This window comes from Culicoides brevitarsis, chromosome 1 (assembly GCF_036172545.1).
Source record: "Culicoides brevitarsis isolate CSIRO-B50_1 chromosome 1, AGI_CSIRO_Cbre_v1, whole genome shotgun sequence".
Taxonomy (NCBI): Eukaryota; Metazoa; Arthropoda; class Insecta; order Diptera; family Ceratopogonidae; genus Culicoides; species Culicoides brevitarsis.
The window spans coordinates 37,015,759-37,304,116 of NC_087085.1; the positions used below are offsets into that span (position 1 = coordinate 37,015,759).

Below are 288,358 nucleotides of genomic sequence, written 5' to 3' on the forward strand. Positions count from 1 at the left end.
TTTGTTGCTACTGCGCATTTAATGTTTTATTTTAATTCTATTTTTTTATAAAATCTTTAAATATTTTTTTTTTAATTTTTGAATTTTTTTTTTTCAAATAAAAATTTTTTTTTGAACCTATCTAACATGACATTAACAAAAATCACAGACAATTCTGACACACGCTTACCCAGAATTCTACAAAAAAAAGGAATAAAAAAAGAACAAGACAATGACTTGGTCTTAATCCTATTTTACTGCTATTGTTAGTTACGGTTTAAAAGTTCTCGTTTTTTTTCTCTTTTAAATTATTAATACCTTTTCTATGTCTTACACAACAGCACGGCACAGAAAAAAATATAATAATCATAATAATAAAATAAAATAAAAAACTCATAAAACAATAAACGACTCCTCCTCTTCATGTTGCATTTAAAACATTTTAAGCCGACCAAAATGCTCTTAAATATGCGGCTAGAGTAAAGATTAAAATCCGAGACATTTTCACAGAAATTTCAATTCAAGTTCAAGGTCCTAATTATGTTTTCGGAAACGGAAAAAACTCTTCCTTTCAGTTTCTTTAGCTTTAGTTTCGACAGCAAAAAAAAATGTACGAAAAAAAATTGAACAAACAATTTTTTTCTTGCACGCGATCTTCAATTAAAATAATAATTAATTTACTTGATGAACCGTTTGTTTGAAGCGAGCGCTTGTTAATAATAATAATGTAATCGCTGGCAAAAATGCATATTTCCTAAATAAACAATTCTCCGTAAGCCGCGTTTTGCATGAAAATGCATGTTTGTGTAATTAAAAACGTTTTCGTGTTGTGGCTGTCGGAAAATTTTGTTGTTTGTTTGTTCACACAGAGAAGAAATTTTGCTCTAAATTAACTAAAAGTAACTCTTTGAGTTGAAATTTTCGATTTTTCTATACTTTGTGAGCTACTTGCACATTTATAGACCGGCAAATGTGTGAAAAAAACGAACACTTATATAATTTTACAACGTGTTTACGATGCACTTTAAAATTTTTGATTAAATTTCGTGCATTAATGTTCGTTTTTGGAGCATTTTTCGTGTATAGCAGCTGTAGACTGATAAAAAACGAGGATTTTTCCACAAAACATGGAAATTGTATAAAAGCGAGTACGGAACAAATAGAAAATGTTAGTTTATGTTTGATTTTTATCAGTAAAAGTAGTTAAAAAATAAAAAGAAATTTATGAAAAAAATAATTTTTCGATAAAAATTCAAAATGAAATGGATTGTGGTTGAAGTGAGTCCAAAAAAATTTTAAAGTTAAAAAAATTATTAAAAACTTACCAATTTCCAGCCTTGTATCATCCTAATTTTACTACTAGAGATATTAAGTGTCACAAATGCCGCCAAAAAGATCCGTCAAGTACATTTAGTGAAATCTGGAAAGTCAAGCAATGCCAATCAAAACAAAAAACCACGTGCCGAAGCTCAAACTCAGTTCTTGGGAGATCATTCATCAGCTGGAATTGACAGCAAAGGTGACTTTAGTGACATTCAACAATATTTTGGCAACGAGAAATTCCCGCCAAAAGTGATTCAAGTAACAAAAACAGTAGCAGTTCACATCCCTATTGCTGTACCTGTTGAACGTCGGCCAAATGAAGCTCAAATCAATCCTTTCACAACTGCTCAACCTCAAACTCGTAAAAGTACGACACCAAAGCCTGTTCAACCCGCTCAACCTGCCAAGATCAACAGTCTTGAAGCTTTAAACATGCAAAACAGCATTTGGCAACAAAATTTCCCGCCATTTGCACAATCTGAGCTCAAATCTGACAGAACTGAACGAATGAATCGTCCTCGCCCGAAGAAAATGAAGAAAGCTTCTCCAACACTTCCGTCAAAACCAACAGCTTTGGGAGAGTTTCCTCGAGTTGCTTCAATTCTGATATCACAAGACCCGAATACGAAAGCGATCAATATACAAATTCCCGGAAACGCGGGAATGTCAGAAAACTTCCTCGATGATGTTCAAAAGAATCCAATGACATTGCTGAAGTCGTTGAATCTCTCGCCTGTTCCAAGTTTTGGTCCGAGTTCTCCTTCGAGCTTTGATCCTCCTGCTGCGGGAAATGTCTTGCCAAGTGCATTTGCCAGTAGTACATCATCTTACGGAAGGAATCCTTTAACCGCAGAAACGACAGATATCTCACCCTTCTTCACAGACAATGGTTATTCGGAATCAGATCTTTCAGCTTTTGCTGAATTTTCGAACAAACCAAGTTTCGCAGATTATCTTGCAGCTCGTCAAAAGTACGAAGACGCAATTTCAAGTAGTTCGAATTCAACGAAATATGTCACTGTCAAAGAGCGTCCTCGATATCATCATCAAGTTCAGCATCACTCGAATTTGGTAACTCCTGAAGTTCAATACAAAACTCATTATCGCTACAAAAATCAACCTATCGATCCGAGTCACTTCCGTGACTTAACTCCCGTGGAAAATATTCGTGATCATGGCACGAGTCTCTTTGTTGGAACATTCCCGAAGGAAGATTCGCGCTTTGCTAGTTCAGATGTCCGTGCAACGTTACGCGAATACGAAAAACGCGTCGAAAAAGAAATTTACGACTCGACCGGAATGCATTCAATGCCAGCTGCTGTTTCAGTAGATGCTCCATCAGAATTTGAACCGACAATAACTCCTTTGGTACCATTACCACTCGTTTCTGAAAAACCACGAAGATTGCGAACATTACCTACGCTTGCGACACCCGCCAAGCAAAAACCACGCGAACAGGCACAATACAAAATTAAGATCAAGAAAGCAACCTAGATAGAAAAAGTATTTCGTAGTTTTTAGATTTATTCGTTGTTAAGTTGTGATATACGATATTTTATTAAACAAAATGCAAGAATAATAAATAATAATGAAAAATTTTAGAAATTTATGCATTTCGCTTTCAAGAGTGCTGCATTTCAAAAGAGTTGAAAGAGTGAGCGAAAGAGAAAGAAAGATGAAAATTAAACAAACGTGCGCAACTCAAATATTGATTCTATTCTAAAATAGAATAAATTTTCCACATTTGTTCGTCTTTTATGCATAAATATTTTACTATGCGGGTCTTTATTATTATTTTTTTTCCAACACCACACACCAAACAATTGTATTAATAATAAATAATAAAAGTAGGCAGGAACGGTTTTCTCTCAAAACAAATTTTTGGAAACTGACATGGCCAATTTTTTAGACGAGATTATTACTGAAGAACTAAATAAATAAAATTAAAAGGTATGTAAATAATTTTTTTACTTTTTTTAAATTCTCTATTTTTTTTCTACAATTTTCTCTATTTTTTACTTTAATTTTTTACTTATACTTTTTACAAAAAAAAAAAAAAACTTACTCATTATTATAACTTATTTACTTCTTATAATTTTCAGTATATTTTATGTCATAAGTAAAAGGATTTCTAACCAATATGGTAAAATAATATGCGTTGTGATTAATTGAAATTGTATGTTTGGTTTTCTAAAAGACCTGAAATATCATACATTACACTGTACATCCAAGACTATGTCATCCGTAAGGCGAGAGAAAACTAATATCCAACTATTGACAATATTGTTAAAGAAATTCAAATAGACAGCATCGGATCATTAACTTCAATAAATTTCCAAAAGTTTTTAAAAGTGCTCTAAAACTGCAGTACGATGTGCTAAAACTAATATCTAAATACTTACCAAATAGCAGAAGAATTGTTTAGACATATATGGTAAAGAAATGCAAGTGGAAGACAGTTCATCCTGGATCATTAACATCGAATAATTTAAGGGGAATAAGTAAATTTCACATTTTTCGTGATGTTCTAAAACAGTTTTTTGCTGAAATAAAAGGCTATCAAGAAATTATCAAAATACAAAAAGGTTTAGAACAGGAAACCTAATACAAAGGTTTTATTTCAATATTGGTCACTGTTATTCGAAAGCCCTCAAAAAAATTATCGGAAGTAAAAAGTTGATATAATTGGGAAAGATCGAACTTTAAAAGCCTCAACCTATAAAAATGTTGCTTACTCATCGATTTTCAAAAATCTTCGAGATACAAAATTTATCGAAAGACTTTAAGACAAGAAGACTTATTGAAAGAAAAAAACTTATTAAATATTAGAAAAGGTAAATTTGAAGGTACTGAAAAAAATTGAACGTCTTTGAATCTTGTGGCCCTATCTAACAACAAAAACTTACATTCTACTGCATCGAAACCAACAACAACGAAAAAAAAATCAACAAATGAGCCAAACGAGACATCGTTTACATTAACACAACAATCATAATGAATGCATACGCATCGTCGTGCGTCGTACTGCCGCACACAAATAATTCACAAGAACTTTAAAAGGCCATATCCTGCTAAGAATAAATGAGAAGAATACAACAACGGAGTAAAAAAAATGTTAAATAAACATCATCAGTCGTCGTCGTCGACGTCGCATCATAATGAAAACGAGCATCGTGTGTGCTGCTGCTGCCGTTGCTGCTATAATAAAAATAATAATGAAAGAGTTTGTAAAGAAATGAAAAGCGAGAAAGAGTCTTTAATAATATAATAATAATAATAAAAAGAAGAAGACGAAGCGAAGCAGAAGAAGAGTAAAAAACACATGTAATTTTTTCACGATCGACCACATTTGCCATTGAATTTATGTGTAACTCATCATAAATATGAACTTGGTGTCGTTTTGCTCGATTCTTGCGTTTCACGAGCGGGCGAGCGAGCGAGAGAGAGAGAGAGAAGAAAATTAAAAGAACATTAAAGATTTTTATGCACATTCATCATCACTAACATACACTTTTACATGGCACATAAGCATTTGAGACTAAAGGCAGGCTGTCTGGTCTCGTTGTTACTCTTCATTATTATTTGCGATTTTTATCATATTCACTTCTTCGCTCACGTTGCACATATATGACAGCAACACGTATGATAATGTTAATCGATACATGACGAAGAATGTAAGATGAGATAATAGAAGTTAAAAGGAATCAATTGCATTTTTATTGCGTGACATGATTGTTTCATTTATTATGAAGTGTCTTGCTTCAAAGGCAAAGAGAGACGATTCAGACAACGCTGGAGAGATTCCGCTCACATTAAACCATGAAATTATTGCAAAGTGATTGTTATTTAGCAGGATGCAAAGTACTTACAGAAATAAAGTTACAATGTTGCAATTTTTTCGTAGAGCAAAAGAAATGTTCAAGAGATGCAAAAAGGCTCGTGTTACAGTGAAACAGTTGCAGAGGAGAGTGTGAACGAGAGAGATCCGGGTGCTTGAATTATCGACACATGAATTGTTTTTGAAGCAAATGACATTGGTTTTGGTTGATGACTGGACAAGGGGAAGGTTGTTGGTTGGCCTTCAGTGTGATGCAAACTCTGAAAGGAAATGCGGGTTTGACATCATCGTTAACGAAAATTTGGTTGAAAAGTGCAAAAGTTTTAACTTACCTAAATTAATGATAAAATTTTGAACGAAAAGGGTTAGGTACATAAAAAAAATTATAGCTTTTATTTTTTTTTTCAATTTTAACTTCATACATTTTTCAAAATTTTAATTTTTTCAATATATACGTAATTTTTTGTATTAATATTTTTTTATTTTAAATTCTCCCATAAAATAATTATTTTAAAATTAAATAAAATTCGAGAAAATACTTTCAGCATTTAAAAAAAAAAATTTTTTGATGGTTTTAAAAAAATTATTAAAAGTAAAAAAACCTAAATTTAAATTCTACAAATAAAATAATTTTAAAGGCATTTTTAAATTTGGGTACATTCAAGTAAGATCTTATTAAAAATGCATAGAAATACTTTGGCTCGTTGTAGAATTTTAAATTTAGGTTTTTTGGAATACTTAAAGCCTAACTAATCCAAAACTATCAAAAAATCTCATGCCACTTTTTTTTCGATGAAATGCTGATATGAATTACTTTAAATTTAATAAAAATAATAAAAAAATAAATTAATGAAATAAAAAAAAATCATTAAAAATTTAATTTTTTTTAAATAATTTAAAAACTTTAATTATTTTTTTATAAATTATTTTAATTATAAAAATTTAATTGAAAAAAAAATAAAATAATATTTTTTTTTAAAATTCGATATAAATTTTTATATTTTAATATCTTGAATGAATTTTTTTTTTATTATTTTATTTTAATTTGCAAAAATTAAATTAATTAATTAATTTTTGATTAAAACTTTAATTTTTGTTATTTTTGATTAAAAATTTTTTCATAATTTAATTTAATTTTTTACAAAGATTTCTTTCTAAATTTATTTTTTTATTCATTTATTTATTTTTATTAAAATAAAAAAATATTAAAAATACTCAGAGACTTGCATCGTTTATTTATGCGTTTTATTAGACTCTGCACAAGACATTACAATTACAATATTTAGGCACAAATAAATTCAACATACATACTTAGTTAGTTAAAGTTAAGTAGTTGCACACAATCACAAACAATCCCGCTAACTAATATATTTAAATGAATTTTCTTGACAAACAACCTTCAAACGCAACGAATTCTCTCTCGCTCGTCTCGTTGTCGCATTATTTTATTGTTAGTTGCCTCGATGGAGCACCCGACAACTCCAAACAGAAAAATCTTGAATCTCGCATTTATTGTTGCGTTTTTATTAGCATTATTATTATTTTAATGTCATGTTGTTGTTGTTGCTGTTGATGCAAATAAATAGGTGTGGGAAATGCGGCAAACGTACTTTTTTTGTTTTTTTTTTTGCAAATTGACTTTGAATTGTCGACGACGACAACGACGTTCTTGATTGTGTGTTTTATTGTTTCGAGCGCATTAAAATGCAGAAAATGGCAGAAAACAACACGTCTCAAGTGTCAACCATGAAATTTTTTGTAGGTGTTCGAATTAGTTGCAAATGTTATTGTCTCTCATTCACTCGTTCGCATCATCAACAAAATATGTTTAAATATTGAATTATTTTTTTGGGTTAATAATCTGTTCAAATATTTAATTTTTTTTTTGTTTTTATTCAAATAAACATGAATTTATGGAAAAATTAGTTTCTAACTAGATTTTGACGATTTTTTTTTATTTTTTCGTACAAATTCATGAAGAGACGTCTTAACATCGTGATCAATTAATCTAAAGAAAAAAATTCAAACACAAGCATCACGATTGACTGACTGACATTGTGTTCGTAAATTATTACAAAATTTCATGTCCAAACAAAAAATTTATGCCCGGCATATTACCTCACTTGACACCTAAATAAATAAAATAAAAAATTTCTTTCTTACCTCATCGACGTCGACGCTGCGCCCCACACACACGGAATTAAGTTGAGCCCATTTCTAACAAACACGTGACAAAAGTGAGTTTTTTTTTGGCACAAAACACGTAACATACTTTCTCACTTTCATGGCTATAAATATATCGAACTTTTTTTCTGTATGTGTGTCTCTTTCTTCGTGGCTGATTGCATAAAATTGATGTCATATGTTTGGTTTGCTACCAGATATTACGTGAAAATGTAAATATATGTCTACTCTATGGACAATAGTTATGTCTCGAGTTGCTGTGTGGAGAAAAATTTGTAAGTGATAAAAAGAAAAGTGATTATTTTAAGGTTTTGAAGTGTTAAATTAACATCTTGAAGAATTAAAATAAAACCCCTAAAAATTTTTTTTTATTAATTTTTATTTAAAAATTTAAAATATTTTTTTTTTAATTAAAATTAAATAAAATTAAAAAATTAAATTTAAAAAAATTATTTTTATTATTTAATATTTAATTAATTAAATTAGTTTAAATTTAATCTTAAATTTTTAAAATATTTTTTTTTTTTTAAATAAAATTTTTTGAATGAATGATGAATATAAATTAATTAAAAATTGAAAAAATTTTTAGTTTATTTAATTTAAATCTGAAATTTAAATATTTAATTTTTGAAAAATTTAATGTAAAAAAATAATCTAAAATCATTTAAAAAAAAATTTAATTAAAAAAAAAATTATTAGTTCGAAAAAAACGAAAACTATACCACATTTTTTTACCTAAATGATGGTTGTAAACCTAGAAAATCCTAAAAATATGAAATAAAAAAAAAATAATTAAAAAAAAAAATAAATGAATTTTTAAATAATTTTTAAAAAAATCATAAAATAAATTTAAAAATATTAATTTAAAAAAAATAAATTAAAATAATTTTTTAAAAAAATAAAATAAAAAAAAATTATAAATATAAAATATAAATAAATAAAATACAGAAAATTAAAAATAATAAAAAATAAATTTTGAATCATTATTTATGAAAAAAAATTTAAATTAATAAATATTAAAAAAAATTTAAATTAAAAAATAATTTTTAAAAAATTTAATTCTTTAAAAAAATATACCAAAATAATTTTTAAACTGAATAATTATTTTTAAATAATTAAATATTTTTTTTACATTTTTTTATAATTATTTTTTTTTTTTTATTTTTTTGAAATTTGAAAGTTTAAAATTGAAAAATATTTAAAAAAAAAAAAACTAATCTTAAAACTACCAATTTTTTAACTCATCGTGCATTAATATCGCAAAAAAATGAAATAATAGACAACAACTTTGTACTGAAAGTGTGCGATGTCGATGATTATTGTTTACACTGATATTGCTTCGCTGGCTAACTTAACGTTGGGTTTTTTTTCGTTCCGTTCGTGAAATCGAAAGTTTGTTTGCTTTTGTTCCGAAATCGTTGTCATTTAAAGCATGAAGTATTTCTTTTATTTTTTTAACTTCAAACATTTAACTATGAAGCGCAAAATCAACGACTTGCGAAAAATTTGCACGGCGTAACAAACTAATGAAATCGCTGCTTACCGGAAGGAAAAAAAAGTTTCTTTGGGGAAATTACTTCGTTACGTCTCTAAACAGTAGTTAAATGGGCGTAATCGACGTTACTTAATGCGAAATGAATGTACTTGCTAATAATAGGTTAAAAATGGATTCCTTGGTTAAATGGAATCTTCTTAATTTGTTTTGACTAGAAAATTACAAAAACCCAAAAAAAAATCGAAACCACAGAAAACGAACCTCCATCAACTTTAATGATGGACGTTTTAAACACTTGTTCGTCCTTTTTTTATTTTTTTTTTTTCGGTTTTGAATCAACGCGTTGGCCTTCCACAACAAACTTTAAATTAACGTCAAATCATTAAAAAAAGGCAAAAAGATTTAAGAGTTAAAAATTATTAAGCGCAGTTATTAACGAGATTTAATTTCATTTCATCCCAACGATGTTTCCCACGATTTTTGTGTCTAATTTTAATTTAACATTTGTGACAAACTGACAACACCTACCCCATGCCAAGTGTTAATGACTTTGTTTAACACACAGACAAAAATTATTATGAGACGGGGTATGATGTGAGAGAGTCGAGTGAGAAACGTGAAAAACGATCTTTTAATATTGTGATTTTATGTAAATTTAATGAGTTTTAACCCAATTTTACGTTTCTGAAGTTTTTTTCTCACCTAATTGGTCCCCTGAAGTCGTTAAGCGATTAGAAAGGATCGAGAACGGTTGATTGGGAATTCGGAATTTATGATGCGATAAAAGTAAGAAGTTATGTTAAGTTTAAGTGAAGGGTTTTAAGTTTTTTTTTAATAAATTTATATGAAAAAAATAATTTTTTAAATTTTAATTAAAGCTACTGAATTGATTTTTTAAATAAAATTTCCAAAAGAATTTTCTTTAAATTTTTTTTTTAAATTAAAATAATTTTTAAAATTTGTTGAAAAAAAATAATTTAAAATAATCTTTACAATTTAAAACATTAAATTAAACAAAAAATTTAATTAAATAGAAAATTAAACTAAATAGAAAATTAAATTAAATAAAAAATTAAATTGAATAAAAAATTGAATTTAAAAAATTAAATTTAAATTAAATAAAAAATTAAATTAAATAAAAAAAAATTAAATTAAATAAAAGGAAAATTAAATTAAATGAAAAAAAATTAAATTAAATTAAATTAAATAAAAAAATAAATTAAATAAAAAATTAAATTAAATAGAAAATTAAATTAAATCAATATATTTTTAATTTTTTTTTTCTATTTTTTCAATTATTTTATAAATAATTTAAAAATTTTAAATAAAATTTAATTTTTTTTTATTTTTTAAATGAATTTGTGTTTCCTTTCAAATATTCTTAACCACAACATAAATTTTCAACCATTTTTCTCCATATTTGGCCACGAAAAAACCTTTTCTGTCAAAGATTTCATCTAACAGCTTCATGCAAAAAAAAATGACCAAATATAAATATTATTCTTTCTTTCGAGAAACATAAAAAAATACGACGCACAAAAAAAGGAATACAAAATTCGAGACCTATTCTTAAATTTCTTACGTCTCTACTCTAAAAACATCCACAAACAGATATTATGATCTGTAAACACAGCAATCGAGCGAGAAAAAGAGCAAAGCAAAGAAGAACAGCCAAATTTGTTTAACTCTTGGCATGTCGACGAAGACGACGACGAAAACGCAAAAGATACGAAGCAGCAGCAGCATCATCATCTTCATCCGCATACAATGTAGTAAAGAAGTCGAAAAACAACAACACAAAATGCGTCTATAATGTTTATTTTATGCAGCCTATCTTTCGTAAGGTCGTTCTAAGGGTACAACTCGAACCAAAAAAAAATTTCGTGTGTTTCAGATAAATTTAAAGAGCCGCGTCGTTTCTTGTTTCTTCTTCGTCTCATCGTCGTTTGCAGCCAAAAAATGCATTATACATACGAAAAAAGACGTCGACGAGAGATTATGTAAGAAAAAAAAAAGAAAAACAATGCATGCCTTTAAATTTATAATGAAAATATATGTTTGTCTGGAAGGCATGTCGAGATAATTTTTTTTTCTTTTCGTTCGACGTTCTTCTGTACGACGAAAACAGAAAAAAATGCTCTACAAAAGTCAGTTCAACTGTTTGGATGCAACTAACATTTTTCTGACAACAACAAGCATTATAATATTTATTATTAATTGAAAGTGTCTGAGCCCAGAAGACGAAGAATTCTGCATGAATGGTCAATAATGATATTAATAATAAAAATCTCTCTCTTTCCCTCTTCTCTTGCTGTTAAGTAGGTGGGGTGTAACTAATGGACTTATGCATTGATATTGGTTCTTATGCTCCTCTGAAGATTGGATTTTACACGGAGAACAAACGAAAAAAAAGAAGAAGGATTTAATCTCTGACGAATAATCGAAGGAAGTCGAGACATCAAAATAAATTTAAATTATGCCAATCCATTGTTTGTGATGTTTCCTCAAAAGTCTTAATGAGTCTTATCAATATTTTTTTTTGTGTAATAAAATTAATAACCATTCACTTGTGTTATTATTTATTATCATCACGCATGGAAGCACGTACTTCTTATGTTTATCAGTAAATTCATTGAACTTTTTTTTGTTGTCGATGATGATTATTGTCTATCAAAAGTGCTCTTCTACTCAAGTTGCTTCATTAGTCTGTCAATCTTCTGTTATACTAACTGTGGAAAATTTGTGTCTCGCAACAGAAAATATTTACAGATCCATCGATTTAAGAGCATTGAGGTTTAAGTTTAACGAGAAGTTGGCTTGAAAGATTAATTTTGCTTAATTTTCTCGCTAAAAATGTATAGAAATCTCCTGAGGTAATTTAAAAATCAATTCAGAACTCATCTTTATGAATTGGAAAAAATGCATTTTAGTTTCTTAAAGCATCCGTAAGTCTTGCATAAAGTATGTACTTGATATAAACTTAAACATCATAAAATAATTTTCTTGGAAAAATTTTAAGGCGATTCTAATATTTTTCTCTCATCAAAAGAGATGATAAAAAAGGCAATGTCGATGTTCGCCAATAAAACCAAAAGTTTGTACAAAAAACAGATTTTATTCAAACCTAGGAGAGGAAGACAACTTAATTTTACATTCACACGAATTTTTCTATCAACTTACTTCTGTCGACTTAAATAGAATTTTTCCTTCTTCCCTCCTCTGTCGTTCCTATCCTTTATCTTCCTATAATTTTTACATAATTTAGCTTTTTCTTTCTTCTTAAATATTAAATTCTTACTTTTCTTTGTCTTATTCTTAACACGTGCTCTTTTCTCCCTTTTCCTTGTTTTTTCCGTTTTTCTATTTACCATTTTTTTTATTCATTAATAACAAATTTTCAATCTTCAATCTATTTTCTTCTCACCTCTTTTAATTTTCTTAATTATTTATTTATTATTTTATTTTTTAATTTAAACTAAATTTTCACATGAATTAAAAGATCCTGGTTCAGAGGAGTTCTTAATACTTTTCCAAACTGCGACGATCTTAGCAAACCATGGCTATTGATGGAAAAAATCCTATCTGGGAGTCTTATAGTTTTCAGCTAAAGTCATTTTATAGTATTTATGTCGATTTTTGTAAATTCAAATGAAGCAAACATCGTTTTCATCATTATCAGTTTTAGTAAACAGCTTTACAATTCTTTAACCGCCGAAGTCTCCGAGTTCGATAAGAAAATTTCCTGCATATTGCAGAGAAGTACCTTTACCTTATCTTGGTCTCCAGTTTACAATTAATCCAATACTTCAATAGTAAAAATTTTTGATTTGAAACTGAAATGTCATCATAAATCGTGTTGAGTTTCGAAATGTACTTTGACATCTCGCTCAATGTCTCATAAATTTTTTCTTCACTGCGAAACATAAAATACTTACAATTCGCCTCTTGTTCATCGCCATCTTCAGAATTATCACACTTTTATTGGGACATTGTACTCGCCGCAGATTAAGTCCGGGATTGAAGTTACGCTGAAAAAAAAAGAAAAAGAGGAAAGGTCACAAAAGATCAGAAATATGAGTAAGCTCTGACGATTTTAATAACTTTAATCACCTTGCTTCTAATCTCACTTAACGTTCTATATTTATGATTTTTGTCGTTCGCCTTTTCTGTGTTTTATCAGCACTTTATTTATATTTATTTAGAAACTAAAAACAACAAGTGTTTCGTACTCTTACAATGTAGTACAATAAATAATCATCACACTCAGTGTTTATTTTGCTGTTTGGAATGTAGAACAGCAGAAATTTGTTTTTAGCATTTTTTTTAAATGTCTCCAAAACTGGTCTTTGGGGAGAAACAAAATCTTGTATAAAAAACCAGATGACTGCGAAAAAGCATCTCAATGACACTTGGAAATGGCAAACAAGTCATAAAAAGTAGGCGTCCAAAAGCGATTCTCTCTGGGGAATTTTGTTTTGTTTTTTTCAATGGAAACACGCTTCATCCATCATTCAAAAAACAAAAAGCCATCAGGAAATTGTCTCGTAGTGTGACGCCTTTCTATAGAAACCCATTGACACTCAATCACAAAAACCAACCAGGATGTAAGATTGTCCAACAGAGAAAATCTTGGCAGGAGACGATTCTCAAGCAGATAGGACAAAAAACCAGCATGAAGTGTCATTCTGTATGGCCAATACAATACTTGATTGTTTTTTAGAAGAGATTATCATTATTAAACGTATTTATCATATAATTGAAGACAAATAAGGCAAACACATGTGGCAAGAAGTTTTACGATACAAAAAAAAACTTTTGACTTAACTAGAAAGTTTTTTTTGTTAATTTTTTTTTTCGTTTTATGACTGAGTCATAAAATTATTTTTTGTCCAAAATAATTTTTTTCAAGAACAACAACAAAAAAAAAATGAGACATTTGTAAGTCATATTTTTGCATAAATTTAATCGCTTTTAACAACACCATGTGTGTGCCTCATGGTTGTTGGTCTTTGATATGTGATACGCATTTCCTAACATCCATGAGAATTTCTTTCATAAATCTCGCAGACTTTGACCCATAACGCTAAAAAAAAGGCAATTATCGGAGAACCAACTCCGCCTCCAACGTTGCAATTATGACGCACAACGAAGTCGTATTATTTAATATCCTCATAACTTTTGTTATCATCATCATTAATGTTACATTAACATTACCATAACACACCAGTTTATTTTCAATTATTATTATCAATCGATTACAGGCCATGCACATTAAAATGTGTGGCAATCAACTCATAACGTCGAGTAGTAAAACTAAAAATGAAAAAAAAAATGTGTGTTGAGACTATGAGGTAATCGACAAAAAGCACCATTCGCATAATTCCATAATGCAATTCCTGAAATACCGCTTCTTCAACATTTAGTTTTATTTTTATTTTATTTCTTTCATGACATAGGTACTACAGATACCTAAATATTTATACAAAGTAATAAAATTACGAAGCGTATAGAAGGTACGTCTATTTGCATTCATATGTGTCGAAGCATAATCATTTCTATATCGAAGTTGGGCTCACGTAATATATCACTTTCGCTTTCTATCACATGGTTAATGAAATGATAGTTTTTGTACATGCACTTTTATTGCTATGGATAAATAAAAATAATTCGCATGCGGGGTGTTTCATATTGAAAGGTACTGGTTTTTGAACTTCTAATAGAAGGTAAGTATCATTATTATTGATAATAACATTTCAGAAATACATTTTAAAAAGGTTATGAGAAAAAATTCTTTTAAAAGACAAACGTTTAAAATTTAGTTAATTTTTTTTAAATTCTGGTGAAATTTTAAACTGAATAAGAAAAAAATTTTCAATTTCTCCTCATATTATAGTTCTAATTTGAAATTAAAGATTTTTTATTTTAATTTTTAACTTCAGTACCCATTAAAACTAACTTCAAACAAATATTTCAGCTCTCGGACTAAACGGCGGTTCAGGTATAGCATAACAGGCAGTTTTTCTTTTACTTTAGTTGTTAGAAGACTCAAAGATATGAAACGAGACGTAATATTACGATAAACAGCCAAAGCGGGTGCCAGATTGTCAAACAGTTTGTTTCAGCCGTTTCCCTTATTTGACCGAGCTAAGTTTTGATGGTTCATCTAATCTATTTTTGTCATTGGTAGGCTTGTTTTCATCAATTTTTGTAGAGAATAGGTGTACTGTATCTAAAATTGGTCTAACTCTAACAGCTTTAAAATTTGCTCTTGGTTTGTACTTAGCTTTTAAATTTCTTGTATCAAAACACTGAACAACCAACTTTCTTTAAATATTTTTTGTTTCTTTTAAATATTTTAGGATTTCTAAGAAAATTTAGTAAAACATGATTTGTGATACCTCAGATGATCTGAGTCAGATCTTTGTCCTTATGATTTGCATCCATTTCCAGATTTTGATTCTTCCAATCAATTCTTCCATTTAAAATTTCTTGTAACTCAGGATAGTCTGACGATCAGACTAAAAATTTTAATGAACTAAACTTCTTGAGCATTAAATTGAATTTTTTGAAAACTTTGTTCGAAAATTACATTTCATTTTCCGATTCTGTCTCTTTGTTTCTCCTGATCCTCCTAAAAAAGAAAAAAAAATATTAAAATTGTGTCACTTTGGGCTGAAACATCCCCCTTACCTTACCATTGCACCCACAACTCTACGATAATTTGTTTCATTTTAGATTGAGTTGTGTGTGCTTCGTTTGTGTCATGGCACATAAGTTGAAATAAGCAAAAAAAAAAAAGAGTTAAATATATTAGACATGCAACTGAAACACAAACTTTCAAATCCCCAGCAAGCAGCTAACAACATGACCTATTGCTTACTTTGCTCGTATTTGCTTTGCCAATGCACCTCATTCACTTCATTCATACAAAAAAAAAGCAAAAAAAACACACAATTTTAAATAATAATGCAAAAAATAATAAATGTAATGGCAACGATAATGATGACGATGATTATAACATTATTTATAATTGATATGCGTATGCATGCAAGAATATCGGAGTTTGTTAACATTTATACTCGATTTTTATTTTTTTTTTGTAACAAACAACTCGCAATTGGCATCATTCGAATTGAATTTCAACATTTAATATTTTTGTCCATGTTACAACTTCATCTGCTGATGAAATTTTGTCCATTTTTTCTTTGTCCATCCGAAAATAATAAACTTTTGCTAAGACAACATATATTTTCGACTTATTTTAAAAATTTTTATCAATGGTTCAAAATTTTTTAAAAACGCAAAAATATCACATTTTTGGCTTTTCTGACCAAACAGTTCGTTTTCAACCATATGTTCCATGTCAAAAATTTATGTACTCGAGATGACAAACAATCCTGGTGAACAAAAATTTTATAATAATAAAGTTGAAATTTTGACCTTTTTTTCGCTACATGGATTTTGCGATAAAAATTTTTTAAAAGTATCATAAAATTTTTAAAAATAAGGGTAAAAAAATTTCGCCAAAGCAAAAATTTCTTCTTTTTTGATGGACATCACGATAAATTATTCAGTTTTTCATTTCTATTACTGTTTTATTGAAAAATCGGTAAATTTAAAATCCGGGATTTCAGTATTTTTTAGAATGGAATGCACCCCATGTTACAACTTCATCTGCTGATGAAATTTTGTCCATTTTTGCGTCGAATCAACATGAAATCCGAGCTAAATTGACTAAATTTAGAAAATTAAAATCTCAGTTGAAATAGTCGCCCAATAAAGATTCGAGATGGCGATAAAATGCGTCGCTACTGCTGTTTATTTGTTGCTTCAATAGCAACCATGCTGGTTTTATTTTTATTGTTAGTAAGTATTATCATTAGTTTATTACAAATAAACATTAATTGAAAGTGAAAAGTAAGTAGATTTGTATCTTTCGATGTGAGAGCGCGACGGATTTCATCAGGGATGGATCGAAGTTTCTGCGAAAAAAAAATCTTAATTCGCAATTCTCGGGAGAGTCATAAAAATAAATAAAGATTTATAGATGAATTTGCATCGAAATCGCTTAATTAAAGAAGTTGTTGCAAAATGTATTGCCTCATCTATTGGAGACGGCCCTGATCGCGGTGCACTTAGAAACGCATTATTTACTTGATTTGAATCGTATAAATGGATTATGCTGGTGCAAGCAGTAGAAATGATGAGGCTGGACTAATGCGTTTAGTCCCAATTGCTACCTAACAATTACTGTTACACTTTGTGTTTTTATGTGTATGGTCATTTATTCATGTGTTTCTTTCTTTCTTTTTTTTCGATCTTTTTGTGTTTTTGGATAATTTTATGTTTTGAATTACATTTGTTAACACAAAAATGATTTTTGGGATTGAAAATTTTTCTAAAAAAAAACTGAAATTAATTCCTTTATTTGAATTATTTAAAAAAAAATTATTGAAGTTTCAGCAAACTTAATTTCAAAAATTAAATTTTTAAAATTAAAAAAATTTTTTTTTGTAAATTTTGAATTTTGCACATTTTCATTTAAAAAAAATCTAATAAAAAATAAATTTTTAAATATAACAAAATTAATTAAAATGTAATAAATAATTATATTTATTATTTTTTTTAAATAATATTATTTTCAGAAAAAACAAAAATTTTTCGAGCATTTTTTTTAATAATTTTTTTTTTTTATTTTTAAGAAATTTTTATCATTAATAAATTTATTAAATTAAGTTAAATTTTTATGAATGAAAAATTTAATTCAGAAGTTAAAATTATTTTTAAAAAATCAAAAATTTATTTAAAAAAATTTAATATTGTTTTTTGAAGTCTTGTAAAAAATGTAAAAAAAATTTCTAAAAAAATTTTCATAAAAATTTAATTTTATTTTTTTTTTAAGTTTAGAAATTTCATAATTTATTACTAAAAATGATCAAAAATTCAAATTTTACATAAACTGAATTAAACTTGAAATTTAAAAAAATTTTTAAACTTCAAAATTTCAATTTTTCTCTTAAAAACTCAATTCAATCAAGTATTTTTACCTATAACTTTGTGTCAAGAAGTCATCGAAAAACTCAATTTAGCGATAAGCTTTTCTTCGAATGCAATTTAAAAAATTTTTGAAGTACCTCGAGAGTTAAAGTTCTGAGGATATGCGCTAAGCATATAATAATGTGTGATGCTCATCATCTATTATGTGTTTTTTTTTGTATTTTTCGGAGTGTGTTGTGTTATTATCATAAAAAAGCAACAAATAAGAGGAGAAGAAGAAGCACGAAACTGACTGACTGGATAAACTGGTTCCTTTTTTTTTGTTTAAATCCCCCGAAAAAAAAAGTTGTAACGCATCCAAAACAGAGAAGAGCAAAGAAGAAAGATGCACATAAAATGGTTCTCGTTTTTTTTTTTTTTTTTTTTTTTGGTTTATTTGAAATACATTATTATTATTATGTGTGTTTGGCATGTTATATTTAATGCGGTTTGAAGTGAAGAGAAGATGCCGGAGAAGAATAGCAGGTAGATTTTTGTACGATGGTGCGAAATTTTAGAGTTGCCCGATGAAAAATTGAGTTTTTCAAGGAAATTTCTTCGAAAAAGGCATCGAGTAACCATCGTGGCATGTCCACTTGAACACATCTACCTACGAAAGGCTAATGTGTATTTTTATTTTTCAAACATTGAAAACGTTGGAAAATAAATAAAAAATATATATTCAGATACTTATCTCTTGTGTTCCTTTTTTTTCGTGTATTTTTCTATCGACACACGGAATATTTATCTTCAGCGACGACGTACATTCAAGTCGGTCCCAAAAAAAAAACTTAAAAAAAGCAGGCAAATGGCAAAGTGTAGGCATTAAAAAAATAAATATTCGAAAAAAAGTTGTGCCTTTGCTTCATATTACCAAACAAAAATATCCTTCGCCCAAGTTTGAAGTCTTTATTGGACAAAAAATAAATCTCGCCCTTGAAAAATTAATAAATCAACCCGAAATTCGATGCTTGTCGATTTTTATGATTATTTAATTACATCACAGGTTTGTTTGTAACAAAAAATGAGAAGAAGAAAAATGAGATTTAATTTCCTCTTGTTTCGTTATGGTTTGAAAAAAGGTGATTTCAGCCTCTAAAAAAATTAATTTAGTTCCTAAAAGTTTAAGTTATTGCTTTCGAAAGTTATTTTAAAGTTAAAAATATACAAAAATATTTTTTTTTAATATTTTGAGAGTTATTTTTTAATGTTTGGGTGTTAAAATAACCTCTTAGAGAGTAAAATAATGCCATTGGAAAGAAAAAAATAAATCTTAAAATCTAAATGAAAATCTATCAAAAACTAATTTAATAAGTTCTGAACTAAATTTGATTTTTTTTTTAGAAAATATAAATTTAACTTAAAAGGTGTTAAATTAGTCTCTAAGAGGGAGTAAAATTAATTCTGAAGGACTTGAACTAATCCGTCAAATTTTAGGTCATTAATTTATTTCATTTTTTACTCTGAAAATTTTTTAATAAGGACTTCAAAAAGTTAAAAATTAATTTGAATTTTAGGATTATTTTTAACTCCTATGGAACTAAATTAACTCCTCAAGATCTTATTTTAAACCTTTTGGAGTTATAATTTTATACCCAAGAGGTTAACTTAACATTTCAAAAAATAAAAATAAATTTCATTTTTATTTTGAGATTTATTTTTACTTTAAAAAATCTAAAATTAACTCTATTGGGTGTAAAATTAATCCAAAAGGTAGTAAAATAACATCTTTGGACTTTAATTTAACACCTTTTAAATTTTTTTTGATAAACCTGAGAGACTAATTTAATACCTTGTGAAGTAAAAATCGTTCTAATCCTCATATAAGAATTATTTTTACTTCTCAAGGTATTAAATTAACCTCTCCAAGGTGTTAATTTAACCACTTTTCCTTTCATAGGTACAATTCTTGTTGTAATTCCTGCACCAAACAACAAAAAAAAAACTTCAAAAGGCATTAAATCAAATTCTCATATACTTGTACATTTTTATTATTACAATCCAACTCCAAGTTTCATTCTTATATTTTTTTTTTGCCGTCTCACAGTTAACCAGAAATATTGTTATAAATTATGTTTCTGCGATTATTATTATATTGCATGATGATGATGCAAGATCCGGTTATTTTCATTCTTATTATGTTATCGTATATAGTCTTAAAATTCGTTCTAACCAAACATTCGCAACAACAAAAAACAACGAGCAGAAGCTTAAATGTTAACATTCGCAACAACGAATGGCACATAAAAAAAACTTATTGGCGATTTCTTGGAAATTGGGTTTGTTTAGATTTTGTATTCGAGGGCAAACAAGGGACCCGATTATTATGTAAACATCACTCTAACATCGTTTCGGTAACCTTGAGATACATAATATGCTTTAGAATTTTTTTTTAATATTTTTTTTTAATAACAAAAATTCAATATTTATTTATTTATTCATAGACGAAGTTTTTCTTGACGACGACAAGTCGACATAAAATTTTTTTGGGACTGCGATAAAAACAAATTTTGTTGAAAAACATATTTTTGCACACGCATGTGTTGATTCGTCTTCTTTCAAGTCATCAAGCGAGCCGGCAACTCGATGCGGAAAGCAACTTCATAAAATTTTATGATGACCAATGTTGTTGTCGTTGTCTCGTTCGTTATTTGTCTTATCTCGCATTTTACTGCGAAAAATTAAACAATTTAATAATAATCATCATCATTTCATTAAAAAATATAGTTTTTTGTGTGTGAGAAAGGAAAATAACCAACTTCATTTCGTTTCAAAAATGAAGACGAGCAGAAAAGTTGTTCAGACACAAAAAAAAAGTTATATTTAATAATAACATAAATTTAACAATTTTTTTGTTGTTTTGGATTCATCTCTTGACAGAAATTTTTGAGTTGAGTTGTCTTCAGTTGAAATGATGATATTTGAGATGTTTTGATTGCTGGAAATAAATTTGCGAGAACAAAAAAGTTTTTTGATACGAATGAATAAAATTTGCATTGTTTAAAGGTGCAATCACTTTTTCGTTGTTTGAGATGACGATTTTTTTTTCATAATTCCGGTCGAGACATTCCTGAGTGGATATCGAATGAGAGGCGCGTGGATTCTTAAGTATTTAATTAAAGTGAAGTAATTTGTTTCGTCAATAGTTTAAATTTTCAGAATTTGATGTTAAGTTTTCGTAAATTCTTAAAAGATCTAAGAATTTTAGATCAACTGATCGCTTTGATCTACTTTGAGGTTAGTTTTGATTAGATCTTTAAGCATTCTAGATCTGATTAGAAACTATTGAAAAGCATATTTTAAATGATCTGAAGATCTAAGTTGAAAAACTGTCAAGATCAGCTGATCTGATCTTTTATAAAAGATCCTTTTAGATCAGATCAGTTAAGATCTTGACAGTTTTTCAAAAAATAATCTGATCTAACTTGATATGCTCCTTGGATCTTCAGAAGATTCAGATGATCTGAAGAAATTTCCATCCAAAAGATCAGATCTAACCTAATTTTAATATTTGAGGTTAGATCTGATCTTTTGATCTTCAGATCATGTAAGATCAAGTGATCTTTAACAGATCTGATCTAATTTTTATCATATTTGAACATTAAGTCAGTTTTAATCTTTTTTGATCTTTTGCTTTGATCTTAAGATCGCGATACTACTTGACATATCTTCAGATCGTGCCAATAGATATGTCAAGTAGTATCGCGATCTTAAGATCAAAGCAAATGATCGAAACTGACTCGATGTTCAAATATGCAAAAAATTGTTGAAAATAAACGAAAGCAACATTCCAAAAAGATCTTCAAACATAATATTCGAAAAAAAAATCGTCGCGTCAATTCAAGATCAATAGTTTGACCATGAATATTCAAGAAGATAATGACGTTAGAGAGATGGATAAAATATGAATAAAAAAGCGAAGTAAAAAGCAAATTTAATACTCATCGTCGTTTACTTTTTTTTATTACATTATTATCTCTTCGCTTTAGAAGAAACGTAGACGCTACAAAAGCACGAAGAAAATCAAAAGTGTTTTCTTGCGTTGCGTTTTGTTTATTTTGTAACATCATATCATCAATCGCTTCTTTATTGCTTCTTAAAAAAAAATAAAAATCGATACTCATTATATTATTATTACATTTAACATGCGTACCGAACAAGAAAAGGGCTCTTGTTAAAACATTTCATGTACCAAAGTTAATGATATTTTGTATTTCATTGTATTTTATTCCAATTTCCAGTTCAATTCTTCATCTCCTTCGCGCAAAGTACTGTAACGATTCAATCAAACGTGATGTGATGTATGTTCGCCAGCTCGTTACTCAATATAATTTAATAATAATAATATGATACAAGCCAAACAATACACGTTAATAAAGAATTATTCTACACTACGCCACCACCCGTTAAGTGATGTTTTATTTTTCTGCTGTACTTCTAGTTGAACAAGAATAAGAAAAAGAATTGAAGAAAAAAAAATGAATTTGAAATATATGGCCATAAAATGGAGCTTACTTACACATCACATTCATACAAGTTAATTTTTTATTCATCATCATCATCGTCAACAACAAACAAACAAGATACACATTAAGCATGCATTGAACACATCAAGCAATATTTTTCATCAAAGTATATCACAAGGCACATGTACGACAATTTGTGTAGCGAACAAGCAACAAGCTGGTAGTTGAGGTTGTCGCAACATTTTGTAGAATCGAATTGAATAACAATTTTTTTTTGTTTGTTTGGATATTTTTACGTTACTTTTTCGCATTCATGTGTGATTTTTTTGTCTGTCTGAGCATTTTTTTAACAAAAAATAAAAAAATTATTTTTACAAAAAAAAAAAAAAAATAATAAACATATTTTTTTCTATTTTTCAATCAAAATAAAGAAAATCTTACAATTAATAAAAAAAATATTTTTTTAAAATTTTACTTCAATTTAAATTAGATAAAAAATAAAAAAAATATCCAGAATTTTTTTATACTTAATATCATTTTATTTTTTCTTTAATTTATTTATTTAATTAAATTCTATTTTAAAAATATTTACTTTATTTATTTATTTTTAATTTTTTTTTAAATTAATTTAAATAAATTTCAATTAAATTAGTTTTATCGAATTTATTTTTTAATTTTTTTTTAAAAAAATTTTTAACAAAATTTTTTAAATTTATTTTTTATTAATTTTAAAATTTATTTTTAGTTTATTTTAATTTTTTTTATTTAATTTCAAAAAATAAAAAAAGCTTTTAAAAGTTTTTATAAATTTATTTTTAGCGAATTTAATTTTTTTCTGAGAAAAATTTTCTGATTTTAAAAATATATGTTTATGAAAAAATTAATTAATTAATTATTTTTTTTACAATTTATTAAAAAAATTTAACTTTAACAATTTATTAAAATTTTAAAATAAAGTTTTTATTTTATTTATTTATTTTTATTTTCTTTGTCTAATTTTAATTTTAAAAAATAAAAAAGTTAGCAAAAGCCTTTAAAAATATTTTGATTTAATAACATTTTTTAACTTAATAACATTTAAATAAAAAAAATTAATTTATTATTATTTTTTTTTAATTTATCAATTTTTTTTTAATTTAAATTTATTCAATAAAAAAATAACATTATATCATGTAAGAAATGCGCTCAAAACAAAAAAAAATCAATCAATAACAATAAAAAAAATCCATCTAAGCGCAGCAGCCAGTAAGTAACTCAACCAATCCAGCCAATTGTAAACGATTTGTTGTTGTTGTGCCTTCTGTATTTATTTATTTATTTTTGTTTCAAATTAATTGGACATTTTCACGACAACGACTACCAACTTGATTCGATCCAACTTTAAACCGAAAATAAATTTAAAAAAAAACTTGATTGCCTCATAATCGCTCAACTTTTTGATTTATTTCAAAAATAAAATAAAAAAAAATAAAAAGTAACTTTTTTTAATGATTAATATTTTTTATTACTATTTTTTTATTATTTTATATTTTTCTTCGAAAAAGGGTAAAACTAATGATGAATACTGAACAAAAAATATTATTAGTGGCACGTTATAAGCACATGGTTTTGTAGAAGCAGAAAAAAAATATGAATAAGTGAATGAATGAATCAAAAAAAATAATAATAAATATTGTCGTCGCTTGCTGGAAGAAAACATCACGTACCCCAATCACTTTGAAATTTAAATGCGACGATATCACTTATTGCCTCATTTGTATTAATGACAAACAATTCGAATATGTCTCAATATCCTCAATATTTTATTCATTCAATTTTTTTCTTCAATTCTTTTTTTTATCTTTTTTTTCATATTTTAATAAAACATTGAGATTTAAAAGTAAAATTTAAAAAAAACTGTTTCAACGGTACTTTTTCTTGTTTTTTTTTTAATAAAGACATCAAATCTTTCGTATCCTTTTCCTCCATTTTGTACGAAAAAAAAATTGCTTCTGCGCACCCCTCGAATATTTTGCCGTCACCTGATTCGTGAAACAAGCTTTTTTATTTCATGACTATTACAAAACATTAACACCATTGCACATGAATGAAAATGAAAGTAAGTTACATACAACAATTTTTTTAAAACATTTTAAACAAAACAATTACATTATTTTTTACATAGAAAATATTATTATTATAAAAAACGAACAAAAAAAATACAACAAAGTTGAATGAATGAACAAATTGTTGTAGAAAAAAATTGTAACTTTTTTGTTTCATTTGTAACGCGATTATTATTAACATTTAACACTCTCTTTCATTTTTTTTACATTATTATTATTTTTATTATTAATCATATGTTAGTTAACGCAGGAAAAATACCAAAACACAAGTTACAGTAAATTTAATAAAATTTCGTTTTATTGTTATTTGTTGATGTGTATGATGATATATGTTGTTATTATTTTTTTTTTAATGTAAACACGCGTTTAAACGACGCACGATAATTTTATACTAAGTAATTATATTATTATTATCATTGTTGTTTTTTTTTATTTTTATTATCGTACCATCATTTTTTTCGTTTATTTCGTGAACTTTTAATAAAAAGTCAATTTATTAATCAAAAATTATTATAAAATATTATTTATTTATGTTTTAGTTAAAGATTATTTTAAATTAATTTTTATATTATTTTTTTTATATATATTTATTTTTTTTTTAATATTTTATAATATTTATTTATTATTTATTTTATAATAATAATTAATAAAAAAAATTTAATATTTTTAATTTTTTTTTTGTTATCATAAAATTTTTAATATTTTTTAATAATTTTATACTAATTTAAAATAATCATATTTATTTTATTTTTATTTATTAATAGTTATATTTTATTTTTTATATTAATTATTTTAATTATATTAATTTTTTTTTTTAATTTAATTTATTTTTTTTATTTTTTACTTTTTTTAATGAATATAATATTTATTTACATTTTTTTAATTTTTTTTAGTTACTAAAATTTTTATATATATACTTATTACACAATAATTTATTTACAATTTTTAAACCAAATAAAATAAACATTTTATTATTCTAAAATTTTTACTTAATAACAATAATAAAAACTTTGTTAGATTTAATGTTAATAATGATGATGATTGCATAAGAAAAAATATATTGTTTAATTAAAATCATGAAAAAATACATGTTTTGTTTGCATTTATATTGATTTATCATGACTCATGATGATGAGATGATGATGGATTATGTTACATTACAACATTATAAATGTATACAATTGTATACAAAATGCACGAAAGACCTGTAATTATAAAAAAAAAATATATAAATGTTAATTAATGTTTACGAGGTTTGGAGAGGAAGACTCATCAAAAAGTTGCTTGACCTGAAATGTTATTGATCAATGAAGATATTAATGAAAAATTATTATTATTTATGCAAGACATTGAAAAAACTATTTTGTTTTATAATTAATGTAAATTTTTTTATATTAATTTGTAATAAATCTCAAAGTTAGACAGAAATTTGCTCTAATTATAATAAATGAATAAACAACATTTTAATAAATTTATTCTCGATACGTTTCCGATTTCCAGTTCATGTATGAAAATTGCAACAAAGTATTACATTTATCTGTCTCAGGCTCTGTACATGTGAAAAAACAAAGACTTTTGTTATAATAAATCATGGTATTGATTAACATATATGTTGTTCTCGTATATATAATGTTTAAATAATATAATATATATTTTAATGCAAAAACAGTTAGAACACGACAAACGACTTTTCGGCCCATAAATGTTCTTGATGAAAAAATTTTACAAAAAAAAAAAAATACAGAGCACATCATTGATTATTTATATTTATAAATAAATATACTCATTTCATTATCACATTAAAGTGTACTCAGAACCTTGTACCCATTTTTATTAAAATTTATTTTTTTTATTATTTATTACAATAAAAATGATTATAAAAGTACCGCAAAAAGGCTCTTTACTTGTCAAAACATGAACGGAACATCAATTAACTATAAATATTAAAATATATATTTTTGCTTTTTGTTATCTACAATTATCGCTAAATCAAGAAAAGGGCCCTTTAAATGGATTTTATTATTAATTTATTTTTTTTTTCGTTATAAGGATGTGAGTTGAATATAAATTTATATATCATAAAAAATAAACAAAAAAAGTCTCGAGTTAAGGGAGAAGAATATATGTTCTTCGTATATGTACAAAAAAAAATATATAACATATATGTTATGTATAAACTTGTGTGTATATACAATTTATACTTTATTACTATAGAAGTTGTAAATGAAGAATAACCGGTTTTTCTGTACATATATATTTTTTTCGTATTTATTTTAAGTTTTTTTTATTTTTAAAATATATAAAAATTTATTTTTTTTTTTAATAAAATAATATTTTTTATATATTTTTATTTAAAAATAATTTTGAAAAAAATAATCACACGCTAATTAGCTTAAAATTCATTAATTCATCAAAATATATATCAATAAATTTTTTAAAATAATTAAAATTATTTTAAATTAATTAAATATTTAATTAATAATTATTTAATTTAATCTCTCATTCACTCATGAGTTGACAACCCAGCATGCAAAAAATAATTTTAGCCGATCCCAGCATGTGAATGAGAAATAAATAACATTATTTATCTCTTTCTCCCATCATTTTCCGTCTCTTTTATTTTTCATGACGTCACAAATATATACCCGTACCTGCATGCGGCTATATGTATATTGTCGGTAAATCGGATATTTTGTCGGTAAATCGGTTCAGTTTCACATCAGACATCAAATAGTACGGTTGTGCTTTGGATAATTATTTTTATTATATTTATATATATTTGAAGGAAAAAAATAAATCTTTAAAAATTTCATTAAAATAATAATTGGAAGAAAAATATCGTCGAATTTTTATTTATTAGCCGAAAAAAGTACCAACTACCAAACAGATAACAGTCGACGACGCAAATAATTCCTCGTACAGCACAAAAAAAAATATCAAATATCAACAAATAGCAAAAACGCGTTTGATTGTGAATCACAAGTGAATATTTTATACAGTTTCTATAAAAAAAACAACGACAAAAAAAACAATTTTATAGAATTTTATAAAATACGAAAAATTTACAAAAATAATAATTAAAAAAGGCAAAAAGTGAAAATTTATTTTTTTCACTACACGATCGATACGAATAAAAAATAAAATAATAATTGTGCATTGTGTAAAAAATTGCAACAAATTATTAAATAAAAAAATTAATACAAAAAAATAACAACAAAATATTGAAAAATGTCGACCGCAATCATGCATTCTGGACCATTTTACGATTTTGGTGATTTGATTTTGAAGGTAAGTTTGAAAAAAAAATTAAAATTTATTTAGTACAAAAATATATGATAAGCTTGTCCTTGAATGTAAGAAGAGTACAAAAAAAAGAGTTTAACTGTAAATTATTATCAATTTTTTCTAACGTACATTTTTTTACTAATTTAAAAAAAATTGAAGGTTTTTGTGATAATTATTATTATTTTTGTTTAAAAAAAAAATTTTTTCAAATAATCATTATTTTTTTTTAATAAAAGTAAATACATATATATATTTTTTTTAATATTCTTATTTTTAATATTTTATAAATTTAATATTTTATTAAATAAATTAAATTTTAACATTTTTTGATTTTTAATATTTTTTTAATAACTAAATAAAATAATTTTTTTATCTAAATTAAATTTAAAAAAATATTTTTAATATTATTTTAAATGGGTTTTGAAAGAAAAAAAATTAGTATTAAATTTTATTTAAATGATTAAATTTTTTAATTAAAAAATAAATAAAAAAAATATTTTTTTTACAAATAAAAATTAAATTGAAATAAATAAATATTTAAAAAAATACATTTCGCAAGATTGTCACATAACAACACTTAATTTTCTTTTTTGCAACCGAAATTGGTTTCTCAGCTGTTAAGTACTTGCCTTTTTTTCGTGTATTATTATTTTCGAGTGAGTGTGTAATACATACCCCGTTTTCGTTTTCATAACAATAAATATAATATAATTATGATTACGAAACCAAAAAAAGAAAAAAAACCACTGAAAAAAAAACTTTCACTGTCTCTTTTATTTTATTTTTTTTTGTGTTGTTCGTTCATCGAAATGTTTCTTTGCTTCGGTGACTGCACGCCTTTTGTTGAGTTGTCTTATGCAAATCGTTACAGTTTGTAACTAGCAGAAAAATATATATATAAAAAAATAAAATTAATGTTTATTATAATAATATATTTATAAGAAAATAAAAGAATCGTCATCAACGAAGAAGAAGAGAAACTTTATTGTTATAATTTAATGTTTTTTTTATTTTAAATAAAAAAAATTTTTGCAAAAAAAAAAAGGTTAAAATAAATCCTTTTGCAGCCAAAAAGTAGGTCCCTCAAATAAAATTTAACACAAAAGCACGTCTCCTACACACCATCACTCCATCCGTCACCTCGTTACGTGGTGCGGTGCCTGGGCAACAGGTTTATTATTTATTTATATATATTTTTTTTCGTCTGTCAAATGTTTGTTACGCACAACACAAACAAAACAGCAACCAACTTGAAACAAAAAAACGTGCATTAATAATATGTAGGTAATTAATTTATGGGCATGTCTGGACGACAGTCGCGATATTTTGAAACTTTTTTTGAAGGTATTTTGTTTCTTTGCCCGTATAAAAAACGAAAGATGGGCTGCTTTAAAAAAATAAAATACTTGTTGCGTGCCACAATTAATATAATTTTTTTTTTCAAGGGGTTTCTCTCCCTTTTTTCTTTTTTTTATTGTTCGTCTTCTTTGCGCATGTCGTGCAAGGGAATTTTTCAGCCAATAAAATTTTATTAATTTTTTTTTTGTTTAATAAAAATAATTTGCTTGGAGAAGAGACTTCAATGATGAGTGTAAAAAGAGACCTTGACGCTATCTGACAAAAAAAAATTTAAGAATTTTTTTTTAAAAATTATTTTAAAATAAATTAATTTAATTTTTTAATTAAAAAATATTAATTTAAAATAAATTTTTAATTATTTATTTTAATTATTTAATTAAAATTTACTTAATTAAAAGTTCATTTTAAATTTGATTATTTATTTAAAAAAAATTTTTGAATTAAAATAAATTTCTAAATAAACAAAAAATAAGTTAATTCAATTAAAAATATTTTTTAAAATTAAATTAATTTAAATTTAAATTTAATTTTTAATTTTTTTTTCAAAATTTTTTAATAAAAAATTAATTTTTTTAAAAAAAAAAAAAAATAAATTAAATTAAATTTTTATTAAAAATAATTAAATTTTTCATTTGAAATTATATTAAAAAAATAATATTATTTAATTAAATATTTTTTAAAAAATTATTAATTTATTTAATTTAATTTTAATTTTTTTTTTAAAAAAAAAATTAAATAAATAAAATAAAAAAAATGTAAAGAGCGCAAAAACCTTCTCTTATCTAATCTCGTTCGTGCCAATATACATTCAAGTACATCTTGCATGAAGAGATATAAAATGATTGAAATCTCAACAAAGTATGAATTTTATCAAACAAACAAGGTTTACGTCATGTACATTTATTTTCACTTCTCCTTTTCTTTCTTTGCGACGACAACGACGATTCCATTACTCAATTTACGTTGATTAAATAAATCAATTTAAAGAGCCACATGATCAAAGTCCATAAATAAAAGACTTTTGTCGATTTTGAGAAGTTGTTCTTGAAAAATTTCTCAAATTTCACGTTTTTTAGTCCTTTTAAAAAAATTGGTTTGAATTAATTCTGATCGATTTGATGAACAAGACCTCGAAACCTGAAAAAAAAATAAATTAAATTAAAGAAAGAAGTTTTTACCGGACGACAAAAAAGTAGACAATTTATTATATAATAAACCTGTCAGAGAGCAAGGTTATTATTCAATCGATTATTTATCATCATCCGCCACAGTATTGTGTGTAAATGTGAGTGTGTGCTACCTTTCCCTTTCTTTTATTTTATTTTTATAACTTTTTAACATTTTTCTTCATTAAAACTTTGTATGTACGCGAGAGGAAAAAAATGAATTTATGTATGAAAAAAATGTATAAATATGAACAAAATCATCATTTATTATCTTTCATCTTTCTTTTACTCAACTATTTATTTACCACGAATAAAAAACGGAAATTTTGCGATTTTTTGTATTTTATATATTTTGTATATATAATGATATATATTAATATAATAAACAGTATTACGTGAATTTTTTGGCTAAAAATACGAAAACATGCCTAATAACAAAAATCAATAATAAAATAAAAACGATATCGTCACATATTTGAATAATAAATGAATGAGAATATGTAAATTAAGCCGCGTTTGTATTATTAAATAATATATTTTTTTATTAAATTTATTTTTTTTATTTAACATGTGATCTTGATGATCGTCCATCGTCGCGTTACCAAGTCTGTTTGCAAAAATTAAAAAAAAAATAAAAAAAATTAATTATCATATATTTTGGAACCCATCGAAGCTCGTTTGGCAATTAAAAGTACCTGAAGCAAACACGCACGTTTTTTGATTTTTTTTTATTTTTCAATATTTTTTAAAAAATAAAGCTGACGAAGTGAGAAATCGAAGGAGATACAAAAAAAACGAGAAATTTAATACGATTCAGTGCCAAAAGAAAATAAAAGCAAAGTTATCACGACAAACTGGCGCCTGGCTGGTATCAATTATAATTAATAATAAACGTTTTTTTTTTATTTTTTTCTATATATTGATGTAAGTTGTATGTAACAATATTAATAAAGTAGTAATAAATTATTTAATTAATATAAATAATAAACAAACTCACACTATTCGAAAAAATAAAAGTGACTAAAAATTATGTTTAACATGACACCCCCAATTTAGTGCGAAAAATTTTTAAAGTAAAAATTTAATGATTTTTTAAAAAGATTGGCAATTACTGGCGATATCTTTCACTATCATTTGTGTAGCTTTGTGCAGAACGAATTTGCATGCCTCTGGACATAAACTTGTCTGCGTTATAAATATAGTAAGATAATGTTAAAGTTGTTTTTATATGTTGTGTATATAATGTACATAAATAATTGGTTGCATAAAGACATAAAATCTTAAACTTGTTTTTTTTTATTATTTACCTGTTTTCAGTAAGTTAATACGCATTCAAATAAAATTGAGAGTTTAAATTGTAGTTTTAACATATTTTTGAGGAATTTGTAAAATTTTTTGATAGTTTTTTTAAAATATTTTTTGCATAATTTTTTTTTAATTAAAATTTTAATTAATAATTTTTAGAAAATTATTTTAATAAATATTTAAAAAAAAAATTGACAGTAAATATATATTTTTAAAATAATTTTTACAAAAAAAAAATAAAAAATAAAAAATAAATAAAATTTATTTAAAAAAAAATTTATTTTTTTTAAAAAATTTTTAAAAATTAAAATTTATTTTTTTTATTAATAATTTTTTTTAAATTATTTAATTTTTTTTTTAATTTTTTTTAATTTAAAAATATTTTTAATAATTTTTTTAATTCTAATATTAAAAATAAATATTAATAATATTAAAAATTTTAATAAAAATATAAAAAATATTAATTTTCAGTTAAAAAATAATTTCAAACCGTCATAAAAATTTTTACTTTCAATTTAATGCCCTTCGTTAATTAAACTTTAGGTGATAATTCCATCAAACTTCAAAAAACATAAAATTTGAGTGAAGGACAATCTCTCTACACTTGAATGCGATTCACACGTCCATGAAACATTTTTTTGTGGGACGCGTCGCAAGCCAAGGGGAAATCCCGCATGTAAAAAAAATGTCAATTGCCAAAAATAATAATAATAATCAGGGGTCTTCCCAATTTACAAAAATAAATAATTATATATTCAATAAAATTATGCTGGTATTTATTTCCGTTTATTTTTTTCAACATGATAATATTTTTTTTTTCATAAATTACTTCAATTTTAGTTAAAGTATTAGAACAAATTAAGTTTAAACAGAAGCTTGTCATGCACAAATTACTAAATGACAAACAAAGCGTGCACGAGTTACAAAACAATAATTTAAATAAACTTTCTTCTTTTTCTGGCTTGATGCGATGAATGAAGGGCCCACTCATGAACACATGACAAAAATGGTCAAATTATTTTTTTTTATTATTCCAAGAAGAAAAAAATTAAAAGAGAAGAAGAAGAAGGGATTTCAAAAAAAAAATTTTTTTGCATGGCATGAGGTTTGAGTTTTATTGTTCTATTCTCCTCATGTGTGATGTGATGTGCCGTGCTGGTACAAAAATAAGAGAGAGAAAGATAATCGATAGCATGTGTTGCACGTTTTTGTGCTAAATTTTATTGTTTTGTTCTTATTTTATTTTTTTTTTATTATTTTTTGGTATTTTCTTTTTGTTTAAAAATATATTTTGTTTAAAAAAATAAAAAAGTATCCGTTACATCCATCTTTCATCAATAAAGAAATTTCACTTCTTTGTTCGTCTCTGTCAGTTTTCGAGAGGAGATGTAATAAAAATAAGAAAAGGAAAGCAAGGGATAAAAATTAACCAAGACAATGGGACACAGGAGACAACTGTGAGGAAGTCTCTTTATCTGTAAAAAATTATTTTTACAAAAAAAAAAAACTTGAGAGAAATTTGCATCCTGTTGTTTTATTATTTTATTTTAATTTAAAAAAAAAATAAAATTAATAAAATAATTTATTTTTTTTATTTTTTATTAAAAATTTTAATAAATTAATTTAAAATAAATTATTTTTAAAAGTATTTTTTTATTTTGATATTTTTTTATAATTTTATTTATTATTAAAATTTAAAAAATAATTATAAAATAATTTTAATGAAAAAAATAAATTTATTTTTATTTTTCTATAAAATAATTATTTTTATAATTTTATTTATTTAATTTTTTTTTTATTTAATTAAAAATTTTAAATTATAATTAAAATAAATTATTATTAATTTTATTTTTTATTAATTTATTAAATAAATAAAAAATAATCAAAAATTTGTAAAAAAAAAAATCAATTAATTATAAGAATAAAAAAAAATTAAAAATCAATTTAAAAAAAATATAATTTATTATTTTTAATGAATTTTTAATAATTTTTTTAAATAATAAATTGATTAAATTTTTATATTGAAAAAAAATTAAATAAATTTTTAAAAACATAATTTTATTTTTATTTTAATATTTTTTTTATTTAATAATTTATTTTTAAATTTAATTGAATTTTTTAAAATATTTTTATTAATTTTTTTTTATTAAAATCAATTTATTAATAAATTGATAATAAAAATTCCTTAGAAAAATGTCTGCCCTTCATATTTCTCAAAAAATTCACACAAAATTGTCTATAACAAAAATCAATATGAACCATTATCAATCATAGGTCATAAAATAACGTACTTAAGCTGATGATAAGATAAGGCCCGAAACACCGTGAAAAGTTCCGTGTTTGTCTCTGTCTCATCAAAAAAAAAAAAAATGTTCAATATGTAGGAGGTCAAAACGTGTCTGTCTGTTAAAGCTATAAAATAAATTTCGAAGAATTCGCCGCCGCAGACATTTCGTTGCCACACGGAAATCACACAATTTCAATTGTTTTATCATTAACTTTTTTTTTTATTATTTTTCGCATTGACGCTCGACACTTTCACGAGTGTTCTATCAATTGTATCAATATATATATAAATTTTTTATTGTAAAATAGATATTTACTTTCCAATTGTGTGTCATTCATTTTATGCCATTGTGTATAAAAGTATTATTATTATCATCGTGACGACGATGAAATTGATGATGATGATGATAATTGTAATTACAGATGACACACACATGTTTCCATAACATATATGAATGTACGAAACATTATTTATATGTACTTAATGACCATAATGAACAATAAAAGTGTTCTAGTTTTACATTTTTTGTTGTTTTTTGCTCATTATTTGTATATATTTTGTATTATATGACATATAAAAATCGTTATACAATGATTTTGTGACAAGCAATGAACGTCAATCAATTTATTTTAAATTTAAAAATTAAGTTAAGTGGGTTTTTTGATATAAAAATATATATTATGTATGTTAATATTAATAATAACAATAAATAATAATTAAAAAATTAAAATAAATCAATTTTCTTTATTAATATTGTATTTTTTTTAACAAAAATAAATTAATATTTATTATTTAACATTAAATATGTTTATTATAACTGCACAACATACATTTTAATCATTATCCAGTATATGTTGCGACTAAAAAAAATAACATTAACTACAAAATTTTATTATTTCCTGCCTTTGTGTCAGAGAGCAATATGCCATTTTTCAGCAAACTCTATAATAAACATACATGTTGTACAAACAAGATTGTATTTCAATTGTTTTTGTATTTTTTTTAAATAATAAAAAATAAAAATATATATTAACAATGAAAAATAACACTATTTTCCGTATTGTATACAACATATATATACCAAATAATGTAACATAACAACAACAATAAAAATAATGGAACAGTTAAATGTGCTTTGCACCGCTGCTGCTGTTGCTGCTGATAACTAAATAACAATGAAAAGCTCTAACATTACCGGATTAAGGTTGGAAACTGATAAAGAATTCCGTGTATATAACAATAGAAAATATTATTATGGTATTATTTTGTTCAAAAGACACTGCATTGCTGCTGAGAGAAGTTCAGGCAAGAAAAATGCATGAAATTAAAAATATTTTATTATTATTTATTTTTAAAACAAACATTATGTGAATGATATAATTGTTTATTTCTGCCATTATATATAGAGAAAGATGGATTATAATTTTTTTAAACTAAAGAACAAAAGAGGTAATTGTACATTTTACAGAAAAATATATTTTTTTACGAATTATGATAAAAAATGCCAATGTTATCTCAAAACTTACGAAATTTTTATATATTTTATTTTTTAAAAAAATAACTTATCAATTGTGCAACGACATTTTTTATCGCTCTTCGTTGCATTGACGCAAAATAAAAAAAAATATATATATCGCATACAGTTATTTAAAGTATTTTTATTCAATTTGTTGCTATTTTTATCTGTATCTCCGCGATATATTGTACAATTTTAATTACTTATGACTTTTATCGGTGCGTCGACGCGTCGCGCATGTTCAATTATGGGAAAAAATACACATGAGACGGTATGAGTTCTCAAAAAGTGACTAAGAAGCCAGTTCAGGGTCGACTTGTCCTCTCATGCGAATTGTAGAAACGCAACAAAAAAAAAATGTATGTATGTTGCATTGCAATAAATTATGTATCATGTACATTTATATCTAGCTGATATATCTTTGCAAAGTTGTAGTTTTGTGAATTATGGCAGTGACGAGTTTTTATTTATCGCGCACTGCTTTAATTATATTGATGATGCCTCGATAATACCTGTTGCCACCCGTTGCTTGTTTTGATGGAAAAAAATTTTTTTTCATTATTTTTTTATTTATTTATTTTAAATTAAATTATTTATTTTAATTAAAAAATTTAATAAAATAAATTTAAAAAAAAAAAAATAAAATAATAAATAAATAAAAATTAATAAAAAAATAAAAATTAATTTAAAATAAAATTTAATAAATTTTAAAAAAAAATTAATTTTTTTTTTATTAATTTTTTTTATTAAATTAATTTTTATTTAATTTGAAATAAATTTATTTATTTTAAAATATATTTTTTTTTAATTAAAAAAAAATTTAAAAATTGACAAAAAAAATTAAAAAAATATACTTTAGGAAATAAATAAATGTTGTATGAGCGATTAATTGATAAGATTAAAGGCTTTTTCTGTATAAAATATTATTTTAAAGAAACAAACAACATATAATAATATAATAATGTTGATTAAATTTTATCAGTTAACTTACAAAAGTCTCTAACCTTATTTTACAAACAACTTCTTCACATCATATATAAAAATTCATATATATGATGTGTATTTAATCATTATGAATGATAAGTTCGTCAAACAACTGTAATATCATGATAACAATGATAAGAAAATTTTAAGCAAATATGAGGACGCTGAACTAAATTTTATTAAAATTATATTTTTTATTATATATAACATGTATAATTTAATAAAAAACATATAAAAATTATAATTTTATATAAAAACGCAACAAATATTCACAATAATAAAAAATAATAATAAAAATAATGAAAACGATAGACATAAAACTTTCAATTGCGGTCATTCAGGCAATAAAAATGAATTATAATTTGTAAAATTGTATACATAATGTCTGTGCCGTATGTGAATAATATTAAAATAAAAAAAAGATCTTGTAATCAAATCTCGTGTCATATGAGTATATATTGTATATTTTATTGTACATTATGTATATTGTGACATCAATTCGTAACATACATGTATAAAAAATAAAAATAATTACATCTATATATTATTATTATATTATGTGTCTATCCGCATGTACAAAATATACATAAATCGAAGACGGAAAAAAAATTGAAGAGATTATAATCATCATTTTATTTTATTTTATTTCATTTTTTTTAGTCATGTAAAAAATTACTTACGCCTAAAATGAAACAAGTAACGTATATTATATAACTTGACATACTTGAAAGACGCGCACTGCTCATGAATGAAAGAAAGAAGCGAAAGATGATGATGATGTCGATTATTTTTTGTACATAAAATATATGTATGTAATGAGTAACGACGAGGCTAACCGTGACGTATGTACGATATATAAAGAAGACAACGAATAAAAAAAATTATCATGTAATATTTCGTACCCGCTAAAAAAAACGAGAAAAAATTACTTCATAGTTTTTACTTTTTTTTGTGTCGTATATAATATATATGTTGTTATGTTATATGTATATAATACAAAAAAACAACTTGTTTTCACTTTCGATATAAAATTTATGTTTGTTGTATAATATATAGCTAATAAAATTATTAAAAGGTACAAAACATGGTCTAATTTTTTTTTTGTATGAAAAATATTATTTATTAATGTTATGATTTAAAAGTTAAGCAAATTTATTAATATTATTGACATTTTTTTATGTAATGTTTATTTTTAGATAGACAGTTAATAATAAAATAATACGCCCCTTTTTACATGTAAATATTTTCATATACAAAGCTGTCACAAACATGATAAGATTAAAAATCTATAACTAGCAAATGTTTTGTTCAATTGATTTATTTATTATTATAAAAAAAATCACTTGTGCCATATTTTCAAAAATATTTGTAATATTTGCAAGTTAATTATTAATTTTATTTATAAATAAACTATATGATATATGATAAATATTTTTTTTATAATTAAATGGAATTTTTTTCACTTTTATTTTCTACGAGCAAAATTAATAAATATATAAATAAATTAAAATGAATGGCTCTATTATTACGATTAATATTAAAAAAAAATTCATTGCCTGCAAAAATTTATTACGAATATAAATAATAATTATTAATTTGTTCCTTATTCGGAATAAACATCCATAACAAAAAATATTGTTTAAAACGATATTTTTTAATAAATAAATAAAAGTTTCTTCAAACGAAAAATAAAGAAAGAGAAAAAAATATGCGTAGCTTTATTTGCATGCAACATTTAAAAGGCAATCAGCCAACTGAAGTGAACTGTATACATTTTGCGCATGGTACGGAATTTTAAGTTTTATTACCTCATTGTTTCTTTTTTTTATTTTTTAAACAATATTAGATTACAACTAATCACTTAAATTTAAAATATATATGTTTAATGTTTATTATATATATATGTTATATATATAAAGCTTATTACATTACTCCATAACATAATAAAATTTAAAAAATATATATTTAAAAAAAAATTCCTGAAATTTAACACGCACTATGGATTATGACTTGCCCCAAGCTAAAAATTAAACAATTTTAAGAGCTTTTGTGTTTCTTTGCTACTGTTAATAATATATTTTACGTAGGATTTATTTTTTTATGACGAAATAAACTTTTCTATATAATTTTTTTGTACTTTAGAAAACTGACCTAGCACATGATTTTTTTTAAATTTTTTTTTGGGATGGGCTTTGACGGCGCATGGCTACCAAATACGTTCAGTTGTCATAAATTCTCTTTTTTATTTTTCTTTATTTATTATAAATTGGTAGAATTAAAAGCAGTCGAGCAACTTGTCGTCGTCGTCGTCGTACAGCAGCTTCAATTAACATAATTTAAACATTTAAATTCTTAACTAGTGTTTGATTGTTCGTACTGTTTACTTACTTACATTTATTTACAACGTTGTTCGTTAAGTTTATTTTTTTTTTAATATTAAATTCGAGTCTCGCTTTTTTTATGACGGTTTTTTGTATTTTTGTTATTATTGTCATCTTTTATATATGTATAATATATAGACAACATTTCAAAACGAGACACTAGATATTTTTTTCTATAATAATTTATTCATTGTTTAATATTATGTAAAAAAAAATACTCTGGACCGATACCGACAACAACTAATAAACTACCTGTATGCCTATTATTATTGTCGTCGGTCCGGGTGCCATGCCAGGTATAATATATACCTTTTGTAATCAACAAATAGATAGATTTCTGTCACCTGAGGGTCTTTTCTTAATGGTCCGTCCTTATTTTTAAAGTGTTTTATGGATTTTATTTTTTTTTTCTTTTTTTCTTTGAACACGAAACGAATTGAGAGTAATGTTCTATTATATATATATTTTTTTTTGAAGATAACAAATTTTGACATGAAACAGAAAATTTAATATTAATTTACATCTAAAAATAAATGGCGCTCATTCATTTAAAGATATGATACTTACTTACTGTTTTTTTTTTATAAAAAAAAATAAAAAAAAAATATTTTCTGTAATGAGAATTAATTTAATAAGAAAATTCAAGGGCACCATTTTTGACACATGTTTTTAAAATTTAAAAAATAAAATTAATACAAAAAAAAAAACAGATCAAAAGTTAACATTTACTCATGGATCATGAATCATGACAGCTACTCGTGATATTTTCCATTAAAATAAAATTAAATAAAAAAAAACTTGTAATTTTCTAATGTTAAAGAAATCGAAAGTGTTTCGTGGTAAAACACCCCTAAAGCTTATAATTTTCAATTGCATTTAAATAAAAAAAAAATATTTTTTTTTATAAAAAAAAAAATCTCACTTGGATGTTAATTTAGTTCAGTTTTTTTTTTGCCCGCCTGCCTCTTTCTTACAACACCAATTTAATCAAGCAAGCTGCAAATTATTTACTTATTACTTAATGACGCGGTATGGCAACATAATGGCTAGTTTTCTCTCTTATACCCTCACCACAACTTGTGTATTACTTCATCGCTTCAAGTGCAAAAAGAAAACAAAAAAAAATTGTACGAGTTTCTCTTTCAGTATTTTTTTGTAATTTTTTTTTTTTATTAAAAAAAAATTTTTTTTACTGAAATTTACTAAATTACGTAATTCATTCATCATTCAAGCGTTTAAAAAAAAAGTTATTTTTTTTTCATGTGAATCACGAAAAGGAAATGCTGAAACGAAAAAAATTTACAAAGCGTGAAAAATTTTCTTATCTGTAAATTCATTCGACCTTCCAGTGTGTCCTCAAAAAAAAAAAAAGTACAAAGACTTTGCACTGCTCGTCCCATTAATTTTTATTTATTACAATTTTTGGTTGTTTTTTTTTCGACCATCATTCATATTCATTACATTTGACCAACCATCCAATTAAATAAATAACACAAAAAAAAACAAAATAAAATTTTTTAAACAGCTGACTCATGTATGTACGTTCATTCACTCGTACACAGGGGTCACCACTGTGATCGACTTTTTTTTGCTCTTCAATTATTATAATTTTCCACGGTAAACGGATGGATAAAGTAATGCCGGAGTACCGTTCGTTCGCTATTATGGAACAAGGTGAAAGAGGCCAACATTCAAGTGTAATGAGTCACTTTTTTTTTTACTTTTTTTTATGTAACAGCGACCTCTAGCGGGATCTTTGACTCTACCACGGTAGATGTGTGAACTACTGAATTATTTATTTTTTTTCTATTCATTGAATTAGTTTAAATTTACGAGGACAATTGTTTTTTTTGTCAATTAAATTTTATTTTAAAATTCTTTGTTTGGTAGGATAAAATATTTATAATAAAAAAAAATCAAGTTCAAAACCGTGCTTTGATAAAAAAAAATAGAAATAAAAAATAAATTAAAATTCAAGGTCACGCATGATAATTTTGTGTAAAAATATGACAAAAAAAAAAACAAAACAACAACACGAAAGTTTATACTTTGTACTTTGCTTTTCGCAAAAGTAATAATGCAGCGAGTGTTATATGTGCATTCTTAATTAATTTACATTATATTGATATATATATTTAAAAATAAATCAATTGAATTCCGATCGTGTACTAACCTATTTATTTGTTGTTGTAATTTTTATTTGGTGACTGATTGACTAGCAAGTTCGTTTTATTTTTAAAAAGGGGCACGACTCGTGTTTTTTTTTCTTTATTGTTATTTATTATTATTATTATAATTATTTTATTTATATTGTAACAAACAATAGCTTAAATATATATATGAACACCTATTTGTATAACTTGGTCTGTCTCTAGTTATAGATTTTTATGCAAATAAATTACTTTAAAAATCTTCAAATCAGGTCAAGTACTGTTTTGACGTAAAATATATATATTTTTAAAAATATTATATATTTAATAAATTTAAAAATAAAATAATTAATTAATAAATTTAAAAAAAATATGATAAATAAATTAAAATAATAAAATTTTAATCGATTTTAATTCAAAAATTTAAATTATTATTTTTAATAATTATTTTAATTATTAATTTTATAATTATTTATCAAAATATATTTTTTTGAGTATTAAAAATATTTTAAATTATATTTTTACGTCAAAATTATTAAAAATAATAATATTTTTATTTAAAAAAATAATTTTTAATTAAAGTAAAATAATATTTAATTTAAAAATTATTTACAATTTTTGGCTAAAAAATAATAATAATTTATTAATTAATTTTTATTATTATTTTTTTTTTTATAAATTTTTAATTATTTTATTTTTTATATAAAAAATTATAAAATAATTAATAATAATTTATTCATAAAAAAAAATAATTATTTATTTATTTTATTTTAAATAGATAATAAATATATATTTTATATTTTTTTAATGAAAATTTATTAAAATTAATTTTTTAATATTTTAAAACATCCGGAATAAATTTTATAGTATACAAAGTATCTAAAAAATTACTTTCGATTAAAATATATAAAATGTTTCCTAGACTCGCCTTTAAGATTAATTTATAGCAACATTTCCATACTTGTTTAAAATATATATATTTTTTTATCTACTACGTTCGATATGACGTTTTTTCTTTTATTTTTTACTTTAACTCGTCTCACACTCCTCATTAGAACCTGTTCTTGCCTTGCCAGCCACCACTTGATGCCTATAAAATACAAAATATATATCATTAGTATTCTCGACCGTAATCTCAATTTATATATTTTTCATATACCCTTTTCGCATATTCTTCGTAGTTTTGCCATTTTTGTACAATTTTTATTTATAAATGCTGCCAAGAACTTGTTGTTGTAATGTAATTAAGGTACCAATAAATTATTTGTTTTGTAATTTTACTCAGGAAACAAAGATGGCTATCAATGTGAAATGTTTCAATATTATTTTTAAAGCAAAAAAAAAGTAAAAAACTTAAAAATCGAGTTTAAACATCAAAGACGCGATGAATAAATTAAAATCGTTATTTTCATTTAGTTACAGCAATTTATATAACTTCATACGGAATATTCATGCAACTTGATGACGATTTGACTGGAGAGAAAAAATACTCTTTAAATTAAATTGAATAGGCGTCTTTGTAGTAAAAATTATTAATAATACTACTCATGTGTAGCTATATATGTTTAATAAATAATAATAAGAGATTCTAACTTTTTATTGATGGCTGTGGGTTGGTTGTATAATAAATATATATAATATATGCACATCAACGTCATCATCGCACGGCGGCGGCAGCGGCACGAATGTCTGGCTCTCGTCAACTTGCTCTCTGATAACAGCGCGTTTTTTGTTTATCTTTTTTTCCTTACTTTTAATTGGCTTTAATAAAATTGTTTTTTCGGTCAAAATAATTTTTTTTACAAAAAAATTCTATTTTTAAATTTATTTAAGTACAAAAAACATCAAAAGTCATTCAAATATGAACTTTTTGTGATTGTGCAATAATTTTCGGTAATTGATTTAATTTAATAGATTCATTTGGGTAAATTGTTGTCGACGCGCAGAAAATAACTTTTAAACGAGATTATTATTTAAAATAATATTTATTTATTATATATTTTAATAAAAACATTAATTGAGTGATTTTAAATGCAAATTAATCTGTGTGTTTTTCCGTGTTTTGCAAAGCAAATAATGTAAAGTGATGGAGCTTGAAATGATGGAATGAGACAGGTTCACGAAGTTTTTTGTTGTATTAATAATTTTTAGCACAAGTATTATAATTTTAGATGTGTTGTTTTTGTTGTTTTGAAGTTGTGGTTTTATTGGATTGTGAGTTCTTGAGAAGAAACTTGTTTTTTTACTTTATTTTAATGATAATTTAACATTTAAATTATATTTTTTATTCAAAACAAAAAATACTAAATTGAAAATAATAATAAGTTAAAAAATAAATTAAAATTAAATTTTTGAAAAAAAAATTATTTTATTATTTTTTGAAATAGTAGATATTAAAAAAAAAATTTATAAAAAACTAATTTTTAATTTTAAATTATTTTAAATAATTTTTTTATAAAAAAATATTAATAAATTAAATTTTTAAAAAAGTTTTTTGCTTTAAATTATAAAAAAAAAAAAAAATAATTTTATATTAAAAAATAATGAATATTTAAAATATTTAATTAAATTTTAAAGAAATTTTAAATAAATCTTAAATAAATTTTAAAATAATTTATAAATTAATTTAATTATATTTTTTTATGAAATTAAATTAAATTTATTTTTAAAATAATAATTATTGTTTTTTGTTTAATTAATTATTATTTAATTTTAATTATAAAAATAATTTAAAATTTCTACAATAACTTACATATTTAGCCAAACTTAGTTTAAAATAAAAATATTTTAAGTAAATATTTTTTAAAAATTAATTTTGGCACATAAATAATTATTTTGCTGAAAATTATTAAACATTTAAATTAAATTAATTTAAAAAAATTATTTAAAATATTATTTTTTATTGAAATTAAATTATTAATAATTTTTAAAATTCATATAAAAACAAATTCTAATAAATTATTTTTTTTTATTTTTCTTTCTAGGTGAGTAACGATCCCCAAAAAACATGTTCATTCAAAAATTCATCCGATTCGGTAAGAAACATCGTAGAAAAAACTCAATTACGTCTCAAATTAAGCGTTCAACATATAAAAATATACCACACGCAATCATTATCGGTCAACTAAATGTCACCTCTTTCGACTCGATCTCTGCACACACAACAGAAAAAAAACTGACGCATGTGTCGTTCCATAAATAATAACACGTACCAACTTCCACTTCTCTGTAACAAAAATTCTGTCAACAAAAAAAAAAATGAGGCGATAAAAAGTATTATTTTTTTCGTTACTTCGTGGAATTATCGCCTGACTATGCTGAAAACTGATAAGTTAGTCAGTCATTTATTTTTTTTTGTGCTTAAATCAACAAACAAAAGGATTACGAAAGCAGTTTCGATGATAAAATGTGTTGTGACTGCGATAAATTTTAATTTTTTATTTAAAAAAAAATTGTTTATTATTATTTTTTTAATTTTAAAGACTTCACAGCGTCAAGTAATCGCAAAAAAAAATAATAATATCGAGTTACATGAATGAAATTTCGCGAGGAATGCTTTCAGAAGAAAGAAACTGACCTATCATGAAGATTTTTTTTAAAAATAATTTTTTTTATTTAATTTTTGAGACAACCAGCATCGATAATGATAAATTGGTGCGATATCAATCGAAGGTTGGGTCAGTCAATGCACGATAAATAATCGTGTAGTACATTTTTTTTGTCGAGATATCATTTGGTGCTAATAATTACTTTTGTCATGTTGTCTTGCTTTGACGATTCGTTACAAGGAAATATATAAATATCAATAATAATTATAAATAATAAAAACGAGACAATGTTCTAATAATGATTTCCTGAACGTTGTCGTCGTCAAGATTTTGCATTTTTTACAATTTTTTATTTATTTTTGCATTTGTTTGCAAATGTATATGAATATAACCAATAAACAAGATAATAATACGATGAACCTTATACCTGTCATTACAATAATACTTAATACTTATAGAACTTGTACTTATTTATTATTATTAAAAGTATAAATTTTACAATGTAAAACGAGCGGAAGTACGAGTATTTAACTTTTTTTTTCCGAGAATGAGGTTTTTCATCTTTTTTTGTGCGTAAATGATGACTTTGAAGAAAAAAAATATTAACAATGTATTATTTTTTTTTAATTTTTCAATACATTGCACTCGATAATGATATGTGTGTGACGCACATTCATTACGCATTTTTTATTATTTTTTTTTACAATAATGATTTTTTATTATTATTTTTTTAATAAAAAGTAAATTGTTTAATTTTTTAAATAATAAATTATTTTGGAAAGTTATTATTATTATCAATATAAAAATTAATAAATACATATTTTTTATTTATTTTTTTCACAATTCAGTTATTCAATTTGAATTATTTTTTTTATTTCATAAAAATTATAATTTTTACAAATTTAAAGTAAAAAAATATTTAATAATTTTTTTAATTAAATTAAAATTAATTAATTTTTAAAAATAATTAATTAAAATAATTTTATTTAAATATAATTTTAAAAAAAATATTTTCAATTTTACTTTTCTAATATAATTTAATTTAATTAATTTTTTTTATTTATTTTGTTAATAATTAATTTTTAAAAAAAATTGTTAAAAAAATAAAATAAAAATTATTTTAATATAAAATTTTATTTTCTATGTTTATTATAATTAAAAAAAATAATAAAACAAAAAAATAATTTAATATGATAAATAATGATAAAACAAAAATGATAATAATAATAAAAATAAAAAAGTAAATAATTTTAAAATAATTTTTAGATCAAAAAATTTCCAATACTTAAATCAATTTAATTTAAAAAAATAATTAATTACTTTAATTTAATAAAAATATTTTTTTTTTTTGTTGAAATAATAAAATTTTTATTGTTTACAAAATAATTTTTAATTTTTTTTTTTCCAATTCCGGTCCAAATAATATTTTTTAAAAATGCAATTAATTGCATTTTACACAAATTCATTTAAATATAAATAAAAAAAAAATAAACCCTTGACTTGCGTGCCACATCAAAAATAAAATATAAATAAAGAGAGTCATTACCACGGTCATGTTTGTTTGTGTACATTTACGCATTTATTTATATAAATTTTACAAAATAAAAAAAAACTCTGGCTTCATGCCAAATGTCCCGGTGAATGAAAATTGTGCGCGAAAGTGCAGCAACATCTGGGACACATTTTGTTTAAAATTTAAATGTCCGGCGCGTTAATGGCTTTTGGCGAGGAGATGATGATTATTTATTATTAATGCTCATCCGCAAGTCAAGTCGCGTGATGTTGATCTGGCGTACTTGTCACTCTGCTCGAGCGAGGATTTCTTTGTTTTCCGTAAATTAGGTGCATTTTTGCGGCAATCTCGTGTGCATGTGTGAGAGATAAATGAATTTAAATTTAAACACAATCCAAAATAGATTTGCAGCTCGTTGCATTGTCACGTTTTGACGATCGACGCACGTTTCTTTCTTTTGCCTTCGCTCTGCGTCTCTCGATTTAGAACAGAATTTTATTATTTTTCATTATTTTTATGAATAGCATGATGCACGATGATCATTAACATTAATTTTAACGTGAAAAGGAAATTTCTCGCTCGAACATTCACTTGTCTTCCTTTGTCAAAATCTGTCGTTTTTCCGAGACTTTTATTATGTTTTATGTTTAAAGTTTCGTTTTTTCTCGCGACAAAGATAAATTTCGGTGCAAGATATATTTTTAGTAGAATGTTTATTAATATATATGTTGTTCAAAGTAAATTAACTCGAAATTTATTTGAATTGTCAAATGTAACAGAAGACGACGACGCATCATGTAGAAAAAAAAAACAGAAGATATTTTCAAGGTTTTTATTATTTTTGTTCTATTTTAAATATAATAGAAATGGAAAAGATAACTTTTTATGTTGTTTGTACAATTAATTTTATTTTTCCTGTATGTCAATGTCACTGCTGTTTTTGTGATAAAAAATAAACTAAAGTTACCGAACAAAAATTTTATTGTCTGTTTTTCTATGGTTACGACTAAAAATAGAAAAAATATTTTTTCTTTGAATTTTTTGTTTAAAATACATTTTTTAAGATATTCAATAATATTTTTTTTTTATTTTTTTAAATAATAATAAAACAAAAATTTAAAAATAAATAAAAAAAGTAATAATTAATATTTAACATAAATGAAATAAAATAAGAAAATATATTAAAATATATAATAAAATAAAAATATATAAAAAAAATATATAAAAAAAAATATAAAAAAAAAAAAAAATAAAATAAAAAAATAAAAAAATTTTATTTTATTTTAATTAAATATTAAAATTTTTTAAATTTATTTATTAAATAATTATTTAAAAAATATTTAATAATAAAATATATATTTTTTAAAAATAAAAATACTTTAAAAAAATTATTATTTATTAATAAAATATTTAAATAAATTCATACTTTTCTAGAATAAAATTTACGTAAAAGGAGATGAAATTCATTCATGACTAGTTATCAATTTCCATCAATAATAATATTATTTATTAATAAATATGTGTTAAATATGCACATATTCTAATAAATTATTAAAATATTATATATGATATACAAACTATATAAAATAATTAATGCATATTTCAAAAATGCAATTTTATCACTCAACAACATTTATTGACGTAAATTCTTGATATATTTATAATAGTTTATTATTATTTTTTTTAATGATATTAACATACATTCTGAATCACATCAATTATATTTTTTTTTGTAATTTGTTCTAAATGTTACTCTTCCATTATTATTTATTTTTAAATTGTGTTTATATACAAAAGAAGAATAAATCATTCAATCACACGTTTTTCTATATGTTATATTGTAAAATTGTGTTTATAGTAATAATAATGTTATTTTATACAAAAAAAAAACACATGAGTTCGTGTACTTTTTTAATTAGTTTATCACTATATTGACATCATTCGATTTTTCTATATGTTATATTATTATATATATTAACATTTGTTTTATATATGATCATGTATTCAAGATTAATTCATTTTATTCGATAATCATCTCGACCTTTTTAACTGTATTTTTATTATTTTTGTTGCACCTTCTTTCAATTTTTTTTTTTTTTTTTTGTAAATAAATTGATGAAAGACTTCGTAAGATATCCTGTACTTCTTTTTATTGTGTCGTCGTATCTTTTATTTTATTTTTAAAATTATATCCTTTTGTTACCTTGGCAAAAATCTTGAACAATAATAATGCATTTTTTTTCAACATAACGTAACAACATATATACAAAAAAAAAGTTCAACAACAAAAAAGGAACCTTTTTTTGTATATATTTTTTTTGTAAATGCACCAGATTATATTTAATTTATTATTATCCAACACAAAAACCGATTTTTCGATGCACACATGTCGTTTTTGATGCTCGTTATTGGTTGTGGGATCGTGAGAAAATGACGCCTACTTTCTCGCAAGAACATTTTTATCAGCTGAACATCACCTGAGTCCTGATCCTTTCACAAAAAACAACAAAAAAAGAGATTAAAAATTAACGGTACGCACACCTTGAGCATCACATCGAATCGGAAATTAACCTTTTATTGACATTACCATGAAATTAGTTAATCGTGAACCTCAATAAATCTGTTTCGTCGTCATCAAAGCATTAATTGAGGTTTAGGTTTTGAATGTTGTTGTGTTTTTTTTTATGGAAGCATGGCTAAAATAAATAAATAAACTGAATATTGATGACACAAAACGTATTTTTTTTTCGTTTCGTATTTGATATGATTGAACGAAGGTTAAAACGCTTATTTATCATATGTCTAAATTTAAATTAATATAATTTACACGACGATCGACTGACGAATGTGTATGTATCTAATTAGCAACAAGTGAGTTACTAATAGTCAAAAAGCACCAATCATCGTAATAATAAAGTTGAAATGATATGATGGCGAAAAAAATATATTTTTTTTTTTGGTTTTATTTCAATGTCATTTACAACGAGTCAAGAGTTAGCAAGTCTTTTGCAATAATTTTAATGAAAAATGTATAATTTTGTAAATTAAGATGTGCTAAAATGTTTTTTTTTATTATTTTTTTTATAAAAAATTAAATTGTCACAAAAATTTTAAGTAATTTACGTAAAAATAACAGGATTAAAAAATTTTTTATAAATTTAAATTAAATATACATAAATTAAAATAAATTTAAGAAAAATAATTATAAATTATTTTAAAAAAAAAATTTAAATATTTTTTTTTTAATTTAATTAATAATAATTTATTAAATTTTATTTTATTATTTTTAATTTTATTATTTTTTATTTTTTTATTTTTTTTATACATTAATTTAAATTTTTTATTAATTTTTTAAATTAAATTTTATTTTTTTTTTATTTATAAAAAATTATCATTTATTATTTTTCAATTATTTTGACCAGAAATAATTTAATTATAAAAAAATAATTATTTTAAATTTAATTATTTTTTTTTATTTATTTGAAATTTTTAAAACTTAAAATAATTTTTTTTATTTATTTTATTTTATTTTATTAATTCCTTTAAAAAGTATTGCGAAACACAAATTACTCACAATTCCGAGTTTTTTCTGTCACACATGAGAAAAAAATTACTTTCATAGAAAATTTCATCAAATTTATACAAAATAAAAATTTCCCGTGAGTCACACAAAATCATCAACAAGGAAGCAATTCAGCTCATTAACGTTTGTTTTTAATAGATAGGCGGATACTTTCATTCTGTTCCTGCTTTGCTCGTTAATAACTTATTATTATTATTGCAAGTGGTAATTACGACAAGGGCAAGGAGTGTAATTCGCTTCATCAAATGTCTTTCAATGAATTTCAATTTCAATGAAAATTAAAAAAAGAGAGAAATGCTTTCTTTTGTCTTGAAAAATTAACTCCGAGAACAAAGAAACAAAGAAAAATTGACGAGCTCGAAGTAATTAAAGGAATAAATTGACGAGAGACGCTTCTTTGTCTGTTTTTTTTATTTATTTATTTATTTTTCGTTATCTGTCTTGTTGTTAGTTTTATTTACACGACAGATGAGTCAATTTTATTGCACGATGACGAGATTTGATTTTTAACGCGACACAATGTCTAATTTAAAACGTTTTAAAAACATTTCTAAGCTAAAAGCATCATTTAACGATTATCCCACGCGATGCCTGCCATTCCAATTCATTCACAAAAAAAAACACACATTCTCTTGCAAAATCAAAAAATTTCAATTAAATATTGCTTCAACGAATTTTTTTTTTTTTTGATGACATTCGCAGTTCTGGAATAATAAAAAAAAAATTAATTGAATTTTTTTAATATTTTTTTCGAATAAAAAAAATTAAATTAGGTCAAAAACTACAATTGAAAAAATTTAAAAAAAAATCTAGACAAGAGGAAATCTTAAAAAATATCAAAAAATTGAACAAACAAGGCGATAACGCGATAAAAAAAATTTTTGAATAAAAATAAGAGACTCGAGTTCTCAAGCAGCAGTCACATTCTTAACACGACTCTTGATATTAAATTAAATTTATGACATTTTTATTTATTTATTTATCAAAAAATATGACATTTTGTACAGTAAACTGAAACTTGGTGACTCGTTACTTTTGATAAGATAAGTACTGTGCTTACTTAAAAGTAATGAATGAATTTATTTACTTGCCTGTGAGTAAGTAGTTGATTGACATCATTCATAAAAAATGGTAAAATTGGAGTTTACTGAAAAAGTAAAAAAAAAAATAAATCAAAAAAATTCTAGAATTTGATAAAAAAAAATATTTTTTTTAAAGCATTTATATCAAAGAACAAACAATTTTAAAGATAAGATATTAAATTATTTAAAAAAAAAAATTTTTTTTTTTTGGGTTGATTTTTTTTTCGTTTTCGTTGGAAGAAAGAATGATTGAAACCACACAAAAAATAAATTTAAATTGAATGAATGAGTAATTGATAAAAATCTCGATTGTTTCTTCTTCGTCGAATCTAAATTGAAAAACAAAAAAATTCGAGTCTGTTTTCTTGACTAAATTCGTTTCTTTTTTTTTATTTTTAGAATCAACCATCAACCAGAACAACACAAAATGGTCTCAACTTAAATTCTGGCTCAACACAATCGATTCCAGCTTTAATTGCCAACACAAATAGTCAAATTAACCACCAACATTTACAGCAGCAAAAGCAACAGCAACAGCAATACCAACAACAACAAACGCAACAACCTCAAGCACAACCGAACGCTGGAAGCACTGTGACTGCTCAGCAACAGTTGTCGGCAGCGCAACAGCAAAAAATGTTGCTGCATAATGCACTTACGCGCGCCGTTTCACATCCGGTTGGCGGACAACAAGCCGTACAATTGCTCACATCCATCAGCGAAATCCTCGGATCACACAAGAAATTGGAACGGACACAATCGGAGCCGTTGCCGCAGTTGAATACTTCAAGGTAGGTTGAGATTTTTATTTGGATTCGAATTCGAAACGAAATTTCTTTTACAAAAACTCGTATATTTGCTATAGAGCTCCGTACAGAAATGTCAGTACGAAGCTCTATAACATACGTTCATACGATATCGTAAAATTTTTTAAATGTCAAATTTTAACGAAATAGATCATTCGAAAATTTGACGAAATCGTATGAACGTATGTTATAGAGCTTCGTACTGACATTTCTGTACAAAAATCTATACTATACTATACGATTTCTGAAACTTCTGTACGAAGCTCTGTAATGATCATACGAGATTTTGGCAATATTTTTTTAGAATATTGCAAAATTGTATGATCATTTCAGAGCTTCGTACAGAAGTATGTGAGTATATAGGTATGCTATAAAGCTCCATACTAAAATTTCAAGTGCAGAGCTCTATAGCATACCTTTTTAATACTTAAATGGTTTTTTTTTTCGTTAAAAAATCTTATCGAAAATTCGTATGTAGGTATGTTATAGATCTCTGTACAATAACTTCAGTACGAAGTTCTATAACATACCTTCATACGAATTTGCGATAAGATTTTGTACAGTTTTGACATTTTCGTATGGTATAGATTTCCGTAGAATAGATTTTGTACGGAGCTTTATAGCATATCTACGTACGATAATGTCAAAACTGTACAAATTTATGCTAGAAATTCGTATGAATGCTATAGAGCTTCGTACAAAAACTTCTGTATGAAGTTCTATAGCATACATACGAATTTTCAGTATGATTTTTAACGAAAATTTCATAATAGAGTAGAATTTAAATTGACAGTTATGAAATTTGTGAAAAAATGAGCAAAATTTTAACAAAAATTTCACTTTTTTGTATTTACAGATACAAGACCGAATTGTGCCGACCATACGAAGAAGCTGGCGAATGCAAATACGGCGACAAATGTCAATTCGCTCACGGCATCCAAGAACTCCGCAACTTGCAACGTCATCCCAAATACAAAACGGAGCTTTGTCGCACGTTCCACAGCGTCGGTTTCTGCCCCTACGGACCCCGCTGTCATTTCGTGCACAATGCCGAAGAAGCACGTAACCACAATCGCAACGTTGCCGCATACCACGCTCGTCTCGCTGCCCAAAATGCCGCCGCTGCAACTGCCGCAATGCACGGAATGCAATTACCGTTGTCGCCTCCGCTCAGCATGAGCACGGGATCCGATCGCGCATCTCCCACAGGCTCCCTCAGCTTGTCGCCCACAAATTCCATGGTGAATTTCTTCCCCGAACAATCGAGTCCCACGCAACAAACATTCCATGCACCGTCGTCAGCTGCCGTTCAGGCATTCAGTTTCACAGCAATCAGTCCACCGGCTAGTCCCATTGCAACGACGCCACCACCGACAATCGTCGCCGCGAACAATTCCGCTGCAAACACTGTGATTGACGAGGCACGTCTTCCAGTCTTTAATCGATTAAGTTCCACAATTGATGCGTTCACAAATCTCCAACTGTAAGCCAATTTGTACATACGCGAGCATTAGATATTGGCGCGAACACAAAAAACGTCATCAAGGTGGGCAACTTTAATATTATATTATTGACTTTTTATTTATGATTCTATTTATATACAAAAACAAAACATAACAACATATGAGAAAAATAATTGAACTCTATTTTAGAAAAAATTCGCGCACAGAAATTCGATTCATTAGTTATATTAATGATGATTTTTCGATTTATACATTATAAATTGCTAAAATATATATATATTTAAACATAAAAACAGTAACACATGTCATATTATTTATTATTTCTTTTTATATTTTTCATCATATATAAATATATTATTATTTCTAAACATTAAAACTACAAGAAAAAAATTAGAAACAAATTAAACTGATGCTAAAAAATAATTTATTATTTATTTTCTTCCGATACTAATTCAAAAACTGCATTTTTAATAAATATTTTCCGTTTAATTTTTTTATACATATATGAAACTTTGTACAATAAATTTAATAATAACGTTATTTAACATAAATAAAAAAAATATATATAATAAATATAAAAAATATCTGATAGAAAAGAAACAAGAAAAATGTATATATAATATCAAATTGGTAAACATGTGCCTTATTAATATTAATGATGATGATAAAAAAAACGGATACATTATACAACATATATATTATTATTATACTATTATATTTTATATATATCATATATGAAAAGGAACCTTCTTTTTTTTCTTTTTATTATGTGTACTCAAAAATTATTTCAAAATTTGTGACGGTATATTTTCTTCCATTTAATCATTCTATATGATGTGCTTTCTTTATTAATTAATAATTAATTATTATTATATTTTATTATTATTATTATGTTTACTATATAAGTTTGTGTAATTTTTATAACAAAAATGAAACCAGGATGCGTTAAAAGACAATGTCAAAAGTAATAAAGAACGATTAATTTATATTAATATTTAAATCGACGAAATTTATATTTTAATCTATTTTTTTGTGTGTGTACTCTATGATATATATTATATATTAAAAATATATCTTTAATGTAACTTTAATGCTTTATTTACGAACTTTTCCTATATCTTCCATTTGAAATGCTTTAAATAAAAAAAATCATTCGATTTAATACTATATTATGATAAAAAAAAAATATTTTTTTGAAAAAAAAAATGCTTCCAATTTTTAGCGATAAACAAAAAAAAAATAAAATCTAAACTGCTCCCATATTATATACTGATATAATAAATAATAATATACAACAAACAAACAAGTTTTGGTCTCACAGCTTTTATTTATTCAAAACATATTTTTAAACAAAAATTTATTTAATAAAATAATTAAATTTAATAATAAAAAAAAAACATTATTTATCAAAACAAAAACACTCATATATTATACAAAATATATATTATAAAAAATACTTTATTTAATTAACAAAAAAAAAACATTTGTACCAGTAACTTTCGTTTAAAATTAAAATTAATTAAAAATGTAATATTATTATTATTTTATTATTATATTAAATTAACTTTTTTTTCTTCCACACCAAATTTCTTCCACAAATTATTTTTTTTATAATTTGAATTCAAAAAAGAAAAAAAAACATTCAATCAAACACGAAAAACAACAATAGACAAGACAACTCTGTGGCAAACACTTAGATTTTTTTGTGATTTTATTTGATAAGGATACGCGCCTATTTAAAATATTATTATTTTATAACTAAATGTAAGCGGTTTGATTGATTTTTTTTATAAACTAAACTTTTTTTTTTTTTTGAAAACAGCAAAATAATAATAAATTAATTAATTAATGAATGAAAACTGTCTATTTCTATTTCTATATTTTATTATTATTATTATATATTATATTATTATTAATTATTTATCATTCATATTCAATCAAGTTGATTGTGTATAAAAAATTATAAAATAAATGAAAAATTTTCATTATGAAAAAATTAAAATTGTTTGTTTTTATTTTAAATTGTCACCACTTCCTTCATTGTAGACTTGTATTTTTTTTTTGTTCAAGGAAAGATGATGTAAGTATATTTTGCAACGTAAATTCCTCTGTCTACTATCATTTCGCAATAAGTAACGTAATTTCCCTTTCCTCGTTTTTGTTGTTTCTGGCTTCACTTTTCTTATCAACGTTGAAATTTTTTAATCACCGTGGTTATCATTGTTTTTGATAATTAATCATTTTATTAATAATCTGTTACAAAAGTAATGAGACATCGGAAGACATGCGTCGAGAAAGAAACGGTTAACTGATAAAAATTATTTTTTTCTTGCAATTTTTTTTTTTTGGCACAATAACAACATTAATAATCGCAAATAATAAACCACAAAGCCTTATCTTTTGAGGAACAGCGGCCCATTTTTTCATATCAAACATATGCCAGTCTGACATTAATATGAAAAAAAATATTAAAAGAGTTTACGGGTGATTCCATGAAATAATTTTGACAGTTCAAAAATTGACAGTTATTGACGCTTAGATTTTAAATATTTTTTTTTTTTTTTTGACAATTGCAGGAATTTACTAAATTTGTGAATTTTTAGCTGATTAAAAATAAAAAATATTAAAAAATTTTAATTTTATTGAAAAATGCCCAAAATGACATCTGTCAATTAAAATAAATTTGAAAAAATTTCTAAAAAAATATTTTTTTCTGATACTTGACAGATGTCACTTTTTTCAAAATTTCTACTAAATATCAATTCCAAAAATTTTTTCAATTCAATTTTCAATTTTCAAAAAGTTCAATTTCAAATAATTGAACAATTTTCAAATAATTGAAAACTAAAAAAAATTGAACTTTTAAACTTTTTAAAATTGAAATTTTAGCAAAAATTTGACAAAAGTGACATCTGTCAAGTGTCAAAAAAATTTTGAAAAATTTTAATTTTTAGCCTTTTCTTCAATTTTTGACAATTTTTGAAAAATCCTGTTTCTAAACATTCAAAATATTTTTTTTTTGTAGAAAAATTTAAAAAATTTTTAAACTGTCAATATTATTCTATGGATTTAAAACTCATAAAAAACATTTTCTACGTGACGTTCAAACAACTTTTTATAACCTCCTCATCACTCCTAAAATTTCCACTTTTTACTTTTATTTATTTACTCGCCGACTGCGACGTTTGTTTGTAAATTTTATGAGCACGAACGACGTGCATTTAATGTACTACATTCGTCGAACATCGAGAGAGATCAGAGTGTTTGATGTTTGAACTTTTGATGATAAGAATTCTACTTTGTCGCACTAAATTTCTCGATTGAATTTCAATCAATTTTTATGACTTTCCTTTCCGGAGCTCTCTCACATCTCCATCGTCGTCGATCGTATCATAGATTTATCAGCCTTTAAAAAAATAAACATAAATGAATGTTTGCTCTGTGATGACGACGACAAGCGAAGTGTTTGTTTATACAAAAGTTCCATTTGTTTGCTTTTTGAAGTTCTTATCAAACAGCTCTATATTTAGACTGCATTCAAAAGTTTATCAGCATTTGTTTGTTGTTTCGTATTTCTTCTTTATTTTTACAACAACAAGAAACCTCGTGGTTCTCGAGAGCAATTATGTACGTTTAAAGTGCAAGTAAACTGTAATTTAATATGCTTTCGTATCGAATTTTAATGCAACGAGACGGGCAGAAGAATACGAAGAAGAAACTTCTTTGCCTTATAAGAACATACATCGCACTTCTACTAAAAGCTGCATGGCACAAAAGAATGAAAAATAATAACAATTTATAAAATATGTCTCGATGAGGTGTTCTCTGTTACTTAGTTGGGCAATTTTTGCCGTTGCCAAGAACGAAAGGGACAATCAATTATCACTTAACACAGACAAATCTTGTAAAGTTGCTAATAATTACAACAGACACTAGTTCTTAGTAGAGAGAGATGCAGAAAGAAACACAAAGTATCCGAAGGAATCATTAAACTCACCTTGATTTGATATATTCACCGAATACACGCACAATTTGCATCATCATGATATATTCACTGCAGGAATAAAAAAAAAGTTAAAGAATAAAAATTAAAAGCAAATTCATTCAATTTATTGCCTCCTTCACGAGCAAGAGTATTGATGGTGATTCAATTATTATATTGGTACATTTTGTAGCAGAGTGCGAGAAAAAGAAGAACAACAAAATAATGCGTCATATTAATTTCAGACAGGTTCTTTCTTTTTCTCATTAATATTCTGATTATGCTCGTTTCTTTGTCATCATTGTCGATTCTTATTTTTTATTACTTCTTTTTCTCTCTCTTTCTTTCTTATTTATTGGTTGCGTCAAACGCCCGAAGAAAACAGAATTGATCAATAAAAGTTGTTGTTGTTCTTGTGGTGAGTTAGTCACTTTTTTTTCGAGAGAAATCCTTTTTAATATTTAACAAAATTTTTATATAAAATAAAATACAACAACCTGTTTTAATTTATGTATAGAACAAGGTTTTTTTTTCGTCAACTCAACTTTATCTCATAAAAAGATAAAAGAACGTAATTTGGAATAAAGACTTTTAGTTAACTAAATTGATGTGAGCGTATTTTTGAGAAAACATCGATTAAACTGGTTGAAACTGCTGAGTTGTTTTTTTTATCAGTTCTTCGATTTCCGCTTACTAGCTTAAGATTACTTGAAATCAAAGTTACAATTAAAATAGGGTCCATACGGTCCAAAGCCGTTATTTGTTTCTCTTTTTGGTCGTTTTGCGTGTTACGCGAACATTACGCATTTCTTCTTTGAAGGAGTGTTTTCGACTTTCGATAATATCTCTGATTCCATTTCGTCAATTTTTTCACTGAAGTCATTTTGAAGCCAGCCTTGATGGTTTCATTCTCATGACAAACATTTAGTTTCCTTTTTTATATCTTCTGACGATTACTTTATAGTTGCATGATATTTATTTAGGGGAAGAAATTAGGTTCAGCCACAGTCGATGACAACTTGATGATATTTTCGAACTCTCGAGTATTAAGGAACGAATTTGTTTAGAATTCGGTTTGTCCATTGCCTCGGCTCTTATGTATTGTATGGCCCGGAGATCAGGAGGCTTTTGCTGAATTGCCTGTTCAACAGTAGATAATATTTGCGGTCCTACCATCTAATACAGCTAAATTCATATAATACAGTGAGTAATACAGATTTTTTTAAAAATTGTTTTAAGTAGAAGATCCTTCTTAAAAAGGAGAAGTAGAAGTTTCAGAAAATTTTCAATCCTTGACTTATTTTTAGAAAAGCTTCTTCTTTTTTTAGAAAAGTATGTATCCAATTTCATAATAGAATCCTCATGAAAATGCCTGAAATGAAAAAAAAACTTATTATTAATAAAACTTACCCAATAACGGACAGACCATTTCAATCCTTCAAGCTCCAACTTTTCTAAAAAAAAATTCATAAAAAATATACGAAAAAAACAAAACTTAAATTTTATATTTTAAAAGTGTTAATAGTAATAAAAGAATAAACATTTCAACGTTCACTTCAAAACATTATGATTGCTCTTTCTTGTTTTCTTCGTTTTTTTCTGTAAATACAGACAAAAAATATACATTTTCGGTTAGGTTCTTAAAAAAATCAACATTTAAAATATTATGTTAGGTAAGCATAACGAAGAACCGATGATGATGAGACCAATAAAAGATAAGAAAAAGCAAATATCTCCAACTTTAAACCTTAACGAAGCTTGATTCAAGCCGAGAAAAAAAAGAGATAAAATTTATTTAAATTAGACGAGAAACTTCACTTTTTAATATTATATAATTTTATTGTTATTTTTGATGATATGGGATTAAAAAGTGAATTTGAATTAAAGTTTCCAGTAGAGAACTACTAATTAGTTCTCATTAGTACAGCAACATGATAAAAGTAGAATTTAATTGATCGAATTTCAATGTTAATTAAATAAAGGTTAAAAACGAAACAAACTTTAGAGACAACTTTCTCAGTAAGATCACTCCTTCTATAGATTTGTAAAAAAAAATCAAGTCGCAGAGCATTTACGCCTCCGCCGAAAAAAGAAAAGAAATAAATTACACTTTCAATATATGAAAAATACGTTTGTGAATATATGATGAAGTGCAGCAACAATAGAAAGGAGTTCCATAAAGCCATTTTGAAAATAATAAATAATAATCTAAAGAGACGTGCAGCATGCTTTTTATTAATAAAAATAAAAATTATCCGTCACTTTGCTTGAAATGAAAACAACAGTCCACGTTTTTTTTCCTCATATATGATTTCTACTTACCTCTGTATACGAGCAACCTCAGTCAAACACATGAGCCGGATCTTGATGTTGTCTTGATGAACTTGAACTGATACAGCACCGATGAAGATGATAACTTTTTTTTTCTCTGTAGCTTCGAATCTTAATAAAACAGTTAAGATCCTTTAAGCCGAGTGTTTTATGAGGAGGAAGGCGTTTTTTAGGCACGTTTGCATAAATTAAGGTTTTTTTTTGTCTTCACAATATGGCGCGAGAAATAATAAATGAGGAGGCTTTTGATGATGAATTTAACGGTCATTGTCATAAAAATTGCTCATTTACATTTTTGTAGCCGGATATTTAATAAATAATTTATTTTGCTTCATTTTATTTTAATTTAATTTGTATTAATGTGATGTAAATCTGTGCTTGATCGATCGCGATTTTTTTTTTGTTTTGTCTTTTGATGTTATTTTTGTGGTTGTGACATTCAAATAAAAAAAAGGAGATCACGCGATTGAATCATAACGAAAGTTGTTTATCTTTTGGTCCGAGAGAAATCTAGCCTTCAAATTTGCATTTTTCGGAAATAATATGCACTTATTTGAGGTGATTTTAATTTGGCACAGTGGGATAAAAATTTAAATTGACAAAATTAATTATTTTGCTTTAATAAATTAATTAATTTTAAAATGAAAATATTTAAATATTTTCCATAAAATTATTTTTTTTAATTAAAAATAAAAAGTTTTTAATTAATTTTTGAATATTTTAATTTAAAAAAAAATTTATTTTTTTAAATGAATTTTTTTAAAAAATAATTTTAATTTTGTTGAAAAAAAAAATTTTAATAAATAGACAAAAAAAAAATTTTATAATTTTTAAAAAAAAATTACAAAGGTCCCTCAAAAAAATTAAATAATTAAATTTAAAAAAATTTTTAATTTTAAGTATTTTTTTAAATTTTAATAAATTTTAATAAAAATTTTTTTCAAATTTAAAAAAAAAATTGACGTTTATCATTTTCATACCACTCATTCAATAAAACCGCATCTGGTAATAAAAATGTGGTTAAAAAAATATAAAATTATTTTTTATACCTTCCTTTCACTTCCTTTTAAAAATTTAACGACTTTGATTGCTCAATGAATCAACTACCCCTCATTAGAATAATTTTGCAATATTCTATCTAAATCCGCAATAACAAAAAAAAAATGTGAGAAAACGGATTTCACATTAAAACCGCAACAAAAACTTTATCAGCTTTAATTTAATTTATTTTTATTATTATTGCTTCAATCCCGCCATTTTTTTCTTACAATTATCACAAAATAGCAAAAAAACTCGTACCGGGTTCTTCGTCTTATCTCTGCAAAAAAATATAAATAAATAGCAAAAGATCTGCAAGTCAAGTGCTAATGACGTCAAATCAATTTCGTACAGAGTAATCATGTGTCACGAACAGTTTTACTTTTATACCGTTAATTACATGTTCGTTATTAATGTACTTTTTTTTATATAACAAAGTAAATAAGCAAAAAAATAACGTTAATTACGATGTGGGATGATATTTCACACACAAAAAAGTCGCGGTGGCATGTCATGATATAATTTGAATCTGCCTTAAAAGGAACGGAAAGCGGATGTGATCGACCGATCATGCATCGGAGCGGTTGTTTCCTCCCAAAATGGGTCTGAAATTCAATTGATCGCGAAAAAAAAAATAAACAAAGTAGGTAAAAAAAATAAAGTAGTCGCTGAGAGATAATCACACCGCATTAAAAAGTGTTTGGATTAAATGAAGTGTGTTAAAACATAAAAGTGCATGGTAATCACAATCAAGATAGAAAAAGTAAAATTGAAAGTGAAATTATTATAAATAAATTGGTTGAAAATGCATAAAACCAACACAGAAAGGCATGGCACATGTAACATAATAATAATAATAATAAACATCCTACGTCGCTCGAGTTTAATCTGAACGAACATACATGCAGAAAATATAGATCTGAAAACTTTTTCTTATTATGTTGTGTTATTTATTTGTATAAAATTGCACATTATTATCCGTTTTCTGCGCTAAAATAAATTTATCTATCTGTCTATTATTTATATATGTATAACGGATTAAATTAAGGCGCAAATTATTATGACGACTTCTGATTTTAAAGAGAAAAATAATGATTATTATTGTCATTAAAAAAATAAATTTTAAAAAAATTTTATTGTAAAATTAAAATAAATAAAAAAAAATGATTTTTAATTAAAATTAAATTTAATAATTAATTTATTAAATTTAATTAATTTATTTAATTTAATTATTATTAATTAATTAATTATTTATTAATTATTTTTCTGTTAATTAATTAAAATTCATTAAAATTAAAATTTAATTATTTTCGAAAATTAAAATAAAAGTTTTTTTCGAAAATTTTTAAATTTTAAAACTCTTGAAAAAATTTTTGATCATTTGAAGGACACATAAAATGATTTTCAAAAATTTCAATTGTTTAAGGGACGAATTCAACCATTTTTAATCTCTTAGAACGATGTTTCAATATTAAAAATGCTCTTGAGACAATTTTCGAAAATTTCTATAAATTTTAAAAAATTTTCGAAAATTCGAACATTAAATAAACAATTTGAGCAAATTCTTAAATTATTATTTTGAAGTATAAAAAATTCATTTAAAATTCTTCGAAAAATTTTTCGAACATAAAAAATACTTAAAGAATTTTAGAAAATGTCGATATTTTAATTTGAAAAGTTTAAAAAGCTCAAAGAACTATGTATTTTCGAAACTTTATTAAGCTCAAGGAACAATTTTACAAATTTTAATAAATTCTTAAAATTATTTTCGAAATTTAAATTCCAAATTATTTTCGAAATTTTTTTTTAGAAATTTTAATTTTTATTTAAAAAAATAGTTTTCAAAAATAACGAAAGTCGCCTCATAGAAAAATTTTCGAAAATTTGAAAAATTCATAAAATAAATTTTCGAAAAATTTTACCGATTCCTTTTACCGATACATTATTTACGAAATTTCGAAGAGCTTAAGAAATTTATAAAAGCTTCTTGAATAATTTTTGAACTTATAAAAAAATATTAAAAATATATTATGGAAGAATTTTCGAATATTTAAAAATTTCTTTTAATTCGAAAAAGACAAATATCAAACTTCAATAAAAAATAAATCATTGAAAATCGTAAAAACAAACAATAAAGACATTATTCGCAAAAAAAAAACTATCAAAACAATAAACATTATCGCCTCAGTACTTATCAATCGTGATATTATTTGACACGACACGAAAAATTACAATTTCCGTATTGTATATTGGATAAATATTTCCTGTATATATCGGAATATTATTAAAATTATTTGCAAGTAAATCAAAATCGTTAGAGAGCGATCGCGAGAGAGATTCCGTACATAAAATTTTGATTTGTATGTTTTTTTTTCTCGTATATCAAAAGCATTAAATTTGCATTAAATCTTTATATATTGACACTTTTTGTAGGAAATTGCGGTATACACAAGCAACGCTGCCACCTACGACAAAAACCGAGCGAATATTGTGCACTTTTATTTTATTTTTATATTTTTTTTTATCAATAAAATGTAAGTAATAAACATTTTATATAAAAATAAATTATTCAACGTCGTCGTCAGCGTTGTAAAATAGTTGTACTGGAAAAAATCCATAAATTAATTTATTAATTGGCAATAAGTATTATTATGAGAATGGATTGACATAGGAAATTAACATTATTAATTTATGGATTATTTTATTTTATTTTGTTTTTCCTAGCATGCAAAACAACATTAATTAATTAAATTTTTGTCAGCTGAGATTTCGTAGAGCTGCGCACGGAGATCAAAAGAACGGTTTTAGGTCAATTTTCAACATGAAAATGATAAAAAGTGAAGTTTTTGCAATAACACAACTTTTCTATTTACTCAAGCATAACGAACATATTAATAACTATGTCTTTAAAATTATAACGTTTCCATTTTTAGCGTTAACGAACACACCGGAGAGTCGATAGTGAAAACATTTGTTTTCCTTTTAAAATTTTTATTGTATTAAAATATGTATTATAACAAAATAATAATAAACTAATGTACATTTACTTCCTATCAAAAGTGTACGATCATAAACGTTCGTTCGTAAAATGTAGGAAAAAAGAGATAAAAATTTTTTTGTGTATGTGTGTCTATGGAAAAATACCTGAATACTGGATCACAAATAACTTACCATTTTCATTAATGAATGTTGTTTTAGTTTATGTGTAAAAGTGCACGCATAAATGCCGAGCGACAGCAAAAGACATATGACGGTTGTTTGATATAATGGACAGGGGATTTTCGATTCTTTGTTTCATTAATTTTTAACAGATCTTGTAGTTGAAGTTCAATTTTTGTACAAAAGATGTCGCTGTAGTTCAATTTTTGTACAAAAGATGTCACTGAAGTTCAATTTTTGTACAAAAGATGTCACTGAAGTTCAATTTTTGTACAAAAGATGTCGCTGTAGTTCAATTTTTGTACAAAAATGTTGCTGTAGTTCAAGTTTTGTCCAAAAGATGTCGCTGTAGTTCAATTTTTGTACAAAAGATGTCGCTGTAGTTCAATTTTTATACAAAAGATGTCGCTGAAGTTCAATTTTCGCCCAAAAGATGTCGCTGAAGTTCAATTTTTATACAAAAGATGTCGCTGTAGTTCAATTTTTATACAAAAGATGTCGCTGAAGTCCTATTTTTGTCAAAAAGATGTCGATGTAGTTCAATTTTTATACAAAAGATGTCACTGAAGTTCAATTTTTGTACAAAAGATGTCGCTGTAGTTCAATTTTTATACAAAAGATGTCACTGAAGTTCAATTTTTGTACAAAAGATGTCGCTGAAGTTCAATTTTTGTACAAAAGATGTCGCTGTAGTTCAATTTTTATACAAAAGATGTCACTGAAGTTCAATTTTTGTACAAAAGATGTCACTGAAGTTCAATTTTTGTACAAAAGATGTCTCTGAAAAAATAATTCATGAGAAAATATCAAAAGCCCTGTACCAACAATAACTAAAACGTGTATTTTCTCTTAAAATAAGTAAAACAGAAGTAATTCAACGGTGCATAGCTTTACTCGTACTTCTTGTTATTCGGATTTTTTTCGTATTGAAGCAAAAAAAAAAAGATAAAATAATTACGTTAAAATAAGTTTGCGTTGTAATTTCTTGGTTGTAATTGATGTTGTTGGTGTAGTTTTAATTTTTTTGTGCATTAAACTAGTTCCATGTTGATAAGAAACCTGAAAATATTTGTAATATTTTGTGTGGTAGAAAAATTCATACAAATTGTTACAATTTTTCGATGATGCGGATGGAAATTTTTTTTCGATGGAGTTGACTGGTTATTTTTTTTTCTTGTGAAAAATAAAAAAAAATAATTTTAGTTTTTATTTTATTTTTTTATTTAATAATAATTCATCAATATATTTAGAGATAGTTGACTTTTTTTGTTGTTACATACTCCCAATTTTTTTCTTTGATTTTTCTATTAATTTTATTTCTTGCTCATTTTTATTTATTTTTATGGTAGTATTAACACATGTAATTTTTATGTAACATGACGTGCATTCACTTTTTTTTATTTTATTTTCGTGTGACATTTTTTTAGAGCACCATTTATTTTGGTATTCAAAGCATGCGATTAAACATTATTATTTTGTTTATTTTATTAATATTGGATGCAAGTTAAAATCAGTTTTTTTTTATTATTTTTTTTATATTTTTATCAAAAGTGCAGTTTTTATTGTAAGTAGTTTTGTATATGATTCGTTAATAAAATATTTTTTGGTGACTTTGAATCAATTTTTATTTTTGTGACGTATTTATTTTGGAAAGTACCTAAAAGTATTTTGACAGAAAAATATTGACAGATTTTTAAAAAAATAATTCTAAATTTTCACAGAGAATTATTTTAAATAATAAATTTCAATTAAAAAAAAAATTAAAATCGCTTAAAAATTAAAATTTGTATCAAAATTTATGAAATTGTCAAAATTTTGACAGCTGTCAAAATTATTTTTATTTTAATTAAAATTTATTAATTAATTTTTAAATAATTTTGTATCATTTTTAATTAAAATTTTTTATTTAAAATTAATTTTCTTTAAATTTTGGATTTTTTTTCAAAAATTTTTGACATCTGTCATTTTTAAACTGTCAAAATAATTTTATGCACTTAACTCTTAATAATTTCATAAACAGTTTTTTTTAGTATAAAACATCAGATTCTCACAGAGGGCACATCAGATCAAAGAGGGAAGTAAAAGCTCGGTTCTGTGGATTTTTTTCCATTAAAAAAAGGGAGAGGGATTTTTTTGTACCATTTTGAATGAAGGAATGAAGGTTTTTTCGAATGTTCAGCACTAGATTAAAATTTAACTCTTTTTTTTTCTAAGGGAATGACTAAGAGATTCGAAAAAAGTTTAGATTTAATTCTAGATTTTAAGGAACTTTCTACGTGTCTTCTGATCTACAATTTGGACATAAATCTAGATTTTTTCTCTTTTTTATTTTAATTTAATGAAGAAATTGAACATTGAATTGTCTTTTTGATTATTTTTTTTGTGTGTCTATTAATTAGCTAATTTAATTAATTTGCATGCATAAAAGCAACAAGCGAATAATTAATTTTCTCTTTTTTTCTTCGTCTACATTTTTTGATATTTGGAAGTTTTTTTTTAAACTTGCAACTATTCTAACTTTGAAATAAATTTATTTTTTAAGTAAAAGCTACAAATAATCTGCATCTTTCTTCAAACACTTTTTTTTCATAGGCACACACTCAAAATTCTCGTTTTTTTTTAAGTAGGAAAAATAATTTTACAAAAATTTCGTATGGACGCTTCAAGTCTTATCGTTCAAAAAAGTTAAAAGATATTTTTTTTCTTTGCTGATTTTTCATCTTTAGGCAATCTGAAAGAAATTTAAAAAATAATTAATAAAAAAATTGATAATTTTTAGTAAAATAAATAAGAACTTACAGATTCAAAATCGCTGTTGTCTTCGCTTCCAGTAGCTTCTGTAGGATCAGCAGCAACTCTTGCGTATTCGTCAGTATCGATGCTCTTGCAGAAATGAATGGCATATTTGAGTTTTTCCATTAATACAAGCTGAAAAGAAATTTAAAAAATTTTTTTATTAATTTTTATGTTTTTTTTTATATAAAATTTAATTATTTAGACAAAAATTAACTAATTTTTATAAATTCTTACACTTTTAAAATAATTTTTGATATTTTTATTTTTTTTTTTATTTTAATTTTTTTTTTAATTTTCTTTTAAGATAGATTTTTATAATTAAAAAATTTTTAAAATTCAAAAAATAATAAAAAAAAATAAAATTGTTTTTGAATTTCATTTTGACGAATATTTTTAATTCGATCTTTATGAATTTTTATAAAAAAACGAAGGAAAATAATAAAAAAAAGTTTGAAATCAAAAAAGTTTTTCAATTCAAATAAAAAATTAAAATAAATAATTTAAAATTTTTCAGAATTCATTTATTATATTTTTTTTCCATTGAATTTAAATATTTTTAATTTTTATTTATTTTCTGAAATTTTTCTTAATTTGTAAATTTTTATTTTTTATTCTTTGAGATTTGTTTACTGATTTATCGTTAATTTTTATAATTTAAAATATTTTAAAATTTATTTTTGTATTTTAATTTATTTAATTTTATTTCATAATTTTTTATATAATTAAATATTTAATTTTTTGACTTATTTATTTTTATTTTGTTTTTTTTTCATATTTTTTTTTTTGATAAGATTTTTAATTATTTTCTAAAATTATTATAATTTTTAATTTAATTTTAATTTATTCTAATTTTTAATATTTTTTAAAATAAAATTTCTAATAAAAAAAATATCACTCACCTTGCATGAATAACGCGGCATTTTAAGCAGGAAAAAGCATGTGTAACTCTCTGGCAGAAAATGATCCGGCGGATTGTACTTATCAAGCACTTGCAGCACGAAATCTCGTCCTCTAAAATCAGCTATTGTTCGTGGCAATCTCGTGCGTCCCCAAACGAACCGCAGGAACAACGACCTCTCATGATTCGAAAATTCCTCCATGACTTCCCAGAACCACTGAACCAAGGGACTTGTTGATTCGACGCCTTTATACGTCGCCACGGTCTTCAACAATCCCATTTCGATCTCGGGCGATCCACAAACCATCGTTTGAAGCTCCGTCGCGGAAAACAGCGACAACAAGGGAACCGGAATAACTTTACTCATGCCATCTCGAACGGCTTTACTTGCTCATCAAACTCGTGAATTCGATAATTCAGCGCTAATTTCACGTATTCATGACGATTTTGCGGCGTAATTCTCGTGTATTTCGTACTTAAGGGGACTTCATGTCCTTTTGCCGACGGCGTTGAGAACGGGAGTTCCATCGATTGGAAAATTTTCGGGTCATCCATGTCGCGAATGCACAAAAGGCCTGTCACGTAATCGCGATCGACTTCGGTTAAATCTGTCGGGCGCAACATTTCGCCGCCAAGTTGATGCCAAACGGGTTCTGCCAAATTTAAGCTTAACGGAGATCCAGTTCGTACAGCAATTCCCATGAGGACCCCCAAGAAACGGAACATGTTCATATGCAAGACGCTTTGTTGCGTGGGATCCAAGAGGAAACAATCGCGATTCGCTCCAGCTTCTCCTCGTCCGTTTGGGGTTTGAATTAGCAACGGAATGCTGCCATTTTGGAGTTCATCACACATTTCGGCGATCGATTCACTAAATCCGCCGCCACAATCGTCGACACTTTCTCCGACGAATTTCACTTTCCACACGCGATGCGGCATCAAAAGTGCTTCCGAGTTCAAAAGAGGCAATTTTTGCACCATTTGACCAAAAACGCTCTTCATTCCATCCGTTCCAGCAAGTCCATTGCCCGATTTTGATCTCGATCGTTTCACCTGAATGCGATTTAGCTCAATTATGGGTCCATGCGGTTTGTCACGAACCATCGTCGTTTGAATTATTTTACGAAAAGCGGTTTCTTTGATATTTGCGCAAATCACATCTTTCAACGAGGCAAGCGAAAGTTCCCCAGAAATTTGCAACATTGCCAAACAAGGACAAATTAACTCGGAAAAGTGATGCAAAAGCACGAGACGAGCATGCAAAGCTTCCGGTTGGATGTCACGAATGAGATCGAATTCGATGGAGGGCAGCGGAGGCGGGCGAACAGCTTCGTTCAATTGATATGTCGACAGTGCCAAAGTGTGTGCGGAGCCGCAAATGACCTTGACAATGTGTTTTCCTTGCAATGCGGTTACGAGACGAGGGCGTTGAATGGCAGTTACAGTTCCGTCGCCGAGTTGACCTTCGTCGTTGTCGCCCCAACTGAAGACTTCGCCACTTTCGCTGCACGCGACGCAATGTAATGAGCCTGTGGCGATGGAAATTATCTTTTTTCCTTGTAAAGCGGCGATTTTCTTCGGGCGACGCACGTGCTCGGTGTTTCCGTGACCCAAGCGATGGTAGTCTCCTTTGCCTAAAATGAGATAATATAAAAAAATTAAGTTTTGTGAATTAAATTTTTATTAAAATTGTTGTATATTTCAACTTTAAGGTCGACTTTAAGAAATATTTTTTTCTTCTAAATTTCAAAAAAAAAAATACAATAAAAATAAATTTAAAAAAATTGAAAAAATGAATTAAAAAAAAAATAAATTTAGGAAAAATGCGAAAAAGCGTTATGGAGCAAAATTTATCAAAAAATATGTAAGAAAGGACTTAATATTCACTTCCAGCTATAAAATTTATCAAATTTAGGTTGAAAAATTATTTTGGATGGTTCATAACGTAATTTCATAAATATATATTTGAATTAAATATTAAAAATTATTTTTTTAATTTTAATTTTATATTTAATTTTGTTAAATTGAAAATTTGAGATTTAAAAAAATAAATAATTAAATTGTATTTTTTATTATTATTTTTTTATTATGATGGAAAAAAAATTTAAAAATTATTTTCTTTTATTTAATCTTATTTTTTTTTATATTATTAAGGCCGCTCCAAATTTATTTCGAACTTTTTGTCCCAAAAACTTTTTTTCAAAATGGGGGGGGGGGGGCAAAATAAAAAAAAAAATTTGAAATACTTTTTCATACAAAATGACATAATTTTATAATTTCATAAGTTTTTGTCATTAATCAATATTTTAGTTGATTTTGTAATTTTTACATTGAGATTTGATAATTTAAAGTTTATCTCAGAGTATTTCAAGTTAAAAATTAAAACAAAAAAATTTCTTAAAAAAACTGTCAAAAAATTTTAAAAAATAATTTTTTTGAAAAAAAATGTAACGAAGAAAGTTCATGTTAAAATACGATTTACAATACAAAAATTCTTAAAAATTGAAAATTTTTTAAAAAATTTTGTGAAATTCCTTGAAAAAATATGAAAAAAGACCAAAAAACGGTCAATTTTGATGAAATTTTCAACTTTTTTTTTTTTTTTATTTTGCCCCATTGGATTTTCGACTTTTGAAATGGGGCATGGGACAAAAAGTTCAAAAAAAATTTGGAGCGGCCTAATATTTTTTTTATTTTCGAATTAAAAAATTAAAAATTTAAATTAATTCAAAAATTTTAACCTTTCGACAAAACATGTAATAATTTAATATAATAAATATTAGGCGAATAAATTTAATATTTTCATTTTTTGTCCCATGAGGATTTTCTCGAGGGGGGGGAAATAAAAAAATAAATATTTTTGAATTTTTTGTTTGTAATTTTTTAACGTTTTTAGACGTTAAACGTTGATTCTTAACATTTATTTAATTTTAGTTTATATTATTTTAAAATTTGAACTAAAAAGTAAAAAAAAATCAACAAAATCTCCCAAAATAAAAATTTTTGAAAAAAAAATAATTTTGGTCACGTGACTTTCAAAAAATTGTTTTTCAACATTTCAATAGAAAATGTCGTAATTAAGCAAATTTCTTTAGTTTTTTTGTATAATTTTACCATAAACAGTAATTTTTCATGATTTTTTAATATAAAAATTCCAAAATATGTCAAAAATATTTGTGTTTTATATTTAATTTTTATTTTTCCCCCTGAATTTTTTCGACAAAATCGGAGGGGGGGGAGACAAAAAATGGATATATTATATTTATTCGCCTTAGTAATTTATAAAAATCAACTCACCCCATGAATAAACACTTCCTGATCTCGTCAACGCTACCGAAAACTGACTTCCGCACTCAACTTTGATAACTCCCAATCCCGCGAGACTTTCAATCTTCATCGGTTGCTTACATCCATCACTTCCGCCTCGTCCCAATTTTCCATAATCTCCATCGCCCCAAGACCAAACGTTATCATCATCCGTTATGCAAAGCGTTTGCGCATCTCCGCTTCCGCACGCAATATCAATCGCTCGATATCCCAACAATCCTTCCACGAGTTTCGGCGACAACTGATCTTCCGAATCTCCGTGCCCAAGTCTTCCGTATCGTCCCTTGCCCCATGTCAAAACATGTCCTTGATTCGTAATACACGCAGAATGAGCACTTCCACACGCGATATCGATCACTCCGAGTCCCGAAAGGCTCTCAATGAGCTTCGGTCTGTCGTAAGAATCACGATTTCCATGCCCAAGTTTCCCATCTTCACCTTCGCCCCAACTGAAAACTTCCCCATCAGCTGAAAGAGCGATGCAATGCTTTCCGCCCGAGTTGACAGCGACTTTTTTGATGACAACATGCTGCAAGGACTCGATCAACGTTGGCGTCGTGACACTTTCGATGCCTCCAATACCCAAACGACCTCCGGCATTGTATCCCGTGGCATAAACTTTACCATCAGGCGTCACGGCGTAAAGCGTTTGTTCGCCTCCCGCGATCTGAATGGGTCTCAAAAGGCTTAGAGCTTCACACGGCGTCGGAATTTTGATGCGACTTCCATCTAAACCTCCCAATTGTCCTCTGTGGTTGTGACCCCAACCGAAAATCGTCGAAGCGCCGCCCCACGAGAACGCCCAATCCTCCGGACGTCGATTGAACCACTGCAAAAGCTGGGCATCGTGTTGCGCATTGAAAAATTCGTGATCTTCATGCATCATTTTTGTTCCTTCGGCAAATTCGTGCAACGAGCAGGGGGCGGATTGGGCGCCATCCGAACTTTGACTCAAATTTGAGTGACTTGACGTGATCGAAAGTGACATACTGCCACTCGAAACGGGAATTTGCGAGTTTTGAGCTTGAATATTATTAAAATAGCTCGAAATTGACGTCGGCGCTGACATTTCAATGAGTTTCCTTCGCACTTCCATGCAAAAAGATCTTGGCAATTGCGTTCTACGGGTCAAACTTTGAGCAACTCGAACTGCCGTGCAATATCTCCTGAACCAGGACCACTTGTGAGCATCATTTTGCGGCAAGAGATTATCAATTTGCATGTCACAAGCCAACGAGACGAGTGTTTTAAAGTAATCCGAGTGCATCAGATGAACCCCATTTCGCACTTGGGGCTCCTCGAATTCGTATTGTCGCAAAATAATCGGAATCAGAGGCATTAAAATCGCATTAATTTGCGGGTCTGTCGGCTTGGGGGCGTGTTTTGAGCATAAATATTGGTGCATTTTCTTCAGAGACCAAATCCTTTGCGGGACTGTTAAGCGACTAATTTGAGCACATTGCGCCAACGCTGATACAAGTCTCACTAAAATTGTCGTATTTTTCGGTTCCAAGCTCGAATCCAGCAACGCCATCACTAACTGGATATCGGGTTGCGACAAAATCGTTCGATCTGAACCGAGTTGCTGCAAATAATCCGCCGGCATGATGCCATGAACGTAAAATCGCCATCCCCATCCGTTGACGGAATTGTCACTCGTGAACTTCCATTTCATTTCTTCGCCTGGAATGCGAATTTCGGGCGCCCATTGAGCAAAATCGCGACCCGAACGTGTCGCAACGACTTTTCCCGTGGCATCCATGATGATCAGCGGATCGTTTCGCTTCTCCGTGGAACATTGCGAATCGAATTCAATACGTAACGCGATCGCTCCGGGAATTTTCACGTTGCCACTTAGCGTGATATCATCGATATACGGATGATTTGTCTCTTGCACGATAGGTTTCGGTACTCGTCCGAGATGATGTCCGCTCGTGCAAATATCCTCAAGTTCCGTTATACAAGTTTCCAGCAACATGTTCGAGATGGAGGGCGCATTGGAGCCTAAAGCAATTAGCGTATTGGCGATTGTCTCGGTTGCATTGGGGTAATCAACGCGTCCCGAAACACTCAATTTCAGCAATTCGATTAGACTTCGTGCCTCGGATTCGCCAAAAAGTGTCGTGAAGTCATCCAAGCCAGTTAAGGACGTTTCGTTGATGATTTCTTCTTGGTTTGTCATTGTCGCGGCGATGATACTCATGGCACTGGCACTCATTTTCGAGTGTTTTTGTGTGGCATTGACACTACTGACGCTCGCCGAAAGCGATAAACTGCCCGTTAAGCTGCGATAGGCATTTAAAACGCCACTTGTGCTTGCTACCGTGGGATTCGGGATGCTATTTGGGGTCTCAGGTTCCGGCATTTCATTATTTGGCATGGAATTTGCATCGACAGGAGCTTCTCCGGCGCCTCCTTGAACGATATCCTCATGGGAAGTCGATGGTTTTTGATTATTTTCCTCGTCGTCGTCGAGAATCGGACTCAAATTTGTGGTTTTTTCGCGTTCGATGCTGTAACTCTTCTCCATTTCGCGTTGTTTATGGATCTGAGTGTGAGATGTTAACGCAGCGATGACACAGGAACGCGCTTGAAGGATACTCATGGCGTTTAAAACATGCGACAATCCAGCTTGACGAGCTCCGAGACTTTCAAGCGATAAAATACTTTCAGACAAGCTTTGGCGCTTCTTGGATGACGATAAAATAGCAGGAGTTGCCGTTGTTTCAGCGTCAGATTGGTACAAACCTAAGCTGTAACCGCCCAAAGGGTCTTTTGTCGTCTCGAATTTCACGGGTTCTTTTTTGTCGAGTTCGTTGTTGCTGTTCGGTAAGGTCCATGCGATGGAATGACTGCTTCCGCAAGCGACGCGTTGTATGGGGATGCCTTCTAAACCGAGAACGAGACTTGGTTTCTTGTTTACGATGGTATTTCCGCTGCCTTGTTGACCGTGATCATTGTCGCCCCATGCGTAAACTGATCCAGATTGGGATACGGCGAGACAATGTAACGCTCCGACAGCGACATGGATGATTTTTTTGCCTTTTAAGCCTTGAATGGGGGTTGGTTTGCGCACATGTTGGTCAGTTCCGTGTCCCAAACGATAATAATCGCCCTTGCCTTGAAGAAAAAAAATAATTTTTTTAAATTTTTTTAAGAAATTTTGATGAAAAAACTCACCCCAGGTCCAAACTTCGCCATTTTTCGTTAAAGCAAGACTAAATTGCGCTCCACATTCGATTTGAACGACGCCCTGCCCGTTTAATCTTTCGACTTGATGCGGCACAGAACATCCTTCGGAGCCTCCTCGACCTAATTTTCCGAAATCGCCATCGCCTGTTAATTATTTTTCGAATTTTTACTCAAATTTTCGTTCAAATTTAATAAATTTTTAATTTTCTTACCCCACGAATAAACCAATCCCTCGTCAGTTAATGCCAAAGTTTGTGCATCGCGACTTCCGCAAGCTACTTGAACAACTCTTTGTCCCACGAGAGCTTGAACGAGACGAGGTTTCAGTTGTGTCGAGTTATCGCCGTGTCCTAAGCGACCATATTCTCCGAGTCCCCAAGTATAAAGTTCGCCAGAAGAAGTGATTGCAGCACTGTGAGATGATCCGGCAGCAATGTCACGAATTCGTTTGTTGCGAAGCGTTTCGATCATTTTTGGTTTTTCTAAAGTGATGCGATTGCCGTGTCCTGTGAAAAATTATTTTGAAATATAGAAAATGGTAGTTTGTGATTTTTTTTTAAATAAATTGTAAAAAATTAAAAAAAAAAAATTAAAACTTATAAATTATTAAATTAAAATTATAAATTTCATATTTGTTTAAAAATATTTTTAAAAAAAATTAAAAAAAATTACTTATTCCTATCTTTATAAATATTTTGACTTAAATTTTTAAAAATTTTTTTGAGCCCTCATAATAACATTTTTCACAAAAAAATAATTTTCTAATGCCAAAACCTTTTTTTTGGAGATGATCTACAAAAGGATTTTGAAAAATTTTGAGCCCTTAATGAGAAAAAGGATAAATCGCACAATTGCACAAAATTTCATATCTAATGCCAAAACATTCAATTTGAGCTGGAGAACAGTGATCTACAAAAGTTGAAAAAATTTTGAAAAAATATGTGAAAAATGATTTGACTTAAATTTTTTTTTTGAATTTTTTTTTTCAATTTCCTGTACATTCGAAAACGCAAAATTTTTTTTTTTCTAATGCCAAAACCTTCAACCGTTTTTTTCGAGTTCAAGTTGACTTTTTATAAATAAAATTTAATAAAAAAACATCTTTAAATGGCTCCTGTACATCAAAAACGCAAAATTTAGAAAAAGTCCAAAACAAAAGTTGTTTCTAATGCCAAAACCTTCAATTTGAGCTGGAGAACCGTGATCTACAAAAGTTGAAAAAATTTTCATTGTTGTGAATGATTTTCATGTTTAAAACGGATGAACCGTCTAACATCTTTAAATGGCTCCTGTACATCGGAAACGCAAAATTTAGAAAAAGTCCAAAACAAAAGTTGTTTCTAATGCCAAAACCTTCAATTTGAGCTGGTGAACCGTGGTATAGCTCAATTTTGAAAAATCGGTACGTGAGCTCTCATAATATTTTTAATATTTTTTTATTTAAAAGATTTTAAATCTTTTGTTAATAAAATTTCGTTTTTTAAAACTTTTTTAAAAATAAATTGATTTCGATTATTTAAAAAAACAATAATGAAAATTTTTATCATTTTTAATTTTTGAAAATTTATCAAAGCTCAAATAAAATAATTCTTACCTAATTTGCCATCTTCTCCTTCTCCAAACGAAAATACTTTTCCATCTAACGTCAACGCCAACGCATGTTTTCCTCCTGAATGAACTGCAACTTTTTTCACGACATATTGGCTCAAAACTGGGACTAATTGCGGGCTTGGCACATTATTATTATGCCCCAATCCAAGACGCCCATTTGTTCCTTCGCCGCATGCGTATAACTTTAAAAAAAATTAGGTATTAAAAAAATTTAAATTTAATATCTGGAAAAGTGGCTTGTTAAATTTATCAGCGTTTGAACTTCAAAACGCTGATTTTTTTGTTACGTCAAATATCGACCCAATATGAACAGAAATGAACTTTAGAATGAATATTTATTCAATTTTAGGCTTAAAACTGATCGAAAAAAATTTAAGCGTTTGAACTTCAAAACGCTGATTTTTATATTACGTCAAATATCGATTCAATTTTAGCTTTAAAATCGATCAAAAATTGGTTAAAAAATTGACTTTTTTTCACATAAAAATAATTTCTTACCTTCCCATCCTGCGACACAATAAACAACGACTTTGATCCTCCGGCAATATGAATCGGCTTCAATTGACTCAAAACCTGCGAATACGTCGGCAACTTCACTTTCGACCCTTTCAAGCCCCCAAGTTGCTCCTTGTCATTCAAACCCCACACGAGAACTTTCGACATGCATTCATTCGACGTGGTTGGCTTATCATCCGGATGACTCGAGGTCGTCGTAAAACTCGGTTCGATCGACGCATCCGTATCACACGCCAAAAATGCCGCATTCGTCAGCATCAGCTCCAAATCCGTTTGTTTTTTACGCCCAACGATATTCAAGCCGTGCACTTTGCACTGAATCCCGTTGTTGCGACATTGTTTGATCACAATTTCAATAAATTGGTAATATTGTTTCATTTCCGTGAGTAACGGGACGACAGTTTCGCACGAATTGACACTGACCCAACTGAGATCCTTCATATTTTGAATGGAATCGCCAACTTTGACCTTGAGCAAGGACGGCATGTGCGAACAATCGTCTGCATCGACGACAATCGATAAAGAATGGATCAAAATATTTTCATGCATCTCCAAACGGATCCACGGTCTTCCCTGCGTGTTGGAACTTTGCCAATAACTCGCCGATTTGTTCAATAAAAATTTCGCTGAAGCCTCGTTCGATGAAACTGTCAACGTTTTGATGCATCTGGACCAGTCATCGATGATATCGTACGTGTTAACTGCGGATCCGGGCGTAAAATTGCTCTGAACGACTTCCAATTCTTGCGGATGGCAATTCCATCGCGGTTGTTGCGGAAAATCTACGGTAATATCGTTCCCATTGATGGCTGTAACTCGTCCCACGCTATTTTTGGGCAACCAATTCCATCGATATCGTGCCGCAGTACTGCTTGCGGTGACTTTATACCGTACTTGACACCCGACAGCGAGTTGTTGGGTCGCATCTGAGGCCAAAACGGGCGCATCTAAGATCTCCAAGTGCACAAATCGCATCCAATAGGGCCTATCATGTCGCTGCCAGTCGACACGAACATTTAAATCATGCAAACCTTCACATTCGGTCTTTTGCACTGTCCCAATTTCGCCTTCGCGGATCTCCTCAAAGTCCCGACAGCATCGCACGATCATCCCAGGTCTGATAACGCCTCGAATATACATCGCGTATTGATCTGCGGACTTGAATTCGTCTCGTGTTTGATACCGCACGACAATTCCGTCGTGATTTGAGCTGCTTTCCATGTCGGAAGTGATGCTGTCGGTGTCGTCAATGAATTCCGAGTCATTTATCGACAACGCTCCAAAGGCATGAGGCAACCCGACTTCGGGATGTTCCAAAATCCATTGCACAATTTGATCGACAGTGGGCGTAACTTCCGTATGAGTTGTCAAAGCTTTGATAGCTACTTCGACACTCTTCCGATTGAAGCCCATTTCCATGATTTGAGCAACTAACGGGCACGGCGGAAGGCCTTTTTTGTTATTTTCCGCAGCGGCGATGGAAATTCCGCCAACAGCGCCCTCTATGGGGTCATTATTGTACACGGGCGTGCCATGAACGAGCGTTGGAAACTGCGGAATGGGTCTTGTCGCTCCCGTTGAATTATTTTCCGTGTGGATATGACTAGATAATTGCTGAGAAATGCTCAACGCTGCTAATTCCATCTCTTGGTATTTGTAACAAGCCCTCAGCGGCGAAGGTTGGGTCGCTCTTTGCAAAATAGTTTGAATCAAAATCTCATTTTCGGCTGAAAACTCGTCCTCGGAATCCGGTTTGGGGCGTTTTTGGTCCTCATCGTCGAGACTTTCGTCCGAACTTGATGCTGAAATGCCCGGAGTTCGTTGTTTTAATATTTTTCTTAAGAGATTTTGGTGTCGGTGAAGTACTCGAGTCGCTTTTAACGACGCTAAATGCAGTTGTTGCTTCCGTAAATATTTGGTTAGGATCTTGAAAGACTCCGTAACTGTCAATTCGCCCGTTTGATGCAGCAAAACAGCCCAGGAATTCAATAAAATCTCGTTCATTGTGAGACGCGACAAGCTAAAAGTCCCAATTTCGAGTGTTTCGATGACTTTGAATATCGGGACTTTTTTACTTTCATGCGAATTTCGCACGCTAACGATCACTTTGCCTTTTTTCGTCATGCGGGAAACTGTTCCGGGCTCTCCGTCGATCAGCAAATTTTGTCCGACGCGAGGGCGGGGATCATATCCGCCAATTGTGTGTAAAGTTCCTGCTACTTTGATGAGTTCCAGCTCAAAATCGTCGTTGAAATCGGTATTTTCGTGAGTTGAGGCGAGATCTGCGGCGAAACACAGCTTTTGGGACAGAAAAGAGTTGACATGATCATTCCAAAGTGGCAACGTGTGAAGTTTTCGTAGCAACGTGATGATTTCTTCAGCTACAGTGCCGGAATAACTCGCGCTGTAAAGCACGCGAGACTTGACATCGGCGGGATTTTGCAACAGTGACAAGTCGTTCGGGCAGTAGAGACAAATTTTGCCGAGAGCACCGAAAATTCTTTCAATTAACGCGGGAATTCGTTCGTTTTCGTCACTTTCCCAGTTGATTAGCGAAGTTTGAAGCAGCCGCAAACATTGGAGTTTCTTGTAGACATCTTGTTTGCCCATCACGGGAGTATCGAGCACATTCATGCACAAATCGATCCACGTGGGAGACGTTAAAAACTTCGAGAGCGCCTTTGACGATGAAATTGAGCGGATGAATCCGAATAAAGTCCATGATTCGAGACGCATGATGGAGCCGCTTTTGTTGCTCAAAATGTAATGAAACATCGAGGCGAGACCTTTGACGGCACTCACTTGCATTTTGTCAGCATGCAAGCCGGAACTGATGGAAATGATCTCGAGAAGTTTGATGCAAGCGTTTCGTAAATTTCGTGTGGGATGCGATTCGTTCGAATGGAGCCCAAATTCGTTGATGAGATCTTCGTGGTCACTTTCGCGATCAGGGGTTAGTTGTTTGAGTTCGCTGTCAGCAAGGCGACTGAAAAAGAAATATTAAAAAATTTTAATAATAAAAAAAAATCGAAATTAAATCAAGAATTTATTTTTTACAAAAAATAACGATCAAAACTGTGTCAAAGCCATTTTTGTCAAATCTTGCTCCAAATGGATTAAAATTTGTCAGAGGGCTCTAATTTATCATTTTTAATCATTTTATAACTCAAAACTGCCAAAAAATTGAAACTGAAAAAAAATTTTTTCTTTGACATAGTTTTGATTTGAAAACTAAATCAAGGCAAAAAACTGTGTCAAAAACTATGTCAAAAACTGTGTCAAAGCCAAATTTGTCAAATCTTGCTCCAAATGGATAAAAATTTGTCAGAGGACTCTAATTTATCATTTTTAATCATTTTTTAACTCAAAACTGCTAAAAAATTGAAACTGAAAAAAAATTTTTTCTTTGACATAGTTTTGATTTGAAAACTAAATCAAGGCAAAAAACTGTGTCAAAAACTATGTCAAAAACTGTGTCAAAGCCAATTTTGTCAAATCTTGCTCCAAATGGATAAAAATTTATCAGAGGGCTCTAATTTATCATTTTTAATCATTTTTTAACTCAAAACTGCTAAAAAATTGAAACTGAAAAAAAATTTTTTCTTTGACATAGTTTTGATTTGAAAACTAAATCAAGGCAAAAAACTGTGTCAAAAACTATGTCAAAAACTGTGTCAAAGCCAAATTTGTCAAATCTTGCTCCAAATGGATAAAAATTTGTCAGAGGGCTCTAATTTATCATTTTTAATCATTTTTTAACTCAAAACTGCTAAAAAATTGAAACTGAAAAAAAATTTTTTCTTTGACATAGTTTTGATTTGAAAACTAAATCAAGGCAAAAAACTGTGTCAAAAACTATGTCAAAAACTGTGTCAAAGCCAAATTTGTCAAATCTTGCTCCAAATGGATAAAAATTTATCAGAGGGCTCTAATTTATCATTTTTAATCATTTTTTAACTCAAAACTGCTAAAAAATTGAAACTGTCAAATCTTGCTCCAAAAAAAAAATTTTTCTTTGACATAGTTTTGATTTGAAAACTAAATCAAGGCAAAAAACTGTGTCAAAAACTATGTCAAAAACTGTGTCAAAGCCAAATTTGTCAAATCTTGCTCCAAATGGATAAAAATTTGTCAGAGGACTCTAATTTATCATTTTTAATCATTTTTTAACTCAAAACTGCTAAAAAATTGAAACTGAAAAAAAATTTTTTCTTTGACATAGTTTTGATTTGAAAACTAAATCAAGGCAAAAAACTGTGTCAAAAACTATGTCAAAAACTGTGTCAAAGCCAAATTTGTCAAATCTTGCTCCAAATGGATAAAAATTTATCAGAGGGCTCTAATTTATCATTTTTAATCATTTTTTAACTCAAAACTGCTAAAAAATTGAAACTGAAAAAAAATTTTTTCTTTGACATAGTTTTGATTTGAAAACTAAATCAAGGCAAAAAAACTGTGTCAAAAACTATGTCAAAAACTGTGTCAAAGCCAAATTTGTCAAATCTTGCTCCAAATGGATAAAAATTTTCAGAGGGCTCTAATTTATCATTTTTAATCATTTTTTAACTCAAAACTGCTAAAAAATTGAAACTGAAAAAAAAATTTTCCTTTGACATAGTTTTGATTTGAAAACTAAATCAAGGCAAAAAACTGTGTCAAAAACTGTGTCAAAGCCAAATTTGTCAAATCTTGCTCCAAATGGATAAAAATTTGTCAGAGGGCTCTAATTTATCATTTTTAATCATTTTTTAACTCAAAACTGCTAAAAAATTGAAACTGAAAAAAAATTTTTTCTTTGACATAGTTTTGATTTGAAAACTAAATCAAGGCAAAAAACTGTGTCAAAAACTATGTCAAAAACTGTGTCAAAGCCAAATTTGTCAAATCTTGCTCCAAATGGATAAACATTTGTCAGAGGGCTCTAATTTATCATTTTTAATCATTTTATAACTCAAAACTGCTAAAAAATTGAAACTGAAAAAAAATTTTTTCTTTGACATAGTTTTGATTTGAAAACTAAATCAAGGCAAAAAACTGTGTCAAAAACTATGTCAAAAACTGTGTCAAAGCCAAATTTGTCAAATCTTGCTCCAAATGGATAAAAATTTGTCAGAAGGCTCTAATTTATCATTTTTAATCATTTTTTAACTCAAAACTGCTAAAAAATTGAAACTGAAAAAAAAAATTTTTTCTTTGACATAGTTTTGATTTGAAAACTAAATCAAGGCAAAAAACTGTGTCAAAAACTATGTCAAAAACTGTGTCAAAGCTTTTTTTGTCAAATCTTGCTCCAAATGGATAAAAATTTGTCAGAGGGCTCTAATTTATCATTTTTAATCATTTTTTAACTCAAAACTGCTAAAAAATTGAAACTGAAAAAAAATTTTTTCTTTGACATAGTTTTGATTTGAAAACTAAATCAAGGCAAAAAACTGTGTCAAAAACTATGTCAAAAACTGTGTCAAAAACTGTGTCAAAGCCAAATTTGTCAAATCTTGCTCCAAATGGATAAAAATTTGTCAGAAGGCTCTAATTTATCATTTTTAATCATTTTTTAACTCAAAACTGCTAAAAAATTGAAACTGAAAAAAAATTTTTTCTTTGACATAGTTTTGATTTGAAAACTAAATCAAGGCAAAAAACTGTGTCAAAAACTATGTCAAAAACTGTGTCAAAGCCAAATTTGTCAAATCTTGCTCCAAATGTATAAAAATTTGTCAGAAGGCTCTAATTTATCATTTTTAATCATTTTTTAACTCAAAACTGCTAAAAAAATGAAACTGAAAAAAATTTTTTCTTTGACATAGTTTTGATTTGAAAACTAAATCAAGGCAAAAAACTGTGTCAAAAACTATGTCAAAAACTGTGTCAAAGCCAAATTTGTCAAATCTTGCTCCAAATGTATAAAAATTTGTCAGAGGGCTCTAATTTATCATTTTTAATCATTTTTTAACTCAAAACTGCTAAAATAATGAAACTGAAAAAAAATTTTTTCTTTGACATAGTTTTGATTTGAAAACTAAATCAAGAGCAAAAAAACTGTGTCAAAGCTTTTTTTGTCAAATCTTGAAAACGGCTCTAATTTATCATTTTTAATCATTTTTTTCAAAACTGGAACACCCTTAACGCATTTTTTAATAAGAAAAAAATACTTACAGATCATATTGTCCTTCCTTGCCCATGCGATACGAGTTCGTCACTCCGTTATCCCATTCAACTCGCACCCATCCATCGTCGCCAATTTCACTTATGACTCGTCCCTCGCCTTGCCCATCTTGATCTCCCCATTTCCAATCACTTCCTCTTGCAACTCTCGTTCCCATTTTCATCAACTGCGCCAATTCCGGACCCGTTAATCCCGCTTTCGACGTTTTTAATCGATTTACGACATCCTCATAAATTACCGAGAGATCCGTTTCGTGCTTATTTCCGCTTGACGTGACATTATCTCCTCCCGTTTGCTTCAAAAGTCCAATTGCGGTACCAAGAACGCCTGAATTGATCAAAAGACTCAACTCGTTTCCGTTAAATTCTTTCGCTAAAATACCAAAAAGGGCTAAAAGAAAACGCGCTCTCGGTAATTTCTTCAAAAAAACATAAGTTCCGAGATTGGAATGATCTTTTTCGCCGTGCGGTTTGGGTTTTCCGTTGTGCCACGTGTTATCTTGGTTCACGTGTTTTTGAAGTTCTTTGATCGCCCATTCGATGATCATGGATTGCGTGATAATCAAGTCACTTTTCTGGAATGCCGTGATGAGATTCAAGTTTTCGAGGATGTTGTCCATGTAACGATTCGAATTTTTGTCCAAATGAACCCCGATGAAGCCCAAAAAGAGGTTATACTGAACGGCATCCAGCAATCCTTTGACTTTCAGGAGTTCCAAGAACATTTCGAGACCTTGTTTTCGTATTTGGTAACGCTGAATTTGACAAAACATCGCTCGTCGTAAGGTTTCGACGTCGATACTTTCTTGCACAATAAAATCGACGATTTGTGTGGCAATTGTGTTCTTACTGTTTGCGAATTGGGACTCGATGAGACACTTTTCCGTGAGTTTTACGATGACTTCGTTGATCAAATCGTGCGTATCTTCGATATTTTTCTGTTTTATGTCGATATCCGTGCTTTCGTTCGTCGGCGTTTTAATTTCATCACACGATTCGCGTCGTTTTTCCTCCATTTCGTCGCCGCCATCGACCAAATCGACGAGATTTTCGTTGGAATATTGTTTGTTTTCGATGACATTCGCGCCACTCGGAGTCGAGGAACGCGTATTGAGATTCTCGGTGCTCGCAACTTTCGTGAGATCTTCGTTTGAGAGACGAATTGGCAAGTCGGCGAGCAGATTTTCCGTTGATTTTGCGTTTTTGCTCGCACTTTGGATGGAAACGTTTAAAATGTCTTCGGGACGAACGTTTTTCTTTTTGGCATCGCGAATGTTGGCGATGACACGACGAGCGGCGTCCTTGAAACGCGGCGATTTGTACAGTAAGTAGAGACGTTTCAAGCCCATTTGCTCGATGCTCACAGCAGGTCGGATTTCGTAAAGGAGGAAACGACATTTGTCCATCATGGGAGCGCAAACTTCCTTGTAGCTGCGGTTTAGTTGTTGGCGCATCTTGATGAGGGCCCATTTTGTGTGATGAACACTGAAAATGAAAAAAAAGTTAAAAAATTGATTAAAAATTAAAAAAAATGTCTTTGGATGTCTTTTGGATGGTTCTCAAGCTTGAAAATTGAAAAATAAAAAATACGTAATTTTCATCTTGAGAGCCCATTTGATGGTTTTTAAGCTTGAAAGTCATCAAAAGTAATGGAAAATGCCTTTGGATGTCTTTTTGAAGGTTCTCAAGCTTGAAAATTGAAAAATAAAAAATACGTAATTTAAAAAATCTTGAGAGCCCATAATAGTTCGATTTTTAAATAAAAAATACGTAATTTTCATTTTGAAATGGTTTTTTCAAAATTAATGATGTGTCCCCATTTGAAGCCAAATTTGATGGTTCCAAGCTTGAAAAATCAAAAGTAATGGAAAATGCCTTTGGGTGTCTTTTTGAAGGTTCTCAAGCTTGAAAATTGATAAATAAAAAATACGTAATTTTCATTTTGTGACCCCATTTGATGGTTTTTAAGCTTGAAAGTCATCAAAAGTAATGGAAAATGCCTTTGGGTGTCTTTTTGAAGGTTCTCAAGCTTGAAAAATGAAAAATAAAAATACGTAATTTTCATCTTGAGAGCCCATTTGATGGTTTTTAAGCTTGAAAGTCATCAAAAGTAATGGAAAATGCCTTTTGAAGGTTCTGCTTGAAAATTTTGAAGCTTAAAATCAAAAATTGATCAAAAATTTATTTTTTCGAAAAACTTTCGAAAATTTAAATTTTTGTAAGTTTTTTCGAAATTTTAAAATTGATTTTACGCATTTTCTTAAAAGTAATTCTTAATAATAGTTCGATTTTTTTTTTAATTCCGAAGTTAGTTTCGAAAATTTCGAACATTTTAACAAATTTTCGAAAATTTGAAATTAATTTCGAAAATTTTTTTTCGAACATTCTTCGAAAAATCCAAAAATCAACTTACCTTCTAATGATATCCGCAACAGGCGGCGGTAACTTTCCATGTTTCTGCCCACTCAATTCCTTATCGATCACTGCCAAAACCAACTGTCCCAAGCTTTGATGTCGTATCAACACTGCCGTCAGCAATCTTTCCAACTCCATTACCGGATGATCGCACTGAAACTCCTGATGCCAAATCAAGTGATGTTCCTTGCAATAACGCTCCGAAAGTCGATGCCACACCTGAACCAGTTGCTCCGTGAGTCTCCCTTCGCCCAAACCGTACAAAAGCGTCTCAATTCGCTGCGTCATGAGCACCGAAGACCAATTCGACATCACCTGCGGCGCATCCGAGATCTGATGATTCGAGTTTTCGGTCGGCGTCGATCCGCTGCTTCGTGCCTCGCCTTTTTCCTCGTCAAAGGGGTTCGAGGGTTGCAAAAGTTGCAGTCCTCCGGATAAAATTGGCGAATTTAGGACCGTTTTGCATTGAATTTCAGCTGGTTGCAGTTCCGTGCCTTTCTGCAAAAAGTTCGCACGCAGTCCCAAGAGGTAAGATAAAGTTCGTTCCGACTTGAAATGCGTTAATGAGATCAATTGCTGATAATTTGTCTTAATGGCTTTGTCATCAACGAGCAATTTTCCGATGCGCAAGTGTTGCGTGATGTATTCAAGCGTTGGGCGATGTTCCGGTGCACTCAGTTCCGCACTCAAGTCATTTCCGATGCCATTTTGCAACAATTCGACCGTTTCCTGATTTTCCGCAGCGTAATTTTTCACATCGTAAACACTTCCGTTGACAATAATCCATTTTCCCTCGTCCAAAATTTGATTTTCGATGTCACTTTTGCGAATTAGCGTCACTTCGTCGTGCACGACACTCGAGGGTTTTTGTTGCCCGCGACAAATAACGCCAGGCCAACCCATGTCATCCGAATCTTGGACCTCGCCGTCGCACAACATGCGATTTAGCGTATCGAGAGCATTCAAAAGGGGGATAAAGCACTTGTTCCAGTCGAAATTCGTCAAAATATGGGACTTGTCACGTTGCAGCAGCACCAATCCGATGAGCAGTTCGTACAAAAGTGTGTCGGAAATGTCGGTTTTGAGCACGTCGGCGACTCCTTCGGTGTTTTGCGACAAAACTTCTTGCGCTTTGTTGAGTGTTTGGATGCAAAGGGACACCACGTGTTGCAAATATGTCGTCAAAAGTGCTTCGGCACCTGCTAAATCTTCCGTCGTCGATTGATGGATGTACGACAGGAGGAGTCTTTGGAATTTGTGGAGCAAATCTAGGCTCGGGGACAAGGGTTCGCCGCACATTTGATCGTCTTCCATCTTCACAAAGGGCCCCAGAAGCAATTGATGGAGACGGGCTTGCGTTAAACTCGTGTTATTTCGCAAAAGTTGCTTCAAAAGATGCAACAAAGGTAAGTGATGGTCACTATTGCAGTCGAGAGGTTCAGCATTAATTGCTTGTTTCAACGCAATTTGCAGCCCTCCTTCAGCCATTAACGATCCCACGAGTAAATCTGTCATAAATCGATGTCCTGGCGTCGTCATATTACCACTAGATTCATGCCCAGCAGGCAACAGAGACGTCAAAGTTTGCGCCCGTTCCGCTGCTGTCGGCAACAAAATACTCCAACCGATTTTTAACGTCTTTTGGGCGGCATCTTGCATCGTCTTTAGTATCATCGCACCTCCGGCAAGGCTCAAAACGCGACTTTTCAAGCTCGAAAGTAGCCGAGAACCTTCGTGGAGTCCCACGCACTTTGGCGATATGCTATTTGTGATCATCGCGTGCAATTGCAGTCGCAGCAAATTCAAGCAGGCAACGGCGACGCATTCATTTTCCTGATTTGGAGTCGTTGAAGTGGCAGATTGGCCCGTTTGGGGTTGTCCCGTTTGTTGATTTTGCACGGAGGGAACGACACAAACCATGCAAAGCAGCTGATCGATGAGTCGGAAAGTGTGTTCCGTGAGATCGACGATGAAGGGGATGCGCGATGGCAAGCCGAGCATTGAGGAATGAGACCAAATGATGGAATGAGCGGCGCCGCAAGCGATGCCCGAGATACGAATGTTCAGGGGAACCGTGAGAATGGGCGTCGTGATGATGGGATCGCGCGTTACGGATGACGGGCAAATTTGACCGTGATCGTTGCGACCCCATCCGTAGACTTCGCCGGTTTTTGTCAAGGCGAGGCAATGCGCAGAGCCTACGCTGATGTGCACGATGTTTTTTCCTTCGAGGGCCTGAAAAGAAAAAAAGAAATATTTTTTTTATAATTTTTTTCTTTCATCTTAAGCTAAAAATTTGATGAAAATCGTATAAAAAATTTTTGTGTATTCTTCATCAAAATACATAAAAATTTTACAGGACATAAGATATTTTAATGGAAAACATCTTTAGAATGAATAATTATGCAATTTCAGGCTTAAAACTGGTCAAAAAATGACTTGTAAAAAAAATCAGCGTTTGAACTTCAAAACGCTGATTTTTTTATCGACCCAATATGATCAAAAATCATCTTTAGAATGAATAATTATGCAATTTCAGGCTTAAAACTGGTCAAAAAATGACTTGTAAAAAAAATCAGCGTTTGAACTTCAAAACGCTGATTTTTTTATTTCATCAAATATCGACCCAATATGATCAAAAATCATCTTTAGAATGAATAATTATGCAATTTCAGGCTTAAAACTGGTCAAAAAATGACTTGTAAAAAAATCAGCGTTTGAACTTCAAAACGCTGATTTTTTTATTTCATCAAATATCGACCCAATATGATCAAAAATCATCTTTAGAATGAATAATTATGCAATTTCAGGCTTAAAACTGGTCAAAAAATGACTTGTAAAAAAATCAGCGTTTGAACTTCAAAACGCTGATTTTTTTATTTCATCAAATATCGACCCAATATGATCAAAAATCATCTTTAGAATGAATAATTATGCAATTTCAGGCTTAAAACTGGTCAAAAAATGACTTGTAAAAAAATCAGCGTTTGAACTTCAAAACGCTGATTTTTTTATTTCATCAAATATCGACCCAATATGATCAAAAATCATCTTTAGAATGAATAATTATGCAATTTCAGGCTTAAAATTGGTCAAAAAATGACTTGTAAAAAAATCAGCGTTTGAACTTCAAAACGCTGATTTTTTTATTTCATCAAATATCGACCCAATATGATCAAAAATCATCTTTAGAATGAATAATTATGCAATTTCAGGCTTAAAATTGGTCAAAAAATGACTTGTAAAAAAAAATCAGCGTTTGAACTTCAAAACGCTGAAAAAAATCAGCGCAATTTTCAAATAATTATGCAATTTCAGGCTTTGGTCAAAAAAAAAAAATCAGCGTTTGAACTTCAAAACGCTGATTTTTTTATTTCATCAAATATCGACCTAATATGATCAAAAATCATCTTTAGAATGAATAATTATGCAATTTCAGGCTTAAAATTGTTCAAAAAATGGTAAAAAAAAATCAGCAAAAAATGACTATGTCAAAAATCAAAAAAATTTCAGGCTTAAAATTGGTCGTTTGTAAAAAAAAATCAGCGTTTGAACTTCAAAACGCTGATTTTTTTGTTACTTCAAATATCGACCCAATATGATCAAAAATCATCTTTAGAATGAATAATTATGAATCAGAAAAATTTCAGAATTCATATTACTCGGTAAAACCGTTCATAACCGAAATTTGTGAACGCATTATGAACGCTATATGTACGTAAATTTGTACGTGTATACGAGAGAATTATGAACGTTCATAATATTCATAATTCATAATTTTCGTATGATTCATCAATAGTGCAAAAAGTGATTCATTGAAATGAAAAGATTTTTGTAAAATCTTAATATAATTTTCGATGTAAAATATGACATTCGGAAATAAAAATAATTCAGAACTTTTATAAATTATGAAAATTAATAAATTTTAGATTTATTTTTTTTAATTTTTGGAATACTTGCTCCCGTATGATCAAATATTTAAAATTTATTGTTGGGAGTTGCTCGAATTTCTAAATCTAATTTAGAAAATTTTAATATAAAATTACATTTAGCATAAAATTTTAAATTAAGAGTTTTTAAAATTCTAAAATTTTAATATTCGCTAAAATAAATAAAGATTAATTTTTTGAAAATAAACTAAAAATGCTTAACATTTTTATGAAATTTTTCATGTAATTTTTAAAAAATATCTCAAAAAACTTTCAATTGTAGGGCAGTTTGCTTTTAAATTTTTTCAGAAAACGGCTAATGATTTCCACAATTGAAAATTCGAAATTTATCCAAATCTATCTAAATTTTGAAAAGTATTTTTTTATTTCACTTGAAACATGTTTTCGACAAAAAATTAATTATATTTTAAAATTTTTCACTAAAAACAAAATTTTTATAAAATCCATTCTTCATAAATTCATAATTTGTTTAGAAAAATTATGAACAAATTATGAACAAATTATGAACAATTATGAATGTTATGAATCAATTATTACCATTTATGAACGTTATGAACGTTCATGAACGATATGAACGCATATTTGTACATGAATTGGTACTTTTATGATTCATAATGGTTATGAATTTTTTGTAATCCCGCCTGGCTTTAGAATGAATAATTATGCAATTTCAGGCTTAAAACTGGTCAAAAAATGTCTTGTAAAAAAAATCAGCGTTTGAACTTCAAAACGCTGATTTTTTTATTTCATCAAATATCGACCCAATATAATCAAAAATCATCTTTAGAATGAATAATTATGCAATTTTAGGCTTAAAAATGTAAGTATTGTAAGTATTTTATTTCATTTTAAGCTAAAAATTTGATGAAAATCACATAAAAATTTTTTTCTGTATTTTTCATGAAAATACAGAAAAAATTTTATAGGCCATATTTAAGCTGAAAATTTGATGAAAATCGTATAAAAAATTTGTTTTGTTAAAAAACTTACCGTTAAAACTTTCGGTGTCGTACAATGATCCAAATTGCCGTGTCCCAATCGCCCGCCATGTCCTTTGCCCCACGTATAAACAATCCCATCTGTACTGAGCGCCACACTAAATTGACTTCCCGAGAAAACGCGCGAGATTTTCGTCAAGCATTCAATCTTCAGCGGCACTTGTGATCCATTGCTACTTCCATTTCCGAGTTTTCCAAAATCCCCATCGCCAAAGGCAAACACGACGCCCGTATCTGTCAACGCCAACGTATGACTATCGCCGCTTCCCAACGCAACATCGACTATTTTGTGACCTTGCAAGGCTTTGACGAGTGTCGGCACGTATTTATCCGTGTTTTCAGAGTGTCCCAGGCATCCGTACGTGCCACGACCCCACGTATAAAGCTCGCCAGAATTCGTGCAGCACGCCGAATACCAAGCACCAACGAAAATTCCGCTCACAATTTTGTCGGAAAGTGCGTGAACTTTGCACGGCGTGTCACGTGCTTGAGAATCGCCGAGCCCAAGTTTGCCTCCGGTGCCCGAACCCCAAGCGTAAACTTGCGTATCGGCGGTTAAGGCGAGAAAATGACTTCCTTCGCAATGAGAGGCGATTTTTATGACAACTTTGTTCTCCAAGCCCTCAACTAAGGTCTGCGACGAACTGTCGTTGCCGGAATTTTTGATGGAATAAACTTGTCCGTTACTCGAAAGGATCAAAATGCAATTGTCCGAACACACCATTTGCTGCACCTGAATTTTGTGATCCAATTCGATCGTTGACGAGCCATATTTCAAGTAATTTCCGTACGAATCGACGCCAGAATCGCAATTAAAGCCTTCCATGTCTGACGAGAACGAGCTCCAGCCCAGCGCGAAAATCTGCTGCGGTCGAATATTCTGATGTGCCTTATTCGAGAAGCCTCCAGCCGGCAAATGTGGTTTCGCAAGACGATCCAAATGACTAATTATCACGACAGCAGCTTGTTTGAGATCGATGGGCGCGTTATCGTCCTCGGGCAGTGCTAAAAATCTCAAAAACGATTCCGTGGGACTTCCGGGCAGCGAATCTGTCAAGCCAAAGTTTGCGTTGTAGTTGTTAATGTGCTCGTAACGTCGCAAAACATTCGCCAATGGAGCTCCTGAGGGTTGCGGCGGACTTCGATTGTCTTCGGTTTCGGCATCTTTCTCCCAAAGTGTCACGAGAAGCAAGACAGCTTCGAGCGAGGCGCATAACGAGCCTTTTTGCGCTGCCAATTCCAAAAGTAAATTTAGGGCGATGTGTCGATCCGATTTGGGAACCATGCAACGCCCGCCCATAATGTCGCCGAGAGCAACTTGACGCAGGAATTTAATTGACTTTTCGACGGCTTCCATCCAGATCGTTTGAGAGCCCGTGTCGAATAAGGAGGCTTCGGGGAGTGTTTGAAGGGCGTCGAGTGCTTCACCTAAGAGTTCACTGCAAAGTTCGGTGTCTTCTCCAGACTTCCAAGCACGACGGAGAAAGGCAAAGGCGAAATTGAGAGCTGCTCGAGTTCCGACACGCGCTAAGCTGAGAGTTGCTTTTTCGAAATCTTTTCCCGATGGTTTGTCGTAACTCTGGAAATAAAAGAAAATTATTTGAAAATGTTATTTTTAATATTTTTTTAAAATTTAAATTTAATTTATTATTTTTTTAAATTTTAGTTTAAATTAATTTTCAATAATTTTTAAATAAATTAGGTATTTATTTAATTAATTATTCAATTAATTATTTAAATTCATTTTTTATGAAATTATTTTGATTTTATATAAGAAAAATTTATTTTAATTTTTCTGATATTTTTTATTAAAAATTATTTTAATTAAATTTTAATACAAAAAAAAATTTTTAAAACACAAAAAATAATTAAAATAAATTCAAATAATTTTTAAAAGCTTTAATTTAAAAATAATTTGAATTTAATTTAATTAAGAGAAAAAATTAAGAAAATAAATTATTTTAAGTGATTAAAATAAGTGATTTTAAGACAAAAATATATTAAAAAAAAAATCTAAGAAAATTCTATCAGTTTATTTTTCTTTGTTTTTTAATTCTTTGAATTTAAAAAAATACTTTTTAATTAAAAATAATTAATAATTAATTTTTCGTTTGAAACTTAATTTTTTTTTAATTTTTTTTAGTTGTTTTGAAAATTTTAATTTTTAAAAGTTATTTTTATTCAAAAAATTTTTAAATAATAATTTTAATTTTTTTTTTAAATTTTTTTTTTAACTTTTGATAAAAATTTAAAATTTTTGAAGTAAAAAAAATAAAAATCAAAAAATTTAAATTTTTGAAGAAATTTCAATTTTTTTTGCTATTAAAAAATTTATTAAAACGGGACGATGCAAAAAAAATTAAATTAAAAAATGCAACTCACGTTCGCCGATTTCAAATCCATCACAGCCGGATGTAGTTCATGCACACTTTTTGTCGTGCTTTCGTCATTTTCGTGACTTTCTGGTTTCTTGTACCTCGACAGCGCAATAAAATAGCGTGAGTACACAAACAGCATGCGTTTCAACGACTGCACGGACAAACAATTCTCCGCTGCCTGATGACACAAAGCCTGTTGCTCACTCAGCAGAATTTTAATGCAATCTTGTTTTTCGTCGGAACCTGAAAAAAATTCTTATTAGAAAAATTCCTTAAAACCAAAAACATTTTTTTTCTCACTTGGAATCGGATTCCACAACCAACTATTGAAAATACTCTCGGAAGTCGTCACATTTGAGCCCAAATCCACAGATTTATCAATTGACTCGTCAATAAACGTGAAATTCGGACTCAGTTTATTTTCCATCTCAATGACCTCATTATCCTCGAGCAGGTGATTCCACAGATTGCTGAGCTCGTTCGTGGAACGCAGTGCCGACGTCAAATTCGCCTTGAGCCACTTTTTGTCGAGATGTGGCTTCGTTTTGAACTGAAAGCCGCCCTCGAGGGTCGCCGAAACGTTCGTTGGCGGAGGATCGTTCAGAGTCGCCATTGTTGTTTTTTCTTCTTTTCGCTCTATGTAGCTATTGGTTACACAGACAAACTATAATTTTTACGTTTTTCTCGCGTTTCGCGATATTTTCATCTCGGATTTCAGTTAAATTCTCTTCCGCATACTTTTTTCCGTGAATTTAAGGAGTTAAAATCTAATTTGAACTAATTTCTATTGAGTTTCTAGCAAAATACAATTTTTTTTTGACTGTTCGATGCAATTTTCTCCCTTCAATGACGAAAATTTACGCGAACAGCTGATTATGACAGCGCCTAAATTTTACAAAATTTTTGTATTTTTCACGGAAAATCTTTTAAAATACGATTTTTCTGCTAAAACCTTGAATTACAAAAGAAACTTTCGTTTTTTTTCCAAAACTTTTCATTCATACCGGAAAATTTCATCGAAAATTCTGGAAAATCGTAGAAGAAAGAAAATTGTAAGTCGAAAAATCACTGAAATTGGGGAATGGGACTAAAAATGAGCAACAAAAGCGGAAATGCGACAGGAAATGGAACTAAAAATGAGTTGTATGAAAGTGATACTCGTAAAAAACGTAAACAAACCGAACAGCTGATGTTTGTTTACATGAATTCCGGTACTAAACGAAGCCCCGGGACGCCATTTTGTACTAAAAAAATTCAAGATGACGAGATTTTTCATTGTTTGGATGAAAATGCATTTTGACAGTTAAATTACGAAGGAAAATATTGATCAAATAATAATAAGTAGTCAAGGTAGGTACAAATTTTAATTTAAAAATAATTTTTTGAATTTCTTAAAATATTTCAAAAAATTTTTAGAATATTTTTTTAATCTAAAATTATTTATTTTTAAAATTATATTTTTTAAATTTAATTTTTTTTTTATTTTTTAATTATTTTAAAAATATTTTTGTTTCTAAAAACTTCAGATATTTTTTTTGAATTTCTAATTTTTTTTTTAAATTTAATTTTTTTTTTATTTTAAAATAATTTTTTAAAATTCTTTTTTAAAATTTTTTAATTTAATTTTTTATTTTTTAAATTTTTAATTAATTTTCAAAATGATTTTTATTATTTTTTTTTCTAAAAATTTCAGATTTCTTTAAAAATTCTAAAAATATTAAACTTAAAAAAAATTAGTTGGATCGACCTTTTGACATGTAACAACTTGCAAAATTGTGTTGGCCTCGTAGAAAAAACATTACACGAAAAATTTGCATTTCACGCGAAAAAATCAAAATTTACGTCGTAAAAATGCTTTGTTTGTTCTAAATTCACGATGGACAGTGTCTTTAGTTTGGTGAATGCCTTGTGCGAGTCTTTCTGCCAAAATGCGGATGGCGCGCCCGAGGAAAAGCGAAAAGTGATAAAAGCTTGTAGGAAAAATGCATTTGAAATTCTGTTTGAGACGGGAAATCAAACAAATGTCCAGGGACGGAGCAAAGATGTCATCGAAGAACTGAAAATTCATCATTTTGCGTTAAAATTGCGGGCAGATACGATCAAAAAGAAACACGAAGCCGACGAATTCGAGGATTTAATTGCGAAATTTGCACAAAATGGAGCATTGGATGCTGCGACGTCGAACGTCCTTGAACTTTTGCTGGCATTGAAGGACGGCGGGAGTGATGATGATGCAAATGGACTTGCTGTAAGTACTTTTAAACTGCTGAAAATGATAAAAAATTATCTTTTTTCCTCATTTTTTGCATAGAAACCGTTCTTTGGAAAATATCCCGACACGCCCAGCAACACGAATTATCCGCCAATTCCGCCAAAGAGATTCTCCATGCTCGAACCGTTGTCACAACCAGCGGGAAATTCAAACTACGTTCGTCCCGAGAACCCATATTTACTGAAACCGACAAATTACGGGGCAGGAATTCGCGGAAGTGAGAGCGATATGTCGCTAAATTCGGTTTTTAGTAATTCCATTTCGAGCTATGAGCGTCCCCGAAGCATGTATTCCTTAACGGGTGTTCCGTCGGAGCCTGTGCAACAAAAACAATACTTTACGCGAGACTACACGAGACCTGGAAGTGCATCAACGTTGATCGACGGACCGAAATTGCTGCGTCGAAGTAGCGGAAGAGGACGTCACAAGCGCATTTTGAACTGGGAAAATCTCGGGCAGCGAATTGTTTTGAAGGAAAGACCTTTCAGCACGGAAACAAATAGTCTTTTGTCGCTTCTGACGATCAATCAAGAGAGAAAGGGGAAGAAATTCAAGGCAAATATCATTCCATTGAATGCGTTCATGATCGATGTGAAATATTTAACTGTCGGGATTAGCTCGGAATCGTTCGAATTTGACTTTACCGAGATGATTTTCGAAATGGTGCCAAATTTGACGGTTGATGGAGTGTCGCCGCAGACGTTTAAGACAATTGTGCAGGATTTCGTCGAATGCGGAACGTGTTTTAAGCGATTGCAGTTCTTTACGTCGCGCAGTGTTCCGTATCGGTGCAAGAGTGTGGTGAAAGTTCATGATGGATTTGTCTTTAAAGTGAGTATTTTTAATTTTTTTTTTGAGTTTTCGAAATTTTACTAAAAATTTTTTAAATTATCAAAATTTGTACTAAAAATTTTTTTAAAAAAAATTAATTAAATTAAAAATTTGTACTAAAAATTTTTTTAATTATCAAAATTTGTACTAAAAATTTTTTAAATTATCAAAATTTGTACTAAAATTTTTAAGGTTATCAAAATTTGTACTAAAAATTTCTTAAAGTATCAAAGTTTGCTCTAAAAAAATTTTTAAATTAATAAAATTTGTACTAAAAGTTTCTTAAATTATCAAAATTTGTACTAAACTTTTTTAAACTATCAAAGTTTGTTCTAAAAAATATTTTAAATTAATAAAATTTGTACTAAAAATTTCTTAAATTATCAAAATTTGTACTAAAAATTTTTTAAATTATCAAAATTTGTACTAAAAATTTCTTAAATTATCAAAATTTGTACTAAAAATTTCTTAAATTATCAAAATTTGTACTAAAAATTTCTTAAATTATCAAAATTTGTACTAAAATTTTTTTAAATTATCAAAATTTGTACTAAAAATTTCTTAAATTATCAAAATTTGTACTAAAAATTTCTTAAATTATCAAAATTTGTACTAAAAATTTCTTAAATTATCAAAATTTGTACTAAAAATTTCTTAAATTATCAAAATTTGTACTAAAAATTTCTTAAATTATCAAAATTTGTACTAAAAATTTCTTAAATTATCAAAATTTGTACTAAAAATTTCTTAAATTATCAAAATTTGTACTAAAAATTTCTTAAATTATCAAAATTTGTACTAAAAATTCGTAATTGATATTTTTTTCAGGCATTATGCGACAGCATCGAAAGCTTCCTCATCACATTCCGTAAATTCGTTCTTTCGTTCGAAGACAACACTTTACTCGCCTACAGTCATCGAATAAAGCACATGAAGAAACAGTTGGTTGCTCTGACAAAAGTTTTACGGATCCATCCGCAAGGACAAGCGATCACAAAATTACCCGAAGGCTCCGAATTCTTGGGATTTTTGTATCGCGAGATCATTGGAATCACGCAAACGGACATTTCGCTATTTTTGGTCTTTATTCTCAGCAATTGTTGCCAAGTGTATTTTAGTAATTTTGAAAAATGGTTGTTTTTCGGGCATTTTGAGGATCCGTGCAAGGAGCTTTTCATTTGTTTCGTGAATGCGTACCATGCGAACACGAAAACGTACTTCGATAAGGCTTATCAGATACGGAAACAAAGTGTGCCATTGTTCTTGCAAGGATATGAAGAGGATATTTTGCTTTGCGGGAAGTATACGAATTTGTTGAGGACTTATAAACCTGATGTAAGTTTTGATTTTACCAAAAATTTTTTTAATTTTTTCTAAAAAATTTTTAATTTTTTAAAAATAATTTGAAAATTTAATCAATTGACATAAATTTTTTATTAAAAAATTTGTTAAAGAAATTTGCTTAATTACGACATTTTCTATTGAAATGTTGAAAAACATTATTTTGAAAGTAACGTGACCAAAATTATTTTTTTTCAAAAATTTTTATTTTGGGAGATTTTGTTGATTTTTCTTTACTTTTAAGTTCAAATTTTAAAATAATATTTTCGAAATTTGTTCTTAAAAATTAAAAATTTCAAAAAATTATTTTTAAAAAATTTAAAATTTTTCGAAATTCTAGTTCTAAAAATTTATTTTTCTTCACTTTTCAGCATCCAATTTTCACCATGGATCGTTTCAAATTGAAAGTCTGCTTGGATCATCGCTCCATCGAGGAAGTTCGCAAAAAATGCAACGACTATCTCGCACACGCCCGCATCCTCTGCGGCGAACCCGTCAACGTCGCTGACATTTTCAAGCTAAAATCGCAAAAACACGAAGCTCTCCAGGCGCGCATCGAGGAAAATTCCCGCCAAAACTACGAAAAATGGAAAAACGAACAGGAACAAAAAGCAATCGACTTGCAAAAATTCCGCACGCAACAACGCGAAGAGCTAAAGTTACAAATGGAGGAAATCCGCGAGCAAAAATTAACCGAAAAAAAGGCAAATATCGAACGAGAACTCATGTACTTGAAGGAAGCGGAAGCCCTTGAGCAAGAACAACTTCTCGCCGAAAACTTGGAACGCAAAAAACGCATCGAATATTACGAAGAACTGAACCGCTTGATCGACGAAAAACGCGAACGGACCGAAAAACTCGTCGCCAAACTAAAATCTGAGCTTTCGAACAAGGAAAAGTTGGAAGATATTTCCCCAAAATCTGATGGCGTCGATGGAATAATGGCAATGTCGCTCGGCAGCGATCACTTTGTCACGCCAGAAGACGAAAAAATGAGCAATAAATTGATGACCAGTAGTTTTTGCAAGTCCACACCATCCTTGCATGAGGCCGTGATGAACGAAAATTACAAAAATAAAGCGGAAAGTCCCGAACCAAACATGAATTCGCGCAATCCGATAATGCAAAAGAGCGAAAGTGACATCTTGAACGCGAATTTAGACGAAGAAGAGTGTGCTGAAGTGATGATAACCGACTTCCAAAGAAACCGGAAACGCGTTATGGGCTCAACTATCGATCGTTTAGGCCTCGAAAGTGGCTCGGCACCGACTTCAAGTCTTCCGATGACCGACGCACAGCGAAATAAGATGCGAGTTTTGTCGGAATGTTACAATTTGAAGGACGACCCGAAAGATAAGGAGAATAATCCGGGTCTGAAGAAGGAACGAGCTCTCAGTGCAGCGCAGAAAAACAAATTAAAAATCCTCTCGAGTGAGTTTGGCATCGAACTTGACGATGTAGTGCTCGAAGATCGCGATCCCAGCACTTTTTCCGATGCGCAACGCAATAAAATGAAGATTCTCGGTACACATTACTTCGAGGAAGAGCCCAAAAATATGACAGACCTGCAAAAAAATCGTCTCAAAACGATGCAACAAGAGTTTGAACTCATCGCGGGTCCCGCCAAAGAGCAAAAACCAAAACCAGGGTATTTGAATCTCGACACGGATCGCGCCCGGAACCGCAAAAAAGTATTGGAAAGTGAATTTAACATCATCACGGGAGTAGAAACGCCATCGCCGGACATGTCGCAATTCGCTTCGTTGAAACTCGACACGGAAATTGCAAATCACGACATCCCGGACTCACTTGGGGTGCCAAATACGGCAGTTATTAACCAACCAACGCCCGATAGTGCGTTATTAAGTAATGATCGCCCAGCGAATTCGTTCAGATTTTTGATGTCACCCACAAAATCAGGCGGATCTGAGGATGGAGGCACTCTAAAAAGCGCCGGAAGTGTCTCTACGGTCGATTCTGATCCAAATTATTACGATTTTGTGAAACTTGTGGAACGGAAGATGCATAGTTTGATGCCGCTGGCGTTGCCCAAGAGTCATGGCGGTAGTTCTGTGTGGGATGCGGACCGAGAAAAGGATGATTCGAAGGGAGTTACGGAGCTAAAATGCTTGGATGTGACAACTTTGACGAAATTTCTGCAAAAATCGTTGACGTTGCCCCTGAATGCTCACATGGAAATCATCAATGGCGAGATAATGAAGCTTTTTTTGCTGGAACTTGACGTTATTGGGCATTTCAAGTCGTTGCGGAACTATTTCTTCATGATGGATGGCGAATTCGGGAGTCACATCTGCGATGGGCTGCTTAAAAGGATGGAAGGCGGTGCCTCTCCGAACGATCTGTTGAACCCACAAACGTTGCATTCACTCTTAGATAACGCTCTGGGGTCGAGTATCATCGGAAATGACAAAAACACGGATCGTTTAACGTTCAAAGTGGGTCAAAAACCGGAAAAATTCGAACTTACGTCGCCCGATGCCCTCGGAATGCTCACACTCGACTATCAAGTCTCGTGGCCCTTGAATCTGGTTTTGAATTTAGACACAATTACGGAATATTCGTACATTTTTAAGTATCTCGTGAAAATTCGGCGAATTGGATGGGTTCTGGAATCGTCTTTTCAATATCTGAAAGAAGCTCATAAGGAATTGGGCACAGATTTGCTCCGGGCGCCGCAATATCGGAGAATTCAGGAGGTTCGGCATAAATTGTCGCAATTTATGCATGCCTTGTTGAATCACATTACGAGAGCCGGGTTACAAGTTTCGTGGAAGGCGTTGAAAGATGATCTGAATAGCACGGTGACGATGGAGGATTTGTATCGGAAACACGTGAAGTACATCAAGAGGATCAAATTTTTGTGTTTACTTACGAAACAGTGCACGTTGTTCCATAGCGTGTTGGAGACGATTTTTGCGATCATTTTGCAGTTTTACAGGTGAGTTTTAATTTAATTTTAATTTATTAATTTTAATTTATTAATTTTAATTTTAATTTATTAATTTTAATTTATTAATTTTAATTTTAATTTTAATTTTAATTTTAATTTATTAATTTTAATTTTAATTTTAATTTTAATTTTAATTTTAATTTTAATTTTAATTTTAATTTTAATTTTAATTTTAATTTTAATTTTTAATTTTAATTTTAATTTTAATTTTAATTTTAATTTTAATTTTAATTTTAATTTTAATTTTAATTTTAATTTATTAATTTTAATTTTAATTTTAATTTTAATTTTAATTTTAATTTTAATTTATTAATTTTAATTTTAATTTTAATTTTAATTTTAATTTTAATTTTAATTTATTAATTTTAATTAATTTAAATTAATTTTAATTTATTAATTTTAATTTATTAATTTTAATTTATTAATTTTAATTTATTAATTTTAATTTATTAATTTTAATTTATTAATTTTAATTTATTAATTTTAATTTATTAATTTTAATTTATTAATTTTAATTTATTAATTTTAATTTATTAATTTTAATTTATTAATTTTAATTTATTAATTTTAATTTATTAATTTTAATTTTTAATTTTAATTTATTAATTTTAATTTATTAATTTTAATTTATTAATTTTAATTTTAATTTTAATTTATTAATTTTAATTTATTAAATTTAATTTATTAATTTAAATTTATTAATTTTAATTTTAATTTTAATTTATTAATTTTAATTTATTAATTTTAATTTTAATTTTAATTTTAATTTTAATTTTAATTTTAATTTTAATTTTAATTTTAATTTTAATTTTAATTTTAATTTTAATTTTAATTTTAATTTTAATTTTAATTTTAATTTTAATTTTAATTTTAATTTTAATTTTAATTTTAATTTTAATTTTAATTTTAATTTTAATTTTAATTTTAATTTTAATTTTAATTTTAATTTTAATTTTAATTTTAATTAATTAATTCATAAATCAATAATTTTTTTTCTATTTTTTTAGAAATCTCATCACCCATCAATTCGTTCCCGATGCGGAAAAATCCTTTGTGCACGCCAAATACAATCAAATCCTGAAAATTGAAAAGATGTTCGAACACAATGTCGGCTACATCATCTACTTGGGCAACAAAATGGTCAATACAGGCTACCAACTCGAAATTGGCGAATTCATCAACTTGATCAACATTAATGGCTATTACAACAAAATCAAGTTGGCGTCTCCGCCTAAAAAACAATAAGTCTCGAACAACAATCAGTATCATTTTTTCTAATCACAAAAAAAAAGTAATCCAAAAAAGACAAAAAAAAAATGTTGAGTTTTTGTATTAAAAAAAACCTGTAGATGTGCTTCGTTAAGTTTTTTTTAAGTAAATTATTATTGTTAGCACCGTACTTTTTATACATTCTAACAAATCTTTAGACTATCTTTAACGCATTTTTAGCACAATTTGTTGCCGTTTGTTTTTTGTCACGTTTGTTAAAAATTATTATTAAAAATATCTATTCAAGTCTTCTCAGTTAGAAATTCTAACACAAAAAAAAAATAAATAAATAATTCTCAATGTTATGATACGTAAAATAGCTAGAAAATTAACGTTTTTTATGAAAAGGAAATTAGTGCCGACCAGTTTTATAAAGGAAAAGGGAAATTTACACAAAGAAAAAAATTAGAAGAAGGAAAAATTTAGAAAAATAATCAAAAAATCTATCGTTTTATAGATGTTGATATCAAAATAAATATTAAAAAAAAATAAATTCCAAAATAAAAACTCAACTAACACTAAATTTAGAAGAAAAACCCCTCACTGTAAAAAAAAATAAATGAAAATTTAAAAAAAATGTACTACTAACACTTTTTAATGCATCATTTCTTTTGTTCATAAGAGTTGTAAATCTATCCACGTGGAGTTTGCAGTTGGTAAGATTAATTTTTTGATTTTGAATAAATTTTTTTATTAAAATTTTTTAACCAAAATTTGCTTAAATTTAAAGGTAAAATAAAAATTTTTTTTAAAATGCTTCATTTCAAAATCGAAAATGGCAAAATAAAAAAAAAATTTAGAATTTCATCAAAATTGACCGTTTTTTGGTCTTTTTCATATTTTTTCAAAGAATTTCCCAAAATTTTTTAAAAAATTTAAATTTTTAAGAATTTTTGTTTAAAAAATTTAAATTTTTAAGATTTTTGTTTAAAAAATCGTATTTTAAAACGAATTTAAAAAAAAAAATGTTTTTCAAAATTTTTTGACAGTTATTTTTACGAATTTTTTTGTTTATATGTATTTTTAACTTAAAATACTTTGAAATAAATTTTTAATTATCAAATCTCAATGTAATCAAAATATTGATTAATGACAAAAAACTGTTAAAATTTTGTCATTTTTTTGTCAAACTTTTTTTTTATTTTTTTTGCCTCCATATTTTGAAAAAAATCTTTTGGGACAAAATTTTGATGAAAAAAAAATTTGTAACGGCCTAATTTTCATATTAAAATTTTTTAACTAAAATTTGCTTAATTTTTAAGGTAAAAGGTAAAATTTTCGCTCAAATTTTTTTAAAATAAAATATACCGTTAACATTTATAATTTTTTGTGACATGGGATAAATCCATCCCAATACAAATTCCCAAAAATTTCTCACATGTGTTTGTTTACAACACACAAAAACAAAAAATAATCAAATTTTTTCCACTTTAACACTTAATTCCTTTAAAAAATGGGCAAAAAACGCCAAATCGGAGAACAAAAGAACGAAGATGAGTTCGATTTATCTTCAAAACATCTCAAAACGAGTCATGTTCGCGCCAATGATAAGCGGTAAAAATCTTTCATAAAATATTTTTCATCAAATTTTACTAAAAATTCATCTTTTTCAGCTTAATTATCATCTTAGAAGGCGCCCAACTCGAAACCATCAAAATCGGAAAGGCATTCGAACTTTTAAATTGTGACGATCATCCGAATCTCTTGCGAAAACACAATCGCGATCCAGGCACTTGTCGTCCCGACATCACCCATCAGTCGTTGTTGATGTTAATTGACTCGCCCCTGAATCGTGCCGGACTGTTGCAAGTTTATATCAGGACAGAAAAGAACGTTTTGATTGAAGTTAATCCACAAATTCGGATTCCGAGAACTTTTAGACGATTTGCTGGGCTGATGGGTGAGGAATTTTTTAATTTTTTCAATAAAAATTTTAAAATTTTGTTTTTTTTTAGTGCAACTTTTACACAAATTCTCGATTCGAGCATCGGATAGCACAATGAAGCTGATGAAAGTCATAAAAAATCCGATAGAAAATCATTTGCCGGTCGGTTGTCGTAAAATTGTGATGTCATATAGTTCGAAAAAGGTCGAAAATTGCCGTGAACTCGTGCCGAAAGATGATTTACCGATGGCGATTGTTGTTGGAGCGTTCGCGCACGGCAATGTCGATGTCCCATACAAAGAAGATGTCATTTCGATCAGTAATTATCCACTTTCCGCGGCACTTACGTGCTCTAAACTCTGTTCTGCTTTCGAAGAAGTTTGGGGAATCGTTTGAAAAAATTATTTTTATTATTAAATAAATTTATTAACTACACAAAATTAAAAATTTTAACTAGAAATTGACTCATTTTGGTCATTTGTGTCTTTGAACCGCACTTCGCCGTCGACAATTTCGTATTCGGCGGATTTTTTTAAGCCCGATATCCTCGTGACATGAGCATTTTTGATGCCAAGGACGTTGGCGTATTGCGCGGCGACGGGAATTTTTTCCTCGCCTTCCGTTTTGAGACCTGCAGCTTTCGCCCAATCGCCTTTGCCGCGGTAGTATTGAAATCCGATGAAGGCAATTGCGTTCCAGGCACACAAGAAATAGATGAGTGACAGGCGTTTCTTCCATTTTTCGGCGACATCAAAGTCTACGGGCTGCATGTATTTTCGCACTTTGCGGTAAAGCCAATTGTAGCGAGCCATTTTTCGAGGTAAATTTTAGTTTTTTTTATTGAGAAATTTTTATTTATTTTTAAAAGTGTTTTGTAATATTGTGCGGGTTTCTGTTCAGGGGAACATTTTAAATGTCAAAATTTTTTACGTCAAAAAAAAATATTTTAGGGAGGTTGAAGCTCGAAATCGTGTTTTTATCAAATTTTTTTATATTTAATTATTTAATATTCATTTAAAAATACTCTTAGAATAATTATTAAAAAATTATCTAAATAATCAATTTCAGTAAAAAAAAATATTAATTATTTCTTACTATTTTTTTTTTTGAATAAAAAAAAAATATTAAAAAAAGACAAAAAATTTTTAGAATTTTAAGTAAAATTTTTAGTGAAAAATGAATTATTTTATTTTTTTTTTAATTTAAAATTATTTTTTTATTCAATTAAAAAATTTTTAATTTTCAAAAAAAAAATATATATTTAAAAATAAAAATGAATTGGAATTTAATCTATTAAAATTACTTAATTTAATTAATTTCATTTTAATTTTTTTTTATTTTAAAATTTTCAATTTATGATTATTTAATAAATGAAATTTTTACCAATTCAAAAAATTAATTAATTATAAATTTAAATTAAAAAAAAAACTAAATGATTTTTAATTTTTTTTAAATAAAAAAATCTATTTTCTGATTTTTTTAAACAAAAAAAAAAAATAATATTGTAAAAAAATTAAAATTAATTAAAATTTTAAAGAATATTTTATTTAATTAAATTTAAAATAATTTTATTTATTTAAATAATAAATTATCAATTTTATGATATAAAATAAATATTTTAAAAATCTAAGTAATTTTATGATTTCTTATTAATTAATTTAAAGAAATCAAACGAAAATATTGATAAATTTTTAAATTAATTAAATTAATATTTTTTTTAAAAACTAAATTTGAAGTCAAATAGTCTTTAAATAATTTATGAATATAGAAATTAAAATAAAAATTGATTTGTTAAAAATTCTAAACAAAAATTTGTACCCAAAAATTAATAATTTAATTTAAATAATTAATTTTTTAATTAATTTTTTATTTTTATATACGAACAAAAATTAAATAAATATAAAATGTAATTTAAAAAATTGAAAAAAAAATTTCACATTAAATTAAATTTTAAGAAAAATTAAAAATTTCTTCAAATATAAAATGAATAAATAATTAATTAAAGTAATTTTTTAAAAAATTAAATAAAAATTAGAAAAAATTAAAATTTCAAAATTGTAGGGACCTAAATATTAAAAAAAAATAAATAAAAAACATAATTTCATCTTGCAAACTTCAAATATCTTCATCTTTATTCAACGGAATATTATCTCTCTCTTTTTTCATTTATCTACGATCGTCTTATCATTTATAAATATATTTTATATATTTCTTTACATTTATTTAAATTTATCCTAAGTACTATCTATCTATCGTCTAAGAAGGAATTTCACACTCGCGGTCTCTCAAAACAAAAAAAAATGAAAAATACATCTAATACTTGATAAAAAGTCTAAAATGAGTAAGTCATGGTCTCCAATAATAAAAAAAAATTAAGTTTCGTTACTTTTTAAGTATCCTACAATATCTTTTGTAGCAAGATGCGCGGTTGATTTTTCACAATTGTCTTGTAAGGATTGCCGCTGGGCGGCGCTTGTTGTTGTTGCTGCTCCACGAGCACTTGTTGCTGCTGCGTTTGTGACGCGATTATCGGTGAGGCGAGAAAATTTTCGGGTTCATTGAAAAAAATTGGTTCTGTTGGGGCAATTTGTTGCGTCGAATTAAATTGAGGTTCAAAAAATTTTCTCGCAGGACGTCCCATTTTTTTCTTCCTCGTGGGAGGCGTTTTTTGAAATTCTTGCGGATTTTCGATTAATTGCTGTTCATTTTGTGGAATTGACGTGAGTTTTGGTTTCCTTCCAGGCTTTTTTCTCTCTTTTTTGATTACTGGCAAGATTGCTACTGGTCCTTGTTCGTCGTTTTTGACTTTGTTCTGGCGTCTTCGTTTGCGAGACGGTGCTTCTTGATTAATTGGCTCGGATTTTGTGATAGCGAGCGGATCAATATCTTCCATAAGTTGCGTTGATTCTTGACTACTGCGATACATGTCGGCCAAAATTTCCGCTTTTGTGCGGCGTTTGCGTCGTTTTTTCACCGCGACAGGCGCCACAGGTGTTTCCGAGGCATCTTCGATGATTTTTGGTTTTCGAACGCGTTTCGTGGTGATCGGCGGCGGTGCTTCGAGATCCGTGAATTTGGGTTTTCGTTTGCGACGTCGTTTGATGGTCTCCTCGGGCGGCGGCATTTCCAACTGTGGGTCATCGGAACCGATCAAAGCAAGCAGTTCGGCGACAATTTGCGCTTGTTGCACGAGTTTCGTGTGTTCGAGCTTCAGACGTTTCGACAAAAATGAATCCATGTCGAAATTCGGGACAGGCACTCCGTATTCCTCATATTCCTTTGCCGAGTCAGCGAGATTGTTCAGGATCATGATGTACTTTTGGAGCCATGATGTAGTCGAAAGTAGGTCGGGATCATGCAAAAATTGCTCCGCATCGCCAGTTTGACTTGTCGACGAGGGCTGTTGTGTGACCATTTCGTCGGAATATGCCTGCGAAACGGGTTCCGTGGTTTGAACGGCGACCGTTGTCGCTTCCGGAGGCTCTTTTCGGGGCTTTTCTGTGCCTCGTTCGTTGTGTTTCGAGTCGAAAAAGGTGAAAATCGTCGTACATTGTCCCAATTTGATGCGATCGCCGTGATGCAACTTGATATTTTCCATACTTGGGATCCGTTCGTCGTTCAAAAAGGTGCCGTGCGAGCTTTTCAAGTCATACAACATGTAACCCGACACCGAATTTCCCATATGATCGATTAACAGCTCCTTGTACTGAAACACGCAATGTCGTCGCGAGATCGAAGGCTCCAATAAATCAATAATGCACCCAATTGCACGTCCCACATACACCGGCATGTACTTTTTCAGCGCGATTTCCTTGTGCAACTCCCCATTTTCGCCGTAACTGCGGAGAAAAAATTCCGGCGGCTCGAAATCATCAATTCTCGGATCGACTTCTGACTCCAAAGGCATTACTGCGACACGAAAAAATACAAAAAAAAATTTAAATAATTTTTTGTTATGCAAATTTTTGTCATTTCACTTACAATCGCTCACTTCTGAGACATTCGGTTTGATGAAGCGCACTTTATCTGCGGACTTTCCGTTCGCCATAATTGGCGTTGTGCCGTTTTGCGGATGACCCAGCATATTGTTGACATCCAAAGTCGCCAGGAGACGCGTCGTCACTACTTTTTTTTCGTCGTCGTTACTGTCGTCGTGATTTGTTGTTTGTCTGCAGATAATCACTTTCACTATGGCTGCAAATTGAGGGAACATAAAAAAACCAATAAAAAAATATGTTTAGTCATTTGGGGTGCGAATGACGCGCATTCGATGCAAGCGACTACACGAAATGCGTGAAATTGGCAACAAAATGGAGGAATTGTGTACTTACGTAGCCGGATTTATGGAAATATTCGCGAAATTTTGAGATAATTAGAGGTTGAATGAATTGCGTCTTCACCGGAGTAAGCACCTATCGCGTATTGCTTACATGTCGTACAGGCAATTTTGAAGCGTAACTTGTTGGAATTGCTTTGCAGGAAAAAATTCGAAATTTCAATGTCAAGGTTTTGATTCTTATTTTTTACAATTTTTATATTTTTGAGAATAAATAAAATTAAAAAAAAATAATTTACTTAGCTTTTTAATTCAGTTTTAATTTTAATTTTATAAAAATAAATTAATTTAAAAAATAAAAAAAAAATTTTTGATTTTTTTTTAATTTAAAATTTTCAGTTAAATATCATTAAAAATGTCAAATTTGTGAATTGTAAAATTTTATTAAAAAAAATCGGGAGACAAAAAATTAAAAATTTCAATTTTTTTTCGAAATAAAAAAAATTAAAAATGAATAAAAATTAAAGTTAAATAAATTGGAAGATGAAATAAATTTTAAAAATTAAAAAATTTATTAAAAATTTATACGAAAATTATTCAAAAATTTGATTTAATTTATAAATTTTCAGAAAATTCCGATAGTTTTTGTTCAAAATTTGCCTTTGATTTAATTCAGATGAGGATCATAGCTGGATTTTTCCTCTTTGAGGATAGTAACTGATGGGATTTTTATAGTTTCTAACCTCCAGGCTATTGAATGGATTTGCTTTAGTAAAAAACTTGCCGTTATTTTTTAAACCACGTGACTCAATTTCTACTTTAAAATTTTTTTTAAATTTATTTAAGCTCAATTAATTATTATTTAAACTTTAATTTTTTTTAATTAATTTTTTTTTTTTTTTTTTTATTTTAATTTTTTTATAATTTTTTTTCATAAAAATTAAAATTTAAAAAATTTTTATTTTTTTATTTTTTTTTTTTTTTTAATAAAATTATTTTTAAATTTATTTCATAATTAAAAAATTAAAATATTTTTTTTTACTAATTAAATTTTTTACACATTTGAGACTTATTAAAAGCTTTCAAAAAATTTTTAAAAATAATTTTTTTAAAGAAAAAATTAATTTTTACTTAAAAAGTATCAATTTTTAATATTTTCTGTTAAAATTGTTTCATTTATCACTTTCAATCATCACGTTTTTCATCTGTTCATCATCACGTCGGCACGTTTTAATCACGTATTAATTTCATTCACTCATCAAATTTTAATTTCTTATCACTTTTTTAAATAATTTTACCATATCATTAAATTTAGAAAAATTATTTTAAATTTTTAAATAAAAAAAAAAAATAAAATTCTTGTTATTTTTTTTTTCATTTAAAAAAATCTTCCTAAAATTCTATCACGAGAGAGAAACCCGTAAAACTCTCTTTACAAAATCTTTGTAAATAAAAATCACTCAACTGGTTGTCGTTCTACATGCAAAAAATACTAAAATCGGCGGCGGCGACTGACAACATACACAGGAAATAATAAACAAAGAGAGTGATTCTCTCAGTTTTTGCTCTTTTTCTCTCTTTATATACTTCTATCAGTGCCACATACCTCGCCTAGTTATTTACGTGTACCATCATCAAGACGAGGCGCAAGTTTCGTTTCATCCGTCGTGGAGTTTAGTCACATTCTATTCTGACTGTATCTCGTCGACTACTGGAAATAAATAAAAATAGTGAAGTGAAGTGTATCTCCGAAGATAACTCAATTTATGAGAAAAATTAAAAAAAAAATATTAAAAAATAAATAAAATAAAAATAAAATTAAGAAAATCCAAAAAAATATTTAAAAAATAATTTTCAGTGAAGATAAAGATAAAAATTAAAATTAAAGAGAAAACCTTGTCTGCGGTTTTCCTTCCTCGTTGTCGTGTTCGTGACAAATACGTACAAAAAATAATACAAAAAAAGTGTAGACAATCGTTACAATTTCCATTTCCTACAAGAAAAAAAAAATAAAGTTAAAAATTAAAATCACTTACGAAAAAAATTTTTTTTTTGTAAAACTCAAACATTGTAATGCATTTTTTATTTTGATATAAAATTTTTACAACAGAAACAGACTTCTATTGATTTTTTGTGTGTCTTTTGTTGCACTCGTACGACAAACAGCAGCAAAAGTTACAACAACAACAACAACGTCAACAAGAATAAATTTTTAGTGACATTAACAAGTGAATCTTTTTGTTTGGAAAATTCATTCGCACGACAGGTGTCTTCAGCAAAAAAAACTTTAAAATCCAATGAAAAATATTTATTTGTGCAAATATTTGCTCGTGAACGACGCAACAGCAGAACATTAAACATTGATTGACGATATTAACTTTTTTTCGCCAACTTTTTTTTTATTGAGGTAAGTAAAAATGGCATTTTTATGCAAATAAACGGGTCAGAAGAAGATACGAGGAACGAAATCATAAACAGAGAAAATGAAACTTAAACTTCGCTCACACGCAGCGAGAGACAGGGAAAAATGAGATGAAAATTTATTTTATTACACCAAAGTTCTTTATGATACGTCGTCGTTTGTGTTCTTTTTCACGAGAAAAATAAAAGAAAAAAAAATTCTTCGTTGTTGTAATATAATCCTGAAAATAATGGGAGTGTGTGAGTTTCAGTGTGAACTTTGTTGAAAATGCATTATTCAATTGTTGAACGAGACGAAGACGAGGCAAAGGCAAGACAAGCAATTTTCACCGGAGAAAAAGATGGGCGAAGGATGAGTCGCATTTCTTATTCATTTCATTTATATTTGGTGTTGTTTGATGATCTGACGAGGATAATATGCAAAAGAAAAGTCGAAGCAGCATTTTTAAATGGAAGAAATTTCCATTGTTTTTTTTTTTGAGGAATTTAAATTATTTTTATTTAAAGAAAATTTTAGGGAGTCCATATGAAACTTTTTAGATGAATTTTTGACTTGTAAAAAAGTTGAATTTGATTAAAAATTAAAAAAAAACAATAATTTAAAAAAAAAAAAAAAAAATAAAATTATAAATTTTAGAAATTTAAAAAATAATTAAATTTTAAAAAATAATTTTTAAGTTAAATAATTTAAAAAATTATTTTTAATTAAAAAAAAAAAAACTTAAATAATTTTAACAAATTTAAACAATTAATTTTAGAAAATTTAAAAAATTTTTTTAAAAAAATTTTTTTTTTTTAAATTTTTATTTAATATTTATTTATTTCAAAAATATATTTATTTTTAAAAAATATTTATAAAAATGAATTTTTTATAATTTTTTTTTAAATAAAAAATCTTTGACAGAAGTCAAAATTAGTATTCAAAATTCTATTTTGAATTAAAATTTTTTTATCAATTAATTTATATTGAACTTTTAAGTTCTAAATCCTTATAAAAAATAATAATAAATAAAATAAATCATAAAAAATAGAAAAAAAAATTAAGGACTATTTCTATTAATTTTGAAAAATACCAGACATCTCCATTTAAATTCTTTAGTGCAGAATTTGAACAAAAAAAAAATTTAAATAATTTAAAATTTTCCATTTGAAAAAACTTTAAAAGTATACAAAAAATTGCAATAAAGAAAAAAAAATGAAGAGAAATGTCAACTTCAGAACAAGTAATTAACGCTTCTCACATCTGCAAAAATCTTCAACTTTTGAAGTAGAAGCAAAAAATTAAAAAAGAAAAATGAAAAAAAAAATGTCTTTGACGAAAACAACAAAAAACTTCAATGAAACATTAAGAACATTTCAAGTTCACTCTTTCAATTGTTCTTGATCATTTTTAATTAAATTAAATTAAATTAATTACTCTTGAATCTTGAACGACTTTCTGTCTTTTATTTTTAATTTATTTGCGAAAAAAATGTACATTTTCACCTTTTTAAGCAAAATAATTTTTATCATCGTCAATCATAAAAAAATAAGAATTTTTTTCATTACCTACCACAAATTGCCCAAATTAGTTGAAAAACAGCAGTCATCTTCGTCCCTTCGCACATTTTGACAGACGAATTTTCCATTTTCTTCTTATCTTGTCAGTGCTATCTTGAAACGTTCTTTAAAAAAAAAATAGAAAATAAACTTTTTCTCTAAACACCTTACCACTTATTCGCTCATCAAAAAATAATCGTGTCCTACTTAGTGTCATTGTTTCGTAAATGTTGATGATGTTTCTTGTCTGTTTACATGACACAAACACCGTAAATTTTTTTCTTACTTTTTTTTTTTTTTGCTTTTTGCTACATAGAGACGAAAAACATCTCCAGCACTAATAACCTTTTCTCTCTATTTTATGTTTTTTTTTTCGTCGTGTGTCGTGCAGAGATGAAAAGACATAACATGAGACAGACTCATGGAACGCTCTTGTGATGTTTTCCATTTATTTATTTTCTTATTTTTTTTGTCTTTTCTTCTTTTTCGTGCTTGTGCAAACAAAAGTTTTGTTTGTTCTTTCACGCAAATTCTCATGATTTTTGAGAAAATCCTTTTTTTTTTGGTACAAAGACGACGTTTTAATGTATTTTTTTTTGTCTTTAAATCAGTGCCGGTAAAAAAATTTTAAAATTGCTTGGTTTGAAATAATTGGAATAATTAATTAATTTTAAAAAAAATTAAAATTTAATTTTTTAATTAATTTTTTTTTTAAATTTAATTTGAATGATTTTTTTTATAAATTTTTAAATTAATTTTAAATGATTTTTTATTAAAAAATTTTTTTTTTTTTAAATAATTCAAATTTAATTAATAAATTTTAAATAATTAAGTTTAAAAATTAAAAAATAAATAATTAAAATAAATTTTAATTAATTTAAATTTAATTTTAATTAATTTAAATTTAAATTTAATTTTAATTTAATTTAATTTTTTTTTAATTTAAAATTAATTTATTAATTTTTAAACTAATTTAAAAATATTTTTTTTTGATAATTCAAAAATTAATAAATTTATAATAATTAAATTTTAAAAATTAAATTAAAAAAAAATATATTTTAATTAATTTAATTTTAGCTAAAAATTATTTAAAATTTAATTTAATTTAAATTAAATTTTTTAAAATATTTTTCGGGTCCATTTTTTGTCATTTTCAGTCAAAAACCAATCCATCACTGTTCATCGCCTTCAAAAATCGCCATATGTTTTGTGAGATACGAAATTTAACACATGACAGTATACGACGATCAAGATATCACTCACTCACAGTCTCCATTCATATTCTAATGACGGTAATAATAATAAAAACGGAAGATGAGACGAGTGGAAAAATGTTCAACAGTTTGTTAAATGTCATCAAGTGGATCATTTTTCATGTTTCTCTTCCTTTTTTTCCAACATTTTTATCCGTTTCTGAACCATTTTGATGATTTATTGAGGATTAAACTCCCAAATGGAAACGCCTTGTCATTTATTATTTTTTTTTCGAATGGAATTTTTGCTCATCTCCTGAAAACAGAAAAAGAGTTAAAATTTCATTACGAAAAACAAAATTGTTTAAATTGAGACCCAGTCACGTTCAAACATTTTTTTGTCCATTTTTCTGTGAGGAATTTTCGTTTTTGTACATAACTCTAAATGTGTCCTCAAGGTTTTGTCTTCTCCGTTGAAATATTCAGTGAATAAAATTTTTGCTTCAGCTTCAATTTGTTTCTCTTTCTTTCGAGTAACCAGTAAGAATAATTAAGTTAATCAAAAAATATGCCTCCTACTCCCGGGAAAAGGAAAATTTTCGCAAGAAGACAAATAAAGTAAAAATTAGATAAGAAAACAATATTTATGTACAAAAGATAAAAGTTTAAGTGATTGTCAAATATTTTCTTTTTTGTTACAAAATTTTCCTTTTTTTCACAATGACGAATGACTGAAAGGATGGCAAAAAAGGAAAATTTTCACAAATGAGAGTGATTCATATTCAGATTTTATGTAAAATGAGGGAAAATCAAGGGAGTTTTTTTTTTATTTTTGTGTTTTTTTTCTCACTAAAGATGTCAATTTTGTACAATTTTCCAACAAATTTTCTCACTTTTATGCGAATTTAATGCATCGCATGAAGTATTGTGGTAGAAAATGTCTCGACGTGCATTGAACCGTGCAAGACTAATGTGGTAATTAAAAAGTTTTCAAATGAAAGACATGTTGCTGTTAATGGAGTCTCAAAAGTAGTTTGTCACAAAGTAATGCGAAGAAGAAAATTTTGTAACGAGTGGTTTGTGTTTGTTTTGAAATGTGTGTAAATTCGTTCAAAGATTTTTATTTTTTATTTTAAATTAATTTATCTTTGAAATAAAAAAAAATTAAAAATTTTTGAAAAAAAAAACAATTTTTGATTTTGAAATTTTAACGTATAAAGTTATAAATAAATTATTGTTGGAATTATTTTTAAAATATTTTTAACAAAATTACTGACTTATTTTTCAATTTTTTGACAAATATTTTGTATGAAATATTTATTGCTTAATTTTCATATTTTTTTTTATAATAATTTTTAACTGCTTTAAATTTAATTTTTTTTTTATTTTGATTTAATTTTGTATATAAAATATTTTAAATTTCAAAAAAATAATTTAATAAAAAAATTAATAAAGAAATAAAATCAAATGTTAAAATAAAATTTTAAAAAACCTTTAAATAAATTAATTTTAAAATTTTAATAAAAAAAAATATTTTTATTCAAATAAATTTTAAAAAAACATTAAAAATAAATTATTTTTTAACTTAAATTAATTAAATTTATTTTTTTTTATTTAAAATTTTAAAAACTAATTTAATAAAAAATTTTAGAAATTAAATTTTAAAACAAAATTTAAAAATAAAAAAAATCTTTAAATAAATTATATTTAAAATTTTTTAAAAAAAAAATAAATTTATTAAAATAAATTTATATTTAAATTTGACTTAATTAAATTTTTCTTATTAATTTAAAATATTTTTAATTTTATTTTGTTCTATTTTATATAATTTGGTTATTAAATAAATGAAAAAAATAAAAAAAAATTAATAAAAATTTACTGACTGTTCAGCGTTAATTTTTTTTAAATTCAATTAAATTTAAAATAAAATTAAAAAAAATAAATTAAAATTTGTCTACATTGGAATTTAAATAAAAAAGCATATAATAAAATTTTAAAAAACCTTTAAATGCCTAAATTATTTTTCAAATTTTAATAAAAAAAATAATTTTATTTTAACAAATTAAAAAAAATTAAAAATAAATAATTTTTTAACTTAATTATATTAAATTTATTTTTTTATTTAAAATTTTAAAAAACTAATTTAATAAAAAATTTTAGAAATTAAATTTTAAAATAAAATTTAAAAATAAAAAAAATTTTAATTAAAAAAAAATATTTTTATTTAAATTAAAATAAATTTATATTTAAATTTAGCTTAAATAAAAAAAATATTTAATTGTTGAAAATACCAAAACTGATAGGAAAATAATAAATTTTATTCCAATTTTTAATTAAAAATTTTAGCTTGGTTTGGATTAATTGAAAAATATCTAAAGAGCTTGAAACAAAAAGTAAAATTAATATTAAAAAACCCTCTTACCATTCCGCAAAAAAAAAACCAATAAAACGACATCATTATCTGGTTCAATGAGCTCTAAAACTTCTTTGCAGCAAGTATATATTTTTATTCCCCGTAGAATCGATTGATTTAACCTTACTGAATATGTCACATAAACTATAAATAATCGTAATAATGATAGTTCTCAAGAAAACTCGACTACCGCTTACATTTCATTCCACAGTAGTCGCTCGAGAAATGCACGACGACAACTTTCCCATATAGTTTTCGAGAGAGAAAATAATAATCCACTTCAATATATTTTCATTTTTTCCCTCTCCGCCTTCGCTTCTTGCGTTTTTTTTCTCTATCACATTAGTAGTTTCATAACATTTATGGCTTCTGGGAAAAAATCTGTTTGTTATCGATATTCTTTCAAGGTGTATGTTTTCTATTTTCGTTTCAATTATTATTTTGTCGTTATAGCGCTACAGGACAGCTGGCTAAATCATGTCTGGTGTCAAAAAAAAAAAGGAAAATTAGAAGTAATGCTCTCGGATGTAATGGAGTGAAATCGATTGATGCTTTCGGATACTGCCTACTTACGACATCGTCGACATGAAAAGGAAAACTTTTTTGTTTCGCCTCGTGTAATGTAATGTCCTGCCTGCCTGTTTGTGTAGGTTTGTGACATCGATCGAACGCAATCACACATTTATGAGGAGGAAGTTGTGTCACAACACAGGGGGAAATTTGACCGGATGGTGATTTCTTTTGTGGTATTCGACTCGTGCACTGATCTGGGCAAACACCTTTTTTTTCCTCTCTCTTTTTTTTCTTGTGAAGAAAAAAATTAGATTTCCGAGCAAAAAATATCAAATATTATTCCGCATCAATTCCGTCGCCCGCCATTGACGGAAAAAAATGGTGGCTCAGTGCGATAAGAGAGACAGACGAGTTTTCCATTGTATTCGCTTCTCACACAAATTGAATTAGATTAATGGTGTCATCTTTGAATTGCCTTTCGTCATGATTTTTAAAAGCGACCTGACAGTCTTTCAACTTTCAACCTTAAAATCCTGCTTTGTGTCCCTCATCCAGTTGTTTTTGCGTTCGAACAAAAAAAAAGTGACACAAATAACGTTTTTTCGCTGGATTTTGATCCAATCCGCAAGTTTTTCTCCTTTTTTAATCATTTATTTATGTCGGATTACCTTTTTTTGTTGTTTGGTGTCCCGAGTTCACACAAAAACGGGTGCAATTGATGCTTAGAGCAAGGAAAAAAGGGACTTTTAATAAAAAAAAAGAGCTAAAGCCTTACAAAAATATGTTGGAAGATGGTATTTGTAAAGCTTTTATCATTTAATGTCCTTTTTTACTTGTACAACTCAATAAAATGAAAACTCAAATAAAGAGTTTTATAAAATAAATAAATCGATAAATTAAAAAAGTAACTAGATTTTATATATTTTTTTTTAATTTTTAAAATTTAAGATTTTTTGAGGATTTGAAAATTTAAAAAATGTTAGAAAATTTAAAAAAAAAAATAAATAAAAATAAAATAAAAAAAAAATATTTATAAATTTTTTATAAATATTTTAGAAAATTAAAAAAAAAAAATGAATTTTTAAATTTTTTATAAATATTTTTTTATTTTTTTTTTTAAATTTCCTAACATTTTTAAAATTTAAGATTTTTAAGGATTTAAAAATTTCAAAAATATTAGAAATTTATAAATAAATATTAATAATAATTCATAAACTCATATTTTATTTTAAATTTATTTTTTAAAATTTTATTTCGAAATTTTCAATAAGAAAATTATCAAAAAATAAAACTTTTGACCTTTTTTCAAAATCAAAAAATTTTATTTATTAATAATTTAGATAAATATTGTGAAAAAAAAATAATTAAAAAATTTATTCAAAAATGAAAATTATCGTTTTAAGCATTTTTAAAAATTAAATGAAATAAATAAAAATTTAATAAAAAATAATTAAATTAAATAATTTTTTAAAATAATAATAATAAAATAGTATCTTTTCTCATCATCAAAATTGTAAAAAATAAATAAATAAAAATTTTATTTTATCTTGAATCAATTTTTAAATTCGAGAATTTTATCTTTTAACTTTCATTTATTAATTTTTAATAAAAAAATAAATTTATTTCTTAAATTAATTTTAGTTAAATTTTATAAAAATTAACAAAAAATCTATCAAATTTTATGGTTGTACAAAAAAAATAAAATTTGATAGATTTTTGTTAATTTTTATGAAATTTAACTTTAATTTTAAAGAAATTTATTTTTTTATTAAAAATTAATAAATTAAATTAATAAATAAAAATTAAAAGATAAAATTCTCGAATTTAAAAATTGATTCAAGATAAAATAATTTTTATTTATTAATTTTTTACATTTTTGATATTGTTAAAAGAAATTATTTTATTGTTATTAACAATTTTATTATTTGTACAAAAAAAAAATACTGACAGACCTCGAAACTCCCATCAAAATATAATTTTCTAAAACCTCTCGATATCCGGTGAAAAAAACTTGTAACAATGATGACTTTGTATTCCATTCGAATAATGATCATGATTATCTCTCTCCATTCGACATTTAACGCTACAATAACCAACAAGCAAGAAAAAAGGAAGCAAAAAATTGTGATGTCATATACAAGCACTTTCAGTACAGAAACCCACACACATATCAATAGTGCGAGAGTCCACTTGTTGCTTCAAAGAACATGGAAACCCATCGCATTATTGTTATTGTATATTATACCCATGTTGGTTTTTTTTGTCGTTCTCTCAGCCATAGACAAGCCATAGATTGATAACAAAACATGACTAAATTCATGGCATTTGATTTCTGGATGGACTTTTTGTTGATTTACATTTAATTGACTCTTAATTGACGATGTTCCAACCAAAACTGTAACTTTTGTGCCTGAAGCAAAAATTTTCAATAATTTTATTGACCAGTGAAATTAAAATTTCTACAATATGCGTCACAGATCCTGTCAATTTTGGCAAAAATTTCACTGGTTAAAATTAAATTTCTGAAAAACTCGGTTCATGGTTGAGTTTTAGCTTGAGGTTATGACAGTAAATTGATTGGAAATTTATCAGTCGCATGTAGAAATTATAACTCAATATTTTGTATTTAGCAGAACGTAACAACATCATTAGTTTCGCCGTAATAAATTCTATCATCGAACTACATTTACATCAAATTTGGGCTCGCATAACTCTTATCGACATTGCCTCATTATTATTCAGTGTAAGTTAGGCTATATATTTGCATCGAATATTTTTTTTCGTCATCAACTGTAATCGACAGTCTTTCGTGCCGAAACAAAGGCAATGGTGACTTGCAATAGGCGCCCTCCTCGCTCAGTAATCGTTACGGATGAATAATATAGTAGATACTTACTTGAAAATTGTTTATTTATTCATGTACTACTATTAAATATTCTTTCCGTCTCTCATTCTCTCTCTCCTTCTCTCTTCGGTACTGTCTATGACTACAACCCATAAGGAAAAGTATCGCAATAAATCGGATATTGAACTCTATAGCCATCATCATCATCATCAGTTCGATTTTTAGCGAAAACCGAGTAAGGACACACCTGTTGTTCGATCAAATTATTTCAACGGTGGCTTTTCGAGGCTCAAACTCTCACTACAACTTTCCATAATGAGTTTAAATATCGTCGCTTCTATCTAGGTCAAATACAATAATGACGAATTGATTACAATAGAAAACATCCGAGCGACATCCATTTGCCTAATGGAGTGATTGAATGTCGAATGGCGGACTGATATTGATTTGTTGTTAATGAAACCTTATGAAAAAAAATATGCCTCGCGCGCCAATATAAATATCGGAAATCATCCAATAATGATGTTGGTTTGTTTGTTTGCGAACTATTTTTTTTTTCGCAAATAATAAACAAAAATAAATGGACTTGATTTAAATATTAACATGTTGACGTACTTATTTATTTGTTATAAAAAATATATATATTGTGCATTCACAATTGCATTATATCCAATATAAATAAAATGCATTCAAGTATCGATTTAATCTGAGGAAAAGGGGTTGTGCGGGGATTGTTTAACTATTTTTTGAGAAGGTTTCGATTGGTAAGGAACATTTTTTGGAAAAGTAAGGATTCTATGAAGAAATTATTTGATACTTTTCCAAAAATGTTTCTTATTAGTCGAAACCTTCTCGAAAATAGTAATAAAACTCAATACAATCTTTTCTCATTTGATGGACAAACGCCTAACTTTTTTGTATGAACTTAAGGATTTTATAAGTCAAGTTATGAAAATTTCAAAGAAATCATAAAAGAGCTCAATATATTCTATTGAGCTCTCATATAATTTCTTTGATACCTCCATAACTTGACTTAAAATCCTTACGTTCAAGCTTTTTTAAAGTTAGGCGTTTGTACATCAATTTTATTAATTTTTTTCTTAATTTTGTACAATAACATCAAAGGTTTAAAAGTTTTTATTTTATTACATGACAAGATAAAGGATTAAAATTTATTATCAGCAGCTTAAAGTAAATTAATGGTTTCTTGTTCGTCCTCAAACTTATTTTTTATCTTTCAATTTGGGATCATTTCAAAGTCTTCATTGTAGAATATATTAAAGTTCTATAGGAGCTGAAATCTTTTTGATATAAAAATTATTAAAAAATATTTTAAAAAATCTTTTTTAAGGTTCATGAAAAAAACTTACCAGTTTCTAATAAATTATCTTTTTTACAATACCTAAAAAAAATATTAAAAAAGTTCAAATCTTTAAACCTCTAAATTTTTTTAAAAAATTTTCCAATCAATTTTTCCTTAGAATCTCTCAAAAACATCCTGATTTTCAAATTTGCTAAAAACCTAAAAATAAAGTAAGAAATTAAAATATTTTCTAAAAATAGCAAAAAACTTACCTTATTTAATGAATTAAAGTCACGGAAATTCGTTATAACTTCCTCAAATCGCCCCATTGCATAAAATAATGCAATTTGTACGTTAAAAATAAACTCTATTTATGTAGATTTGCCGAAGGTTATTAATGCATTCACGTAATTTGTATTATTTACAGTTACACAACAAACACTCAATTCATTCTCGATTACTCACATTTGTTGTAAATTTTATTTAAATTAAAGCTCGCCACTTTACAGGTCAAAAATTTTCCGATACACTAACCACGATAAAAGTTTTTTTTCCATCATGAGGGCAAATCATCAGATATAATTTGACATCATCATCATCATGCATCATTTTATACTAACAGAATAATCTCATGTTCAAACGCACGAAACAAAACACTTCGTGTATCTATTTAATATAATGATGATAATAAAAAAAAAAATGCAAAACAACTCCGGCTTTCCATGTAATTAAAACGTGTATTCAGGTACAAGAGTAACAACATGACATACTTTATAAAGTTGTACACATAGTGCGACAAAAAAAAAATGTTTAACGATGACACTTTGCTCTTTATATTTCAAACGTTGCGTCATCATTGCACATGCACTGACATTATTAATGCAAATTTGCAAAAAGTAGCGGGCTTCATTTGATATTTTGATGGTGAATAAAATTACTGCAATTTAGATTGTTTTGCCACAGACGCAACCGCAGTTACTCAACGTGATTGATTAGTTGAGGTTTCTCTTATATTTTAGACAAAGACTCGAATTTCAAATATTTGTCTCGTCACTCGAGTGATTTCGAAAAGTCGGTTCATTCATGAAACGTAAAAGAACAAGTGACACGTTAAAAATACTTAATTAGCAGTAAAAAGAGACTTGAAAGTTCTATGTTAGGAATTACTTTTTCACGCTTTTAGCGTCCAAATTCACAACTCACAATGACACAGCTGTTGTTGTTAATAAATAGTAAAAATAAACCTCGCTACTTAAAATGTTTTACGTTCGTGCGTGTTTATAAAACTTTTTTTTTAAAATATTTATTCATCTTGAAATTTTGTGTTTATTGTGAAAAAATGATTGTTACGCTTATTGTTCTTTGTTGTTCTGTGTTTGCTGGAATAAATATAAACAAATAAAATTTAATGATATTTTTATTACGCCTGAGTTTGCCTCGTAAAATTAAAGTCTATTTTATACGGAATGAAGTCGATGATCGTTTGCTTGATTAACTTCATAACTTTATACTACAGCGAAGCGTAGGTTTTGTGATTGCTGTAGAAGGAAATTTAGATATTATTGGATTTTTTTACGAATAAATAATTAGCATTCGTAATTGACGTAATTAGAAACACCTTAATGGTGAATAATTTGTGCTGTAGGTACATGTTTTGACTTATCAGGTTATCGTCTGGCAGGAGACTGATGATTGCTTAATAGTTTTTTTATGGGTTGAGTTCAATGGTCGTTAGAGTTATTCTTGGCATTTGAACAATTAACTGGTTTTGTGAAATTTTGTTAATTTCCTGGATGATGTTTATGTTAAGACTCTCAATGAGATCGATATCTTGTCTTCACGAATTCGCGCGCGGCATTTTTTGAAACTTTTCAAGTTCACTTCGATATTGACTTCTTCACGAATTATTTATTTATCGTATGATTTTTTTTTTGAAAATGAAATATACATTATACTGATGGAGCTATGTTTGATAGCCAGTCTATCGCATCTTGGTTGAGTTCATGCATTTCTCGCAAATCTCCATTGAATTTTGTAATCGTGCAATCTTGTAAAATGTGACTCATAGTTTGCATTAATCCACATTCACAATTTGGCGAGTCCCTTTGTGACCATTTATGCAAGAAGTAATTACACCTTCCGCAGTCAGTACGGAATCATGTCGTTTAATAAATTCACATCCTTATAAAACAGACAATTTTGTGCGAATGCTGTTCTCATTTGGGGTAGCCTTAGTTCGTTTCCGCTTCTTAACAAGTATGGTTGCACTTCTCTGACATGTCTCAAGTTTCTCGACAGATTTTGTAGAGTTTCTTCAAATTCAGATTTTTATCGATTTTTGTTCAAATCTTAGATTAATTAAGTAAAAAGTATTCAGTAAAAGTCAAAGTTTTTTTTACCTTCACTTTTAGTATGTTTTTGAGCTTGTTCTGAATTGACCATGTCTTAGCTCCGTGTATCACAGCAGGTGTCACTAATATCAAAGGTTGAGTTAAAAATACTGATACAACGATTCAAAGTTGAGTTTCTCGAAATTCGCTTTGATATTTTCAAAAATAACCATTGACTTCTAAGATTCAAAGGTAATAAAAAATTCTTCGAATACTTTGCTTCCTTGTCAGTTTCTTAAAGATCTATTTTTAGCTTCCTCTGAAAAAAAAATACTAACAAAATTTTAATTAGAATCAATTCATTAGAAAAAATTATTCAGAAACAAAAATACATATCTTACCCATATTTATTTCCTTATTTCATGTTTCCAAAAACCACTAAAGCGTTCATTGATTTAAAATTCAAATGCACTGACACTCAACGAACTTTTCGTTTTCAGGTTTAAAGCAAACTTTCAATGTGCTAAAAACCCCATTTATGCAAAATTTGCTCACATAAATAGAAAAAAAACTTGACCTTGAGTTTTTGAAATAATTTTTTAAAATAAACCGCCTTACAGGTTGGTAGCGGTGACAAGCTGTACAACTTAACCAAGTCGCCGACATCGCGCGCTACATTACTCTCCTACTTCCTTTTCTTTCTTTTTTGTGACACACGCCACGTTATTATTCAAAATTAATACAGTTCTTTTTATGATTATAAATGCCAAGCATGACTTGGTTGTAGGTAAAACCGGTTTCGTTTTCAGCCCGCATTGATAAATTCCGCACGGTAATCACGTAAAAATTAATAAAATTTAAGAACTCGCGGATTATGATGGCATGCATGAATTGTTTTTGTTGTTCAAAACTTTTCGCGGAGATAAGAGTAAAATTTGTTGGCATGTACTTTGTACTATTGCGCATCAGCGATGATGACGAGATTCGTTTGAAACGCGACTCTCAAAAGAGATAATACCAACATAAACAAAGTTAAAAAGGTCAATGAGGTTGTTTTGAATTATTTTGGAGCTGAATCTCGACAAATTGTGTACATTACTGACCTACTGTGATTTTGTAAAAAATATACGGCTCAGACACTTTTAAGCTTTTATTCCGAGAACAGGTCGTCAATAATTGCTCAACGCATTAAAAATAGCAACTTGCAATTGATATAAAAGAATAATCGGATTAAAGAGGATTTCAGTATTCAACATTGATAAGAGTTTTTAGCTCTTTTTTGGTTTCCATTAATTAAATTGAAATTTTCTTCGATTGAAAAAATATTCAAAAAATCTCATTCCACGATTTCTATTTTATCAAAAAAAAAAAAAAAAAAAAAAAAAAAAAAAATGGAAAAAGCGTAAATTTTGCCTTGTCGGTTGTTAGACAGCGAAGCAGTCAAAATGATGAATGTATCTTTTGTTCCCTTACCATCCAATTGCCTCGCCCTTTCAAAAAAATTTCTCGAACTTTTTTTTTCATTGTAAAAAGTAACGTGTTCAATGTCATTGTACAAATAAATTAAAATGTCATCGAGGGAAAAAAATTTCATTTTATTGAAAATGAGCAAAATACATCAAAAGATCATGTTATGCATCTTCTCCTTGTATTTCTAATGTATTGAGAGGAAAACTTTTTTTCTCATCACTCAAACAAAAGAAAAGTAATAAGAACATTGTCACATGATGCGAAACGTTTTACAAGAAAATAAATTTTCAACGACGACATTGTCATGTCATGTATCTGTCGTCAATTTTATAATAAACATTTAAAAAAAAAACTTTATATTTACAACTATTTTAATGATATTCCCCGACATTTTTCCACAACAAAAAGTATATGAACAACTTTATGACATTAAAAATTCGTTATTATTACATTATTATCATGTTACTTGTTCATTTTAGCATTTTTGCTACACGTTTGATTGCAACTTTTGTGACAATTGCCACATTAGTTAGGCTTCTTTTACGAAAAATTAGGTTAAAAGCGGGTTTTACTAATTATTTTTTTTTGCACTCTCATTTTAAGCCAATTATAACTTAAGGTTTTAGTTTATGTCGTCTCACATATGTGAAGCTTTGAATTTTTCAGAGTCATTAGTGAAAATTGTGGCATACAAAAAATCAATTAAGGGAATGAGAAATGGATTTTTCTTCATTGAAGGCGGATTTTTAATGGTAATGACTTTAGTAGTTGTTAAAATAAAAAAATAAAATAAATAAATAAATAATATTTATAATTTAAAAAAAAATAAATAATTAAAAAAAACTAAATTATTTTTAAAATTTAAAAAATATTTTTATTAATTTTTGGTTAGGCCATTAAATTTAATTATTTCACTTTATGTCGCCCCCCTCTCCGATTTTGCCGAAAAAATTCAGGGGAAAAATAAAAATAATTAAAAAAAAGGAAAATTTTTGACATTTTTTGGTACTTTTTGATTAAAAAACGATAATGATGTCCAGTAAAAATTAAAATTATTTTAGATATGAACTTAACTTGCTTTAAAAACGCATTATCTATCGAAAATTTGATGAAAAAATTTTTGAGTCACGTGACCAAATTTTTTTTATTTTTTCTTAAATTTTTATTTTGTGAAATTTTATTCAAGTTTTGACTTAAAAACTTTAAATTATTAACTTTAATTATTTTTTAGCGATGGAGACGACTGGTTTTTGGATGTAAATTTTTTTAGATGGCTTCAAATACAATTTGAGGTTAAACGTTAAAGTTTAAGAACTTTTGTTGTCTATTTAGTTTGATAATTCATAGTAAATTATAAATTTGCTTGGTTTGGATAAATTGGAATAAATTTTGGTTTTGATCATCAAGAAAAATTTTCTGAATTCAAAAGGGCTTTCCTAAAAAGAAAAAACTTTTATAAATTTACTCAACTTACCTCAATGTACAAAATCTTGCCACTTACGTCATTTACACGTTTGTCCATGAACTTGATGTCATCAATAATAAACTTCACATTTAATGTGAAACAAACTTTTTACTTGACCAATTCGATTTTTTTTTTCAAAAAGTGTCACAAACTTACTTCTCTTCATTCCGATGATGTTTGATTCACAGCCCACACATTTTGTTTTTTAATGGAAAAAATTTGTTGTCCATTGGTTATCCACAAAGCTGCACGATTCACCGGAAAGTCAATCTTCTAAGTGAAACCATAAATATTGAATGTGATCGGTAAACACAAGTCCATATAGAAACTTTTTTTTTTTTGAAAAATAAAACAGATTTGTTGTCGTCATAAGTGACATTGAAACTTTATGTTCTATTTTTGATGTGCATTCCTTCTTCTATCTATAATCAATTTTGCATTTTTCGGGATATAAATAAATTATCGTTGTAAAAACTGAGCAATTTAATTGGATTAAATATTCAATTTTTCATTTATTATTTACTTACTTTGGGTTGTAGACAAAAAGATCACGTGTGTAAATCGTTTTAGTATTTTTAAGGGCAACAAAAGTCTCTCACCAAAATAAATCATTAAAGGCACGCACATGTAATTTTTGTATTTCGTTCCTCGATAGTTTATTGGAATTTTATTGAAGAGGTAACCAAACGAATAAATATTTGTGCAAATTCATTACCTTGTTCTACATGTGAAAAATTTTCCACGCTTATATGCAAAAATTTCGGTAAACACAATTTTTTTTTTGCACAAAATTAGCATGCAATACAACCTTGACTGTTTTGTTTTCTGGGCAAATAAATGTTAACCCAATAAATTTATTTATTTGTACTTTTGATTGTCGTTCCATCAATCGCTAATTTTTGAATGTGAGAAAGTCAACTTTTAGAGTGCACTTTATCGCATTTTTTTTATTTTTCACTATTTTATAAATTTTTTTAAAACTATTTTAAATATACTTATAATTTTTTAATTAATTTTATTTTATTTTTTTAACTTTTTTTTTAATTTCTTATAATTTTTTAATTTAATTTAATTTGTTTAAAAATATTTAAAAATTTTATTTTTTCAATGAGACCTTTTTTTTATTGACTTGATATTTTTTTTAAATTTTCTCAAATTTTTCAATATTTCTAAAAAATTAAACTAAAAATTTAAATAAATTAATTTTCATTAAATTGATAGCATAGCGACAAAATTCGTATTTTTTTTTTTTTTTGAAAGACAAATTGATTGCATAGTTTTGAGATGAGATTTTTGACAGGAAGGTAGAACGAAGTCTACGGGTAACGTCAGTTTTGTATAAAATTTCTATTTGGTCTCGTTTTTGGATCATTTGTACCATACCACCAATCCATAATCCCAATTAATCCGTAATTCGTTCTGAAACTAAAAAAAAAAAAAAAAAGAATTTTCTATATTATTCCATTAGGCTTTTTTCTGATGAACTTACTTCTCATGATGCATTTCATGTCGCATCGAGTCATAATACCACGGAATATTATATCCCGAATGTTTATGCAGTGTTGATAACATTACATGAACATACCAGATAAAACGTTGAAATGTAATGAGGAGCAAAAACTACTGGGCCTACTACAATCGGTATATAGTTACATATCACGTGTTCCGCTGGCGTACAGTATACAGCTGATAATGCAATTGGAGCTGTCCATCTACAAAAAAAAAATTAAAAAATTAAGTTTTTAAGAATTTCGTTTTGCTAATTACCTGTGATGTTTTTTGTGCACGTGTTCGTATAACGATCTATGATGAATTAAGCGATGCATGTAAAAAAATACGAATTCTCTCAAAAACCAACATCCATAGATTTGGAAAAGAAATTCAGGAATTGTTGGCATTTTTCGAATTGGAGGTAATCCACGAAGCGGCAGAATTGGATACAGGATTGTAGAAACTGTGATACTAACGAAAATTTGATTAAAAACTACTGTGACTATAATTTCTTTCAACAATGGCCAAGTAATGGGAACTTCGTTTCGATTCATCTTGTATTTTTGTAGGAAATTTGGTTTTTTTGTGAGATCCATGATGAGATAAAGGAATCCGACGGTCCAGTATAGAATAGCCATGCTAATGTTTATTACCCAGATATGCCAAATGTAGTCTTCGAATCTTTCACCTATTTTTAAGGGTGAAAATTTTGTTTGATTTTTTGTAACTTTTAGAATGACAAATCCAGAGGAGATACAATTTCTTATAAAATCTTCTTTAATACAAATTTTTTAAATGATTTTAGAAGTTAAAAAACCTCCTTTTAGATTTGTCCTTGATTTGACCTTGAACAGTTTTGCCTATTAGATTATTTACCTAAATGACTAGTATATGAAAAAATATCCATTTCATATCACTGTTCAACTTTTAATTTTTATTAATTTATATTATTTTACAGTTTTTGGTGTTTTGTTCAAGTATGAAGTCAGAAGAAAAATTCTGGAATGAAAAATAAAAAAAAAAATTTAAAGCTAGAATCAGTCTTTTTTGAATCGGGTCACTTTTAAAACTGATTTCAGCTATAACAGGACTATTGGATATTGCATTAATATGCAACATGTACTATACAGAGCTGTAGAGACACAAGAAATTAGTTAAAAAATGACACTTTTAAATTAAAGTCTTGCCCTGACAACTTTGTAAATTAAATTAATTTGTTAACAGCCACCTCCCTGGCGTTACAGTAAATTATTTAGTCCGTAGCAAAAATTGTACAAATGATGAAGAACACTATTAAAAATGACACTTTATGACATTTGTACAGAAATTGGGCAAATTGACGAATCAAAGTTAAAGTTTTCAAAAAATGATTTTTTCAAGCTTTTTTTGCAAAATTTTCCACTACATCGTCATTTTTTTTTTATTCTCTTTGCGGAACGAAAAAATTAATAATAAATTATGACAGCCATAGCAATTACATAGCAGACCACATACATACACTGACGTTCTCGATACTTCCGAAAAACAAGTATCCGTTCAACGTACATCGTGTGGTTACATTTGACCTGAATTCAATTATTGTTTTGTTATTATTACCGCACGTATCGACACAAAATCTCCGTTCATATAAAAAAATAAAATCAAGAGTGAAAGCAGAGTTATGTCAGTTTTGTGAACAATTAAAATGATAAGTGATGACAGAACGGAACAAATACCTAAAGACCGGATCGATGTTCAGCCCGAGTGGAATGTCGACAGAAAATATAAAGGGAATGAGTAAAACGGTCATCAATCCATATTAAGTTGTCGCATGTGTTGATTGTCATTAGAGCTAATGTGACTTGTTGTTCTTCTAATAAATGAAAATAATAAAAAAAATCAATCTAGAGAGGTCAAAAAACTGAAAATAAACACTTACTAATAAACTTTATCAAATAAAAAAAAACACAATGTCATTGAAATGATAATGAAAAAAAGAGCAACATCAAATGAACCGGTTTTTTAGGGAAGGCTATGTAAAAGCATTGTAAAAATGCCCAAAATGTATCGTACTGACCTGCTCCAATGTCATGAAATGTGAAATTTACACGAATTTCTTCTGTAGACAGCTATAGGTTGCATATTTATGCAATTTCACAATGATCGGGCGCTTTATGGTTGAAAAATACCTGTTAAAATTCACTAAATTTAGTTGGTAACGTGATTCGGTTCGAAGAAGATTGTTATATAATTAATCACAAATTTAACAAAAAAATATTTATTGCCTTTTTTTGCTCAATTAGAACCTGTTAATGGTCGGTTTTATTGGTTGTTAGTTTTTGAAAGGTTTCATTCTTGCAAGAAACTTCTTTGACGAAACAACTAAAAAGATTTCGCAAAAATTTTCTTTAAAAACAGAAATGAATTAAAAGTTCAAAGTTAAAAAAGTGTTAAAAATAAATAAAAGATGGATATTTTTTCATATACTAGTCATTTAGGTAAATAATCTGGGCAAAACTGTTCAAGGTCAAATCAAGGACAAATCTAAAAGGAGGTTTTTTAACTTCAAAATTGATTTAAAAAATTTGTATTAAAGAAGACTTTATAAGAAATTGTATCTCCTCTGGATTTGTCATTCTAAAAGTTACAAAAAATCAAACAAAATTTTCACCCTTAAAAATAGATGAAAGATTCGAAGACTACATTTGGCATGTCTGGGTAATGAACATTAGCATGGCTATTCTCTACTGGACCGTCGGATTCCTTTATCTCATCATGGATCTCACAAAAAAACCAAGTTTCCTACAAAAATACAAGATGAATCGAAACGAAGTTCCCATTACATGGCCATTGCTAAAAGAAATGATAGTAACGATAGTTTTCAATCAAATTTTCGTTGGAATCGCAGTTTCTACAATTCTGTATCCAATTCTTCCGCTTCGTGGATTACCTCCAATTCGAAAAATGCCAACAATTCCCGAATTTTTCTTCGAAATCTATGGATGTTGGTTCGTGAGAGAATACATCTTTTTTCACATGCATCGCTTAATTCACAAGAGATCGCTATACAAACACGTGCACAAGAAACATCACGGGTAACGAACGACAAAATTAACGATTGAATATATTGACCATGACATACAAAAAAATTTTTTTTTCGGTAGATGGACAGCTCCGATCGCATTATCAGCGGAATACTGTACGCCAGCGGAACACGCGCTATGTAATCTTTTACCGGCGATGGCAGGGCCAGCGTTTTTTGCTCCTCATTACTTTTCGACTTTTATGTGGTATGTTCATGTAATGCTCTCGACGCTACAGAAGCATTCGGGATATAATATTCCGTGGTATTATGACTCGATGCGACATGAAATGCATCATGAGAAGTAAGTCAATGGGAAAAAGTAATTGAAAAAAAAATTTTAAAAAATTATTTTTTTTTTAGTTTCAGAACGAATTACGGATTAATTGGGATTATGGATTGGTGGTATGGTACAAGTGATCCAAAAACGAGACCAAATAGATATGATGATGAGTGATTAAAAGTGTATAAGAAATATAGTTTAACTTTTATATTTATACGACAAAATTGTGTATTGTTTGATTACCTTTGCAAAATTCTAAAATTGTGAAATTTTTTTAAAACCCAAAAGGTCTATAGACCTGAAATTGCCTAAAATTTAAATAAGGGATAAATTCGTTAAATTTTTTGCTTGGTTTGGATTAATTATTTAACATTATAATGATGAAGAAGCCTTTCAGTGACTTTGAAGTTCATAAAATTCAACATCTAGCTGCAATATTGGAATTATAAAACATCAGCCTTGTACCCAGTGGGAAATTTAGACCTTTTTTAGGGTATAAAAAAAGCCCTAAAGAGTTTTCTTAACAGTTTTCCAACTTTTTTTTTTTTGGTTTTTCAATTTTTTTTGAAAAGTGAAAATTTCAGTAAATTAAATATTTAATGATTAATTAAATTTTTGGCTGCAAAATAAACATTTTTTTGAAAAGCTTCGAATTTATTTTAAAAATTTTTCATCATAAAAACAACTTAAATGCCAATTATTAGAAAAAATTATGAGAAAATAAAAAATTTAAAAAAATTGACAAAAATCGAGATGACATGAGGAGCAAAATAAAGCTTCTTCAAAATTTTCAAAAATTCATAAAAAAATAATTATTAATAATAATAAATAAGACCTGCTGTTTCAGAATTGTTAAGAATTTTTTGAAATTATTTGTTGGACCGTGTTAATTATATAACATCAATAGAATTTTTCAATGAAAGTTCATAAAATTCAACATTTGCTGCTGCAATATTTTTATAAAACATCAATTTTGTACCCATTTGGGAAATTTTGCAATAAATTTTTTTAGACCCGAAAATATTAAAAAAAATAAAACATTTTCTAACAAAAATTTTTTTTTTTTGGTGTTTAAATTTTAATTGAAAAATTAAAATTTCAGTAAATTAGTCACTTTTTAGAACTAATTCTATTAATCAAACGTTCATTATAATTAAATATATTTTTGCATCAGAAAGGTAGAACTTTTTGGCTGCAAATCATTGAATTTAATCAAAATTTCATTTTTCTAAAAAAAAAAATTTCTCAAAAAACCAACAAAAAGTTGGAAAACTGTTAAGAAAACTCTTTAGGGCTTTTATTTTATTATCTGAGGGTCTAAAAAAAAGTCCAAAATTTCCCACTGGGTACCTTTGTCTATCTTCCATCTATAATTTTATAAAAAATTACCATTCTTAGTACAACTTTTAAGTTTTTTTTTCAAATTAAGGTACTCATCAATTATAACATTTGAATCAACTTCAATAGGTTTTCAAACTTTTACTTCAACTTGTGAATTTTACAAACCTAAAAGAAAAAAAACTACTTGAATATTTTAAATAAGGTTCAATTATTTACTTACATTGATTTTCTTCGTTAAAAAGATGAATTTCAAAAGTTAACAAAAGTGGAAAAATCCATCCTAAAAAAGGAAAATGCAAATATATAAAATATGTAAAAGTATCGATTCATCCTTCAAATATTTACAAATTCCATTATTATTTATCAGAGATCATTTTTGATTAAATTATTTTCCAATGCAATCAATTTGGAAAAAAATATCCTTCACTCCTGCTTCTATCGTTGGTTTTTCGAATTTCCTCGTTGAATGATGTACCTGTGGAATGTAGCTGCGTACTGCGAGGAAAATATTTTATTATTGAAAATCTAATTATATGCATTTTATCTACTCGCCTGGCAGAATTCGTTCAACGTGCATTTATCGGGGTCATGTTCTATTAAATTATGGCTTACACATTCTCTCACATATATTACAAATTTGTTTACAGACGATTTTATCGATTTTATTTTATTTTGGAAAAAATCATCAGAAACAGGACAAAATTTTTTCTGGTTGTGTAATTCGCTAAAAATAATTAATAGGAAGTATCCTAATGACTGTCATTGCAAGACAAGAATAGAGCTAATAATAAGAATATTTAATGAGTGTGATACAAAAATAGTTTTTATACATGGAAAAGTTCCAGTTGACTGACGACGACGACTTACAACAACAATAACAATAACAACAGACAAAATCAACAACTGATGATTATAAATAATAATGTGTGTTTTGGCATTAATTTTCTTTGTTTATTTTTCCCGCGCACGACGAAATTAAAGATATTTTTGGAAATTTTATGGCTGACAAATTTCCACTATTTTTGGAATATTTTTTTTTCATTTTAATAAAAAATTAGCAAAATAAAGAAATAAAAAAAAATATTGCGAACATAAAAAAACGGAAATTATGACAATTTATGAACCATTAACTTTCGTGCTCTTTTTTTTCGTAAAAAGTAAAGTTTGGTTCACGAAAAATTATTCGAATTATTCGTAAAGGCATGAACGGAAAATTACATTTAAATTGACACAATTGCGATTTTTTTTTATTTTTTTCTTATTTAACTCACGAATAAAAAAAATACAAGAAAAAAAGGAATTGAATGCAATTTAATTATCCGCTTGGTGGTTGCTTGCCATTTAATGATTTTTTTCCTTTTTAAACAGTTTTACTTTGAATAAATAAATAACTTTGAAATAAAAAAAGGACAGAGAAGAAATAATGAAAGAAATACTTGATGAAATTATTTCTGCAAAAAAAAAAGTTGTTGATGATGATGATGATAAAGATGATGTCGGTGACAGTTTTTCATAATTATTAAAGAATTTATACGACGCGGTTGAAAGAACTCTTATTTATTTAGAAGCAAAAAAAATGAAGGAATGAAAGGTTGATTGAGTGAAAAGGAAATATTATTACATAAAGGACGAGAAATAAAGGACTACAAATTAACGACGACACCGTTCGTGAGTAAAATTTTAAATGATGAAAAAAAGTTTGTGAAAACTTAAAGATGTCGAAATGTTTTTGATTGATAAGCTGTTGTTGGGGATGTTTGATGAGTTTCAAAAGCGAATATCATAATGTCTGTCTGTTTAAATAATTTAAAATTCGACTTTTGGATATAAATTATTAAAACTTAATTCAACTTAAGCTTAAGTCTTAAGTCTAAGTCATTTAAGTTTGACTTAAGTTTTTATTTACTTTCTTTTTAAATTAAAAAAAACTAACCTTCGATTTAAGAGTAATGATTTTCTTATTGAAAACTTTATGACTTATTCTGAAACTTAAGCTTAAGCCAAAAGCTTTTTAAGTCAAAACTATTTTTTTTTAATTAAACCTTAAGTCTTTAACTTAACATATTAAGTCAAATTATTCTTTTGACTTAAAGTTAAAGTTAAGGACTTAAGCTTTAATTTCAGAAAAAAATTAAAAAAAAAATGACTTAAAAGGTTTTTGACTTAAGCTTAAGTTTCAGAATAAGTCATTAAGTATTTAATAAGAAATACAGGGTCGAAAAAACTTTTGACTTAGACTTAATACATTTTAGTTTTTGTGACTTAATCTGAGACTTTAGAAAAAGAAGCTAATTTATCATTTTTAATCATTTTATAACTCAAAACTGGCCAAAAATTGAAACTGAAAAAAAATTTTTTTCTTTGACATAGTTTTGTTTTGAAAACTAAATAAAGAGCAAAAAAACTGTGTCAAAAACTGTGTCAAAGCCATTATTTGTCAAATCTTGCTCCAAATGGATAAAAATTTGTCAAAATTTATCATTTTTAATCATTTTTTAACTCAAAACTGCCAAAAAATTGAAACTGAAAAAAATTTTTTTCTTAACAAGTTTTGTTTTAAAAACTAAATCAAGAGCAAAAAAACTGTGTCAAAAACTGTGTCAAAAATTTTTGTCAAATCTTGCTCCAAATGGAATCAAAAAATTTGTCAGAGGGCTCTAATTTATCATTTTTAATCATTTTATAACTCAAAACTGCTAAAAAATTAAAACTGAAAAAAAATTTTTTCTTTGACATAGTTTTTGGTATTGACTTATCACATTTACTTCGTTTTCGACCCTGAAGAAATATTTTTTATATTAATTATTTTATTAAAAATAAATTTTTGACTTTTTGAAGATTTAAGGAAACATTTTAATTAAAAAAAAATCCAAATTTCAAAATTGAATTAAAAAACTTTAGAATTTTTGGCTTTTTACATGCTGAGAGATCAAAAGTTTCCATTAGAATGAATTTTTCTCAAGAAAGTCAATCGTTGCTAAATTTGAAAAAAAAAAAAATTAAACTTCATTAAAAATGTTAAAAAAAAATACGCTCACATCTCTTAAAAATCAAACACAGACAAAAATCTTAACAATTCCACAAGTACCAAAAGTTTGTCTAAAACCTAAATCGATTTTTAATTAAATTCAACTTAATTCTTCGAAACAAAAAAGGGGTTTCTTTCTTTTACTTTTTCCCCTATGCCTCAGCATCAAAACAGACAAAAACACAGCATCTTATCATACTGAAAGAAAACCGATCAAAAAGAAAACCGAACAATATGACTCCTATTAATATAAAATTTTATACAAGACTATTTTATGATACCTCTGGGAATCATTTCGCAAAACGACAGTAAAATGAATCAATTTGAACAATGTTTTATTCGAGTTAAATTTACGATTTTCATCTGACAGTGACACATAGACAAGAGGAAATGTTGATGATAAAGACTTCATCGTAAGTTCTCATAATACATTCTTTACATTCGGCATGGAAACGAGTTCTTACATGAAAAGGCAGCCCACTTGTGTGAAGAGATGAAGAGATAAAGTTGTCAGATGCAGACAATTATTTCTGAAACAATTAGCTGAAATTTGTATTTATGCGAAAAAGATAAGATTTTAATCGAGAATTAATCGCACACTTGGAAAAAAATGCATAATTAGCATTTGAAATTTTTAGTCGTAGAGAAAAAAAAATGGAATGACTTGTTTACGTAAATTATCGATCGAGGTACATTGACCTCTATGTGTTATAGATTCTCTCTGCACGCAGCATCCGTTGGTTCGTTGGATGCATAAATGGTTGTAAACTACACCTTGTTAACTCACTCCTTGTGTGTGAGTGAGAGTTGTTGAGTGTTTTGGCTTACATCCTTCCTCCTTTCTTTTCGTGTGCATTTTTTTAATGAAATGTTTTTTTTTTGTTTATTCTTTGTCTTTCGTCTCTCCTCTTTGCTCTATATAGATTTTCTCTCGTTTCATTGAATGGCCTAGTTCACCTCCTTTGTCGTGTTGTTTGTTCACACCGTAAAACATTTACAACGCAATAGTGACAGAATATATCTGCAAGGGATCCTTCTCTATAGAATGTGCTAGATATCTAAAAGTAGGCTACCATAAAAAATATTGTCTGTGTCTCGATTTTGATGAATAGACACTTTAATTCAGAAAATAGTTTAAAAAGTTGTCTTTCGGAGAGTGACTTATGATGATAAAGCATTTAGATTTTATAACGAATTATTAAATAAAATTTAATTAAATTTTTAAATTTTATTTAATTTTTCATAAAAATTTAAAAATTGATTTTTAATAAAAATCTAAAAAAAATTAAAAATTAGCAAACCAGAATTTTTAAAAGTTTTATTTAAAATTTAATAAATAAAAAAAAATATTATTTAAAATTAAATAAAATAATAATTCATTTTATTTGATTATAAATTATTTTTTTTAATTTTATAATTTAAAAATTAATTATATTTTAATTAAATTAAATAAATTGAAAAAAATTAATAATTAATTTTTTTTATTTTTAATTTTATTTTTTTTTAATTTTAATTTTTATTATTTTTTTTTGTTTACTTAAATTTTTGTTATAAATTTTAATTTTTTTTTAAATCAAAAATTTAAATAATTAAAAAGAATATAATTTTTTAATTAAATAAAATAATAATTTTATAATTTGAAAATATTAATGTAAAATTAAATAAATTAATAATTATTTTTTTTATTTTAAATTATTAATTTTTTTAAATTTAAATTTATTTAATTTAATTTTTTTAATTTTTATTTTATTTTTATTTTATTTTATTTTTTTTATTTTACTTTTTTAATTATTTAATTTTTAATGTTAAAATTTTGTTTAAATTAATGTTTTAACCACGTGGTTTATTTAATTTTTCATTTAATTTTTAATCTTATTTTTTTTATTTTTTTTATCCACGTGATTTTATTGGAGTGACTTTTTTATCTAATCTTTTAATAATTTGACCACGTGGTTTGTTTAAATTTTTAACTACAGTTAATTCCTTTGTAAAACCGAATTTTTCTTCGAAATGCGGTAAAAATCGAGAAAGGAAATAAAGAAAAACGGAGGAAAAGTGATTCTATTCATTCTTTATGTCTTTAGCAACAAAAAGCAAAAAGAGTTTATCTTCTTCAATATCAAATATGCTTTTATGGTTCTCTTGACTTATTCTTGTTGGCTCAAAAACTGTCTCGTCATCATGTAATTTCTCAAAGATGTCAGTTTCTTTCGTTGCTTCGACTTTGACCTGGACTGAACTGCAACAAAATGCACAAAAAAGCGAGTAAATAGTTGGAACAAAGACATCCAATTTGTAATTTTTTGTTGTTCGAAGGGATTATTATCTAAGAGAGAGCGAAAAAGAACAAAAAGCAACGACGAGAAAAAAAGTATGGAGGAGGAAAAACAATAATAATGAAAGTTACCGTACTTATCGTTCATTTATCCTTTCATTCAATGGCATTGTGTTGAAGTCGGTGCATTGTTACAAAGTTTGCAAAAACAATCTAATGCTACGACGAGCTTTTATCCTTAACAATGAACTACCTCTCGAACGGTTTTGTACATATATCGAATGATAAAGTCAATTTTACTCGTTTTAAACGTCATTTTATTAAAGCTGAAACTGTTTTTTTTTTATCTAGATTTGCGTACGAAAAATGGGCCATGATTGTTTTTTTTTTCGAAATTTCTCATTATCATTGTTCATTTTTCTATTCCTAAAGTTTTTTTTTGTTTCTATTTTCCGTATTTTTTTTGTCAGGCGTGTGTAGGAACTATAAAAGCTTGTATATGGATGAATAAAAAATGAAATATTAAATAGTTGAAAAACATGATACCCTTTTGGAATGAAAATCAACGGAATTAGTATCATCATGAACGAATGAAGAATGATTACAGTCATTATTATAACTGTAAGTATTTATTTTCAGACAATAATAATAAAAAGTAATAATAATAAGGAAAGTATTATGTAAAAGAAGCTTATTATTGTCTTTTTGTTGAATTCTTATGAATTTATGGAATTCAATGTTTGAGCGCTTTTTTGAATGAATTAAAGTTTTAGGAAGCAAAAAAATTAAAATAAAGACCAAAAATTTGAAAAAAAAAATAATTAAAAAAAAAATTATTTTCATTTTTTTTTTACAAAGTTTGAAATTTTTAACATGTACGAATAATTTAAAAAACTGAAAAATAATTGAAAAAAAAAAATTAAAAACAAACGATGAAATTATTTCTGAAAGTTACTTAAAAAAATTTATAAATAAAAAAATTCTGAAGAAATTTTTCATCTTAACGAATGTTTTTATTTTTTCGTTTAAAAAAAAAATCCAAAAATTTTGAATCTCGAAATACTTCAAATAATTTAAGCTCTTCAAGGTATTAATTAATTAATTTTATTCTGTTCAATTCATTCTATTGAGTAAAAAAAAATTAAAAAAAAATTGAAGAAATTTAAAAAATGAGATTTAGGTAATTTAAATTAAACTAAAATTTATTATTTTTATTTTTAATTAATTTTATAATAATTATTAATTAATTTTTAATTAAAATAATATTTCACTAAATTAATTTTTTGTGTTGAAATTAATTTTAAAAAAATATTTTTTTAATTAAAAAAAATTATAATTAAATTAAATTTTTTTAAAAATAAATTTGAAATTTATTTATTTAGTTTTAATAATTTTTTCATGAAGATATATTTAAAAAATATTTTAAAAGTACTTTAATTAAAAAATAATTATATTTATATTATCAATTAAAAAATAAATCAAATTAATAATTAATTATATAATTTGATTAAATTTTTTTTGATTATTTATTAATTAATACAATTATTTTTTAATTATTAATTAATTAATACAATTATTTCTTTAAATAAATAAAAATTATAATTTAATTAATAAATTAAAATATTTAAATTAAATTTAATTAATTTAAAAATATTTTATTCTATTTAATTTTTTTTTTTTATTTTTTTAACTGACTCAAGAATTAAAACCCCTCAGGTACAAAATATTTTCTTAAAATGCCTTTAAAACAAATAAAATATTAAAAAGATAATTTTAAGAAAATAATTCCTCGAATCAAAATCATTACGACTTACCAAGAACTCCTTCAATTTATTTGTTTATATTCAGGAATCACTCAAGCACATTTGCCTTGACGAATCGCTTCGTGCATGTTGAGTCGATGTTCACCGCGTCTCGCTCATAAATTAATAAACTAATAACAATATTCACTTAATATAATCGACAACTTGGCATGTTTCGCGTACTATTTGCTTTCGCCACACAATTTCCTTGTAATTTTTTTTATCCATTTTTCCAGCATAACCACAAAATATGTGTATCATGTCAGTTAAATGTGTTCCAGTTAAAACTTGGTTTCGAACAGAAAAAAAAGACGAGTCACACAATAAAAATAATACAATAACAATATAATGAATTTAAGCATAACCATGAAAAACTATCTAACGTTTCGTGCAACTCTTTCTCCGCGCCATTAAAACCGAAAAAAAAAGTTTCCATCACAGCGAATTGAACGAACCGAAATTAGTTGCGACTTGATATTCAAATAAAACGGTTTGTTGAGTTTTTTCCGGGAAATTTTTGAAAAATTATGAAAAAATGGAATCATTTTTCCACATTTCAAAAATTGACATTAGTGATCGTCACAAAGTGCAAGTGAAGTCGCCAAGACCTCCTTCAGCCGCGTCAGAACATGCAATCTCAATTATTCATGCGAAGACATTCAAGCCGTTGCATAGCGATGCGAGTGTCGAGCGACAGCGCACGGAAATTGTCGCCAATAATTACGTGAAATTCCGTGCAGCGCAAGGCTTGAAAAAGGCACGAAAGCGCATCAAGAAACCCGTTATCTTTCCGAGCAGCTACACGAATCGCCAAGTGTTGCAAATACCGTGCTTCACGTTTCCCAAGTAAGTTCAGCCGCATGAAAAATTGCCTTGAAAAGGGTTTCGTTGAGTGACATCGCAATAAATAATAGAATGAGCAACAAGAAAAACAAATCGTGGAAATTTATATTTTTTTTCTTGTATTTGGTGCTCCTGCTACAATATTCATCTTCAGGTATTTTTTTGTCGTGTGGGAGAAAACTCTTGAGAAAATTTCGTTTTTTTAAGAAATTTAAGACGTGAGCGTATTTTTATATGAAAATCATTAAGTTTAAAGAAAAACTTTTTTCTGCAATGTCCTTCAAGAAGTTACAAAGTTATTCGTACCTGACTCGAAAAATGCTCACGAAGTCATTTTGTGGTAATACAAAATAATTTTATAATTGAAATGCAAGTTTCTGTCTGTTTCTGCGTTATTTCGTTTCGTAAGAATGTCTTATGAATAAATAATTTGCAGAATCTGTTACTTATTTCATTGTTCAATGTTACTCGTTCGTTACCATGCGTTTCCATTTTTAAGATGAAATTTTCGTTTTTCCGAAAGATTGAACAAGATTAGATGAATTTTTAATTTAATTGAATTGAAGTTTTTTAATCAAATAATTTAATTTTTTAATTTAAAATTTGAGCTAATTAATTAAATTTTAATTTTCTAAATTAATTTTTATTATTTTTAATTTTAATTTTTTTTTTGTTATTTTTATAAAATTTAAAATATCTAAATTTTGATAGTTTTTCCTTAAAAATTCGTGAAATTTTATACAAATTATTAAAAAAATAAAATTAAAATTCAAAAAAAAAATATTAAAAAAATCAAATTGAACTTCAAAAACTAAAAATTTAAATCTATTAAAATTTCTATTACTCTGTTAATTATTTTTTTAATAATTTGTATAAAATTTCACGAATTTTTAAGGAAAAACTATCAAAATTTCGATATTTTAAATTTTATAAAATTTAAAAAAAAACTTAAAATTAAAATAATAAAAATTAATTTAGAAAATTAAAATTTAATTAATTAGCTCAAATTTAAAAAAAAAATTGTGGTTCATTAAAAAACTTCAAGTCTATTAAATTAAAAGAAAAAAAATAATGGAGGCAAAAAATATAAAAACAAAATTTTATAAGATTTTAAAAAAACTTAAAAATGGCATAAACCATTAAAATTTTTTTTTAATGGTTTTTGATTTTTTTTTTTGCAAAATTCAGTTAGAAATTAATCAAAAATCTTTTTTTATAGAAAGATTTAATGAAAACTTATGTCAATATGAATTTTTTTTGGAATATGAAAAATCGAAAACCTAAAAAGCGGTAAAAAAATTTTTAAAATAAATTTCTTTGAAAATCTATCACAAAAAATCTACAATTACAGTATTAATTACTGAAATGAAATTTTAAAAAAATTTAAAAAAAATAAATTTTTAAACAAAACCACATTTTTTCATCGAAATGCGGTAAGAATCCTCTCTCTCTCTCTCTTTTAAAAAATTTCTCTTGCTCATACGAACACTCCATGATCTGTCTACAATTATAAACTATTCCATTAATCTTAATTTTTCTGTTTCGTTTGACAATGTACTATTATTTTTTTATAGAAGCAGTTGGTTGTCGAGAACGTGTGTCTGGATGCTCCCGCGTTCCTCCATGATAAATGTTTGCAACATCCAGAAAGTCGTGTACATTGTTATGTGGCATTAAATATTCAAGGTTTTTCTTGTTGTTCTCTTTTCTACGTGAAAAGTTGCAATGGAAAAACACAGACGGAGTCACGGGACATTCAACTGGGGCGGAGACGAAAATTACCTCGAAAATTGCCTTGTTAATCTTCGATAAAATTTAATTAGTACCTGCCTCGTGTAAGTGCTTTGATGTAATCGATTGCATAAATTGCAAGTTGAAACAAAGTACTCGAGTTACCCCCATTGTGACCTAGTAGTGAGTTTTTCTCATAGGCGTTCGTATATTTAGCCTTACGGATTTAAAAGAGGTTATTTTAACACTTTAGGATTTAAATTAAACCCTCAAGGAAATTTTCTAATCTTTTAAAAGTTTTCATAGAACTCCTAAAGAAGCTAAAAAATTTACTTTTAAGAGGTTCATTTAACCCCTTTTTGATTTTTTTTCTTTACAAAAAGGGGTTAAATTAACCTCTTAAGTAGTTTTTTAGTATCTTTTGGATGTAAATTAACATATTGAATAAAAGAGATTAGAAAATTTTATCAAAGGGGATCTAAATTAATCCCTCAATAAAATTTTCTGATCTCTTTAATATTTTCATTTTACTCATCAAGAGGCTAAAAAACCACTTAAGGTGTTAAATTAACCCCTTTTTTAATTTTTTTTCCACAAAAGGGGTTAAAATAACATCTTAAATGGTTTTTTAGCCTCTTGAATAATTGAACTAGTTCTTTAAGAGATCAGAAAATTTCATCAAGAAGTTAATTTAAATTCTAAACTCCCATAGAAGTTAATCTCGTCCCTTTTAAATCCGTAGGGAGAAAATTGCCGTACGTTTCGTGTATGAAAAAACAAACTAACAAGGTTGTTCGGATATAAATTACTCCACAAAAGTGCACGTATTCGAACTGCTACTTGTTGCTATAATCCGGCTGTTTTTGCCTCTGCTGCTATGTTTGCGATGCAAAAAACAAGATATATGAACTTCAATTATAATACCATAATCAATTATTATAATAAAATTATTGCATGATACGTTCAATTAGTTGCGAGGCTTTTCGTTGCTGTGCTCACAGCGGATTTTGTTCAACAAGGAAAATGCATATAATTACCTCTTTATCCACGTAGCAATTTCCTTTTTTTATTGACTTAACATTGCGGCGAATGACGAATGGCTTGCGATCCATCATTTCAGTTGTGGTCGAGATAGAAATCTCTCTCTCGAGCGTGTGTCAGATGGTAACTAACGTAATGGATAAAATACGAACGGACATCCGTCTATCAAAATTAAAGCAAACAATGGCGGTGGTTTGCATGAGCGTCGGACTTCTCGTCGTCTCTTGTGATAGCAAAAAAAGCGTTAAATTATGAATGAAGAATATAAATTTTGTAAATTAAGTGGTTGACAGAGAGAGTGTCAGACGAGTAAATGGTTTTATTTGCATTTAATTATAAATTTTTTAGGATGCAAATAGTTTGTGACATGCGTCCTTTAATGGTTGGATGAACATCAAAAGTGGGAGTTTGCGATTTTAATATTTTTTAGAATTTTGTTTTGATAAAAAAAAAATATTTTTTCTCGGAAGTAATTAAAATTGATTAAATATAATTTCGGGTGAAAAATAATTATGGTTTTAATATTATTAATAAAATTTTCATTCAATTTTTTTGAGCTTTATAATATTTTAGCTAAATAAATTGTATTAAGAAATTAAAAAATTATTTTTATTTTTTTAATTTTTAATTTAAATTAAATAAAAAAAAATATTTAATTTTTTTTTTATTTAAAATGAAATTTTAATTAAATATTTTATTATGAATTTAAAAAAATTAAATATTTTTTTAATATTAAAAAATTAAGTCACTCATAAATTTTAAATTAAATTTTGAATACCTACTTTTATTTTTTTTTAATTAATTAAAAAAATAATAATTTAATATTTTTTTTTTAAATTAAATTAATTAATTTATGAAAATTAAATTAATATTTTTTTTAATATAATTTTTAATTTAAATATTTTAATTAAATTAAATTACTTTTTTTTTAAATTAATTAAATTAAAATTATAATTAAATTAATTTTTTAAAATTAATATAAAAATTAAATTAATATATTTTTTAAAACAATTTTTAATTTAATAATTTTAATTTAAATATATTTTTTTTAAATAAATTACTTTTTGAAAATATTTTTATTATTAAAAATATTGATTAAAAAAATTTTCAAAGCTCACCTTTAAAAAATAAGAAAAAAAAAATTAAAATCCATTAATCTCGTATCCATCACAAAACTTGACACTTAAAAATCTGTTCGTAATTAGTTTTCTTCATTAAAATCAACTAGTTGGTATCCTAACCACATTTTGATTGGCAACTTTAATCTCTTTATTTGATCTTCTCAACCCACAACCTCTCTTTTTATTGTGTACCAAAAATCCTCCAAGATTAAATTTTTAAGATAAACATGAGTGAGTTGTGCAAACATTTGCCGAGACATTCAAAAAGTAAACACTTCCGATGATGCTATAACAATAAATGGGCCCGAAAATGAAATTCAATCTTTTTCACTATTTGGTTTTATTTTATTTCACTTTTTTTTTTGTTTTTTTAGCATGATGACGAGATAATTGAATTAATTATCGTCTCAGTTGCAGTGTCGAGCACATGATACGGATAAACACATGATTAGGGTGCAAATTGATTGTTAAATATTTGTGAGGAGCTGCAAAAAAATTGACAAATAATTCATTAGCGGGTGATAATTAAAATGCCATTAAGCGATTTTTTTACCACAAAAAAAATTGAGAAAATTTTTTTTTAAAGAGTGTGACAAGATCAAAATTGTGAAATTTGTTGATAAAAAAAAAAATTGTGCATTAGGACAAAAAATTTAAAATGTGCCTTGGGGTGAAATTTTTGAACTCGGCAAAATTTTCAGAGCAAAAATTTTATTTAGAATAAAAATTTTTATTTTAAAAAATTTTAAATGTACATTAGGGCTAAATTAATAATTTATTTCGAATAAAATTTTCTGAACGAAAAATTTTTTTTAAGTTTAAAAAAATTAAAATTTACATTGGGACGAAAATAATAATGTGCATTGGGATAAAATTTTAAAATATGAAGCAAAGCAAATTTTAAAATGTAAACTGGGAAGAGAACTCAGAGTTATTAAAGAAATTTTTCAATTTTCATTGAGGAAAAATTTAAATTGTGACTTGGGATGATTTTTTTAAATATGAAATGAGAAGAAAATTAAGAATAAACATTGGGTCAAAAATTTAAAATATGCATTGGGACTCAAAAAATTTTAATTTGAACCAAAAATTTATTTTTTTTTTGTAAAGAAGAAATTTAAAATGTGATTTGGGATATTTCTTTAATTATGTAATAGGTAGAAAATTTAAAATGTTTATTGGGTCAAAAATTGTAAATGTGTATTGGGACTCAAAAAATTTTAATTTGAACCAAAAATTTATTTATTTTTTTTGTGAAAAAAAAGTTTTAAAATGTGACTTGGGATGAAAATTCATAAAAAAATTCAGAAAAAAATTTCAAAATGTGCATTGGGCTCAACTAATTTTTTTTTTAAATTTTATTTTTCTTTTCAGATTAAACGAACAACAAATCATCAAAGGACGCCGAACCTTGTGCAAACTTCTGAATCAACATCAAGGACTAATTTCTGAGCCTGTTAAAAAGCTTCGCAACATCGACGATATCTCAATTTTGCGACATCTTCTCTTCAAACACGAACGTTGTTTGCGTCGAAAATACACGAAACATCAGAAAACTTTGTTACTGCGGAACGGCATCGATTTCAAGCATCTCTTCGAAAGCCCGGACAGCGTCGAAAATCCAATTAAACAAAAAATCAACGACAACGACGAGGACACGCAACTTTTACGGCAATACTATTTGAAGCGATTAAGTGCACGTGCCAAGCGCGATCCAGATAATTTGCTGGAAACGGCGTCTCGTTGCTACGTTGAGGGGTTTCAGTGGCACGTCAGCTATTTGGAAGTGTGTGCAGCCAAAAGTGCGACACTGTGTCAGGAATATGCAAAGAAGCAACAAAAACGCAGCGGTAACCGTGACATGAACGAAACTCTCGTCATCACGACAAACATTGAAAATTACTGCGACGATCTTTTGGCAACAAAACTGAACGAATTAAATTTGCACGACAACAATTTACCCACAATAACACTCACGGACTTTTCCGGCGAGGAATCTAGCGAGACAAATTCCGTTATTTTCGTGAATCAAGAGCAACAATTGCGTGCTCCCTCGATTGCGTGTCACGTTGAAGCGCGCCCAGCATCAAGTGAATCAGCCTAAAAATTTAATCAGCTAAAAAACAATCAAATTTTTACAAAAAAAATTATAAAATAGGGAAAAAATGGTTTCAATAATGGACGTTGAACCAAGTAATGAAATCTGTGATAATTGCCCGATGTTATCACAACAACGACCAATAGAGATAGAAATACAGTCGGCGGATATACAGGTGATACCGCTCAAAGCTGCCGACAACAATTTATTGAAAAAGAACATGAAACTGGATCTGTCGTCGCCAGCATCGCTCGAGCAAATTGAAATTCGACTCAAAAATGACAATTCGACAAGTTCCGAAAATGAAAATTGTTCGGCGAATGCGGAAAAGAATGACTCGGAGAGCGGGCAAGTGAGTAGTGACGAAGATGAAAATGCGAAAAATAACAATGGGGAGTTTCGGTCGCCAATGTCTCCGAGATCGCCAAGTAGTCAAGGTAAGATTTATTTATTTATTTTTTTTTGTTGATTTTTTTCTTAAAACAAATTTAACCTAAACTTCGGAAAAAATATTTAAAATATTAATTTTTAATTTAATTTTAAAAAAATATTTTTTTTTTTGTGAAAAAAATACAAAATTTTTCGTTAATAAATTTTGACAATTAAAAATGAAACGACAACTCAAATTTTTTAAAATTTAATTTTTGAGCCAAAATTAAAAAATATTTTAAAATTAAATCTTAAATAATATAATTAAATAATATATTTGGATAATTTTATGAAAATTTAATTTTTTATGAATAAATAATTTTAAAAAAAATTAAAAAAATTAAAAAAAAAATTAAATTAAATTAAAAATTTGTCTTGGGTTATTTTTAATATTTTTTTTTAAATTTAAAGACATTTTTCAGTTATAAAAAAAAATTGAAAATATTATCTAAAAGTTATAAAAAATAATTTTCAATAAAAATTTCACATTTTTCAAATTTTTTCTTAAAATTTTAAATTTTTTGACAATTTCATTAAATTTAATAAAATTTTTGTTCAAATTCATTTAATTGTTTACGAATTTTTAAAATTAATTCATCATAATTAAAATTAATTTAATTTAAATAAAAATTTAATTGAATTAAAATTAAATTAAAATAATTAAAATTAAAAATTAATTTTGAATTAAAAATTTGAAAAAATCAAAATCTCTCTTAAAAATAAATTTAAAAAATAAAAAAAAAATCTTTCAAATTTTCTTAATATTTTTTTTTAGCACGTTACGGTTCCCGCATGTTGCCACACCAAACATCATTGACTTCCGCCGTGGATGTTGTCGACGATCGCAAGGCCTTACGTGATGCCCTCTACCAGGGCATTTTCCATCGTCATCGACGCACCATTTTCGCCATGGGCAGCTTCCTTCGCATGCTAAAGAGCAAAAATTCCCAATACAACTCGATCCGAAGTTCGTCGGAGGGCGAAGGCGAAGAGGACAGCACTCGATAATTTCGCTCCGCTTTGCTGCTGAAAGGAAAAAATGTAAATCCCGTAGACACACATAGCATGTAGTTAGTGTATCAAATGTCCTGTTAAATTGATCCCTGCGCGACATGAAGAAGGCATTGACTGGATTTTTACCTTTTTATACATAGAAAACACGTAATTGATAAAAAAAAAGTACTGTTAGAGTTATTTTAGGTTGTTAGCTGCTCTCGACATTATTCAACATTGATGTGCATGTAAAGTTGAATCTCATCAAATTTTCCAATTTTCGCTGAAAAACAAACACAGATGCCATAGCATCGCAAAAAAGTTTGCCTTACTAACATTTTGTATCGAGTTTTCCACTTTTTACTTTTTTTTTCAAGTGATTTTAGTTTAATTTTTACATTTTTCATTAACCGAGTAAAAAAAAGTTGATTTCGGAAAATGGAAACGAATTTAAATTGAAGAGCATATCACTTTACTTCTAAATATTATCAGAAATTGCCTCTATACTTGAAACTTTAAAAGACTTAAGGGCGGAAAAAATTTTTGTTTCGATTTTTCTCTTTAAAAAAAAAATTATAAAAATTTGTAAATATCAATTTTTCGTAAAAAAAATAAATAATATTTTTAAATCAAAAATTTCAATTATTTTTTAATATTTTTAAACCTTAAAAATTAAAAAAAAAATCAAAATTCGTTTCAAAAAATTACCGTTAAAATTTTTAATATTTTTTTTTCACTTATTTTTTTTTAAATATAAATAAAAAATAAAATTTAAATTTTCTTAATTTTTTTTTAAATTTTTATGAAAATAATTTAATTTCATTCAAAAAATTATCGTTAAAATTAATTTTTTTTTTCTTATAGAAAAAATAAAAATAAAAAAATGAATCATTAATTTTTTATTAAAAATTCACCTTTTAAAATTTAAAATTTAATTAAAAAATTTAAATTTTTCTAAAAAAAGCCAATTTTCTGATAATTTCAGTCTTACTTTGACCAGTTTAAGACTTACCAAAAAAATTTTTCTTCATAGGTCCCAAGAAAAAATTCGCCTGATGAAAAAAAAAATCCAAATCAAATTACAAATATAAAAAAAACAATCTCGAATCTGAACTTTTCTCACATTTCTCTTTAGTCACATGAACCCATAAATATATCTGCCGCACCATTTGATTCACATATACGAATTTTCCAGATATCAAAGAATTAATTTATGAATCCACCTTTTGCCCTTGGGATAGAAAAGCGATTAGTTTCTCTTGAACTTACATGCGAGAAGGATTTTCGGTTTCATGTTGCGATGCGAATTTGATCTTTTATTGCCTCGTCTCCTTCTCTACATCCCGAGATAAATCTTCAAGGTAATCAAAGATTATTCCTCCTCTCGCACTGGAACAATTTTGCTGAAACGAAATACATAATTCATTATTAAAGCAAAAAAAAAAAGTCTCAAAGACGAGCTTAGCTAAGAGGCGCGAGGCGTCATGAAAATTGTTCAAACGAAAATGAATCATGTCATGATTTTATGATTATTGTTACATAATTCCTTTTGCTAGAAACACCTTTGAGTAGAGAAAAAAAATTAACATACCAAAGATCTCGTTTGACACACTTCTGTAAAAGGTACATGGGAAGTGTCGCGTTTGCATAAGTAATGAATATTGTAATCTTTAATAAAGTTGTGCGAAAATTGTTACCAGTAATTAACGTGCGACGGAGGTTTTTCTCGTTTTTTTTACGTTTTATGAATGAAAAAACTCATAAAAAGAACGAAAATATGCAAAATGGGACCATATTTTTTTTCAACTCACATAAAACGTATAAAAATAAAACACTCACAGATAATAAAAAAAAATATTTCGAATGGTAAATTGAACGAATGTATATTATTCTTTTTTTTATCGTTTTTTTTAAAATACAAAGTGTTCAATTAATTTTTTTATTAAATTTATTTTTTTCTTTCATTTTTTCAACAATTTTTAAACATTTTAATTATTTTTATAATTTATTTAAATTATTTTTATTTAAGAAAAATAATTTTTTAATTAATTTAAACATTTAAATTTAAAGAAATTAATAAATTAATTAATTAATAACAATTAAGAAATTAATTTAATTTAATTAATTTAAAGAAATAATAAAAATTAATTAAAATAATAAATTTTTATAAATAAAATTTATTTTGAGAAAAATAATTTATTTGGCGGAATTAAACTTATTTAATTTTTTTAATAAATAAATTACAGCAAAAAATATTAAGAAAAAAATTAATTGAACACACTGTACTTTTCACATTTTAATTTATGAATTGAACCTTTTTCATCCTCATTTTGTAAAAACAAAAATAAATATCTAGATGAAAAAATACCTCCTATAAAAATGCTAACAATCGACGATTGACGTACTATTTGCCTATAAAAAAAATATGATATAAATAATAAAAAAAAATTAAATAAAAAATTATTATAAAAAAAAATAAATAAAAATAAAAGTAAATAAAAATTAAAACCGCAAAAATGTTTTCAAATTAAATTTCGCTTAAATTCTTTCGCGTCTGATTTTTAATTTACTCTCAATAAATTCCATTGATAAAATTTATATGTATAATTAACTTAAAATAAGCACAAATCCAACAAACAATGTAATCATCTTGGCGCCTTATAATTAATAACCTTGATAACGAAAAAAAAAATTTCCTTTATTTTTTTATAATAAAATTTATATTTAATAACAACGTTAGCGTACAAGAAAATTACTTCTTTCGACTCTGTTTTCCATATAATTATAAATAAATACTTAACATACATTTATATATAAATAAATGAATGATGAATTCAAATGTTGTATCGGCATCTGCCTTTTATCATTATTATTATTGCTAGGCGTCTCGTTGCGTGTGTCGTGACGTTATCGATTGTTATCATCGTTAATTTTTTTTTTAAATTATTTAAAAGAAAAAATGTTGCCAAATTTATTAATAAATAATAAATGATAACAAAAAATATTTTTCTTTGATTTTTTTAATTAATTATTTTTTTTTTATTCATGATAAAAATTACTTAAAATAAAAAAAAAATAAAAAATTGATATAGAAATGTAAGAAAATGTTAACATATAAAGAATTTATTTGTGTTTAGAATTAAAAAAAAATAATGATAGATGATGCCCGAGTGTTTATACCTTAAATGTGTAAGTAAAGTATAAAATTTAGTTGTAATTAAAAATAATAATAAATATCATGATATAATATTCAGTATAATATTAATATAAATAAAATTAAAAAATTATCCCATCTATTCAGTAAATTTATACTTACTTTCGACTTATATAAAAAAAAATATATATTATAAAATTTTAATATTAAAAAAATTAATCAAAATTTGTTAATTTCGAAAAGGTTATGAATAATGATGATCAGATATAAATAAAAATATATATTGGCGAGGTTGACTTTTATCTTTGAAATGTTTATAAAATAAAGTTGTTTCAAAAAAAAAATCATATAAACATTAATAATAAGGTTAGATGTAAGGATATGAAAGGGATCAAGAAAGTAGGTTTTTAGACAAGTAAAATTTTTTTTTTTTTATTAAAAATAAATTAATTTAAATTTTTTTTTTAAATTAAAAAACTTAAATTTTTGTTTTAATTCAATATTAATAAAATTTATAAATAAATTTTTTTTTTTTAATTTAAAATATGCATTAATTATATATTATTTTATCTAAATTGCTTATAATATTAAAAAAAAAGAAAATTGTTATTAATAAAAAAATATAACTTGAAATATTGATTTTTTTTAAATATTTGTAATAAATTTAGGTAAGTTTATTTTATATTTTAGCTTTGTTTACAGGAAATTGCTTATAATATTAAAAAGAAAATTGTTATTAATAAAAAAAATATAACTTGAAATATTGAGTTTTTTTTTAAATTTTTGTAATAATTTTAGGTAAGTTTATTTTATAATTTAGCTTTGTTTACAGGAAATTTCATCAACAATAAAAACAATAAATAAATAAAAATATTTTTGGAAATTTCGAAAAAATATACCAATCAAATAATTAAAAATTATCATTCAAGTATATAATTCAAATATATAATTATAAAAAATTGACAATTTTGTTGATGTTTTTTTAGATTTGATTCACGGAAGTATCTCATTACTTAAATTACTGTAAAATTGAAAACAATTTTGAAAAAAACAATTTTTTTTATTAGTATCCTAATGGATTTTATCGTGAAAAGTTGCATTTTTTGTGCTTCCCTATGCACTTTGGTGGCTTCCATTCAAATCTCCCCCATCAATCGAATGGCTGTCCGTTTAAAAAATCTTCGTTGTGAACATATCAATCCCAAAATCTACAACGGGACCGTTAATTGTTCGATCAAGCCAACGAGAAATGGGACCGGCATAACAAATGTTCGCTACACTTACAGAAAACCTTGTAGCGATTTGTGGGTTTACGGAAAGTTGTTTTACAAATTTCCAACGGGAACGAAATTCCAACCTTGGCCAATCGAGTTTGATGAGAATGTTTGTGAGCGTGTTCATTCGATTGAGAAACTTGGCGGATTTGCCTATTATTTTGCAAAGAGCGTATTAAATTTTGCACCGGGATTGATTCACGCGTGTCCCTATATTGGCGAAGAAGGATTAAAGGATGCCAATGTTGAAAATATTTTCGATAATGCATTTCCACAAATTATTCCCAAAGGCGTGTACAAGTTGCTTTTGAGGTTTCACTTGGCAAATAACGATACTTTCCTCAATGTTTGGTTTACTGCCCAAATAGATGCTCAAGATCCCATGAAAGCTCTGATGCCAATGGGAAAATAAAATTTTTCATAAAAAATATCATGTAGACAATCTAACGAAATTATTGTTGATATCCGGCAATTAAAGGTAATATTTTCCAAAATTGACAAAATTAATGACTTCAAATTTTTATAAAAAAAGAAAAATAATAAAAATTAACTGAAAAAATCGAAATGCAATAACTCAAGTTTTGCTTTGAGAATTTCATTGGAGTTTTTTGAAATGTAATAAATTTAACTTTAAGAAGGCTTCAGAATAAAAATCAAGACGATGTAAGGAAAAACTCATGAAAATAATTGTTAAATTAATTTCGAATTTTCCAAAATTTGTTAAATTAATTTCGAATTTTCGAAAATTTGTTGAATTAATTTCGAATTTTCACAAATTTGTTAATTTAATTTCGAATTTTCGAAAATTTGTTAAATTAATTTCGATTTTTCGAAATTTTGTTAAATTAATTTCGAATTTTCAAAAATTTGTTAAATTAATTTCGAGAATTTAATTAAAATCGATAAATTTTCGATAAATATTATTTTAATGATTTATTTCATAATTTTTTTTAAATCAATCTTGTTTTATTGCTTCTTCCGTTTTCGGCTTTTTCAGATAGGCTTTGATGTAAAAATCACTGAAGAGTATCAACATGAACAAATTTTGCACGGCACCCGTGAAAAGTAACGCCTTCGGATGATTGCAATCTGTGTAGAAAAGTGGCAGTCCAAAGTGAACAACCAAAATGACGAATTGTATCTGAAAATTGAGAAATGTTAAAAAAGATCAAACAAACCAAAAAATACAAGAAATTTCTTACAATTTGTATCTGCGTGATGTGCTTTTTCCACCAAATTGATGCTTTCAGTTCGGGCTTGAATGACGTCAAGAAGTAGTAGCCGTACATGAAGACATGTACAAAGCTATTCACGATTCCCAGAAGAACAGAATGACTTCCTATAAAAAAACAAATAGATAAAAAGGGTGAAAACGGGAGAATGGAAAAATTTTAATTAAGGTGACAACTGGTAAAAATTTGTATTTTTGTGTTTTTATTATGCAGTCTGGAAACGTAAATTAACGAGATCTGGTTTTTAGTACTTTTTAAATTAAAAAGAAGGCAATTTGACGTCTTTGTATATTTTTTTGTTTTCATCATTTGAGATGAAATTTAAATTGTCTGAATTTAAATTAAAAAAAAAAAGAAAAAAATAAGAGCTTAACTTTTTAAGTCAAACCTATTTAACTAAGCTAAAAAAAAATTTAAATTTAAATTTTTGAAGGAAATTAAAAATTTTTGCATAAAATCCAAATTTAATCCGAAAATTAAGCTATTTTCTATTTTAGTTTTTTAAATTTTTAGGCAAAAGTTAAGCTAAATTTCATGATGCTTGAAATTAAAATATTTAATTTTAAATAATTTTTTATTTTAATTGATTTAATAATTTTTTTTACCTATTAATTTTTTGAAATATTTCAGAATTTTAAAAAATTGCTACTTAAAATTCAGGTTTTTAAATAATTTTTTTCGATTGATTTTTGAGAAACGTTTTTAATTTTTTTTTATTTAAACTTGAAAAAATTAAATAAAAAAATTCATTTAATAATTTAAAAATTTATAAACTTAAGAAAATAAAAAAAAAATTTAGTGATTTTTTTTTAATTTTTCAAGTGTTAATAAAAAATGTAAAAGCGTTTCGGTTCTAAAAAAAATAAGAGAAGCGCTTCAAACGACTCTCCAATTTTTGTTCTTATCTAATTCAAAAGTTAGGGAAAAGATGGAATGAGACATCTTACCTGCCATAAACTTATTAAAAATGTACGCTCCAAATACAATTCCAGCATGATGGTACAAATGCAAAAACGAAATTTGCCTATCACGTTTTCGCAGGACAAAAAATATCTAAACAATGAAAAAAAAGCTTTTAACTTCATTATTTTTTTTTTGCTCTATCGAGTTACGAATGAGAGAGTAGAAATATGTTTTGTGTTAATTAATGTCGTCGTTGCTTCTAATAATATTTTTTTTGTTCTCCATATGTGCGGAAATAGTCGTAATTATAGCTACAAAGCCACCCGTTTGCGGGAAAAATGTTCAGGTAGTCGATGTTAATGCGATTCGAAATGACGTTCGAAAAAAAAACTTGCCAGAGGTCAAGAATATTGTTTCGCTGTGAAAAGTTCAAGGACATATTATTACCGTATCCAGGAGGTCAAACATTCGTGATAACAGAAAGCCGTAACAGACTTTTAGCAAAATTTGTCGTTCAGGCGTCGTTTTGTGGTCAATCGGTTGGCAACGTAAACTAAAATCCGGTTGGAGATACGAATATTTAAGACCCTATAATTGAAAATTCATCGTTTCGTGACCTTTTGTCTCTTGAAAAAAAAAAATAACTCAAGACTTACGACAACTCCAATGAATAAATTTATGACCACTTGCGCGATATTGTACCAATTTATAATGCGCTGAATATCAAAAGGCTTACGATTTTCCATAAAACGCGGCCCAATACTCAGCACAAAGTACAAATAAGCCGCGAGAATTCCAAAAATGGGAAACGGCGATCCGAGCAATGGAAAATGCTCATTTCGCGGATCTTTGTATTCGTTGAACAGAAAGTACGTGTAATCCCATAATGTTCGTAAAATTAGCGCCATATTTTTTTTTTGGAAAATTTAAAAAAAAAATTAACGACGACAAATTTTCGCTTCTTTTTTACTGCACTTTCGATTAAAAACTGACAACGTTCGCGCAATTACTTAAACAGGAACACACTTTTTGTGGCATTAATTATTTTTTTTTTTCATTGAACTTACACAATGTTAACTTATACACAGAAACATGGAAAAATACGACGAAAAACGAATTCTTCGAAAAAAACGTCATTACTTGAAAAAAAAAATTAAAATTAAATTGTTTGCTAATATAATTGTGTAACCTTGTGTAAATTATTTTTGCGAAATTTTTGGGTCACTTTTTAATTGTTAGCTTGTTAAATGTATCTAGAACTGTCCTAAATTGTACAAAAAATTATTTTGTTTCTTTTCATCAAGAAAGTTTGAAATTTCCTTTTAAAAAAATCATGAATTAAAGCGATTGATGGACGTATTGTTTTGATCACCTTTGACCTGCATTTGTTATGAAGGAATTTCTAAACAAACTATTACAAAGTATGGTTAGGTATCTAAGAAATGATAATGATTTTCGTAATTGGTTTTTGGTTTTTAATTTTGTTTTGTGACATTTTTGATTTAATATTTGAATTAGAGTGATTTGCTGTGATTTGTATATCCGATGACTTCAGGTATTACCGTAATGTAGATAATACTGAGAGAATTTTAAAAGTTGGTTTTTTAAAACTTTTATCTGGAAATTTTGAAATTTATTTACTAATTTTGTATATTTTAATTTTGAGTTTATAATTTATTTTTAAAAAAATCTATTTAAAGTTGTTGTTAAAAATATTTTTAAAAAATGTCAAAAATTTAGAGAACCTGCTTTCTTTTTAATTTAAAATTTGGATTTTTTTCTTTTTAAAATTTTTGTCATCGAATGGATTGTTCAATTCATCGAAAATCATCATAAAATGTTAAAATATGTCATAAAACTCATCGAATTTTTGATGGAAAAATAGTTATGATGGAAAAAAATACCGTAATGTAGAGAATGCTAAGAGAAAAAAAAACCGTTAAAATTCAAATGAAACGGAAAAATGTAGATAAATTAAGAGAAGGCTAATTTTGAAGTTAAGAGAACACAATTTCTCTCAAATTTTTAACATTTTTAAATATTTTTTTAAACAAATTTTAGTTGTATTTTTAAATGTTTTTAACACAAAAATGAAAATTTTAAAATAAAAATACATAAAAGTACAAAAATAGTTGAAAGTTCAAATATTTTAGTTAAAAAGTTTCAAAAATTAGAATTTGAAACAAAAAAATGTTAAGAGAACGAATTTTGACTTCCATTTTCGTTAAGAGAACAGATTTTTAAATTCTCTACATTACGGTATATCAGAAAAAAAACATGATGGAAGCGATGAGTTTTTGGCTTTGGCTTTCTTTTTAAATTGATTCAATGTCAATACATTAGTATCACAGGTTTTAGTTAATTCGTTTAAAAGTGATGCCTCAGATCATTGTCAGTATTTGTTTCAGTTTTGATTTGAAAAGAAAGAGGTATCGGTGTGTCGTAGTTCTGAAGGGAGGTTGTTGAAGAAGTTTATTCCTTCATGAAAAACACTGTTTCGTGAGTAGTTTGTTCGAGACAATGGGATTTGTAATCTGGACCTTCTCCTTGTGTCGTGGTCATGTCGATGCTGAACGAGAGGAATTGACAGATTTGCTTTTTTATTCAATAAATTTTTCATTCTTATGTCTAAACAAGATGTTCTTCCATTAGCTAATAATTTTTTAAGGAGTTTCCTTTTATACTTTTGTTTTCAGTTGTAATTCTTCAAATTCTTACCAACACAATAAAATACCTGAAACGAAACTAAATAAATCGTTAAAGTAAAAATTTTCAATTCTTATGAACGAAGCGCACTTACAAAATTTACGAAAAGTAGTCCAAAATTACAAACCAAGCTTATGCTATACTTTAAATTCCGGCTGCTTTTAGTCTCTTTTAAAACCTTGACTATTTAATACGGGTATCAGACAATAAAAAAATATTATATTAAAAAATCTGTTCTGAGATTCGAACCCCTATTAATAAAATTATTCTTAATTATTATAAATAGATTATGAAAATATTTTTAATAATTTTAATTTTTTGCATTTTGTTAGTGAAAAGTGTAATGCACATTTTATGAGATTAAAGAACAATTAAAAAAATAATAATTAAAAAATAAAAAAATATTAAAGTGATATAAAAAAATGGCTCACGTAATAAAACTATTGTACAATGGTTACATGCACTATTTCAACGAGTACAAAGGTTTGTGGGACACGTGTATGCAACACTCAATTAAAATGCAGTAAAAAATTTGTTGTTTTTTTTGTAGACCCACGTGTCGAGGAATATCCACTGCTCGGTTCGCCATTGCCTGTTGCTGCCATTATTGTCGGTTATTTGTACTTTGTGAAGAGTTTGGGTCCCAAATTAATGACAAACCGCAAACCGTTCGAGCTGAACAACGTCATGATGATCTATAATTTCGTTCAGGTCATAGCAAATACGTATCTCGGTTGTTTGGTAAGTAATTCAATTTTGATGGTAATTTTTTCATCGCTACTTGTTGTTGTGTAGAAATGTGTTATAAAATAGAATAAAAATTAGTTTAAACACATTTGTAACAGTTTTATAATGAACTTTGACGTCAAAATAGCGTCGTACATGAAACAAGTAGCGGAACCACGTCGGGCAATGACTATGTATTAAAATTATTATTTAAATTTTTCGTTGCCATGACCTTCCCCAATTCTGCCTAATTCTGTCAATTTTCTATTTTTATTGACTTTTAGGCTTATTATCATGCATTTCATCGGGTACACTATAATTTGGCTTGTCAACCTGTGAAATATGATGACTCTGAGGAAGCCCAATTGGAAATTCTTTACACTTATTGGTATTTTCTGCTAAAGTTGAGTGACCTGTTAGACACTGTGAGTTGCAGACGAAAAAGTTGTCGAATTAATTTTTTAACCAATCTTATCGCTTTTTCAGATCTTTTTCGTTCTGCGAAAAAAGGACAAAAACATCAGCTTTTTACACGTTTATCATCATGCTGGAATGGTTTTCGGCTCGTACATTTGTGGGAAATTTCTACCAGGTACGTTTTTTTGCTGTTTCATGCTTTGTTGTTGTTTTTTCGTTAATCATATGGAGACACATTCACATGGGTTATGGGTTTAATGCCTTTTTGCATGTCACGATAGTTTTGATGGCGCTAATTAAGTCGTCTCGGCGAAATTTTTTTGTTTCTTTTAATTTTTATTTTTTGCTTGGTTTGGATTAATTCATAACACTTTTTATAAAAAAAAAAATATTTTGATTAAAATTTCTCATATTTACCTTTTACAGGAGGTCATGCCGCGCTTCTAGGCATCATAAATTGCTTTGTCCATGTCATCATGTACTTCTACTACTTCCTAACGTCCTTCAAGCCTGAGCTGAAAAAATCGATTTGGTGGAAAAAACACATCACACAGATCCAATTGGTAAAATCTAAAAGCAAAAAAAAAAATTTAATTAATTAATATTTTTTAACAAAACATTTTTTTTTTGCCTTTCAGATTCAATTTGCCATATTAATTTTTCATTTTTCCCGCCCGATTCTCAATCCAGATTGTGAATACCCGAAATTCTGGTTGATTTGCGGCGCAATTCAGAATTTATTCATGTTCATACTGTTCGGTGACTTTTACATCAAGGCATATCTGAAAAAGCCTAAAGCCGTGCAAAAGCCAGATAAAAAGTTATCTGATGATTAAAAGTAAATAACATATTTGTAGCGCGTCAAATTTTTCAATAAATCATTGTCAAATTTATTTATTTTCCTTTTTTTTTCGTCGTGCTACTTCGTTGAACAATGATTGAAGTACGCATATGGGATCCGCCACTTTTGTTTGATAACCTTTGACAACTTGAATAAATTTTTGCATAATTTTCTTTTTTTTCAAGCTTTTTTTGGTGTATGAACGTTTTTTGGCATTTCTCGTAAAACGCTTCAACTAACAAGTCCTTCAATTTTAAATAATTTATTTTTTGTAATTAAAAGTTTTTTTTTCAAATTTTAATATGTTTTTGGTATTACGGAAACTTTATGATGGTTATCATCAATACATGGAGTACAAAGGTAAATAAATATAATTAAAGAGATACAATTAGAATAAATGTTTTAAGTTTTTAATCTTTTCGTTATATTTGATATTTTGGAATTTTGTGGAAAAATTAAAAAATCAATAATTTTTTTTGTTAAATAAATTTTGAAATAAAAATAAAAATAAAAAAAAAATAAATAATTAAAATTAAAGAAATTTAAAAAAAATGAAGAATAAAGACTTAAATTAAATAAAATATTTTTTTAAATTTTTCTTAATATTTATTTAATTTAATTTTAATTTTTAAAATAATAAAATAATTTTTTTAATAAAATCTTCAGCTTTTTTATTTATTTTTAAATTTAATTGTAAATTAAATTAAATTTTTTTTTGTAGATCAATTAACTTAAATAATCTAAAATCTTTGAAAAAATAAAATTAAATTAAATAATAAAAATTCATGTTTTTTTCAAATAATTAATTATAATAAAATAAAAAAAATTAAATATTTAAATTTATATTTTTTTAATTAAATTTTTTTGACATAAAATAGACCATACCTACTTAAATAAATAAATTAGTTCAAATAAAAATAAATTTAACAATAAAAATAAATAAATAAAAAAAAATAAATAAATTAATTTAAATTTAAAAAATATAAAATTATTAAGTTAAATTAAATAAATTAAATTAAATTAAGTTAATTATAAAATTAATTTAAAAAAAAATAAAAATTGTCAATTAAATTTATTTTCATATTAAATAAATTAAAATTTTTAAATTTAATTTTTCAGATTGATTCACTAAAATTTTTCTTTTAATTTTTTTAATTAAAAAAAATAATTCTTAATTATTTAAAAAAAAAACTTTTCAAAAATGTCTAATATTTAAAAAATTTAAGATAAATTATTTTTCTTAAAATAAAAAAAAGTACTTTGAATTAAATTAAATAATTAAAAAATTACGTTTTTTTTCCACAGATCCACGAAATTGCGATTTCTTGCTGCTCCGATCGCCGCTTTATATTTTCCTGATTCTCACTCTTTATTTATCATTCGTTCGAAAAATAGGACCGCATTTTATGTCGCAACGGAAACCATATCAGCTGCGTGGTATCCTGCTCGCCTACAACTTGTTTCAAGTAATTTTTAGCTTCGTTATTGCTACAAGTGGTCTCTATTACTCGTACTGGCAACCGGATTTCGATTATTTCGGACTTCATCATTTCGCCACGCCAAATGGCGAACCGAGATATGCCTTAGCAGTCATTTGTTACCTTTATTTTTGGGCAAAAGTCTGCGATTTGTTCGATACAGTATTTTTTGTTCTTCGAAAAAAATCGAATCAAATCAGTTTTTTGCATTTGTACCATCATTGCATCATGATTGTCGTTGAATTCATTCACAATAAATTTTTCGCTGGAAGTCATTACATGTTACTCGTCATCATAAATAGCTTTGTTCATACAATTATGTACAGCTATTATTTCCTCACGATCCAGAAGCCGGATTTGCAACAACAACAATCTTTATGGTGGAAAAAACATTTGACTGAATTACAAATGGTAAAAATTTTTTTGAAAAAATTAATTAAATATAAAAAAAATTTTTTTTTCAGGTACAATTTTCCATCTTAATAATTCACTTTGGTTGGCCAATTTTTAGTAAGAGTTTTCACAGTGTTCCCATTCCATGGTGTATTTTCGCGGTTTTTCAAACAATGTTCATGTTCCTTCTTTTTGCCGATTTCTATAGAAAAGCATACCTCACAAAAGGTCAACAAGGTAGCAAGTCATCGACCCACGTTGTCGTTAATGGAATTGCAAAAAAGAAAAAGGAGGAGATGGAATTCAACAATAATGTGACAAAATTAAATTGAGTTTAAAAATGCATCCGTTTTTTTTATACAGTATCAATGTCTTTTCTTTATTTATTCATTTAATTCATTTTTATTTATTTTAATTTTTTATATTTTTCCCTCAAGTTTTTTTTTTATATTTTAATATTTATACAGGATTTGTTTTTTTTTTACTTTAATTAGGTGAAGAAAAAAGTAAAAAAAAATCTATAAAGTTTATAAGTCTTAGAGATGTTCTTCAGGTTAGTATATGTATGTAATTTAGGTATTTGCAGAAAATGCAGGCGCATTCAGACTTTGTTTTCTATGTTTTGTTAGAAGTATAAAGTTCTTACATGTTAAGGGTCTGAATGTGTTAATTTTTAATTGAAACTTAAGAATTTTTTATTATTTTCTTTTATTTTATTTTTTTTTAATAAAAATTTTTAAATAAAAATTTAAAAACAAGTTAAAATTTAATTTAATTTAATTTTTTAATATTTAAAAAATAATTATTAAAATCAAAATTATTAAAATTAAATTATTAAAAAATTAATTAATATTTTTTTACAAAATTTGAAAAAAATGTAATCAACAAATTGATCAAAAGCTCTGGAATTTGTTTTTATTTTTTTGTATTAAAATTTCATTAAAATTAATTAATTAATTATTTATTTTAAAATTATATTAAATTTAAATTAAATAAAATTAAAAATTTTCATTTAATTTAAAAAATAATTGAATTAATTGAATTTAATTAATTATTAAATTAATTTAATTTACATTTAAATAAAATAAATTAAATTTTATTTTTTTTTAATTAATTAATTAATTTTTAAAAAAATAATTAGTTTTTCGTACAAATTTATTGAAAACTTGAAAGAGGAAAAATCTCAGCAGCAGTAAATACAAAAAAAAAAAATAAAATTATTTTTTTTAAATTAAATTAATTAATTTTAGTCGCCTTACAAAAAAAATTAATAAGTTTGTATTAAATTTTAACACATTTGACCCATAAAAATTTTTATGAATGTTGAAAATTTCGATCCAAAAAAATATTCAAATAGGTGGATTAAATTCAGGAAATTTTGATTGATTTTTCGTCTCTGATATTTTTTTTTTTGATACACACACAATATGTTCGCATAGAAAGGCTAACAGTACATATAGAGATTTTTTAAATCTATTTTTTTTTTTGTTAAATAGATTTTATGTGTAAATTAGAATAACAGTGAATAAAATATGATTTGAAGCTACATAACATTCATATATAATTTTTTTTTCGTATAATTTATTTAGAGTTTCTTAAATTAATTAATTTATTTTTTCTTATATTTGTTTGTTAATTTTTAACAATTTTTTAGAACTTAGAACAAATTATTTTTTTTTGTTTTGGGTTCCAGCCCCAAAATTACGTTCAATTTATTGTGTCTTTAGTAATTTAGGGCTTTTTACAAATGTGTGGAAGTTTGTTAGGAACGACAAATTTTTTTTCAGAAGAGAAGGATTTTATGGAGATTTTAAATGTTTTTAAATAAATTTCCCATATTGTCTAATGGTAAGGATACCAACTGTGGAATAAAAGGAAAAATTATTTTTTTTTATTAAAAACGCAATGAAACGCAATAAATTTGCGAATTATAACAGTTAACATTCGGGAACCAGATTATATTTTTTTCTTTGAGAAACAGTTAGACACAAAAACTTATCTTTTAATTTGTAACAAAATATTTCTTGTTTTAGGTATTATTTATCATTATTTTGATAATTAATTTATAAAACTTCATACATTTTTTTAAATTTATTGTTTTTTTAACACATTTTAATTTTTGCAACATATTTTTTTTTAATTCTTTAGCATTTTTTAGCTTTTTCAACTATTTCTGTGTGTATCCATTTTATTTTTTTACAAATATAGATTTTTGTCTCATTAATGTTTTGTCTTAAATATGTTAAAACTACACAACTTTCAATCCAATTGCACGCGTTCTCCTCAAATACGTAATCATCATCAGTTAAAAGTTAATTTTGCGCATAAAATATATAATTTTCTCTTCAATTTTCATTATTTATTACAATATCTATATATTTTTTTTTGTATTTGTGTTTTGTATATGTGTAAGTATGAGTGGAAGATCCATAATTTACTTATTCTCAATGATAGTCTGTAATTGATGAACTAAGCTACGTGATAATTTCAGTACAGCTTGGGCGTCATGCCGTTCAGCCATTTCTAAAAGAAATTAAATAAATTTTAATAAAATTCGAAAAAAAAAATAAATAAATTGACTTGCCATTAAAAAACTTGATTATATCCGTAAAGTCCATGCCATTCGATAAAATTATGTCCCTGTATGTTTCGAGAAGTGCCAGCGCCAAAAATAGCACAAAATGACTTGAAGCAATGTGTTTGGCAGCCCAAATGGTCTCCCACACGGCAAATACGTCATTGTACACGAGTTCTCGTTTGAAGTCTAGCAGAAACCATCGGTAGCAGAAGTAAAAGTGTGTGTAGTCGCCATGCGCCTGCATGAGTTCGTACATCTCCGAGTCGAGAATTTGGATGAGAGATCTGAAAAAAATACAAAAAAAAAGTTTAATAAGAAAATCGTAATGATTTTTATCAATTTTAGATGAATTTTTTTATTTTTTGACCCAAGTCACATTTTGAAGTTTCACCCCAAGGCATATTCTAAAAATTTTCTAAAAAAAAATTTTAAAATTTTATTCCATTTTATAATTTTAGCCTCAATGTTTATTTAAAATAAATTTAAAAGTTAAATTTTTTTTTAAATATTTGTCCCAATGCAAATTCTGTTTTTTTTTCGACCTAATGCAATTTTTTTTTATTTTTGACCCAATTCACATTTGAAATTTTTCATAAAATCAAATTAATAAATTTTCAAATTTAGGCTTGAAATAATTGAACCCAATGCACATTTTCAATTTCCGATGAAATTTGTATTAATGAAAATTTTATGCTTTTTGCCCCATAGCACATTTTGAAATTAAATTTAAAATTTTCACATTTTTGAACCCCTTCTAAAAATTTGCAACGATTAAAATTTCACCCTGACAAAATTTTTTTTATTTTTTTAACCCAGAGTACATTTTCATTTGATTTTACAGTAAAATTAAATTTTTAATTTTCATCCCAATGCATATTTTAAAATTTAAACCCAGTATACATTTTAATTATTTTATCCCAATGCACATTTTAAAAAATTTAACCAATTAAAAAATTTAAATATGTCAATTTCTGCTTAAATTTTCAGTTTTCCCTCAAAATGTGACAAAAACTCGAGAGTCAAATGTCACAAAAACACTTTTTGTGGTTACCCAACTTACCGCATATTCGAGAAATGCATGTCCATGGCACAACCGTTGGGGAAATTTTCAATCATGCGTTCCATAAAACGACAAAAACACCCGTAACTTAATGCCTCGTCGTCAAATATCACAAGTAATGGTGCTGCCAAGTCACACATGCCTTGCATATATCCGATATCCAAGTTTTTCCATACGTAACTGAAATTTTTTTGGTTTTTATTTCTATGAAAAAATGGAAAAATATTGAATGTGGCTTACGTGCAAATAATGTTGCGAAGTTTATCGAGATTTTCATTGGCAAAATACCAATAATTTCGATCGCATCGTTGAACGTCCTTTTCTATGCGATGCAAGTTGAGTCCAAAGTTTTCAAGTAAGTCGCTCTAAAAAAAAATTTTTTTTTTAATTTTTTTTAATTTAAAATTTTTTTAAGGACTTACGGAGTAAATTCCTCCATTAGAGCTGGCAGGCGAAACACACGTTGATTTTGGCTCAGGTTCGAGTGTTTGTGTCGCGTTACATTCCTCGCCAATGGGATCCATGTGATTCATGCCATCGTCGCCATTTCTCAATTCGGGTGACGTACTAACGACATCGATCGATGCATCTGTGACAATTACTTGATGCGAGTCTTTCAGTTCTTTGATTTGTTCTTGCACGGGAGTCAAAAGATCCGGCAATTCGCCGACTGTTTCGTACGACGACGTATTTGGCGAATCGGGACTCGTTACGTGTCGACTGCTATTCGATTGCGGCGATTTTGTGACATCTTCCGCTTTATCCTCGACGACAAGCGGGAATGGTCCCGAATTCTTTTTGCTGCTATTTTTGCGCGACGATCGATCTTTCTCCGTCGACTCGTCGTCATCCACTTCCGGATCCGACAAATCCGAAAACCCGTTTTCCTCGAAGACATCGTTGTCGATATCGGCATCCAAATCGACGCCTTTCGATGTGTTTTTGTCGCCGCTTCCGCCGGAGGAGCTCAATTTGGCGACAGCATGTGCGGTTTTTTCTTTGTCGCGTTGCCGCACAATTGCTTCGACCGCGAGCCATTCGCTCATTTTTGTCTCGTAGTCGAGACGTGTTCGTTCATCGAGGTCGATGCGTTCGTCGGGCGTCAAGCCAAACGTGTAGTGACCCAGTAAGTAAGGCCATACCTCTTTGCGGATGGTGTCAGCAACGCCTCCGTGATAAACGAGACGATAGAATTCTTGATCGTCGGTTATGACGCCGTTCGCGTCGTGAAGTTCTTGCCATCGTTCTTTCGTGAGGCCTTCTTCGGCGCCAATTTCGGAAGCGATTTCGCGATGCACGAGCTCCCACAAATGCGTGCGAACGGTTTTGAGATGGCGACAATAGGCGAGCCAACCGTAGAAGGCGCGTGACATTATTTGCTTCTTCATGGAGGTGCAAACGAGCTCGATGCTTTTGGTTTTGTTCTCGATTTGTTGTTGTTTCGTTGGAATTATCTAAAAAAAAAATATTATTAAAATTTAAATTTAAAATTTTAAAAATGAGGAAATTTTTTTTTACGATTTAAGATTTTTTTATGTAATTTTAAATTAATTTAAAAAATTAAAATTAACTTTTTATTTAATTTTTTCATTTTATAAAATTCTATTTTTTTTGTTGAAATATTTTTCATATTTTCTTTATATTTTTTATTTTTCCAAATTTTTTTTTTCGATTTATTTTTTAATCTTTTTTTCTTTTTTTTTTAATTCTCACTTTATATTATTTTTCATTTTTTTATTTTATATTTTAATTAATTTTTCACTAAATTTAATTATTTTAAAAGAATTTTTAATTTTTTTTTTTATTTTTTTAATCAAATATTTAATTTATTATTTAATATTATTTGATTTACTTTTTCGATTTTTTTCCATCATTTTGTCACTTTTTTATTTTTTTAACATTTTTCTTTCATAGTTTTTTTTTTAATTTTCACTTTATTTTTTTTTTATTTTTTTTAAATTTAATTTTCTCTAAATTTAATTATTTCACAAAAAATTTCAAAACGTTTTATGTTTTTTTTTTAATTTAGTTTAGCATTCACTATTATTTAATTTATTAGTTTTTTAAACTTTCAATTTTTTCATCATTTTTCCAGATTTTTTTTATTTTTTTTTTTACTTTTTGAAAAAAAAAATTATATTTTTATTTAATGAAGTAGTTTAATTTTAAAAAAATTTTTATTTTAATATTTTTTGAAATTATTTTTGATATTTTAATTTAATTTTTATTTTTTTTAAAATATTTATACTTATTTTTTGAAATTTTATTTATTATTTCACATTTTAAATTTTTCTTCTATTATTTTTTTCTTTAAAATTCCTCAAAAATCAAATCAAAAAAACACTCAATACTCACATTTGGCGAATCAAGTGAATTCATATCCAACGACATGCTTTTGCTCGAATAATCGCTACTTTCATTAGTCGACGAGCTACTCAATTGCGGTCTCGATCTCGGACTCGTTCGTCCCATTTCGAAGATGGAATGTGTCTTCACCAACAAATGCAGCAACTTATCGTGATACGATTCCGACTGTATCGACTCCAAATTCGTGCAAAGTTCGTCAGTTGTCGCCTTGTTGATCACCCGGAACACATAATCGATGGGCATCTCGTCGTTATTTGCCTCCATGAGGGACGGCAAGGGTCGACGACGCGACTTCATGGGCCACGGAAAAATTCTCCCGATGCCTCGTTGAGTCCAGAGCGGCGGATCGAGTTGCCCATGCGGCAAAAGACCCGTTTCGAGACATCCCAAAAATTGCGCCATGTGCCCGCCTTCGGGAAAGTGAATTGGTGGGCGTTGAACGCCATCTTGACCAACTGCCAAAAAAAAAAAAAAATAATAAAATTTTGTTAGAAAAGTTGTTTGTTGACAAAGAAAAAAAAAGGATTTATGTACCTAAGATTATCGTTCCGCCCGTATCTGTGCCACGCGCTTGATGGCAATGTACGTATACAATTTCATCGACATTTATGTTGAGTGCATATGTCCAGTACGAGGATTTGTCTGCGACATTTTCGGACTCACTGAAACCGTTCATTAGCTGATTCGGGGTCCATTTGATGATCAGCGATTGGGCATTTTGATGCAAGCTCAGGTAACCCGGCATTGGTTCATCGACGTCTTTCTAAAAAAAAAAAATAAAATATTTAAATAATTTTTAAATATTATTTTTTTAATAAAAAATAAAAAATTAATAATAAAAAAATTAATTTAATTATTAATAAAAATTTTAAAAATTTAAAAATATTATTAATTTTTTTTTTTCTAATTTATTATAAATTTAATTAAAAAAAAAAATAAATTATTTAAAAATTAAATTAGAAAATTGATTGGAAAATTTGAAAAAAATTAATTAATTTATAAAATTTTAATTTATTTAAATTGATTTTTCTAATTTTATTTGCATTTGATTTTTTTAATTAAAAAAAAAAAAAAATAAATTAATTGAAAAATTAAATAAAAAAATCTTTGAAAAATTTTAAAATAAATTTGATATTTTTTTTATGAGCTTTGGATTATTATTTTTAATTAAATAAAAAAATTAAATATGTTTTTCTTTTTAAAAAAATTTTAAAAAAATTGTATTTTTTTAGTGAGAAATAACAAAATTTACGAATAATTAAGGATTTCTTGTGCAAAAAAAAAATAAATTATTTAAAAAAGATAAAATTGGATTTAAAATTAAAAAAATAATAAAATAACAATTTAATTCCTCTCCAGAGAGCAACAAAACACTTACCGGCAACACAAGCACATTATTTTTCCCGTACAACAACGTAGCACGCGCATTCTGATGCAAAGACTCGACATAACTGATGGCAGCTGATGCGGGCGACCCAACTTTGAACGAACTCATGCTGCTATCATCGGAACTCGTGTGTAAACTACGTTTGTAATTCAGCATTGGGCGTGCGGATGTTGTAGGATGATTCGATCCAATTCTGCTTCGTTGAATCTAAAAACAAAAATTTTTATTAAATTTCTCTTTTTTTTTCAAAACAAAAATTTAGTTTAAATTTTTACCAATTCATCAGCTGGCGGATCAGTCCAAAAGTGATCGGGAGTCTTGGCGCGCGTAAAATCCAAAGCGCACGGACCAACGAGCAACGAACTCAAAATGGAGCCACAATCCGAATCCGCAACGAGAGCATTGTTGTCGTAGTATTGAAGGGCATTTGAAACCAAGTGATCAATTATGCGGGAAAGGCGTTTCTCGAAAAGAGCCAAGCGGATCCAGAGGAATCTGTGAAAGAAAAAGGAAATTTTTGAGTAATTTTTTTCATCAAAGTATAAAATTTTATTCAAAAATTAACAAAATTTTTAAAAAATTAAACTACGGAGCTAAGGTAAGAAATTCAAATTTAATTTTTGTTTGAATTAGCCAAAAAGCGATTTTCAAATTTTTAACCGAAAATTTTTTGAACTGTCATTTACGGATTTTTTATTTAAATTTTTATAATTTTAATGCAAATTATTATAAAAATTTGAAGTTTTCGAAACAAATTTTGAATTTTTCAAAAAATTATGTTCAATTTTCAAAAAAAAAATTAAAACTTTATAACGGTAAATTTTTCAAATTGACATTTACATATATTGATTAAAATTTGAAACTTTATTATTTGCATTCGACTAGATTTGTGATATTTGAAAAAATTATAGTCTTTATTGGTTTGAATTTGCGAAAAGCGATTTCCAAATTTTAACAGCTATTTTTTTAAATTGACATTTACAATTTTTTATTTTAAATTTCAACTAAAATCAAATAAAAATTTTTTTTTTAATATTTTCAGAAGAAAATATTTTTGTAAATTTTAAAAAAACTTACTTCGGTGTCGGCGTCGTTGGTTGCATCGCTGTTCCCAACGCTTCCTGTACTGCTGTTTTTCTTCAAAATTGGCGGCTTTGTGAGACTTTCGCTGCTCGACGAACTCCTCTTGTTCGGATCATTGTGCTCAATTTCCAACACCTTCACACTGATAAAATCCGCCTCCGGGCAATGTTTGGCAATTTTATGGAGGAGCGCGGTAGTCGAACTCGTCTTGAACAGCCCGAGCGTTCGTCGTTTCAATCCGTGACTCAAACATGCTTCAACTGCGGCACACAACGACGTCACCGAACCCGATTCCTCGTGAACGTACTTTTTCGTTACCGCTTCCTCCATCAACTGTTTCACCTCTTTCTTGACATTGGCAATGAGTTTGTCCTTGTTGTCAGTATCTGAAAATGCGAAAAAAAAATTATTTTTTTTGTGTGAAACGAAAACATGAAAGAAAACTGCTGGCAAACACGTGAATCAAAGGAAATTGCGTGGGCGAGTGTGGTTTCGCAGGAATTACGATGCGAAGTCTTTTTTTTCTTCGTTTGTATTATTTATGAATGAAAAGTACAAGACCGAGTGCAAAGGCAAATAAAATTACGCCTACAAAGTAAGTTCCTTGGAAATCTCGTGGAAATCACTTTTTATTTATTTTCTTTGTTCATTCAGTCGTAAAACGATTCTTGACTTCATAAAATGCGGAACGTGCCAAAAACATCTTGAAAACTTTTAATCACGTCTCAATTTCATCATTTTAACAACCAGGCGTCTCCATTATCTCCTAATCGAACGACAAAAAAGGATTGAATCGAAGCAAACATCCGAAGAGCAAATATTTGCAAAAAGAAAATCTTGAAAATCTCATTAAAATGTACATTTTTCGATATAAAATTTATTTGAAGGAGAAACGTTCTGTTGATTCAACAAGAAGAAAACAATGTGAAGCGATAAAATTTTTCACCAAATTAAATATCGTTTATCGGAATCGTTTTTCCATCATAATGAGTGTGGGTGTCGCAGGATAAACGATTTAATAGACGGAGATTTAAAAAGTTAATGAAACACGAAATTCGAGAATTTTTTTGAGGTTAAGGTAATCAAGGTTCTTTAAAGGCGTGCGACAGTGAGTGACATGGAGAAAAATTCTATTAAAATAACATTTATTCAACCATCGACGCGAATTATTCACATGACGTCTATTATTTGTTCTTTTATTCATTAAAAAAGGATAAATTTTTCATGGGATGTCGTTTTTTTATACCTTCGTATGAAATCATTATGGGAGCTTAGGTAAGTACTGATTTTTTTTTATATTTTTTCATGTATCTGATCTTGTCACACGATCGCTTCTTTCAAAATCAAATACTGAAGTGATCTTGTCAAATCCATTGTGCTAATTTAACAATCAAATCAACTCTTATCATCAACTCAAATCCTTACAATAAACGAGAGACAATAAGCTATTTGAACGTCTCCTACATGTGATATGTTTACTCTTAGGTAATCGGGCAAGAGAACTTGAAAAATTTTTCATAAGATGAATTTACCATAACGCTCTGCAAGCCTTTACAGGAGTATCAACACTTTGACTCTTGGTAACTATATTAAATTTTGAACTTGAATTTTACTCAAATATCGATCATTGTTTTCCAGGAATGCATTCGAATAGTTTCAGAAGAGCTCTCTTTGACCGTATCACATTCTACCTGCGAATGGAATTTAACTTGAACAGAGTTTGGTCCCGCAAATAGCCATCATTTTGCTGACTGATGCTATATAAATCTATGGTTGGGTTGTGCATAGACTATTGTAGCTCAATTTTGATATTGAACAACGAGACTCATTTGAATGAATTACAAAAATTGCAAAACCAAGCTTTAAGATCACTGACTGAATCAAATCGGTATACTAGAATCTGTGATATGTTGAAACAAACTGAAATAACTGAATAAACTTTAATGTGCTTGTCCTTACTTATAAATGTATAAAAGGTCCCTTGCCCGATTACCTAAGAGTAAACATATCACATGTTGGAGATGTTCAGCCTTACCTTTTGAGAAGAAACAATCAACTAAGACCATCAAGTAACCTGCTAACCAACTCAGTATTTTACAAGGGATCAGCATTATACAACGAATTATCAAAAACCTGTGATATTAGTGAACTAACATTGAATCAATTTAAAAAAAAAGAAACAAATTACTAATGATTTAAATTTTGATTTAATTTGCAAATCAATCAAAAATTTTTCAAAACTGAATTTTTTTTTCGATTTGATTTGAAAATTGATTTAAATCAAAATTAATTCAAATCAAATCAATTTAACTTTTAAAAAATTTTCAAAACTGAAATTTTTTGATTTGATTTAAATTAAATATAATTTAAATCAATTTTCAAATCAAAAAAATTTCAGTTTTGAAAAATTTTTGATTGATTTGCAAATCTTTGATTTAAATCATACAAGCCTGATATCCGTTAAAATTTTTGAATCTGACATCTTTTTTGAGATATTTGACAGCCATAACTGATCAGCTGATCAAAATTTCTAATTTAGACGGCACTTAGTTAACTATCGTAGTTATCGTTAACTACGTAGTTAAAACCTTTTAGTATAGACAGGGCTTTAAATTCAATCCGTGTTAATCTCATCGAAAGACAAGAAACCATTAAAACTTATTTATTTCCCAAAATATTTTTAATATTGCACTGGAAGTAAAGAAAATGAAAAGAGCGAAAGAATCCCTTTCACAAAATCTCTTCATAAAAAAAAGTTTAACGATCTTTCGAATGACGTCAGAGCAAAGAAAAAAAATATCTAGATTGAAACATTTCCCAAAAAAAATTTTTTTTGTCATTTCTCGTCTTCTTTTGTATTGTTCTGTACTCTTTCACGCACTCATGCTCCTTCTTGTCAAACTTTCGGTTGAGTGCGTCGCGTCGAAAAAAAAAACTTTTTTTTTAAAAGGAAAATATTTTATGAGTTGACAGGTGATAGTGCTTACCATTAAGTATTAGGAAAGGTAATTATCACGCTTTCTTCTTTTCACGCATTTTTGTGTTCTCCGAAGATTTTTCTTGAGACAAAAAAAAAAAGAAGAAATTTGCTCCAGCTGTGCTGAGATTTCGCAGCAAGTCGCAATTAATTGAATGTAAATTCTCATTTCGTCGTAAAAAAGTAAACACTGAACGAACAAAAAAAAAGGAAAATTGTTATAAATTGATGTAATTCAATAAGGATTTAATTTAATTTATGGTTTATTTGTTCGTTGGCTCTAATAAAATCTTTCAATTAGCGTCAGGATTCCTTTTTGTCTCGTTTCCAGATGAAAATTTTAAAAAGTAAAAAACCAGACGTCTCCATCGCGCATATTTTTTTTTTTGAAAAATCTCACCAAAATAACATTTAATGTTTGCCTCGCGGATATTTGCTCCCACATCCTTCACGCGAATTTATGCACACATGATGTAACCAAAAAATATATTCGCATCTGCTCCAATAATAACAATCATCATAAAAAGTATATGATTGATAGGATGAAACATTTCAATTTGCACGCAGCGCAGTTGGATTTCGATACTTTGCCGGATAAATAAACAAAAATTTCCATATGATCGCGTACATTCGTTAAGTTGACCTTGAACCTTGAAAAAAATGCGTCGATTATCATTTTTAGGAGGAAAAGTAGACGAAAAATGGGCAATAAAACGACGGGGAATGAGATAATTTGCGAAATTTTTTTCATCGAAGACGAAAAAAAAAGAAATTTCATAAAATTCGTCGAAACTAGAGAAATTTATTCGAGAACACAGCAAATTAAGTTAAATTGGACAAAATTTGCTTGTCTATGGTTTTGCGGGGTGTTGCGTGTTGCCTGTGATGAAGAAGGAGGTAGAAAGAAGGTGAAGGCGAAATGAGAATTGTTTTCTGTGTTTTGGTTTAATGGAATTCGTATGAAACACGAAATGTTTAAAATTTGGTTTGTTGAACATTGTCAAACAGAAAGAACTTGTATCAACAACCACTTGTGTGACAGAAAATTTAATTCTGTTTTTCTGTTTCGTAATATTTATGAGTTTTTTATCACTTTATTGAATCAGGAGTTGTTGACATTGTTGTCAGAAAAAATGGTTAAAATGTACGATTTATTACATTTTTTTATTGAAAGATTTTTTGACAAGTAAAAAAAATTTAAATCAATTTTCAAAGATCAATTTCTCAAAAAAAAAAAAATAAAAATATCATAAAATGATAAAATAAATAATTTGATAAAATATAATAAAATGTAAATTTAATTTAAAATTTAAATGGTTCAAAAAAAATTTTTTTTTAATTTTTATATTTTATTATTTCAAATATAATTTTAAATATTTATTTTTTTTCTTATTTATTTTAAAGAATTTTATTTTTAAAAAACGTTAAAAGTTTGAGGTTATACTTAAAATCATACGATTTGCAATTTTGAGGTTATGTTTTCCTTAACAGAGTAATTTATCATTTTTATACTCCTCAATCTATGTCTCAATACGTTATTTGGCGGGTAAATTTATTTATATATTTAAAAAAATATTTAATAAAATATTTAAATAAAAATGTAATGAAATATTTAAATACTATTGAAATAATTATTAAATTTAATTTAAAGAGTTTTATTTTTTTCTTATATTTCAATATTAATTTTATTTTTTTTAAATATTTTAATTTAAATGTTCTTCAAAAAAGCAAAAAAAAATTAATTAAAAACTTTAATTTTTCAACTTTTATTAATTTTTTCATCACATGCCACTCAACTAAAAATCTCTTAGATAAATAAAGTTTTCCCATATTGAATCAAAAATTTCCTCTCATCACATAAGAAAAAAATCTGAATAAAAAAATTCATCATCGAACAACCTTGAAACTCACAATACCTCTTCTCTCTTGCAACAATTTTTTTATCTGTTTTTCTTTTATTATTTTCTCCACAAACTTGCCAGATACCGAGATAGATATGCACAAGTCATTTCTCATAAATCATTCAAGAGACACATTTTTTATATTTTTTTTTCTCAGTTTTTGTAGTGATAAAAGCAAGGAGAAAGAGAAATATTGCAACAAAAATTCCAATATTACGGTTTTTTTCCTTTTCAATTTACTGAAAAATTTAATCCTTCTAAGTAGGTTCAGTCTGTACCGGAATGTGAGTCACATGAGTAAATAGGGAAAAACATGAAGGAAAACTGTTGCATATTTTCCTAATATAATATAATAATAATAAAAAGTACAACAACATTTACTCGTCAACATCTTTTTTTTTGCTCTCTACATCAGATATTGAATTTAACAACGTGTAAGAAATAACTTTTCATGTTCTTTTTCACGCTGTACTGTACCTACTGTGTGTTCACTTAATTTTTTTCACAATTTTTTGTATTTTTTAAATAAGAATTTTGTCTTGCTCTTATTTTTTAAAAATTTATTCTTTTGTTAAATTTTTTAAAAAAAATTTCTTAAATATAAATTATTTATAATAAATATTTAAATGTTAGAAATTTTTAAAATTTTTCAAATTTTTTATAATTTTTCAAACTTTATTTGATAAAAATATTCAAAAATGCGTTTGATCAATCTTTTTTTTAATTTTCTTAAAATTTTTAGAATATTTTTTAAATGAACTAAGCAATCAAAAAATTTTTTGATTAATTAAAATTTTATATTTTCTCTGTATTTATTTTGAACATTTATTAAATTTTATTAATATTTTTGAAGATAAAAAAAATTTAATAATTTTTAATTAACTTTAATTTACTGTTTCAAAAAATATAGACGATTTTCCAAAAAAAGTCACACGGGGCAAAAAATTTTTACGGGGTAGTTTCGAACATCACTTAAAATGGCTCTAAATTCACAAAGAACAAAAAAATCAAAAAATATGAAAACACAAAAAACTTTTTTTAAAACTTTTTTTTACTTCAAACGGACTTCAAGCTACAGCCAATTGAAAAAAAAATTTTGTATGAAAAATTTATTCGCAAAATTGTATGAATTGTGTTTTCTAAAATAATTTAAAACTTTCCTAATAAAATACTTAGATTTCCAAAATTATTTTTTTTTAATATATTTTTCCGGGCCAAATTAGTGAAAAGTCGAAAATTTACAAACATCAATTTCGAGAAAAAAATTTGTTTTATTTAATTGGCTTTAATTTTGACATTTTTAAAATTTTCGATCCGGAATATGGAGATAATAGGGGTGTTCGAAGGTGCCCCATGTGCGATTTTACCCCGTTTTCCCCTATTAAATTTTATTAATATTTTTGGTAAAAAAAATAATAATTTAATTAATTAATTTAATTTAATTTAAAAAAATAGGTATTCAAAAATTTTTTAAAAAAAAAAAAAATTAAAAAAAAATAAAATAATAAAAATAATAAATTACTCAAAAATTTTTGAAAAATGTTCCATATTATTCCATTGTGTTTTCTAAAATAATATGAAACTTTTAATAAAATTTAGAGTTAAATTTATTTTTTTTTAAATTATAAATAAAATATAAAAATTATTTAATTAAATTTTTTTAAAATTTTCCAAAATTATTTTTTTTTATTTAAAATTATAAAAAAATAAAAATTAAAATTAAATTAAAAAATAAATTAAAATTATAAAAAAAATAAAAATTAATTAATAAATTAAAAAAAAAATAAATTAAAAATTATAAAAAAAATATCACCAAAACACTCCGTACATTTAGTGTCATATTATATTAACGATAACGTTCCCATATGTGTCTCACACATATTTTTTCCACTACTTTATTTATTTATTATCGAAGTTTCGTACGAAATTTTTTTTTTTGTAGTTTCATTCGTGTATCATTTTCCATCTGTGCCATCATCATTGGCGGCGTCGTCGTGCACTTTTCATGGTGATAATAAATAAATTTGTGTCGTCTCTACGGGTGCGTGAGTAGAGTACATGATGAGAAGCAACAACAACTACGACGACGACGGTGTAAGCCAGCAGTGAAGGAAAAAAGGGTGTTGTATTGTTTCGAATTAAATTTATGATATTTTTCGTTGCAATATGGAACTTTTTTTTTTAATTTTTACGAAAAAAAATTGAATTTACGCACCTGCCGATACTGACATCATATTTAACTTTTGAAAAATATTCGACTCAATTTTGAGGCCGTTCACTGCACTTCAGGTCACAAAAATATTTTAAAAAATTTTTCACTATTAATTTTTTTTTTGTACAAGGCTCAAAGCCTTAGAATTTTTTTTTGTTTGTACACAGAATATTTCACGCTCAATATGTTTTCAGATTTTTTTTTTGTGTATGCAAATTTTTCGTATTTTCACTCGAGTTAACGCAGTAATTTTCCTCTTTTTGTGCTTTTCCGACAGTTTGTGCCTAATTTTGTCTGTTTCTCGGCATTTCTTTGGGAATTTCTTCCGTTTTTCTGCACTACTGATCACAGAAATCCTACTGAAGGTAAAAATATGTGAGAAAAAAAATAAACTTTTTTTTTTGTATTTTTTGATTCGTCCTCGCAGTTCAATGTTAAGTCGCAGAGTGAAGTGAAAAAAATCGATACTGCGAGGAAAAGCGGTCGGTTTGTTTCTCTCCCCGTACGTGCGTGTATGTCTGTGTGCGTATGATACTGTCGTACGGAAAATTGGAAGTTGTGCGCAGATGTTTACTACGTTCGACACACTCTCTAAATAAAATGTTGGGAATCGTAAAATGTTATTATTTTGGTTTTTCTCGTCCTTGTGTGTGTTTTTTCTACGAGATTTTCCAACAAAATTTTTTTTTCGTCGATTTTACTCTACTACTACAGCGTATATGTACGTATGCTGTACGAGACCTATGGACAGCTGATTTGATAGTTAACTCCTTGCTGCTACGTTCAAACAGTTGTTTTCGTGCGACTTCGTATCGTCGTTCGTCTCCCAAATGCCTGCGAGAGGGAACGATAAGAAGATGGTCCGTTACAATATTTCACCCTGAGGAATGTTGTTTACAAGATGGATTTTCTAGGCCAAACACTCGCCGCAACTGCCCGAACGAATTCTAGGTCATTTCGAAGCGAAAAAATGGACAAAACGACGCCTTCCACGAGCATTTTTCGCAGCAGGATATTTTTCTGCGAAATTCCCATGGTGCGTCGTCGTTTAATAAATGAGTTCATTAAAGTGCAAAATGAGCTTCGCACACTTTTCCGACATGTACGACAATTAAAAGTTGTTATGGATTCTCGGAAAATCTCTGTTTACGCTTCATTTGACTACGAACGATGTAGATGAGCAACGAGGCGTCTCCATCCGAGTGGCGTACGACAAAGTTTCGTTTTAATTTATAATTCATTGTGAGTACGAAGTTCATTTAAAATGCCATTTGATGAGCAAATAAGGCGTAGATAAGGTAGGTCTTCGTCGTCGGTTTTCGTGTCGTATAGGTCAGTTTGGTTGTTTTTTACGGTTTTGATATATATTTAAAGGTAAATTTTATTCGTTCGTGCAGAAGGAAAACGTGCGTCTAGACATTTTTGTTTTGTTAATTGAGTTTTATAATGAAGCAATTTTTAAAATAATTTTTTTTCTTTCGAAAGATTGAAAAATTTTCAATTTTTTTTCTTACCGCATTTCATCGAAAAATCTGGTTATGAATTGAAATTTTTTTAAAAAATTATTTTCTTACCGCATTTCATCAAAAAATCTGGTTATGAATTGAAATTTTTTTAAAAAATTATTTTCTTACCGCATTTCATCAAAAAATCTGGTTATGAATTGAATTTTTTTCAAAAAATTATTTTCTTACCGCATTTCATCAAAAAATCTGGTTATGAACTGAAATTTTTTTGAAAATTATTTTCTTACCGCATTTCGTGAAAAATTCTTTTAAAAAACTGAAAATCTTAAAAATTTTGAATTTCTTACCGCGAGGAAAAAATTGAAATTTGAAAATCGCCTTCGCTAATTCAATATCTTTAAGTTTTTAAACTAAAAATATTTTACAGATTATATTAAAATTTATTCTTAAATTAAAAAAAAACACAATTTTACAGTCACTTGGTAAAATATTTATTTTTTTATTGCCATTAATTCCTATAAATTTTCCACTCTTACTAAATTTCATAATTTTTTTTTCTCATTATTTTCATGATGAATACATTTTTATTTGACTTTTGATTAAATGTTTAACAAAATTCGAGCCTTATTTTTTAATATAAATTTTTAAATGCAGCTGATTTTGACACTTTCCTCATCTCAGACCTCATAAATTGTGAGATCAAGCACTCTTTGGCTCAGTTTAATTTTTTTTCAATGGCAAGTCTATCATTTCATGATACAAAAATTTTGATCACTGGTTACTAGTTGATCTATTTTTATACTAATTTACAAATTTTTATGTCTTAATTAATATTTTTTCAGTTTTTACCTGATTTTTTAATGTCTATGAAATTTTTTTCAGGCAACTTAAGGGATTTTTCCCAAAATTTATTGAGTTGGTGAGAATTCTGTGGGAACGCAGATTCTTGTGTGCATGTCGTTGATCAATGGCACAGTATAGGCAACGCATTCATCCCATCCGGGCATTTTCCAGGCGGATTCACGAGTTTCCTTGCGCGCTTGTAAGCTTGGATAGCACCAAATGTGATGAACGTTGTACAAGCGACCAATTTGGGAGAAGAATCCAGCGAAGGGTCCGTCATTTTCTGCGCGATGCTTGATGGCGCGAGCCCAGTTGTTGCTCCATTCGATCACTAAAATAAAGGAAAATTTTTAAAAATTTTGAAAAATTCATTTTTTAAGAATTTTTGTTATTTTAAAATTTATTAATTATCTAATTTCTTTTTATTTTTTTTTAAATAAAAATTATTTTAGATAAATTTTAAAATTAAGAGAAAACTTCAGAATAAAACTTTTTAAGAATAATTATAAATTAAAGTTAAATTAAATTCTATTAAGAGAAAAATATTTTTTAAAAAATATAAAAAAATTTCTAAATAAAATATTAAATCTCTAAAAAAATTAAAACACATTCATAAATAAAAAAATTAAAGAAGGAATATTTCAAGTTAAATTTTTCTAAAGTTTTCAAAGAAAAAATAAATATTTTTTTTTACAAAGCTTCGATTTAAATAAATCATTGGCAACGAATTAATAAATTTTTTAAAGAAAATTAAAACAATTTTTTTAATAAATCACTTTTAAAAATTATTTTTAGATTTTTTCATTTTTTTTTTAATGAAATAAATTATTTTCAAAATTTTAAATTTAAATTTTACTTCAAAAATTTAAAATAAAAAAGTTTAAAAAAAAATTTTTTTTTATATTAATTTTTCTTTTATAAGTTTTTTAAATAAATATTTTTGAAGAAAAAATTTATTTATTTATTTTTTTTTTGAATAAAAATTTTTTAAAGAAAATTTTAAATTTAGAAAAAAATTCAGGATAAATTTTAATAAAAATAATTCTAAATTGAAATTAAATGAAATTAATTCTAAATTAAGAACAAATTAATAAAATTTTTATTGAAAATTAATACAAATTTTTTAATAATTTACTTTTAAAAATTATTTTTAGATTTTTTAAAAGTAATCTTTAATGAAATAAATTATTTTCAAAAATTATGAATTTTATTTCAAAAAATTAAAATTAAATAAATTTTTAAGAAAAAAATTAATTTTTAAAAAAAATTTAAGAAATTAATTTTTTTATGATTTAGGTATATTTTAATTTTTTTTAAATTAAAAAAAATGAATAAATAATTTTTTTTTTCAAAATTTAAATTTCTTTTAAAAAGTAAAAAAATAATGAAAAAAGAAAAAAATTGATATTTTTGAAAGAAAATGGTCAAAAACTCACTCGTTCCCGGTTGCAACTTGTACGAACGAATCTCATAAATATTTTTTCCGGCACGCGGAGTAATTTCCGGCCAAAAACTGAACGCCAACAAATATTGCAAGTGACGCGCACGCAACATATTTCCACGTTCCTTCGCCAATTTCTTGTAATCCGGATGTGTCCACACATTATTATGGAAATTATCGACGCGCTCAAAGCCTCCCGTGTACTTGTACAGATGCACACATTGATCCAAGTCGCCAACCGTCACGGACCACGAACCAACCAACTCACAATTTGCCGTTGCTTCTTGCGATCTCACAAAATCCACAGTTTGTTTACTAAAAAAAAAACAACGAGAAATGACGGAATTTCGATTTTACGTAATTGTTTTGTTATGTCTATAAATAAATAAAAGTATTCCAATCCGAAAAAAAACTCACTAATTCGCCAAATATTTGTCCATAGAGTCGGAACGTACGTTATGCGTATGCAATTCATAAATGATTTCTTTGTCGGACAACTTGCTCGAGTGACTTTCCTTTGTCGGCTCGATTTTTCGCACAAATAAATTGTTCAGCCATCCTTGGTCCCTCGCCTGGCACACGCTAGACGTCGAAAATGCCCTGAAACTAGAGAAAAATGATAAGAAATTACCTAAAAAGCTATTTTTAAACTACGCACCTCTGATACAAATTGAAAGATTTCGTCAAATTACGCGTTAATTGTGACATTTTTGCCCGGTTTTCACTGAATTAAATGCAGAAAATGCTCAAAAAGTTGCTGGAAACGAAAAGTTCGGAAGAAAATGCGTCGAAAAAGTCACTTTTGTCGTCGCAAAATAACACCTTCAGTCGATGGAGGTCAAAATTTCAGAACTAAAACTGAATTAGCGTGTGCAATATACAAATTTTAATTTTTTTAACATTAAAATTTAAGATTTTTTATATAAAAATTAAAAATTTTTTATTAAAAAATTAATTTAAATAATTTTTTTTAATAATTCATCGAAATTTCTTAAAAAATTGGTGAAAAATTATAAAAAATCATGAAATACCGGCAAAAAATCAATTATAACGGACTTTCAAAAGTCAAACGAACAGGAAACGTCAAAATCAGCTGTTCACAAAAACTGAAAAAAATAAATATTAAAACGTGAGTTGATTTTTTCCAAAGAATTTTTGGATTTTTCTCACATTTTTGGGACTTGATTTGAGTTTTTCGTCATGTCTATGTTCCCTGTTCCTCCGGGAGCTCACGAACCAGAGCCGAAACGTGACTTTACGTTCTTCGAAAAGAAAGAATTGGACGATTTAGCGAAGCATTTTATTGGAAACAATCAACGGTGAGGATTTTTTTCTTTAAAAAAAATATTTTTTAATAAATTTTAATTTTTTTTAGATTTCGTGAGAATATAATCCTCCCACAGACACTAATTCAGTACAAAATCAAGACAAATGAGGAGAAAATGGTTGATGCTGCCTTTGAATCGTGCACTTTCAAGTCCATGATGAGTTGCGTCGTTGGTTATGGGCTTGGAGCGGCAATTGGATTGTTCTCGTCTTCCGTGAGTCCGAATATGGCAGATCCGCACGCACTTGAGAAGCAAGCAAATCAGTCGGCACGGAGATTTTACGCGAAATGAGAGGTTCCATGCATTCGTACGGCAAAAATTTCGCCGTTATTGGTATGGTTTTTTCGGCGATCGAGTGTGTCATTGAATCGGTGAGAATTTTTTTGAGTCAAATTTGAAGAATTTTTGTAGAATTTTTATTTTTTTGACAGAAACGAGGCGTGACGGATTGGAAAAATGGAACGTACGCCGGCGGAGTGACGGGAGGATTGATTGGCTTGCGAGCTGGCGTGAAAGCGGGACTCTTTGGAGCAGCAGGCTTTGCAGCATTCTCAACCGTGATCGATTATTACATGAGACATCGATGAGCGGCATAAATATTTTAAGTGTTAGATGATAGAAATTTAAAATAAAAAAATTATAGAAAATTTATTTTTAGTAGTTTTGAGATAAATTTGCATCAAAAAGGTAATTTTTGGTACTTTTTATTTAAAAAAAATTGTTGAAAACTTAAAAAGAGAATTTTTTTAATTTTTTTTTTTACAAAAAATTAAAAATTTTGATAAAAGTTATAAAAAAAAAAATTCATAAAATTTAAGTTTTAAAAATTCTTTAAAAAAATTATATTTTTTATAATTAAAAATATTTATATAAAAAATTTTTTTTTTAATTTTATTTATTTAATTAATTCAATTTCAATTAATTAATTTAAAAATTTCGTAAAAAAATTTCAGTTTTCATAATTTTTTATATATGGAAAAAATCATTTCTAAAGATTTTAGATTTTTTCGTACTTTAATATTTTAAAATCTTTACATATAATTTTACAAATAATTTTACATATAATTTTTAAAAAAAATTTTTAGAGCTTTTTGAAAATATATAATTTATGATTTTTTTTTATTAATTTTTATTATTTTTTTTAATTTTCTTTTATTTTTGAACGACTTTAAAAATATTTTTTTTTATTTTTCAAACATTTAAAAAAAAAATTAGGGTCTAAAATAACGTGAAACATTTTTCTTTATTGCAGCTTCCTACCGGATTTCTTATGTTTTGTCGTAAAAATGTAAACAAAAAGCAATCTTGTGCTTTATCTTGTGATTATTAGTCGATTATTTGTTATCAAAGTGCCACGAATTTAATTTTAAAAAATTGTCAAAAGCTTTTCGTTCCTAATTTCAATCAATTTCAAAGTAATAATGAACCGCTTAATAAACAAATCTCTTCTTCGTCACTATTCTTCGCTAAAAAACACGAAATTCAACAAATTTCTCGACATCAAACCCGAAATCTACGATGCTCTGTACTCCAATAAGAAACCAATTGTTGCCCTTGAATCGACAATTATCACACATGGCATGCCTTACCCTGATAATTTACGCACCGCCGTCGAAGTTGAGGAAATTGTGCGAAAACAAAACGCAATTCCAGCCACAATCGCGTTGCTCGATGGAAAAATCAAAGTCGGTTTGGACAAAAATGACTTGGAAAAATTAGCAAATCCCTCAGATGGAAAGAAAAATGTCAAAGTTTCACGAAGAGACTTGGCGTTCGCACTTCACAACAAGCGAAATGGAGGCACAACTGTCGCCGGAACACTGATAGTTTGCAACATGGTCGGCATAAAAGTCTTCGCAACCGGCGGAATTGGCGGCGTTCACAGAAATGTCGAAAAAACGCTCGATATCTCGGCGGATTTACAAGAACTCGCTCGTTCGTCGGGCACTGCTGTCGTTTGTAGCGGCGTCAAATCCATTCTTGATATTCCGCGGACGATGGAATTTCTCGAGACGCAGGGAGTTTTCGTCGGCGCATTCGGAACTGATGAATTTCCTGCCTTTTTTACGAGAAAAAGTGGCGTTAAAGCTCCGTACAGCTTGAAAAATTCATTGGAAGCAGCGAATATTTTGCAAACAAACGGAGAATTGGGACTCAATGGCATGTTGATCGCTGTTCCAATTCCGGAAGAATTTTCAATGGATGAAGTTTATATCGATGGCGTGATAAGAGAAGCACTCAAAGCAGCGGATCAGCAAGGAATTCAAGGAAAAGAAGTCACGCCGTTCATTTTGCAGGCACTTAATGAAGCTACGAAGGGAAAAAGTTTGAAGTCGAATATTGCGCTGATCAAAAATAATGCAAAAGTTGCGGCGGAAATTGCAGTCAAGTATCATGAATTGAACTCAAATGATATAAAAAGAGCAAATTATTGTTCAGACTCTTCAGAATCAGGAAGAACGGATAAAAAATTCGGTAAAAATTAATTTTTTTAATTAAAAAATATTTAAAATTTTGCAATTTTGAGCAAAAAAAATTTTTTTAAATTGTTTAAAATTTTTTATGAGTTAAAAAATTATTTAAAATATTTCTTTTAGTCAAAAGTCGAGAATATAAATTAATTTTAAATTAAATTCAAACACAAAAATTATTTTTATTTTTTTTTTAATTTAGAATTATTTGTTGAGTAATTTAAATATTAATTTATTATTTTCTTTTAAAAATTTAATTTTCTATTATTTAAATGTTGACTTAAAAAAATCATTAATGTTCTGTGAAATTTCATTCAACTAAAAATTCTTAAATAAAATAAAATTCAAATAAATTTAAATTTAAGAAAAAAATGTTTGAGAAAATAAATAAAAAATTAATTAAATAAATAAAATTTAAATGAAATAAAAAAGTTTTTTATTTTTTTTTATTTTATAAATTTTAAAAATTGCTAAATTCATTAATATTTTCACCTTTTAATTTTTCTTAAATTATTTTTTAAAAATTAACAAAAAAATAAACATTTAAAATTTTTTTAAAATTAAATTTCGACTTTTTCAGAAAACTCTCCTGTAATAATTGGCGGCAGTAACATCGACACATGCATAAAAATCCTCGACGACGACATGAAATTGGATGGAGCAACGTACAGTGCCAAATCCAGCATTTGTTGCGGCGGCGTAGGACGAAATTTAGCAGAAGGCGTCGGAAAAATCTACGGATCTTCAACTTTCATCTCCGCAATTGGCGACGATCAGAATGGCTCTCACATCAAATCTGTCCTTGAACCCGTTTGCAACACGGAATTTTCCACAGAAAAAGATTTTCCAACAGCAAATGCGACAGTTTTGTTCAACAAAGACGGCGATTGTAAATTAGTGACGTTAGACATGGCGGTTCATCGATGCATAACTCCCGAATTAATTCAAAAGAACAAAAATCTGATCAAAAATTCACCTTTGACAGTTTTTGACGCGAATTTATCTATCGAAACAATTGAAGAAATTCTAAAACTCGCACGAGAATTCAAAAAACCCGCATTTTTTGAACCAACGGACTTACGATTGTCACACAAACCGTTCCTGAGGAAGCCCGAACTTTGTAGCCAAATTAAATTTGCGACACCGAATTTGGATGAATTACGAAATATGGCGAAATTTTTGGGTTTTGAAATTTCCCAAAAGTCATCAAATCTCGAAAATCGTCAAGAAATCTTAAAAGAAGTGAAATTCCTCGCGGAATTCATGTCCAAAAAAATTGAAAATTTGATAATTACTCTCGGATCGTTAGGAGTTGTCGTTGCAAGGCATGGCTCTTCAGACTCACCATTCTTCGAAAATCATCAATATTTGGACAAAAAATCCGAATTAACCTTAAGATATTATCCAAGTGAAGAAATTTCGAATGTTGTGAACGTTTCAGGGGCAGGCGACAGTTTCTCGAGTGGATTCATCGCTGGGATGATCGAAGGATTGCCGGAAAATGTTTGTGTGTCGATCGGATTTGAAGCGGCGAAGAAGGCTTTGTTGTCCAAAAATGCCGTTGCTGGTTCGTATTTTGATAGAAATCATAAATGTTGGAGCACGAGTGCGACTTACGAGAATTTATAGTGATGGGAAAATGCAATTTTATCAATTTTACGGGAATAAAAGTACAAAAATTTTTTAAAATTGCTTTTTTGTGTAAATTTTTTTAAAATTTTTGCCCTAAAATATGAAAAAAAAAATTTTTTTTGATTTTTTTTCATTTTAGGAGTGAAAAATCATTGCAAAACTGTAAAAGTTCAAAAATTTAATTTCAACCATAAAAAAGTTAATTTTTTCAATTTTTTACTAAAAAAATTACCTTTTTGTCAAAATTGCTTCTTTCGGGTCATAAAAATTGCACAATCCAATTTTTAGTAAATTTTTCTTATTTTTAAGTATTTTTGTGTATTTAAAATAATTTTTTTCTTTTTCAATATTTTTATTACTCAAATTTCTTTCTCCTATAATTTAAGGTAATATTTTCATATTTATTACATGCAATTTTATCTAAAAAATAATTAATCACGGGGGACGACTTTCATGCATTTCCAGTTCAATTTTCGCCTCTTTGATGCTTTTATTTATTTATTAATTTTTTAACAACTGAAAAGTTACATCTCGTAAATAAATTTGGAATTTAAAAAGTAAAAAGTAGCGATCTACAGTCAAAATTTAACTCATGCAATTTTTTTTTCTTGTTTAGCAAATATATAATATTATAATTTTTTTTAGTGTAAAAAATGATTTAACAGAATTTTTAAAACAAAATGTGAAAAATTTTCGCGATTTTATGACACTAAGAGTGCTTCAGATTCAATTTTGTTTGATGTAGTTGTTCTCGAAGATGTCTAGCTCGTTCGTAATGTAGTTGGCTTTGTTCTTTAACAACTTAAGCTGCTTCTGATGAGCCTCCAGCACAGCTAGGGTCGACTCGATATCCTTCAGTTCGTCGTTCATCTCGTTGCTGGCGGTATCGACGACGCGACAGAGGCGTGCAAAGGTGCTCGAAAGTTCCCTAAAATGAAGAGAAAATTTAATTTTTAACAAATTTCAGTACTAAAAATTTAATTTTTAACAAATTTCTGTACTAAAAATTTAATTTTTAAAAACTTTTGTACTAAAAATTAAATTTTTAACAATTTTTTGTACTAAAAATTAAATTTTTAATAAATTTGAGTACTAAAAATTTAATTTTTAACAAATTTTAGTACTAAAAATTAAATTTTTAACAAATTTTAGTACTAAAAATTAAATTTTTAACAAATTTTAGTACTAAAAATTAAATTTTTAATAAATTTGAGTACTAAAAATTTATTGTTGAGCAAATTTTTGTACTAAAAATTAAATTTTTAACAAATTTCTGTACTAAAAATTAAATTTTTAACAAATTTCTGTACTAAAAATTAAATTTTTAACAAATTTCTGTACTAAAAATTCAATTTTTAACAAATTTCTGTACTAAAAATTCAATGTTTAACAAATTTCTGTACTAAAAATTCAATTTTTAACAAATTTGTGTACTAAAAATCAAAAATTGATAGAAAACTCACTGTTGAACTTGATGACTACAATTAGCTGATGTCAAATCGACAATTAATCTAAGTTTTCGTGTTGCGTGACGAACGTATTGGTTCTTAAAGCATTTCTCTTTCGCCGTATTTGTCCATGAAAGACGTTCATAGAAGTAAACAGCACCGTAAACACAGCCAACGCCAATCAAAACGCGCCATCCGATCGTTTTCAAGAGCTAAAAAAACAAAAAATTCAAATTTTTTCAAAATTTTCTCATAAAAAAATTTTTTTTTCTCACCAATCCTCCGACAACAAGTCCTCCAACGGTACCTTGCGACCCAATCGAAGCAACCGCAACTTTCGAAATCACCGACAACTGTTCCTGCGTTATCAATTCGTTATTCGGTACGAGACACGTGGGCGTATGCGGCTCATTTACAACGGGCGACAACATATTCGACATGTTCATATTGCTTCCTGCCCTTCCTCCGATCGCTTTTCGTTCCTTCGCCTTGCCCGTGAATCGTTGAATCATCGCCGTTATGCCCCACGAGAACCGAAACTCGAGATCTTCCTGGAAGTCGGCGCACAAATTCTGACAATTGAGCGAATAAAGCATCTCAAAAGGTTGATTTCGGGCGATAACTTGAGCCGTTACTTGCGGCGCGAGCTTTTCGGCGGGCACGAGAGCCGTCATGCGTTCGATCATTTCGCGTTGCGCGGTTTCAACGTTCATCGCAAGTGCTGTCGAAAGTCTCGCACGAAGATTTAAACCGAGTCCGTTCTCGACATGGGCGTTAATTTCCTTCTTGTAGACATTCAGCACAAGTTGATCCGTGTGAAAGGGGAGATTGAACTCGTCAACGAGCACATTTAAACGCCAAATTTCCTCGTTGAGCGCTTTCGACACCTTTTGTTCGACCTCCTCGACCATATTGTGGATTTTTATCTTCATTTCGCGCGTCACCGTCATCAGCTGTGTCTCCGTTTTGGCGATGCGATCTGTCAAAATTCGCTTTTGCTCGAGTTTTTGGTTGCGCAGCGTGTTGGTACGCTCGTAAATGCTGTCGAGCATCGCATACATGTCGCCCGAGATGTTTTTGCCGCGCAAACTGTGCTGCTCGAACTTTGTTTTGACGGCGCTCTTCGAGATGCATTCCTCAAATTGCTTCTCAAAGTCCTGGAACTCGAAATAACGATTTTGGAAACCTTCCGCCAGAGCAGCTGTGTGTGCGGGGAGTCCTTTTTGCTCTTGAAGACGAGCCTTTAAAAAAAATCGATTAAAAAAAAATTAAAAAATTAAATTTTTAATGACTTACGTTCAAAGTTTCACGAGCCGACACAAAGAAAACTCGTTCCTCAGCCTCTTTTGGGGTGCAAACCTTCAATTCTTTGGTCAAAAAATCAATACAACGCTCCTGGTGTTGTTGTTTGACCTAAATTTCAATGAAAAATTGTTGAAAAAAATCAATAAATCCATTAAAAAGTGCAGAAAAATATTAAAAAGCGTGCCAATAATAGAAGCTAACATGAACACAAGACAGTGCGTTGGCTAAAAGGCGGTTGCGTTACCTTTGCCAGGGCATCTTTCTGTCGTTTTTTAGATTTTTGTCGGTTCAAATTGTAAGTTGAGAGTAAAAATCAACGAAATAACATTAGAAAAACTTCTAGCTATCTACGAAAATTTTTAGAAAAAATAAAAAACTTACCGATTCTTGAAATTCTGGCTCACTCGCGGACGCATCCCAGCGATTATTTAAGACAAAAATGTTCGGTTTCGAAAGTTTCGTCGATACTTCGTGGAAAAATGATTTTTCCTAAAAAATATTTAAAAAAAATTATTAAAATTTAAAATTTTTTTATAAAAAATTGAAACTTACAGCTAATGTCATCGTCGATTCAGCATTTAGTACTAAAACGAAGACGTCGGCATTTAAACAGTGGTTGTCGATCCAGTCATCTAGGTTTGGCGAGACATCAACGCCGGGCGAATCGACGAATACGACGTCGTCTCGTAAGAGACTGCAACGTTCTCGAGGCCAGAAAATACGAACTTTGGAACTTTCACTCAACTTTTCCGTGCATAAGGCGTTTGCGAGTTGCTTCACCGACTGAAAATGAGAAAAAATTTTGAGGTTAGAATTTTGTTTTACAAATTTTTGTACTAAAAAATTAGTTTCTGTGCGAAATTTTTTTTTCTGACAAGTTTTTTTTTATTTAAAAGCAGTTTTTATAAAAAATTAATTTTCTGCTAATTTTGTACTAAAACTGCTATAAAAATTTCTGTTCTAAAAATTTTATATTTGACGAATTTCTTAATTAAAAATATTTTTTTTACAAATTCTTGTACTAAAAATTTCATAATTTAATTTTTTTTTTTAATTTGAAAAAAAAATCTGTATTCAAAAGTCTTTTCTAAAAAATTTCTGTACTAAAAATTTCTTATTAAAAATTTTCTTGTACTAAAAAACAAATATTTCATCATTTTTGACATTTTGTTGTACAAAAAATTAATTTTTGTTGAAAATCTGTGCTAACAGGATATTTTCTGCAAATTCTTGAACTAAAAAATTCACAATTTAAAAATTTTTGAAATTCAGAAAAAAACCTGTTTAAGTTAAGTCTTTTCAAAATAAAATTTGTACTAAAAATTTTAGTACAAAAAATATTAAAAATAATTAATTTCTGAAAACATTTTTTAGTTATTGAATATTGAATTTTAATTAGAAGAATTTGTATTAAAAAGTAAAATTTTATTTTTGATAAATTTCTGTACTAAAAAAATTTTTTTAGTAATTTTTTTGTACTAAAACATAAAATTTTTATCTTTGACGACAAATTTTCTTGTACTAAAAATTTTTTTTATCATTTTCGGCAAATTAATGAACTAAAAATTTAATTTTCGTTAAAATTTAGTTAAAAATGTTTACTGAAAAGTTTCTTTTTGATACAAATTTGTAAAAAAGAGCTGCTTTTTAATTCATTTTTGCGATAAAAAATTATTTTTTGATGAATTTCTGTACTAAAAATCTCAAAATTGACTTTTTCATTTAAAAAATCACAAAATTTTCTTACCGTAACATTCAACTTTTCCTCCGATCCTTCCGTGACTAGATACGCTTCCTGCCCATCCACTCCCTCAACTTGACAAAAGCAATTTGTCGTGTGCCCAATGCCACTCGGCAAAATTCTATCTCTCAACATGGCATTAATGACGGAACTTTTCCCATTCGAAGTCCTTCCAAAGAAGGCGACTTTCATATGATCACGTGCCAAAACCTCCCTAATACCGGCAACTTTGAGCACATAACTGTTAAACTGCTCGGCTTCTGCTTTGTCGACTATTTCCTTTTGCTTGTCGCTGGCAAGAGCTAAAAAAAAATCAAAAATTTCTCAAAAACCGTCAGAAAATTTTAAAAACAAAACTTACCATCAATAAAAGTCGTCGTCTCAACCACATAATCCTCAATTTCGCCAAAAATATCGTTAATTTTCTTCTTGGCCCGCACAAAAATCTGCAACGGCGAGATGTCGTGCGACGAATGATGCGAAAGTCGCGTATTCGGGTCCGTCAAGGGATTCGTCGAGGAACCGCCGTTTTCATAGCCATTGCCAGTCACCATCGAGAGTGTGCGATTCAAGTAGGCAGCCATTTATTTGACCACGAGGTTTTGTATTTTTGATGATTTTTTTGATTGTTTGTAGAAATAATGCGTTAATTTTTTTGCTAGAGAACTTTTTTTTTACGAAAACTCGGCCTGTTTTGAAATTGAGAACAAAAAAGAATTCTCGTTTGGAGCGAAATTTTCAACTTTTTGTTCTTCAGAGTTCGTATGAAATGCAAATTTTTAATAAACTTGTGCGCAGGAAGGAATAATTCATCTACAAAAGAACTGAAAATAAAAGCAAAATAAGGAAAAGAAAAAAAAATTAAAAATAAATCAACGACGCAAATTTTTTCTGCACTGTCGTGTGACCTTCGATACGATTTTTTGTTTGTTTCTATTACCCAAAAAATTTTCAAAATATTTTTTTTATTTATTTTGAAAAGAAACCCTTAAAAAATCAATTATCGCAGGTCTCACGACTTTTTAGGGACTAAAAAATAAAAAATAATTAAAAAACACAAAAAACCAATAAAAAAACAAAAAATTAAAAAAAAATTTCTCATCGTGACAAAAATGCATGAAGTGATAAAAAAAAAATTCCGATAAAATTCGTTACCTGTTCCGATTCCGACATTGCTCAAGCCCAATTTCCGCGTTCAAAGGTGCTTAGCACTCCATTGCTCCAGCGTTACCGGTTAATTTCGTTAATTTTAATTATTTTTCTCGGCGAAAATTGGTTTTTTTAAAGGAAAATGTTTAACAACTTGCGCAAAAGTGTGATGTAACTTGACAGTTCTCGTGTGCATCGCGCTAGATGCACTTCCAAATCGCTTCAAAAGGACTTCGTTTCAGGTAAATAAAGGAAGTATCAGCTGTTTATTAGAATTAATTGAGTTTTTGGGTGTAAAAATCAGAAAATTTGAGGAAAATGTTTCCGCATCTCTTCTCGAGTGGACGAGGAGTTAACATTCAATCGCTTCAGGAGGCGGCAATCAAGGAATTATCTTCGCTTTTAGAGAGATGTGAAGGAACAAAAGTGAGTTTTTAACATTTTTTTAAAGATTTTATGAGTCACCGATTTTTCGACTAAATTTTTAATAAAAAAAATTAAAAAAATTTTTTTTTAAAAAAAAAATTTTTTTTGCTCAGTTTTGGAATAAAAAAAATTTTTAAATAATTTTTCTTAAATTTTCCTTTCCTGAATTTTGAATAAAAATTCGGAATTTTTAATATTTTCAACATAAAAAATCGAAAAAAAAATTTTTTTTCAGTTTGGAATAAAAAAATATTTTAAATGATTTTTCTAAAATTTTCCTTTCCTGAATTTTGAATAAAAATTCGGAATTTTTAATATTTTCAACATAAAATATCGAAAAAAAATTTTTTTTGCTCAGTTTTGGAATAAAAAAATATTTTTTTAACGAATTTTCTTACATTTTTCTTTTAGGCGATCGTTTGGGACGAAAGTCTCGCCGGTCCTGTGGGTCTCATCGCCAAATATACCTTCCTGAAAGATCATGGAGTGCTCAAGATGTTTGCTTTAAATGACGGAAACTTACCGGAAATCGATGTTAAAAATGTAATTTTCATCACGCGCCCCTCCCTGAAGCTCATGGATGTCATCGCAGCCACAATTCACAACGAAGAGCGTCGCAAACGCGTCATGAAGAAGGATTTTTATCTCTATTTCCTGCCTCGCAAGTCACTTTTGTGCGAAAAACAACTGCAAAATAAGGGCGTTTACGGGAGCATCAGTTACGTGGGCGAACTTCAAATCGAATTTTTCCCCGTCGACAAGGACTTGATCTCGATGGAGGTGAAAGACGGCTACAAAGAGCTCTATATCGAAGGCGATTTGACGTGTCTTCATCAGTCAGCGTTGGGACTCGTGACACTCCAAAAACTCTACGGACGCATTCCGAAAATCTACGGCAAGGGAAAATACGCCCAAAATTTGTGGGAACTCACGAAAACGTTGAGTATCGATTCGTCGTTCATCAGCAGCGAAAAGGGATCGATCGATCAACTCATCATTATCGACCGTAGCATCGATTTGATGTCAGTTCTTGCCACGCAGCTCACCTACGAAGGCTTAATTGACGAGTTATTTGGCATTAACAACACGACGGCGTACTTTCCGGCAGATAAATTCGCAAAACAGGAAGAAAATAACATTCCCGCAGTCCAAACTGCCGACCGAAAACCGATAATTTTGAATTCCGGCGAGAAACTTTACGCGGAAATTCGAGATAAGAATTTTAACGCTGTCGGCACGCAACTTTCGAACAGTGCGAAACGCATCGCTGCCCAGCTGGAGGAACGACATGCCGAAAAAAGTGTTCAGGAAATGAAAAAATTCGTCGAACAACTGCCGGAAGTGTTGGCGCAAAAAAATTCGCTGGCAATCCACACAGCAATTGCGGAAATGATCAAAGAAAAAACTTCGACGCCCGAATTTTTCGACGAATTAAATTGCGAACAGGATTTCATGCTGTGCACGGATGTCGATAAAGTGAGTAATTTTATCGAAGATTTGATCGCGAAAAAGGCGCCACTGAGAACAGTCCTCAGACTTATTTGCATTCAATGCATCGCGGGATCGGGATTGAAGCAAAAAGTTTTGGACTATTACAAGAGAGAAATTGTTCAAACGTACGGCATTGAGACACTTTTGACCTTGGGCAATCTCGAACGAGCTGGATTATTGAAAATTCAGTCGGGATCGCGTTCGTATGCGGTTCTGCGGAAGACTTTGAAACTCACTGTCGAAGACAGCGACGAAATTCGACCGAAAGACATCAGTTACGTGCATTTACTTTACGCCCCGTTGTCCATAAGGATCGTGGAAAATATTTTGAAACCCGCAGGATGGCAGGGAATGCGAGATATTTTGAATGAAATTCCGGGACCATCGTTTGAAGACAATAATTTTGCGGTTGGATTGTCGGGAGCACGACGAGGTTCCATGACGAGTGAAGTTTCGTCGATTTCAGACACGAATAGGGTCGTTTTGATATTTTTCCTGGGGGGATGCACGTCGGCGGAAGTAGCAGCATTGAGATTTATCGCTTCGCAAGAAGATAATAATGTGGAATTTGTGATTGCGACGACGAAATTGGTGAATAAAAATAGTTTTTTGGATTGTTTTATTGAGGAGTAAGAAAAAAATGAAATTGGGAAAAGATCACAGATCTGAAGATCAAATTCAATAAAAATATTTTATAATTTTTTAAATTAATAAAATTTTAAGATATATAAACTAATTTGATGTATTTTCAGATAATTTCAGTGAAAAAGTTTTCAAAATCTGACAGTTTTTGTAAAAATTTGTCAAAAAAATGTTAGATAACCTCAATCTCTATGACATAACCTCAAAACTTGGAAAAATAAAAAAAGGCTGAAACAATATAAAAAAATGTTTTAAATATTCTTTTTCAGGCCGCTCCAAATTTTAAGGCTTAAAACTGATCGAAAAGTGGCTTGTTAAATTTATCAGCGTTTGAACTTCAAAACGCTGATTTTTTTGTTACGTCAAATATCGACCCAAAATGAACAGAAATGAACTTTAGAATGGATATTTATTCAATTTTAGGCTTAAAACTGATCGAAAAGTGGCTTGTTAAATTTATCAGCGTTTGAACTTCAAAACGCTGATTTTTTTGTTACGTCAAATATCGACCCAAAATGAACAGAAATCATCTTTAGAATGGATATTTATTCAATTTTAGGCTTAAAACTGATCGAAAAGTGGCTTGTTAAATTTATCAGCGTTTGAACTTCAAAACGCTGATTTTTTTGTTACGTCAAATATCGACCCAATATGAACAGAAATCATCTTTAGAATGGATATTTATTCAATTTTAGGCTTAAAACTGATCGAAAAGTGGCTTGTTAAATTTATGTAAAAGCGTTTGAACTTAAAAAACGCTGATTTTTTTGTTAAAAATTCAGCGTCAAAAATTATCGACCCAAAATGAACAGAAATCATCTTTACTTCAAAACGCTGATTTTTTTGTTACGTCAAATATCGACCCAATATGAACAGAAATCATCTTTAGAATGGATATTTTTTCAATTTTAGCTTTGAAATCCATCAAATATGGGTTGAAAATAGACAATATTGAAAATTAAACAAAATTTTTTAAATGCGATGAAATGCTTAGGCATAAAAATTTTGGGTTGTCGTATAAAAATTAAGTGAACAGCTTACCTGAACCCCTTTTTAAGAAATTTAGAATAAAAGTCTATTTTTTTTGTATTTCATACATCAATTAAATTTGTATGTCAAAGTTATATTTCTTCTTTATTTCTAACATTTTTGTTATTTTTTTAATTTTTTTTTTTGTAAATGATACGAACTAAAGTTAAAGATAAAGAACGACTAAAAATTATCGTTTTAAGAGTAGAAATCTAATTTTATTTATTTTCACGGATTTTCTCGTAGAAAAATGATAAATTTGCGAGAACTCTCGTCTCTTTTGAGGTATGGCAATTTAATATCCGGATCGAGTTCTGCTCTTGTAGGTCTTCTCGCTGCGTGTCTCGTGTTCGTAACGATCATCCGGCGACATTTCTCGTGTCTCATACCGATGTTTGCTTCCTCTCGACGGGCTTTCGGCGCCATTTTTGTGCTGCTTCTCGTCGTCATTTTTGTTCCGTGAACGTTTCTCGACCACCACAACTTCGTCGTCTTTGCGCGAACGTTTCTTTTCGCGTCGCAACTCCTTCGCCTCGTCAGACTTGTCTCTCTTTGCGGTTTTTGCGGACTTTTCGCGCTTGCCATTGCCCTCCGACGACGGGATTTGTATCACACTGCCTTGCGACAAACTGCCCTTCTTCGAACTCACAACCTCGATTTTGCGTCTCTTCGATTCACGAAGCTCCGGAATTTGCTCGGGCGGCTCCATGCTGCGTGCTCTCGGTGGGATCGAGCCTTGACTGGAATTACTGACGCTGCTCAAGTCGCGTTCTTGCCGATTATCGTTGTTTCGTTCGCGATCTCGGCCGCGTTCCGTGCGTTCTTCGTAAATGGCGACATCCGGATCGTTGCGATAGTAGTTCGAGTCGTAATTCGACGGACTCGTTGCTCGTTTATTTTTTCTGCGTTCCTTGTCGCGTTTCCGTAACTCGTCTTCGCGTTCCTTTTCGCGCGCTTTTTCCGCGCGTTTTAGATCTTTGCTCGAATGTTTGGCGCTAACGTTGCTCGCGACACTGGCTTCGCGCGAACTTGCTTCGTCGCGATCGTGACGCGATTCTTTGTCGCGTTCGCGATGCGGTTCGATGACAACGACGTCGGGTGTGGCTTCTTGCGGCTTGGAAATGCGGATGATTTTTTTCTCAGAGGATTTTGATTCTTTTAAGGGGACTGGCGTGGGTTGCGGTTCCTCTTTTTTCACGACAAGCGGAGCGGATTTTTGTTCAGACACTTTTGCGGCGGTTTCTTCGGCGGTTTTTTGAGCTTGTGGTTTCTCGGCAACTTGATGGAAATCACTTTCGCGCATCATTTGGCTGGATTTCGCTTTGAGTTGTCCAATGTAGCTTGAGGCAAGGATGAATAAATCTTGTCGTTTGTTCTTTTCTTCTTCACGAACCTGAAAAAAAAAATAAAAAAAAAATTAAATAAAATTTAAACCGAATTTGTTATTTAAAAGTTTTTTATTTTTTTTTAATTTTGAACTATTTTTTGTTTTATCGAAAATTTCATAAGAAAATTTAGTTTTCCAAATTTAATTATTTTATCCTAATTGTTTTTCATTTAACTATTTTATTTAATTTTTTAAAAAAATTATTTAAACAATTTCAATTTTTTTTTTTTTTTTATGTTTAAAATTTTTTTTAATATTAAAAAATAAATAAAATATTAATTATCGAAAAATTTAAAAAATTAATTTTCTTTTGTTGAAATATCTTAAAAAACGTAAACATAAATTTTACTTTTTAAAAAAATTTTCTGAAAATATTAAAAAAAATTTTTTAAAAGATCTTTATATTTAATTAAAAATTATTTTAAGTTGTCGAATGTCAATTAACAAATAATTTATATAAAGTTTTAAATTTTTGAAAAAAATATTTTAGATTTTTTTTCCCATTTCCCTTTTTAACAAAAACAAAATTAAAAATAAAATGAAATAAAAAAATGATGCATTTCAAAGCTAAAATTGAATAAATATTCATTCCAAAGATGATTTCCATCAAAATCTCCTTGATTTTTAAAGAAATAAAAAAATTTTTTTTTTGCTTGACCGTTTCTCGAAAAAAAAATTAAAACGGTCATGAAATTTAATAAGTAAAATAAGTAAAATATTTCTGATTGATTTTATGATTCTGCAAAAAAATATTTATAAATATTGCAAGAATTTTAAAAAAATCTTGAAATTTTCGAAAAAAAAAAATTCAAAATTATTTTAAAACTTTAAAATAAAATATAAATTAATGAAATAAATTAAATTAATTAATTAAAAATTAATATTAACGATAAAAATAAATAAAAAAAAAAATAATAAAAAAAAATAATAAAAAAAATTAATTAATTAAAAATAAATTAAATTAAAATAATTAATTAAATAAATTAATTAAAAATAAAATAAAAAAAATTAATTTAAAATTCATTTTAAGTCAATTTCTAATTTTTTTCCTAAATTTTCAAATTGTAAAACTATAAAAAATATTTTTTTCAACAAAATTCAAACTCACCTTCTCCACTTTCTTCTCAATAATTTGTGATAATTTACTCAAAACGGGAAAATGTGGCAAAATTTTCATCAAAATAATCAACGAATTCCTTATCTGCATGTAATCCTTCGAATCCAGACAAAAAACTAACGACTTTGTTATCTTATAATGCCACTTATGACACACATGTCGATAATTCTCGTAGCCCACGTGATCATTCGCCTCCGAAAACTGATTACTAACTCGAAATTTCGTCACAAAACCCGGATACAACGAACATTCCTTATTGAACGTCGCCTCATCCATGTGCCATCGCATAATTGTTTCGAGCATCGCACAGAGGAATCTCCCGTAACGCGTTGCTTCGTTCTCCGTGCACGAAGTCACGCTAAAAGTGATGTCGCAAAAAATTCTGTCGTAACAAAGTAACGTCGAAAAATTCGTTGTCTTCAAACTGTGGATAATTTGCACGAATTTGGCGCAATAAAGCGCATCGAGAGCCGTAAAACTGCATCGCGGAAAGAGACAAAGTTGCAAAAATTGCGTTATTGTCTCATTTTTGGCGGATTTAAAGGACCGCGACGGAAACCAAGTGTCTTTTTCGTGATTTAAGCGATGCAAGATCTTGTCGACGTGTTCTTGTTGCTTCTTTCGCTCGTCCGAGAGCTTTTCCATGAGAGCGATGAACCGTTCCTGCTCCTTTTTGTTCTTCGAGGCATTCGAATCTTTGTTGTCCATGATCGCAAGTGACTGTAACTTGAGTTTTTGGATCTCTTTGGTGTACGCATCGCCCGGGACTTGCAAATCGTACATGCTGAGAGACCAAAAAGTGCACAAAAATTGCGGACTGATGTCTTCCCACACTTTTGGCGTGTGCAATGGATGCACTGAGGCAACAACAGGTGCCATAACTGCCTGCGTTGCTTCCAAATATTTCGATAATTTTTGCGCCGTGGTGAGTTTTTTCGCATTTGGGTCACTTTTCCGCAGCTGATCGTATTTTTGGTTGATGGCATGGGCAAACATGGGTCTCGCGAGGAAAAAGGCGACATCGGCATGGATGTGATATTCTTGGAGCATCGCATGAATCGACGGCAAACGTTCGATATACTCTTCCACGGAGTAATTTGACCCCAAAAATGTCCCAAATTGCACGAGCGTATCTTGACACTGATCATAAAGCTTCCCGACGAGCTTCAAGTGACTGTGGGTCGTTTCGCGATAAATTACGCAGTGTTTCTGTTGCGCAATCAACAAGGCCAGGGCAACGGCGAGGTCATTACTTGCTAACGCATCTTTGAGTCGCTGCGATGATTTTTTCGTATTCCGCACTTGCGCAAAGTACCCGGCTTCTCCACGTAAAATTTCGCCTCCGCACATGGCTCGAACTTGATCAACTGTCATTTCCTCTGCCGCTTCAATCCCGGTCATTTTTTGCACAATTTCCTTCAAAATGAGCAAATCCAGGGATTTTTGCCCTTTCAACTGGTTCGCCACGTACTGCAAGAGTCCATTAAGCTCGATATTGTACTTTTTGAAAATCGCTCCGCAAAAACTCGCCAAACTCTGAAGCCACAACGAGAGACTTGTCCCATCATTTTCAAGCCTTGCACGATCCGCCTGCGCCAAAGTTTCAGTCAAACAGTATCCGAGGACGTCAAAACTGAGCGACGACAGGTATTTTAAGGAATCCACAACGGGCCCTATTAAATTGTCATAAATTTGGATCTGCAACAAAATATATTCGAACAAAAATCCGGGAGAGCAATGTGATAATTTTCCAATTTGACGCGCCACGGGCTTCACATTTTCCTTGGAAACGCGTTTCATGATGGCTTTTATTTGTTTTTGCGCCAAACCGCGTCTCCGGATGAGTTTCGGGTGAATTTGGAACGTGTCGTTCTTCCAGCGCCCATATAAGCTGTACCGAAATTGGTAGGGAAATAATTTTACGACGTCCCAAATCTCCTCGGCGAGACAACAATTGCAGTCCATGTACGAAAGCGCGGGCAAAACAGCGACATCAAGTAGCGTGAGGATGTCATAGTACAAAGATTCGTTCTCGGCATCGCTAAAAGGAGGTCCCACACTGCTATCGACATTCATGTCGTTCAAAATGACGGTCATCAAGCGAATTAACTTGTGCAAGAGGATCGGATCGTAGTGTAATGATGGTCCAAGGGCGATAAACATCGGGAATGCGTGTTGTTTTAACTTGGAAACTGACGTCACGAGTGGCAATTGGATTAAATGATCGCCTGGCGCACGTCTACTTTGCACATTCGGCACGATGGAGCACTTTAAACGGTAAATTGGCTCAATTACGATGTTAATTAGCTTCGCAAGTGCTTTAGCGATGGGCTCATTGACCATAACCGAGTGATCCGGCAGCTTTTTCATCAATTTCAAGGCATTTTCGTAGTCACCAATGTCCAAAAGGGCTTCACACAAGCGCCATTTTTGATTTTGCGCGTATTTATCGGTATTTGTGAACTTTTCCTCATCCGGTTCAGCTTCTTTTTCCTTGTTAATCGACACAATGTTCAATTTTCGCACGTATTCTTTCGCCTCGGTCATTTCCTGCTTCCATTCTGTCGATAATTTGGCGTCATCGGGCCCAAGCCAGGAGTAAATCGAGTCTAACTCGAAGACGCCGTGCTGTAGGAGCAATGCGGTGACCTTGAAAAGCGAATCAGGCGTCTTGGAATCGGAAAAATGGCGATATTTGTATCCGAGGACCTCGCAAACGGTGTTTCCGTCGTTCACGTAGTTCTGCAAAAGGGGCGTGAAGAGTTTGTAGTTGTTCGGGTGCATCTCGAAAGATTCAATGATGATGTCGAGGACGCGATTTGGGTCTAAATTGAAACAGCCGATGAGAGATTTGATGATTTCCAAGGCATTTTGGACCGTAAATTGCTCGTTTGCTTCCTGATTCAGCTCTGTGATGAGTTTGGCATAGCCTTCGCTCTCCTCGCGGAACAAGTTGAAACGGCGCTGTTTGTAATACAATTTTGTCTTGACCTTGATGAAGCGCGTATAGAATTGACGATTTTTCACGGTGCCCACATCTTGCAAAGTATCGATCTCCATGCGCTCTTTCAGCAAATTTTCGCTCAAGACATTTTCCGCTTCCTTCACGATCTGGCAGAACAAATGTCTCTCGTCGGTATCCGTTTGGAGTGACGTTTCAGCATCCAAAATCCCAAAAACATCGAGAATTACGCTCGGCATGTCGTGATTCAAGTACGCCAGCTCTGTGAGAATGTTCAAGGCGGCATCCAATTTTATCTGACGCTTCGTGCAAGCCGACACCAATTGATAGATGCATCGCGAAACGCCGCCTTCCCGCTGATCCGATTTGTCGTAGAGGAAATGCGCGTCGTCTCGCAGCAATTGCTTCACGTGTTTCAGGAACTCTTGACGCCCATTTCGGTCAAACTCGCCATTCCAATCCACGCCAGGCGACATTTTCGCTCGAAATTCAACCAAAACGTTTGTTGTTGTGATTTTCCTGCCATGGGGGATGAGATGAGAGAGAAAATTTGTGAATTTCGACGATTTCACGCGCAAATAACATGATCACTTACGTCTCCGGGTGCTTAACTATCGATTTGCAACGTTTTAAGGTGTCACGAGAAACTATTTTCAGAGAATTTTTGGATTTTAGTGTACGCGGTTCCAAGCTTTTTGCCTGGTTTCGTCGAATTGTCGCTGTTTCACGTTTTGTTACGCCTCAAAAAGCAAGTGCGGGAAATTATAATTTTCGATAAATTTTAAAGAATTTGAAATAATGAAAAATTTAGAACTCCATCAAAGCTATTTTTGTCAAATCTTGCTCCAAATGGATAAAAATTTGTCAGAGGGCTCTAATTTATCATTTTTAATCATTTTATAACTCAAAACTGCCAAAAAATTGAAACTGAAAAAAATTTTTTTCTTTGACATAGTTTTGATTTGAAAACTAAATCAAGGCAAAAAACTGTGTCAAAAACTATGTCAAAAACTGTGTCGAAGCCATTTTTGTCAAATCTTGCTCCAAATGGATAAAAATTTGTCAGAGGGCTCTAATTTATCATTTTTAATCATTTTATAACTCAAAACTGCAAAAAAATTGAAACTGAAAAAAATTTTTTCTTTGACATAGTTTTGTTTTGAAAACTAAATCAAGGCAAAAAACTGTGTCAAAAACTATGTCAAAAACTGTGTCAAAGCATTTTTTGTCAAATCTTGCTCCAAATGGATAAAAATTTGCTAAAAATGCTAAAAAATTGAAACTGAAAAAAAAATGGATAAAAATTTGTCAGAGGGCTCTAATTTATCATTTTTAATTATTTTATAACTCAAAACTGCCAAAAAATTGAAACTGAAAAAAAAAATTTTTTTTTTGACATAGTTTTGATTTGAAAACTAAATCAAGGCAAAAAACTGTGTCAAAAACTATGTCTAAAACTGTGTCAAAGCATTTTTGTCAAATCTTGCTCCAAATGGATAAAAATTTGTCAGAGGGCTCTAATTTATCATTTTTAATCATTTTATAACTCAAAACTGCCAAAAAATTGAAACTGAAAAAAAATTTTTTCTTTGACATAGTTTTGATTTGAAAACTAAATCAAGGCAAAAAACTGTGTCAAAAACTATGTCAAAAACTGTGTCAAAGCCATTTTTGTCAAATCTTGCTCCAAATGGATAAAAATTTGTCAGAGGGCTCTAATTTATCATTTTTAATCATTTTATAACTCAAAACTGCCAAAAAATTGAAACTGAAAAAAAATTTTTTTCTTTGACATAGTTTTGATTTGAAAACTAAATCAAGGCAAAAAACTGTGTCAAAAACTATGTCAAAAACTGTGTCAAAGCCATTTTTGTCAAATCTTGCTCCAAATGGATAAAAATTTGTCAGAGGGCTCTAATTTATCATTTTTAATCATTTTATAACTCAAAACTGCCAAAAAATTGAAACTGAAAAAATTTTTTTTCTTTGACATAGTTTTGCTCTAATTTATCATTTTTGAAAACTAAATCAAGGCTGAAAAAAACATAGTTTTGTTTTGTCAAAAACTATGTCAAAAACTGTGTCAAAGCAATTTTTGTCAAATCTTGCTCCAAATGGATAAAAATTTGTCAGAGGGCTCTAATTTATCATTTTTAATCATTTTATAACTCAAAACTGCCAAAAAAAAACTGAAAAAAAATTTTTCCTTTGAATAGTTTTGTTTTGAAAATTGCAAAACTAAATCAAAAACTGTGTCATTTTTTGATTTTGGATAAAAATTTGTCAGAGGGCTCTAATTTATCATTTTTAATCATTTTATAACTCAAAACTGCTAAAAAATCTTTGATTTTGAAGTTTAGATTAAAATTTTAATTTTCCCGCAGTAATATCAAATTTTTGACAAATATTCATTTTTGACATCACTACTGATACCGTGCCGAGTGACAGAAGGCAATTTTTCCAATTGAAAATTTAATTCCTTTAATTTATTTTCAATTAATTTATAAATTATGTGGTCAGATACTCTGCTAATCGTTTTTATCTCCGTTTGTACGGCATTTTTGGGAGAAGGTTAACAAATAAAAATTTCATCCTTGACATTTCAACCTAAATTTATATATTTTTTTTGTGTTAATAGGTCTGACTTGGCTAATGGTTTATCGCACTGAAAAATATCAAAAGATAAAAACGGAGGTTGAGCGTCAAAGTAAGAAACTAGAAAAACGCAAGGAGACTCATGGCGACACTTTGGATAAACAACAAAAGAAGAAAATCGAACGAGATGAAGAACGTCTCAAGAACAACAATCGCGATTTGTCACTTGTGAAAATGAAGTCGATGTTTGCCACGGGTTTTGCCTTTACGGCTCTCCTATCGATGTTTAACAGCATTTTCGATGGTCGTGTTGTTGCCAAACTTCCGTTTATTCCTCTTTCATTCATCCAAGGACTGAGTCACAGAAATTTGGCTGGCGAGGATTACACCGAATGCTCATTTATATTTTTGTACATCCTTTGCACAATGTCAATCCGTCAAAATATCCAAAAAATGCTCGGATTTGCTCCAAGTAGGGCAGCAAGCAAGCAAGGCGGGGGTTTGTTTGGACAACAACCGGGACAAGGATTCAAATGAAACAATCAATGAATTGAGATTTCACATTTGAAAATAATTTTATGATTATTGGCAGAGTAATAAAACTGATTTTAGCTCACATATGCCTATTTATTTGCTTTAATTCAATGAAATATCTTGCCCTTTTGACTTAAATGCTTAAAAATGTTTCAAAAATTTACTTGATGAGAATTCGAAAATTCGTATTTTCGAAAATTTAAAGAAATACGAATTTTCGAAAATTTTCAAAAGGTCGAAATTTTTAAATATTTTTACGAAAAAAAAATTAATCTTTAATTATTTAAAATTATTTATTTAATTATCATTAAATTATTTAAAAAATAACAATAGAAATTAAAAAAAATTCGAATAAAAAAGTAATTACTTAATTAATTAATTAATAAAAAATGTCTTCAAATTCATTTCCGAATTCTTTGATTTTAAGGAAATTTTCGACTTTTGGTATTTTTAAATTATTTTTTAAAATAGTATAATGGAAATCTATCATGAATAGGTCAAACTATATTTCTCTCGTTTTTTCATGTAAGTTTTAAAGTAATAGTAAAGTAGATTATAAAAAAACATTTTTTTTTCGAAGAAATTTTTTTCATGAATATTTTTAGTTTTCAAATTTTTTATAAAATTTATATTTTTATATAATTTTTGTAGATAAATTTAAATTTTTTGTAATATTAATTTATTAAAACGTAACAAAAAAAAAAAAAGAATTTAGAAAATAAATTGTTACATTTTTTCAAAATTTCAAACAAAACTTTTTGATTTGGAGCAACTTTAAGAAAATTTGTAAAATTTTAATTTTTTTAGTTTTAAAAAATTTAAAAAAAATCATGGTTCGATTGGTTTCTAATTTTTTTTACTTTTTTTTCACTAAATTTTTAATTTAAAATGTTCTAAATTCATTTTCAAATTAATAAATTGGAATAAAAGTATCGTTTAAACATATCAAAAATTTAAATAAACGATCAAAATTATTTTTTTTTATTTCAGAAAATAATTTCAAAATTTCCTTCCTCCCAATTTCGAAAAACCCCCTCCGCTTTCGAAATAAGTATTCAAATCCTCAAAATTAAAATTTTTGACATCACTACGCAAAAAACTCAAATCTCTCGAGGCGTACAAAAACAACAAAATCCCTTTTGCTAATTCACGAGCCATACCGAAATGTGCAATTATCACAGTCGATCGTCTCAGCACATAATAATGGCTGGTCTGCAGTGCAAAAATGTCGAAAAGTTGATAAACTAACGAGTGATAATGTGAACAAAGGTGAATATCGCGCAAAATACGCAAGACATCATCGTGCATCTCGCGAAATTCGCAGTTGACTTGATTTCTGGCTGCAAATCGATTTTTGTGCACTCCATGTAGCAACTCTACACATCGAACTGAGCACAATTGATTCACACACAAAAAATTTTTGCCCGAAAAACTACGAGAAAAATCAAAATTTCCCATTTTTGGGCAGCGAAATCGCCGTTTGAGGTCTTGAACGAGCAACTGGGCTCGCTCATGCCTCGATTTGGGGTAATTTTGGGGCATTTTGAGCACCGCGACGAAGGGTAAGGGCGTGATTTTTTTCGATAAATGAAAATTTCGACGAGACGTCTGTGGCAAAGGCGATTTGTTGTTGCTTTGAACAAGAGAGGAAGACCCAAAAAGAAGGTTTGAACGTGAAAAAACGGAGTTTTGTGGAAATTTTCAGATTCAACGACGGGAAAATCACTTCCGAGGAATTGGCATGACGAAAAAACTTTTACCTAAATACAACAAGAGAGAGAAAAAGTGAAGATGTGTGTGTGAAAAAATCATGAAATTCACGAAAACGAGCAACATGCATGTCACGGTCCCAAACAAACAAGGAAAATTTCCGATTTTAATCCAATTATCCGCGTCAAGTGACGGAAAAATGCGAAAATCGAAGAAATTTTCCTTTGTCGCGTTCGCGAATGGCATCGAAGGAAGACAGACAGCAACAACAATGCGCCAGCAACGTACAGACATCGAGCAGACATTGCGAGCGATGAATTTTCTTGGCAGAAAAAGTGCAGAAAAAATGAGAAATTTTGTCGGCAACAACAACAACACGAGCAAAAAACGGAAAAAGAACATCAGTAGTTATTAAGGGTGGGGTCCTTTCTCGTCGCTTGTTATTGTTGTCGGCAGTGATTATGATTTTTTTTCTCTTGTTACGTCGTCGTTGGACAGCGTTGCGAAATTATTACAGGATTTTTTATTTATTTATTTTTAATTCGTAACGTAAACAAGTGGATCGGGCAAGCAGAAAACAGAAAATGGAAGAAAAAGTGACATATGTTGTGCCAATATCGAGATTTTTTTGACGGCAACGAATTATGTTGAAGGTCAACCGGCATGCAATGAAGGAAAGGGAGTGATAAAAATGATAAGAAGCCAAAAATTCGTCGGTTTTGGATGAAAAACGAAGAAAAATTGAAGAAAATGAATGTTTTTCAAGAAAATTTCAAGTGAAAAGAGTCTCTTAAAGAAAATTTTCTTGCGAAAGAGGAGAAATTTGTGAAAAAATGATTAAAAAAAATGAAAATTATTTGAAAGTTTTCAGAGAAAAATGATTCAACCATAAGAAATGTCTTACAAAAGTGATGAAATTCAACTATTTAGTGAATCAGAGCTCAAACTTTTTAAAAACTTTGAAAATCTTAAAAACTTGTGATGAAATCGAAGACTTTTAAAAAGTTTTAATGCTAAAAAGGTCTTTTCTTATAAAATTTCAAGGATTTACGATGAAATTTCAATAATTCAATTAATTTTAGTGAAAAATTGTGTCAAATTTGATAATTTCAAGGCATGTTTTGTACAAAAAGGATTAAAAATCTGATGACTTTTAATAATTTTTAATCAAAAATGATACAAAAGTATAAAAAAATTTCTCTCAAGAGAATTATTTCTTAAAAAATTATTTTAAAAATAACTGAAAAAGACAACAATAGAAAGATTTTTTCTAATTTTGAAAAAAAATTTTTTTTTTAATTTTGAAAATTTTAATTTTTTTTTAAAATTAAAAAAAAATTTTTTTTTCGAAAAGAAAAATTATAAAAGTCGATAATTTTATTGCTTTTTTTGACAAAAATTTTTCAAAACACATAAAGAAAATTTTTTTTCAATTTCAAAAATTTAAACTCAGTGAAAATTATCTCTTAAAAATTGATAACTTTATAAGTTGTATGACAAAAAAAATTTTTTTTCTAAAATCCGACAAGAATTTCTATTAGAAGAATATAAAATGGAAGATTTTTCAAGAGTTTTAATTTTTTAAATAAATTTTTTATTTAAAATTTTGACAAAAATAGCAAAAAATTTAAGATCTTAAAAGTAAAAAAATTAATTAAGATCTTAAGAGTAAAAACATGCATGAAGTTCTCCGTTAAATGACTAAAAACGATGAAGAAAAATTTTAAAATTTAATTTTTCTTTAAGGTTTTTTTTTAAAAATTGATTCTTAAATGAAAAAAATCACAAAAATAATTAAAAATTGCTCTGAAACTAACAACAATGAAATAAAATATTAAAAATTTGAAATTTAAAAATATAAAACCGCGTGAAAAATATTTCAAAATTGCCAAAAACGAAATTTTTTCTTATATTCATCATTAAAATCGACACTTTAAAAGCTCTTTTAAACTTTAAAAACTTTAAAAATTATTTTTTTACAGCCAACTATTAAAAATTTATCAAGTCAACTACGAATTTCATATTTTTATAAAATTAAAAAAAAAAATTATTAAAAAAAATTTAACTAAAATATTTTTTTTTTTAATTTCAGATCAGATTTTTCGACACAGACAGACGTTTAGAGAGACAACGAATAAAAATGGTGCAAACATAAGTGTTTCGTGAAACTGTTTCAGAGAAAGCGAGACGACAGAACGAGCGAAAAGCACAAAGACGAATCGGAATTTGTTTATTTTTTGAACAACTTCAATTCTGGTGAATTGACAAAAAGCAAAAAAAAAAAAATCTTAAGAAGAAGCAGAAAAAAAATCAGAAGTAACTTCTGTTCACAAAAAAATATTTTTTGGCTGTTAAACAGCTTAAAATCGTAAAAAAAGGGAAAAAATCGAAGCAAAAAAGATGCCAACTGTTCGTCCAGGCAGTTTAAAGGATCCCGAAATAGCTGAGCTATTCAACAAACATGATCCGGAGAAGATTTTCGAGGATTTGCGTGAAATCGGGCACGGGTCATTCGGTGCCGTGTACTATGCGCGATGCAATCTCACCCGGGAAATTGTGGCAATCAAGAAGATGTCGTACGTGGGCAAGCAAAGTTTGGAAAAATGGCAAGATATTTTGAAGGAAATCCGTTTCCTGCGTCAATTGCAGCATCCGAACACGATCGAGTACAAGGGTTGTTACTTGCACGAGAACACGGCGTGGCTCGTAATGGAATATTGCGTCGGTTCGGCATCAGATATCATCGAAGTGCACAAGAGACCATTACGGGAGGATGAAATTGCGGCAATTTGCGATGGTTGTTTGCGCGGTTTGGCTTATTTGCACAGCTTGGGACGCATTCATCGCGACATCAAAGCGGGAAATATCCTTTTAACGGAGCAAGGAGTTGTGAAATTGGCGGATTTTGGCAGTGCGGCGATCAAATGCCCGGCAAATAGTTTCGTGGGAACACCTTATTGGATGGCGCCCGAAGTTATCTTGGCCATGGATGAAGGGCAATACGACGGAAAAGTCGATGTTTGGTCCTTGGGCATCACGTGCATCGAATTAGCTGAGAGAAAACCGCCGTATTTCAACATGAACGCCATGTCGGCACTTTATCACATCGCCCAAAACGACGCTCCGATGCTACAAGCGCAGGAATGGTCCGACGAATTTCGGGATTTTGTCGAATTGTGTCTCAAAAAGTCACCCATCGATCGACCAACATCCGCCAAACTCATTTCGAATTATTTCGTGTCGCGTCCCCGTTCGCCAAATTGCTTGATGGACCTCATTGCGCGCACAAAAGCCGCCGTTCGCGAACTCGACAACTTAAATTACCGCAAAATGAAGAAAATTCTCATGATTGACTCGTGCGAAACGGAATCCACGGTTGGCGAGGACGAAGTGCAAGACGATCAAATTGGCGGCGACAGTAGCAAAAGTAACAGCATCACGTCAGAGCACTCGATGCAAAGTGTGGGCGTTGCAACGTCAAGTCACGTCAGTAGTTCGTCAAATAATTCCCTACCTCAACACAATATCGATCCGCATACGGGAGCGCCGATGCATGGTGCTTCACGGAATTCGTCGAGACATCGGGCGCCGCCTCCATTGCCGCCGCACATTAACAATTATCCGCATTTGTCGTCTTCCAGCGGAGCGCAATCCACGAGTCAACAAATGATGCAACATCAACTGAGGCAGGAGGCGAGTCAACAACATGCGCTTTATGCGAATCAGATGGCGTTGCAAGGAATGCAGCAGCAACAGCAGCAACTTACGCAGCAACAAACGAATCACATGTCGCAAGCGGCGATGGCGCACGGAATTGCCGAGCATGGACCGAATAATTTTGCGACAATTCGTACCACGAGTATCGTCACGAAGCAGCAAAAGGAACACATGCAGGTGAGATTTTTTTTTAGATATTTTTCCATATTTTGAGTTATTTTAAAGATATTTTTTATGAAAAACTAAGAAGAAAATTTTAAAAAATTGAAAAGTGTCAAAATTTTAATTAAAGGTATTAAATCCTGTCTAAAAATTACTTTGAAATTTGAAAAACGCAAAAAAATAATTTTGACAGATGACAGCTGTCAATTTTTTTAAATGAAATTGATACTTCTGAAAATTTTATTAAGAAAAAATAAATGAAAATTTCATAAATTTGGCTAAAAATTAAATAACATTTTTTTTTAAATTTAATTTTAATTAATTTTTAATAAATTTGACATTTTAAAAATTGACAGCTGTCAAATTTTATTTTATAGAATTTGATATTTCTGAATATTTTTGATTTAAAAATTAGATAAAACTCTCATAAATTTGACTGAAAAAATGAAAATTTATGTTGAATTGAAATTTATGTAAATTTTGGTAAATTTGATGTTTTGACAGATGACAGCTGTCAATTATTTTTCAAAAATTTATATTTTTAAAAATTTTAAGTACAAAAAATAGATAAAAAATTTCATTAATTTGGCTAAAAATGAAATAATTTTTTTTAAAATTAAAATTCATTTAAATTTTCATTAATTTGACATTTCATAAAATGACAGCTGTCAAATTTTTCTTTAAACCTTATATTTTCTTGTCAAATATAAGAAAAATTATTTTTTTTTTTTATTTAATGAAAATGGTAAAAAAATAAGCTTCATATTTTGTAAAAATTAAATAGTTTTTTTTAAAGCAAATTTTGACATTTGAAAATATGACAGCTGTCAAAATTTTTAATAAATTTTATATTTTTTGAGCATTTAAAAGATTCAAATCCTTTATTTTAACAAAAAATTACACAAAAGAAGGTTTAGATGTCTTAAAGCTAAAAATTTTATTAAATTTTTGACATCTGTCATTTTTTGAAGTGTCAAAATTTTGACATTTGAAGTAATTTTTAGCAAAATTTTCATCGTAATTTATTTTGATATGAGATTTTTTTTTATAAATTCCCTAATTTTTTACGATTTTTAATAAAATTTCATTAAAAAAATCTTATTTTTCAGTTTTAATTTTTTTGTTGTCATTTTTTCATGATTTACGAACTTATAATTTTAAAAAATTCAGAAAAATTTTTTTTGTTAAATTTTAAATTGTCAAAGATTTTTAAAATATCAACTCATTAACAAAAAAATATTTTTTCTTTGTAGGAAATGCACGAACAAATGTCCGGTTACAAGCGAATGCGTCGCGAGCACCAAGCAGCATTAGTGAAACTCGAAGAAAAGTGCAAGTTGGAGATGGAAAATCACAAGTCAGCGTTAGATAAGGAGTACGACCTCTTATTGCACAACTTCACGAGGGAATTGGAAAAATTATCGGTGAGATTTTTAAAAAATTTTTAAATTTCTATCAAATTTGCTAATTTTCTTCGCTTTTTAGGTAAAACACGCGCAAGAAATCGATCGTCGCGTCAAGCAAAATAACGTTGCCGAAAAGAAATTGTTCAAAGAAATCTCGAATCGGCAAGAAGGCGATCGAAAAGCGTTCGATATGCATCGCAAGAAGGAATACAAAGCCAACAAGGAACGATGGAAGCGCGAATTATCGATGGATGAGTCGACGCCGAAGCGACAACGCGATGCTACGTTACAGTAAGTGCCTGAAATTTCATGAAAAATCGAGTTTTTATTAAAAAATTTGAAAAAAATCGTAGATCACAGAAAGAAAACCTCAAATTAGCGGAAGCCCAAGAGGAACAACGACTTCTCCGGTGCCAGAAGCAGTACATTGAGCTGGAAATGCGGAAATTCCGTCGAAAAAAGATGATGTCGTTGCACGATTTGGAGACGCAGTTACTAAGAGACGTGAGTTTTGCTGACATTTTTTTGATTTTCATCTGAAATTCAAATTTTTCTGCTTTTAGGAGTTGAGTAAGAAACAACAGCAACTCGAACAGGCACACGCAATGTTGTTGAAACATCACGCAAAGACGCAAGATCTGGAATACGGGCAACAGAAAAGCGTTCATGCACTGCGGGAGGAGCAAGTAAGTCAAATTTTCAATTTTTTTTAAAAATCTTATTAATTTTTTTCTTTTAAAATAGATTTCAAAGCAACACAACAGTGAATTGAGTAATCAAAACGAGTACATGGAGCGTGCGGAAAAGGAACTTTTGCGAAAACATGCGCTAGAATTGAAGCAACAACCAAAAAGCTTAAAGGTAAATTTAATTTTTTTTCGATTTTGGGCGAATTTTCACGAAATTTTATTTGTAGCAAAAAGAACTTCTAATCAGAAAGCAGTTTCGTGAGACATGCAAGACACAAACGCGCCAGTATAAAGCGTTGAAAGCTCAAATTCTACAGACAACACCGAAAGAAGAACAAAAAGCTGTGATAAAAAAATTGAAGGAGGAGCAGCACAGAAAGTTGACATTGCTGGGCGATCAAGTGAGTGTCAAAAATTAAAACTTTCATCAAAAAAATTTGAATTTTAGTTGATTTTGAGTCATTTTGAACCAGTTTTGATGGAAAATTTGTCTCAAAAGAACATTTTGTAAAATTAAATTTACATAAAAATGTCTCAGAATGGATTTTATGAGAAATTTTTTTTTTCAAAAATATTTTTTAACAAATTTAAGGTTGAATTTTGTGCAATTTTGATAAAAAACTTTCCTCAAAAATCCTTTTTTAGCAATTTTTATTGAATTTCAAGTCGATTTTAATCAAAATTTCAAAGAATATTTCTCTCAAGAGACTTTTCTTTGACTAATTAAAACGAAATTTTCTCAAAAGTAATTTTTTTATGTAAATCATAATTTATCGTTTTTTGAGTAATTTTTAAAAAAATTTGATAAAGAATAACGAAAATTTGTTACCAAAAACTATTTTTTATTCATTTCAAAGTAATTTTTTCTAATTTTTGAATAAAAATGTCTTTTTTAGATTTTTGAACGGAAATATCGCAAAATAATTTTAATTGCTTTTGTTAAATAAAAAAATTATTAAAAAACAATTTTTATCAAAAAAGAATGATTTTGAGAAATTTTTCCTCAAAAGTGACATTTAAAATAATTTTTTGGTGAATTTCGAACAAAAATTTGCCTAAAGAATTTTTTTTTAAATTTGCATAAATTTTTTTTTAATTTTTTTTTAAATTTTTTTTAATCTTTTTTTTTTTTAATTTTTTTTTTTTTTTTTTTAATTTTTTTTAATTTTTTTTTTAATTTTTATATAACAATATTTTTTTTAATTTAGCAAAAGCAATTTTCACATAATATTTTTTGAATATTTTATAATTTTTCAACAATTTCTAATTAAAAAAAAATTTTTTTCTTCCACAGTACGAACAAAGCATCGCTGACATGTTGCAGAAGCAAAGCTTACGACTCGACGAGAGTCAGGAAATGGAGTGCAATCAGCTCAAGGATCGCTTAAACTATGAATTAGAAATTTTGGAAGCGTATCAAAACAAGAATCGCATGCAGGCGCAAGCGCAACGTGATAGAGAACGCAAAGAACTCGAGGACCGAGTTAGTGTTCGTCGGGCATTGTTAGAGAGCAAGGTGAGTTTTTCTTAAATTTCCCTTTAAAAAATCGAGTTTAATGAAAAAAAATCATTTTTCTCCACAGATGGAACAGGAATTGACCCAATTCAATGCCGAACGTACTGAACGTATTAGACTGTTGAGAGAGAAGCATGACAAACTCTTAGAAGCATTTGATCAGGAATCAACCCGAATGGGATTCAGGTAACGAATTTCCTTTAAAAAAATATTTTTTTCGGGTTTTAATGAATTTTTTTCATTTTAGCGCCCTTGCATTGGCGGAAGCATCCAAAGAAACGTATCCCGACGAAGACGGCAGTTTATCCGGGTCCATGCTTAGCTTGGCACACAGCAACAGCTCAACGAGTTTTCCGGCGGGATCGCTATAGCGTTTCAACAGCAGCCATCATCATCAGCAGCATCACCCGAATAACGCGACAAAAGTTTATGCCACCCTCATGTCGAATCGCGTCAAGAAGCATCCATCACATCAGTTGCAACATCAGCATTCCGTTGCACACGCTGGCAGTAGCAGCGGCAATAGTAGTCATAGTAATAATGTGCGCGGCGACATCGTTGGCGGCAATTCGCGAAATCGCTTCGATCATGATGGCAAAAAATACTACAATGACGATAATTTGTTCACTGTCACGAATAATTGTGGTAGTTTAATGCATAGGAAAAAGTAAGTTTTTTTTCGTTTCTCGCTCGAATTTTTTTTCTGTTTTGAGAAAAACCACAAAAAATCCAATCGGTTTCGTTTGTGACTCCCGTGATGCGTCCTCGTTCATTTTTTTTTTTTTTTTTTTTTTAACTTCACACGTTTTAAATTAAAAAAAAAATACTTAATGCACGTGAGGTCATCGCAAAAAAAAATCCAAAACCTAAAAAAAAATAAAACAATAAAAAAAAATTAAAAAAGTGAATGATGTGAATAAGCTTAGTAGACTGTAAAAAAAAATAATTAAAAAATACGTGTGGCATCATATAAAAATAATAAATATTTAGGTAAGGGAAAATGGATTTTTATTGACGAGATGTGAAAAATTTGATGTTTTTATAAGAGAGATGAGAAATAAAAAATTAACAATAGTCATAGTGAAAAAAAAAAGTTTTTTTAGATGAAATGTGAATAAATAAAGGTGGTTTTAAAAAAATAAAAAAAAAATCAAATTCCTGCAAAAAATAAATCAAGTATTAATTTTTTAAATAAAAAGTCGACAAAATAACAGAAAACCTTATGATGACTAATAAACATGAAAAAAAATAAATAAAAAAAAAATAATTTTAAGAACTTACAATTAATAACAAAAAATTAACCAAAAAATAAATAGAAGGTCGCAAAATAATTGTTAAAAAAAAAAATAAAAAAATTGCATTAAAAAAGTGACTAGAAATCAAATTATGAATAAGAAGTCTAAATATTTACCATAAAAATTAAAAAATTAAAAATAATCCCCGTCTCCAAAATAAAATTAAAAAAAAATATTTCATCTTAAAAACATAAAAAAACTATTCAATTCATACACATCATCATATAAGACTTTATCTTGAACTTTATGATAATAAACAAACAAAAGTATTGGACATAGTGTTGATAAAAAAAATAAATAGTGCAGGAACCAATATTTTAATACCAAAAAAGAAAAATCATTAAAATAAAAGTTTTGAACGTGATTTTTGTTCATTTATTGGTTTCGGAAGACAAGCTCGTTAAAAGCACGTTTTGATGATGGAAAAGTTTATCAAATGGCAATTTATTGCATCTGTGCGTTATTTTATTGTTTTCTTTATTGATTCAAGAAAAATATTTTTATCTAAATTTTTATTAAAAAATTTTATTGAAAAATTAAATTAATGAAATATTAAAAATAAATAATTATTTAATTTTTTTTAAATAATTAAAAAAATTATTTTAAATTTTTTTTTTAAATAAATAATTAAAAATAATTTTTTAAAATTTTCTTTAAATATTTAAAAAATATTTTTTAAAAATTTTCTTTAAATATTTAAAAAAATAATTTTTTAACTTTTTTTATATTTAAAAAAAAATTTAAAAAAATAAAAAATTTTTTTAAATTTTTAAAAAAATAATTTTTTAAAATTTTCCTTAAATATTTAAAAAATAATTTAATTTTTTTTAATATTTAAAAAAAATTATTTAATTATATTAAAAAAAATAATTTTTTAAAAATTTGTGAAAAATATTTAATTAAAAAAAATCGAGCTTGTCATAAAATTTTTGTGTATTTTCCGTGTCATGTCATGTCATCCTTTTTTCTAATCTAAATACCTAAATTTAAAAAAAAAACTTTCATTGTACAGTTAAATTTAGTTAGAATATTTTCTTATTCTCTGATCTGCTTTTAAAATTAATAAACAAACGTTTTACGAGTAGTGAAGCTCTTACTAAGCGCATTTGTAAAATATTATAAAAGAAAAAAAATATTCAGCTGAATAAATAACACAATAACCTTAAATTAAAAAAAAACATATATAATTAATTAATTAAAAAAAAATTAAAATAAAATTATGTAGCGAACGTTCATGTATAAAAATCCTTAGTTAGCTTACTCAAAAGAATAAATTGACAATTAATAATAAAAATAAATAGAAAAATAAAATAAAATAAAATCGGATAGAAATTTTACTTACTTACCATTCGTTTAATTAAAAAAAATAAATTAAATTAATTAATTAAATAAAAAAAAGAATTTAATAATTAAATTAATTAATTACCAATTATTAGTCCTTTTAAATATTTTTTTTTTCTCTCTGGAATAAATTATATTTTTTCTTTGTTAAAATTTTTCACTTTTTTGTTTTTTTTTATAAAATTAAAAAAAAAATTGATAATTAAAATAAAAGAAAAATAATAAATTGTGTTCAAACCAGAACCTACATTACCTAAAAAAAAATATTATTATAATTATTATACAATTAATCAAACAGAAAAGTAATGAAAAATTGAAGTGAAAATTATAAATAAAAAATAAAAAAAAAACATTAAGAAGTGAATAATAAAAAAATCATGAAAACTTATAAAAATTATAAATTTTGTGTTTTGCCAGGCGTCTCCATTTCAGAATTATTGAGGTAAGTTCAATTCAATTCAATAAGAGGCACAAAAGAAAATAAATCGAAAACTAGAGCAAATATTAATATTACCTGCTGCTCCTTTAGTTTTCCTCGTTTTTCTTATTTTTTGTTCAAACAATCAACAAAAGAGCAAAGCAGTAAAAAAAAAGTCTATCAATAAAATGTGAAATATTGCTCTTTTGTTTTAGTGAAAGCGAAGAGAGAGGAAAAAAGAGGAGAATGAAGCAATAAGTTTTCTCCATTAATCGGCCATATATTTATTATTTCCTTTTTGTTCTTAGTTCTTCTCCACAAATCGATCGCACAAAAAAAAGAGTTCCTGCTTTCAATTCAATGCGAATTCAAAGAAATATGAGAGAAAAGTACTCAATAAATTTCATAAAGACGAAAGATTATTGCTTTTTCCATTCGACGAACTTGAGTTGCACATTTATTTAAAGGATTATTAGGTATTTTGTATTAAAACGCAAGCAGAGAAAGAGCAAGAACAAAAGATCTCATAATTGCTTTTATTTTCCATCGAACTTTAGGTAAATAAATACGAACGTTCAATCAATATCCAAGTGGGCTCCGGGGAATCAGATCAATTCTTGGAAAATGTTTTCTTTTGTTATTAAATGTTAAATATAAGAGAAACTTTTCAAGATTGGAAAAAAAAATAATTTTTTTGCGGAGTGAAAGTTTTCGGAAAATTTCCATTTTTAATGTTATCGGGCTTGGTTGCATCAAATAATAAAATGTCATGTCATGTTATTAATAATTTGTGTGAGTAATGAAGAGCGTAATTTTTTGATGGGGTATTAAATATTGCTTATTATTGATAATGATGATGTTCAACATTTTTTAATGTATTATTTATAATGGATTGATAGGTAAAAATATTGCCCTTGACAGTTTTTTAACAAGTATAGAGAGGTACGTTTGTTTACTCAATTGTAAATTTGGGAGGTTTTTCGCTATATTATTAAATGTTTATTTTTAGATTTTTAATGGAAAGTTTAGTTTGGCTTGGAAATTTTCCTATTTCATTTTATATTTATTGATTTAAGGATAAATAATATCATATTTTTTCTAAATAAATTTAGTATGCGGTAAAAAAATTATTTAGATTTTTATTTTTTAAAATTTTAAAGCTCTAATTAGACTTGAAATCAAAAAAAATATTTTTACCGCATTTCGAAGAAAAAATGCGGTATTATGCTTTGTGTCGAGACTGTGCCCCGAAAAATTTTAAGAAATTTCCTGTTTTTTTTTCAATTTTTGTTTTGCTAACATCTCAAGAAAAAACGCTCCTGTATTCGAAAACGCAAAGTGTACTTTTGAAAAATTAAAAATAATACAAAAGTTGTTTCTAATGCCAAAACCTTCAAATTTCTCGGATTGAAATATTTCGAAAATTGAAGTGTTTTTACGAAAAACCGATTGAATGTGAGCCCTCATAATAAAGGATTTTGAAAAACTGAAAAATTTTTTTTGATCAATTTTTTTTGCTAACATCTTTAAAAGGCTCCTGTACATCGAAATTTCGCAAAATTTTTCCAAAACAAAAGTTGTTTCGAGCTAAAAATGCCAAAATGGGGAATCGAATGAAATTAGTTAAATTTGAATCTGAGATGGCTTGGGCCACAACTTTCAAAAATTGGTCGTTTGATTCGTAAAATCCCTCTTAATGTATTATTTGTAATGGATTGATAGGTAAAAATATTGCCCTTGACAAGTTTTTAACAAGTATAGAGAGGTACGTTTGTTTACTCAATTGTAAATTCAGGGGGTTTTTCGCTATATTATTAAATGTTTATTTTTAGAATTTTAATGATAAATAATATCATATTTTTTGTATGCGGATTTTTACCGCATTTTGAAGAAAAAATGCGGTAAAACCTCGAATTGTGAGTGTGGAGAACCGTGTGTTCACTGAAAAAATTTTTAAAAATCGGTACGTGAGCCCTCATAATAAGAGGATTTTGGCTGAAATTTTTTTTGATCAATTTTTTTTGCTAACATCTTTAAAAGGCTCCTGTACATCGAAAACGCAAAATTTTGAAAAAGTCCAAAACAAAAGTTGTTTCTAATGCCAAAACCTTCAATTTGAGATGGAGAACCGTGATCTAGCTTAATTTTGAAAAATTGGTATGTGAGCCCTCATAATAAGAGGATTTTGACTTAAATTTTTTTTTGCTAACATCTTTAAATGGCTCCTGTACATCGAAAACGCAAAATTTTTTGCCAAAAAATTTTGAAAAGCAAAATTTTTATTAAAACATAATAAAATTTTGGCTGAAATTTTTTTTGATCAATTTTTTTTTTTAACATCTTTAAAATACATCGAAAAAAGTTGTTTCTAATGCCAAAACCTTCAATTTGAGACGGAGAACCGTGATCTACTCAAGGAAAAAATTTTGAAAAATCGGTATGTGAGCCCTCATAATAAGAGGATTTTGGCTGAAATTTTTTTTCATCAATTTTTTTTGCTAACATCTTTAAAAGGCTCCTGTACATCGGAAACGCAAAATTTTGAAAAAGTCCAAAACAAAAGTTGTTTCTAATGCCAAAACCTTCAATTTGAGCTGGAGAACCGTGATCTACAAAAGTTGAAAAAATTTTGAAAAATCGATATGTGAGCCCTCATAATAAGAGGATTTTGGCAGAAATTTTTTTTCATCAATTTTTTTTGCTAACATCTTTAAAAGGCTCCTGTACATCGAAAACGCAAAATTTTGAAAAAGTCCAAAACAAAAGTTGTTTCTAATGCCAAAACCTTCAATTTGAGACGGAGAACCGTGATCTAACTCAATTTTCAAAAATCGGTATGTGAGCCCTCATAATAAGAGGATTTTGGCAGAAATTTTTTTTCATCAATTTTTTTTGCTAACATCTTAAAATGGCTCCTGTACATCGAAAACGCAAAATTTTGAAAAAGTCCAAAACAAAAGTTGTTTCTAATGCCAAAACCTTCAATTTGAGCTGGAGAACCGTGATCTACAAAAGTGAAAAAAAATTGAAAAATCGGTATACATGAGCCCTCATAATAAGAGGATTTTGGCTGAAATTTTTTTTCATCAATTTTTTTTGCTAACATCTTTAAAAGGCTCCTGTACATCGAAAACGCAAAATTTTGAAAAAGTCCAAAACAAAAGTTGTTTCTAATGCCAAAACCTTCAATTTGAGACGGAGAACCGTGATCTAACTCAATTTTGAAAAATCGGTATGTGAGCCCTCATAATAAGAGGATTTTGACTTTAATTTTTTTTCATCAATTTTTTTGCTAACATCTTTAAATGGCTCCTGTACATCGAAAACGCAAAATTTTGAAAAAGTCCAAAACAAAAGTTGTTTCTAATGCCAAAACCTTCAATTTGAGCTGGAGAACCGTGATCTACAAAAGTTGAAAAAATTTTGAAAAATCGGTACATGAGCCCTCATAATAAGAGGATTTTGGCTGAAATTTTTTTTGATCAATTTTTTTTGCTAACATCTTTAAAAGGCTCCTGTACATCGAAAACGCAAAATTTTGAAAAAGTCCAAAACAAAAGTTGTTTCTAATGTTAAAACCTTCAATTTGAAATGGCTCCTGTACATGGAGAACCGTGATCTAATGCCAAAACCTTCAATTTGAGCTGGAGAAAAAATTTTGAAAAATCGGTATGGGAGCCCTCATAATAAGAGGATTTTGGCTGAAATTTTTTTTCATCAATTTTTTTTGCTAACATCTTTAAAAGGCTCCTGTACATCGAAAACGCAAAATTTTGAAAAAGTCCAAAACAAAAGTTGTTTCTAATGCCAAAACCTTCAATTTGAGACGGAGAACCGTGATCTAGCTTAATTTTGAAAAATCGGTATGTGAGCCCTCGTAATAAGAAGATTTTGGCTGAAATTTTTTTTCATCAATTTTTTTTGCTAACATCTTTAAATGGCTCCTGTACATCGAAAACGCAAAATTTTGAAAAAGTCCAAAACAAAAGTTGTTTCTAATGCCAAAACCTTCAATTTGAGCTGGAGAACCGTGATCTACAAAAGTTGAAAAAATTTTGAAAAATCGGTATGTGAGCCCTCATAATAAGAGGATTTTGGCTGAAATTTTTTTTCATCAATTTTTTTTGCTAACATCTTTAAAAGGCTCCTGTACATCGAAAACGCAAAATTTTGAAAAAGTCCAAAACAAAAGTTGTTTCTAATGCCAAAACCTTCAATTTGAGACGGAGAACCGTGATCTAACTTAATTTTCAAAAATGGGTACATGAGCCCTCATAATAAGAGGATTTTGGCTGAAATTTTTTTTCATCAATTTTTTTGCTAACATCTTTAAAAGGCTCCTGTACATCGAAAACGCAAAATTTTGAAAAAGTCCAAAACAAAAGTTGTTTCTAATGCCAAAACCTTCAATTTGAGCTGGAGAACCGTGATCTACAAAAGTTGAAAAAATTTTGAAAAATCGGTATGTGAGCCCTCATAATAAGAGGATTTTGGCTGAAATTTTTTTTCATCAATTTTTTTTGCTAACATCTTTAAAAGGCTCCTGTACATCGAAAACGCAAAATTTTGAAAAAGTCCAAAACAAAAGTTGTTTCTAATGCCAAAACCTTCAATTTGAGACGGAGAACCGTGATCTACAAAAGTTGAAAAAATTTTGAAAAATCGGTATGTGAGCCCTCATAATAAGAGGATTTTGGCTGAAATTTTTTTTCATCAATTTTTTTTGCTAACATCTTTAAAAGGCTCCTGTACATCGAAAACGCAAAATTTTGAAAAAGTCCAAAACAAAAGTTGTTTCTAATGCCAAAACCTTCAATTTGAGCTGGAGAACCGTGATCTACAAAAGTTGAAAAAATTTTGAAAAATCGGTATTTGAGCCCTCATAATAAGAGGATTTTGGCTGAAATTTTTTTTCATCAATTTTTTTTGCTAACATCTTTAAAAGGCTCCTGTACATCGAAAACGCAAAATTTTGAAAAAGTCCAAAACAAAAGTTGTTTCTAATGCCAAAACCTTCAATTTGAGACGGAGAACCGTGATCTAACTCAATCTTCAAAAATGGGTACATGAGCCCTCATAATAAGAGGATTTTGGCTGAAATTTTTTTTCATCAATTTTTTTGCTAACATCTTTAAAAGGCTCCTGTACATCGAAAACGCAAAATTTTGAAAAAGTCCAAAACAAAAGTTGTTTCTAATGCCAAAACCTTCAATTTGAGACGGAGAACCGTGATCTACAAAAGTTGAAAAAATTTTGAAAAATCGGTATGTGAGCCCTCATAATAAGAGGATTTTGGCTGAAATTTTTTTTCATCAATTTTTTTTGCTAACATCTTTAAAAGGCTCCTGTACATCGAAAACGCAAAATTTTGAAAAAGTCCAAAACAAAAGTTGTTTCTAATGCCAAAACCTTCAATTTGAGCTGGAGAACCGTGATCTACAAAAGTTGAAAAAATTTTGAAAAATCGGTATGTGAGCCCTCATAATAAGAGGATTTTGGCTGAAATTTTTTTTCATCAATTTTTTTTGCTAACATCTTTAAAAGGCTCCTGTACATCGAAAACGCAAAATTTTGAAAAAGTCCAAAACAAAAGTTGTTTCTAATGCCAAAACCTTCAATTTGAGATGGAGAACCGTGATCTACAAAAGTTGAAAAAATGTTGAAAAATCGGTATGTGAGCCCTCATAATAAGAGGATTTTGGCTGAAATTTTTTTTCATCAATTTTTTTTGCTAACATCTTTAAAAGGCTCCTGTACATCGAAAACGCAAAATTTTGAAAAAGTCCAAAACAAAAGTTGTTTCTAATGCCAAAACCTTCAATTTGAGCTGGAGAACCGTGATCTACAAAAGTTGAAAAAATTTTGAAAAATCGGTATGTGAGCCCTCATAATAAGAGGATTTTGGCTGAAATTTTTTTTCATCAATTTTTTTTGCTAACATCTTTAAAAGGCTCCTGTACATCGAAAACGCAAAATTTTGAAAAAGTCCAAAACAAAAGTTGTTTCTAATGCCAAAACCTTCAATTTGAGCTGGAGAACCGTGATATACAAAAGTTGAAAAAATTTTGAAAAATCGGTATGTGAGCCCTCATAATAAGAGGATTTTGGCTGAAATTTTTTTTCATCAATTTTTTTTGCTAACATCTTTAAAAGGCTCCTGTACATCGAAAACGCAAAATTTTGAAAAAGTCCAAAACAAAAGTTGTTTCTAATGCCAAAACCTTCAATTTGAGCTGGAGAACCGTGATCTACAAAAGTTGAAAAAATTTTGAAAAATCGGTATGTGAGCCCTCATAATAAGAGGATTTTGGCTGAAATTTTTTTTCATCAATTTTTTTTGCTAACATCTTTAAAAGGCTCCTGTACATCGAAAACGCAAAATTTTGAAAAAGTCCAAAACAAAAGTTGTTTCTAATGCCAAAACCTTCAATTTGAGCTGGAGAACCGTGATCTACAAAAGTTGAAAAAATTTTGAAAAATCGGTATGTGAGCCCTCATAATAAGAGGATTTTGGCTGAAATTTTTTTTCATCAATTTTTTTTGCTAACATCTTTAAAAGGCTCCTGTACATCGAAAACGCAAAATTTTGAAAAAGTCCAAAACAAAAGTTGTTTCTAATGCCAAAACCTTCAATTTGAGCTGGAGAACCGTGATCTACAAAAGTTGAAAAAATTTTGAAAAATCGGTATGTGAGCCCTCATAATAAGAGGATTTTGGCTGAAATTTTTTTTCATCAATTTTTTTTGCTAACATCTTTAAAAGGCTCCTGTACATCGAAAACGCAAAATTTTGAAAAAGTCCAAAACAAAAGTTGTTTCTAATGCCAAAACCTTCAATTTGAGCTGGAGAACCGTGATCTACAAAAGTTGAAAAAATTTTGAAAAATCGGTATGTGAGCCCTCATAATAAGAGGATTTTGGCTGAAATTTTTTTTCATCAATTTTTTTTGCTAACATCTTTAAAAGGCTCCTGTACATCGAAAACGCAAAATTTTGAAAAAGTCCAAAACAAAAGTTGTTTCTAATGCCAAAACCTTCAATTTGAGCTGGAGAACCGTGATCTACAAAAGTTGAAAAAATTTTGAAAAATCGGTATGTGAGCCCTCATAATAAGAGGATTTTGGCTGAAATTTTTTTTCATCAATTTTTTTTGCTAACATCTTTAAAAGGCTCCTGTACATCGAAAACGCAAAATTTTGAAAAAGTCCAAAACAAAAGTTGTTTCTAATGCCAAAACCTTCAATTTGAGACGGAGAACGGTGATCTAACTCAATTTTCAAAAATGGGTATGTGAGCCCTCATAATAAGAGGATTTTGGCTGAAATTTTTTTTCATCAATTTTTTTTGCTAACATCTTTAAAAGGCTCCTGTACATCGAAAACGCAAAATTTTGAAAAAGTCCAAAACAAAAGTTGTTTCTAATGCCAAAACCTTCAATTTGAGCTGGAGAACCGTGATCTACAAAAGTTGAAAAAATTTTGAAAAATCGGTATGTGAGCCCTCATAATAAGAGGATTTTGGCTGAAATTTTTTTTCATCAATTTTTTTTGCTAACATCTTTAAAAGGCTCCTGTACATCGAAAACGCAAAATTTTGAAAAAGTCCAAAACAAAAGTTGTTTCTAATGCCAAAACCTTCAATTTGAGCTGGAGAACCGTGATCTACAAAAGTTGAAAAAATTTTGAAAAATCGGTATGTGAGCCCTCATAATAAGAGGATTTTGGCTGAAATTTTTTTTCATCAATTTTTTTTGCTAACATCTTTAAAAGGCTCCTGTACATCGAAAACGCAAAATTTTGAAAAAGTCCAAAACAAAAGTTGTTTCTAATGCCAAAACCTTCAATTTGAGCTGGAGAACCGTGATCTACAAAAGTTGAAAAAATTTTGAAAAATCGGTATGTGAGCCCTCATAATAAGAGGATTTTGGCTAAAATTTTTTTTCATCAAATTTTTTTGCTAACATCTTTAAATGGCTCCTGTACATCGAAAACGCAAAATTTAGAAAAAGTCCAAAACAAAAGTTGTTTCTAATGCCAAAACCTTCAATTTGAGCTGGAGAACCGTGATCTACAAAAGTTGAAAAAATTTTGAAAATTTTTTTTCATCAATTTTTTTTGCTAACATCTTTAAATGGCTCCTGTACATCGAAAACGCAAAATTTGGAAAAAGTCCAAAACAAAAATTGTTTCTAATGCCAAAACCTTCAATTTGAGCTGGAGAACCGTGATCTACAAAATTGGAAAAAATTTTGAAAAATCGGTATGTGAGCCCTCATAATAAGAGGATTTTGGCTGAAAATCAATTTTTTTTGCTAACATCTTTAAAAATTACAAAAGTTGAAAAAATTTTGAAAAATCGGTATGTGAGCCCTCATAATAAGAGGATTTTGACTTAAATTTTTTTTCATCAATTTTTTTGCTAACATCTTTAAAAGGCTCCTGTACATCGAAAACGCAAAATTTTGAAAAAGTCCAAAACAAAAGTTGTTTCTAATGCCAAAACCTTCAATTTGAGCTGGAGAACCGTGATCTACAAAAGTTGAAAAAATTTTGAAAAATCGGTATGTGAGCCCTCATAATAAGAGGATTTTGGCTGAAATTTTTTTTCATCAATTTTTTTTGCTAACATCTTTAAAAGGCTCCTGTACATCGAAAACGCAAAATTTGGAAAAAGTCCAAAACAAAAGTTGTTTCTAATGCCAAAACCTTCAATTTGAGCTGGAGAACCGTGATCTAACTCAATTTTCAAAAATGGGTACATGAGCCCTCATAATAAGAGGATTTTGGCTGAAATTTTTTTTCATCAATTTTTTTTGCTAACATCTTTAAAAGGCTCCTGTACATCGAAAACGCAAAATTTTGAAAAAGTCCAAAACAAAAGTTGTTTCTAATGCCAAAACCTTCAATTTGAGCTGGAGAACCGTGATCTACAAAAGTTGAAAAAATTTTGAAAAATCGGTATGTGAGCCCTCATAATAAGAGGATTTTGGCTGAAATTTTTTTTCATCAATTTTTTTGCTAACATCTTTAAAAGGCTCCTGTACATCGAAAACGCAAAATTTTGAAAAAGTCCAAAACAAAAGTTGTTTCTAATGCCAAAACCTTCAATTTGAGCTGGAGAACCGTGATCTACAAAAGTTGAAAAAATTTTGAAAAATCGGTATGTGAGCCCTCATAATAAGAGGATTTTGGCTGAAATTTTTTTTCATCAATTTTTTTTGCTAACATCTTTAAAAGGCTCCTGTACATCGAAAACGCAAAATTTTGAAAAAGTCCAAAACAAAAGTTGTTTCTAATGCCAAAACCTTCAATTTGAGCTGGAGAACCGTGATCTACAAAAGTTGAAAAAATTTTGAAAAATCGGTATGTGAACCTTCATAATAAGAGGATTTTGGCTGAAATTTTTTTTGATCAATTTTTTTTGCTAACATCTTTAAATGGCTCCTGTACATCGAAAACGCAAAATTTAGAAAAAGTCCAAAACAAAAGTTGTTTCTAATGCCAAAACCTTCAATTTGAGCTGGAGAACCGTGATCTACAAAAGTTGAAAAAATTTTGAAAAATCGGTATGTGAGCCCTCATAATAAGAGGATTTTGGCTGAAATTTTTTTTTATCAAATTTTTTTGCTAACATCTTTAAAAGGCTCCTGTACATTGAAAACGCAAAATTTTGAAAAAGTCCAAAACAAAAGTTGTTTCTAATGCCAAAACCTTCAATTTGAGCTGGAGAACCGTGATCTACAAAAGTTGAAAAAATTTTGAAAAATCGGTATGTGAGCCCTCATAATAAGAGGATTTTGGCAGAAATTTTTTTTCATCAATTTTTTTGCTAACATCTTTAAATGGCTCAAAACAAAAGTTGTTTCTAATGCCAAAACCTTCAATTTGAGCTGGAGAACCGTGATCTACAAAAGTTGAAAAAATTTTTAAAAATGGGTACATGAGCCCTCATAATAAGAGGATTTTGACTTAAATTTTTTTTCATCAATTTTTTTTGCTAACATCTTTAAAAGGCTCCTGTACATCGAAAACGCAAAATTTTGAAAAAGTCCAAAACAAAAGTTGTTTCTAATGCCAAAACCTTCAATTTGAGCTGGAGAACCGTGATCTACAAAAGTTGAAAAAATTTTGAAAAATCGGTATGTGAGCCCTCATAATAAGAGGATTTTGGCTGAAATTTTTTTTCATCAATTTTTTTTGCTAACATCTTTAAAAGGCTCCTGTACATCGAAAACGCAAAATTTTGAAAAAGTCCAAAACAAAAGTTGTTTCTAATGCCAAAACCTTTAATTTGAGCTGGAGAACCGTGATCTAACTCAATCTTCAAAAATGGGTACATGAGCCCTCATAATAAGAGGATTTTGGCTGAAATTTTTTTTCATCAATTTTTTTGCTAACATCTTTAAATGGCTCCTGTACATCGGAAACGCAAGATTTGGAAAAAGTCCAAAACAAAAGTTGCTTCTAACGTCAAAACCTACAATTTGAGCTAGTGAACCGTGATCTAGCTCAATTTTCAAAAATTGGTACCTAATTCTTAGTTTTTTGAGGACCCTGAAGGTCTGTGAGCAGTCTCTTGGGTTGTGAGGTGTATGTAACCGTGAAATGGTCATGAGGAGTACATAAATGTGAAATGAGAGGAATGAACATGTGGCTTGAGGAGTATGAAAATGTGACTTGAGGAGTACAAAAAAGATCGAAATGCGGTACAGTATGTCGTTCTTTAGACGACTACTTTGTCTATTTTTCTATTTTTTTCAAATGGCCATTTTTTTTTAAATACAATAATTTTAATTTTTTAAATCATACATTTATATAATTTTAATAATTTAAAGGTTTCAATGTTATTTATTTTATTACGTGAAGTATTATAGAGAATTTATAGCGAAAATTCGATCATAAGACACTAAAAATTCAAATTAATGTAACAAAAAGATATTTTTTTCTGTACAAATCCATTAATTTTTCAAAAAAAATTATAAATAAATTATTGTTAATTTTAATTTATTATTATTTAAATTAATAATTAATTTAATTTAGTTTATAATTATAGGTATTATTAATTAATTTTAATAATTTAATTAAATTTTTTGTTGATATCTAAAAAAATAATTTACTAAAAAAAAATATTTTTTTTTAATTTTAATAAAAATTTTAAATTTAATGTTATCATAATTAGGTATATTAAATATTTTTTTGAAATAAAAATTTTTAATTTTCTCGAATTGTTTTAACATTAAAAAAAAGTTTCAGGTCTAATTAAAGTTAAAAATTCATTAATAAATATTAAATAATGATCATCAAAAATAATCATTAAAAAAAAAAAATAATAATTTAATTGAAGGGCTGAAAGGATAAATCGCACATACGCACTTTTTGACAAACGAAGAAAGAGCGATTTTAAGTTTTTCTCTGTTTTTCATCCTTTCAGCCTTTCAATTATTATGACTTAATTTTTAATATATCTTAATTTATTTTATTTTTTTATTTTATTATTTGATAATTAGGCTAAACTATTTTATACTTTGAACAAAAATTAAAAAAATAAATTAATTAAATTATACGAAAATAAAATAATTTCTTGAATTTAAATAGAAATTTATTTTTTAAAATTATGTTCAAATAAATAAATGAATACTTTTTAAAAAAAAATAAATATTAAAATAAATAAATATAATTTAAATAAATGTTTTTTTTTTATTTTATTTATATTTAATATTTATTTCTTTTTCTTAGATCTTTTATGAAAATAAAACATGAAAAGAAGAAATAAATATTTGTGTAAATAAAAATTTTTAATTTTGTCAAAGTTTAAAAAAAAAGTTTAAAGCTTTCAAAGTTTAAAAAATTTTCAGGTTACAATGCCTTTTCAATCATATTTTAGACGATTCTAAGTATTTTAAACATCATATCCTAAAATTTGATATTTTAAATAAATTTTATTATTTTATGAAATTCTTGCTTTCTTTTAAATTGTAATAAAATATAATATTTAAACTTATATTGTTTTTTAAATACATTTTCACTGTAAAAAAAATTAAAAATATTAAAATTACAAAACTCACCTCTTTAAAAACTTTCCAACAAGCCCTCATACTGTTTCTGCCTACCTCCATAAATATTCTGATAAAACATTTCATTAAACATCATCAATTTCAACAAAAAAACAGTACATCACACAAAATAAAAATGTTTGCATAAAAATTTTATCAGACAACCATCAGGCATGCAAAAAATTGTTGCAAAGTACCCATAACGCGAATCCATTACATTATATTAATTACCTGTATACCACAATATTTTCCATGCACTTCAAGCCATGTTTGACTTGTCTCGCTTGTCACAGGTAGCTCACGATCATTACACACCATCGCCGTATTATGAAATGTCGTGTTGCATAGTTGGCTCTTTATTTATTATTATGTTAATTGTTTTATTTCTCGCGACTCCTTGATAAAGCAACTTCGTCGAGAAGCATGAAAAATCATTATTTTATTGGTGTTAACAATAATTTACATAAAAAAAAAAATTTTCTTCATTGACGATGTTCAGTCTTTTCACACCTTAATGCGAAATTTCTCATAAATAAAAATCGTGTTGACACGAAATTGCGCAAAATTTTTGCATTTCCCGGAAATTGAGTGACCATTGCAAAAAATATGACAAGTTAATTTAAGGGAAATTGCAGCAACCATTGACACGAACTTCATTACTTTTTTTGCAACTGTGAAAAATCAGGTCAAAATTTTTTCGTGTGTGAATTTTTTTTCCATTTTGTAAATTAAAATTTTTATCATGGCTTCTCGGAATATCATCAAAATGGGCGTTCGTATGTTCAGTACGTCCCAAGCTGTAAAAGATATTCTTCGCCATTCGCCAAATTCGTTCTTGGACAAATGTCTTCTTTCGAGATATACGAGACTGAGGTATGACCCGAAAAATGTTCAAGCTACTTACATTTGGATCGATGGAACGGGCGAACAAGTCAGATGCAAAGACAGGATTTTGCAAAAAAAGATCGAAAGGCCTGAGGATGCTCCTGAATGGCAATATGACGGAAGTAGTTGCTACCAAGCTTTAGGAGAAAATTCTGATTGTTCCTTAATCCCGAGGGCTATTTATCGAGACCCTATGAAATTTGGTTCAGATGATGTAATTGTCCTTTGTGACACTTACAAACCGGATGGAAGTCCTTCAGATACAAATCATCGCCATAAGATGCAAGAAGCGATTGATCAAACGAAAGAACATGAACCTTGGTTCGGGATTGAACAAGAATATACCTTCTTGGATCACGATGGAAGACCTTTTGGATGGCCCGTGGGGGGTTTCCCCCCTCCACAGGGTCCCTTCTATTGCGGTATTGGCGGAAATCGAGCTTATGCCCGAGATATTGTTGAAGCTCATGCTATCGCTTGTCTCTATGCAGGGATTCAATTCGCAGGAACAAATGCTGAAGTGATGCCTTCTCAATGGGAATTCCAATGTGGCCCATCGCTCGGCATGAAAGCTGCTGATGATATCTGGGCAGCGCGTTATATCTTAGGACGAATCGCTGAACTTCATGGCGTTGTGATAACTTTCGATCCGAAACCCGTAGAGGGTCCTTGGAATGGCGCCGGGGGTCATTGCAACTTTTCAACCAAAGCAATGCGAGAAGAGAACGGAATCGAAGCTATTAAAGCAGCAATTGGAAAGTTATCGCAAGAACATGAAAAGCATATTCAAGCTTATGACCCCAAAGGCGGAGCTGATAACAAAAGACGACTTTTGGGGCATTTGGAGACCTCAAGCATTGAAACTTTCTCATGGGGCATTGCTGATCGCGGATGTAGCGTAAGGATCCCGCGTGGAGTAGCAAACGCCGGAAAAGGTTATCTCGAGGATCGACGCCCTTCGAGCAATATGGACCCTTATGCTGTTTGTCATGCACTTTTAACGACTTGTTTGTTGGATGATCAAAAGCCAACGAACGGAAAAAATTCTTCGTCTTCTTCCGTTGATTGTTGCTGTAAATAAAGATTTTTGAATAACTTCTATTAATCTCGTCGTTCGTCGCGCCACACGCGTGGTTAAGATGCATTAAAAAGATAAACTTGAAGAAGAAGAAGAAGAACAAAGTTTGTCGTTTCCGATTTCTTGTCTTTTCGAATGGGGTTGAAAAGCGTGGAAAGGCAAAATTTAATTCTATTAGCATATTGTTTCGAGTAAGTGCACGAGGGAAAACAGGATGCGACGAAATAAAATTGTCACTAAAGATGTAACAACGCAATTTAAACTTTGTCTACAAATTGGAGAATTTAAATGAACAATTTTTGGCACCGCAGACATTGGAATGAATTTTGTCGCGGTGATAAAGATTGTTCAATTTTACCGAATTGTTTTCAATTTTTGTTTAAATTGAACTTATTTTACGGAATTTTCTTTTAAGAAAAGAGTTTAATTTCTTTTTTTTAAATCTTTGTGCAAAATTCGATTTTTAATGAAAAATTAGTTAAATTTACGCGTTTATTTTTTAAAGATTATTTTTTAAAAATTATGAAATAATTTTTAATTATATTTAATTATTTTTTTTTAAATTTTCTTTTTTTAAAAGAAATGGGGCAAAATAAAAAATTTCATAAAAATGACCATTTTAAAAGTTTTTTGTTCAAATTTTGGAATATTAACGGAAATTTTTAATTTTCATTTTAGGCCATTAAATTTAATTATTTCACTTAAACAAAAAATTTTCTCCGTTAAAAAATTTTTCAAAAAATTTTGAAAAAATTTTTTTGAAAAAATTTTTTAAAAAAAATTTAAAATACGATTTTTGAAAAAAAGGAAAAATTTTTGAAATTTTTTTGGTAAATTTTAAATTTTGGAAAACGATAATAATGTCCAGTAAAAATTAAAATTATAAAAAACATAAAAAAATATTATTAATAAAATTATTCAAAAATTGATAAAAATTTTAAAATTTTGCCCCCCCCATTTTATTTTAAAAAAATTTTGAAATGATTTTCATTTGGAAAAAATTTTTTATATATTTTAAAAAATTATTTTATATTTAAATTTTCCGTAAAAGATAAAAAATTGCTTAGTTCAAATTTTGAAATATTAACGGAAATTTTCAATTTTCATTTTATTAAGTTTAATAAATTTTCACTAAAATGATGATTAAAAAATAAAATTATTTTAAAATACAAAATTAATTAAATTTTTTAGGTTAAATTGTTCAAACATAAGAATTTGAATTTAATTTTCTTAGAATTATCTACATTGCGGCATTTTACTAACGTAAGAAAACATTTTTTTGTCAAAAAACTTTAAAAATAGCTTTGTAAGCAAAAAACTGACCATACCTAATAAGCATTTTTTTGTAAAACGCAAAAATTTTAAGTCAACTTTCATAAATCATCAAATTTTGAACTGAAATTCGTTCGAAAATATTAAAAAGAGATGTTTACATCTAAAATTAAAAATTAATGAACGAACTTCAGTGCAAAATTTGATGATTCATGAAAGTTGACTTAAAATTCTTGAGTTTATACAAAAAAAAAAATGTTTATTAAGAAAGGTCAGTTTTTTGCTTACAAGGCTCTTTAAAGTTTTTTTTTACTTTGGAACTTTAAGTTCATACAAAAGTTATTTTGACGGCAAATTTGATTTATTTTTTTACTATCACGTTTTAGCCAAAATTTAAAAATCTTCCATAGAATATGAAAAAAAAGTTTATTTTTTCTACATTTCCCTGTTGAGCTGTTAAGTCATTTAAAAATTCTTACGTTATGACATAAACAAGGAAAAAGTAAATATTACGTAACTTAATAGAAAATACGAAAGCGACACGTTCTTCCTCTTTTTTTACACGCGTAATTACTTCTTGTTACACAAAATCTCCAAATATTTTTATTTGAAATTTACTTTTGATCACGAATTCTTTGCGCAAAAAAGTTTCCTTATAAAGGAACTTTTCACAAGACTTCAGTTCAGTATTTGAAACGAAATTGGATTAAAATGTTTCTATTACAAATCTTGGGAGCTTTGCTTCTTTTAGTTCTCGTAACTGATGGAAAAGTAATAGGAACTTGTCCTGAGGAAAATGGCGAAGATGTTGTTCATTTGGAAGACGATTGTGATTGTTCTATTTTTTACAAATGCAATTGGGGAACTCCTATAAAAGTTGATTGTCCTCCAGGGCAGATTTATAAGCATGCGTCAAAGGATAGTGTGAGTTGAGGATTTGAATGGATTTTTGGTTAAAAAAAAACTTGATTTGTTTCGATTAATTTTAGGGATGTATACCTGGCGATAAAAGTCAATGTGAAGTAGCGGAATATTGTGGACAAGTAACAACGTCAACTTCAACAACAACGCCATCTACAACTACTTCAACGACAACGGAATCTACAACTACAAGTACATCAACGCCATCTACAACTTTAAGTACAACGACGCCATCTACAACTTCAACTTCATCAACTACGGAATCTACGACTTCGACAAGTTCAACAACGACGCCATCTACAATTTCAACCTCATCAACTACGGAATCTACGACTTCGACAACGACGCCATCTACAACTTCAACTTCAACAACGCCCAAAACTGAAGTAACTATAACTTGTCCTTGTTTAGCTAAACTAATTTCTCATTTAGATTCCTTTAGCGATTTACCCGGAGCCTCCCTACTTTTAAGTATAATTTCGGGCCTACAAGAAGCGGGAATATTTAGAACGGTATGCAACATATTCCATAACTGCTTCATGGAACATCGAGAGATCGTTGAGATCGCTGTCGCCATGTTGACCGATTATTTCGACTTTGTTGCCAAACAAAAATGTAAACTCTTAAAGAACCAAAAGGCAAAGAACTTAACATCATCTGAAGATCTTATGAAGAAATTTTTCAATAGAAATCAGAAATAATCTTCGAATCGCCTAATCAAACAAAGACCCAGTGAAACGACTTTCGTTACGAGATACTTTCGATTTCATTCACTCAGCAAAATGCCACTGTACAATTTCATGAATAGTGAAATTTAAATAGTAATTGTAGAATTATATAGTATATTGGGTTCGCTTACATGACAATTATTACAGTAATAAATGGCAAATTAATGCCAGTCAGTCAATGAATCATGTACTAATGATTATACGGGGCGTACGTCACATGAGAGTAAGCACCATTGATTATTTTCATTATTATTTGCAGTTGCGGGAATGTTTGTTTTGTAATAATTAACAAAAGAAAACAGTATTTAATAAGAAAAAAAAATATAATTTGTTGTCGTTTTGAAAAAAAGTTATTATTAAATTTGAGCGTATTTTTACAAAAAATATTAAAATAATTAATATTAAATATTTAAATAATCAATAATTAATTAATAAAAAATTTAGAAAAATATTTTTTCATAATAAAATTGGACAAAATTATTTTTTTAAATAAAACAAAAAAAATTAATACCTATAAAATTAAATAAATATTTTTTTAATTTTTAAATGATTAAAAAAAATAATTTTAAATAAATAAAAAAATAAAAATATCGAATAAATATTTAAATATTTTTTAAATTAATTTTTAAATTATTTTTAATATTTTTAATTTTATTAAAAATAATTTATTTTTTAATTTTATTAAAAATTTTTAATTAATTTTTAATTTTTTAATAAATATTTAATTTTTTAATTTTATTAAAAATAAATTTTTAATTCCGGATAGACGAAGAGAATCGTCATAGGTGCAAAAATTAAAATAAAAAATAAATCGCGCAATGAAAATTTATTAAATTTCAAACAAAAATGACTCATTCTCAGAAAGCAAAAAAAATTATTCAATGCATATTTATGTTGTGTTTCACATGTGCAAACACAACCTAATGGAGTTGAACAATATTTATATTTTCGCAACACCTTTCGATATTTATCATTTTGCATCCCACTCGTTGCTCAGATGAACTCTGCATGACTCGATATTTTATTTTTTTTTAACAATCACAATTAAATCCTAATCAAGGCCACTGAGCAACAAGAAAAAAATAATAATAAAATTCCAATTATTCAAAGTGTTATAAAATAAATAATTTTTAATTCAAATGCCGATATTTATTTGGAGTTGCCTTTTACTAAACACATTATTAATGGAGTTAAATATGTTTTTGGCTAAACATTTATTTAACCAATAATAACAAAACAATTGTGATACCATCAGCTTATTTGGTTATTTATAAGCTTCAAGTACACATGCGGTAGGTTGCATCACATTACATTTTTAAGTTCATTTAGTTGAGGGACTTTATTTTGACAATTGACAGGAAATAGTGACAATTCAGGAGTCTTTAAAAATTTACTGAGGCTGAATTTTTGAAAAACATGAGGAAACAATAAGGAGACACGTCAAGTAAATCTTGATTCAAAATGAAATAAATAAGGGTATAAAATGCAATGACTTACAAAAAAAGACACGTAATCAAGGTATGTATAAGTAAATTTGTGCAAAAATATACGCCCATGGTTAACTGAATTGTCATCGCTACCACTTAAGTATGCAATTAATCTTGATTTATTTTTGCCTTTATGACAGCATTACATAAATGTTTTGGCAGATTTTACGACTGACTGCATTGCAATTTTTGTAAAATACCTACTGCTTAAAATATTTCGACAAATATTGGTAATTCTGAGATTTATTAAACGTTCAAAGTCCTTCAACAAAATGGTACAGGAAATACCGCATGATTAATTCTGGTAAGTTGAGATCTGAAGAATTCGTCATCGATCCATGAACTCTACGATGTCTCATTAGCGAATATTTTGTCATGGTAAGTTTTTAAAATATCTTTTTGATTACAGGTTAACCTCAATAAGGATAATTTTCGCATTGAATTCAAGCCATAGATGACTGAAGATCGATCGAGGTTTCATAAAAAATCCTGCTGTACATATTACTATGAAATTGGATGGATCTTGAGTAAACGCCAAGTTGAGAGAGAGAATCTACCAATGAATTTTTCTACGCTTGTTCATGCTTTAATACCTACAATATTCATCTCTAAAGAGAACCATAATGTAGATAATTCTTATGGAAAAAAAATAATCCGTTCTATTAACGAAAATAGGTTTTAAAATTCGTTCTATTAACATTTTTACGTACAACTTTTGAATTTTTAACGAAATTTCAAATTTTTTCAATATTTTTTACAAAATTTTTGAGAATGAATAATTTTAATGAGTTTTTATTAATTTATTTTTTGATTTGATGAAAAATTATTTTATTTTTTTTAATAAGGCCGCTCCAAATTGCCCCATTTAAAAAATCAATGGGGCAAAATAAAAAAAAAGTTAAAAATTTCATCAAAATTGACCGTTTTTTGGTCTTTTTTTATATTTTTTCAAGGAATTTTCCTAAATTTAAAAAAAAAAATCAATTTTTAAGAATTTCTGTATCAAAAATCGTATTTTAACATGAATTTTTTTCATTAATTATTTTTATTTTTTGCGACATTTTTTTGTTTAAATTTTAAACTCGAAATTCTCTGAGATAAATTTTAAGTTATCAAATCACAAAAAAACTGTTAAAATTTTGTCATTTTGTATCTTGATTTCGGGACAAAAAGCCGAAATAAACCTAAAAAATCAATAAATTAAAAACTCATGTTGAGTAAAAACAGTTTACAAACCTTTAAGTTGTTAATTTGCAGACTTTCAGATTCAAAAGATTGTTAAGATGTTTTTGAGCCTCTTTGTATCAAACATCCTTACAACCCATTAGATCTGAAGGATTGCAAATTAACAATCTAAAAATCTAAAGCTAATTTTGAGTCTTTGAAAACGTAAAGTCCTGAAAAATTAATATTGAATAATCTTTAAATTACCAAAAATAATTTTTATTACAACAAAATTAATCAGATAAAAAACTTACTTTTTAAATGAAGTAACAAACCCATCTACGTCATCCATCCATAATTGCCATATAACATTCAACTGTCATTATTTTACCTATAGCTTTGCCAATAAGTACAAAACTCGCTATTGTCTTAATACAATGTACAAAAACACTTAAAATTATGCAAAAATGCATTTAATCAGTAGTGGCATGGCGCCTTATTAACATCAAGCTTAAACAGCACACTTTATACGTATTTCACATGCGACTTTTATGTAAGTTGACATTAAATAATAATTTATGACAATTCAATATAATTTTTTTTATTGCATTTTCTACCTTCTTCAAAAAATTATTCAATAAAAATCATCGTAAAATTATTCCGTTTTGCTACCTTGACAAGGTCGCTTTTTTATTTATAACAAAAAAAAAAAATGTAATACGAGGCATTCGTTTTATTGCTTTAAGTTTTTTTTTATTTAATAAAATAAAATAATAATGCAATTGAGCAAACAATAAAATGGAAAGTTTAAATTGGAATGGAGTGCAAGAGATTAATGACTTCATTAAACAATATTTGCATGATGCAGCAGCACAATTAAAGAAGTGTTAAGTCATGATTCTCTATTTCAATCGAATGATATATTTTGTTGCGTCAGAGATTGAAAGGAAATGAAAGGGAAACAAAATGTTGGCCCTACCTAATAATTATTATACTTACCGAGTCCAAGTGTCACAGTTTATTGTTTATTTTTTCGAGCCATTCTCTTCTGCTCTATGCATTTGCACGAAGAAAAACGTTTGTTATGCAATATTCCATTTGTATAAATTTTTGTGTATGTTAAAGTTAAAATAAATGCAGAAACAATTATTTATTACTGACTAAGCCAAATGGCATGATATCTCTCGCGTTCATGGTTCTTTTTGTCGAATTGTTCACTTAGTTTAAGCACTTTTTGTACTCCAATGCATTTGGATGTCAATTAAATTATAATTATTTTACACATTAATAACAAATGGTTGTGCATTGTTCGATACACAGCTCACTTTTCGTGTAATTTATTGCCCTTGCATGCATTTTTGTGTTAGCTAAATGCTCACAAGTTACCAAGCGAATGCCTCAAATTGAATTGTTGAACACGTTTTTGACCCTTTCCACTCATTACAAGTCATCATCATCTTCAAACGTGACATCTTTTTTATCGCTGCAAACCGCAAACGCAGGAGAAAATTGCTTTTGGCTCAAATTATACTAAAATTAAATCATGTGATAATAATAAAGATTGTCTATATTTTAATTTAATTAAAGAACATGCATCATTTCGAATTGCTTGTGACTGGAATACAAAAGGAGCACGAGAAATGACGCAGTGTCATGTAAGTTATTAAAATTATGTGTGATCTGATAAAAAATGTAGTTAAAGTGTAATGGGGCACGTGCGTTTTCGTGTTAGAAGTGCTTACAATGTGACATGAAACAAGCAAGTAAAGTGCAGTTAAATGACTTAATTTGTGAGGCGAGCGAATGTAGTTGATCAGAAAATCACGACACGTCATAAAAAGTGTATATTACGGTAATTGTATTGATAAGATCTATTTTAGAATGAGGTAAAAAGGATGAAGTGTGCTGCAGAGGCGTGAGAAAATTCATCATATGCAATTCATCAGGAATAATGGAAAATTTATAAGGGGTCGTAAATATTTTTTTATGACTGACCGGAAATGTAAGTATCAATTGATAAATTAAATTATAAAAAATTTTTGAATGTGAAATAATTAAATTTTTTTTTTGTTAAAATTAAAAAAAAAACTTTTTTCAATAAATTTTTAAACTTAAGTTTTACATTTAATTTTTTTTTTCAAAATAAAAAAAACTAAAGATGATAAAAAAATTGGTTGGAAATTAATTAAATTAATGAAAAATTAATTAAATAAATAATTAAATTTATAATAAAATTAATTTATTTATAATTAAATAAATAAAAAAAATTAAATTAAAATTAAATTAAATAATCGAAATTAATTAAAAATTAAATTAAATTAAAAATTATCAAAATAAATTAAAATTAATTAATTAAATTACGTAATTAAAAATTAATAATTTCAAGTAAATTTATTGAAGATCTTTTTTATTATAAAAAAAATTATCAAAGAAAAAATGACAAAATGAGTTCAAAAATCAATAAATCTATAAAATAACACTGGAAGTTAAAATTTTATGGTCAAATTCATGTACTTTGAAGCATTGATACATGCTGATGGAGATACCACTTCAGAGATCAAACGCCATATCACATTAGCAAACAGATTTTTTTTCAATCAAAACTTAAAGCTTAAGTTATTTTTCGTTCTTTTCAAAAATTTCAACCTAATTTTTTTTTTCTTTATGAAAAATAATTCAAATAATTTCATGATATTTATTACAAAGAAACAGCATTCAAAAAAATTTTTAATCAGTTTTAAAACATTTAACATCCATCCAATTTATATTCATTGAACACAATATCCAAATTTGCCGTTTTCAAATTAATCATCTTTTTCATCACGATGCCTCACTTTTAATAATATTACATCACATCATTATTTCATGAATTTATAATTTTTTTAAAAAAACATTACCAACCCAATTCCCCACGATTTATTAATTTCTCAATTACCCAGTTTTTTTGGCGGTAATAATAATAATGAATAATTATAATCATAAGTGCCTATCATATCAATTTTTGTATGCAAATACCTCAATCAATTCCACTAATTACATTTTTTATTATTTGTTTAATTTTTTTGATGATAACCTACAATTATCCAAGTCTGATAATAATAATTGATCGAAAGATAATGGAAATTATTTTACGGAAATTGTAACCTAATCCACTAATTTTGTTGCTTTTTGTCCAGACATGCAATGCCCTTATTATCATTGATCTCTTTTTTGTTTCATTTCATTACAGTTTCATTAGAAAATTAATTGAAATGAATCCGGTCTGAAAACGAAAAAAAAAAATATAGATTGCCATGTATGCTTCGGCTTTGCCATTAAATACGTTTCACTTTCTCTCGAATAAGTAGTTTATGATAACAGCAATTAACATTGATGATCATTATACATATGAGTTTTTTTTTAATGAATGCATCTCTTTTAATTCTCATTTAGTTGTGTGATATGTGTCGATATCAATCATTAACTTTTTGCATTAAATTAAAATTGAAATCATCCTGTAACGATATCAGATGCTCTACTACTTGTAGCACGCCTTTATCGCATAAATTGATGGTACTTTACATGCTCGATGAATTGTTTCAACGAAGGTTTTTTCGTCGTTAATTAAATATATGTAATTTTTGAGTGCTTTCAATGGAATGCCGGTTACCAAGGTTTGTCGCAAAAATGTCCAAAAATGATTTAAGGAGGGTTGAGGTTATCAGTAGTATTTTATTACAAAATTCATCAAGCAACAAAAAATCTCGTAATGCTCGGATTGAATGATAAATTACACAATAACATGCGACGACGCCAATATTACGACAAATGTCATAAGAAAAATCATTATTTATTGTTATAAATTTATTATTATCTCTCGAACGAGTGAATCTTCAATATAATAAATAATGAAGAAGTGTAATTGAAGAGAAAATACAACAGAAAAAAAGTTGCAATAAATAACGAGAGATAACATCATTGTCATACAAAAAAAAAGTAACGTAAGTTTTAATTAAAAAAATTTCTTTAGACTGACCCGTTGAAATTGTAGAAGAAGAAGAAGATACGAGAAGCTCGACACGAACAAGGAAGAAGCGTGTTGCTTGTCAATTTTTATAAATTTTGCTGATTCACGAGATTTATTTGTTCGTTCGATTTGTCACACTTTTTTTTTGCGATTGCTTGTTGTGTAATAATTATTTAGGTCAGCATCTTTCGATGTAGTAACAGTTCATATCAAAAGCAGCACATGGTTCAAAGTTAATTGATTTCTAGTAGAAGTACTTTTTAAAGAGTGCAAAAGTTGAAACAACTTGTGTTTGAAATTAAATTTATCATGATGAAAATCGAATAAAGAGGATTGAAACAATCAACAGAAACTTTTCTCATCACCGGAAAATGTTTTCTAATCAAAGTAACTAACTGCTGAAAAAAGTTTGGTAGGAATTTGAAAGAGTTTCAGACCATGAGTAAGTATTTTTTGTGCTTCTTAGATGTGGTATGAGATAAAAATTTCGATTATCTTCAATATAGTTGAAGTAGAGAAAATATATCAAAAGTGCAAAAAATGATGGTATTTGCTACGAAAATTTAAGATTGGTTTTTGAGGTTCGATATACTTGCATTTAAAAAAAGCAAGATAGAAACAATATAAAGTTAGTTTACATCGCAGTTAACGAGATTGAATAGAGTTGAGTAAAAAATGTAAACACATCTATCTTGTAAAGGCAGATAGAAGACGAAGAAGAAAGTAGTTTGTTTTAAAACAAAGATTCTTTTTAAAAACTTAGGGAGCTGTTTTATTAATTGGATAATTTTTTGTTGAAATTTCTTTATATTTTCTGGAAATAAATTATTTTTTGGTAAGTCTTCAAGCTTCAAGGTAAGTTGTAAAAATTTTTTTTTAAATTTTAGTAAATGATTTTTCATTGAGTTCTTTTTTCAGATCAAAGAAACTTTTTACGAATTGTAATCGAGGTTTAAAGTGCTACAATCTAACTCGTCTTCAAGAATATACTTGAAACTCCCACAAGAAACAAAACTGACATTATACAAATGCATGGTTGGAGCCCATTTCGACTATTGCAGCTCAATATTGTACCTGAATGGAAAAGAAGAAATTAGAGGAATACGATAATCCAAAACAGAGCATTAAGAATCTTGACGCATGGAAATATAGAAAGCAGTGTTTGTCGAATGTTACAGGAAACAAATTAGTTAAGTGTCTATCAACGTATATCGTTTAATGTTTTGATACTAATTTTTAAGGCAACAAAAAATCAACTTCCGAATTACCTGGCTGTGAATATTGAGAAAGTGGGCGACATACAGCCATATAATTTAAGAAATAATGCGCATTTGAGACCAAGACAAGAAATTTCGTTCAATGAACAACATTCAGTGTGGTACAACGGTGTCAGACTTTTTAATGAAATGTCGAAACAATATAAAACAGACTGTGATAGTATTCAAGAATTTAAAAGAAACGCTATGAATTACGTGAAAAGTGCAATAAATGTGAACGTTTAAAAGTATACCTGCCCAAATCATCGCAAGATGGACCTGACATCAACAACAACAAGAAGTTCTTTAAGAAGTCAAATTCAGAGAATCCAAACAAAAGGTTTGATAGAAAACTCAAAAGCTATAATCTTCACATGGAAATTAATAACTCTTAGTGAACATTGGAAAGTCGTATCTATTAAGATAGAATACTAATGAAAAAGTGCCTTCTTTTAAATCGAAAAAAACTTTCAAAAAGGGAAATTATTCTTATTGCCTCAATTTTTTAAAGCATCTGATATTCATTATGAATCCACGTTTGTAGAGGAGTCGAGACGAAGGTTATATTCCAAATAATTACTGAATAATGATAAATACTCAATTTAAGTAATTTTTGCTATAGTTATGGTTGACTTTACTAAAAATGAAAGTTATCTTGATATTTGTTGTCAATTTTTATAAATGCTTCCTTTCGAGCAGATCTAATTGAAATAATTTTCAGAACCTGAGAATCAAGCTTTTAAATCAAAATAATTTTTAATTTGAAATGAAATTCTGTATCGAAGCTATAGTTCAAATATTTTCTCATACGAGAACGAAAAATTTAAAATTTCGTATCAAAAAATTGACTTGATCAAGAAATACGTTCCCTATGTTCAACCAACCAAAAATATCCTCAACAAAACTTTTGACGTAATGCTTTATCGCACAAAAATACATTTAAAACTTGCACTTCTTTTTTCTTCGAAATCCAACTGAACCAAAGAAATACATTTCAAGAAAACGACGAAAGAAACATCTACAATACCATTAAACGGGCAAGGAATTTATCGAAAAGTAGGTTACTTTACACATAATTTTCATCTTCTTTAAAACAATTTATTCCTTGAATTATTCAAAGTGCAAAAAGAGAGATAAATGACTTTAAATTAAATAGAGTAACATTTAATTCAGCTCATTAACACTCTATTAAGCTCCTCTTTTTGTTTCGAATTGTATTTGAACATTTAAATAAAACGAATTTAATTCGAAAATTGATTTCAATCAAATGAGGGAACGTTCGAGGAATATTGATGAACACCAATTAGTCGATTATTATTTTAATTTGATTAATCACTGCAGCATTCAAATTAAAATTAAATAATAATCGAAAATTATTTCATGGCGCATAATTGTTTTCATTAAATTTTATAAAGTCACACGTTTTTAAATAAAACATAAATTTTCCATTACCGAGAGTTTTTTTGCGCTTCTTTCACGTAATATTTGTTCGCGATCAAAGATTTTGTATTTTCCTCACGTGCTTTGTTTATTAACCTCTGGGACGTATTTGTGTTTTTACGTGAACTCTGATTAGAGATTACATTACACAATTTTTAAATGGAATGTAGAAAAAAAACTGCGAAATAAATTTATATTATACGAAAACAATTAAATGTCTCTTTTTTCAAGCTCCATGAACTGTAAAGCACCGAGAGAGACAAGGAAAACGAGAAATTAGCACAAAAAATCGATTGAATATTGAGAAATGTTTGCGAAATGAGGTTTATTGATTGCAATTAAAATTGCTGAAAACAACATTTTTACGTGAAAAGGGCGAGTATGGTGCGCATAGCACAAAGCGACAAGTGAAAGACAAAAACATGAGAGCTATTCAATGGTTATTTTTTTTTTGTGCGATTGAATAATGTTTTGTGAACAACTTGCCATGCGATAAGGTAATAATTAAAATGTCGGTCGTTCGTGATTTTTCTTTTTTTTTCTGTGTTTGTTGAAAATGGGACTTGTTTTATAAAAGCAAAGAGTCGAGACTTTATTGATGATTTTTCTAATAATGGAAACGTTATTATTTAATGTTCTGTCAAAGATTTATGTTTCCATTAAGGATTTTTTTTTCGCACAGTAGAAAAGTGTTGAGGAACGAAAGTGAATGAAAAGTGGAGACAGACGGTGAGAACAATGCCAAATAAATATTTGTGTTGATGGGTTTGGTTGGAAATCATGCAACTTTATGACCGTCTACGACCTTGAGGGAAATTTTTCGGGCAATTTGCTTATCGATGACTTTACAGTTTTACGATTTGATTTATTTTTGGTCGATTTTATTGAATTTCTTGTTTGAGTGGTTTTTATTGAAATAAAAAAAATATATATTTAAAAAAATAAAAAAAAAATAATTAAATAAAATGAAAAAATTAAAAGCTTAAGAGTAAAAAAAAGAAATCAATTTATAAATAGTTAATAAATAATTTTAAATGAAATTAAATTTTTATTTTAATTAAATTTAAAAATATTAATTTTTTTTAACAAAAAAAAAAATCAAAAAATATATTATAAAAAATTTTTTTTTTAAATAAATTTATAAATAAATTTTTAATAAATAAATAATTTTAGTTAATTTGTGAATAATTTTTAAAATTAAATATTTAATTAAAAAAATTTAAAAATAAAATTAAATTAAATAAAACAATTTAAAATAAATTAAATCAATAAAATACATAATACCTATTAGGAAAAAAAAATTTTAAAATAATTCTTCTAAATTAAACTAAACTTTTAAATTCATTAATTTTAAAATATAAAAATCCGATTTTTTTTAAGAATAAAAAAATAAAAAATAAATAATAAAAAAATAAAATAAAAAAATAATTTTAAAAATATTTAATATAAATAATTTTATCAAAAATCAATAGAAAATGTATGAAAAATAATTTTAAAAAATTTCGTAAAATGAAAAAAATAATTAAATAAAAAAAAATCAATAAATTAATTATAAATCCTTATCAAATCCGTCCCATCAAGAATAAAGAAATAAAAAAAATAATAAAAAAAAAAATAAAATAAAAATAATTTTAAAAATATTTGTTAATGATTTTCAAATGATTTCAATAAAAATCAATAGAAAGTGTATGAAAAATATTTTAAAAAAATCGTAAAATATAAAAAAAATATAAATAAATAATTAAAAGAAAAAATCAATTAATTAATTATAAATCCTCATCAAATCTGTCCCATCAATCAATTCTCCATTCCGCGACTTACATGACTGACTAAATATATTTCCCAATAAATCGATTGTAAACATCACTAATCGCATGTTTCTAATGAATGATAATTTAACGCGATTTTACCCGACATTAGGTCCAACATATTTTGTTTTCACTTTGGTCCGTTTCGTTTTCTGTTTTTCGAACGGCAAGCAGCAATAATCAATATGAATTAGAGCAAATTAATGGTCTGATTATCGTTATGCATTCGTGACGATACTATCAATCTGCTCTCTGTATTTTAGTCGGGCGTTTAATAAATTGAACGGATTACCGGAATATCGAGAGTGTTTATTTTATCTACAAATTGAACGACAACAACTTTTGATGAGATGCGACGAAAATTCGACTTTTCTCCATTCGAAAATTTTTGCATGTTTCGCGTTTATGTGCGCTAATAAAATAAAAGTAGGTGAGGTCGGGCATCATTCGGTCATCGCAGTGAAGAGCAAAAATTATTATTATTATAAGGCAATAATAATATATTAAAGCAAATACCATAAACGACTGCGAAATTAAATTAAAATATGAACTAGAGACGACTTGCGACAATGACATGCCGTGCAAGGGTTATAAAGGTAGGCAGTCATTAAAAATTCACATTAAAACATTTTTTTTTTAATATTTTATCAGATTATTGTCAAATAACGTGACATGGATGTGTCGCCTCCCAATGATTGATGGAAATGTGTCGAGTTAGTTGTCGACTAGTAACTTTTATCCGAAAAAGCGGCGAAAATGGGTGCAGGTGAGTCGAGTGTGTGTGTTGTGTGATGATAAACAGAAATTTTAATTCAATTTCATTTATGCGCATCATCGTGCGGTTTTTCGTAGCTTGGCGTGATAAATAAATAAAATAAAAAAATAGACATAAATAATAGTTGAAAGCTGTTTTAATGGAAAACCACTTACTAATTGATGAACATTTACCGTCATTTTCTCAGTTTGGTCGGATGTGTTTGTAATTTATGATCGATATACGCATGTGAAAAAGGCAGAAAATGAGCGAGAGAATGTATGCGATAAAATTATGTTTTCGTACTTACGTGGTTTTGGTTTTATTATTAATATTTTTTGTAGTTGCTGGGAGAAATGTTTTACATGGGTGAAGACAAGTTTTTTCACGTTTAACGGGAGATTTTTTTTACATGAGAGAATGGAAAAGTACTAAAATTTAAATTATTAAAAAAAAATGAGGACGACTGGTAGGTTGTTTTTTTGCTTTTCGATAAATAAAATTTATGAAAAAAAAAAAAAATCTAAAAAAAAAAAAAAAAAAATTAATGAAAAAAAAAAAATATTTTTTTAAATCTAAATTATTTTTAAATAAAAAAAAATAAAATTATTTATTTTTTAAAAATTAAATAAAATAAAATTATTTTTTAAATGTAGTTTTTTTAATTAAAAAAAAAATTAAAATAATTTTAATTTAAAAAAAATTTTAATTATGAGTAAAATTAAATAAAATACTAAAATTAAATGAAATCCCAGTTGTTTTAATTAAAATTAATTTTTTAAAGAAAAAAAATAAATAAAAATTTAAAAATTATTTTAATTAATAAAATAATTTTAAAAAAATTTATAAATAAATTTTTTTAAATTTTTTTTAAATTTAAAATTAAATTAAAAAAATAAAATTTAATTATTTTTTAAATTAATTAAAAAAATAAATTTTTTAAAAAAAAATTTAAATGAAAATAAATTTTATTTATTTAAATAATTAGTAAAAAAAATAATTAAAAGAAATTAAATTATTGTAAAATTAAAAAATTGACCTATTTTTAAAAAAAATTTTGGATATTTAATTTATGATTTAATAAAATTAAAATTATTATTAAATATTTTTTTTAATTAAGAAAAACTACATTTAAAAAATTATTTTATTTTTATTTAATTTTTAAAAAATAAATAATTATTATTTTTTTTTAAAATTAAAACAATAATAAATTAAATAAATTTCACCAATTGTTTTTTTAAAATAAAAATAATAAAATTTTAATTTTTGAACTTCAAATAATAAAAAACATACCTTCTTCCAAAGCAGATGATGCGCAAATTATTGCTGTATTTACTACCAGATAATTAAAAACTACATTCCATGACATTCCCCTATTTAACGAAGAGAAATAAAACTTGACATTAATCACATAATCTTATCATTCTTGACCTTCATTCCTTCCCTGGTTATCCAATCACTCTCCTTTCGCATAAATTTAAGCAGAAAAACATCAGTCCATCCCATAAATTTATTAAAATACGAAAAAATTTGCATAAAATTGTTGACAGTGCAATAAAAGGTGTGTTACTTACTTTACATTAATGCGACAGACCGCATGCATGCGTTCATTATCAACAACATAAATCGCTGTAACTACTCCGCTAACAAATACCAGACAATTTTTTCTCTTTTTTTTCTTTCTAACACTTTACTTCATACTTGAACGGTATTTTATTATATTTTTACAAGACTTGAGAAAAATAACATATTTATAAAAGAAACTGAAGAAAAAAAAGTAAAATAAAAAATAGTAAAAGTGGATTATTATTTTGCTCGGGACAAGACAAGAAAAACAAGAAATTTTTCTAATCACATTAAGTTGAACTGAATTCACCTACCTGTTCGTGTTCGTGTCACATACCGGTTTCGATAACATTGTAGAGGCAGAAATAATTTAGAAATTAAAAATTTCCACTTTTCCTTCGTTCGAACGTTAACGCCAAAATTAAAAAGTGCAGAAAATGTAGGTCGCTTTTGAGGAGAAAACTAAAGAAATTTCATGATCTTCTTCTCAGCTTACGACGATCGGTGAGACGTGTTCAAAAGTGTGTTAAAAAATTGTTTTTATCTTCAGAATCGATGCACGCGTTGTACTTCTCTCGATGTTTACTTACACTTCACTTGTTATTTATTTTACAATTATTTGATTTACTGCCAAGTTCTGCTCTGCGAGGAAAACAAGCAACGAGTAACGGAGCAAAGTGTGTGTGTCAAGTCACGTGTAATGCTATTAAAATCAAATTCAATTACGGAAAATATTTTTTATTTTTCTCTAGCCACAAGAGACAGTTACAGAGTGCTCGGGATGAATTGCATCAGAGAGAAGTAATTAAATTACTTTTACTGCATTTTTAGAAGGAAAAAAATAAAGGTCACGTGGTTTGAAATTTTTTAGGTCACGTGGTTAAAAAAATCATAAAACATTTTAGAATCACAAAAAATTTAGAACCATTTGATTAAAAAAATATTTTAAACCACGTGGTTAAAAAATTAAAGAAGGTTACATAGATAAAGATTCATACAAACCACGTGGTTAAAAATTTGAAAAAACCACGTGGTTATTAAATAAATTTAATAAATTTAGAACCATTTGAATAAAAAAATATTTTAAACCACGTGGTTTAAAAATTAAAGAAGGTTACATAGATAAAGATTCATACAAATCACGTGGTTAAAAATTTGAAAAAACCACGTGGTTTAAATTAATTTAAAAATTAAAAAAAAAATTTAATTTAAAATTTTTAAATTGAATTAAAAAAATAAAAATTAAATTTTTAATTAAAAAAAAGTCACGTGACTTAATTAACCACGTGGTTAAATGAACATTTAAGTCAAAATGCGATAAAACCTTCAATTTATGAACGATAACTTTCAATATTTTTATTGTTTAAAAAAAAATATAAAATTTCCCTTTGTTAGAACTTAACTTGATTACCTGCATTTTCCACATTTTTTTGTTAATTGAATCGAAAGCAAAAAAAAATGTAAAAAGTCCTTGTTGTTGCGGCGTACCATCAATCTGTAAATTAATGGATAATTGAATGCAAAACCATGACACGAATTTTCAGTAAATAAAAAAAAATGTGAAAAAGGATTGGCTTGGATTCATTTACAATCTCACATGTTTTGATGACAGCCACGAAAAAATGAATAAATCAGGTGAATGTGTGGCACGGGAACAACAATGAATGTTGATACGTGCGACATGCATTTTTTACAACGTAATTGGTTTTTGTTGGATTTTTTTTTGTTGTTGATTAATTTGGAGGTTTTTATAAAAAAAAAGTTTGACAAGCTTTTGTGTCATGATATTGATTGTAAATGAAAATTAAGCGAAAATCTGCGATAGAATTTTTTTGATTGGAATTGAATGAATAACGAATATTTTTAATTTATTTTTAAATGAAAATTGTAGAAAAAAGTTTTCGAGTGAAAAAAAAACATTTTAAAATTACATTGCGAATTAAAATTTATTATTTTTCTATAGCTCTAAAAATTTCCTTTGACGATACATCTTTGTTCCATTTTTTGGTTCTAAATATTTTTTTGAAGGGATTCGAACACCGAATGATTCAATCGAGATGCTATTTTAAAACCTAAAAATTTTGAAAGAAAATTAAATCCGAAATGTCATTATTTTTAAATGAACATTTCTTTTATTGTGATGAAATTCCAAGTTATTATTGAGCTGTAAAATAAAAAAAAATATTGTTTAATTTGAGCTCCATTTTTTAGATTTTCATTGAAGTCCTTTGAGACCTGAAATGATATTTTAATAAAAAAAATTGTGATTTTTGCCAAGCTAGTGATATTGGTCTTGTATTCGAAAATTAATAAAAAAAAATAAATTAATATCAAGAAATCCGAAATGTCTGAAGAAAACTGAACATTTCTATCTGAAGTTTTTTATTTTTAAATTAATTTTTAATAATTTTTTTTTTAATTTTTTTAATAATTATTTTTTTTTAATAATTTTATTTTTTTTATTATTTTTAAATTAATTTTTTTAATAATTATTTTTTTTTTTTTTAATAATTATTTTTTTTTATTTTTAATAATTATTTTTTTTTATTTTTTTTAATAATTATTTTTTTTAATAATTATTTTTTTTTATTTTTTTTAATATTTTTTTTTTTTTTTTTTTAATAATTAATTATTTTTTTTAATAATTAATTATTTTTAATAACTTTGTTTTAATCAATTTTGAAATCAATTGAAATTTTAAGACATTTTAGTAAATTTTATGAATGATGTCCAGAAACTGAAATCCGAAACATCCTTAAACCTTCGATGACAAGTTTCTACTGAATAATTTTCTCAAATGTCTCTGATATTTAAAGGACCTAAAATCGCCATTTTCTCTTTAAAAAGCCATTAAAATGACTCATCAACTGGTTTTTAGGTAATTCCATAATTCATAATCCAAAAAATTTAGACAAAAAATCAAAATTGACTAATCTAACAAATTTATGCATTCACGGATTGTGCTCAGTTAGTCAGTAACAAGTTACAAACATTAACATGACACCTCATATATCTTGATTACAATTGAGAAAAAAGGCAATAAAATGAAACAATACTCATGTACAAAATAGCTCCCATTTAATAAAACAAGCAAAAAATAATAAATAAAACATAACACGATAATTTTCATATGAACACCAACTCAATTTGTGTTGGATTTGTGTCTAAGTTTAGCTTTTTATTTTTTTTTTACTTTACCGAAAATATATCAAATATTTAGAAAGGAACATTTTTTTCAGCCTAAAACCATTTTTACCGCACTTTACCTTTTATCGTGTCTGTTTTCCCACCCAAACACGTAGAGGTTTTGTTTTTTTTTTATTTTTTTCCATTTCTTCATTTTTACTCGAGATACTTGAAGGTGCTTGAACAATACTCGGAATAAAGTCAATTTATTTATGGAAAAATTGCTTTTTATGTAAAAGAGGAAAATTTACGTTTTTCTTTATGGCTGTTTGTCTATCGACGGTACTTACCTACAGAGATTTTCCACCTGTTGAGTCACGGAAAAAGTTTTTGCCTCTCTACGAAGCTCCATCGATACCGGATTTGTGTGATGACACACTTTTAAAATGAGAGAAGATGAAATTTGTTCCTGTCTCTCCCCTGATTTCGATACGTTACGAAGCTAACCGTGGCAACAGCATGTTGTGCGGTAAATAATAATGGAAAATGTTCAAATAAATTTTCCGATTGAATGGTGCCATTAAAACTTTGTAAAATGCAAAATCATGTAAAGTTATTAAAGATATATGTGGAATTGGCTTGACATGTCTACCGCATGAAAAAGTTTTTTATTTTATTTTATTCAGATGGTGTTTTGTGTGGTTTATCGTTCACACGTCAATTCGTCGTGTGCTTGATGTGGCTTTAATTTATTTAATTAATTGATTTTGTCGTAAATTGTGGTTAATTTTGATAAAAAAAAAATATTTTTTATTGAACAATTTTTGTTTTAAATTTTAAACTAAAAATTCGTTAAAATTATTAAATTAATTTTTATTTTTTTTTAAATAATCAAAAATGTTAAAAATTAATAAAATTTAAATAATGAAAAAAAAATAATAAAAAAAAAATAATTTTTTTAATTAGAATATTTTATAATTTTTATTTAATTATTTTTATATTTAATAAAAATTAATTACCCAATTTTTTGAAAAAAAAAATAATATAAATTTAGTAAATTAAAAATTAAATCTGACTTAAACTTTTTATTAAATCAAAATTTAATGAAATATTTTATTCATATTAATGAATTTTTAAATTAAATTTAATTTAATTTTAAAATAAAATGAAAATTGCATAAAAAATACCTAAAATAAAATAATAATTTATTTATAGAAAAACTAAAAATATTTTGCAATTCTAATAATATTTTAAGATTTTTTTAAAATTTATTTTAAAATAAATTAAAAAAAATAATTTTAATTTAATTAATAAAATAATTTAAATAAAAAAAAACATTTTAATTTTTTTTTATTTAAATTAAAATAATTTTTTTTTTATTAACAAATATTATTAAAATATAAAAAAAAAAATTATAAAATAAATAAATAATAAATATTAGAAAAATAAATAAATATTAAGTAAAATCATAAAATATTATTTTATTTAATAAATTTAACAAACAAATATTTTTATTTTTGCAAAATTAAAAATTTTCCCCTCCAATTTTTTCTCTTCTCTTCAACACTTTCTTCACACGTACACAAAACCATACACAAAATATTTTGCTATAAATTCCGCTTCTCTCAGTCTCTCTCACACTACGATACCCCAACACACAACATTCAACATTCATTGATAAGCTTCCGTACACGAGAACGTACCTTACCACAGACAACATCAAGTTCAACTTTTATATCCACGTACGCAATGTAAACCGGTTACCTACTCATACAATTTACTTTGAAATTTTTATAGCAAATGCAGTTTCTGACTGACGAGAGAACGGCGAGAGAGACGATGGATACGTAAAAATTTATTAATACATTCACATGGCTCGCGTAGAATGAATCCAAAACAAATCAGTTGCTTTCCGGCATTTGTATTGTGAGGCACGAAATATTGCCATCGGTCGGTTCTTTTTTTCTTCGCAAGACTTTTTCTCTGAAAAGGTCTCAAATTGGATAAATAAACAACAAAAAATATCGAGATAGTTCGAGATAAAAAAAATCTATTTAAAAAAATTATTTTTATTGAAAAATATTAAATATTAAAGGTAGAAAATATTTTTTTTTTATTTTTTTGAAAATTTTTTACCTGCGTGAAATTTGTAAAAACAAACAGTTCTTGAACGTGATATTTTATCATAAAAAAGTGTTTGGAATATTAGTGTTTTGTGTAAATATTTTATTTATTTTTTTTCTTTATTTAAAAAAAAAAAATAAATAATTATATTTTTTAAAAAATTTTATTTTGGTTCATTACGAGCGAATACTTGACGAATATGACAAAGCAATTATTTATTTTTAAAAAAATTGTCTTTATTGTGATATCATTTCAAAAATTAATTCCACGAAAAATAAATAATTGTTCTTTTACAACAAATGATAAATAACATCATTATTTAATTAATATGGATAAAAATAATAAAGGATAAATATTAATTGTCATAAAATTCGTTGAATATTCAAAGTTTGCGTTGTTATTTCACAAAATAAATAAATAAAATTTTGTTTACGTAAAAAAATAAATAAAATAAAGTAATTGAACAAAAAAGAGTGAAATTAAATAACAATATGATAAAAATATATTTTACATGAATCTTCATTTAAAAATAAATTATTATTATTATTTTATGACCGAAGATGGTAAATTAATAATAATAAAAAAAATAAATAAAAGAAACTAAAGAAAAAATTAAAGAAAAAGAGAGTTTTATGTTTTATTTAGTGAAAAAAAAAGTTTAAAAAAATATTATTATTAATAAAACATAAAACAAGATCACAATCGATTAAATTAATATTAAAATTATGAAAAAATTAATAAAAAAAATATTTTTTCTCTTCTTTTTTTTTAATTCAGATAAATTCAAGTGATTAAAAAATCATCCACGAAGGAGAAAGAAATAAAGTATAATTGAAGAAAAGTCTATAAATTGATAAATTATTAAAATTCATCATCATTTCATATGGTACGACGACTAATATTTGAAGGAATTTAAAGAAAAAAAAATTAAAATAATATTGTGAACCGGATTCCAATCGAAAAAATATAAATATTAAAAAAAAATATTTAAAAAAATTATTTATTAAAAAAATATTATAAAAAAAATCAAATGATAAAAATCAATTAGTGAAAAAAAAAATTAGAGAGTAACTACGAATGAAATAAAAATAAATAAATTTTGAAAGCGAATAAAAGTAGTTGACATTGAAGTGCACAGCGTCGTCGTAATATAAATTAAATCAAAACAGGAATTGGTCCACTTTTGATTGCAAAATAATTATTTACACGTAAAAAAGTTGTTCGAGTTGATTGAAAAATTACCTACTGGATAAGATAACACGACATTTTTTGCAAAGGTAAGAAAAAGTTGTGACATTTTTTTTTGCAACAAGTTGAGTGATTGATAGGTTTTGATAAAAAAGACAAGAATTTATTTAATTAATTTTATCGGTGCACTTTTGCTGGAAGATTCTAGAAGTATCTTGGTGGCAAAGGATACCTAAGCATATGATGTATGAATTTAAAAACATGACACATAATGACATAGATAGATAGGCAAAGTAATTTCCGTCCGAGATACATCTGAGGACTGCTCTGTGGATGGAAAATTAAATACTTTTACTCGTCAGGAGAAAATTTTCGTTCTTCAGATGTTAATTTTTGATGAAAGGTGTTAAATTAACAACTTCGGGGCTTAATTTTAATCTTTGGGAATTGAAAAGAAAAATTTCAAGAAATTGAATTTATTCTTCTAAAGTTATATTTAATCTCTGAGGTACTAAATTAAAACCTTTTGAGAAGGAATTTAGTATTTTGGATGTTAAATTAACACCTTGGGAGTTAAAATTTCACCTTCAAGGAATTAAAATAACACTTTTGAGAATTAAAAATTATACTTTAGAAAGTAAAATGCTAATTTTTTTTAAAGCTACAAAAAATTACAACTAAAGGTGTTAAATTAACATCCTAGGAACTAAAAATCCTGCTTTATAAGATTAATTTTACGTCTTAAGGTACTAATTTAACACTTTTCAATTAAAAAAAAATCAATACTTCAGAATTAAAATTTCTCTTGAAATGTTAAATTAATTTATTGAGTTTTATTTTAACAACTTGAGGTATTAAATTAGCACCTTTTGAGCTTAAATTAAGTCTTTTAGGGCTTCTTAAAAGGAAAAAAAATCTGTAAGAAATTTTAAACTAATTTCTCAAGGTATAGTTTTGACCTATTTTTGAACCACAAGATATTTTTCTGCCTTCTACAAAAATTTTTTTTCGTAATGAGCTTAGAAATTCCTAACAAGACTCTTTTAAATTAAATCCCTAATCAATATTTTACTCAACATCAACTCAACACTTCCCAATTACTCCCCATTTTGACATCACTTTTAATTAATTCCGACAGATTTTGTTTTAATTCAATTCAATTATTGGATTATTTTCTCGTTTTTCTCATTTTGAGCTCTAAATTGGAAGTAATTCGCTTTAAATTTGCTTCAAATCTGCACAACAATCAATTATTTCGGTTTTGGTTAACCAAACCAAAGTTCTTGTTCGTATCTCTATAAATCGATCCTCTTCCGCTTTTTCACTCTGGATATCGACAAGGTAACGACTACTGAATTGAATTAGGAACAAAAAACGAAAAATATCACATTTGCCAGTGAAGAAAGCCACAAACATTGTTGAGCAACAAACTAATTGCAGTTTTTCGAAGTAACTGCATTCCTCCCGGTTCCAACTCACACAACGACGACGACGATGAAGCAACATAACATCAATAAACAAACACAACCGCTGCTTCTTTTCTCCTCTCCTCTCTCGTTGTCGTCGTCGTCGTAGCGACTTTCGAAAACATTTTCATACCGTTAATCATGATCACCAGCATCGATAACATTTTAAATAAATTTTCTGTGCATTTGTTATAATGAAGCCGCAAATAAGAAAATTTCTCGTTTACTGTAGCGTTGTGCAATTGCACAAATTTCGCAGAATCGTTCCTTGTTCGGAAATAATTTCCATATGTGTCTATAAAATGGGAGAAATGGGACCGTAACATAGTTTTTGGGTGATTAAAGCGAGAAAGTTTATTGGGTTTTGGTTGTTGTGTTATCATTACATTTTATACGTTTTATTATGTTGCGATAGTAACGGAGAGAAAATTGAACAAGGACAAGTAATTTTCAGTAAATTCTGGATTTAATGACAGGAAAATTGGCATGAAAGTTACTTGGAAAGGAGGTAAAAAGCCAAAAAAGCCAAAAAAGCCAATGAAACGTGAAAAGATTTTTTAAAATGAGCTAAAATTAGTTAATTTAAAGTCAATTAAACGAAAATAAAAATTAAAAAAAAAAAAATTAAAAATTATTTTTAAAAAATTAAAAATTATTAAAAAAAATTAAAAATTTTGCAAAAAAAAAAATTGAATAAAATTGAAATTTTTAGTTCTGATTTTTTTAAATTTATTTATTATTTAATTATTTATTTAACTAAAATTTGTTAAAAATTCGATGAGCTTAATTTTTATTTTTAACCAAAATATTTTTAATTTTCTCATTAAAAAAAATTAATGAAAAAATATTTCAATGATAAAAATAGAAAATAAATTTAAAAAAGAATATTAATTCTCTTATTGAACGAAATTTTTACAAAAAAAAATAAAATAAAATAAAAAATAGAACTAAAAATTAAATAAAGCTTTAAGAACTCAAAAGAGAAATAAAAACTGTTGAAACGTTACTAAAATCCTTGAATTGAAAATTATATACCTAAATAAGTAAGGTGAAAAATTAAAAAAATTAAAATCTATAAAATTTAAATGTTACTAAATTGAATTCAATTTTGAAGCAAAAATCCTTCACAAAATTTAAAAAAATTTTTTTTTTTTAATTTTTAAAATTTTGTGAATTAATTTTGCTTCAAAATTAAATTATTGCAAAATTCTTAAATTTCCTGAAATTTTCGATAAAACAACCACAAAAAATAAACCACAAATATCCTTCAGGTCTCCTTCAAAAAAATAAAATTGCACTTGAATTCCTTTCTCCTCAACCGCAATCCACTCATTTCACTGCTTGCCATAATTTACCACACAAACCTCATCGTTGCATCGCCATCCATCTCAGTCGATATATCAAATTAATGGACCAAGCAAGTTGAAAAATAATCACATGTCGATGCACTCTTGTACCTTTTTTTATGGCGTTTCAATACAAGCACATCCACTGATCGATATAATAATAAAAATTTAATACTCTTCCACACAATGCGCACAGAAGCACACACACTCTTACACTCGACGAAAAAAAAGTAAATAAATGAACTTGGGATCAAACACAAAAATAAATGAGAAAAGAAAGAAAAGGAAACCGGTTTAAAATTCATTATTTAAAAGTTTGATTTTTTTTTCTTCTTCTTTTTTTCTCTCCGATTCTGGGAGATTCTGTATGAATTCTCGTGTACCGAAGGAATATTTTGTACGTACAAGACCGTCCTCGGTGTTCAAGTGAATTTCATAAGAACACGTTCTTGGATGCAGTTCGTTGCAAATGGTCGTGCATGTGACGAAATTTACTGGAAAAACATGCAAGTGTTTGACCAATGAAGCTTGACACGAACAATTATTGCATTATATTGTGTTCCGTGCGATATTAGAACCCATAACGTCATGAAATGTGATTTATTGTTATTAAATAACGAGATTTGAGTTATGCTAAAAGGGTTAACGAGAATGGTCATGAAATCATTTTTTAAATTAAAATTGTAATTTTTTTTCTATTTTTAAAAATTTTTTGAAATATGATGAAAAATTAAAAATATTATTGAAATAAATTTTTTTAAATTTAATTACCAAATTTATTTTAATTTTAAATTAAATTATTTTTTTTTATTTTTAATTTAAATTTAATTTTTTTAATTTATTTAAAGCAAATAATTAAATTAAATAAATAAATTAATAAATAATTATAATTTTTTTAGTTAAATATTAAAAAAAAATAAAAAATTTTTTAATCTCATAAATTTAGAATTAAAAACGACAACAATTTATGTTAAAAAAATATTTTTGAAAAAAAAAAATATCTTTCGACTTAAAAATTTTAGTTTATTCTCATAATTCCATCAGAATAAACACGAAAAGTCAACATTTATCGTTTATTTTAACATTTTTAACACTCTTTCATTCTCAATATTTTCTTTTCCATGCTTTTTAATAGTTTCACAGAACTCCAACTCATGCATAAACTCAAAAATTCCAATACGACGTTATTTCATAATTATTGACGTTAAATAATTTTTTTTTTGAAAACATGTGTTTGCAAGTCTACTCATTTTAAGGGGCGTTTAAATGTTATATTTGAACACTTTCCAGTTATTTCTTTTCGGTTCTTCTTTTTTTTGCCTTTTTCTGATCATCTTTCCGATATTTTTTGAGTGTTTAATATTTAATAAATAAATAATTATATGGTCAGTAAACGTGCGTGCTTCACATGAAATTCTCTTTATGAGTGAAAAAAAAGTGTAGAAAGGGGCGAAATATGACCTCTTTTTCAAAAGTTGAACATTTTTGAGGAAATTAAATATTTTTTTAAAAAGACCTTGTTGGAGGACAAATTACGTTAAGCACGTTTTCTATCAAATATATCAAAAAGAATAATTTTTAAATAATATCAAACCTTCAATGAAATTGTTTGTTTGTAGAAAAAAAAACAAAATTTACGAATTCGTTCTAAAAAGGCACGTCTTGCTTCTTTGCTACGCTCCCATTCATAATAATAATAGAAAATATTTTTTTTGTGTGTGTGACCAAAATTTTAATTAACACAGACGACAACGACATATTGCCCTATAAAAAGTGTGAATAAAGTTCAAAATCATAATCACACTAATAACAATAATAATGGACCCATATTATTATTTATTTTCGGTAGGTACACAATAAAGCGCGCGCACAATAATTAAAACAATGAAGATAATAATTTTTTTTTCGTCGAGCTCGACTTGGAATGAGCTAATTAATTTTTTCATGACGACTTTCGATTTCATTCATGGCATGGCGAGCGTCTAGTCAGTGGTAGCGTGACAGAATCTATTGATGCGTGACCTTTATAAATTTTAATTGATAGAGAAAAGTAGAAAAGGGCTCGCCTTCACTGAAAATTTCACACGTAAAAAGTGTCCTGCTCCCCATTTTCTTGTAATTCTCAGTAATTTTCCGTAATTTTCGCTGGAATTATGTCGTTGAATGTAATAAAAATAAATTTTAATGCTCCAATGAGTAATTTCGAGTCATTTGGAGTTGTTTACGTCTCGCCTCTGCTTTGCATGTGTCAGCAAATATAAACAATCTGACGTAGTTTTGAACTTTGTAAACATTTCTCGTCATTTTTTTTTCTAACGCTTCACATAATTTGAATGGGTCGTTCGTTCAATTGTGACAAATTAGAGTAAAGTTGAAACACTTTTATTCTCCTTTGTTAAAAACATTCCATCAGCTGCTCATGACCGTATCGTATGACAAATGTCGCAGCGATAAAATTGAATGAAAAATATAAAATTTAATCATGTTTAGATCTGTGTTGGACAAACAAATAACTTAATTTGTATTTTTAACCCTCTTGGTGGTATGACGCATTGTATTGCGTATAATTTCATGCCGCGGCTAATTTTTTATTATCTCCAGATTCAGGGGGAGATAACAACAAAAGACAAATAAAATGATTAAATTAAACAATTATAATCGGTGTGATGTCGCACATGCCGGCGATATCGATAAACAAAGGAAGTTAATTTGAACTTTAAAATTATTTTGACTCATTAAGAGTCAAGAAAGCGATTTGACTGTGAAAAATAGAGGTTTCGCGGTAGAAAGTTTTTAACAGATACTTGCGACATTTTTTTTCTAAAGAAAAAATTTATAAAAAGTTGCCTTTTTGATAGATTTGAGTTATAATTACTTCAAAATATAAATTGGTTAAAAAAAAATATAGGCTCAAAATTTTTAAAGAAATTATAATTTCGCCTCTTAATTGAAATTTAAATAAGCATAGGCTTTTAATAAAAATTATTATCAAACTGAAATGAAAAATATCTACATAATAAAAATTTGTTATCTTTGTTAACAGGCTTTAACTTCAGAATAATCAATTTTTTAATACAAGTCGTTTTATGAAATGTCAGATTGTTCTGCTATTGATTTGCTTTAACATGCTCATATCTCGATATGGCTTAAACCTTTTAAGGCATTCTTAAAAAAGAGCTCATCAAGTTTCTTCGTATGTTTTGGTGAGAAGTCCTGCCACGATTTGTCTTCTTCTATTGAAATAGAATTCGTGTGCTCTTGTTTTAAGTTCTTTATATGTAAATACGTCAAATTCTTTTATCGATTGCAATGTCTAAATATTTGTCATCTTCCAATAAGTTCTTATTTGATCAATATTACTTCTTATTTTGCTCGACTCAAAATTTGACCTGAAAATAAATATTGAAATTAAAAAAAATTACCCTTTCACTAATTTTTTTTTTACAAAAAATATAGTACTTCGTATCTCTATGCTCAGTTTATGCCTCGTAGCGAAACATGAAGTTCTCACAATAAAACAATTTCATCAAAAATCCACAGAAACTCTAAAATTAGAAAAAAAGAGCAACAGTTAATAAAGAAAAAAATAATAAAATAAAACTAATGATTTTTTTGCTCCTTTCGGTCTGTTTTTCGTGCCTTCTGAACTTTAGTTCGCCAACAAAAAATTAAACAGAAATGGAATGAAAAAAGGAGCGATCAAATTAATTCTTTGACTGTCTTCACCGTCTCCCTTGTTCTTATCGTTGTAATTATATCTCGTCTTGTCTCTTTTTTTGTCTCTTGTCCTAATTTTTTATGGGTGTTATTTTTTCTCTTGGCTTCATAATAATGACATTCATATTTCCATAAAATAAAATAAAATAATAATGCATAAGATCTGGTAATTTCGACCGAAAATGATGACAAAGACGAGAGTCAAGAGAGTTTGTCGACCAAAAAAAGTAGCAAACAGATGTCTAATTTGCAAAATAATTAAATGTTATATTATTTCATATTCTTGGAAACTTTTGTTTTTTGATGAGTTTTCTTGCATTCATGTAGGTCGGCTTCTTGATATCTTCTTCTTCTTCTTGGTCTGTTTTGCATTTATGACAGAAAAATTTGCTTTTATGAGGAATTTTATCGCTGTATCCAAGGTCTTGACAAAATATGTTGAAGAGTTACAGTGAATGAGAAGGGCGCTCAGTGAATGAAGTTGTTTGAACAAGTGAGTTATATATTGGAAAAAGTAAATATTTTTGAAAATGTTTGCTATGAATCTTTGACGAGTCATGCTAAAATAAAAAAAAACTGTTTAAATATTGATAAAAATTTAATTAAATAATTATTTTTTTATTTTTTATTAAAGTTAAGTTCTTATGAGTTTCTAATGAAAATTATTTTTGAAAAATTAATTAATTTAATAAAAATAATTTATAAAAAATTAATTTAATTTAATAAATTAATTAAAAATACAAGAAAAAATATTTTAAAAAATAATATAATTTTTTTTAAATTGAAATAAATTATTATTAATATTTTTATTAAAATTAAATTGCAAAAAAATAAAAATAAAAACTCACCAAATTTTTAATTCTGAGCCTCAAAATTTAATATGGCTACCATGACGACATTACCTCCTAATATAATTAATATGATTATTTTACGTTCCGGATCAATTTTCATCCAAACCATCATCACTTCTCCCCATAAAAAAATTCACGTTAATTAATCTAATAAATTTGGGATATCATTTACTTCACGATGCCTCGGTTCAACGTCCAATCATTGTTTTATTATTGAGCTTCATATTAATCAAGGTCTTGCACACGGAAAAGAACTCATCTATCGATTTATTATTTTTTTGCGCCACTTTTGCTCATTACAACAAAATACGATCGATTCAGCGAAAAAAAGTTCGTTAATTAATCATTATTACCTTTAATAACTTAACTCGTTGACTCGCATGGTAAGACGAAAAATATTTACAACACTGAAAAAAAAACCGTTGTCTCGTCTTCGAACCTGTTTCGTCGTTTAGTCAGGTTGCTTTTTATTCATTAATGACCATAAAGCTGATGCCGTGTGTTGTGTTGTGTCTAGTCATTATATGTTTGTTACTATTAAATATTATCATTATTAATAACACCGACATTTAAAACATTTTTAAGCATAAAAAGCTGCTTTTAATCAATGAAACTTGTGTTCGTGTCGTTGTACGCATGATTAAGCTCAAAATTATTCAAAAAAATCCTCTTTTTCGAAGAAGAAGAAGAACTTTATCGGAATTTCTTGCTCATCATCAATTTTTTTATTTATTTTTTTTTCTTGTTCGATTCAATATCTCGTTAAGCTGAAAAAATAAACATGAGATGAGACATCAAAAAAATTTTTTTAAAGAGTATCCGGTTTTTACTTTCGTTCAATAATGCGCGAATTGTGGATCACTTGAGAAAAAAAATTAAAATAAAATCAAGATTTTTGACGCGTTGGTGATAAATTCATACAAAATATTTTAATTTTTTCGACGTTTACAGTTAACTTTTGCAAAAATTCAAGTGTAGGTTTCATTCATTTTTTAGCAAGAATAATTTTTTAATATGAAAAAAAAATATTTTTAATAAAAAAAAAAATAAACAAGAAAAAAAAATCATGTAGAAAAATGTTTGTTAAACGAAACATAAATACAAACAATAAAAAATGTAATTTTTGTGCGATTTAGTCGAAGATAATCCCTTGCTTTGTCAATAAACCTGTTAAAAATGTTTATCTTGTAAAACATACAAGTCAAAATCGACAAAAAATGTTTCTTCAAGCTTCTTATTATTATTACAGGTTTTAAATTTATAAAAAAATAATAATAAAATAAGCTTATGTAACGAAAATATTTTGGTTTTCGTTGTAAAAAAATGTCGTAAAATTCAAGTAAACCAAGTCACGTCGTTAAATTTGTCTGATACCGTCTCATCACAAGTTTCACGCACACGACTATTTATAGCCTAATTGCTAATAAATTCATCGATCAAAAGGCGTGGTTGTGAAAGTTTTTCTCTCATATCGTCTTCATGTGCATTTCATCGCGAGATGTTTACATTTTTTTTTCGTTTCAGAGACGTGGATTGACGGAAACGTATCACGAGATGAACGGCCTTGAATAAGGTCATGATTTTTGCCTTTTCTTCAGCTCGTTAAAAGTTGATCAGTTTCTTGAGTTTCGTGAGATTCGCATAGAGCAAAGAAAAAAAAAGTTGCATCCATCTGCATGTTTTTAGTCACGTTTCACATTTTTAGCATGTTCTGCGAGCGCGCTTTGATTTAATTTAGAAAGCACGAAATGTATGCAGTTTCAGTTTTTGTTTGTTTCGTTATACGAAAAGGTAAGGCATTGACCCTCGAGTTACGTGAATGAGACGAAAAAGAGGTATCAGGTGTCATTTGGATTGTTTTCCGGGATTTATTAATGAAATTAATGAAGATTGAGCTAATTTAATTTGTTGATGTTTGACATGAGAAGTCACATGAAATATCTTCATTAAATATTAATTTGTCATTCATTTTGGGATTGAAATTGATATGTTGGTGATGTTTAGCTCAAATTTAATTATTTTTGATGATAATTGAATTAGCGCTTTGTATATTAACTTTATATGCTTGGTTTGGATTAATTGAAATAGATTTTAAGGAAAAAATTTGATTTTTTTATGTTTTGTCTTGATACTTACCAAAAAAGTCAAAATGCTCCTTTGAGGTATGCAATGAACATCACATTACGTTTTCCTAATTTTTCACGAGTTTTCACATACTTTTTCCAATTTTTTTTGCTCATAAACCTTCTCATAGTTCTTCTGGATAACTTACAGAAAACCGTTTGAAGATTCCTGAAAAATAAATTTGAGTTAATGCGTTACAAAGTTTGTATGGATTTCAAATTACCTTAAAAGGCTTTTATGAATGTCTTAAAATTCAAATTTCTATAGAAATAAATTCTTTAGAAATATAAATTTTAAAATGTTTCAAAAGTCAAACCCTAAAGCTGTCTTAAAATATGTTCGCCATTAATTAAAACAACACCTGTCCAGACATTCATTACGCAAATTTCGACAATGAATCAAATTTCGTGCGCAAAAACAAAAGAAAGTCATTAACAAATTAGATCGTGAAACGCAACCTGCTCATCTCCGTTCATCTTTTCATTAAATGACGCGCTATAATTATGGCGACATGCACAAACATCGTAAATTATTGCTCCTCATTAGAGTTGCAACTTTTAAATTTTAATGATTGATGTCCCGAACTCTTTTGAGAAAAAAAAGGAAGATAAAAAAAGTCTCTCTTTCTCTCTCTGTGTGCCAATTAGGCACGAACTGTGCGCGTCAGAAACTCAAAAGAATAGAAAACTTTTGTTAAAACATGCAATTTGTTACTAATTTGTAAGAAATGAAAAAAGAATTAGTGCAAAACTTGTGCGCGCTGTAGTGCAAAAAAAAAAAATAAAATAAAAAATAATTGTTTGTGTCTTCTTCGAGTCGTTCAGTTATAGTAGTAAGTATGCATACCAACAACATCATAATAATTATTGTTTTTATACTTTGTGGTATTTGTGTCAGTAACGAAGCTTTTCGGGTGTGAGAGTTTCATGGAAAGAAAAATTCTGAGAGGGAAGTTTAATTGCTTTGCTTGTCGTGCTCAACATTGTTGTTGTGAGTGTGGCTGTGACAATGAATGGGAAGATTAATTACAATGGAAAATATGACGCTAATTATGGTGCTATGCTAGACTCTTATTCTTACAAATTAGTGTCTTTTTGCACATAGTTTTGGTACTTAGACAATTTCTTTGCTGAAGAAAAGTTTTTCGTTCTCAGGTCTGTGAACTAAAAAGGTGTTATTTTAACATCTTTTCAAGTTACTAAGGCTCTTTTTGTTTTTTTTTGTTTTCAAAGTGTTAAGTTAACCTCTTGAAAATTTGAAATTTATTTCTTATAAAATGGTTTTAAAGGGTTTAGTTTAAATTTCAGATGGTTTAATTTTAGTTCTAAAGATGTTAATTTAACATCTTTTCGTAGAAGAGGATTATTTTACCACAAAAAGATGTTAAATTAATCATTTGAGATGACAAATTAATCCATTAAGGAGTTTTATATCGACTTGATCTGAATTTGTGCTGTTTAGATTTTTTTTTAATTCTCAAAGTGTTAATTTAGATCCTAAGATGTTAATTTAGCACTTTTTTTTATTGAAAAGGAGAAAAAGTAATAACCATATGAACTCTTAAAGGGATTCATTTTTTTGGTCTTTTAACGAAAAATTTCAATAGGAGTTAAATTAACATCTTTAGACGTTTTATTTAATCTTTAAGGAGTTAAATTAATCCCTGAAGGCTATAAAATTCAATTTAAGGGGTTAAATTAGCTCTTGAGAGATTAATCTTACCCGTTTGTTGCCTACAATACACTTCAGAAGAAAGAAATGTAACTCGTGAGGATTATTTCAAGCCCAAAAGATGTTAATTTAACACCCAGAGACTAAAAATCATGAAAAATATGACTTTCCTTCCAAATTCTCATAAAAAATGTTAACTTCACTTCTTTTCTTCTCACAATCCAACTCGAAAGGAATGTTTAATTTCCCATAATACGACATTGGACTGTCACTCGTTAGAAAAATGTATCCTTTCCCGTGTCGTTTATTACATTAACTATACACACACGTTCCTTTGTGCGAAAGGAAAACACGACAAACTTTCTGACAGCGTGGTAAAGTTTTGCGAGACCATCTTGTCATAAAAAGAAATTCGTGCTTTCGTTACTTTGAAAGTTGTTGTCTAAGGCACGACTACGCCTCGCGGTTGACTGAGACGAGCGCAAAAAGAAAAGGTGACAGATGATTAATTAATGTGCGTGCGCAAAAAAAAAAAAAAATGAAAAAGTATTTAATATTTTATCAATGCACGTGTTTTTCAATCCAGGGAAATTTTCAATGCGGACCATTAAAAATTCATTTTCGTTTGAAGTATTTTTTTTTCCTTTTGTTTGTTTGTAAATGAATGACAGGAAGCCAAACGAAAAGAAAGGAAAATGTCTATCAAACTCATTTTTTATTTTTTTTTTGCTTTAAATTATTATCATTTGTTATTATGTCATAACTTTTATTATCCACTTTAGAAGTTTTCTGAGCTGAACGTTCAAGAAAAAAAAAATAGAAAGGAAAGAAATGGGAAATAAACATCATAATAATTATTTTATATGAAGAATTTTTTCACAAAACGCAAACATTAAATATTCAATTTTCATTGTGAAACATCAACAAACTGGGCAAAGACTGTTTTTCATGTTGAGAAGAAAAATTTATAGAATTTTTATAAAATTTTTTTTTCTAAAAAATAAAATAAGAAATAAAAATAAAAATAAATAATTATTAAAATTTTTTTTAATAAAATGAATGAATTGAAAAAAAATATTTTAATAAAAAAATAATTAAAAAAAAATTAAGTTAATTAGGTTCTTTAAATTAAGAAATTTTTATTTATTTAAAAAAAAGTTATTCAAAATTAATGAATTAATAAATTAATTAAAAAATATTTTATTAAAAAATTGATTAATTATATTTATCAAATTATTTTTAAAAAAAATTAAAATAATAAAATTTAATTTTTAAAATAATTAATTTTTATTAAAATGTTTAATTAAAAAATAAAATTTTTAATTACCTATTATTAATTTTTTTTTAAATATTTTAATATTAAATTAATATTTTTTATTTTTTAAATTAAATTTTATTTTATTTTATTTTAAATATTATTATATTTTATTTCATTTTATTTTTATTTATTTTTTGTTTTTTTTTTAATTTTGTATGTGTATTAAATTTATGACAAAATAAATAAAAAAATAATTTATCAAAACCTCTCAGCAACTCTCAAAAGTTTTCTTTTTACCGTAAATCAAATAAATAAGCAAACAACCAATCTGCCACAAACAACGAAGTTTTTTAATATTCATTCATTTTTTTCTTTTTTTTTGTATTTTCAGGTAATGAATGAACCCAACTTCTTATTTTTCTTTTATTATCATGGATAAACAGAAGCAGGAGGGTGAAATTCTGAATAAAGTGACTTCCAAGGTATTTAAAAAACTTACTTGATCATTTTTTTGTCCTGTTGGCGTCATCTGTTTAACGACATGTCATTCAAATAATTGCGTTTTTTTGTCCAAATTTCCGTCTTGACAGAATGTCCATTTGTTAAAATGTCGAAAGGAAAACGTTTGCAGATTTTTTTATTGTCATTACTTTGTAATGTAATGCATATCAAATTTTTTTCGTTGTCCTCGGAAAACTAATTTCTTTTTTTTTCGCAACAAGACAACTTTACATTCTGAGCACCTTTTTCGTTAAAGCTTCTTTCGTTTGATTGTCGACGACAACGACTCGAAACACATAAAAAATGAAATGACAAAGCAAAAACTTTAATAGCTTTTTTTTTCCTGTGATATTTATTTTCATTCCCCTCGTTATGGTTTGTTCGACTGTCTTGTCAGTCTATCAAGGAACTTTCCATGGGTGACTTGCCCAAAAATTTTGTTTAATTCGATAAGTAATTTGATGTTAAATTAATTATTACCTCATAAAGAATTTAGCTGTGGTTTTGTTATGTAATCGAGTGCCATGCACCGAAAAATTACGGTGAACCGATTAAAAATTCATTCGTGGCACGAAATGTAATCAAAACAATTCACTTTGACAATCCTCTTTTGTGTATGTCGTTTCCTCATTTTTTCCTTCTATTATCTACGTTTCCAGTTATTTTAAAATAGAAAAGGTTGTTCAATGAAAGTTCCACAAAACTTCATGAATAAAACATAGATCATGACTCAAAAAATGATGGGTCGGTATATAAATGCACTTTTTCATGTGTTATTTGAGGCAAGTACTTGCAAGTTCATAAAAAAGAGAGAAAAATAGCAAGAGAAACATTTCACATTATGTTATATGATGCTTTAAAAGCATTATTTTATGAGTTTGTAATACGAAAAAGAGGTAGCTTTTTGTAAAGTTTTAGGAATCGTTAAACATGATATTTTACAATCAGTTTGGTGAGTAGAGATTATTGGAAAAATTGACTGAAAATCATATATGAAAAGTTATAAAAGGGTTTTTTAAAACGATTTTTTGATATAAAAAGTTTTAATTATTGTTTTTAAAATTTTGTGGTGAATTTAAAACTCACCTTTTTTTGCTGAAATCAAATCGAAACTGAAATTTACAAAAAAAAATGGAGTTTATTTATGCGTAATTTTAGATTTTTCTTATTAAAAAAATATTGAGAAAGAGCAATTTTTTTTTAAATATGATAAAACGTAATTTTATTATACTCACCATTCGATCAATATTCACCTCAAAAAAAGAAAACTCTTCTATTAAGGAAAAATTTAAAACCTGAAAACAAAAATTATTGAAAAATATCAAATATCTAAATTTTTAAATTTTTGTGGTGAATAAAAAATTCACCAAATTATATTTTTATTGAAATTCGTGTTTTAACAAAATTCACCTTTTAGTGAAATAAACATTTTTTTTTGTTTGATACAATTTTTTTTAATTTTGAAGATTTGAACAAGAAAAAGTCATAAACTTTGTTAAGAAAGCGAATTTCAAATTTTGTGGTGAATTCAAATTTCAACACTTTTATTAATTTTTTAGTCTAAAAATGATAAAAACTTTTAATAATATTAAGAATTAAAAAAAAATCAACTATTTTTCTTAAAAAACTTTAATTTTATGTCAGAATTTCTCTTAACTTTAGTTTTTTATGAAATTCACCTTTAACGAAACTCACCAAAATTCGCTTAATTTATCTTCTGAACAAAAAAATCTTCAAAACGTGTTATTCTCACACTCACACGTCCTATATTGATCAACTGCCAAACCTTTTTCATGCCAAAAGTTTGCATTTTTTGCCTTGGATACTATCATAACTTTTTTATGCTTGTATCTCCAAGTTTCTCCAAGGAGAATCGATGTTCCAAAAATACATTATTATACAAGTTCAGATCAATTCTATCTATCTGTTTGCTCCTAATAAAGAGAAAAAAAAACTCATTTTTATTATAAATACATTTTTGTTTCAAAATCTGGGTTATATTTCGGAAAATGTTATCTATGTCAACATCGAATCCTCCTCCGGTGAAAAAAGGAAAATTTGTCTCACCTGAAATATTTTTCAGTGTACATGTCGAGATGGAATAGAAAGACATATAGAGGAGAAGATAGTTTTAAAAAGTTGTTTGATTTCATTTTAGATGAGCTTATTCTGCTGGTTTGTTGTTCGCCTCTGATGTATGTTTGCAAGTTAAATTTATCGTTGTAGATAAGAAAATCGATGGATTTTTTTTTTATTTTAAAAATCCTTTCGGTAACTTTCTGTTTTATTTAACCTACTAATGCCTGAAATTGCCACTCTGTCACGCTTCGATTTGTTTTCTGTGTGAAAATTTATTTAGAAACGCGTATAATTGAATGTAAATAGTTTCGTTACTGTTCGATACTCATAAAATACTGTTTGGGGTGTTTCGTTCTATGAAAATAGGATGAAAAATTTTTATAGATCCTTTATATTTTCTAAAAAAATAAATTTATAAAAATTTAAAAAAAAGTAGGTAATTAAAAAAACTTAAAATTTTATAATTTTTTTATTGGAAAAAAAAAATTAAATTAAAAAATTATTTAAAATTTTAATTTTATTTAAATAAATTAAAAATTAAAAACAAATTAAATAAATTAATAAACTAAATTAATTAAAAATAAAATACCTAATATTAATAAAAAAAATATTTTTAAATAAATTAATAAAAATACTTTAAAAATTATTTTAAGTTCAAATATCAAAATTAAATTTAAAAAAAAATTAAAATTTAAAAAATAAATAAAATTTTGACAGTTTTTGATGTAGTTCGATTGAAAAAATATTTAAATTAAATAAAAATTAATCATTAATAAAATGTTTTAAAATATTTACTTTAAAAGTTCAAATCAAAAAAAAAATAAATAAAAAAAATAAAATAAAATAAAAAAATAAATAAAATAAAAAAAAAAATAAAAATAAATAAATAAAAAAAATAAAATAAAAAAAAAATAAAATAAAATAAAATAAAAAAATAAAATACAAAATGAAATAAAATAAAAAAATATTTTTTTCATTTAAATTATTTAAATTTTAATTAAATGGTTTAACAAATTTTTTAAAATTACAAATTTTGGAATAATTAATGTTTAGCTTTAAACTTTTTAATTAACAAATAAATTTTTTTTTAAATATTATTTTTTTTTTTTGAAACGAAATTTCAACTAAAACAAAATAATAATTTTTCCACATATCCAACGAACGAATGCACAATTATTGCAAAAATGTGTGAGTTGAGTATATTCATTTATTTAGTGAAGCAGCCATCCGTGCAGTAACTAATGAAATAGACGGTTGAACGTGCTGCCAACATTGTTCCCGAGTTAGACAAGCATATATGCAAAAATGCTCATAATGAGAAGGAAAAACGAGAGAAAAAGATGTTAGTTGCACTGACAACAATTGGACGACATGCACTCTTTTTTGAATAGAGACATTGTTCGTCGTGGTTTTTGAAGAGGAAGAGGAAAAAAGCGAATGGATTGAAGGACGACTTTATCTTTTGTCTTTCATGTCGACGCGTCTCATTGTCATCTCGAGTACTGTGTTCTCGACAATGGAAATCTGGGACAAAAGTTCTTTCCGTTTCACGATTTGGCTCGACTTGCATTAGCAAATTAGCTAAAAATGTTTCAAATTTCATGCAAATGAAATGAGAAAAACATGAAAAACCACAAAATTGTAAAAATCATCTAGACGAGTCATTTTAATACGACGACGTGCAAATTAGAAGGTAACATTTCTCCTTTTTTTTCATTTGCGACTGACAACGTCGTCTCATGTCACCAAGAAGATGCAAAATTCAAGATAACAAAACCGCACAGAAGCAATTTTATAACAAAAACCACTTTTCATGTCATTCACCGGACCGGCAAAATTGACAACGACGACGCGACGCTACCATGTTAAACGTGTCCGAAAGTGAAAGGATTAGAGCATCTGGTTCGCATTTCATTTCACGTCTTTAATAGAAAACAGCGGCGAATAGACAAAAAAGATGACAGAAACACAAAAAAGTGATCTCTTCTTTCTCTTGTTTTAATAAATATTTTTTTGTTATAAAAAAAATTATATTAAATTTCTGGATGGAGTTTCGATGTTTCGTCTCAAGTTGCATGCTGCTGACGAAGAGTGCAAGTTAATAATACAATTTTTGCGACTGACATGGCTTCAACAATGAACAATTGTTGTTTCATATTTTTTTTTGTTCGTTCGTCAAAAGTTCAGTGGTCGCTTTGTGAAAACGAAAAGATGAGCGGAGGTAGAAAAATGAAGAGAAATAACAAATAAAAACAGAATAAAATGATCAAAGTTGAGTCATTTTTCGATGATGATGATGAAGAAGTGCTGTTGAAAATTTTATCAAAGCTAATAGAAAGCTAATTGAAGACTCTTGAGGTTTAAAGATGAATTTTGTTTTTTGAATTTGTGAAAAAATAAACCAAGTGAATCATAAAATGAACAAAATGAATAAATTTGATCTAAAAACGAACAAAATGAATAAATTTGATCTAAAAATGAACAAAATGAATAAAATTTGATCTAAAAATGAAGAAAATGAATAAATTTGATCTAAAAATGAACAAAATGAATAAATTTGATCTAAAAATGAACAAAATGAATAAATTTGATCTAAAAATGAAGAAAATGAATAAATTTGATCTAAAAATGAACAAAATGAATAAATTTGATCTAAAAATGAACAAAATGAATAAATTTGATCTAAAAATGAACAAAATGAATAAATTTGATCTAAAAATGAATAAAATGAATAAATTTGATCTAAAAATGAACAAAATGAATAAATTTGATCTAAAAATGAACAAAATGAATAAATTTGATCTAAAAATGAATAAAATGAATAAATTTGATCTAAAAATGAAGAAAATGAATAAATTTGATCTAAAAATGAACAAAATGAATAAATTTGATCTAAAAATGAACAAAATGAATAAATTTGATCTAAAAATGAAGAAAATGAATAAATTTGATCTAAAAATGAAGAAAATGAATAAATTTGATCTAAAAACGAACGAATGAATTAATTTGATCTAAAAATGAACAAAATGAATAAATTTGATCTAAAAATGAACAAAATGAATAAATTTAATCTAAATATGAACGAAATGGATAAATTATATCTTTAAATGAACAAAATAAATAAATTTCATCTAAAAATGAACAAAATGAATACATATGTTCTAAAAACGAATGAATTTGCTAAATTACCTCAAAAAATTATTAAAATAAAACAAAAACAAAGAAATTTCGCATTCGTATCAAATTTCTAACCGCAATCATCCATCATACCACAAATTCCATCTCACAATAATCCGCATATTAGCAAAACTAACAGATTTTTTTTCGCCATATCTTGCTCGCTCTTCATCACTACAATCATCATCGTATCTCTGCGAAACGAAAAAATCTTTTTACAAGATATTTATTTGTAATATTTTGCATTTTATTGTTAAATTATGTATGCAGATGATGAAAAAAAATCATAAATTTTATATTCACTACAATTCTATAACAAGCTAATGTTAACTAGCCTACGTGCTGCGCGTACGACGAAAAAAAACGAGACACAATATTGGATGCGAGAACATTGTTGTTGTTGTAGGAAAGGAAAATTATGCGAAATATTTTATTTGCAAGCCTCTTTTGCCTTTTTTTTCAATTTATGAATATCTAAATATCTGAATTTATCGTATTTTCAACAACATAACATGCAATGAGCAAGCAAACGAGAGGCGTATATAGAAATTGTTGTGCCATGTCTCGTTTTTGTGTTGCCTAAATACATAATCAAATTTTGGTCACATCATGCCAATGGTGGTCACATTAGATATTTAGATGTGTCGTTTTTTCGTTCGTAGCGACGACGACGACGATGAAAATTGGTCTACTTGGGAAAAAGAGTCAAATAAAGTGCGAGCAAACTCATGAGCTCATTGTAATAAAGCAGCAGCACAACATTAGAGACGAAATTTTATTTTTCTACTTTGAGAAGGGGGAACCGGAGTCATGCATCGTTTACATGTTCCCATGCGAATTTTGGTCCGAGCAGGCGTTATCTTGTCTGTGCCGGGCGATATGCAAAACACATGTTTCCCATATGATGACATTTATTAAAGAGGAACAACTTAATTGTTGGTTGTACATGAAATTTGGAAATATTGCAACGACGATAGAAGTGACGATAGTAAGTGTTGTAATAAGCAACTTGGGAGCAACTTTTGTTACTAAAATTGACTTTACATGAGTGAAATTATGTCCAGCCAAGCGTCAACATCCTTTTTTTTAACAAGACAAAGTCTGATGTCGAAAATGACACACAAAAAATAATATAAACAAAAAAAGTTTTCATTTATCTGATTTTTTTCGTCGTGCTGGGTGATCCATCTTGACGATGTGATGTTTGGCGAGCTTCTTCAGTGCATAAATTTGGTAAGAGGAACATTAGAATGACATTTCTGTTGAAAAATTGATTTCATGGAACTATTGTCTGTCCGTTATCTCTTAAGGATTCATATGTACAATATTGGTAGTTTGGGAAAAAGTCTTGAGGTAAGCTTACTATGTATCTATTTGACACTTCAAGATTATCAAGAAACTCATAAGATTTTTTTTTACTTCATTTAGTGAGTTTAAGAAAAAAAAACGAATTGGTAATAGTGAAACACATCACCCGATATCAGCATTTCATCGAAAAAAAATGGCATGAGATTTTTTGATAATTTTGCATTATTTTCATAAAGAAGTCCAAAAGCATAAATTTAAAATATCTACAACGAACAAAGTGTTTCTATGCATTTTTAGAAAATGGGATCGGGTATTCAAACTACAAAGGTACTGCAAAATATACCCAAATGCACTAAAAAATGTTTAAATCCTTCAATGGCTTTCGAGGTCTTAGAATATTTTACTGATTTAGGATTTTATAAGTAATTCTATCTTTTGCGGAATTAATGTGCACACAAACCATCGAAAAAAAAATTAAAAAAATTTCAAATTAGACTTAAAAACACACTCGACGTGAAATCCTTCAATCGCTTATCGAAGTCTTCCAATTTTCGACTGACTAGAGGAAATTATATAAGTAAAGAAATGGGAAAGTCAGCTTAGTGCAGTTGTTAGCGTATCTGACTGATGAGCGTAAGGTCGTCGGTTCGAGACTCGAAATCATGAAAAACTTTTCTGACTCCAATGATTTCAAAATTTACTGAACTTTAGAAACCCTTTGGGACCTTAAGGGAGAGCTTAGTGAATTTTGAGGGCACAACTGCAGGGATAGGTAAAAATAAGACCCATTCCGATGATGTTCACTGAGAAACTACGATAAATATGAATTTTATAAAAGCTATAACTGACAAATAAAAATTGCCTTTAAAAAAAAAAAAAATTATCATCTACAAAATCATATCAAACTATGGAAGAACAATTTTCTGCTACAATCATACGATTAGAAACTAATGAAAATAATTTTACAAACTATTAACAAACTCTAAAGTTTAGAGTTTAAACTCTGTTAGAACCAAGCTATGAAATCAAGAATATGAATTGCAGCTATGTTCCTTACTATATCAATAACCGCAAGTCAATATAGGATGAGTAAAAATACGAATCTTAAATTATCGATAAAGTAAATTTTCTGAAATAAAAAGCCTCAGAAGGCCTCAATTTTATTTCTTAAGCTTTAATTCTAATTTTTTGATCGTCAGAATTTTTTTTTTAATTTCATGTTTAAAGATTTTTATTATTTTTTTCAAGAAAAATTTTTTTTTCAATACGAAAAAAAATTTCAAGAAATTTTATCTTAATTTTAACTGAAATAATATTTTGAATTAATTTTTTTAATATTTTAAAATTTTACAAAAATTTAAAACTTTTATAAAATACGCTCAAGTAACTTTTGCTAATCCATAACAACAGATTTAGCATAAAAACAAATTTTGTGTCTTTCTCGCCAAGAAAACTTGACGAAGGATGCCAAAATGTAAATTACCCATGTAAATATGTGTGCATACATTATTAGTCGTACAAAAATATGTAAATCCCTTGATAGATCCCCTTTTAACATCATCCAATACAAACATTAGCTGTTGTTATTTTTTGGTCTTACATATTTGTTGATCTTAAGCTTCTTTTCATTTTTTTCTCCATTGTTCTGAATTGAAAGAAGTAAAAAAACAAACGATTGAAGGACAAGACATCCGGTCGAGTGGAAGTTATTAACCTTCTTACCGATACACGAAAAAAAATGTTATTATTAGACTTATTCGAGGGAAAGGTCATTTTGCTCATTTTCTCGTCCTTTTCCTTATATACACTCATTTTTATTGCCCCTCATAACTCATATCGTGCCACTTTTATGCCATCTTACATCTCCCCCTTTGACACACGGGATTTGCTGAATCATCACATCTCTCGCCGTGTATTGAATTGCGATAATAAAATACTTTTTTATTTATCTGGCAAATTAAATGTAATCAAGTGGGGTTTGTTTTAACAGGATTACAACTCACATACAGAGCTTTTAACGGTAATTAATGGCATTATATTAAGCACACCTGATAAAAACAAATAAAGTTTTTCCGTTTTTGGGGATTTTCATTTGAATAATTTATTTATTTTTTTTTTTTGACATAAACGAACATGTGAGCATGTGTTGTGTGTCCCAAATTTCTTACTCCTTTTCCATATAGGGAGAGACAATTTCACGAAATTTCCTTGGCGAAAAATTTTTATAAGCGTTCCTCGCTATTTGAATTCGGGAAAAAAGTTTGAAAAGTGAAATAAATCACATATATTTACTAAAGTGCTGCATGAATCGCTTGAATATAAGAAAAATGGCCTTTAGGGAAATGTGTCACCTAAAATGTAACGTTCGCCAGTAACACCTTTGAAATTATCGATAAATAAATTCCGGTTCGTTTCGAGGAAAAAAGGACGCATGGAAAAGCAATTTTATTCGCATTTAACGGAAAATCGCAGGTACCTTCCCAAAAAAATTGTTTATCAACATTTTTGATGAGCTGAAATTTTTTCAAGGCCTTTTTTAAGTAAAATTGTGGGTTTTTGTTCAAATATTGGACCTGTCTGTATTTACATTTGAACTAATTGACGACTTTTTATCAACAAAAAGATGAAAAATATTTATTTTAGCAAACTTAAGCTAAAAGTAGCAACTTCATCATCAAAAAGAAGGAAAGATGACAAAAGACGTTTCTCAATAAATTTAATGTTATTCACATAAATCAAAGAACCTTCAAGCGATTTTTCCTCTTATTTTCCTTTCCTCTTTCTTTTCATCTCACCTCCGATAGTCACTTGAATTTTTTTTCCTCAGCATGACGCCACACGACAAAATTAACCCGAAAAACGGTAGATTTGAGACATTTTGTCATTTTTATTGGTATTCGTACCAGGAAATGCCGCCACAGAAAAGCGTTGTCACCTTTTTCCCCGAATTTCACGACTTCCTTTCTTTCCATTCGTGTCAATGTGTTTTTTTCTGGTTTGTTGTTCAAAAAAAAAACACACAATGACGCATTAAAAAAGAGACACACGAGCTTTGATGATGATGACGATGATGCTCTAAGGTGAAAAAAAATACATTGAAAAGAGGAAAAGTTGTTGTTCAGTTTTTTGTGCGGATTTCGCATGTCAAGTTAAATACGTTGTCAGTGCAAAAAAAAAAATTACGCGAAAAAGGGGTTTTTATCAACATTACATACAAAGTATCGAGGATTAATGTTGTTTTTTTACATTTTAAGCGACAAAGTGATGAGTAAATATTTAAATTAAAGGAAATTTTTTCTTTAGTTTTTGCTATGAAATAAAAAAAAATAAAATTTATTAAAAAATTTTTTAAATTAAATTAAATTTATTTTGAATTTACTTTAATAAACATTAAATTTAATTTTTAAAAAATTTTTTTTATTAAATTTTTAAATTAAATTTTTTAAAAAATAACTTAAAATTAATTGATAATTTTAAATAAATTTAATTTATTTAATTTTTTTTTTAAAATTAATTTAAATTATTTAATATTTAAATTAAAGGAAATTTTTTCTTTAGTTTTTGTAATAAAATTTTAAAAAAATTTAAAATTTATTAAAAATCTAATTGAATTAAATTTATTATATTTTTAATTTATTTTAAATAAAAATTAAATTTGAATAAAAATTAATTTAATAAAAAAATTATTTTAATTTAAAAAACTATTTTTTTAAACAATTAATTAAAATTAATTGATAATTTAATTAAATATCAACTGATTTTAAATTTAAAAATTTATTTAAAATTTAATTTCAATTTCAATTTAATTTTAAAAATTTATATGAAATAAAATTTTAATTTAAATTAATTTAAAAAAATTATTTAAAAAATGAAACTTATATTAAAATGAAACATTTTAATTATTTTATTATAATTTTAATTAAAAATACAAAAAAAAAATAAATAAAAATATTTTTCGTAATTTTTTAAATAAAAATTAAATAATTAATTTTTAATTAAAATAGTTTATAAAAATTTTAAAACTAATCTAAATTAAATTAAATTAAAAAAATACTAAAAAAAATAAATTGAAAAGCGATTAAGTTTTTGGCTTAACGACAGCTTTTCTATCAACTTCTTTAAAATGTATTAAAACATTGCATTGTGACCTATCTCAACATAAAAATATTTATTTCTTGTTCAATTTTTTGCTCTCTCTTGTTGTTTTTTCTCTATATTCTGCTTGAACTGAACAAAAGAATACAAAAAAAAATTCCAAGCATCAGCTTTCCACAATTGAGTTGAATTGAATCAAGCTCGATTGATTCGTGTGTTCAATACTTCAATATTTTTCTGTTTGTTTTTGTCTTATTCTTCTCTCTGGGAATCAATACCGTACGTGCCGAGTTGTTTTTCCGAGCCAGCTCTTCAACCTTAAATTAAATCAAAGTGTTTGTGTTAAAATTTATTTGAAAATGATTTTGCTGCCAGCAGGTTTTCGCATCGAACAAACGAACAACAACCTGACATGTTTACCACAAATCACTACTACTTGCTGCCGTATTTTCTTCACACATTTCTTCCATTCGAGTTCGAGACGTTAAAAAACATCGTTAGTGCATTTTACCCTTCATCCATTTATTATTTAGAACAAATATCAGAAGGAGGAGGACGAGGCGAGTTGTTGAGTGTATTTTCATTTATTTTCAGCTTTTTTTTTGTGTTTTTGCGAAATTTATTACATTCTTCGTTCGTTGGTTTCGTTCGAGAGGATTCGTCTAAATATTTTTCGCAAAAGGCCTGTAACGTTTAACTTGCATAAAGTGCAATAAATTGTGCGAAGGAAAAGGAGTTGATACCGCCATATTTTTGCTCTTTTAATTTATTTTGTGGATAACTAACACGACGAGGATGAAATTTAACAAAAACTTAAAAAAAATAGTGAAAATGAGTGTACGTTGCTGTTTTTTTAGTTTGTTTCTTGGGTGATTGATTGCATGGCGGGAAAAAATTGAAGAGATTTTGAGGTTATGTTTGTCACGTGGTCAAAAGATATTCACCAAAATATTTTTTAAAAGCTAATATTAAGCCAAAATTGGAAGTCTAAAAAAAATATTTATTTTTGTTTCGTTTAAAATATTTTTAATTTTTTTTTCAAAAATAATTAAATTACTCTAAAAATAAAAGAAACGAATTAATTTTAACCACAAATTTATTAAGAGTTAAACAATCCCATTTTGACAGGTGTATAATTTGTTTCGAAAGGAAATTTATTAAAAATTGAAATTTTTTGAAAATTTTTAAAAATTTTCATTTTTTAAATTAAAAAAAAAAATTTTGTTTTTTAAAAATTAAATAAAAAATTTTTATATAAAAAAATAAAATTTAAAAAAAAAATTAAAAAAAAATAAAAAAAAACTAAAAAAATAAAATAAAAAAAAAAATTAAAAATAAAATAAAATAAAAAAAAAAATAAAAATTTAAAAAAATAAAATTAAAAAAAAAATAAAATTAAAAACAAATAAAAATTAAAAAAAAATAATAAAAATAAAAAAAAATTTAAAAAAATAAAATAAAAAAAAAATAATAAAAAAAAAATTAAAAAATTTAAAGTATTGATAAAAAATAAACAATTTTTACTCATTCAAATATTTTTTTAAGCCTTAAAGTTCAAAATTTCAACTATTTTTTAACCACAGGACCCATTAAAGTACCCTGGATAACATAACGCAAAAACAAAAGTTTATATTGCTGGTCTTTACTCAGCTTTTTTGTTCGCTACCATGCCATGCAACTTTTTGAAAAGCGCATAAAACGAGGAGAAAAATACTTTTAAACTACTTTAAATGGGATTTTCTCTACAAAACTTTTGCACTACTCTCGTGAATAAATGAATTTTCTGCTTGAAACAAAAAAAAAACCAAACTTCCAGTAAATCATCTGTAAAAATTTGAATGATGATGAATTGATGCAGCAATTTTCATTTAAACATTCTTTCAAGTACTTTTTCAATTAATCAAAACTCTTCGTCATTTTTATGTTTGCTCTTGTGTCTGGCTTTTCATCATTTTTAATCTGAATTCGTTCTCTTGAGGTGAATCAAAATCTGCTCTGTTATTTACTTTCTGAGTCAAAACAAACAACAAAATCCTATCGGTCGGTAAACCATTCCCCCATAGTCAAGCTAAAGTCGAGAGAGAATCTTATCTGATGTCACGTGCATTGTCGTGTAACAGAAATTACAGATACGTGTCTGCGATGCCAACGTTGGCGATCTCTCTGTGTGTGAAAGTGTCTTAATCATTTTTTGTTGTTTGATTTATATTTTTAATGGAAGGAGAAACACGAAAAAAAAACGAGAAAAGTCAAGAAGATTTGTTGTCGTTCTATTTTTTTTTGTCCTTATGACAAAAACAAGAAGAAGGAGTGTATCAGTGACAAAAAAAAGTAAGCCACTTAGTCCAATTGTTTACTTTTTTTTTGTTCTCAAGATAACATTTTTTTTGTCTAGATTTTCTTAAACTAATTTTCTGGATGGATTTTCAGTTAATCTATCTCTTATCGCTTGGTTTGGATTAATTGAAAAACGTTCTTCAGTTTTTTTTTGGCGAACAAAAGGCATGACCTTCATTAGAAGAACAAAAGACCCTTCTGTTCGTAAAAAAATAACAAGAGAATATTAACGGGTCATCATCTCGTCAGTGTTTTTATTGTTTGCCAAATTCGGGGACTAAATGCGTGTTTAAATGAATAACAAAAGGAGAGCGTTTTTCATGCCAAAACCCCTTTTTGCTGTATTGTGTTTTGGGATTTTTCGTAAAAATTGTGGAAAATGAGAGTCATGAGACAAATTGAAAAGGATTTTTCGAAGCGAATTTTTCATTATTTAAAAAAATTAAAAAAAAAAACAGAATTTAATTTAATTGAATAATAATTAATTAAATTTAATTAAATAATTAATTTATTTAATTAATTTAATTTAATTAATTATTTAAAAATTTAATTTAATTTAAATTAAATTTAATTTAATTAATAATTTAAATTAATTTAATTTAATTAAATTTTAAATTTAAATTTTATTAAATTTTAAATTAATTTAAAAATTTAATCAATAAAAACATCAATAAAATATAAAAAATTAAAAAACTAAAAAATTTTAAGCAAAACTAAATTTTTTAAAGAACTTTGCTTTTTAAGTTATTATTTTATTATTTCAAAAAATTGGCAGTTGAATAATTTCAAATTTTTTACTCAGTTTTAAATTTTTGAAATTTTAAAAAATAATGAAAGATTTTATTTTTCAAAATAATAAAAAATCTAGGTATAAAATTAAATTTTGTAAAAATTTGAACAAATTTTGACAGCTGTCAATGTCAAAATTTTAATTTAATTAAATTTAATTAAAAATAATAAAAATATTTACTTTAAAATTAATTAAAAAATATTTATTTTTTTTAAATCATAATTTTTAATTTTAAAAAATACACTTTTATCCTTTAAATAAAATTAAATGAAGACTTTTTATATTGAAAAACTTCCCCGAATCCATTAATATCACATTTTATTATTGCATCAAAATGGGCAAAAATTATTAATCCCGCACTTTTGTTCTTCTTTTGTTATTTTAATTCAACTGTTCGGCCCGTTCTATCTGTCAGTACCTACACTCGTTGATTGAATTCGGTATTTATGAGCTTAATCATGCGAAATATATTTTCCATTATTTCACATTTAGCAAAAAGACCGAACGAAGTTTGTAACATACATTTGAAAGTCATGCGATCCCTCCCGCTGAACAATGGGAACCAGCATGCTCCTTTTGTGCATGAAAAATTTATATTTTTTTTAAAAAAAGGAATTAAGTGAAAAAATATCCATTTCATGCGATTTTTGCTGCATTTTTATCTTTGCAAAGTATTAAATGTGGTAGTAACAAGGTAATAAAAGACTTTTTTTTTGCTGTTCCATTTCACCCGTTCATGCGACATGAAAGCCGTTCGTTCGTTTGTTTAATCCGTCAATCATTGGGCAGGACGTGCATTAACAAACAAATGTGTTTTGAAGGCAAACAATGGTCGGATTGGCACAACAACTGCAACTCCCAAAGAACAATAAAGATTTATGCCGATTTTTACGTGCGATGAAAGTTTGTTTGTTTTGTTAGACGACAAAAAAAATATTTATTGAACGACCAAATTTTTAAGCCTTTTTATGGATTTTGGGACGTGTGTGATGAAATGGCGACAAAGCTGAACAAAACAGAAAATATTTTTCCGCGAATAAAAGTTTTTTTTTTGTATTTTCAGTACAAAGAAAAAAGTGATTTTATGTAGAAATTTTAGTCTGATATCAAAATTTTCCAAAATGTGAACTGGGATGAAAAATTCAAATGTACAGCGGGAATAGTTTAGAATGTGAATTGGGATAAAAATATTAACTGGAACTCAAAGATACACTTTATAATGTACACTGAGTCAAAAAAATTTAAAATATGCCTTCGTAAAAAATTAAAATGTGAACTGGGTCAAAAATTGAAAGTTTATTTTTTTAAAAAATTGAAGGACCCTGAATTTTATCATTATTTAGAATATTTTGAATTAAAATTTAAAAAATGTACATTGGGTCAAAAAGTATAATGTGCATTGGGTTAAAGAAAAAGAATGTACAATAGGCTTAAAAATCTCAAAATTTGCATTGTGTCAATTATTAAAAATACAAATTAAAGTAAATTTTTAAGGATTTTCAGGTAGGAATCAAAAAATATGTATTGGGTAAAAAATTTGAAATGTTTACTGGGCTTAAAAATCAAAATGCGCTACATCTGGTCACTTTTTGATTTAAACTCTTGTTTTGTTTGGTATTTTTTTATATTTTCTAATAAAAAGTGAATTTAATAATCCCATAAAGCACCAACAAAAAGCCAATGTTTAAAAAAAATAAAAAATTCTAATAAAAATCGCACAAAAGGGTTAATCCAACTGAGATACCTCTTCTATGTCCTTCTCTATTGTTTGTTTTTTCACCTCATACTCGTGAATTGTGTAAGCTCGCCACGAGGGAACAATATCGCTCCAAGTATTCATAAAATACTTTTTTTTGTGTCACAAACAACAGGATTAGAGAGAGAGAGATTGTTTTGAAATATGCAGCGCCAAAATTTATGATATTTTATTGTTATTTTATGGGAAAATCCGCAAGAGGCTTAAAAAGGATCAACGAAAGGTGACTCGATTTCTAAATCGATTTTTAATTGATTTGTGTTTTAAATAATTTTAACAAGGAAAAAATGTAACAAAAATATTTTTAGAGAGAAACTATGAGAGAATGAAATAAAATTTACGCCTCCTCGTTAATAAAAAACACGTCGTTCAAGTGTTGTTGTATAATAATCAAAAGCTAAACGGTTTTATGTATTAAAATGGATCATTATAGTACTCGTGTGAGCAATAAAACTAAAATGAACTATATAATAAAGTTGTCATTTATTTCCTGATTTGCGTTCAAGTGTCAGAAATTTGATTGTTACTAAACGGATTTTGACGTTTTTCGTCTAGGTTTCCTATGTTATTAACGGATTTTAATGGTTTTTCATGTTAAATGTGTTAAAAGTGATCAATTAATGAAAATGTGTTAATTGACAAAAAAAAATTTTAAAATTTGTGTCTCACAAAGGCAAAAATTAATGAAATATGAAGCAAGATATTAAAAAAATTAAATAAATCAAACTAAAATTAAATTAAAATTAAAAAAATAAAAATTTTAAATTAAATATTTTTAAACTAAATAAATTGACAGTTTTTTAAATTTATTTTCAATGAAATTTAAGAATTATAAAATAAAAAAAAATTAATTTAAAATAAATTAAATGAAAGTTTATTTACCTAAAATTATATAAATTATTTATTTTCTGATTAATTTATTTAAATATTTTTTTATGAAAATTAATTAAAAGTTTTCTTTAAAAAAATAAATAATGTAAAAAATATTTTAGTTATTAAGTTAATAATTAGTTATTTTTTTTCAAAATAAAAATAATAATTTAATTAATTTTTTTAAAAATATAAAACAATAATTTAATTAAACTTTTTAAAAATATTAAAAAAATAAATAATTTAATTAATCAAAATTATTAAATAATTTTTTTTTCAATAATTTTAAATTTTTATTTCTTCTTTAATTTTTTTTTTAAATATTCTAAAAAATTTTTTAATAATTTTTTTTAAAATATAAAAAATATTTTTAAAAAAATTAATTAATTTCATTAATTTAATTAATCAAAATTATTTAATGTAAAATTTTTAATTAAATTAAATACTATTTTTGGTTATTTTCTTTAAATTTTTAAAAATCATAAATTTTATTTTGTATAAAAAAAATACATAAATCGTAGGAACACAACCAAAAAATTGTTGAAACCTCACATGACACAAAAATCTCCATTCCATATTATTTCACAATAACAAACAATCCCATAAATCGCCCGACATCTTAATAACACATTTATTTGGACAATATCATCCACTTTCATCGTAAATAAAATGACAACTTCGATTACGACGACGCGACGTTAAACAGCTCATATTTCGTCTCACAACAATTTCTTATCTCAATTTGTCTCCATATCTTAATATGTTTCTTCACTTATGCTCGTTACGTTATTATTGAACGTATCATGTGATCACTGACTTTTACAACGTTCAAAATTATTATCTCTTAATAGCTCATTGTTAAAATTATTTGATTCTTATTTTTTATGTTTATTACGAAGAGAGTGAAATTTCCTAAGCAAAATATCTTAAAATATTTTAAATTTCATGAATCAACTCACACAGATGAATTTTTTAAAAATTTTGAAGAGGAGAAAGGCTTTTTAATACACTCACGCTCATTCACTCGCACTTTTGTTTGTATTGTTACTCTATTATTTTGTTTCATAAATATTTGCATTTTATCGATAAATTGTATCGAGCTCACTTTTTCTTCTGTTTCTCTCTCTCTCGGCTATACGGAATAATTAGTTAGAGGGAGAAATGAATGAAACAGATAAATATAAATAAATATCCCACATGACTGTCGTTCCGTTGTTTCGGTAGATGTTGGAACATTCATTTATGCTAATTAAATTACCGATGAAATGAAAAATAAACAGAAAAATATTTGGTTTCGTTTGCTTTTTTTGTTCACGTTTTAGGTAGAAAAAGAGATGAAATAACGTAAAATAAATATCAAGAGTGTCAGCAAGTTGTCATCTGTTCATTAAGTGATAAAAAATTTGACCTGGAACGTATTTTTACATTTTTGTACTCCTCAGTTATAAAAGTTGGATTAAAAGCTGATAACTAAGCTAAAAATAATATTTTCTATAATAAAATTAGTATTTTAGTTGAAAAATCAACCAAAAAATCTTTTTATAGAACAATTTTAAAGCTTTTCACATTTTTGTACTCCTCAAGTTCAAATATTTCATTTTTGTCTTTATTAAAAATAAAAATTTGATTTTTTTTAAATAATTTTTTGAATTGAAGAAAACGTTTAAACAAATTATTTTTAAAATTTAAAAAAATTTAAAGAGAATATTAATTTTTTTTCACATTTTTGTACTCCTCATGTATGATAATTTTTTTTTTTTTCAAATATTAATACTAAAAATTAAATTTTGAGACAAAAAAAAATTAATTGTAAAAAATAAAATTAAAATTTTGAAAAACAAAAATAAAATTTTTTTAAATTAAATTAAAATCTAAGAAAAAAAATTTTTGTAAAATTTTTTTTAAACCGATTATAAAAAAATAATAAATTTTTTAAAAAAGAAAAAAAATTAAATTAATGCCCTTGAAAATTAAATATTTCGTCACTCACATAAAATTACTCAACCCATGATTTAATTAGACGTTTCACTTCCTCCTGCATAATTACATTTTTCCTCATTGATTATCGTCATTTTTCCATTTTTAGCATTCATTTTTCACGAACATGAACTCTCAATAAATTCTTAGCACAAAATTTCTTGACTGAAACTCCCACAAAATTGTAGGAAATAATTTCCCTTAAATTTGGCTTTATTTCCGTTTTTCCACACAAAAACACGCCGTCACAATAAACATGCAATTATCTACCTTTTGATATCACAGAAATTTTTCTTGGCACACAACATTTATAATCTCATTAAAATAAGGCGGAATTTTTTTCCTTCGTTTGTCGGGTGTCGTTGGTTAGTCATTGAGCAGCAATTCATTAGACTTAAGTGGGAAAAACATCAAAATTATTCGGTTCATTTCCTGAAATTTGTTGAATTTTCTCCATTTTAAGGTATTTTTGTGACAATTGTGGTTTTTGCAGAAAATATTTTGCATTCCAGTAAAGAAGGAAAACTTTTTTACAAAAAAAATTCGGTTAGTTTGGGAAACTTCACACCTGACTACGCAATATTTATGTCTCCGAAATAAATAACGAAACAAGAAATTTTTTTTCGTTTGTGGAAAAACTAAGAAAAACAATAAGCCAGCAGGCAGGCTGGCAAGCAACTAACTTTAACTAGATTAAGGTTTCATCTGCAAATGACATTTATCCTTACAAGAAAAAAAAACTTTTTTTCCTCGAATTTCACAAGTGTTCAGTGCCAAACGACAGAAAGACGCAGAAAAGGTGCGAACTTTGTCATTATTTTGTGTTTATGGGAAAACAAGTGTGTGACATTTTAACAGTTTTCGATTGTTTTGTTATTTTTTTCCTGCCTGCGAAACAAAAGCTCGTCTCTCGAGGGATTAAACGGGAAAAATTTGTTCGCCGCTCTCTCTCGCATTATTCTGATGATTCTGTCAGCGTTGTTGAATGAGAATAATAATTAAGGAAAGTGTTTTGTGCATTGCTCTTCACTTTTTTGTTCAAGTGAGTTTTACTGGAAATATGAGGAGTACAAAAATAAGAAAATACGATTTTAAATTGATTGAATAAAAAAAAATAAATTAATTAATAAAAATAAAAAAAAAAATAGATATTTAAACACGTGTTGAAAGCAGGCTTAACGGCTTTAATGGGGATTTCGTTGTAAGTTTTTAACGTAAAAGCTTTTAGAGTGAAGGTATTTTTATGGAAATTTTTCGAAAAATTGTTTTATTTTAGATTTTTTTTTGAGGAGTATTAAAATGTGAAATTTGTAAAAAATTTATTTATAAATTTTTAATTTATTTTTTTTAATTTAATTTTTTTTAAATTCAATTTTTTTTTAATTAAAATTTTTTTTCCGCAAATTTTAAAAATTCCTTGAGAAAACTTTAATTTTTGGGGGGGCATTTATTGCCCCTAAAATTTTAATTTTATTTTTTTACAATTAATTTTTTTTTGTATCAAAATTTTAATTTTTAGCATTAATATTTGAAAAAACAGAAATGTATTATTTATGAGGAGTACAAAAATGTGAATGTGAAAAAATTTTAATATTTTACCTTGAAAACTTATTTTTTTTAACATTTTCGATAAATGCAAAGGGTAAAAATTTATTTTGTGGCTTAATGACATGGAAAAAATCAAACATTTCACCTTGACTTTCAATTTTTCCATGACTTTACATAAAAATTTTCATTTGAAAAATCACCTCAAACCCATCATTGAAGCGACAAAATCCAATAAATTTTAACGTCAAACCATATTTCATCATGCCATAAACCTTTATTGCTTATGTTCATCATCCCATTTATCGACAAACACCGAAACTACACAACAGGTGCTTTTACGATTATCTTTCGCGTGGCAGCAGTTTAAAAAAATGTAAATTGTATCAAAACACTCTCGTCGCTCTTCTTTTAAAGGTTCCAATATTTCATTACCTACCTACGAAAAATGTTTTGCGTCAATCATCTGTCGGTGAATCGATCGTTCTTCCAACGAATTGTTGTCGTAACGAAATTTCACTCAATTAATTCCACAAAATTTCATTGAAACTGGTTTCTTTTGGAATTTCAAGCCACGAGTTGAGTTTGAAGAGGATGTAATTGATCCAATTCATAAGAAAATTGCGTCAAAGCTTTTATTTGAACAGATTTTCTCATCAATATTCGTCCCTTAAAAGAGCAAGAAGGCCAATTACTCATAAATTAACATGACACCTCAAACAATCAACTGCTAATTGGTAGGAAATGAATCACTTTTTGTCTTCGAAGGGACACAAGAGACTTGTTCGATGTCAAATTACCCCCTATTTTGATCACTTTTCTCTCTCTCGTTCACATCACCTGAGGGTTCCTTAATTCTTAGTCAATAAACTTCAACGTCAGGTAAGCAAAAGTCATGGGATTATGAAGAGAATATTAAATTAAGGTTTATATGAAGAGCACTCACATCAAATATTCCCTTGACATCATCATTGTTCTTCTGACTGAACGAACGAACGACGTTAGAGTGTATCAAATTTCGTGTTCATTACACAACTTTTGCATAAAATACTCGTAGATCCTTGTTGTGTTGTCTTAACTTTTGATACGAGACACTCACAGAGAATGAAGCGCTCTTCAAATTGAATACAAACGAGAAATACGAAGACTTTTGTTGCAAAACTGCATGCCTCAAAAATGGATGTCAAGTAAGTCAAGAAAGGATCAGAATCAGAAAAATAAACAATAGAAGTCATGACCTGATTCAATTTGCCGAGAGTTGTTGTAGAGTAGAGACTGATAAAAGAGAACGAGAAGAAGTTGTTGTGTGACTTGTATTGACATAAAAAGTTTGAGATAATGCAGTAAATCTGCGCTGTGGTGAAAAAATGGTCGAATTTCAGTTTTTTAAAATTTTAGGTGCTATTTTAACACCCATAGAGATTATTGGAATCCAAATAAAAATTCACATTGTTTCTCAAAAACTTTGGATACTTTTAAAAGTTAATTTATTATTTAAATTTATTTTTTTGAAGTTATTTTAATACCTGAGGGTGTTAATTTACGACCGTATGGGCTTAATTTAACCCCTTAAAGAATTTTTCGAATATTAGAAATTTTTAATATTAATCTTTGGATCTTGTTGATAATTTTTTGAGAAAATTTTTCAATTATTTAAAGATTATTTTAGTACTAATGGTATTAATTTAACACCTTTGGGTACTAATTTAATCCTTTCGAACATAATTTAGGTTAATTTAAATAAATTAAATTCATCTTTATTATCTTGAGAGTTTTAAATTACAACTTTAGATGTTAATTTACTCCCTTAAATTTTTATTTGAAGTACTTGAGGTGTTATTTTAAGCTCTTAAAGTATCAATCAATATTTATAATTAAAAAAAAATTAAAAAGATTTATTTTAACATCTTAATAGATAAATTTCGATATTAAAATAAACCTCCGAAAATTTAAAATTGATTCATTTTCGACTAAATGAGTTACAAAAAGTATGATATTTAAATGAAAAGGTCAAAAATTCAATGACTGACTTTCTAAAAGACATATTCATCAGTTTTAAATTAAAAATGTTCTTAATGGACTTTTGGTTTAAGAAATATTCGATCATCCTGATTTCAATGAACGAAAAACCAATCAAGCAAAAAGTGATGTTAAACGTTCAACTTTATATTTTATTGCAGTTTGATAAGTTTTTATCTGTTACAAGTACTTTCAAGGACATTTATTACTTAAAAATTTACGATCTTGAGTATTTCGAATGTCTTTCCGAATAATTTTCAACAAAAATTTGATCCTTAAATTAGTAAAAAAAAACAAAAATAATTAAAAATTCATAAAAAATTATTTATTTATTAAAATTTATTAAAAAATTATCAATAAATATTTCAAGAAATTTATTTTTTTTTTAAATAAAATAGTTTTAAATAAAATCAATCAATTAAAAATTTAAAAATAATTCTAAATATTTTGAAAATAATTTAAAAAAAAAATATTAAAAAAAAAAAATTTTATTTTAAAAATGCACTTTAGTCTTAAAAAAATATTTCAGCACAAATCAAAACTTCCATATATTTTTTTATCACAAATTTTAATCGAAAAACTATAAAACTGCTGATACGAAGATAAATGTTTGACATAAATTTCAAAGTAGTAGACGGAAGTTACATCCTTTTAATCCAAATCCGTGCACTGCAATATTTTACACTTTTACTACTTTTGCCATTAAAAAGAACAAGACTTGCTATTGACTCACTTCAAAACTAGAACAAGCGATAAAATTGCAATTTCTTTGCATAAATTAGTACAGGATGTAAATAAAACAACAAGAAAAGAGAAAAAAAACATGTTGCTTAAAATTAAATCTCCGTTACAAAAGTAATTAAGATAATCAGAGTCAGGAAATAAAATAAATAAAAGTTGTACGATAACACACGAAAAACAGGAATTTTCGTGTATAAAAAATAAATAAAAAGAAAAAAGTAAAAGAAGCGTTGTCGTTCATTAAAGCAAATGAACGAAAAAAAAAGTTTACAACTGTAACATAATCCTTGGATATCTTTCACTGACATTTTTCTTCGTTCTTTCTCCAAGTTTTTTTTTCGTTATTTGCCCCGATTGCATAAAATTAAAATTCTCATTACATTCTCGATCTTTCTCTTTGCGCGCGCGAATAATTGCAAGCAAACATCTCGCCGTAGAAAATAATTTGTTGTAGTTTAATTTTGATTGCATCTCTTTTAATGTCACACACAAGTTAAATTAAAACAAGAATGGAGCAATTATGCAAACTTTTAAATTTTAAATACGAAAACTTTCCTTCAAGATAATGACGATGTCTTCATTTTCCTTCACGTTTTTTCTTCCGAGAAAGTCTTTTGAAGTGTGTTTAAAATATTTTTTTATTATTATTTTATCATGAAAAAAGATAAAAAAGTCCACATAAAAGCATTAATGAAGAAGTTTTAAGTACAATTTTTTTTTTATTTCTTAGACTGATAGTTGGAACGACGTTCAAAGGTTGACAAGAAAATGACGTGTTCTCAAATTTCTTTTTAACTTCTTGGAAAAAATTAGTTTAATTACTATTTTTATTCATGTTTTTTGTGTAAAATCTCATTTTTTAGACCTTTCTATGGGTGACACACAGATTGACATGACAGAAAAAAATTAAAAAATACAAAAAAGAAGAAATTAAGACAAGAAACAGATGAGACCCGATTAAGCTATACAAATTTACTGAAAGGTACAAAGAAATTTTTGCTTACAGTTGCAAGAAATGTTCTGTTTGAGAATAGGATTTAAGAAAAATATTTTTTTCTTCTTATGAAAATAAATTATTTTTTTTTGTAAAGAAAAATGCTTGAAAATAATCTCAAAGCATTTTTTCTTACAAATAAAAAACTTAAAAAGGCATAAAAAATTTACGGAATAAAAAGATAGGATTTTTTTGAAGATTTCTTTAAATTTAAGATTTCAATCAAAAAAAATAATTTTTTAACATTTTTTTTTTGATTTTCATATCAATAACAATCAATATCGCACAGAAAAAAATAAATAAATAATTTTAATTTACTAAACACAATTTTCAGATAAAATAAATTAAAATACCACCCTGCAGGAAAATGTAAATAAATATTTAAATGCAAAATAATTTACAGTCACTTGATTATTATTGTGCTGTATTGTTGTTGTAGCAAAATGCTAAACCAAACAATTTTAACCGAGAAATGACACGTACTCATGCGAATAATCAAATAAACAGAACATCGGGGTATAAAATTTTGCAAAACGATAAAATATTTTTTTTTAAAAAATATTATTAATAATAAAAAAAAATTATGAATAAAATTATTTGCAATTTTTTTTTTCATTAAATTTTCCATGAACTGATTTGACGACGGAGAAAAGTTTTGAACGGGAGACGATAAAAATATAAATGATCCCATTAATATTTCATCACTTTTTAAATTTAATTTGGTGTTCTCCGGATTTGATTTTGCTCGCTTCGTGAACGTAAATCGATCATCGTCAAGCGAAAAAAACGGAAACGAGAGCCTCTCACCCCTTTTTTGTTTCAAGAGTCAAGTTCAAGCATAATTTCCCTTCAACATTCAAAATAATAAAATAAAAAATAATTTTTTTGTCGTGATATAAGTACTTGACGAAACGACGCACAACAATGAATCTTCATTGTTTTGGTACTTTTTTATTATTTTGATTCAAGAAATGGACAAGAAGAGAAGAATAAAGCAAAAAATTATGATTTTTTTACATCATTATATGAAACTTTGTAATAAAAATCACGATTCGGTACATCATTTAAATTTTTTTTTATATATTTTAATAAAAAAAAAAATTTTTCAAAAATTGATAAAAAAAAATTAAAATTTTTAGAAAATCTAAAAGAAAAAAATAAAAAAAAGAATTAATATTTTCTTTTATTACTAAATTGAACTAAATTTTTTTATTTTTTTTTATTTTTTTATTAAAATTAAATTTTTTTAATTTTTTTTTAAAATAAAAATTTAAAAATTTTTTTAAAAAATAACAACGTTTTTTGATCAAAAATTTAATTAAATAAAAAAAAATTTTTTTATTTTAAAAAAATTTAAATTTTAGTAAATTTTATTTTAATAAAAATTAATTAATTTTTATTTAACTACTTTTTAATACCTAATTAATTTTTTTTAATAAAAATTAATT

The 288,358-nt window shown here is 27.5% G+C and overlaps 22 protein-coding genes across 23 annotated transcripts; 13 read left to right on the forward strand and 9 right to left on the reverse strand.

Annotated features, from left to right (window-relative positions):
* The first annotated feature begins 27,158 nt into the window (after window positions 1-27,158).
* LOC134837167 (protein TIS11) lies at window positions 27,159-53,311 on the forward strand. Its single transcript, XM_063852519.1, has 3 exons — window positions 27,159-27,714; window positions 50,985-51,376; window positions 52,248-53,311. Exons 1-3 carry the CDS (start codon window positions 27,655-27,657, stop codon window positions 52,876-52,878), a joined length of 1,083 nt encoding a protein of 360 aa, XP_063708589.1. The 5' UTR covers window positions 27,159-27,654; the 3' UTR covers window positions 52,879-53,311.
* Window positions 53,312-65,798: 12,487 nt separating this feature from the next.
* LOC134827900 (probable E3 ubiquitin-protein ligase HERC2) lies at window positions 65,799-92,437 on the reverse strand. The gene is given in 14 exon segments (XM_063840772.1): window positions 65,799-66,095; window positions 66,164-66,292; window positions 67,060-67,445; window positions 67,448-68,692; window positions 70,356-73,505; window positions 73,566-73,721; window positions 73,790-74,083; window positions 75,172-75,370; window positions 75,687-78,690; window positions 81,861-83,354; window positions 84,283-86,519; window positions 89,225-90,811; window positions 91,615-91,853; window positions 91,911-92,437. Coding segments are annotated over 14 exon segments (14,442 nt in total). The 5' UTR covers window positions 92,224-92,437; the 3' UTR covers window positions 65,799-66,086.
* Window positions 92,438-93,413: 976 nt separating this feature from the next.
* Window positions 93,414-100,827, forward strand: LOC134829189 (gamma-tubulin complex component 6). The gene is made up of 5 exons (XM_063842190.1): window positions 93,414-93,858; window positions 93,922-94,713; window positions 95,542-96,048; window positions 96,426-99,013; window positions 100,033-100,827. Exons 1-5 carry the CDS (start codon window positions 93,487-93,489, stop codon window positions 100,268-100,270), a joined length of 4,497 nt encoding a protein of 1,498 aa, XP_063698260.1. The 5' UTR covers window positions 93,414-93,486; the 3' UTR covers window positions 100,271-100,827.
* Window positions 100,828-101,666: 839 nt separating this feature from the next.
* LOC134831498 (ribosomal RNA small subunit methyltransferase NEP1) lies at window positions 101,667-102,633 on the forward strand. Its single transcript, XM_063845237.1, has 3 exons — window positions 101,667-101,848; window positions 101,908-102,194; window positions 102,250-102,633. The coding sequence occupies exons 1-3, from the start codon at window positions 101,748-101,750 to the stop codon at window positions 102,573-102,575; spliced, it is 714 nt and encodes a 237-aa protein (XP_063701307.1). The 5' UTR covers window positions 101,667-101,747; the 3' UTR covers window positions 102,576-102,633.
* LOC134831505 (uncharacterized) lies at window positions 102,579-103,095 on the reverse strand. Its single transcript, XM_063845250.1, has one exon. It carries the CDS (start codon window positions 102,989-102,991, stop codon window positions 102,629-102,631), a length of 363 nt encoding a protein of 120 aa, XP_063701320.1. The 5' UTR covers window positions 102,992-103,095; the 3' UTR covers window positions 102,579-102,628.
* A 1,195-nt stretch (window positions 103,096-104,290) lies between these two features.
* On the reverse strand, window positions 104,291-106,591 carry LOC134835746 (uncharacterized). The gene is made up of 3 exons (XM_063850692.1): window positions 106,511-106,591; window positions 106,161-106,373; window positions 104,291-106,088 (listed from the first exon to the last, which is right to left on the reverse strand). Exons 2-3 carry the CDS (start codon window positions 106,261-106,263, stop codon window positions 104,578-104,580), a joined length of 1,614 nt encoding a protein of 537 aa, XP_063706762.1. The 5' UTR covers window positions 106,264-106,373; window positions 106,511-106,591; the 3' UTR covers window positions 104,291-104,577.
* Window positions 106,592-108,133: 1,542 nt separating this feature from the next.
* LOC134838127 (uncharacterized) lies at window positions 108,134-146,011 on the forward strand. The gene is made up of 3 exons (XM_063853591.1): window positions 108,134-108,862; window positions 143,339-144,499; window positions 145,267-146,011. The coding sequence occupies exons 2-3, from the start codon at window positions 144,130-144,132 to the stop codon at window positions 145,497-145,499; spliced, it is 603 nt and encodes a 200-aa protein (XP_063709661.1). The 5' UTR covers window positions 108,134-108,862; window positions 143,339-144,129; the 3' UTR covers window positions 145,500-146,011.
* LOC134837762 (fatty acid hydroxylase domain-containing protein 2-like) lies at window positions 125,316-126,076 on the reverse strand. The gene is made up of 3 exons (XM_063853149.1): window positions 125,715-126,076; window positions 125,533-125,659; window positions 125,316-125,372 (listed from the first exon to the last, which is right to left on the reverse strand). The coding sequence occupies exons 1-3, from the start codon at window positions 126,074-126,076 to the stop codon at window positions 125,316-125,318; spliced, it is 546 nt and encodes a 181-aa protein (XP_063709219.1).
* Window positions 128,151-128,956, forward strand: LOC134837763 (fatty acid hydroxylase domain-containing protein 2-like). The gene is made up of 3 exons (XM_063853150.1): window positions 128,151-128,512; window positions 128,582-128,803; window positions 128,863-128,956. Exons 1-3 carry the CDS (start codon window positions 128,151-128,153, stop codon window positions 128,954-128,956), a joined length of 678 nt encoding a protein of 225 aa, XP_063709220.1.
* A 4,798-nt stretch (window positions 146,012-150,809) lies between the features above and the next one.
* LOC134838347 (very long chain fatty acid elongase AAEL008004-like) lies at window positions 150,810-153,047 on the reverse strand. The gene is made up of 5 exons (XM_063853858.1): window positions 152,704-153,047; window positions 152,495-152,635; window positions 152,092-152,197; window positions 151,115-151,251; window positions 150,810-151,053 (listed from the first exon to the last, which is right to left on the reverse strand). Exons 1-5 carry the CDS (start codon window positions 152,953-152,955, stop codon window positions 150,868-150,870), a joined length of 822 nt encoding a protein of 273 aa, XP_063709928.1. The 5' UTR covers window positions 152,956-153,047; the 3' UTR covers window positions 150,810-150,867.
* A 1,950-nt stretch (window positions 153,048-154,997) lies between these two features.
* On the forward strand, window positions 154,998-156,753 carry LOC134826927 (very long chain fatty acid elongase AAEL008004-like). The gene is made up of 6 exons (XM_063839438.1): window positions 154,998-155,236; window positions 155,304-155,494; window positions 155,764-155,904; window positions 155,966-156,071; window positions 156,323-156,459; window positions 156,535-156,753. Exons 1-6 carry the CDS (start codon window positions 155,176-155,178, stop codon window positions 156,730-156,732), a joined length of 834 nt encoding a protein of 277 aa, XP_063695508.1. The 5' UTR covers window positions 154,998-155,175; the 3' UTR covers window positions 156,733-156,753.
* A 286-nt stretch (window positions 156,754-157,039) lies between these two features.
* Window positions 157,040-158,940, forward strand: LOC134837764 (very long chain fatty acid elongase 7-like). Its single transcript, XM_063853151.1, has 3 exons — window positions 157,040-157,097; window positions 158,043-158,626; window positions 158,680-158,940. Exons 1-3 carry the CDS (start codon window positions 157,040-157,042, stop codon window positions 158,938-158,940), a joined length of 903 nt encoding a protein of 300 aa, XP_063709221.1.
* Window positions 158,941-161,014: 2,074 nt separating this feature from the next.
* On the reverse strand, window positions 161,015-174,588 carry LOC134837993 (small G protein signaling modulator 2-like). The gene is given in 12 exon segments (XM_063853416.1): window positions 161,015-161,131; window positions 161,193-161,470; window positions 162,247-162,426; window positions 162,487-162,611; window positions 162,669-163,700; window positions 164,602-165,068; window positions 165,148-165,376; window positions 165,992-166,207; window positions 166,276-166,495; window positions 167,078-167,097; window positions 167,099-167,469; window positions 174,177-174,588. Coding segments are annotated over 12 exon segments (3,246 nt in total). The 5' UTR covers window positions 174,196-174,588; the 3' UTR covers window positions 161,015-161,042.
* A 1,526-nt stretch (window positions 174,589-176,114) lies between these two features.
* Window positions 176,115-178,765, reverse strand: LOC134830952 (protein NipSnap). Of its 2 annotated transcripts, none has more exons than XM_063844581.1 (4): window positions 178,582-178,765; window positions 178,341-178,523; window positions 177,919-178,238; window positions 176,115-176,813 (listed from the first exon to the last, which is right to left on the reverse strand). In XM_063844581.1, exons 1-4 carry the CDS (start codon window positions 178,629-178,631, stop codon window positions 176,548-176,550), a joined length of 819 nt encoding a protein of 272 aa, XP_063700651.1. In that variant the 5' UTR covers window positions 178,632-178,765; the 3' UTR covers window positions 176,115-176,547. The 2 variants fall into 2 exon arrangements, with proteins under 2 accessions (XP_063700651.1, XP_063700643.1); XM_063844573.1 differs by having other exon boundaries at window positions 178,341-178,529.
* Window positions 178,766-179,017: 252 nt separating this feature from the next.
* On the forward strand, window positions 179,018-179,903 carry LOC134838244 (mitochondrial import inner membrane translocase subunit Tim22). The gene is given in 4 exon segments (XM_063853734.1): window positions 179,018-179,242; window positions 179,299-179,503; window positions 179,506-179,622; window positions 179,683-179,903. Coding segments are annotated over 4 exon segments (597 nt in total). The 5' UTR covers window positions 179,018-179,123; the 3' UTR covers window positions 179,839-179,903.
* Window positions 179,904-180,544: 641 nt separating this feature from the next.
* Window positions 180,545-183,390, forward strand: LOC134836602 (uncharacterized). Its single transcript, XM_063851796.1, has 2 exons — window positions 180,545-181,726; window positions 182,303-183,390. Exons 1-2 carry the CDS (start codon window positions 180,673-180,675, stop codon window positions 183,349-183,351), a joined length of 2,103 nt encoding a protein of 700 aa, XP_063707866.1. The 5' UTR covers window positions 180,545-180,672; the 3' UTR covers window positions 183,352-183,390.
* A 303-nt stretch (window positions 183,391-183,693) lies between these two features.
* On the reverse strand, window positions 183,694-189,173 carry LOC134833135 (transmembrane GTPase Marf). The gene is made up of 9 exons (XM_063847363.1): window positions 189,004-189,173; window positions 188,210-188,672; window positions 187,855-188,150; window positions 186,660-186,890; window positions 186,489-186,596; window positions 186,099-186,215; window positions 185,078-186,043; window positions 184,818-185,014; window positions 183,694-184,282 (listed from the first exon to the last, which is right to left on the reverse strand). The coding sequence occupies exons 2-9, from the start codon at window positions 188,430-188,432 to the stop codon at window positions 184,081-184,083; spliced, it is 2,340 nt and encodes a 779-aa protein (XP_063703433.1). The 5' UTR covers window positions 188,433-188,672; window positions 189,004-189,173; the 3' UTR covers window positions 183,694-184,080.
* Window positions 189,174-189,262: 89 nt separating this feature from the next.
* LOC134834680 (vacuolar protein sorting-associated protein 33A) lies at window positions 189,263-191,776 on the forward strand. The gene is made up of 2 exons (XM_063849430.1): window positions 189,263-189,423; window positions 189,835-191,776. Exons 1-2 carry the CDS (start codon window positions 189,316-189,318, stop codon window positions 191,545-191,547), a joined length of 1,821 nt encoding a protein of 606 aa, XP_063705500.1. The 5' UTR covers window positions 189,263-189,315; the 3' UTR covers window positions 191,548-191,776.
* A 900-nt stretch (window positions 191,777-192,676) lies between these two features.
* Window positions 192,677-198,751, reverse strand: LOC134836800 (THO complex subunit 2). The gene is made up of 3 exons (XM_063852027.1): window positions 198,647-198,751; window positions 195,081-198,570; window positions 192,677-193,978 (listed from the first exon to the last, which is right to left on the reverse strand). The coding sequence occupies exons 2-3, from the start codon at window positions 198,525-198,527 to the stop codon at window positions 192,881-192,883; spliced, it is 4,545 nt and encodes a 1,514-aa protein (XP_063708097.1). The 5' UTR covers window positions 198,528-198,570; window positions 198,647-198,751; the 3' UTR covers window positions 192,677-192,880.
* A 1,724-nt stretch (window positions 198,752-200,475) lies between these two features.
* Window positions 200,476-201,264, forward strand: LOC134836742 (calcium load-activated calcium channel). The gene is made up of 2 exons (XM_063851945.1): window positions 200,476-200,622; window positions 200,690-201,264. Exons 1-2 carry the CDS (start codon window positions 200,562-200,564, stop codon window positions 201,181-201,183), a joined length of 555 nt encoding a protein of 184 aa, XP_063708015.1. The 5' UTR covers window positions 200,476-200,561; the 3' UTR covers window positions 201,184-201,264.
* Window positions 201,265-202,349: 1,085 nt separating this feature from the next.
* LOC134827809 (serine/threonine-protein kinase Tao) lies at window positions 202,350-211,338 on the forward strand. The gene is made up of 11 exons (XM_063840647.1): window positions 202,350-202,449; window positions 204,983-206,784; window positions 208,023-208,193; window positions 208,255-208,466; window positions 208,529-208,679; window positions 208,739-208,861; window positions 208,920-209,036; window positions 209,092-209,265; window positions 210,159-210,380; window positions 210,448-210,566; window positions 210,628-211,338. Exons 2-11 carry the CDS (start codon window positions 205,291-205,293, stop codon window positions 210,749-210,751), a joined length of 2,907 nt encoding a protein of 968 aa, XP_063696717.1. The 5' UTR covers window positions 202,350-202,449; window positions 204,983-205,290; the 3' UTR covers window positions 210,752-211,338.
* Window positions 211,339-226,251: 14,913 nt separating this feature from the next.
* On the forward strand, window positions 226,252-227,451 carry LOC134837765 (glutamine synthetase 1, mitochondrial-like). Its single transcript, XM_063853152.1, has one exon. The coding sequence runs from the start codon at window positions 226,252-226,254 to the stop codon at window positions 227,449-227,451; it is 1,200 nt and encodes a 399-aa protein (XP_063709222.1).
* The last annotated feature ends 60,907 nt before the right edge of the window (window positions 227,452-288,358 follow it).

What these genes read in the sequence shown, in the direction of transcription:
- LOC134837167 (XM_063852519.1), top strand. Translation starts at nt 27,655, where the DNA reads ATGTCGACCGCAATCATGCATTCTGGACCATTTTACGATTTTGGTGAT. An exon ending in TTGGTGATTTGATTTTGAAG is followed by an intron (nt 27,715 to 50,984) that starts GTAAGTTTGAAA and finishes TTTTATTTTTAG; the next exon opens with AATCAACCATCAACCAGAAC. An exon ending in CCGCAGTTGAATACTTCAAG is followed by an intron (nt 51,377 to 52,247) that starts GTAGGTTGAGAT and finishes TTGTATTTACAG; the next exon opens with ATACAAGACCGAATTGTGCC.
- LOC134829189 (XM_063842190.1), top strand. Translation starts at nt 93,487, where the DNA reads ATGGACAGTGTCTTTAGTTTGGTGAATGCCTTGTGCGAGTCTTTCTGC. An exon ending in ATGATGCAAATGGACTTGCT is followed by an intron (nt 93,859 to 93,921) that starts GTAAGTACTTTT and finishes TTTTTTGCATAG; the next exon opens with AAACCGTTCTTTGGAAAATA. An exon ending in TGAGGACTTATAAACCTGAT is followed by an intron (nt 96,049 to 96,425) that starts GTAAGTTTTGAT and finishes TTCACTTTTCAG; the next exon opens with CATCCAATTTTCACCATGGA.
- LOC134831498 (XM_063845237.1), top strand. Translation starts at nt 101,748, where the DNA reads ATGGGCAAAAAACGCCAAATCGGAGAACAAAAGAACGAAGATGAGTTC. An exon ending in GTTCGCGCCAATGATAAGCG is followed by an intron (nt 101,849 to 101,907) that starts GTAAAAATCTTT and finishes CATCTTTTTCAG; the next exon opens with CTTAATTATCATCTTAGAAG. An exon ending in ACGATTTGCTGGGCTGATGG is followed by an intron (nt 102,195 to 102,249) that starts GTGAGGAATTTT and finishes GTTTTTTTTTAG; the next exon opens with TGCAACTTTTACACAAATTC.
- LOC134831505 (XM_063845250.1), bottom strand. Translation starts at nt 102,991, where the DNA reads ATGGCTCGCTACAATTGGCTTTACCGCAAAGTGCGAAAATACATGCAG.
- LOC134835746 (XM_063850692.1), bottom strand. Translation starts at nt 106,263, where the DNA reads ATGCTGGGTCATCCGCAAAACGGCACAACGCCAATTATGGCGAACGGA. An exon ending in TGTCTCAGAAGTGAGCGATT is followed by an intron (nt 106,089 to 106,160) that starts GTAAGTGAAATG and finishes TTCGTGTCGCAG; the next exon opens with TAATGCCTTTGGAGTCAGAA.
- LOC134837762 (XM_063853149.1), bottom strand. Translation starts at nt 126,076, where the DNA reads ATGGCTATTCTATACTGGACCGTCGGATTCCTTTATCTCATCATGGAT. An exon ending in GTGCACAAAAAACATCACAG is followed by an intron (nt 125,660 to 125,714) that starts GTAATTAGCAAA and finishes TTTTTTTTGTAG; the next exon opens with ATGGACAGCTCCAATTGCAT. An exon ending in ACATTTCAACGTTTTATCTG is followed by an intron (nt 125,373 to 125,532) that starts GTATGTTCATGT and finishes TTTTTTTTTTAG; the next exon opens with TTTCAGAACGAATTACGGAT.
- LOC134837763 (XM_063853150.1), top strand. Translation starts at nt 128,151, where the DNA reads ATGGCTATTCTCTACTGGACCGTCGGATTCCTTTATCTCATCATGGAT. An exon ending in GTGCACAAGAAACATCACGG is followed by an intron (nt 128,513 to 128,581) that starts GTAACGAACGAC and finishes TTTTTTCGGTAG; the next exon opens with ATGGACAGCTCCGATCGCAT. An exon ending in CATGAAATGCATCATGAGAA is followed by an intron (nt 128,804 to 128,862) that starts GTAAGTCAATGG and finishes TTTTTTTTTTAG; the next exon opens with TTTCAGAACGAATTACGGAT.
- LOC134838127 (XM_063853591.1), top strand. Translation starts at nt 144,130, where the DNA reads ATGGTTTCAATAATGGACGTTGAACCAAGTAATGAAATCTGTGATAAT. An exon ending in GAGATCGCCAAGTAGTCAAG is followed by an intron (nt 144,500 to 145,266) that starts GTAAGATTTATT and finishes ATTTTTTTTTAG; the next exon opens with CACGTTACGGTTCCCGCATG.
- LOC134838347 (XM_063853858.1), bottom strand. Translation starts at nt 152,955, where the DNA reads ATGGCGCTAATTTTACGAACATTATGGGATTACACGTACTTTCTGTTC. An exon ending in ATTTATTCATTGGAGTTGTC is followed by an intron (nt 152,636 to 152,703) that starts GTAAGTCTTGAG and finishes TTTCAATTATAG; the next exon opens with GGTCTTAAATATTCGTATCT. An exon ending in TGTTTGACCTCCTGGATACG is followed by an intron (nt 152,198 to 152,494) that starts GTAATAATATGT and finishes TTCATTGTTTAG; the next exon opens with ATATTTTTTGTCCTGCGAAA.
- LOC134826927 (XM_063839438.1), top strand. Translation starts at nt 155,176, where the DNA reads ATGGCTCACGTAATAAAACTATTGTACAATGGTTACATGCACTATTTC. An exon ending in TGAGTGACCTGTTAGACACT is followed by an intron (nt 155,905 to 155,965) that starts GTGAGTTGCAGA and finishes TCGCTTTTTCAG; the next exon opens with ATCTTTTTCGTTCTGCGAAA. An exon ending in TTGTGGGAAATTTCTACCAG is followed by an intron (nt 156,072 to 156,322) that starts GTACGTTTTTTT and finishes TACCTTTTACAG; the next exon opens with GAGGTCATGCCGCGCTTCTA.
- LOC134837764 (XM_063853151.1), top strand. Translation starts at nt 157,040, where the DNA reads ATGTTTTTGGTATTACGGAAACTTTATGATGGTTATCATCAATACATG. An exon ending in TCAATACATGGAGTACAAAG is followed by an intron (nt 157,098 to 158,042) that starts GTAAATAAATAT and finishes TTTTTTCCACAG; the next exon opens with ATCCACGAAATTGCGATTTC. An exon ending in ATTTGACTGAATTACAAATG is followed by an intron (nt 158,627 to 158,679) that starts GTAAAAATTTTT and finishes TTTTTTTTTCAG; the next exon opens with GTACAATTTTCCATCTTAAT.
- LOC134830952 (XM_063844573.1), bottom strand. Translation starts at nt 178,631, where the DNA reads ATGTCACAATTAACGCGTAATTTGACGAAATCTTTCAATTTGTATCAG. An exon ending in GACAAATATTTGGCGAATTA is followed by an intron (nt 178,239 to 178,340) that starts GTGAGTTTTTTT and finishes TTTTTTTTTTAG; the next exon opens with TAAACAAACTGTGGATTTTG. An exon ending in CAAGTTGCAACCGGGAACGA is followed by an intron (nt 176,814 to 177,918) that starts GTGAGTTTTTGA and finishes CCTTTATTTTAG; the next exon opens with TGATCGAATGGAGCAACAAC.
- LOC134836602 (XM_063851796.1), top strand. Translation starts at nt 180,673, where the DNA reads ATGAACCGCTTAATAAACAAATCTCTTCTTCGTCACTATTCTTCGCTA. An exon ending in AAGAACGGATAAAAAATTCG is followed by an intron (nt 181,727 to 182,302) that starts GTAAAAATTAAT and finishes CGACTTTTTCAG; the next exon opens with AAAACTCTCCTGTAATAATT.
- LOC134833135 (XM_063847363.1), bottom strand. Translation starts at nt 188,432, where the DNA reads ATGGCTGCCTACTTGAATCGCACACTCTCGATGGTGACTGGCAATGGC. An exon ending in GACGACGACTTTTATTGATG is followed by an intron (nt 188,151 to 188,209) that starts GTAAGTTTTGTT and finishes ATTTTTTTTTAG; the next exon opens with CTCTTGCCAGCGACAAGCAA. An exon ending in CGGCTCGTGAAACTTTGAAC is followed by an intron (nt 186,044 to 186,098) that starts GTAAGTCATTAA and finishes TTTTTTTTAAAG; the next exon opens with GCTCGTCTTCAAGAGCAAAA.
- LOC134834680 (XM_063849430.1), top strand. Translation starts at nt 189,316, where the DNA reads ATGTTTCCGCATCTCTTCTCGAGTGGACGAGGAGTTAACATTCAATCG. An exon ending in AGAGATGTGAAGGAACAAAA is followed by an intron (nt 189,424 to 189,834) that starts GTGAGTTTTTAA and finishes TTTTTCTTTTAG; the next exon opens with GCGATCGTTTGGGACGAAAG.
- LOC134836800 (XM_063852027.1), bottom strand. Translation starts at nt 198,527, where the DNA reads ATGTCGCCTGGCGTGGATTGGAATGGCGAGTTTGACCGAAATGGGCGT. An exon ending in TTGAGAAGAAAGTGGAGAAG is followed by an intron (nt 193,979 to 195,080) that starts GTGAGTTTGAAT and finishes TTTTTTTTTCAG; the next exon opens with GTTCGTGAAGAAGAAAAGAA.
- LOC134836742 (XM_063851945.1), top strand. Translation starts at nt 200,562, where the DNA reads ATGTGGTCAGATACTCTGCTAATCGTTTTTATCTCCGTTTGTACGGCA. An exon ending in TACGGCATTTTTGGGAGAAG is followed by an intron (nt 200,623 to 200,689) that starts GTTAACAAATAA and finishes TTGTGTTAATAG; the next exon opens with GTCTGACTTGGCTAATGGTT.
- LOC134827809 (XM_063840647.1), top strand. Translation starts at nt 205,291, where the DNA reads ATGCCAACTGTTCGTCCAGGCAGTTTAAAGGATCCCGAAATAGCTGAG. An exon ending in CAACGCGATGCTACGTTACA is followed by an intron (nt 208,467 to 208,528) that starts GTAAGTGCCTGA and finishes AAAAAATCGTAG; the next exon opens with ATCACAGAAAGAAAACCTCA. An exon ending in TGACATTGCTGGGCGATCAA is followed by an intron (nt 209,266 to 210,158) that starts GTGAGTGTCAAA and finishes TTTCTTCCACAG; the next exon opens with TACGAACAAAGCATCGCTGA.
- LOC134837765 (XM_063853152.1), top strand. Translation starts at nt 226,252, where the DNA reads ATGGGCGTTCGTATGTTCAGTACGTCCCAAGCTGTAAAAGATATTCTT.